General features: G+C 49.2%; 5 protein-coding genes across 7 annotated transcripts; all 5 read right to left on the reverse strand.

Annotated features, from left to right (window-relative positions):
* Positions 1-9,569: 9,569 nt before the first annotated feature.
* On the reverse strand, positions 9,570-21,902 carry LACTBL1 (lactamase beta like 1). The gene is made up of 6 exons (XM_072884280.1): positions 21,829-21,902; positions 20,233-20,320; positions 17,291-17,448; positions 15,388-15,635; positions 12,346-12,451; positions 9,570-10,548 (listed from the first exon to the last, which is right to left on the reverse strand). Exons 2-6 carry the CDS (start codon positions 20,302-20,304, stop codon positions 9,570-9,572), a joined length of 1,563 nt encoding a protein of 520 aa, XP_072740381.1. The 5' UTR covers positions 20,305-20,320; positions 21,829-21,902.
* An 85,466-nt stretch (positions 21,903-107,368) lies between these two features.
* On the reverse strand, positions 107,369-237,481 carry EPHB2 (EPH receptor B2). Of its 2 annotated transcripts, none has more exons than XM_072883989.1 (16): positions 237,259-237,481; positions 198,869-198,933; positions 194,056-194,740; positions 156,092-156,247; positions 155,161-155,496; positions 133,192-133,316; positions 125,199-125,361; positions 124,419-124,527; positions 124,165-124,229; positions 121,498-121,620; positions 120,833-121,080; positions 119,934-120,149; positions 116,864-117,013; positions 112,636-112,829; positions 111,796-111,951; positions 107,369-108,769 (listed from the first exon to the last, which is right to left on the reverse strand). In XM_072883989.1, the coding sequence occupies exons 1-16, from the start codon at positions 237,341-237,343 to the stop codon at positions 108,661-108,663; spliced, it is 2,985 nt and encodes a 994-aa protein (XP_072740090.1). In that variant the 5' UTR covers positions 237,344-237,481; the 3' UTR covers positions 107,369-108,660. The 2 variants fall into 2 exon arrangements, with proteins under 2 accessions (XP_072740090.1, XP_072740088.1); XM_072883987.1 differs by having other exon boundaries at positions 124,165-124,232.
* A 27,284-nt stretch (positions 237,482-264,765) lies between these two features.
* Positions 264,766-268,135, reverse strand: C1QB (complement C1q B chain). The gene is given in 4 exon segments (XM_072884041.1): positions 264,766-265,440; positions 266,561-266,720; positions 267,966-268,075; positions 268,078-268,135. Coding segments are annotated over 4 exon segments (903 nt in total). The 3' UTR covers positions 264,766-264,865.
* A 1,055-nt stretch (positions 268,136-269,190) lies between these two features.
* C1QC (complement C1q C chain) lies at positions 269,191-270,570 on the reverse strand. The gene is made up of 2 exons (XM_072884039.1): positions 270,372-270,570; positions 269,191-270,151 (listed from the first exon to the last, which is right to left on the reverse strand). The coding sequence occupies exons 1-2, from the start codon at positions 270,568-270,570 to the stop codon at positions 269,595-269,597; spliced, it is 756 nt and encodes a 251-aa protein (XP_072740140.1). The 3' UTR covers positions 269,191-269,594.
* Positions 270,571-272,542: 1,972 nt separating this feature from the next.
* C1QA (complement C1q A chain) lies at positions 272,543-274,796 on the reverse strand. Of its 2 annotated transcripts, none has more exons than XM_072884048.1 (3): positions 274,677-274,796; positions 273,707-273,878; positions 272,543-273,569 (listed from the first exon to the last, which is right to left on the reverse strand). In XM_072884048.1, the coding sequence occupies exons 2-3, from the start codon at positions 273,867-273,869 to the stop codon at positions 273,004-273,006; spliced, it is 729 nt and encodes a 242-aa protein (XP_072740149.1). In that variant the 5' UTR covers positions 273,870-273,878; positions 274,677-274,796; the 3' UTR covers positions 272,543-273,003. The 2 variants fall into 2 exon arrangements, with proteins under 2 accessions (XP_072740149.1, XP_072740148.1); XM_072884047.1 differs by having other exon boundaries at positions 273,707-273,942; positions 274,677-274,727.
* Between the last annotated feature and the right edge of the window lie 12,854 nt (positions 274,797-287,650).

Here is a 287,650-nt window from a genome sequence, read left to right on the forward strand (position 1 = left end):
GAGGAATAAATTGTGAGCTAAATGAAAGCAGACAGAGAAGCTTCCAGGAAGAGTTGGCATCAAACCATGAGTCTGATAATTGGGTTCTGAAAAAGGAATAGCTATCAGGGGAGGCCCAGCATCTGCCTGAGAGCAATTATTACCAGACCACAAGTGGGTCGGATGAAGGCATTGCCTTTCCTATTTCCCTCCTGTTTTCCTGCTGTGGCACTGTGCAATGCAGAACTTGTGATAAAGAGGACAGCATGGGGATGAGAGAGAAGTGCAGAAATTGGGAGAGATGGACCACTCCAAGAAGGACTGTCAAGCTGAGAATCGAAGCAAAGGGGTGGACACGTGATATCTCTGTGAGAGGCTGCATGGCACAGGTCCGTTCAGACTTGCAAGCGCCATCCAATTTCCTTCCAAGTGCCTAGTAAAAGCGGTTTGGCAGGAGCAACAGACAGGAGGACTGTCCTGATATGTAAGTCTTTCTCTCTCTCGTATTGATCTTTGTGTTTTGATTTGGGATGAATGACTAGAGCTCTCAGTGGCCAAATGCTCTGAAAATAGATGACTTTGGCTATGTAGTGGGCTTCCAGTGGGATGAGAAAACAGGAGCTTGCAGGCTGTCAGGACGCAGGTCTGTGAGTTTCCCAAGTGGCCATGGTAATTACAGATTAAGCACACCATTTCAGTGTTGGTTGGTCACTGCATCATATACTTGAACTATTGTTGCATTCCTGCAATTCCTGTTTATATGTCTGCCAAAGGGCCTTGAATCCTCCTGTCAAGTTAGGAAAGTGATTTTCTTTGTTTTCTGTTCCGAGATGTCCTTGAGTGTATTTGGGCATGAAAGATCCATTTATTCTTTTTTTTGTTGTTAATCATTTTTCAACGTGGCTAATGCTAGAGACTGTAGTATTACTGTATTTCAGCCTGGCAATGCCAGCACTGTCTGTGCAATAATTCTGCCTTTACCATTAAAATTATATCTGCTTGTTAGCCATGAGGAGATGGTCTGGGTGTGCCAGAGTACAGCAAGTTGAGAAAAAAAAGTGCTTTCCAGGACAATGTGTGGATAATGTGAGCTTGGGGGATATGCTCCACTTTAGGCTCTGAGAAGAAAGGGATGGAAGGTGACTACTCTGTGTACTGGAGTAACCAGAAGACACACAAGCTTGAGAAGTGAGTGCTGGGGATAAATGAGACATAGCTGCAAAAGAGAATGGGAGAAAAGTCATCCCTATATGCAGAGATGGCAGCTGTCAAGGGAAGCTAAAACCACTACACTGAGTCTGAAAAGGAGTGAGAAATCTGACAGAAAGTTGAGGGCAATGAGCAGACAAATAGCTGGAAAGTTATTCCCAGCTGGGACACATTAGGTGGTCACTGGGTAAAAAACTGAACTGCCTGAGCTAGGGATTTTCTAGTCTCTTTCTGTACTGATGATTCTTCAGCTTCTGGCTAGTAGCAGTCTATTCTCCTGGCTACCAGGGGTCCAGCATTGACCAGAACAGGCAAAAATGTCACTCTCTGTGAACAGGGAACTGATCTGAGAGAAGTGCATTCAGGCTCCTCGGACTCATTGTGGTAATGAGAAAAAGACACCTTGTTTCAGAGGAAAACTGTGCTATTACCTCAGTGCAGTAACAAAGTTGCAGAGAGATGCTGATAGAGAGTTGTCCAGGCTGAAAACAAGAGTTTTAGAACCTCTGCTGGCTTCAACTGGAGGGTGCATAATTTGGGCATGGGCTTCAGGACATGACACAGCATTTCAGCTTTGCTGCTGTGAACATCGCAGTACCTCCAGCCCTTTTTGGATTGTATCCTTTGTTATTTCTTACTGTAATCCTCAAACAAAACAAAACATGCATTTTTCTGATGACTGTTTTTTTCCTCTGTTTAGGGGAAACTGTGGTAATCATGAATCCCTTTCTCCTAAGAAATGTCAGATAATAAAACTGTCTAAGAAGTGCTTCACTCAGTATTTTTTCTCCTTTCCTCTATGAACTCAGTTTTGCCAATTAGAGTTGGTTTCAAAGTTTTAAGATGGAGGCATCTTTCCATACACTTATTGTAAGACTGGTCAAATCGTGCCCTCTGATCTGCTGTTGCCCCAGGCTATTCTACTGGAACTGCACTTACTGACATCAAGATGTGAGGACTCCATTTCAAAAAGAATGTAGAGAGACTGGAAAGGGTCTAGCTGAGGGTGATCAAGATGATGGTCAGTGACACATGACCTATGAGGCCTGTTTTGTCCAGCTGTGAGGAAGGGGTGGTGGCATCTAATAGCAGCCAACAAACTTTTTAAGGGCATTTACAAAGAGGACAGATTCAATTCCTTTTTGGTAGAAGTAGACAATACATAAGAAGCAACAGCCACATTGCATAGGGAAGTTCACGTTGGACATCAGGAAAAGTTTCATCTGAAAGAGGTGGTGCAATTGGGGTTCAGGTACCAGACCAGTAGGGAATCTTTGTCCTTGGTGGTTTTCAGGACAAAGCCATTGCCAACCTGATCCAGTGTTGGGGATGGACCAAATATGTTATGATTAGTGTCAATGCCAGCTGGCCCATTAGTGCACTTTGAATATTACATCTAATCTGTGCTATCCCCATCACCTCTCTCCAAGGTATTTATTATCTCTGTCTTCCTTCTCTAGGGAAGATAGAGGAATCTGTCATATGCATTGTGCTGAAAACTACAAAGATCTATAGACTGCTTATTCAGATCACTGCCATTGACTTCTTTGTCCCCGTGATCATTATCACAGTGCTCTGCCTGATAATTGACTGCCATCTCACCAAGGGGCAGTTGTCTTTGAGGAAGCCAAACAGAAGCAGAGGAAGATATGAAGATATCAGGCTCAATGGAGATACCCACAGGAACAGTGGAAGGCTAAAAAGATCAACAAAATGTTGTGTAAGCAGTCAAGAGAAGATACATGAATCTACATGATCTCTTGGGTATGTTGAGATCTTGTCTTTCACAGTGAAGGCAGCTTTAAGTAAGATATTTAAAGAGCAAATGTAAACAGCTTTTCAAAATATTTTGGTATATCTCACTGTTATCATGCCCTTTCTCAATTTGAATTTTGACTTAGTATTGCAAAATGTTTTCTGGTTTTCTCCATCTTGTCTGCATTTTAATAGGGAGAGAAGATCTATGGAGCTACCAGGGCCTCATGTGATCAGCTTTTATTATAGCCCCTTCTATAACCATATCTAATCAGTCTGAGTCCAGCTATTTCATCCCCAGGTCACTGGATAACTCACTGAGAGGCCACATGCCTGCAGCCCTTTCTCCAGCACAACTATCTGCCCAGTGGTTTTGTGCCTCTACAAGCATTTTCTCTGCATTCTGCAGCACTCCACATATGCTCTGTATCCTGAGGCTGGTCTAATAATTTTGGGCATCTAAAGACCATCTGATAATTGGACAAAATGGTAGCTGGTTTTTAATAACAATATCCTAATTCTGAGATTTTAACCAAGGGCTACCTCAACTGCCATATTCAACCCATACCCGTTTTTTATCTCCTTTGTCCTCAAAATTGCTACCTATGCTAGCTTTCACTTTTGAAACATTGGGGATCATCATCGTAACTACCTAAACAAGTACTGTGCTGGGGCAGACACACAGCCTGGGAGCTGTAAGCCATTCCTCTGTCTGGCAGTGATTACCAGGAGAAAGCAAACTGCACACTTCAAATTCCGAAAACTCTGTCTCATGCTGAACAACTGAAAAACATAAAATAGGCAACCAATTCTGGGTCACAGGATATCACTTGTGTGATAGTCTGGGAATATATACCTGGGAATCCTGCCTACTGCAAAAGTTATGAATAACAATGCCCCAGTTTATGAAAACAGGCATCAGTTATAGCCTGTTAAGAGAATAATATGGAAATGCCTGGTTCATATTACCTAGTAGCATTGACTGTCAGGCTCATAGTGGTCCGAAATACTTTCCTTCAGTTCCCGAAGACACCCAAACCAGGACAAATCCTACCGAGCCCAAATCTAGGCAGCTCTTCACTACTTTCAGAGGACTAGGGCTCAGCTCTTGCTGTACAGCCTTGTTCAAACTGTGGTGACAGATGGAAAAGTGCCACTGGAGGCAAAAAGCAGAGCCTTCCTTGGTCTTCTCAATAATTTTTCCCTTTTACTTCAAACCTGAGGACCCTAAGACCTATTTTCCTTTATCCCTATATTGAAACCTGATGTTAGCATCAGGTTAGCAGATCTCTTCTTTCTTTCTAGGGAATGTGGAGTCCTTTGTCTTGCTCCCTCCCCCTCCAGGCTTTCCAGTCCCTGCTGGGTCATAGTCTTCAACAGCCAATTTGTTACTCTTTTCAGTCGTTATATTCCACAGTACGAAAACCAAGCCAAATGCCTGATTAAATAGCATCAGATGGTTTGAGCTGCACTTCAGCATGTCCCACAGGAGCAATCCCTCACCTAACAGCATGCAGCTTTTTTCCCAGGGTCCCTGGCAGTCCAAAGGGATGCTGTTAACAGTGTTTCTCAGACAGTCTTCTCTGCTTCTGAGCTCTGTTTTTGTTTAACACTTTGTCTCGCTCTCATTTCCTGATTCCTCTTGTCTGCGTGTGTCATGGTAGTGGCGTTCATGACATGCTGGATGGTGTTTCAGGCAGAGAGGTTGCTATGGAGCTCTGGTGGCCACCGGGCAGACCTGGTGCACATCGTCTTCCAGGGTGTCCACGTCCTGCTAAGGATCTTCTTCTACTTGAGTTCTGACATCAGTCCTATCTTCTACAGCCAGTTCTCCTCTCATTTCCATAGCTACTGCCAAGATCTGGTCTGCTGCTGAGCTGGGTGTGCAGTCTTCCCCTCCCCTGGGATTCACTGCAAGGCCAGGACACCACTACAAGATGCTTTTCACTTGAACGCAATGTTCACATTATGACACTGGCTATGACAGTCATAATGATGACTGACACTCAGATACTAGCTATGTCTCTTGATATTGGAAACTGCCCACAGAGTGTGTCCTCCACAGTCACAGTATCAGGAGCCCAAAAGTAAGACAGGCCTGAAACTAGGAGCTCTTTCATGCAAACACACAATTTTACCTGGTGAACTACTGTTATAATAGACTACTGTTATGTCTGCAAGCATGAGCCCTACAGAGAGCCTTTGTCACATCAAGCCAACAGCTCATGTTCAGCTGGGCTGCACAAATGCCTGTTAAATGTAAATGGAGATTGTCTCACTTCTCTGGAGACAGTAATGGAGATTTTCTGGCATCTATTTTATTCGCGACTGCTGATCTGCAGCTCTGTAAACCAAGTCATGAGATGTCAGACTCTACATAAAAGTAGAATTGAATGGACAAGAAAGGATTAAACTTGCAAACAGGCTTCTAGCCTTTGCATTTTGAAGCATACATGACCTTATCTAGAGTGAGAATCGCAATATATATTGAAGCTTCCCTGCTAAGTGTGAAGTACTTAAACATTTGTTGGTATTCACTTCATGGGTGAAAAGAAGACAGTGACTGACTTTGACCCAGCAGCTCTCTTAATATCTTCTCTCTCTTAAAGGGTGGATGCTGACATTTCTTTTTAAACAACTCCTACAAGCTCCTGCGGAACTGAAAAGTCAAAAAGCTTGTGCTTCACATCACAGGGGCTTAATACATCCCTTTGTGACAAGAACATCAATACATTTCTGAGGAGGAAAACAAGGAGCCTGCAGTTAGTGTTTAATAAATTTTCAGACTCTGACACCAAGGCTCAGTCCTTGCTAGTCTGACTTCATCCTTGTTTTCTGAGTCCTGCTCTGGTGGTGGTTGCAGGCAGATAGACACATAGTCTCACTCCCATCATTGAAACAGAAAAGCTCACAAAGATGCTGTCCAGTAAACAACTGGGCCACATTGCTCTGGTTGAGGAGAAGTATAAGTACGAAGAAATGAAGCATGTAGGGATAAATTGCTGTTTTCAAAATGTACATTGAAGCTTGAAGCTTTATATCATCCTCACTTGAGCTAGTATTCCTGAAGGTGGAGTTCTTCCAAAAGGGAAGAGTTGTCTTAACCAATGTTATGTTTGCATAGGACCACAACAAACATCACCATATTCTGCTTTGGGCCTGCTAATCAGTGAACTTCAGGTCTTCAGGGCAATATTGGTGCAACAAGTTGAGAACTTGCCCTTATCTGGCAGGCAGACTATGAAAGTGTTTCACTTCTAACTGAAGAGTTGCTTGTGACAGCAACGGTTGGGTCCATCTCAACCAACTGGAGGCTGGGGATTCATAGAGTGTGATTCATCAACTTATTCTAAGTATGTGCTTTCAGAGAGATTCATGAGACGAATCTCTCATGAGATGAATCCACTCTACTGACTAGAGTCATTAAATCTCACAGAGTAGAAAGGATTTTAAAGAGGCTAGCTCATATGTACCTGTTTATATTTTGCCAGATTAATCTCATTCTTAGTGGCCCATAGCCTGTAGACTAAATACAGTTTTCAGATACACTGTTACAATATTATGTGGTTTCACCAGTGCTCCTTAGAGCAGAATTTAGTCTCCTGAACCAATGAGTAAGTTTTGTTCTTGTCTCTTTTTGAAGCTGAGAATGCTAATGAAGCATATTCTGTTTGGTTCCCTGATGAGTAATTATAAAAACATTTTTAAGCACACTGTTTCTACGGGCTGCTGCAGACACATCTAGTCACCTTTTAAAGCACACACTTCTGTGAAAAGTGAGCAGCTGGGTAGATTTTTACATGTTTGTTGTACCTATTGTTGGAGCCAGTCTCTGACACGGATGAAATAACATTGGGATATTTTTTAATTAGGGAACAAGCATACACAAAAGCTTAAAAAATTACTCAGAATGTTAACTTAGATTCTGCATTAAAATAGAAAGTATATGAAGAACTGTTAAAGCTGGTATAAAGCACCTGCTAATGTGAGTCAGGTCACACCAGGTCACAGAAGCTGGTTCTGCTCTTCTTAGGATACTGTTAGGCATGAAGTGACAGAAATTGGACATTTGTGTTTGTAGCATTGACTCAGCATTGTGACTCTGGCTGCTCTCTGTGGATGATTGGGGTCCTCCAAAACTCCACCTTATCCTGCCTGCCACACACAGCCTCTCCCAAATCCTTTGTACAGGCACCCCAAGGACTCCTTCATCCTCTCCATACCAGGTAAGGGCATTCTCCTGCCCACACAAAGGGGCAGTGTAGGAAGCTCTTGTTCACCTTCCCAGTGTGACCCAAGGTTTGGTGAGATGAGCTTTAGTGCAGGTGTGGGTTCACGCTATGAATAGCAAAGAGCTGTACTTTGCTGTTATGGGAATGAACAAGAGCACCAAAAAGTGTCAGTGTACAGGTTTGAAGGCGACTCACTAGAAAAGGAAAGACATGTTAGTGTCTGCATTATTGATGGAAAAGTAAAACATCTTAACCTCTCTGTCAGACAAATGAAGACAGTCCAATGTGGTGTTTCATCCTGACCAGTGAGTGACATGGGATATAAATCTTAATTTTTCTTGGAAGCTTTTAAAGGTAGCTGATGGGTAAAAAATCACTTCTTTTGTTCCAAAGCAAGAAGAACAGCCCCAAACTGGCACTTAGCCCTCACTCAAAAAGACCAAGGTAAGACCACTCAAATATCTTGCAATCAGACAGTACATCTTGTGAGGTCAAAGTGTGGAAAGCACTGTTGTGTCAAGCATGCCTTGACAGAGTGTCGGCACCTCTACAGGAAACCAATCATAGTGCAACATATCTGCCTGCACACGTACCTCTGGGCATGATCACACATGACAGCAGCAAGAATTTGCATAGAGTTTATTGCTGTTAAATATTGCCAGATTAAATACTTGAACATACTAGGCTGTACAAGGTATGAAATGTAATCACCTACAAAGTCCAGAGGAAACCAATACAGCAGCAACCATGACTGCCTGTAAGGCAAGGTTTACAACATTATTTCATATGTTTATCAGGGAACTGAAATCGTCTGAAAAAAGGCAGGGAACCAAGTTTGCGAATCATAGATTTCTAGGTCTTCAGTGATGGTCTCTCTACTCAAAACAAGCTGAAGAACTGCACACAGAGTGAAAACAGTGAGAGACAACAAGAGAGAAAGGAGGCAGGGAGATTTATTTTCTCATCCCGAGACATGTCCACTTTCAAGACTCTGTGTGGACAAGAAGCAGAAGGAGGTCACTCTGCAAGAGGATCCAACCTCACACCAGTTATGGTATGGGAGAACATGCACTTTGAAGGGTCTTTGACTGTCCTAGTATGCCTATCCTTTTGCATTTCCTTCAGGATTTCCATGCTGTACAGCCATTGCCATACTCTGCAGCTAGGCTGTTCATTTTAAGGTAAGAGTTATCTTGCCCTGACCCTCTGCTTGCTTTTGTTTCAGGCTCCAGTTAGGGCTGCAATCACAATACTCTCCTAAATTTGAAGGGGCATTGCAGGAGCCAAGACTCCTCAGCTGGTGGTACTTGCCCTGTCTTGCACTTGTGCCTGCCACTGTTCCCATCACAGTGATATGGTGTTGGCCATTAATGACGTATCATCTGTCCTGCCTGCCTTGGCAATGAGTGGGCACAAGAGGGGAGAAGAAAATGTACCTGTGGCTTTGCTGATTGCTTGCAGATACACCTGTCCTAAATGTAGTGCTCCCCAGGCTAATGCACTTTCCCTTAGCATCCTCCCTCATACCTGCATAAACACAATGGGTACGTATCCATACAGACACCCTGCCCAAAACACACATAAATATTCCCATTCCTTCCTGTACTTAAATGCCACACTCACACACTTGCCTATATACTGAGATAGTCACAAACCTGAGTCCAGCTGGAATATACCAGTATACGTTCATATGGCCCTGCTCACAGGAGTAAGCTTCAGCTTCTGTACTTAAGTGCTACAATATCCTTTGTGTGACCACTGCTTTTGCAGAAATCCATGTAGCCAAGACATAACTACATTGCTGTCTGCTCTTTTCACAGTTTCCTTGTTGTGACCCAGGAAGGAAATGGACCCTCACTTCCCAGGTATCACAAGCAGGGTCTGTTATGAGGCTGGTACCATTTTCTAGCACATAATGCTTTTGGCAAACCCAGGTGAGGAATCTTGTTCATGGTAGATGGGCTCCTGAAGAGCCCTGGAAAAACTCTTGAACTGAAGAAGAGATATTTTCTGAGAGACACAGGAAATTCTCAGCCCTTTGATGATACCAGTCAATCACCACAGTGGTCATCAAATAGACAATGTAAGTGTGGAGACTTAAGTGCTCAACATTTTTTTTATAGCATCCAAACACCACGCATCCAGCACATTCCCACCTCTTATTTTTCTGCAGGCATTCCCAGTTGCTAGCCAGCCTGTTGTGCACTGCCAGGGATTGCAAGCCATTAAAGTAATTTTAGAAGTGGGACATGATATATTTGTTGGGCAAAAGAGTCATTTGCCACCATCTTTCCCTTTGAAATGGCATCCATAAAGCCACACAGACAGGAAAGTCTGGTAAGACACAGATTTGGAGCCATGTCCCAGAAGTGGTCATAAAAGTAGAGGGGATATTTAGCTATAGAATACAGGTTTGTGAAGTACACGGACCACATTGTATGTGTTCAGCCCTGGTGCATCAAAGCCTGGAGACAGACCCTTGCGATCAAATGGATAAAAGTTAAAAAGCTGCCCATTTTGGGTCTCCAGTGAGATGGAGGCAGAGCCCAGGTGCAGAACACATGGGAACTCCTTGTCAAAGACAACTTGGAAAACACGATCTTCCAGGTGGTGGAGCTTGATTGTCCGGTACTTTTCAGGAATCAGCTCTTCCACGTGAGGCCCAAACTGCTGCATGACCAGCACCCCACCAGGTCCAACTTTGATCTCATAGAAAGTCAGGTTGGAATAGGTATAGTAGCCAACGTAAGGGCCTGCACTTGGAGGAGGAATCAAGCTTTTCTCTGCCTCTCTGAACGCCGTCTCCATGGCAGGAATAAGATACTCATATGTCTGAGTCACAATATCTCCACCCTGAGGCCTGGGCCCTGCCATCAGCACTATGAAGCTCAGGCGGAGCTTGGGGATAAGAGAGAAGGTAGCTGAATAACCATCGAGGTCTCCATCCTTCCTAATGACATCATATCCCAATTGCTCATTAATCTCCCAGGGTGTGCCGGTCTTGTTAGCAAAGTATTCAGTGGAGCACTTAAACAGAGGGGTCAGCATCGTCTTCACTGTGTCAGGCTCTAGGAGACGACGGTGGTAGGTGCCTAAGAAGACCATTGCCAGCTTGGCAAGGTCAGCAGCTGTGGAGTACATCTGGCCAGAAGGCCTGTACCAGCCAAGGTCATAGAGAGGGGCCGGCTGCCGGCTGCCATAGAAACCCACAGCCATCTGGGAGCGGATTGGTGGTGTGATATCGAAGCCAGTGTCCTCCATGCCCAAGCGGTCCAGGATATTCTCCAAGATCCAGCGCTGGTATTGCCCCTCAGCTGCATGGTCAGCTAGCACATGTGCCATCAGTGAGAAGGCCAAATTGCTGTAGTGGCATCTGAAAAGGAAGAGGAATATATCTGGACCAGCCTTACCTCAGTGATACAGTGTGGGTATGACTATGCAGAAACAGTGGCTAGGTCTCTCTTCCTAGGGGAAAAATTCTCATTTTATCAGATGACATGCTAAAAGAGAGAGGAGAGATGAAGGAGTGACAGTGAAAAACTGAATGTTGTTGCCTTGATTTGTTGTTAGCCAAGAAAGAGAAATTTCTTACTGGAACATCAGCAGAGCTATTTAACCACTATGTACAAAAAGAGAGCTGAAAATGGAAAACTAAAAAACCCCCAACTTTATGCAAAAACCTATATATTTGCGTATCCTGACCTATTGTTTATAATTGTACACCAGAGAATATATCCATTCTTTTTAAGAGCAGAGTTGAGAGTTACAGGTGCTTACCTTAAAGGTCTCAAAATCCCAGGTAAGCCTCTTTGGAGATTTAACATGGTATAATTACTTAAGCATCTAAACTACCTTAAGATGGTAAAAGCACTTAAAAAGCACTTAAAAGTCTACAAAGCAGCATCCAGCAATGTTGAGTCATTAAAGACACCTGAATGCTTCAGTCTTTAATATCCATAAAGTGATTTAAGTCTTTATACTTGAATGAAGTTTAGTGACATGAAGACATGAATGGGCAACTTTTTTCAAACACATTTTCAAAATTCATTATGTTTTCAACCTTGTTTTTTTGGTTTTTTTTTAATTGTGTGAAGCCACACACCTCACTGAGGCCTATTTAGCTCATAAATTTGGTACCACTTCAACCATTTCCAGCCCATCTAGCTGAATAAAAGCATGATGAGCTACCCCAAGAATAAATACATTCTGGATCTAAAATTTTATATCTGAAACAGACCTGAATTTCAACATACCCAGAAAAATATGTTAAAATTTCTATATCAATTAATGGGAATTTCCTTTATGAAGGATGATCTGTTTGCTGTGAAGTATATCCAGGAACAGGGAGACAGAGTTAAAACTATCAACATGTCAAGTAATAAGGGGTTGAGAGACTATGAGTGGATGGCCTTATGTATCTTAATGGTGAGCATAATATAAATACCAAAGAAGGTGATGGTATTAAAGTCTTAAAATCCTTTAAGGAACATCTATTGTAACCTCCTACATGATGTGGAACAGAACTAATACAAGGTTGTCATGATCGAGCCATTGAGTTTTCTAAGCTTGCAGACTTCAAGCCGTGGTGAATCCTCAGAAATCCTAGGCAAATTATTTCAGAATGTAATTCTATTCCCTAAAAATTTGGCAGACTTAGAAAGTTTTCCCCGTTAGTCTGAATACTTTCCCTCACCTGGTGTCCGCTGGATCCTGTTCATATTTTTGAGTGTTTGCAACTCAGGTAATAGACCTTTAACAGGCTATATAAATTGTAACAAACATTAATAGAACTTGTAGTAGAGACATGCAAATCACTACAGACATAGCATGATTTTAAGTGGAATCTAAGATTATTTAAACTGATTAAATTAGCATGCCTTTCCACTTTTGAAAATCTGCATCTTTCACTTTTTAAGGCTCATTGGACCAAACTATAGCAGTTTAATTTGCCTCATCTAGGCTTCTCACTCAGGCTCTATACACATTAAAAAAACCCCTGGCACCTCCAACAGTCACTCTTTCCAGCCTAAGACAGGTGTATGGGTAGATGGCTGAAGCTTCCTTTAGGAATGGCTGTCTTTTATCCATTGGCCATGGAGACCGCAGGTGGGGCTAATATCAGTGGAGAACACAAACGCAGACCAAAAGCTCATAAGTGAGCATATCTGACCTGGTTCCTGGATCAGCAACCAAGACATCATCTTTCAGGAGAGCTAGAGCGTCTTGTGTATTGCCCTTCCACAGCAGGCTGGTAGATCGCAGCCTCCTGGGCAAACCTGTGCCATGGAAAAGAGAAGTTAACAATTTGAGACAAATCATGGTCCAGGAACTTTGAGTCTGCTGAATAGTGAGAAAAAGGCAAGATTCAGTGGCAACATGGAAACAACAATGATGCACACGTGCTTTATATACATAGCAAATGCGCTGCAAGGACCTGTTCATACTGGACTGCAGGATATGGTATTCAAGTCAATGGACCACTGAATCTGAGTAAGGTAAGTCCTACCCCAGCACAGCTCTGGGTTGCTACATTTCAGTTAAAATACCTTGGTGAATGATTAAAAAAACCCTGTATCCCAAAGTGTATTTTGGAAGAGAAGGGCATATTGGGTGTTGGGGAAATCCCTGTTCATATTTCTATGTGACTATATTCCCTTGACTTACAGAAGTGTGCAACAGCCCCTTTAAACAGGTTTTTGTTCTTTACACCTTGCTACAGAGGGTTTGAACTTCTCTGAACCATTCCAGGCTAGGCCTAAAGTATTTCTAGCTTTTTTTTTTTTCTTTTTCAGCTTTAGCAATATTTATTCAGGGTTTCTGAATGTAGAAAAACTGAAGTTCTTTTCACTTTTAATTCCACAACACTGAACATGGATTCCCTAAAAACTTTTGGCCAGGACTTTTTAAAATGACACAGCTTCTTTGCACAGGATCTACGGCTCACCAAGTCCAGAACTTGGGTTACATCTGGAATGAAATCCTCACTGCAGTTTACAGCTGACTTTCATGTAGAGGTTAGGAGAAAATCAGGAAGGGTACATGATAGAAAAATGACTTGCAATCTTCTGTTCAATGAGCATGTGCTTAATCATGGCAAAGCTGAATGAGGCCCTATTCTTTTGTAGCAGCAACACATGTTTTTCTCAATTGGCCTGACCTTGGGATTTGCACTGGAACAAGAGCACTTTTTCTGCTTCTGGTCTGTGGTTATTTGTGCAGCTTAATGACCAGAAAAGAGATGCACTGAGCATCTTCCAGTAGACAATGGGTTCCTTCACTTCCTACCTGCCACAATGGCAGCAAAGAAAACGTTGCACCACTGGGAGAGCTCACCAGCACCCTGCCAGCAGTGCAGTGTCTCTCTTGAGGTTCACTAGAAATGGTAAACCAGAGAATGTGTGAGCATAACATAAAATCCACAGTCATTGATTTATACCTCGTGGACTGCTAATTGATGTGACAAGCATGCTGTTAATAATTTACAATAGCATCTCATACTGTCATTCATATATATTTGAAAATCACAGTCTTAACAAGCTGGAACTTCTGTCTAGCAACGTACCCATCAAGTGTTGAGAAGAAAAATCTTTGGAGTTACTTTTGTAATATGCAATGTAGAAAAGCCCAGATAATGAGGATATATTATAGATCAGTTTCCACTGCAAGAATTTAGATGAAAAACACTTTACAATATGTCATGCAGTGGCTCTGATCTTGAAGCTAAGCAGAACCTATTCCTTTTTGATTTTTGACAGACAGGAAATGTAACATGTGACCTCAACATTCATTTGATTTTCAGTCGGGATTTTGAAACTGCTTCTCTTTCTACTGAATTGTGAGGGTCCAAGCTGGTTGGTGTGCCCTGCTGGTGTGGTCTGGGAAATTTGGGCCACATTCTAAAAATAAAAGACATAGGAACAGAAAAGGAACTAAGCAGGGGCACAAATCCAGCGCAGTGATGGAAGCAATGGAATGGCTGCACATTACAAGCAATTATGCTATGACCAGGTACCCTTTTGACATATGCTTCCTACAAGTATTTCTAGGGCATACCTCACACCTCACTAGGTGACAGGGAACTGCAGCAGGGGTGGGAGCTGCAGCCTCAGCTCACGCTGCTCCTGCAAAGAGCAGCCAGACTAGCTTCGGGTGCTCCTGAGAGTGTCAGAGGGGACCAGGCAGAGTTGATGCCCCTGAAGACATCATCAGGCTGGATAGAGCAAGACCTTGTCTGCAGGGAGAGGGGCTGGGCAGGGTTGTGCACACAGTTTTCTTTCTGCCTCCTGCTGCCACTGGACACTTTGGGTTCTTTGTCTGTTTGCAGATTTCAGTTTACATCTGTCTGTTTCCAGATTACATCGTTCCTTTTTTGGGAACCCTTATTTTGATATTGGCTTGCTTCAGGTGATGCTGTACCCTGTCCTGAGGTACTGCAATTTGCCTACATGCTATTTTGATCTTAGGTCCTAATTTTAGGTGATTTATTCCGATCTGGAATAATGCAGATGCTACAGAGTTTAATCAAAATGCCACATCAGCACAGTCTCTTTGGCCATTAAATTCTGGAATCTCTGAGTCAAGTATTATTTCCGAGAAAGGTTAAAGTTCTCCTGAGTCCTGTGAGCTCCTTCTGCCTTAATGTAAGAGCTACCCAATTATGAAGTTAGCAGCAGATTAATAGTCTTCTGCCAGCACGTACAAAGCTATTAATAGCTCAGGAATCCCAGATCAGGAACCACACTGACAACTAAATTTAGCTCAGCGATCAAGGTCTATCTGTTCAAAGTAAAGAGGTTTGGTGCCAATTCAACCCTCAACTTTACATCTCAGAAAAATGAGAGCACTCTGGGCTGGACTACAAAAAACTGTTATGCAATTGGATCCTGATTTCAGATCTTGCTACTGTGTTGAAAGAAATACATATTCACTTTGCATGTGAAAAACAATTCCCCAGTCCACAGTGCAGCTTGGTGCCTTTCCTAGCAGGTGGCCTGGATAAGAGTTTCCTTTTAGCACTTCATGAAGCTGCTGACAGCTTGCTTCCAAGGGGTCCTGCTTGACCTCTGGGAAGTGCAAAGATGCAGGGTCCATACTGGAAAATGGCTTCAACAGCAACCTTTTTTATCACTGGCATATGGTCTGTTCTCTCTGTGGTCTCTTTCAAGTGGCATAGTGGTGGGTAGAGGGCAAGCAGGTAGCAGCGTTGTCTCACCTGAGAGCTGGCTGGCCATTCTACGCAAGGTAACAGGTGATGGCTTAAGTGGCATTGAGCCTTTTTCCAAAAATATCAGCCCATCTGCTGTGTATCTCTGTTCTGATTCCTTGAGCCTTCCCAGAGGGTTCTTAATAACAAAGTTCTGGGCGTAACGTTCCAATGGGTCATCAAGAGAAGTGACTTTTCCTTCCTCCCACATCTTGTACAGCATAATGGTGGGAAAGATCTTGGAGACACTGGCAATTCTGTTAAGAAACAAACATGTATAGAAATTAAGCATTAAATGACGCATGAATCAAGAGGAAAGATGGTCAGTACATGAGATCACTGTCTGTAGATGCACTGTCTGTAGCTTTACATGCAACACCTTTGCTAATTTGGAAGGAAATGGCTAAAATGCAGTTAAGAAGCTTGAATTAATATCCTTAACTGTGTCCTTTATGGACTGCAACATAACCTTCAGTAGTATGTCCCCAAAAGTGCAGTGGGCTACAGAACTTGTTCTGTTTACTTAGGATTCATAAGACTACATATTTTGTAAATTATTGCTTAGTAAATACAGTAACAAGTTGCAAGTAGTTTATTGGAATTTTAAGGTTAAAATGCCATAAAGTTTTACATTTCATATTCAGAGTTGATAATTGGGTGGCTTCAGAACAGAGTCAAATTTACAAAAGGTCTTCTGGAACAGGACTCCGGTTCTATTTTGTTGTTTTTTGGAAATGGGGCCATGATTAAGAGGGATGGCTGGGGGCATTTGTATGGTGCCGCTAGAGATGAAATTCTTGGACCAGCGCAAGATGGCCTAGAGTGAAAGCATTTGCCAAAAATGTTTTTATTATTCAAGAATGAAAGTCAGAGGTTTGAAGATGATCAGATACCGTTGTAGTTCTGACCATAAACTATGTCGACTGGCAATAAATTATTCTGGGGAGTTGCCATGGCACAATCAGTTAATGCGTTCAGCTGTTCACCATAAAAGTTGGTGGTTCAAGCCCACCCAGGGACGGGTTCCCCTTTCCCTGCCAATGGCAGGGGGGTTGGAACTAGATGACCTTTAAGGTCCCTTGCAACCCAAACCATTCTATGATTCTATGATTCTGGAAGAAATACATGAAGTCATCTATGCAGGGATTTTACCATGGTACAGAGAGGGAAAAAAAACAGGTAATAGCAGCTGCTGAAACTTTCCAGAATTGTTTATTCTGAGGACAACATTTGATAGTCAGAGTGCAGCCCATATGTTTCATATATAGCACAGCTATAAATCACTGAAAACAGATCTTTAAAGGAAATAAACACTTCCTTTGTATTTGTTTTTGGTTTTTAACACACACTAAGAGCTTGATTCTATCTTCATCTAAAAAATAATGGCCAATATGGCTTTGACTTCACTGGGAGAATGAATAAGCATACAGATCTACTTTATGTGCTCAGTAGATACTCTTCCCAATCCCCACTTTTTGCTAGACTGACTTTTTTTTTTTAATCCTATGGCACTGTCTCCTCGCTGTTCACAAAATCTGTGCTGGCTCTCAGTCTTCAGATTTGTGCCCTAGGCTTCCTCAAAGCATGGAGACATTCCTATGTAAGGAGTAGTATGTTTTCAGGTTCTTCAGGATGGTCGCTGCTATTCCAATTTAAAATATTGTCAGATCAAATTAAAAAAAAAAAAAAATCCAAAGTAAACAACTCAGTAAGCCACAAGCATATGATAATTTAGGGACTAGCTGAAGTATTGTCTCACAAAGTTTCAGTGTAACCCACAAGAGGTTTCTGCAGTGGACCTGAGCCAGTAGAAGATGCCGTTTGTGACAGTGGCTCTATTCCCAGATATCAGACCTCCATATGTGTATCTGCTCTTTTTCTAGCTCTCATGCCTGCGATACAGCTGTCTCACCTGTAAATAGTGTACTCATTGGGCACCACTGAGGAGGGGTCCGAACCGTTCTTCTTCCCGAAGTTGCCTGTCCAGAGCACAGTGTCATTGTAGATAACAATGGCAGACATGGCAGGGAGTCCAGAGCTATGAATCTTTTGGCGCAGCATCATATCTACCTGGAGAATGATGGGAAATTATGAATTTCCAAATGAAGAGTCTTATAATGCATCTAGTCTGTAACGAGTGGGAGAAGACCCAGACCATCAGTCCTCTTTACTTCCAAGCACTTGAGAGTGATTTTTTCAAATGTGTTTTGGCAAAAGAAAATATTTTAACTGTACTGTTCCTTTGAATTGCTTATGCTGAATTATCCAGTATCTTTCTTTCAGTCTATATGTTCACCGTGTAGAAGAATGTGGCGCTCATCCTTGTAATACCTATGATGCTTATATGATTAAAAACAAATGCTAAAACCTAATAATTGTAATTTCTTCCTTTTTAAATTGTACTGTGCACATCTGTTCTTTGCACTAGTATTTTAGGTTCAAAGATGTATGAGAAAAAGACCCAGACTTTTCAAATATCCCATGACACTTTTCATGCCATGAAACATGCTAGAGCTTGGACTCCTGTTTAAACTGCAATCTGAGAAACAGCACTGAGCAACTAAAGGGCTGTGATTGCTCTTTGCTTCCTGTTGTGCCAGGGTTGTGTAGACCTAATCAGCCAGCTGTGCTCCACCCACCTCCTGCAAGCAGAATGCATTGGTGTTGCTCTTTTATGACTTTTTCAAAGCTATGTCATCATCATGCATAAGTTATCTTTTGCACAGAAAGGTTAAGATGTAAGAAATGGCCTTCCAAGCCCAGCATCTGAGACAAGAAAGGCCAAGCTGAATCATGTCCTCAGGACCTCTTCATTGGATGGACTGGTAAGGTGCACTGACAGCCAGCAGTGGAAACATCCAACTTGTGCCAAGTCCTTCTGTAGTGGTTCTTCACCCTCCTCTCCCCATCTGCCAGTGGCCCATCTAGTAAGGTGAGGTACATCAGCAGCTCCAGAGAACAGTCTGGTCTCATGTCAGCAAGCATGGTCCTCCTTAGAGTTTTCTCAGAGAGAGTCTGGCATGCAGACCTACCTCGACCTGCAGAAAGTTGACAGAAATAGGTGATGCTCTTCTAGACTTGAGTGTCATTGAATCCAATAGTCAGTGCTTGGATTTGGCCACTAGCAAGACTCTTCTGAGGAAAACATAGGCCTTTCTGATAAGCAAAAGTATTTGCCCTCAGAAGACAAATGTTTCCTTAAGCCTCATGTATGAGTGAATGTCAGTCTCCTGTTTCAAGCTGCCATGGGCTAAGACAAAGTCCTCCCCTGTATGCAATATGGACATCTGGTACTGTCCAGAGTCCCAGTTCCAGGATCCCGGGCCTGGCACAGGATGGTAGTTTGTCTCAGGGAGTGCAAGATCTTTAGCGTGGGTTTGAGTGTCCACAGACTTAAGCAGAAGAACCTAAGGGCATCTGAAGATACACTTTTGAGGTGCTGGTGCCTAAGCCGCCTTCAAATACCTATGTCTTCGTATGCATCTAGTGTTCAGGTTCTCTGTGCCTTATTCCATCTGCAAAATAGGAATAGTTTCACCAGCCTGCTTCAAAGAAGTGCTCAGATACTTCATTTCTGAGGAGCACAAAAAAGGGAGGTTAGATGACTCTCTGATGGACACTCAATGTTCTGCACATCCCCCTACCTCTCTGACTAATCCTAATTGAATAATAAACTACCTCTACAGTAACCCCAGAGACAGTGGCAGAGACTTCATAAAAGTGAATGTGAAGTGATAGCAATTGAAATTCAATGTAGATAAAGTGGTGTGCACGCAGGAAAACAACCCTAACTTCACAACACATGCACACAGATGGGCAGTGAGCTGGTCATTAGCACTCAGGAACAAGACCTTGGGGCTATGATGGATGCTCCTATGTAAACACTTGCTCAGTGCCTGATGGCAGAAAAAAAGGTAAATCAAATATGAGGGATTATTAGAGAAGTAACATAAAATAAAACAGAAAACACCATTTTATCACTGTATAAATCGCTAATCCACTTGCACCTTGAATACTGTATACAGTACTGATTTCCCACATCTCCACAAGAGTATGCTAGAGCTGGAAAAGATTCAAAGAAGGGTAAAAAGAATGATCAGAGCTGTGGGACAGCTTCTATTATGACTACTTAAGCTACTCATGAGAAAGAGACAAATGAGACAGTACACTATATGATAGGGGTCTACAAAATCAGGAGTGTCCTGTCAGAGCATGGCTGTCTTTATGGTCCACACAGTCAAGGCAACGCTGCAGTATTTCTTCATTGCAAATAGAGCCTACTAGAATTTCAGACAGTGCTAAAATTTCAGAGGCAGTATATCATACTGAGGAAAAGCAGGTGTCTCTCTCATTCAGATGCAGGTGCCCTTCCTCTTCCCCTTCCCCTCTATTCCCTTCCTTGAAGTTACCAACAAGTAGCTTTTTAATTTTTAAATGGTGGCATGGGGAAAGCCAGCAAAGCAATAAAATAAGGAATTGGCAGTCACTGATTAATAGAAACTAGTTACATGAGTCACCTACTTTACAGGATATGAGGGCTGCCTAATAGTAGACAAGATGCCAAGAGCCATCATTTTGTGCTGATGTATGTTCACCAGACCTTCTGATGAACAAGTAATAATGTTTCTTCATTGTAGCTTACCCTTTGGATAAGATAACTGCTTATTGATGTGTTCTGTATGTTCAGTGAAGAAGTTTTATATACCCATTTCTAGATTCACATGTTCTCCACCTCCTCAATTTCCCACCTCCTTCCCCAGAGATGCTCAGGGGAAAAATACATATTCTCCCCTTTACACCTTCAGAAAAGCAGTCATGAGCTCTGCCTCCCTCTGTTCCCTTCTCCTCACAGACCTTCTCCAATGCGTCCTTCAGAATGGGGATTGGGTGGTCCAGCGGTACGGGTTCAGGATAGCGGGGGCACATCTGCACAGCTTCTGATCTCACTTCCATCACAGATGGGACTGGAAGACATTTCAAAGATAGCATATGTGACTTGAATAGACACACTAACAAGCTTTAACCTTATCCAGCAGTCAGCACTAGCTTGTGCTGTCCAAAGCTGAAGGACACTTCTGCATAGGCAAAGAGACAATCATCTTGAATTGCTTCTATCTCACATAAAATAGGACTTGAAGAGGGCACTGTGCTCCGTTATTGCTTATTCCAACATGGAATAGCACATGGGATGGACAGGAGCTGCAATAGGCTTCAACTGACTCTGCAACCTGGAAGAGTAAGGAACTGGGACTAGAGAAGACTCTGTAGGATACCTGACAGTGGGTTTAGACCCTGTGAAAGTGCCCTGCCCATGTCTAGGGGAAAGTCTGAGTTTGGGCTGAGGAGAACAGAGTTGTCCCATGCATATTGTAACTTCATAAAATTGATGTGAATTGTGAGTGCCACCAGAAATCTTAACACTATAACAACAGTTGATAGGCTGCATACCTAGTATATTAGCTGTCTTCTGAATTAGCTGTATCCTGCATATGCCAGAGACCTATCTTAAATTTTTGTGGCAAGCAAAGATCTGTAAACTCAATGAGAGATGGGAACTCTCTTACTTGGAGGGACTATTTTCCCAGTTGATCCCAAGGTGTTCATAAACACAGCTCCTCTGCTCTGTAAGCTGTAAGCAAAATGCTTATTTATCTTTTCACTTACCGACTGAGCATCAAGCATTAGAAATACAGATGAGAAGAGAAATGGCACTATGAAAACTTTGAGATTAATTGGGATGGACACACAAGAGCCTACAGGCAGCCTTTGATAGTCTGTGATAAAAAAGTAGAGTCTGAAATCTCTTCAGATATTGGTCTATGAAGTACCTCTGGCACCTTCACTGTGGATTTTATGCCACCTTTGGGCTACTTAAAACACTGATCAGTTACATTGTATATATTTCATCCTTACACATACAGTGCCTTGAGTCTACCTGTTGAGTCTTCTATAATCAACATAAGGGAATTCTAGTGTGAACCAGGAACTTGAGCCAGTTCAAAGATCTAAGATTAGGGGAATAGGAAAGGAAGCAAACCTATAAGCTGAAGCACGTGGTAAGGTGTAAAACAAAACCCGTTCTAAATGGGAGTGACTTTTACAACAGGATGCTAAAGAAAAAGATAGAGAATGTAAAATAAAATGTCTCCTTTGTGTATCAATTAATCTAGGTTAGCACCAGAAGTAATGGAGCTTCTCCGGACACCAGCAGAGTTACATGGTACTCCATCAACCCAATGTTCATCTCCTCTGTGTCCTTGCACTAGTCAGGAGGAGGTAAATCTGTGTGCTGTTTGGGGAAATGCTCTTTGGGGAAAAATGTTCATATGGGGAGAAAGGTGTTTATTGGTCTCACAAATTTAATAGAAACATAGAATCTTTTAGGTTGGAAAAGACCTTTACGATCATCGAGTCCAACCATGACAAACAATGGCCAAGCTTAAAGATGACTACTCACTGGGCTCCACCTTGGGGAGGCTGTACTGCCACAGAAAGCAGCCCGTCATTGCAACAGACAACAGGAAGAAGAAGATGACCAACAGGTGAATCCACTTCACCTCCATAACAGTGAGCTTGAGGAGGCTCCGGCTGTGGGATGCCTGCTGTAAACAGAAAAGATATGATCTCAGAAAGAGAAAAACTGCCTCTCATGCATAGGTGAAAGAGGTACACTACATCAGAGAATAAAGCTACTGCAGGGACATGGACTAATTACAGTACTATTGTGGCACCAGAGCTGGGCATACCAGACCACATTGAAATAACTGGAACCAGAGATGACTTCTTGTCTTCCAATTAGGTTTGCAAGACGTTACTCTCCTTCCCTTGTTGGCCTTGTTGGTTCTTGTAGAAGAAAACCATCCACTCCTTTTGCCTTTTCCCCTCCCTGCAGATAAACCTCATCAGCCCACACTGGCAGGATTCTGTTACAGCTCTCATTTCCTCCCTTCTCAACCATCATGACTTATTCCTGGATATCTTTCCAGCCCCTTTTTTCCAGAGTCCAGCATCTGTTCATGGCAGCCACCAGCTAGATCATCTGAGCAGATCCAGCTTATAAAAACTTATAAAAGATCAATGATGGAATTTTTCACCATGTACTGCCCTTAACCTTCCATTTTGTGCCTGTAATTCCCATTATATCATGTACCATCTGTAAGCTTGGCATTTACAGATGCCGTGTTTTGGAAAAGTGGCTAATATTTTGGGTTTGTGCAGCTCTCACAACACTGGAGACCATCCAGGTTGGTGATACTACCATATAAATGTTGAAGAAAAACGAGGAACAGATGACAAATGATTAGGTGTCTAAGCATGAGCTGTGCTCTTTCACTGTCTGTAGGAGGTCAACAGGGTGCTTTTGAAAGTTTGGCAATTAATGTTGTAAAACATATGGCCTGCCATTTGCATCCAATATGGTCCACATTCCAAAGCTGTTTCAGGTTGTCTGGACTCACTTGTAGGATAGACAGACTAAAATACTCCCTTTAGATTTCCACATGGCCCTTTTTTTCTTTTTCGAGATACAGGATAGTTCATGCAAAAGCTTCTGCAAGTCAACTGAGCCTTGTCTTCACAACAAGGGAATCTGCAGAGCCACTTACGGACTTCTACATGGCTTCATGGCTCTGTAAGGATCCAGCTGGGGAATCTAGCCCCTGCTGAAACTCTAGGTTGCAATTCCACTTTCTGTACAATAACAGAAATATTTCTGAAGCCCTTTAGCCTGTTCAGGCATTCCCACATAAATTTCTGAAGGCAGCTTACTTCAGGTTCTTCCATAACATAATTAAGAGTTCAAGGATGGCTTAAGACCATACAGGTGCCTGCAGACCCACTCAGACCTGAGCTTGCCAGAGCACACATGCAGTCCATATTCCAGCTATCAGACTAAGTGACATGTGTTCCTAAATAGGGGAATACCATTTTGACACCAAAACCAGTTTGGTTTAGATATACCAACCTCCTACAGTGCCTTAGTAGGCAGGAGATCATATCCACACAAGGAGAAGCCTGTGTATTGAGATCTCTTTAATCACCCCCACACTGGCAGGCTTCAGTTTATGCTGAAGGATGTTGCCCAGAGCTGCAATGAGATGCTGTTTTCCTGCAGCGAGGGGTGGGATAGGGCCCTCTTTGCCCTGGAGTGGTCATGGGGTGACTTTCTTGGATTTACTCCCATCATAATAAGGTGACTCCCCCACCAACCTGCAGTTCCTCTGACTATTTTTCTGCCTCTTTCCTTGCTTCACTGAGAAACCCTGATTCCTGGGTCCCTAATATTTTCCTTTCCCTGAAAGGAAAAGATTTTCTGGTATATGCTCATCTTGTGAACTCCAGAATCCCTAGACCACTAACCGAGGACCCAAAGATACCAACACTGAACTCTCATCCTTTAGTCCAAACTCCCTTTTACCTTGTGTGGATGATGAGCGCCCTGAATGTCTCTTTCATTCTCTGACCCATAATCTAGTGGCAATGCAATGAAACCGTGGCAATGCTATGAAACTAGAGACATGGATCTCTCTTTTATTGATGGGGCACCAAATATGCAAAAGTGTGAGGAATATTCTGACCCTGAGGAGATGCTCTACCCTCTAAGCTATCTTTCAGGAAAAATAGTACTCTTTCCCTGTATCTGGGAGACTGTCAGACAAACAGATGGATAGATAACTACAAGCAGACTCCTCACACTTCCCACTCCCAGTACCTGTCTGGTCTCACCTCCCTTTCAGCTGGTTTCTCCATCTCATGTACATCGCTCAGTGACCATCACTGCCAACAGCATAAACACAGCAAGGCAGGGGGAGGGAGGCTACCAAGCACTTAGACACATGCAAATGAATGCAAACACATGCAGGAAAAAGTGCACACAGCTTCCCATGGTTAGGTTAGCTGCATGCTACATTTTTTTCCCTGAGCTTTGAAAAACTAGGATGTAGCAGGGAAGAAATGGGGATTTCACATAGACCACCCAAGTACACTGTCCTGCCCCACCATGCTCATCTAGGCAGATTACAACAGACCCTGCAAGCCGCTCAGTCAGAGGCAGATCTTAACACTGGTTAGGGAGAGCAAGAAAGAGCCCCAGTCCCCTGCACATACCATCGCCAGAAGCTGTCTCAGTCCCAGAGGCTGTTGTCAGGCATCTCGACATGTGCATACCATAACAAAACCACACCGTCTGATCTCAGCCTCAGTAAGGTGGGAGAAGAGCGCCTTGTCATGCTCCTAAACGCAGCTGCTTATCATGGGCAGGTGCTGCTCAGTCGCTCTGGCTGAAGTGGCTGTTTTTAGCTCCCCGAAAGTCCTGCTCCGGGTTTCCCTGTTGATTTGACCCATTCAGACCCTCCAGAAAGTGCTCCTTACCTCCCCTGGGCAAGGAGATTAAGTGACAGGGACAGAATGGCATTTGCTCTCAGGAAAGTGCCTGAGCGATTGAATGTTAATTCTTCCTAATGCTTCTGTGCCATGTGTGTGAATCACAGCTGAAACCATGAGGGCTTCACAATCTATTTATAGCAGCTTCATCTCCTCCTGACATCTGAACAGGAGGCGATTAACTCGAGATGGACAGCCCCTGCATGCCTCCAGCCGCTGTCCCTGAGCGGGCTTGGGAGGGGGCAGGCTGGGCTGTTTTGCAGGAAGGGGAGGCAGGGGAGCTTAACCCAGGAGCTCAGGCACTCTCTGGGCTTAATCCTGAAAAGCTTCCTGGAGTTCCCCCGCAGTGACAGACAAGGGAGTCATTCCCAGCTAACAGACTCACTAGACATAGATGGAGCTGGTATTTTCTTTCCCCTTAGTTGCTGGGGACTCTGAAGGATGGTGGAAGGTTGTGATTTGCACGAGGTCAGCCTTACCCGCAGCTGTAATCCATCCATGGCTGCTCAGAAGTCTCTTCTCATCTCCTGTGCTGCCTGTCTCCATAAACAAAAGGCTCACAAAACCCTGTGATGAAAAGAAACAAAAAGTTAGTGCAGGAAAAAAAATTGAGTCAGTGCAAGGAGGAAAGCCCAGAGTAACAAAGCCCAGCTCAGATAAGCAGACCAGCAGGGAGGGACTGGGTTTGGATAGGGAAATAAACCACAGTAACCACATGAGATAAGTCCCCAGTAACACCTTCCCTCTCTCTACCTCTGGTTTGGCAGCACCTTGTGTTTACTGCAAGGGCTTGACCCAAGCTCTCGGACTTGCCAGGGCCCACAGCCATCCTCATCCCACCTCCCATGCACAAGGAACTGGAGCTTTGAGACATTCAAGGCTGACGCATTTCCATTGTGCCTGCTCTGCAGGGTCCTTCCAGCCCTCTCCCTGGTTTCTCAGCCTTCCTCCCTCCACACAGCCAACACCACCCTCCTTAGTCTTGGGAATCACAGACAAAGCCAAGAAACTGTAAGACAGATTTGGAAGTGCCAAGATAATGGCACGGCTGCCACCTCTCCCATAAAATCTCCCTCTTGTCTTGCTACCTGGCAGCGGCAATTCAGTAGGCAACCCCCCCCCCATAAGAGCTCTTACCAGCCTTGCTGTTACCCTCCAGCTTCCAGTGCTGATGAATTTGGGGCTGTCCTGGAGCTGCAGATGTTAAGAGCATCTGAAGCACTAATCCCAACAGTCAGCCTCTCTGAGCACAGATTAATCGTCCACGCCTCACCCCTCCTCAAGCAATGCAGCATCTGTCCAGGGATGCAGCCAAAAGGGAGTATTGCTGGTGATTTCATGTCTCAAACAATACAGCAGAGTGGAAAATAGGAAGCTGGGGAGGAGGGTATCCTTAACACACTGTGAGCTGGAAATGTTAATAATGAACTTCCGTTACCATGTAAAGTACAATTATAAATGCTCTCCAAAGAGGAGGGCATGCTCATGCCCCAGTTATGCACCAAATCCAGGGAGATTACGCACCTCAGGGGTCCTGCCATCCTATTGCCTTCACATGTTCACAAGTAAGGGTATTCTCTTCAATACCATCTCTTCATTTCAGTATCTCCAGTAGTGACCCAGGCTCTGACAGTGCTCAAAATAGTCAAGAGGAGCCTATGCAGCCATGTGCCTGTGCCTCAGAATTGTGCCCAAATTTTGGTGAACGGGGCTGCAGACGACCTCCTTACTAATTAGAGTAGATCAAGCTCCTCACAGTTTTGTTGATCCTCATTTCTGTGAACTCCTATTTCCTTCTGTCCCTGCTACCAACCTTCCCAGGCTTTTCTTCACAGTCTGTGCAGTGATCTTCCCTCAAAGCCGAAGAGAAGAATTGCACATTCAGGTAACTCATGCTCTTTACATATTACACATTGTCATCCCATTTCTTCTTCATTTTTACTCCTTTTTTGCAGAGTTTGTAAAAAAAAATAGGGTTTTTCAGTCTCCAACTCAGTGTGATTTGCAGCAATTCACTCATTATCCCCATATTTCTTGACCTTCTCTCTGAGAGCTGTTGGCTCTGTGCTTCCCCCCCAAAAAAGGACCTGTGTATTCACAACCACAAAGGAGTCTCAGTCTTTCCTGGCTCAGCAGAGTTTCTTAAGTTTCACTTTCATGTTTTTCAGTTCCTCCTTGCAACTGAATGGCCTTCCACTGGCTCAGAGAAGGGTCCCATCTTAGAGAAACCTCAAAATGTGGCAGAAGCGGGGTGAGAAGAGCTTGTGCCCGCTCTGTCCTGAGTGGGTTTCCAGGGCAGTCTCTCCTTCCTGGGCTGCTCTCTCAGAGCATCCTTCTGACCCAGAGAGCCACAATCAGGAAGGTAAAGAGCAGTTGTCCTCCCTGCTGCCCGATCGAACATATACTGCACATAAGTGACTGCACACAGAAGATTTTGTGTTTCATGACATCAGTTACAGCAAAGTGAAACAGCCACAGGCTGTGAAGGTCAATCCGTGAAATAGCTTTGACCTGGAAGCACCCAGGAGACCAGCAAGATAGGAAACAACCAAAACAGACAGCTATCTGAGGGCTTTTTAGGCTTCTTCACCATCCACACAAAGACTGGCACATGTCCTGGACCACCGCAGCAGTCTGTCTGCATCCCTCTTCATTTCCAGCTCATCTGGAGCCAGCCACACACCACCGCAATCACGGGCACTTTGCATGGGGCAGGCTGTTCCTGGAGCAGTGAGCCAGAACACCTGGCAGGCTCTCTGCAGCTAAATTAGTTGGCCAGCCCTGCCCAGAAACAATCTTTGTCATTGGCACTAACGGGGCTAATGCAGAGACATTGGAAATCATCAGCATGAGGTTATCACCCCCAAACACAACCCCTTCCCACCTGCAGCATTCTGCTGGGCACCCCATGCATTTCATTCTTCCAGAATCTCAGTCTTCTCCTCCTTCTTGAGTTCCTCTCCCATCCCCATTTCCCTAGCTGAATTTGGGGGATATGGCTTGCCATACGCAGCCCATGGGGGTATACACAGAATGGGTATACCCCCATACCCCATGGGGCTATACGCAGAAAGGATTTGGTATTGGGGGTTGCAGATGTGGCTTCTGGGGAGAGGTCAGGGGCTGCCTTGTGCTGGTTCCGGTCAGCTCTGTAATGGACCCGCCACAGGCCAAAGCTGAGCCCATCAGTGAAGCTGGTGATGCCTCTGTGAGAACACGTTTAAGAAAGGGCAGAAAATGCCAGATGGAGGGAGGAGGAAGGAACAAAGTGAGAAACAAAAGACGAACAGCAAGGTCAGAGGAGGAGGAGGAGGAGGTGGTCCATGGTAGTGCAGATATTCTCTGGAGCCCATGGAGGACTCATACCACAGTAGATATTCCCTGCAGCCTGTGGAAGGGACCATGCCAGAGCAGATATTCACACAGCAGCCCATGGGTGAATCTCTCCAGGGAAAATGGATATTCCTGAAGAAAATGCAGCCCACGAAGGACCCACACTAGAGGAGATTTTCCTGAAGGACTGCAGCCTTTGTGGATCCCATGGTGGAGCACAGAAAAGTGAGGAGGAAGGAGCAGCAGAGAGAACCACTTTGTACTGACCTTGGCCCCCTGTCCACAATTCCCCCTGCACCACTTTTGGGGCGGGGGGGGGGGGGTAGGGGAGTGTGGAGTGAAGGAGTGAAATTGAGTCTGGGAAAATGGGGGGAGGAAAGGTGTTGGTTTAATGTTTGTCTTTTTGTTTCCCACTACCCATATTTGTAATTACATTTTATTTTAATTGGCAATAAATGAAGTTACTTTTCCCCAAATTGTGTCTGTTTTGCCTGCGACAGTAATTGCTAAGTGACTTCCCTGTCTTTATCTCAACCCACGAGCTTTCTTGCTATTGTTTTTTTCCTGTTTTCTCCCCCATTCCTGCTGAGGGAGAAGAATGAGTGGGCAACTGGGTGGGAGTTTTGCTGTTAGCCAAGGCTAGCTCACCATATGTGCATAAGGAAAAGCTCTCCCATATGACTTTTCCCCAGTACTGTTCTGCAAGATCTCTGCCTTGAAGGGTATTCCTGCCATTTTCCTGCCACAGGTAGGAAAAAAAGATGCACCTAGAGGTCTTCAGGAAGTTCCGAGCTGCTGCCCAGGCCACTGGTTCAGAGCAGATTCCTATCCAGAGAACTCGTCAAGGTTTGGTTTTGCTAGCTAGCAGGAACAGATGTGAATTTTTGCGCTCAGAGGTGTGCTGGCTCCTACACTGGGAGAAAAAGCACCTCTGAGCTGTTCCTTTGTCTACAAAGTAAACAGGCCCAGTGACTAAGCAGTGAATAATCATGTCTCTGTGAAGTATGGCAGTGAAATGCACACAGAACATCGGGCTTAAACAGACCCTATCCCACTGTGGGAATGGCTTTTTTCCTGCTCTATGTATCTGATGATTCAAAACCAACAGAAGTTGTCTGAGTGAAATTTTACCCAAACTACTTATGCAATTTCCAATGAAACAGTCTGAGTGGATGAATCAGGTCCTGATGTATGAGTGGCTTAAAGAGAAAGAAGGAATTAGAAAATGAACTGAGGCAGGCTCTTGAATGAATGGTCCGGGCACTTTCTGTCTGCCTGGGAGAGCAGTGAGCATGTTTCAGGGACATGGACTCAGCCATACTATCATCTCGTTATTGGGCTGTCAGTCTTTTAGCAGTGACAAAGGGGAAGCTGCAGCAGGAAAAGCAATTGGCAGCTCTAATTGCCCTGCTCTCAATGCCAGCCTTTGAACCAGCGTGGGGGTGAAAGGGGATTTTTCCCCTTCCACAGTCCCACATTGCAGAGCTCAGCCAGGGACTCTGTTATCCCGCTGGGTGTCCTTTGTGTCCTACTGGGCACCATTGTCAGCCTTTGTGTCCCATTACCAGCTGGTTCATTTTCTTGATAGTTTTTTATGGTTGAAGCAAGCTTTGAAAGTCAAAAGATAGAGCAGAGTGCCAAATGGGCTCTGGCTGCACGTTCCTGTGTCCAGGCATGCTAGCAACAGTGCGGACTTGGATGGTGATGGAGGGGGTGGCCAGCATTGCCATTTGCTGGCATTGCCCAACTCAGGAATTCAGAAAGCAAGAGTCAGAAGCCTCAGAAGAAATATTCAATATAGGAGACAACCAGGACATGTTTTCAAAGGCTTCTCCAAAATAAGTAGTACAGAGGCACACTGGCTTTACTCCTTTGTTTAACATGTCATGATCCCATGACCCCAGGATTTGGGAATTTATGGAAAAACCGTTTATCAACAGATTTGTGATAAAATCAAACAAAAGTTTATAGAAATGGAGAATGCCGCTCCATGCTACAGTATGGGATATACTACATTATGTTCTATGAGGATTTGTCAGGGCCCTGAGACCATTAATGGCCCGGACCAGCCTCACGTGGAGCCTCCACTGACATGCCCTGCCTGTTGGCCCAAAGGGCTGCATTTAAGCTCAAGACCTGAGCCTTTAGTCCTTGCCTGAGATATGTTGTGAGACTGCTAGTCCTCAGTGCAGCCGTGCCCATTCTCATGCCTGGCTGTGGACTCCATTGATCCTGACCCTGACATGTGGATTGACATTGGACCTGCCTCATCAACACCAGCTCCCCTGATGATGGAGACTCTTGATTGAACCTGGCCACAATGTCTGGTGCTGCTCTGCTCACCTTGCTTGGGTACTGCGGGGCTGGGTCCTGGCTGGTGAGGTCCCTGCCCCGCTGACTGTGTTATTGTCCTCAGCTCCTGTCTCCCCATCCCTCAGGAAGCAGACAGCTCTCTTGCACCCTGACAAGAGTAAACTCCTTTCAATATGTTTGATTTATTTAATGCATTTACAGCGAATGCCTTTTTTTCTTCCTCGGCTTGCCAACAAGTTGATGCAAAAACATCCTCCTCCTGAAACTGTACACAGAAAGCAAACGTACATGTCCTAGATGCCACAAACTTACTGAATATCTGCAGGTAGTTAACGCACGTGAGGCAGTCCAATCTTTCTGCCACTGAAAAACTACAGACTGCCTACTGTGCGTTATGAGATTTTTGACAGTTACCTCAGTCTGCAGGTCCTGGAGTCATGTGATTAGTATCCACCATTTCAGTGAAAACCTGTATTTCTAACCCTCTTGGTTACAACATGAAAATGCCATGCTAGCGGCTGATTCTAGAAAATAAATGAAAAGCCAGAGACTGTTACTTCTGGCCATGAAGTGTCATCCATTTCTTTTATGTTTTAGATCTGCTGATGCTGAAATTGTTCTTTTAAACACTGGGAAATTTCCTCCACTTTTTGGAGCATAACTATGGCAACCTGGAACATCCCATTATCTTCTCTAAAGCTGCACCGAGCTACACTGCATTTAAACTTTGCTATTCCAGGTATATAAAAAAGTTTAGCATCCCAAGCAGGGATCTTTAGCATGTCTGCTTCAGGAAGAATTTCATGCAACCAGAGGACCCACTAGCATGGGATCTGTGATGCACAGTGTGTTTGCACTGTTAATAGAACCTCATGTGAGAGTGAGATGCTCAGAAGCATTCAGTCATGGTGGCGGTGCCTGTCACAGCCTGGGCATCCCTCCAGGCTCTGCCAGGAAGCAGCAGAGTCCTGATGTTTTGGGTTTCCTCTCTTTTTCCTCAGTCAGAAAGCAAGATCAAGACTTTCTCATCTCAGAAAGGGAAGGACAAATGTGAATTCCCATCAGTGTTCTCACAGCACAAACAAACAGAAAGGAAGAAAAACAGTAAAACTGAAAGCGTGATAGTTGCCTTATTTCATCCAGCTGCCTTGGACCTCAGAGAAACTGCTTGTCCCTGAGGATTAGGCCTAACCACATGCCTCTGTGCAAGGATCTTTGCTATATCTGCTGCAGATGTAGTTCAGTGGAGAGGAACAGGAGGACCATGGCATTTCCCTCGCTTCCCTTTTGCAGTCTGGTGAGATGCTTTTGTGCTGCCGAGAGATGCTGGGTTGGTGTGTGGGTGTGCAGCTCCTCCATTCAGGCAGCAGGTGCATCCAGCTGGATTTGCTGCTCTCCCAGCTCCTCTCTGCTGCTGGGAAGACACAGTGAAGAGACCAAAACCTAGTGCAAGTGGAAGAATGACCCTGTAATGTAAGAAAGAACTCCTTCACACCCCATGTCACGGCTCTCACATGTGCCCTCTCATGGCTTAAAGACACCTTTGTATTTTCTTGACTCAGCAGGATGCTGGCATTGGCTCAGGCCACAGGGAGGAGGTCTGGACTCAGAGCAGAGAGCCCTGACCTGCCACAGGCCAGCAGAGCCCCTAAAGCTCTGCAAAAAAACCTCTTGCGCTGGGTCTGAAAGGGGTTTGCCTCAGTCCATGGAGCAATAGTGAAGCCCCCACCACCCCACTTCTGTGCAGATCACAGCTGGATACAGCTTTGGCTCCCTTTCCTCTTTCATACACGTCTCAGAAGTCTGCAGGGAAGCTGGATTTTTACTGAGCCGTTTCAAAGCTCTCTCATTAACTGCTTGCCAGCAGCCAGTTCTCTGATAATGGGTATCACCTCTGGAAATTGCGGCCCCATAGCAACAAGGAGTGTAATAGCTATTATTCCTAAATGAAGGACACAGCTCTAGTAATCCACCTCTTGCCTCTAGCAAAGTCCCTTAGAAATGATGATTTCCCTTCACAGGTAAGGCAGAAAAATACACACAATCACAAGTATGTTAAAAAGACACAGCCTGGCCTGGCAGTGCAATTTTTAACATTTTGAAATACAGCTTTTTTTTCATGGAGTCAAGTGAAGATACGGGAATCCTGTAGGCATTTTGAAAATTGAAAGGTGCTAATCTTCCTTACAAGAAACAACAGGAAACCTGATTTCAAGGGTAGGACTCATTTCACCTGATTTCCAACAGAGACTTTTGGGACCCTGTTCCAGTGCTTGTCCACTTTCAAGTTGAAGAAATTTTCCTGTATGTCCCATCATACAGCAACATGTGCCCATTGCTGCTGTCCTTTCTCTGTGCACCTGAGTCTGGCTCTGTCCTTTCTCCAGCCCCTTCAGGCAGTGGAATATGCTATTAAGTCCCCCTCAGCCTCCTCTCCTTCTATCAGACCAAACCCAACTCTCAGCTCCCCTCATATGTCCTGTGCTCCAGCTCCAACCATCTCAGAGACCCTCCTCTGGACCCATTACAATTTAACACCTCTCCCATACCAGGGTGTCCGAAAAGTGGACATGGTGCTCCAGATGTGCCCACATGAGTGTTGAGTAAATCACTTCCTTTGACTTGCCAGCTATGCTTGTGTTAATACAGCCCAGTATTAAACTTAATGCCTTCAATGACAGAAGAGCACATTCAAGGCAAGGACAGAAAAATCTGGAAAGATCATGTACAGCTCTTTTGCACCATCCTCATCCAGGCAGGCAGTGATGGGCAGGCAGCATGCATGACAGTGACAAAGATGCTTCGAGGCATCCTGAGGGGCTCTGGGCCTCATCAGGAACTCAGGCTATTTTTTTGTCTCCAGTAAGTCCAAGCTGACAACATCCCTCTCCACGAGACAGCCACACAGACTGTCCTCCCTTACTGCAGGGAGCCCTGGTGCAACTCTTCTCAACCCTGTCCCCATGATCTCCCTGTCACCGGCTCTCACAGATAAATTACCTTCCCCATCGATTTCTACCCACGCAGCAGCTCCATCACCCCGACATGGCCAGCACGGGGTTTTTTTAGCTTCCTCAGACATGATAAGACTGAGCCTGGCAAGATGAATACCCTGACTGGTTCCAGCCAGAATGAGTTAAAACTACAGGTGGTCCCAGATGTCCCTATGGTGGCCTCACCCTGCACATGCCCAGGACTACCCCATTACTCTCCTTCCCTGCCTCCCATGTGCTACCTTCCCCCACTCTGTCACCAATGGGGAGAGAAATCAGAATAGTTTGGAGCTATGGAGATGGCTGGTAAAATTGGAATATCAGCTTGCCTGGGTGGAGAGAAAGGGTTTAAAGAAGCTACAGGGTGGGAGAAAGTTGGCAGCCTGAACTGAAGGTGCGCATGGATAAGCAGTGACCCCGGAGAGGGCTGAGAGCAACCAGCACAGAAATACTGGCTGGATGCAGTATCAAGCATACACTCTCCAACCAACCTTCTTCATCTCCAGGGAAATCACAACACCCCTGGGTCATCCTTTTTCCCAAGTACAACTCTACCTGGTAAAAGCACTGTCATCCTGCAGGCTGGGCCCGGCACAGGGGGAACTTGCACACCTGAGTGTTTGTGTGTCTATGACACACACCGTGCACACCGTGTAGGACTGGGTGCACGTGTGGATGGGGGAGCAGCTGACTGTGGAAGCAGCTTCGTGCAACAATTGTCCTGGGGTCCACCAGCTCTGGCAGAGAGGGCAGGATGCACAGCAACAGTGACTGACCCCTGTGGCCACCTGCACTCACCAAGACCTATGGCACTGCATGTCCTAAGAAATACGCAGCTTGGAGGACCATAACTGGCTTAGAAATATGAAGTTTCTAAGGCAGCTGGCTTTTGGAGCTCTTGAGATTGCATCACCTGCCTTTTTTCTGTGCCAATGGGGCTGCAAAAGCTTTCCAAATTTTTTAATGAAAGCAGCATTTCTCCCACAGTCATCATGGGACTCCAAGATCTGGCAAACACTGAATATTATAAGAGTCATAATAACCTTTTAATATCCTTGTATATCCTCTGTAGAGTGGACAGAAGGCTTGAGCTCTATGTTTCCCTGAAGAGCCACCTAACCCAGCCAGGCAATTCCTCCTAGGTACCAGCATGACCCCAGGGAGGGGTTTCATAGCACCTGTGCACCCCTTCTCAACAGAGCAATATCCTGTAGCATATTACAGGATGCTGGAGCTGGTCTCTGAATACCTCCAAGGCTGACTTTCAAGCCAATTAGATGCCAGCATACTGTTAACCACTACAGCCAATTTCCATGGTTGTGCAAACCAAGCCACTGCAAGTAAGAGTGAGTAAGAGTTTATTCAAGTCTTAAAAGCAAAGCTTGAAAAGCTGCAGATTCAGTGGCAGCTAATGGAGGGAAGCTTCCCCTTCCCCAGCCCAAAGGAGAGTGGGGCAATTTGGGCAGGTGCTGAGGAAGGATGTGCAGGGCTCCCCAAAGCCTGGATGCACAGGCTGGGCTCTCTGTGCTGGGGAGCGACCTCCCTGAGCCTCAGTACAGCTGGTGGTGGTGAGGCTCGTGCAGCCCCATCACTTGCCAGGCACCTCAGCCTCCGCCAAGCAACACACCCACGGCACAAAGCCTGACTAGGGGCAGAGGCAGAGCAATGCTGCCAGCAGCACCAGCTTGCCTGCTTGCACTGTCCAGGCTGAGAAGAAGGTGTGGGCACCCCATTCCCCAAAGACGTGGCACCAGGATGCCTCACCTGCAGCCTGACCCTGGCTGCTGTGAGCTGAATCATCAGCGACCTGTTCTGCCCTGCCTCTGGGTACTTTAAATAGGTCAGCAGCAGGTGACTGGATTAAATTACCCTTCATTTTATTGTAAGGGAGCTGCAGACAAGGTCCTTCCCTGTGGCTAACAGCAGGGTTTTTCAGTGACAATGTAATGATTTTAATCCAGCAGTTTTTATTAACTCCTCACGTGCTGTGTGCCTGTGCCGGTTCAGCGTTGCCCTGAAGCACCACCAGCCAGGTCAGGAGGATGTTGTCACTGCTTGTAAATGTGCACAGGGACATGTCCCAGACATCACTGTGGGCCACAGCAGTACAAACCCATCATTGGGGAGCCAGTGAAAAGCCTTTCTCTGTGTTCTCCTGACTCACTGCAGAGACCAGCAGCCAGTGTGGAGGTCTATAACAGTGAAGTGCCAGTTTAGCCTGGAGATCAAAATCTCTCCATTTCTGGAGGTAAACAGAGAACAATGCTGGTCTTCACGTGTCACTGGATACAAGTGGACTTTCATCCTGGCAGAGAGCAAGTGGAGTCACAGTAAAGGGCATGACTTGGGCATCACGGTATGGACACTGTGGGGGCAGCAGGACACCAGCATAGGCAGGGATAGGGATTGACGGTTGGACAAAATTAGGTCTGATGGTGGGTGAACATGAGGGCAGGGACACCTCACTAGGGAAAAAGAGCAGGATGAGGGCTGAGAATGAGCCCAGAGCTGCAGCAGGCTTGTGGTGTCAGGTGCTCAGTGAGCTGCATGGAGCACAAATAGAGTAAATCATGACTGTGTGAATCAAAGAGGACTGACTTGTCTTTATCCCCTGTGGTCTGATGTTATATCTGCTATTTTCCCAGTCTCCAGCAGACCTCTAGGAGAAGCAGGGCTGACGTCCCACCTGAGATGAGACAGCCCTGAAGAGCGCTGCTGGGAACCATCTCCATTTGGCTGTGGTCACTTCTGCTCCTACAGGAGCTAATACTCCACTGGTAACCTCTTTGTTTTGCTTTCCCAATGGACCAGGTGATGGTGATGGCTGAGAAGAATGGGGTCAATGGTGAAGACTCCATGTAATTTCTTCCAGATATCTGCATGTAGTTGTTTCCATATGCCCTCGTCACCCAAAGCTCCTTCAGCAGCCAGCAGAGATCAAATAAGGAAACCCAGGGGAGCCCAGGGCACCATTTCCATGTTTTAAGGTAGACATTTATAGCAGGCATCTGAGTGGCACGCTATGACTAGCCATAGTACTTAATAGGATGGTCTCAAACTTAAAAATCTGTCTTAGCTGGTCCCAAGAAGACAAGGATGAGGGCCCTGTGGTTACGCATGTCCCGCACTGCCTACCAGGAAGGGTGGCAAGTACCCCTGAGGACAGCAGTGGCAATGTCTTGAACTGTCAACTCCAGTTTTCACCTTTGAATTTGCCAGTCAAAAGCAACATAAGTGAAATTCCCAAGCAGGGACTCCAGCCTCTCATACTGCCCACTGTTGAGCACTGTTGAGGCTGGGATTCATGCAACTCTCAGGCATTTCTCCATTTTAGGAGTGGACTGGCCTGCAAAAGTCTGAACATTGAATGCTTGGCCTCAGCAAGCACAGTCAATAAATGCTGAAAAAACAGTCTCTCTGCAGTGAACATGTAGGATTTCCAGCACAGACAGCAACGTGAGGGACCCTGGTTTAGCAGGTGTGGCAATGAGGCAGGAAACAGTCTCTGAGATGGGCAGATCTGGAGAGGAGAGTTATGACATGAAAAACATTGAGTTCGCTGTGTCAGAAGCTGTCCCAGGTGAGCTACTTGGAGGCCCAGTGCAGCTATCCTTGCACATGCATGGCCACAGGAGGCTGAGCTGACTGAAAGGTGACCAAATAGCATTGTTGTTGGTGAAGGTAAAGCCAAACTAGTTGGCATGCAGAAGTGACCCTGTGGGAGAAGTGCTCTGTTCTGGACAGGTCAGAATCAGATGGTTTGGCCTGAAGACACTGGGAATGACAATGTCTAGGGCAGCAACTGGCAATTAAAAGGGTTAACTGACATTTTTGTCGCCCTCCAGCATGCAGTGCTGAATTGCTCCTCTCATTGGGTTGAGGACCCCCTTCTCCAGAGAAGTGTGGGAGCACCTTCAGCCATGATAGTTTATTCGAGACTGGAAGATATAAAACTGGGGTTGCCCAGGAGTATCTTGGTCTTTGAGTGCGCACAGCGGCATGACCTTGTGCCCAGATGCAACCTTGTACATTGTCTCCCTGAGTACCACCATGGCATGTTTTTGCCATAGGAGTTAGCTTCTGACTACTCTGAGACACAACCTTCCAGCCTTGCTCAATTCCCTGGTCTCAGAAGAGGCATCTGCATTTTAATCTTTGTGGTTCAGAATAAATAAGGTCCATAGTGACTGTGCAGGGCTAGTGCAGGACAGCCCATCTTGGACTGGAAACAGGAGCAGGCTGCCAGGGGCAGAGGAGTAACAGTGCCTTCAGCTGAGGTGGCCCCAGTGCCAGACCAGACCATAAGAGCAGCTGTGCTGGGACAGTCCACCAGCTGTTTCTGAAATTGGGACACTCCCAGATCCCAATAGTTAGGCCAGGGGGCAGAGACAAAAGAGGCTGTAACAGGGACAATTCAGCCAGTCTAGTGGCTCCTGCCACTGAAGAGGGGAGGTCTCCTCTCCTCTTGTTCCTCTTCCCCTTTGCAGTAGCTCATGTGCTTGTCAACCTTTCTGCAAGGGGGTTCAACTCACAAACCTACTCTAGGAGAGCCCAGCACCACTGAGGTGTCTGCTGAGCACCTCTGGAGGAGGGCAAGGTAAAGCAAGACCTCCCCCTTGTGCTGAGCTGTCACATCACCGCATCTTTTAAAACTGCAGCCTTGGACAAATGCTGCAGATGTGAAATTATTAAAGGAATAGTCTTGCAGAATCCAGAGAAGAAAATTCCTTTTGTTTCAACAGGTAGGACAAACTTACCCAGGTTCTGTAACAGCATGGTGGAGACACTCTGTCTCTTCTCCTGAGCTGTGATTGGGTTTTCCCTGTTTTTTTCATAAGATGAGAGGATCACGGAGTTCTTCAAGCTGGAAGGGACCTTAGGAAGTGATTTAGTCCAACCTACTATTAAATCCAAGGTCAGCTGTGAGGTCACACCAGGTTAGTTATGGCTTTTTCCTGTAAGGTCTTGGAAACCCCCAAAGTCTTCTGGTCTTCTGACAACTGGTTGTGTATCAATATGGCTCTTTTGAAGTCTCCTTAAGGAAGATTAATTGCTGAAAGATATAGCCAATGACTACTCTTTCCCATTGGCTTGGGTTTTACGGCTATGACTTAAAATCTTATTAGCTTGCCCAGGTGATAGCCTGAATGTGCTATTTAAACACTGTAAACAGTGGCATCTCCTGGCTCTCAGCCGGGGAAGAGAGTGGACACCATTGCTCCATGTTCAGCCCACTGAACACTGGTGAAACTGAGGCACAGAAGAGAGGAGGGCACCCTGCTTCCAATGTGGCATGGATGCAGTTCAGCAGCCCAGTGACACAGGACTGTTTTTTACCAATGCAGGAGGCTTTCCTCCTCCCTGTTGCCATGGGATGGGTACAGGGCATGAGCAGGCCGTGTGCCCAGAAGATCCTGCAATGCATGATGCAGATGACACATGCACTTATTAAAAATGGGGAAAGCCTCTGTACAGCAGCTCCACTCCAGAATGGTCAAGCAGCATAACTGAGACCCTGAGATATCTCCCACAGCTCCCACAAAAATTGGGTGGGGAATTACTGCCGCTTATAAGCCAGTCTTGGCTATCTTTGAGCTGGCCCCTAGGCTTCAGAGTAACCTTCTGTATGAATGAGATTATCCTGATTTATGGCAAGTATGGTCCTTTCCATTTTGTTTATCATTTCCCTTGCCACTACGGGGCATTTGCTCTGCCCATGGCATATGGGAAGGAAACAAGCCATGAACTTAGGAAGGCTGGAGATGAGAGGGCTGTCAGTGAAGGAGAGCTTGGAATACCTTTAGAGTTTAAGTAGTAAAAAGCTGCCGTTCCTGTCAGTGGGGCTACACCTGGTTGCAGTATGCCTATGGACTAGGTTCACAACCATAAAGGTTCCTTCCTGATCTGTGCTCCTCTTCCACAGCCATGGGGGTTTGTTCCCAGTACCAACCAACTCCACATAATATATTTTGCATGTTAACCTTGTGCTGCTGTTGTGGAGCTCCTGCCTCACTCCAGCATCTAATGCATCTCTCACATATGCCCAGGACAGCAGTCTGGCTGTAGCTGTGGGCTTTGGCTGGGTGAATGTTTCTGCTCCATTGTGCATGCCACCCCGAAGGCCCAGAAGACAGGTCTTTGTTCCACCCCACGAGCAGCCACTTCTGCCTTGGGGAAAGAGCAGACACTGCAGACCCTGTTGCCCAGGGGACATGGGTGGCACTTTCTGCAAGAGCAAACACACCATGACAAAGCAATCTATCTGCATTTTTTATTTATTTGGTCTTCACTGCCCCATTCACTTCAAGTTCATAAGTTCCCATTGCTACCCTACAGTTCATCTTCTTCAGATACCTACTTAGGAGAAGAAAATACAGGGAAATGCTGGTCATGCCTCAGGAGAAGAGGTAGCCAACAGCAGTCTCTGATATGCTGTTGCAGGACCTAGGTTAGTTTCTCCTACATGTTGCACATTGAAACCAAAGAACATTTTCTTCTTTGGGTAATGCAAGAAAATTTCTCTAATACTTAACAGAGCTTCTGGAAGAGGCTTTACATTGGGCAGGTGGAAGTGTGAGACATTTTGAAAAATAAATTTCTAAGGTCACAGTGCAGTGCTGCGCTCCTCTGCAGCCTGTCGCTGACCAGTGGGACTGAAGGTCCCACTGACCAGGCTGGGCTGTCCTTGCACCCGCTATCTTAGTAGGGCTGTCTACCCTCTACAAAGGCAGTCATGGTGTTGATACCACATCCAAACCTACGGAAACAGCCTATGGAGTGTCAAGTTTAACATTAGTGAAACTCCTACTAATTTCTTGTGCTCCACCTGTCCTACAGGGAAATTGTGTTAACTTAAAACTGACCACACTAAACTGTTTATCATTTGCATATGATAAAAATACTAATCACTAAGCAAACTGGGTACAGAGGAAATAGGACCCCAGTCATGGGCTCGATGTGTATTACAAAATGGCTTTAGCTTTTCTTCAGCAATGGTGCACAGCTCTTCACAGGTTTTCTGACAGCTCTGTATGAAGCTTAGAGCTAGGACTTACTACAAGGTCTGGCCTGGGATCATTGAACCATAGAATGGTTTGAGTTGGGAGACCTTTAAAGATCATCTAGTCCAACCCCCCTGTTGTGGACAGGGGCATCTTCCACTAGATCAGGTTGCTCAAAGCCCTGTCCAACCTGACCTTGAACACTTCCAGAGTTTGGGCATCCACAGCTTCTCTGGGCAACCTGCTCCAGTGTCTCATATGTCATTTCCAGACTGTTTTTACTCTCTTGGCAGGATCAATACAGTTAACTGAGATCTGTGTTCAGTCAGCAGGTTACAAAATGAAAGGAGCAGAGAATAAACTCAGAAGGTGAGATGAGTTCCCTCAGATTAAAGGGGAGGGGGCGGGAACAAAAAAGAAATAACATCCCAGAAGCTACCAGAGGAAAAAAGTAGAACAAAGGGTCTAAATGAAAGCTATGCAATTCTGAACAAAACCAGTACAGGAGAAGGTGAGGTGAAAGAATAGGACCCTTTAAAATTAATTTGAAAATAGCTGATACATTAGGAACCCTCTATCATCTAAAAATAGCTTTACCTGGATCATATATATGCAGTGGAGTTGGATCTGGACTCCGCTTCCACTACATGCCTTCTAGGCGCATGTAGGGCATACTAGATATTCAGGGCCAGGGCAAAAGCAGCAAGGCTTATGGTTCTTGATTTGGACACTCACATGCATTTCCAAAGATGGGACAGATTTAAAAATCATTTGGTCCAAGCAACGTTTGTACCACCAGGAGAACCTGGCTGACACCTTCTCTTCACATTCTTGCCTATGTCAGCTGGTGAGCAGCATCATTTGTCTAGTGACACAAGACTGTAGTTCATGCTAGTGCTACCCAATGCAGACATATGCATACACGTGCCCATTGAAGCACAAAGCCTCTGCAGTACCTGGGTTTTTACCAGTCATTGTCCTAGTCCTAATAAGATTTTGAGGTGATTGGGATTTTTGGGTCCATTGGGATTTTTGAAAATGATTGTCCATTAACTTGTGGCAGAGGAATGCTATTGTGCTAAAGCTTTGAAACTTGGGAAATACAATCTTCAAAACAGACATTGCCATATGCTGAAAGTACAGTTTGCTTGTGGAAATATGGCAATTCACAAATTCATAGGATAATTGGGTTGGAAGAGACCTCAGGAGGTCTCTGCTCCAACCTTCTGCTCAAAGCAGGGTCAGCTGTGAGGTCAGAAAGGGCTTCTCAGGGCCTTTTCCAGTCAGGTCTCGAAAACCTCCAAGGACAGAGACTGCACAACCTCTCTGGATGACCTCTTTCAACACTTGATTGTACACATAAAAACAGATGCACATTACTCCTTTATCTGTGGAGCTTTTAAATGCATGCCAATCTATTTAATAAAAAAAATAGCCCTAAAAAATGTGCTTACTATTTTATAGGCAACTATAAATACTAGTTTCTGCCCTGTGCTACTTCCAGTCCCTTATCCTATCCTAACAGAAAAATCTACAGGTGAGCATCACAAGAGGTAAGGATAGGAAGGTGAAAGGAATCAGGAAGATGTTCAGATGGTTGCTCAGTCTTCAAAGCTGGGTGTTGGTACTGACATACACTTTCCAAGCAGATGTGTCCTGGTGGAGTTATTGGTGTCCTCAGATGAGTAGCTTTACACATTTTAATACTTCAGTTTCCCAGAACAATTCATACAAAGCTGTTTCAACAAATCAGAAGGAAGGTGAAAAAAAAAAAAAAGCCAAAACCCCAAACCCCTTAATAAATTGCTTTACTCCATTACAAGAAAGGGAGAGAATTTAGTCCTGTTGGTTGGATGTCACATGCAAGGACCACTGGTCTCAGGCGATAAGGATGAAGCCCATAGTGATGAACATTCATAAATTTTTCATTCTGAGAGAATATTTAAAAATAAATGATCTGGAAAGAAAAGCAAAGAATAAACAACTATTAGCATTTCTTCATGTGGGTGTAGGGAATGATATTGACAAACAGAAGAGTTGAATCCTTAAATAGAGTCTAAAATACAGGAGAAACATGCATGTGAGGGTACAAACACAGACACTTTTGAATGGGTCTTGGAGAAGCCAAAACATAGAACATTTCTGTCCACACAGCAGTAAAATCATTGGAGGAAGAAGCAGTGGTAATGACCAACAAATTCAACTGTATGTATTAGTCCCCTGACTTGTTCCTCTGCCCTGTGTACCTGGCTTTCCCATGCTGTCAGTGGACAAAGTGAAGATATGCTGTTAATTTTGGAGTGAGAAAAGGGCAGCAGAAATATATCCCCAGCCTTTTCTGTGTAAATGCAGTCTATCAGCTCCTGTCCCAGGGCGGTGGATCCTCGTTGTAATGTACTGCAACATTTATATTTTTGCTCACTTTTAACCTCCTACTTAGTCATATACAGTCACTAAGGCACAGAGACATTGGGTAACTTGCCAAGAGACTGATGGTATGTGCTGATTTTCATATAAATTTACATGAATTTGCATACATCTCCCTCTCAGTTTGCATTCATTCCCTGTGATACCTTTAAGAACAAGTAAAATATTGTCTAGTCTGAATGAGTCAAACTAGTTCTACCTCTCTTACGTTTTCTCTTTTGCTGATACTCATTTTCAGCTACTAGTTGATTTATTTTCTTCCTTTTCTACTGCATTTTCCACCTCCCTTCCACCCTTAGCTACCATAGTGATCTATTCTTTTTTTACTTTGTATGAATATTTTTATCAAAAATTATTCTATCAGTTGTTCACAAAGTAGGTAGTATCCCAAACTGTGTCATTGACTATCCAACTTACACAGCACTGATTGTTCGCAGACTAATTTTAATATGCTGCTTCGTTTTTCATTTCCTTTCCTGTATAAACAGGTCTCAAGTACGTGTCTGAAATTTGCTTGGTGAAAAGTTTCAGGTAAGTAGAATTCCACACCAAAAAATATTGAGGAAAAATTACCCTAATAGGTATTAGCTGTGCAGATGAGAGCGCGATATGCAAGATCATAGACTGGGAATGTGCATTCTGCATGGAGCAGTGTGGGTCTGGAGAAAAGCAGATGTTTTGGGAAATGTCTTAGACGTCACTGTGGGACCTGACTGAGCAAGACCTAATGCTATGTTGACATTTTTCCCTAATATCCTACCTGAAGCTTTGTTGTCTCTGTGGCCCTTGTTTTGTTGTTTGGTATCACTGTTGTTTGGTGTTTGGCTTCATTCTCGTTGTAACTGCCCTTCAAGTATTTGTGGGCTGTGGTTACCAGCCCCTCAGCATCCTCTTTGTCTGACAACAAAACAGCTCCTTCCGCCTGTCCTCAGGCCATGTGTCTGAGACCTCTGACATTTCAGTTACCTTCTGCCAGACCTGCTCTGTTCTTTTTTTCCTATCCTTCTTGTTTTGGGTGCAGGGAGGGTGCTTGAGGGATGGATGAACACAAAGTATTCCAGATGCAACAACAGAAGCACTGAGTAGAGGGATATGATAACTTCTCCCTGCTGGTCACAGTCCTAGTGTAGCCCAGTTTGTATTTTCCCTTATTTGCCATGAGAGTGCACTGTAGACTCATGTTCAGTTTGTCCTCCTCCTGGTCCTTCTCAGCAGGGCTGATCGATTGCTTCCCAGCCTGTACTGATGTCAGGGGTTATCCTGCCCTGGGTACAGAGCTTGGCCTTCCTAGCTGCTGAACTTTGTGAGGTTCCTGTTGGCCCAGGCCTGCAGTTTGTTGAGGTCCCTCTGGACTGAAGCTCTGCCATTCATGTGCCAGCTACTTCCTCATATTTAGTGTTGTCTACAAATTTGGTGAGGGTGCATTTGAGTTATCATGCAGAAAGCATATGAAGATATTGAACTGTATCAGTCTGCTGCTTGACCCTGGGATACTTTGATTGTTACTCTAAGTTGATCATACTTCAGTCTGATTGTACCCACTGATTACCGCCCTTTGATATGGGTCGTCCATTACTGTAGCCTTAACTCAAGATTTATTTAATTGTATTATCTCAATGGTGTCCAGTCTTTCCTGAAACTAGTCTTCTATTCTACCACCTTCATGCTACCTCCAGTGCCTCCCATCCCACTCCCTCCACTTACCACCTCAGCTAACTCCTCACCTGTGGGATGCACCTCTTGGCTTGAGTCTGACTCTTCCCATTCTGGGATCACTGTCTCTTCCCGTGATTTGTGATTGCTTGTCCTGGCAGGAGATGGGCTTGATAAGCATCCCCCATAGCCTTCCCTCCCAGGTATAGCCAGGATTGGTGAGACGTGTGTTGCCCAGCCATGTTCTGGGGTGCATAGCCGAGGTTTGGGAAGCCTGAATGCATTCCCATGTGGGTCTGTTTTCTCTGGCCAGGCATTTACTATCTCAGCGCAGGGTAGCATGTGTCTTACACTGTGCCTGCACACTGATGCACATGCTTCAGGGAAAAGGCAGGAGCCTTTACAAAGGTATCTGTACGTGGCCTAGTTAGCTAACCATGATAAACAATAAGAGGAAAAATCTACTCCAGTGACCAGGAAGGGAATAGTTATAGTCAGTGGGACAGAGGAAAAAAGATGGTGATATTGTCAGACTTGCCCCTTTATATAAGATTGTTGTCATGCTAAGAGACAGTCTTTCCCTGTTTTTAAGTCACAGGTGAAATACATGCTTATTTGTACATATACTCACTATTAACTATAAAGCACAAATCTAATCATGTACCTAAATTGTATAATTGAACCCCTAAAAAAACTCTAAAGATTACTCCAAGCTTGGCATATAAATAGATGCCAACAGAAACAGGTGAGGCCCTCTAAGACAGGACTTCCTTCTGATGCAGGGGAGTTTGCATAGGGAGTTCTGCAAAAGGTGTCATTTGGGGAGCTCAGACTATAGCAGAAGTCAAGTTATTCCATTGTCACAGAGGGAGGATGGATTTGGGATGATCCTGAAGGATGTAAAGTTGAAAGAGGACCTCTTTAGGCAACCTCCATGGAGAGGAGTGAGCAAGTGCATTTCATCTGTGATTAAAGAATGAGGAGGATATTCTTGATGTTAAAATTCATTACTCTTACCTTCTCTCTTATGGAGTAAGATCTAAACAAGGGGAACAGTGAGCTTTTACTGACAGTACTAGCAAAGCACATGTTACAGCCAGGATGTGATGTTCAGGAAGCCCAGCATCAGCCACCCGTGTGATGAAGAAATATCTTTGACTTTAATTAAACCAACTGAATTGAGAAAGAAAAGCAGAGACATTTCTGTTAGCATGTAAATACAGCTATACTTAACTATGCAAGCTTTAGCTACAAACAATATTTAACAGGTGTTTACACTTAGTTTTTCAAGCTATGTACCTTTTAATTACCAATTTGCTCAGCTAACTGTTTTTAAAACTCTAGGAGGGCAAACTGTAAATGTGATCTCTAGCTAAGAAAAAAACATTATTTATAGACCTACTCACCCCTCAAAATCTGTTCCTCCTCGTTTGGAATCAGACTTTTTTTGGTTTAGGTCAGTTCACTGCCTTTTTACCTGTTTTGCCTGCAGAATTGCTCAGGTTATTAGCAATCTGGTGTCTTCCCTCGTGCATCTCACAGCAGGCAATGTACCAAGAAGAGTTAAACAAGCCTGCAAGTGTGCAGGGAACATGCTCGACTTTCATTACTGGTTATGACGCGTAAGACAGAGAACCCAGCATGTCCTCTTTAAAGGAAAATTGTGTTCCTCTGCCAGCTTTAAGTGTGTCAGCAAACTGGTTGTGAAGGATGCAATTTACTCAGTCTTTCAAAAGCCTTTGTCAAAGTTCCTCACTAAAGCCACAGAGAACTGAAGGCATCTTATGAAACTCAGTCATATGACAAACTGCAGCCAGCCAGGGGCTACAATCAGGGACTCCCCTGACGTAGTGCTGCAGACTCAAATGTGATTCTGAGAGCCTGCTCTTCAAATTAAATGCTTTCTTGCAAATGTCACTATCTGTGGTATCCATCCTGGCTTTCCTCACAGAAGAATTGTATGAGTTGTCTTCAGGTAAGTGCAGGCTAATTAAAAGGACATGACAACAGTAAAAGAGAGAAGTGTTGCTCGCACAAAGATGGCTCAGGTGACTTGTCAGCAGAAGCCTGTCCTCTGGCAGCTCTGTCAGCTATACACCACAATGTACGTGCCATTTGTCTTCCTGTTATCCCAACAAAGAGACCAGGTCCACAAGAGGCCTAGAACGAAGAAACACAGGCAACAGAAAGCAATATCTCGCTTAAACTTACAGAGGTTGAAGCAAGCGAAATTCTAAAGCAAAAGATGATATTGCAATAAATGTTGACTCCTGGGTCAAAACTACTGTCCAAAAAACCCTTTTCCTTGCCAATCAAGAGCATCCAGGGAGGCATTGAAAGGACAGAGTAGCCAACACCCTTTGTCCTCCATGCTGCACACAAGTGATCTTGTTGAGACTACCTGGGCATATGTGTCCTGGTGTTTGTAAATGTGCATGTGAGAATGCAGGTGGGCAGAATCAACTTCCTTGGAAATTTAAATTAAACCAAATCCTTTTCTGCTTCCTTACAATCTCTCACTGAGTTTTGGTACACTCACAACATTCAGTCAGTTTCGAGCTCCTTCCTGGCTGTGAGAGACTGAAAGAGTTAATGTCTCAAACATTGTGGGGAGGCGAGGCACTATTTGCATGCTGACTGCAGGTCAGCGAGCACAGGGTGGGGGAGAGTGGGATGTGGAGAGTGCCTTGGAGGATGCGTGGTTCCTGGTTCCAACGGACCTGACCACCTATGGCCAGAGGTCACACAGGGTTTATCTGAGGAAGGGGCTTGCAGCCACCCGAGAGACCCCTCGCAACCACCCCCCTCCCCCAGCAGCTGCACAGAAGATTGAGAACTTTCTAGAACAAGAACCATGTAAGTCCTCAAGGGGCATAACTGGAGGTGGGGATTAGCTTATAAAAGACGCCCTCCAGGGAACCACATGCGTGCCCACCACTGGAGGATTGCCACGCCTGTCATCGTCATCACGGGATCCAAGGGCGGTGATACCTTTCCTTTCTTTATCCTTCTCTCTTCTCCTTTCCTCACTTCTCTCTTCGTCTACTCTTCCACTATATATAAGTTTTGGATAAATTGTGACGGGTTGCCTGGAAAATAGCTCCATTGCCAAATCGCCTCTGCTCGTTCACTGAGCTTGCCAGTTCGTTAAGTTTGTCTGTTTGTCAAAATCGCCAGTTAATAAAATTGCTAGTCAGACTGTTCCTCTGAGTTATTGTCATGACTCTACCGGCCCCCCAGCTCTGTCGAGCAGAGATCGGCCTTTGTCAGTACACAAACCATCGGGGAATCAAAAAGATTCATCCATCTCACAACCCACTGAGTGGGACGAGACATTGGCTCTGTATTAGCTTGCAGGACAGAACCTTTCTTTTGCATTCCTGCAAAGGTATGACACTCCTTGGGGCTAGTTTGCATGGCTGAATTGAGATATTTTCTTCACTAAGGGCTCTGTCCCTCTTCCCTGAACCACAGGGTCCTTGTTCCAGCTTGCATGCAAATCTCAAGAAAGATGTATTTCTGCAGATGTTTTCTGTGAAAAGCCGAGAGGTGAGTAGGCCCAGTGCCTCCCAAGGGGTTAGAAAAAGGCCAGGCTATCTCATCTGAAGATACCCGACAACACAGGGTGAAGTACTAGGTCTACAAGGAAAAAATAAAGCCTCCTGCTTCTTAATTCCTGTTTGCCTTTCTCTGCCTGCAGACAGCAAGCATCCAATGGGAAAGATGAGGGGCAAGGACTTGGAGAGCAGCGAGAAGGACAGAGGGCTTGCGCAGGGTTGGAGACACTGTCAAAAATCTTTCTCTAGGCAGCAGGAAGGGAGCAGTTTAGGTCTGAGTAAGACACATATTTTTCCACAATAAGGTGGCAGATTGTCAGAGGGCCAAACACCATAAGTCACAGACCCAGTAGTATTTAATTGTATTTCCCAAAGCACTTGCACTGCTCACTTCCTCAGAGAGCTTGGTCTGCTTATCCCAAGTCACCTAGCACTAGGGGTTTACATGTGCCCTTACCGCAAACTGCACACAGTCTCCATTCCTGGAGAAGACCTGTTCTTGGGATTCCACGATGACTAAATGGGGGCTGTGGGGATCCACATGACCACTCCATCTACACCCTTGAGCACATGTCTCTGGATCTCTGGATATTTGGACTCTCCTTCCTGCAAGATCCTGAATGTTCTGCCTTTGTTTTACTCATTCAGAAAGAGCATGGGACCTGTTGCATGGTAGGAAAAGTCAGCGGAAGTGATATGATTAAATTCCTGGTCAGATCCAGGTTTGGTTCCTGATCTCCTCTACCTTCCTGCAGACCATCACATGCCTCAAGGCCAGAGGGAACCAATGAGTCAATGTAGTTCAGCTTTGTACTAGTACAGGCTATTGCATTTCACCCAAATGTCATGCCCAGGAGCTTCAACTATGCCTCATCTTCTCCAGAGAGCAAACTTCTGTGCACCACAGATGGTGAGGGGCAGAGACCAATGTGCAACCAACAGCTGGGCCTCGTTACAGCAGACCATAAGTAAGAGAGATGTTCCTGGTTGAACCCAGTGGCTGCATGGCAAGAGGTGGCCCATGAGGACCTGGCAGGGAAAATGCCACTGATTACAAGGAAGTCCTTCCCTTCATGCCTCACTGTGGTAGCACTGGCATATGGACTAAGCCCAGAAGCCAGAACAAGGTACACAGTGCTCTGTGAACAAGAAGGAAGCTGCTGTCCAAAGCCCCAAACACACCCCTCATAGGGGATGGTAGTAGTTAAAAGAGCTGAGCCCCACTTATGCCTTTAGACCTTCTGCCACTAAATCCTCCCACAGTTGTGCAAAGTATGCAGAGCACTGAGGATGCTGGAGGAGATAATCAGAAACTGTCAGGCATTTTAGTTCTGGCTGCACCCCTGTGCAGTGAATGTCACCTTGAATGTCCCCCTCATCCTTCAGCACAAAGATACGACTTTTCTCATTGCTGGGTAATGTTGTCTTTGGCATACAGTGATGGTTGACCATAGTTGACCACCAGCTGCTGCCCCAGTTTACTGGGGAGCTAACATGGACATTTGTCTTCATGCTGAGCTTCACCACTGATACAGGAAAGCACCAGCTTTACCCTGTCATGTGGAGAACGGTGCTTTCATCTTGGCCTGAGGGAACTGGGAGCTGAATTTTCAGGACAGGTCAGAATACTCTGATAAAGGCCACCTCAGCCTTTCCCGCTGACACAGATTGCCCTTTAATGTGAAATACTTAACTCTTGCACAATACTGCAGATCCAGCCAAGATGATCCCGCAAGAGCCAGGGAAAGACAAAGAAAAAAAAAAAGGGTGTAAATTATTTTGTCTAAACAAGTTCCCATCACAAAATCCTGCTGAATTATATTCAGCACCAGTGGGAAAAAAAAAAAAAAAAGATACAATTCCCTCCAGAGTAAAAACTGACCTTGCGAGCTGCTGCAGCAGGGGGAACAAATTCCTCTAGGGTGGAAGGAGAATGGTCAACAGATCAAAATTCAGCAGTTACCAAAGACGAGGAGACTCAGAATGATGACCTGCAATTCAGAAGAGGTGCATCTTACCACCCTGCCATCACTACTGCCAGAGACGGCTCAGAAGCAGAGAACAGAAGAGAAAAATCATTCCTACATACAGCAATAAAGAGCTGTCTGCTGAGAAAGGAACTGCATTCATCCACACCGTGGATGCTCCACTTGGACCAGCTGATTGCTCAGGTACAGGCTTATTTGCTTCCTAGCCAGATCAGGGAAGGTGCTTGGAAGCATTTTGACATGTTCTCAATTACTTTTCCAGTAAGTCATTGAAGACCCTAGGTCAGCTCAAAACCTGTGTGAATTTTAACAGCACCACTAATGACATCAGTGGAGCTACGCTGATGTGCACCCGCAGAGTTTCCACTATTTGCTAGTGCCTCTGCTCCTCCTGACCCCTTTCTGGTTCATTGTACGGCTATATATGTCTTTCCACAGGAACAGCTACCCTGTTCAAGATACAATTCAAGATACCCTTCCTCCTGTATAGGCCCTTTTTAACCTTCATTTAATCATAAATACTCTTCCGGGCCTGACTCTGCTTCTCACATAGAGTCCATCTCACCCCGGTTGTATAGGTGTCCTGCATAAACACTAATATTCATCACAGAGCTTAGAAGTGCCTTATGGCTTAATACAATCTGTCTCAGGAAAGGGAAAAGATTAAGACAGGAGTCAGCTCATACAGCAGAGGAAACTGTTCCTCCAAAGCACCTAACAAACTCATCAAGCCATTTCCCATAGGAAACCAGTTCCAAATGCATGTTTGCAAGCAGTAAGACAGAAGTAGATCAATTTGTTGGATAAATTGCACACTGCAGACAGTAGGATGACATAATTCAGGGTTTTCTTCTTGTGACAAGTTTAAGGCAATTAGGCAAATTTAAGACCTAGGTTACCTTAGATCATATAAAATTATTTGTTGAGGAAATAAATAAAGTTTTTTCCTGGCTTACTGAGTCCTAAACAGCGCAGAAAAGGGGAAGGATTCAGTGTCAGATGTCTCAGAGCTGTAAGGAGTTAATATATTTATAAGCACACTCTCTAAAAGGTACTCAGTAAGGATGTGTAAGGTACCTTACAAATAATTCAACGTATATACAGAGCCTGAAGCTGCCCAACACATCCATTTCCCCCAAGAAGCACTGAAGATGGTAAGGATGGAGGGGGTGGGGGAAGCGATGGTCTCATGGGGAACATGACAGAGCTATGATAGCTGAGAAGCAGAGATTTTGCCAGCACTGGACTTCAGCCTATGTCCTTTGGTAGTTTGTAAAATGGTAATCAAAATTAGTGCTTACTGAAGCACCACTGCTTTCTGTGACTGGAGAAACTGCTGAACTATCAGACCAGCCTGTGGTCCTTCTCATGGCACAGTATAAAGGTCCTGGCTCTGCTTGGTTGGTGCAGAGACCAGTACTTCTCACAAATGATTTACTGTTCATTTGTGAAGCTCAGGACAATACTGTATTTGGCACAGATTATTTCTTTGGTTTTACTTTTACAAGAAGTAAAAGGAATAGGTTCATCTTGTTCACTCACAAAGGAGCACCAATGAGTGGGGCTGGCACCTGAAATAAACAGTTAGCAGCACAATAAAGTGAACAAAAGTGCAATAAATCCATGGAAAGTGAGTTTCATAAAAAGGATTCATTTTAATTGGTTCATGCAACTAATGCTCAATTTGATGAACCTGCCAATAACTCGTCAGTGTAACTCTGTGGCCGGTTGTGTTAGCTCCTTGACTGGGAGACACAATTCACCATGTGAGTGTAATAAGTGTCAGATCTGGCTCCCAAGTCATGTGCAAGAAATAAAGTCAAACTTCGCAATACCTTGTTTCCAGCCTTGCTGGTCCTTACATAATCAAACAGTAAGTTAAAGTCACTGCTAGAGGTGTCACGGAAGGTCTGCATAAGTACCTGCAAATCAGGCACTTATCTCAACAAATTTCCCTTGTGGATTCCTGCTCCTGCTCTACCAGTGAAATCTTCTATGTCTGCATTTCTCTGAGATACTTGTATGTACGGCCCCTGCTACACTCTCTTCCTCTAGAGATGCACCTGCAGGCCCGGGGGACTTTCAGCCCAAAATGACTGAATAGGGGCTTTTTACTGGAGAGATGTACCTTACAGCCTTGGCTGTCAGTGCTCCTGCTTGCTTCCCTGCTGCCAAGCCTGCTCGCACAGTCACCAGTGCCAGCCTCCTCTCAATGTGGCATTTTAGCAACTGAGTCACTAACAATGGCAGGGTCAGAAATGGTCACTGTAATTAAGGTCTTTATTTTCCAACACGTTTCACTGTCAGGCATGCTCCTGAACTTTTGAACTTCCCTGTCATTGGCCTGGGACTCCTGGGGATGCCTTCCTGCTACATTTTTATCCTGCTGTTATTTCCACTTATCCCCATCACCTCGGTGCTAATGGATACCCAAAACCCACAGCTTGCAGCTTTGGGCGATGAGATGGAAGCTCTGACCCTGATGTCACACACAGATTCCTGGAGCTGACTGTGTTTGGATCACTGTGCCTATGACTTCATATTACTGGGGCTACCCTCAGCTATAAGTACCTACATGATACACGTTCAATCTAACACACTGTACTTCATCCATCAGTTTAAATGCCCCCATCACACAGATGGTAGAGCTATCCCTGTGTACACGTGACGTTTCTAAACATGATTTTTTCACTGCCAGCGACAAGGACTTTGCACTTTTCACTGAACACTGGCACAGTTTGTCCAGAGAGGTTGTGGATTCTCCATCCTTGGCGATACCCAAAAGTCATCTGGACGTGGTCCTGGGCAACCAGCTCTAGGTGGCCCTGCTTTAGCAGGGGAGGTTGAACCAAATGACCTCCAGAGATCCCTTCCAGCCTCAACCAGTCTGTGATTCTGTGATTTTCTGATGGGTTCACTGAAGATTTGTCAGCCCAGCCCAGTGTACAGATGTGCTAGTTGAGACTCACATCAGTAAGTCTGAATGGCCCAGTGCAACATGTAATTAAGCTGCAGAACTCATCACCACAGGGTGCCTTTGTTGCTGAAAGTTGTCATGGGTTCAAAAAGCAATTAGATGGATTAATAACAGAAAAAATACCACCCCTGTTTTTAAAAAATCCATAGGCTACAGGTGCTGAGAGAATACACTGAGGAAGTTTGAAGAATAGTTTTGTTCTGTTCTTGCATCCACCCTAAGGTATCCACTACTAGTTTTGGTGGGAGTTGTGTGGCCAGCTGGAGTGTTCCTGCAGGACAGCATAGCTGGAAGTCAAACTGAAAGGTATCTGCATATATCATTCATCTTAAAATTAAACTCCTCAGGAAAGGCTATAAAGAACAGATTACCTTCCAAGTTAAGACTTCAGCTCCAACAGACCAAGCTGAAAGAAACCTGCAGGTTCTGTTGAGATTACCCAGCACTCCACTCCTTGCCTAGGGGTCATTTTTGGACACTTCTGTTCCTTGACCTGGTCTCATGCTCGGAGCACTGCTCAAGCAGGATGCTCTCAGTTCATCTCATCTGTGTTCTGGATCTTCTTCCACCCACTCCCACTTTTTAAGGTCAGTTGCGCAGAGTTGCATGCAAAAAAACCCAGGAATTGAAGCCCTTACTGGAAAATTATCTCTGCTGATTCAAGGTTTAAAGCAAGCATCAAGCAGTGCTTTCCCTTCATCCCAGATCCAAAACAAGATAGGAAACACCACAATTTGCATGATTGTTTAGAACAGTAAGAAATATATCCAGACAGTGGTCCAGAGGACCTGAATGGACAGTCAGACTGAGGCCCCATCCAGGTCTGCATGGCATCTTGGGGTTCACCTATTTCGTTTCAGGCGGAGTAACCTGCAGGTGACCTTCGATCTAGCACTGAGATGGAGTCCAAGAGCCTGTGTCCCAGAAATGGCTTCAGCTGTCCCTGACCCATGCCAGGAGAGGTGGTGGCCTTCCCCCATGCGGGAGCAGGTGGTCATGGGGGGTGTCAGAGGTCATTGATTCCTGCAGTTTTCCCTATTCATGAGATCACTCCATAGACCACATAGCAGTGCAAGCTTCTGTGCTCACCTCCCTGTTCTTAGTCTACTGTGTACTCTTCTGTTGCTCTCTATCCCTGCTTATTTCACAGCTATGGCTGTGCCTGGAGACAGACCAGGCTCAACAGCTCTCCATGGGATCACCTGAGTTAAAAGCAGTGCCCAGCTGTGATGGTGGAGGTTGGGGGGTGCCACTGGATTTCCTGTTTGCTATGGGCCATCAGTATGGTTTGCAGAGTGAGGATGTACTTGTGGGGTTGGGGGTCTGAGTCAGCAGCAGGAGGAAGGGGAGCAATGATGAGAGGTCATGAGGGTGGGGTGGTGCGAGGGACTGGGATGTGCTGTATGGTGGTCAAGATCTGTCACTCCAACCATTCCTGCCCTAGGGAGGCTTCCCCTACCTCCACTCCTGTAAAGCACACACTGCCACCCAAACTAATCCTCATAAGGCTCACAGATCCCTCATCTGCTGGAATAAGCTGCCTCTAAGATTGCAATGAGATTAATCTGTGGCTGCCACAAGGCTCTCAGCTAATTTCGTATTGGGCTTGTGGAGACTGTCTTATTTGTCTAACCGGTACCTTCTCTCTGAGTGTTGGTTTCCTGCACCATAAGCTACTAGCAGAGCATGTGGTTAGTTTAGTCTTCAAAGATACATGAGTGAGGACTCAAGCCAAGAAAAATGCTTTCCCAAATGGTCTTTGAGACATTTTGTCATGAACTCCTTGCTGGAAGGATTACATTTACTTTCTGGAAATGTTCCCACCTCTCATGTAGGTGAAGCTGTCACAAATTCCTGCTGTGATGTGTCAGAGCAAAGACTTCAGAGACTTTGTACATCTTCCCCAACTCTGTGAGCTTATTGGAATAGTATGACCTAAAGCTGATGTATCATAATCACAGAATCACAGAATCACAGACCTGTTGAGGTTGGCAGGGACCTCTGGAGGTCATCTTGTCCAACCCCTCTGCTCAAGCAGGGCCACCTAGGGCTGGTTGCCCAGGACCATGTCCAGATGACTTTTGGATATCTGCAAGGATGGAGACTCCACAACCTGTCTGGGCAACCTGTTCCACTGCTCGGTAACCCTCACAGTAAAAAAGTGTTTCCTGATGTTCAGACGGAGCGTCCTTGTTTCAGTTTTTGCCCATTGCCTCTTGTTCTGGCACTGGGCACCACTGAGAAGTGCCTGGCTATGTCCTCTTCACACCCTCCCTTCAGGTATTTATATACACTGATAAGATCTCCCCCTGAGCCTTCTCTTCTCCAGGCTGAACAGTCCCAGCTCTCTCAGCCTTTCTTCACATGAGACATGCTCTGGTCCCTTCCTCATCTTCATGGCCCTTTATTGGACTCTCTCCATTATGTCCATGTCTCTGTTGGGTTTGCCAGTGAGTAGAGGAGCTGAGCTGATGTGAAGAAGGGACAGCGCTCACCATGGGATATGATAGCGACCTCTGTCTTTCCCCTCCCACCACAGACACCAGCCACGGGTTTCGTACCACAGCCAGCACTGGTTTCAAGGGACCTGGCCACCACCTTTCAGGGCCCCAGTGTTCACCCACAGTGGGTTTCTGCCCTCTTGCTGCATGCAATGCATCCTGCGAGCAATGCATCTCGCTGTGTGCAATGCATCCTATGAGCAATGCATCTTGCTGTGTACAATGCATCCTGCAAACCTTTAGGGCTCTTCAGATGAAACAGCATTCTCAACTGCTCCATCATTAATGGAGACTGACTGCAGTCTTGCAAAGTCAAGCAGCTCTTCTCTGCCTCTCATTCACACCAGTAATCCCATCCTGCTTCCTGGCCAGAAACATATGGTATGAAGAGGGGAGGTGACTCCTGCAGCTCTCTGCTCCTCATACATCTTGGTGTGCAGAGCAGCGGCTGCCATGCAGCAGCCTCTCCTCCAGCCCATCCTCCCCACTTGCTCCAGGCCTCTGGCTGGATTGAAACAGCTGGATTGCATGCAGCCAGTCTGACACTGAGTGTCAGCAAAACCATGTTTGGACCTAGCACCTTCATGTGATTTCGACAGAGACCTGGCTTCAGTGTGACAAGTCCTGCTCTTCGCTTTCATTAGGGCATGCATGGGTCAGGGCTGTTTCTCACTGCTCAGGTTTTTCAAAGGCTCTACATCAAAGCCAGCCCTTGGTTTTCTCTGTTTCTTTAATATACCCCACAATGGCCTTGTTAAATCACAGAAACCTTTTCAGCTTGTTTCCTTTCTTTTCTTTCTTTCTTTTTTTTTTTTTTTTTAAATAGTCTTTTCATTTGGGGGAAAATAGATAAGGAAAAGTGGTTGCTGGGGAAGGAAATTTCTTCCATAATATTTCTTTAGTGTCTTCCTTATCAAAGCAATGGAAAAGAAGCACCAAGGAAAATGCAAGCAGATGGATGACATGCTTTCCTTTACTTTTTTTTTCTTTTTTTTTTTTAATGTAACTTTGGAGATGTGCCTTTGATTTTCTCACTCTCCTGCTATTTGTCCCCACCTTCAGTCTTCAAATCTGCAGATGGGGAATTAGCCAGAATTGCCCCAGTTGCCCATGGAATACCCCTTTCATTTTTCTTTCCTCAAACTCCCAGCTTACAGGCTCAGAGAAAACTGCTAAAACCAAAAATTTCCCATGTTTCTGCTAGGTTCCCTTGAGCCCACAGGAACCTGATGCAGCTCTAAGAAGGCCAAACTATCCTAGGGCTCACACTTCTGGTGCGAAAGGTATGAGTAATTTGGCTGAAACTGGGCACGTCAGGTTGTGTTAAGTCATCTGGGTGCCTGTCAATAAATCCTGTCCGCTCCCACCCACCCATGGCAACCCAGCCCAGGACATCTTCTCCAGGATACCACCCACTTCCAGGCAGCTCTCTTCAGAATTTGCCATCCTTTTTCATTTGGCTTACCTCCTCTGAAGTGTCCTCCCTCCTGACATGAAACTGGAAGTTTTCTCCAGACAGCTACTACCATTGCACCTTATACCACCTTAAGTTTCCAGCCTAAAGTTAGATGGCCTGTGAATTTATCCCTATCTTTCCTTGAGCCATCACTATCCAAGGAAATGACATCTCCTTCCCAGGTAGCCTGAGTTCCCCAAAATATTTACAGACAGTGGTCCTATCTCCTCCAGATCATAATTTTGTTTCTGGGTGAAGCATGTCTTCTAGTCTGCTATCCTAACAGTCAGTCCTCCTGTGATAGCCCTCCTAAGGGATGTATCTTGGGTGAGACATGCAGTAGTTGTGCTGATGCACTGGGCAGGTGTCCTCACCACACAGCAATGTGGATCAAAGAAACAGATGGACGTGCACCAAAGCTACCTCTTCCCCTGTTCCCCAAATGGCAGCACATCCCCAGCCCAGACAGGGCTGTATTAGCAAGAGCACAGCTGGAGGGATGGGGGACGTGGGTTATTCCCGTCTGCTCAGCACTCCTGGGGCTGCATCTGGGGAACTGTGGACAGTTTGGGGGCACTCCAGTACAAGGGAGATGCCAAGAAAGCCTTCAGACTCCAGCAGAGGGTCACTAAAATACCCAAGAGTATTGAGTGCATGGTGTATGAGGGAACTGTTTGGCCTGGCTGGGGAAGGATCTATAGCAAAGGTGTGGTCAAAAATCTCTGGCCCTGGGTATTTTTAAGACTTGACTGGACAAGGCCATGAGCAATCTGATTTGACTTTGAAGTTAGCCCTGGAGAGGGATCAGGAGGATAGGTTAGAGGCCCCCAGAGGGCTTTTCCACCTTTCTGTGACTCCATGAAAGTAAAAGCCAAGGCGCAGGGCAGACTGCACTCATTAGCCCATGCAGATGCCATCTTTGCATCTCTTCTTCTTCATAGCTGTTTCAGCTACATTTGCCACCCAGAGCATGCGTGACTGGAGGTGTAATACTGCTTGAGAGGTTTCTAGTTCATTACATGTGTACTTCCCTGGGTTGGTAGGAAATGCTTCCTATTATACATTATAAGGGTTACACCAGTCTTTCATGGTCATATCTCATACAAGTTCAGCCAAATGAAAGCACCAGGTGATCACCCTCTAGGAGCATGATTCCCATACTTCCTACAAGATGTGCAGTTTGTATTCCTCTCCTGAATGGCACCCAGCTGTTCCTGCCAAGGATGCCAATGCTTGCCATATCTGCCATATGGATATGGAACTGCCATATCATGCAGGGACCATCCCTACTTCTGGCTACAAACCTTATTTGTGCCAAGGACTCTGCCTGACCCTGTTTTCCTACCTGATAGAGGAGGCCATGCTAGGAAGAGCATCCATTTCTTCCTCTGGTTCCTATAGGCAAGCCTTTATAGAAATGTAGTCCTAGAGAAGGAGCAGATGGAGTAAAGAGCAAAAGTTGGAAGGTGAGATGACAAGAATTTACTGTCTTTTTATGCCACCTCAGCATTAGAGAACTATCTGTCAGATCAGTTTTTGGGTCTACATGCATGAAGACAGCTGCTGGGAGTTTAGTGCAGTGGAGTTATCAGGTGGGGTGAAGGGGATCCTCAGCAGAATCTGTGTGAAGGGTCTGGATTTAAAATCAGGAATACCTCCAAAGCAGTGAGACATTGCTGGATGTAGAGTGATGAGAGCAGAACAGTGTCCAGAAGCTTGCAGAGGGTGGGGAGCCTTTTCTGATCGTCCTACTGTCACAAACTACCTCCAGTGTACTGGTGTTCTCATCTGCAGGTACACAGCCTCTGGCTCTCCAAATCCAGCTCAAGAGACTGGCCCAAATCCAGAATGGCTCTGTTTGCTCAAACATGCCCTTGAGCAATTGCTCAAAACTTGTCTTGGACTGGGATCAAGCACTGTGACAGTACATCCTAACCTTACATCTTATCACAGGTTAAACCAGTGTAGGCAGGAAAGAGATCTTAGCATTAACAATCTGCTTCCCTTCCCCATTCAACCCCTACCATAAAAGCTGACAACTTCTGTTGATAATCTTTTGGTATCATAGAAGATCAGATGTTCTCAGATGTACACAAAGTATTTCAAAAGCAATAAGCCACTAGAGAAGGGTTCAGCAGGAATTCCCCAGCCCACCCAGACCTTCCCTTCTCCAAGTGAGAAGCAAAGCACTGCTTCCCCAGTCCTGCCTTTAGCTGTTGTGGTCCCACATTTGTTGCCATTTCAAGCTGCACACCTATGGGTGCAGCTTACAGTGTCCATGCAATTGTCAGCAAAGTGTTTCCTTAGGCTTAGGGTGAGCCCTGCAAGTGCTGAGTGCTGAGGTCCAGCTCCAGGCTGCCATGCACAGCATGGAGCAAGGACAGGCACTTTCCCATCCAGCATGTCAGAGAAAGCGAGTCATATTGTGTGGGATTCGCAGTAGCCACATGATGAGTGTAGGGGTGGCACAGGCAGCCAGTAGCACAAACGTGTCTGAAATTCTTGCTTGCCTGGATTTATGACATCTCTCTGAAGCTAGAGCTCACAGAAGCCAGGCTCTTCTGGGGTTGGCTCTGTGGCTCATTAAAGTTTATCTGGAGGTGGAGACAGCATCAGTGTCTTGTAGAAAAGCCTAATGGGCAGAACACACTCCTGTGAAAAGCCACCAAACAGGCTGCTTGTGATCCCCAAATCCAGAGGTACCCTTCCTCAGGACAGTGCCCCAGCTACTAGGAGGGTGCTCTGATGGGCGGAGGGGATGTAGCCAACCACTCTGATGTGAAGGTGGCCACAGCGTTCCCAGGAATGTGCACAACGTAAGTACAAAAGGAGAAGAGGCAAGATGTGGCCAGACTGCGTAACCTTGACTTTAGAGATTTCAGCTAGGAACTGGGGGAAACTGAGGTTTCTTTGCTGCCCACTGGTTGTCAGGTGTCAAGTAAATACTGAGCAGAATTAGAGACACAGGGACGAGAAGTCAGAACTAATCATGGGTCTGGCCAGCAGAGCTCCCTTGTAACTGCTTTGCTGGCAGGCTGGGGAATTTGCAGTCCCACTCTCCAGGATGAACTATCACTGATACAGGAACGCACTCCTGGGATGGGTCAAATATGAGTAAGAGCCAGCATGGCTTGAAACCTTTCAGAAGCAGAAAGAAGAGGAAATAGCAGTGGGCTGGCAGCAGGATGGGTGGACGGGGCTGCCTGCGAGTGAAGCTCATGTATAATTCCCTTCTCCAAAGCTGGAAAACAGGCTTCAGCCTGGTCTCTCCCCTGCTGGTTAAGCAGATAGAACCACAGAGCAGAGGAGGCTCTCCTGCCCTGAGACATCTCCCTGGTGAGAGCGCTATCAAAAGCACGAGATTTTTGTAGGAATCAAATAGCATTTCCTGTCAAAAAGGTGTCCTTGATTATTTCCCAGCTAACTGAAAACCTTTGCAGTAGCCCAAACATCACAGGAGAAGGCAGAAGGAATGGCTGTGAGGACAGCACAGGGCAGCCTCATCTCCTAGATGCTTAGCTTAAATTGTTCCTCTCCCAGCACCAGTCGTCTTGCTAGCCGAAGCTACCACTGTGGCTGAGCATGGGCCAGAGCATGTGTGCTCTGTGGCAGCTGTATCAAGCACTTGCAAATTACCAATCATCCTCTGCACTCCACCCATGGTCCCCCATCCGATCCAGTTCCTCCTGCTGCCACAGGCAGTGTGGACAACACAGTGATATTTTATGCCGTTGTTATGGTCACGGTGCCTTGGTTTCCCAATTTCTTGCATGCTGAGAAACAAATGGGATAACATCCTTCTGCTCCAGAAGATAAAAAGAAGTGGTTGCTTGGCACACAGGACTCAAAGTCTCCAAACAAGGCATAATCAAAAATGGTGTGTGGCATTGGTATTGTGCTCCAAACCAGGGAACATAAATTCTCTCCTGCCTTTCTGTCACCTGCTATAGATTCTGTGCAGTTTACATCCTTTCTATGGAGGTCTCCCATCTAACCAAGTATAAAATGAAGAGTAAACAGGAAATCCGATGAGATCTTTCCAGGCATGTTGGAGAAAAGAAGACATTTCTAACAGCACAAACTCTTCCTCCTTCCAGAATATTACTGCTGTCCAGCATGACTGTAAATCTCTGTGACAGGCTTTTGAAACAGATCTCTGGAAATCTCCACTGAGGACACATCATTAGGCAAACCAAAATTACCAGTAGGTAGGAGTGCTGGAGAAACATCTGACATGCCGGGATAGAGCAGAAGAACCCATGGTGCTGTCATTAATAGCTATTGTGAAAGGCTGGGGAATGGCTGGAAACAAATTTATTCACTGTTACCACTTATCATATCTCCTGAAAATTTGCCTGATCAGGCATCTTGCCTGCTATTACACCTCATTCTTTACACTTATGATGCCCTGTGATGCTTCTCTCTGCTGGGTGCAAGGAGCCAGAGACAGAACCTGGTATCTGTGTACAAAAATGCCAGTCCTATAACCTGGCAGGAATTAGGGAACTGGGACAGTGTGGGCAATGGATCAACCAGTGGTGAAACAGATACATAGGAGCAGAGCGAAAGAATGCATAAGTCCCTAGGAAGAAATTCCTGGGAAGGAAGGCAAATCAGGAGACTGAGCTAGAAAACTGAATGCCTGGCCCAGAAAACAAGGAAAAAAATGAATAATTGGACATGAAAGAAGAAAGGCTCAAAGTAAGGAAAGCTAGCCACATGGAGGGGATCAGAAATACAGAGAAATCATGTTAGATAGGGTCAGTATTTCACATATTCTCCTAATCACATCTGCCTAGCTCTTTCAGCAGGAGCCTGAGGCAGAGCACTGAGAATTCAGCATTTCTGATTATAGAGGACCCCAGGCTCTTTCCCAGGTTTGGCTTTGCAGCTCATTAGCCGTGCAGGGAGAGAGGGAAGTGGAGGATGGACAGGAGTCAGGGAGGTGAGAGCCCCTCTCTTGGAGATGATATGATGTGCACATCCATGTGGGGAGACATTACCTTGGCCCAATAAGTGCAAGGTGTTTTCACACTTAATGCGTTTCCCCAAGGTCTCCAGCAAAGGTGTCAAGGTGAATATCAAGCAGACCTGAGGAGCCCCAGGAATTGGGCTAAGGAGGCAGTTGCTATGGTAACAGAGTGGCTTATGGTAGATTATATTGAACGATATGTCACATCCATAAACTCACTGCGCTGAGGCAGCGTCTCGGAGGAGCCATTAAAGCAAACCCAAGATGGAGCAGAGAGCGAGCCAGGACTGGGGCTGACCTCCTGCTGCCAGGCAGTGGCAGGGTGTGCACACAGACACGCGTGTTGCATTGGGGCACTCTGGGGAGCATGCACAGATTTCCTGCATGTGGGCATGTTTGTGCTTGCAGGTGTGCTTGCAGCCAGGAGGGACACACAGGGCTGGGCTGTTGCTGTTTCTGGGGTTTGGCTCCCTCTGGATGCACATGACAGCTGGTGTGCTAGAAAGCGTGTGGCCTGATGTTCTGTACTTTGGCAGGGGAGTGCAATTCTCAGACATAAATACAAGTGATGTCCTGAGCTGCAACCAGAGCTCTGCCACCAAATCACACTGTGCCTGGGGCAGGTCGCAGCAGCAGCTAGCCTTTCCCATTTGATGCATTCAAAACAGTACAAAAACTGTGATGAAGTCACCAAAGCATAATGATCTGATTTTAAGGGGCAGTGATTTCCTTTGTATTGGGGCAGAGACAGACCCCTTATGCCCATTTTGTGAATGGTGCCCAAATCTCAGGGATCAGAGCGATGGAGGACATGGACTTCTAATAATTCCCACAGACTTTGTCCTTCCACTGTGGGACACTGTCTTGTTATGATGCAAGGTCCCGTTGAAGGACCTTGCAGATGGCAAGGACCTAGTCCATTTGACCTGGCCCCAGATATCGTGGGTAGGTCCACATTCCAGCCAGAGCCTGGCCATGGCTGGAGCAGAGCAGCATACATAGATGCACCAAGATTGGATAAGGGTGCTGGTTTGAAGATGGTAGAAGTGTTGCACAGGAGGAGCTTAGTCCTCTGTGCTTGGCTCTCATGATCCTTCTGCAATGACAAGGTCCTCTGTGCTTCTGGCTCTCATGATCCTTCTGCAAGTACAGAGTAGGCTCAGGGTTGGCCTTCATTTCCAATGCCTCCAGCCCCATAGGACCTCACCTACTTGCAGGATTCAAGCAACTCTGGCCAGCCTCAATTATCTCCCTTCCATGTACTCAGTGGAAGCAAGTTTGAGCAAAACACATTGTTTTAGAGATCTGTTTATTAATGACAAATTAAAGAGATTGCAATTTCCCCTTAACTCTCTGTCTATCCAAGGCAAAACTTGTGGAATTATTTTGCCTCAGCACTGTTTTCAGACCAGATTTGTTAAGTCAGCTAGCAGAGGGTTTCACTCTTGTTCATTCATCAGCTTATTAAAGTACCAGTTTACAGTGGTAATGGAGCAAATCCCTCACCTATCTGAAGGGACTTGACCCACAAGCTTTAACTCTGTGGACTACTCATGATTTTGTGGCAAGGGATCTCTCAAATTGAAGCTGTTCCCCTTAGGGCATGGTGACAATGTGAGAAGAGCCCTGTATCTCACTGATTGAGGCTTTCTTTATACCTTATACAGCACTGTATGCCAACAGTAAATGGAAAGAGCAAGAGAAGCATTCTCCTCCTGGTAGCAGACAGCCTATGGTGGGATATAGGTTCAGAGGCTCAGGCAGAAGATGGATATGAGTCTGCACCACTGCTGCCTGAGCAGGGCTTTGGATGGCTTCTCTTTCCTGGTTTTGTGGACAGTGTCTAAGTCTGATGGGAAACAACCAACTGAGGGAGCAGGGAATGGTGCTGCTGACTGCAATGGTGCTTATTTCTGGGCAGAGGTGGCAACAGATCTTCTGCAGAGATGAGACAATTACCTCATTACACCTGAAAGTTGGCATTCTCCATTGTTATTCCACATGGTATGGGGAGAGGTAGGGAGGTTCAAAAGCAAACAGATGGATACAAACCACAATGTTATATTTTAAATTCATGTCATGACCTAGCTCAAGATTAACCTTTAGGATAAGCCTTACTAAAGATAGCTGAGCAGTGGCATTTCTTTCTGTTAGCAGAAGGTGATACCTTAACGTACTTACGATGTTTAAGTTTCTCCTTCTCTCCTGGAGGGATCAGGTGTTGAGTTCCCTGAAGCCCACACCCTGGTATTGTTCATAGCACTTGCTGGACACAGCCAGTGATCTAGGGTCACTCTGTACTTCAGCAGCAGCCCAGCACTGAACAAGTGAGCAGCCACACGCCGCAAACATACATAGAGATCTTATGGCATATATTCAAATCCCAGTTTCCCTAGGCCTAAACTGGGAAGTTGGTGCTGCTGGACACGGGTCCGGACTATGCAGAACGTGTCTTGCTGTCACCCTACAGCATAGAACTGAGCCAAGATCCTCCCAGAGATATGCTGTCTAGTCCCTGCTCTTTGGACTTTTTTTTTTTTCCTTATACAATAAATGTCAAATGTAAAATGCCTAAGCAGTCAGAGCAGAACCTGAAGGCACAGTTTTTCCAGCAGGTGCCACACAAGAGACTTCGTACCTGTTTTTTCCACACACCTGTGGTTTTTATGCTCCTTTTCCAGTTTCAGAATAGACACAGTGAGTGTGTGTGGGGGGAGGTACTTCTGTTCTCCCTTCCCCTAATAATTGCAGTTATACCTACAGATTTCAGCTGGGATGTAGCCCTTTGCTTCTTGGGCAGGTGCTCTGATTGCAGGATATGACACAGCCGTAAGTGTTTTATAAGAAGATAGAGGTCTAAGCATCTAAACATAGGAATAAGTTTCATGCTCCAAATCCCAATTTCACAAGTTGCCTAAGTGCTGCTCTTGGATAGACACATGAACTCATGTGGAAGAAACTCCACACAACCTGTGCCATCGTCATCTCCAGTGTAGGGCCGTGGACATTCCTGTGCCCAGCATCATCATTGTCACAAATCCTAGTCTCTGATCCTATTTTTTCAATATTCACTCCAGTGTATGCAGATCGCCCAAATTCAGCATTACAAATTCCATTCCTGGAATTGGGCTGTTGCTCCTCATGTTCGGTAGTTGTCCTGGTTTCAGCTGGGATAGGGTTAATTTTCTTCCTAGTAGCTGGTATAGTGCTGTGTTTTGGATTTTAGTATGAGAATAATATTGATAACACGCTGATGTTTTAGTTGTTGCTAAGTAATGTTTACACTGGTCAAGGACTTTTCAGCTCCCCCTGCTCTGCCAGGTGCACAAGAAGCTGGGAGGGGGCACAGCCAGGACAGTTGATCCAAACTGACCAAAGGACTATTCCATACCATATGACGTCATGCTCAGTATAGAAACTGGGGGGAGTTGGCCGGGGGTAGCGGTTGCTGCTCGGGGACTGGCTGGGCGTCGGTAGGTGAGTGGTGAGCGGTTGTATCACTGTTTTTTTTTCCCCTGGGTTTTGTTCGTCTCTCACTCTCTTGTTGTTTTCCTTCTCATTACAATTTTATTATTATTGTTGTTGTTGTTGTTGTTATTATTATTATTATTATTATTATTATTTTGTTCCAATATTAAACTGTTTTTATCTCAACCCACAAGTTTTCTTACTTTTGCTCTTCCAATTCTCTCCCCCATCCCACCGGGAGGGGGAAGGGTGAGCGAGCAGCTGTGTGGTGCTTAGTGCCGACAGGGGCTAAACCACAACAGTAGTGCTGCACACCGCAGAGCTAGAGTCCATCATGAATTTAGACAGAAGAACATTGTCACGATGAGGGAGGAGTATGGAGTAAGAAGGGAGTTGAACGTTAATAATAGCGGAGAAGACTCTTCTGCGTTGATGGATGGTTCTAGTACTAGAAAATCTAAACAATTTTAGACTGGACTTGGGAAAATTTGTGAATTGGGCTAAACTCTATGAACTCAAAAGCACCTTTACGTTTCTCTGTGCCCACAAAACAGCATTGCAGAAGGAACTTTTTTTTCCACTCCAATCCCAAATCACTGTTTCGAAAGACATAATCTCTTTTAATAGGTGTCTGTACTGGGTATTTGTGGCAAGGTTTTGGTAGCATGGGGGGATGCAGGCATGGTCACTGTGGGAAAGGTCAGGGACTGCCCTGTGCTGGACACAGCAACAGACCCACCATAGGCCAAAGCTGAGCCAATAAGCTAAGTGTGTGGTGCCTCTGTGAAAACATATTTACAAAAGGGCAGAAAATGTTGGATGGAGAAAGCAGGAGAACAAAAAGTGTGAGAAACAACAAAGGGAACATTAGGATCAGAGGAGGAGGTGCTCCATGGCAGAGCAGGTGTTCCCTGCAGCCTGTGGAGGACCTGCACTGGAGCAGATGGATATTCCTGTCAGGAACTACAGCCTGTGGAGGACCACACTGGAGCACAGGAAAAGAATAAGAAGAAAGGAGCTGCTGTGTACTGACTGCAACCCCATCCTGCACTGCCTGTTTCCCTAATGAGGAGGTTGGGTGTAACCTTTGGTGATAACAACAGGGGGAGGACAGAGGTGATAACAACAGGAAGTCAACCCTGGGAAAGGGGGGAGGAAAGGTATTTTCCCTATGTGGTTTATTATTTGTCTTTTTGCTTACCAATACCTGAATCAGTAATTAAATATATATATACATATATATATTATTTGGCACTAAATTAATTTCCCCAAGTTGAGTCTATTTTGCCCGTGATGATATTTGGTAAGTGATCTCCTCTCTTTATCTCAACGCACGAGATTTTTCATTCCTCATCTTCCAAATCTGTCTCCCATCCTGCTGAGCAGAGGAGTGAGTGAGCAGTTGGGTAGGAGTTTGTCTGCTAGCTGGGACCAACCCACCAGTGTCCACTCTTTGTTACCAGATGCCTAAGTCTGCCTACACCAAAAAACGGTTTTACCAGACTTCCTTTGCCAAATGTTATATCCTCCTTTCTGCTAGTGTCTGCTCATCATTACATCATTACCACTCCAACCTGTGTTTCACCCACAACAGGTCTCAGCTGTAATGCCAGACTTGGCTTCAGATCTCTGGTCCTAGAGCTGAGCCATGCATAGGTCCAGCAGAAACTCTTACACATTCTTCATTGGACTATTAGACTTTGAAATGTCAACTAGGTTTAAAACTAATGTTATTAGATTTTAGTAATATCACATGCTGTAAATTTTTCTACCACCTAGGCTATTCATTCAAAATCAGTTGTCTAAAAACTCTCTCTTAGATACAATTCTTTTTACCAATAAAAAAGTCATCTCATATACAATACAGTGTTCATTAACCTGTTTTTCCCAAATATGCAACAAAACATACACACATACACACTTACTTCTTGCATAATTATTTCTCAGTGAAGCAATCTCGTATTGGATCTGTGTCATTACTAGAATTTTGGTTTCTAATGTACTTGAAAAACTTCTTAACTCTATTGATTGCAACTGTGGATTTTTCTCTGCTGATCTTAACTCCCTTTATCAAATTTCTGTTCTCTTAAATGTCTGCTTTTCAGACATTGTTAGGTATCCCTGCTTTCCTACTGTTATTTACAGCTTTTCCTTTTTCAGCCCTAGTCAACTGTGAGGTGCGGAGTCAAGCAGCAGGAGCTACTGTTTCTGAAAAGATGGGCCCCGAGGAAAGAGGAATGTGGGACAGACAGATGGGGCAAGATGAAGAGGGGTGGCTTGACTAAGATACCTTGAGGGTCTAGGAAGAGAAGAAATGGATGGGTGCCTAAGAGATGATATTGCTCTTGGCAGCATCACAGCCTACGTACTGAAGAACTCCGACAAGCACTTTACAAATGTGAGCGATTGGTGGTCTCCTGTTGGTCTGCAGCTGTGCTCCATAGCTATTCTGGCCACACGGGAATCTCAGCAGTTTACAGTATAAGTGACATGTTGCCACTTCACTGATCAAGGCGATGCTGTCCAGCCGCAGGGAAGGGAGGCAAGACACAGGGAAGAAGCAGAGGGAATGGAGAAAGCTGCTCAGCCCTGGATACACACAAAGAGCAATAAAATCAGGGCTAGACACAAAGAGAGAAGACAAGAAGAAAGAAAACACTCAAAAAACCAAGAAATATCCAAAGGTTAAATAACATAAAGCGAAGGATCCATCATGACCCATCATGATAGGGTCTAGGAGAAAGCACAGGTCCAGCAATGGTGTCCTTCCCACTCCCCAAAACTAATTCAAATTGAGAATAACGAATGCTTCCAGCTGATGAAAGAATGAGATGGGGGACTGCTATACAACCCCCTTGTCCCCAGTGTGTTTCTGGACCACATCTCCTTTCTCTGCCCAACAGAGGAATCTTCTTTGGAGCCCATTGCAGAACATGAAAAGCCACAGCCCAAAGCCAGAGGAGCCATTTGCATAACTTTATGCAAAATGTGGAAGACATCCCTGTAGTTCCTAGAGCTCCAATTCACCTAGTGTAATTCCACTATACCAGCCACTAGGAAGAAAATTAACCCTATCCCAGCCAAAACCAGGACAGTATCCACCCCTTATTCTATACCATCTACATCATGCCCAGGTTCTACCCTTTCTAATACATTCCAATTAATCACCACCACTTTCCCTGTCTTTTGATATAGACGCACAGATATCATTCCCTTGGTCTACGGGCCATCCCTCTAAAATGTCCATGTTCATTTAGTCCATGACTTTGGGCTCCATCTGTCATAACAGTCCTTCAGGGCAGGAGAGATGGTGTGTGGTAGCAATTGGCACTGTTGTGGTAGCAACTGGCACCTGTTGTTCTTCGACCCTCAGCAATCCCACAACAGAAGGGTCCTCCGAAAGACCGGGCAGGGTGGACAGCTTTTAATTTCCTCCGTCTCCAAGGCAGCTATACCAAAAGCCCACCGGTATCCTTTTGGGTCCTTGAAATACCCTCTCCTGAGGTAGTCTATGCCAAGGATGCAAGGAGCCTCTGGGCCATGCACAATGGGGTGCTTTTGCCCCTCATTCCCAGTTAGACTCACTTCAGCCTCCAATACAGGATCCCCCTGTCACTCCAGAAATACAGATGGGTTCTGCCCCCATATAGCTTGATGGCATTAGGGTACGCTGTCCACCGGTGCCCACTAGAGCCTTACAATTCTGTGGGTCTGATGTTCCAGGCCATTGAATCCACACAGCCCAGTGAACCCGATTGTCCCTTTCCTCCACCTGGCTGGAGACAGGGCCCCTCTAGTCCTGGTCATAGTATTTATTACCCACTTCTTCTACATACGAGTCAGGAAATCCTTCATTAAAAACAGGAGTAAGATCAGCCCTTTTACTCTGTCTGGGGAACTGCCCACTAGAAACTGGAGCAGCAATTTTCCTGGAAGAATCCCCTTGTGTGATTTTTTTCCTTGCAACTCACGTACCCATGACTCTAGGGTCGAGGTAGGTTTTCCACCCCACTTCCTCATGTTCTCTCCATGGTCACGCAGGTGCCACAGGGTGCCCCGTGGTGTGTACCCTCTATATCCTCTCTCTTGAGCAGAGGAACACTGGCTCCTAATAGCTGAGATACTGGTCCATACAGGTGGAAAGTAGGACCTATCCTCTTCGAGTTGCTGGACCTTCTGGGACAGTTTCTCCACAGCCAAGACGAGGGAGGAAGAGAGACTTTCTTCATGTTCACAGAGCTGGCTAGCCGCTACATCCACTGTTGGTCCCTCTCTGTCTTTCCAGGTCAGTATTGCCAATGAGTTGGCATATGACACTGGTGCGCTCCGTGCCAACTTCTGCCACATGGGTCGTGTGCACCGGACTTCATCTGGATCTTTGGATAATTGCTCGTTGTTCAGGTTACTATAAACCACCTCCAGCATGGCTAATTCCCTCACGTACTGGATACCTCTCTCCATGGTGGTCCATTTCCCAGGGCAATATATAACACCTTCCTTGAAGGGATATCTTTCCTTCATAGCTGACAGGAATCACCTCCAGAGGCTGAGGACTTGTACCCCTTTTCCAATTGCTTTGTCAATGCCCCCTTCCCTAGAAAGGGATCCCAGATGTTTGGCTTCTTTACCCTCTAATTCCAGGCTACTGGCCCCGTTATCCCAGCATTGGAGCATCCAGCTGACAATGTGCTCACCTGGACGATGGCTGAAATCTTTTCGCATATCTCGCAGCTCACTCAGGGATAGGGATAGGGTGGTTTCCATCTCGTCCACAAGTTCTTCCTCTTCCTCTCTTTGTGATGGTCCTGCTCTTTCATCTTCCCTTTATAAAAGAGCTGACTTTTGCTTCCAAGATTTCTTCTTGTGTATAGGGGCAACTGATACCGACACGGGCTGGTTCCATGGTTCAACCACATTATTGGTCGCCGGGGCTGGAGTAGCCACAGTGCCTGTCACAGGAGGGGCTGGAGTGGCCACGGTGCCTGTCACAGGGGGAGCTGAAGTAGCCGTGGTGCCTGTTGTTTTGTCGCTGGATCCAGAGATCTTCTCTTCCCCTTGAGGGTTCTGAATAGTGTTGAACAGGGCTTGGTAGGCATGGGCCAGGCCCCAGCACATTGCAGTGATTTGTGTCTCCGTAGAATTGGCAGGGTAACAGCATACTTCTTCCAAATATTCTACTAATTTTTCAGGATTCTGCATTTGTTCAGGGGTGAAGTTCCAAAACACTGGAGGTGCCCACTGTCATAGGCACGTTTGCCCATGCTATCCCACACACCCTGCCGCTCATATCTATCCAGCCTTTGGGCAGATCTCTGGATGATATTCTTAAATTGCTTATTAATCTTAGACAAAATCAAAACAATATTCCCAAGCAATACCAATAGATGTATCTTAACTACCCAAGGATGTTCAAGATACTGAAAAGTTATTGTAACGAAGGAGGGAACATCATAGAAGAAGGTAGTGAAGGTGCCATTCTGTATTTCCTCCATAAAAAACCTCTCAGAAGTATAATTGCTAATTGTCTCCACGAGGTGGTTCCCGACGTACAGTAATGGCTTCAGTACAAAACTTAGACACCAAATTAAGCTCAAGGTCACTGTTTTAATAACAAATCTCCCAGGCAAAACATCACTAATCACTGCAGAGCACAGCAAACTGCAAAACCCAACACCGATCTTTAACACGTACAGCAAAAAAATGAGCATGGTGCAGATCAGATAAACCAATATTGAGAACAGATGAATCAATATTGTGACCCACAACTATTAACAGATCTAAATTCCTTAATATGCTGTAGTTAATCTGCTATTATCTCAAATCCTTCATGCCCCACGCTGGGCTCCAAAAAGGACTGTCGTGGTTTAGCTTCATTCGGCACTAAGCACCACACAGCCACTCGGTCACCCTCCCCCCAGTGGGATGGGGGAGAGAATTGGAAGAGCAAAAGTAAGAAAACTCATGGGTTGAGATAAGAACAGTTTAATAACTGGGAAAAATAAAAAAAAATTGTAATGAAAAGGAAAACAACAAAAGAGAGAGAGAGGAACAAAACCCAGGAAAAAAACAAGTGATACAACCGCTCACCACCCGCCGACCAATGCCCAGCCAGTCCCTGAGCAGCGATCGCTACCCAGTTTCTATACTATATCGCTCAGTTTCTATACTAAGCATGATGTCATGTGGTATGGAATAGCCCTTTGGCCAGTTTGAATCAATTATCTTGGCTGTACCTGCTCCCAGCTTCTTGTGCACCTGGCAGAGCATGGGAAGCTGAAAAGTCCTTGACCAGTTTAAAAATTACTTAGCAACAACTAAAACATCCCTGTGTTATCAACATTATTCTCATACTAACTCCAAAACACAGCACTATACCAGCTACTAGGAAGAAAATTAACCCTATCCCAGCCAAAACCAGGACAGAATAATTTTATGCTCTAAGGCACTGGCCTTCTCCTCTAATGTCCTAGATTCTCCTCCTTGTCCTGCTCCTCTCTCCTGCATAGCTCCCCTTCCTCGGTGGACCTGGCTGAGCTCTTTGGTGATGTTGTACCCATAATCTGGTGTAAAGGCAATATGCCCCTTACCCTTTTCCACCACTGACTGCTGCCACATATCCTTCTGCAATTTTCCTTACAAGAGATTATGAGAGGAAGACCAACATCCGTGCCTGGCAGAGGGAGTGGTGAGCCTCTGATCTAGCAAAGCAGCCTGTTGTAGACAGACACCTCTGGCCAAGAAATCCTGCTTGGAAAGTGGTATACATGAAACTGAGCCAGAACCTGGAACTTGCAACCAAAAGCTGGGGGTTAGAAGTTGTTTTAGCTGAACATACTGGCCATTGTACTAGGTCCTGCACAGCTCCACACACAGCAAGTTATGTAAATAATACCTTAAGCTACTTTTTTCATGTTTGCAGACTGTTTATACATAGCTATAAGCATAAAAATATTTGAATGCAAAGGGAAAAGCATTATTTGGTTCACGTAAGGTCTGAGTGCTTCACATATTACTCCAGTTTCGTTTCTTAAGTAGAGGAGGGACCATAAATTACAGAAGCCAGCAAATGCACAGGATAGCAAGCCTTCCAGATGGGAAAACTGCACATAGAAAGACACATCCAGTCCACTGACTAGTTGGGTGTGCAGTGGGTTTGGTCTACCTTTTTTTGGTAATTTAGTCCCACAAGCCCTGTGCATTTTGAAAAGTATGACTAGGAAGGGACGTCCGCTAACAAAAGCTGCAGCTGGAGATAAGGAGGGGAAGAAGAACATATAAAAGACAGTCACCCAGTGTCCAGGAAGAATACTACAAAAAGTAATTGTACTTTGCAGGCAGAAGCCCTTTTCTTTTGGGGAGGGGGAGGGCTTTGTGTTGCTTGGTTTTTTGTGGTGGTTTTTTTTCAGAAAAGATTATGGCCTTGAAAGAAATTGAAATCATTAAAAACAAAGCTACATAGCTGTTTGAGGAGTTAGCTAACCAGGGCCAAAAGATATTTCTGCACAGGTTTTAAAGGAGTTCCTGAGGCTGTTTTTCCAATGTCTTCAGTGGGCTTTGCATCAGTCCTTATATCCATACTAACAGCAATTACCAAGAAGATTAGAAAGTTGCCCATTGGTGTCAGGAACACTAGTCCCAGCAAAACAGTCTAATTAAGAATCAAATAATACAGCATTTAGATAAATGCAGTGTAGCTTGATTGGGTCAAACCATCACAGCTTCTGAAGGGAAAAGTATGGCTTGTTAACCTGAAAAAGTTAATAAAATTGGAGAGCAAGGTGACCTAAGTGCATGCAATTTACTTGGATTTTTGAAACACTTTTTATGAGGTTCCTCATAAAAGGCTTTTACGGAAAATAAATAGATATAGGATAAAGGAAAATGATTCATTGGATTAATAACTGATTTCATTAAAAGGTACAAAGCAAAGAAATTTAATGGAAGTTTTTTCCCTAGAGTAGCAGAGGTAAGAAAAGGGTTTTCGCAGGGAGCCAGTGTTGTTGTTTATAGTCTGTAATTAAATATTAAAAACTATGTTAATTATATTGTCAATGCAAAACTTACATTTAAAATATAGGAAGTACCAGACTTTCAGCTGTCTCTTGTGACAGGACTCTGAACTGTCCATAACTTTCAGATGCATGTTCTTGGTCCTCTTCCATAAATAGCCAAAGAAACTGCTCTTAAACACAAAAAACTCCCAGATTTTATCTGAAAAAATTGTAAGAACAAGGAGTACTTTTTTTCCAGTCTGCCCTCCAGATCCAACACCCTGCTGATATTCTGGCCTGGAATATCACTGTTCAGTCACTATTTCTGATGTTCCCTTGCTTGCGACATGCCTTGTCCGCATGCCTGCCATACTGACCATGGTCTGTTGTGGTTCAAGCCAGTACCAATGCTGTCATATCACGTCCCTCCTCCTCAAAGCTCCTGGAGGACTTCACTAATATACTGGCCTCTGACATGTCCATAACCCCTTTGGAGGAAAGACGACTTGGAGAAGAAATGCTCCTTGGAGTTTGACTTCCAACTGATAGCTGGAAGGGAGGCTTATGAAGAAGTTAGTCATTGTCAGAGCATCCAAGGCTGAAGTGTGAGCTAAGGTCAGACAAGGATGAGAAGCTGATGTGTTATATTGATTCTGAGGGTTTCACATAGGTATCATGATGCATAGATGGTCACCACAGTCTGCAAAAATCTTCATGGCAGAGATTCAGATGTACCACCAGTTGTTTTTTGGATGGTCAGGTTGGTATTTCTGCCCACTCTCAGCAAACCACCAACAGTGACAGAAAGCCCACGTGGTCCAGTTCTGGACCCAGAACTAATTTATGTGCATGTATATGAGGCATTGCTCTATATACGTCCCAGAGCATTGAGAAACTGTCCCAACAGTTTAGAGCACAAACTGTTTGAGGCAGGAATGTGCCATCAGTGCTGCCAGTGGTGCAATAGTGACCCAGGCCCTGAGGGAGGCAGTGACATTTCTGATATTTTCAGGAACAAATCTTCCTCCTGTCTATAGGAGGTTCATTGAGGTTGTTTGGCACCCATATACAGGGAGAAACAGGCAGTGATGCTCTTGGGGAACCGTAAAAGAGGTACTACACAGGCTGGGCTTGAGGAGGCACCATGCTGGTGAGCTCTCTGGGGGCTGTTGTTCCAGCTCCTCTAAGGACCAAGGTGTAGTTATAAGAGTCAGAGAAAAATGTCATCTGCTCTCTGCACCTGCCCTTGGCCTCCTGTTTATCTCATGGCCTCTGCCTCTCCTGTTCCCTCATGCAGATCTTGCCCTAACTGAACACAGACCTACCTAGTCTGCTCCTAGTCTTCTTCCTGCTTCATTCTCCTCTTCAGACTGCCAGCCTACTCCTGCCATCAGGTCCTTCCTAGCTTACTGAAAATTTGTTAAAATCTGTTCTGTATCATGCTAGTTAGGGTTCCCCTAAGAAAAGTATTCTTCTACCTCATGTACCTCTCCTCACAGTATTCGCTCCTCAAGCATAGGGACAAATCCTGGTGGGAGTAGTCCTCTTATTCTGTTGCAAGATGTTATTGCCAGTTGGAGAGACCTAGCCAGCTGTGCGCTGCTAAAATCGTGTGGAAGGCAAAAACGGGATTTACCTTTGGCAAGCTAAAGGTGTAACATACAAGAGTTTGGGCACTGGTGTAGATGGTATGTACTCTGTGGCACAAGAGTCACCTGAAATGTCTGGGTATATTGGAGTATCCACTAATGTAAATTAATGTAAATTAGTGGATACTCAAGTATCCAGAAACCTGGTGGAAAAGATCCCACTGAGCAAGATTTAGCTGCATAAAATGGCCCAGGGTGACAAGCCTGGGACAGTGTCAGAGACAAGCAAGGATTTCACATCTTCTGAGTGGCCTCTATGAGCTGTGCAGCTTGTTTTCCAATCCTTTTGAATTTCAAGCAAAACACTGGGTTCCCAACAGCCTCTTTGGTGAGATAACTCAGATTTTTTAATTGAGTATCACTCATCTTGTGCTCAGCATGGCAGAGGTTCCTACGGGGAAACAGCAGAAGCAGGCAATTACAAAGTCCGTGTCATAAGAGAATGACTTAGCAACTTGACCACATTTCATGTAGCTCTGGGGAAGGAGGACCGTCTATGATTTCATGCTTTAAAAAAGCTGAAAGACACACACACAAAAATGTCCTCAGCATTGCAATTTCATGCAGTTCACTTAAGCTAACAGAATATTCAGAATATTGGGAAAAGAAGTAAGGAGACATTTGTAATTATCTGCACTCTAGACACTCATGAAGAAAAGCAGGATTCACTGAGGAGCTTGTACACAAGTGTTTCCTTTTACCTTCACTAGAGATGGGGAGATGTTGAAGTACAGCATCTTTTATGGCAAATGATGAAAGCCTAATGTGACTGATTTATTTCATGTGTCCCATTCAGAGAGGTATTGTGCAACTTATTGAATTCTTAAAAAAAAAAAAAAAAAAAAGCATATATGAGAAATGCTTTAGTAGAAATGTTAAATGGTGTTAATATGGAGGCCCTCACCTTCTTCATGAAGGTTGTCAGCACAGCAATAACCATTATCAAGTTGTCACAGTTATTTGCTGAGACAGGAGTAATGTGAAAGGGTCAATCTATTGCAGGTGATTTCATATAATAACAGAAAAATTTAAGGTTGGAAAGGACCTCTGGAGATCTCTCAGTCATGCCCATACTCCAAGCAGGTCTGTCTTTAAAGACCCATCATATTGCTCAGGAACTTGTTCAGTCAAGTTTTGAACACCCCCAGTGATGGAGATCCCATGGCCTCCATTTGCATTGAGCCACTGTGCTGGTGCCTGACCAGAGTTTGCTTCCCTGTTGGTCCTGGTGGGCTGAAATGACATAGGTTTTGAGAAAACAGAAAATTATGTGACTGCATGAAGTACCTCCTGTTCCTGTCCCTTTGCAAGGTTGTTTTTACTTCAAGTCTCACATCTGAAATTCATCAAGGAGTTCAGCCTGGCAGACAGCATAACTGATACCAGATACATCACAATTTTAGACGATAAGGAGGACGGAGTAGCAACTTACTAAGAAGCCCTCAGGAGAAGTAATACAATTGCAGAACAAAAGACATTCCAAACTAAGCTTAAATTGAGAGGAAACCCAAAGAACAGAGCAATCTGGAAACCAATAATCAGGGAACGCAGCCTCCTACAGGTGGTAGATTTTTATCTTCTCTTTGTTTCGGGCAGTTTGTGATCTGACCTTATTGTTGATCCAGACACGGCTTTGACATTGAGCATCTTGCTTTGCCACTGCATTAGCCCCTGCTCTTCTCATGTATGGTAAATGTTCTGCTCTCGTGGGGTGGACTTAGGAGACATACACGCTGTGTCTCATGATTCTTGGATAGCAGCTAACTACGTGGCATTATGGGGCTACATCCTGTGAAAAGATGTCTCAGGTCTCAGTACTTTCTGCACAGGGCAACGGATGCCTGCCATCATGTTTCTAATCAAGCAAGAAGCAGAGGGTAGAGAAATGAAATCTTATGGCAGGGGCAAAATCAAGAAACATGAAGGAGGTATTTTGCTAGTGACAGTGAAGGAAGCCACAGTTGACATACCAGATTGATTAAAAGGTTATTTATCTCAGGGCATGGCTAATGATGCAGAGCTAGAGTAGTTTGACTATTGTAATTATACTCACTATCACTGGTTTTTGTTTGTAGGATTGCAATGCCTAGGGGTCCTGCTGGAGCCTGGAACCACATTGTGCTGGATGCTGCACGGACACATATCAGAAGCAATTTGAGAGAGAGTAATATAAATGGATGAGACAGAGAGTGGGAGGAGAAACAGAGGCACAGAGATAAGAAGAGTTTCCTGTAGAACATTTAAGGTATCAGCCATGAGTTGAAGCCATCCAGGTCTCCAGTGCTCTGCCCACCCAGCTGGGTGAATGGAGAACATCCCAGCTTTGAAAAAATGGTGTTTCTCCTAATTCTTTGGCCACAATTCTGACATTTTAGGGCTTAGATCTTTTTTCTTCATTGTGACTGGAAAAGATGAACATTTTTTATATCCATTCTACCTCAAAATATCATTTTCATTGTCATGTTTCTGGTTTTTTTCCACTATTCATAATGACTTCTGCTCTACACTGGAAGCAAAAATGTAGCATACCATGAAATTGCAAAGATCAGAGAAGACTTCAGAGCTTTTGTAGAAAGCTAGGGAAAATCCTCCCCTGTTCCAAGCAAGAAGAATCAGAAAAGACAAAAACTCTCTAATTTTATATTATGTTATAAAGCCAGACAATTGGGGTTTAGGATATGCAAGCTGCCTTTCAGAGAGGATGGCTGCTTTCCAGAAAGGTAAATGGCAGGATGAGGCCTCATCACTTCAGATGATGACCAGCTGTATGGAGTGAGAAGATACCGGACTACCAGCACAAGATACAATTCCAAGAAGCTAACCCAATACCCAATGTCTATTAAAAGTGACAGAGACCCGACACTTGGTGACAATGTGAGAAAGATCGAAATGTCAAGCAAACTGAGATGCTCATGTACAGGACTCGAAACCGTTACGGTGTGTGGAAGGGCAAAACAGAGGCATGAAAGGCACACAGGTACTGAGGGATGCTGGAAACCAGTGCAGATGGATGGAATGAGGTGGTGCTTTGTATAAGCAAGAAGCGGAGGGTAGAGAAATGAAATCTTATGGCAGGGGCAAAAGAGTGTTTTGGTGCAAACCACTGCCAGGAGAGATGGCTGGAGAGTGAAAGAAAGTCTCACTAGCCTCCTCTGTGCCCCCAGCACCAGCCTAATCATGATTAGTCTCCGTACATGTATCAAATGCGTAAGCATTTATGGGCATTATGGGAGACTTTAACATCTCAAAAATGGATTGAAAGATAATTATCACTTATGTTGGCTCAGATATTTTAGGTGATGGATTTCTTCACAGAAGTAAGTACAAGACCATTTTAGACCTAGCTCCTGTATGGGTTTAAATGTAGTAAAATTTGAATAAAGAGTGATCATGAGCTGACTTTTCTCACTTTAAATTTCAAAATGGACAAAAGTAGGTCTAGAATGAAGGTTTGGAAGCTTAGAAAGGCAAACTTTGAAATCTAAGGAAATGAATTATTGAGTCTGACTAAGCAGCTCTGGGATCTGTGTGCACAGAAGGCATAGGTACTTAAAATTCAAAATTCAAAAGGGAGAGAGAGCAGTGAGAAGAGGTATGTTTGAGAGCTTACAAACTGCAAAAAGAAAGTAAGAATGACCAAAAGCCTACCTCACTTAGGAAATTAAAATTAATAATAGTAAATGGTACTTAAGCCATGGAAACCAAGGGGAACAAAGAGAAAATTAGGACAGTTGCACACTTGAGGCAAAAATAGATCAAAAGTTACTTATTGCTAAGACTGAAAATCTTATTTCCTGCAGTTAACAGCAGCAACAATGTGATATCAAGGGCATTAACAGGACTCCCAGTGTAAATGAGGGTAGGGCACTAGGCATGACATCATCTAAGGTGAATCCATTATCTAGCCTGATTCAAGTGAAAAATGAAAAGCTGGTTTCTACCTAGACCACTAACAGCATTGGCATGCAGAACGACAAATCAAGAAGGGACGATGTATAACAATTACACAAATCAGGGACAGTCCCCATAATGGGAGGATAACAACTATAACAATTCTGTCCAGAAGAGCGTGAAGAATGATCCAGACAAGTACAGGCCTGTTAGTTTGACATCAAAGTTTTGGAACAAGAATAGATAAAGCCAGGGAAGTAGGGAGAAATGTATAAATTACAAGATAATTTACTAAAGCTAAATTGTTTCAGGATAATTTAGCAGCAATTCTTGGTAGGACCAGTGCTCTCTTACACAAGAGACATACATGAACTAAATCCATTTCACTTTCCATGAGCTTCTGATAAATTAGACATGGATTTGGGCTCTGGAGTGAATAAAGGGAGTCTGCAACTGTTTACACTGAAGAGGTAATTACCAGAAAAGGAGAGGTTACCTATGGTGAAGCTCAGAGTTCTGAAACCACTGCTGTGACAGAAGCATAGACTCATGGAGAAATGTAGGCTGGAAGGGACCTCTGGAGATCCAACCTCCTGCTTAGAGCAGAGCTGACTTCAAAGTTAGATCTGTTCAGTATGGGCATGGTGACCAAAGACTAAAAATGAGGTATGAACTTCATGATTTGCAGGTGACACAAAACTGGGAAGTACTACCAAGCCTGACAGAAGAATTGGATAAGCCTGTTGATTAAAATGGTTCAGATGAGGAGACATTTGATAACACAAAGCAGAGTCATGTCCTTAGAGATTCTCAAAAAAGGCTGCCTTTTTTTGTGCTTCCTATAAAACAGGGGTTCAGGAGTTAAGAAATAAAAATGCATAAACTTTTAGCATAAGCAGAGTGGAAAAAGTCTTAAGTGTTTATAGGATGCATACGGCTATTCATTTTTTCCACTATGAATACACTGGACGGGCCAGCCCTGACATTCGAGACATGTTCTGCCACTTGTATTCATAATTACTTTAGGAGGAAATGTTCATGTGACAGAAGGAATGTATTTTCTATGTAAATATCAAGGAGAAACAGGAACTGGGTAAGTTGGGATATAGGTCTGTAATGATGGCTGAAGGTGGATCATGAGCAAGTTTGGACTGGAAATTAGTAGCAACTTTCCATTTTGAAAGTAAAGTGCACCATGGGTATCAAGTCAGCATTCACCTAAAAACCAGTGGCCAATTCATCATCTCCCACATAGGCAAGCAGAGGACAAGTCGTAGCAGTGGTGAACATGTTGGGGTCTAGAGTCACAGAGAAGTGCCTAACTCTCCCAGCATCTGCAGGTGGTCTGGCAGACAAGACCAGAATAATAACATCCTGTCAGTCGAGTACATGGATATTCTCGCGCCATAGTCTTCATTACTGTGGCTAAAACATCTTTGTAAGTTCCTCTTTTAGGGAACCTGGCAGTAAACCTGAAATCACTGTGTCTTGTGGAGTATAGATGGTTTGATTGCCCCATCCATCTGCATCCTTCTGCCCATCTGCATCGTGTGGAACAATAAGTGGCTGTTTTATGTAGAAGAGTCCTGTGGCTAACAATGCAAAGTTTCAGCCAGGGAAGCAGAGCTATTGATGCAGCTGCTGACAGAGATGCTATTAAAAATATTGGTATTGATACTGGAGCATTTTCTGAAGCTTTAAAAATCCACCATCCCAATAAAACTACTACTGGACCTGTTATGCTCAACCCGTAGACCTGGAGAAAATGCATTCCCATCTTCAGCTACATTTGTTGTCACGAAGCAGGAGCAAATGTTTGAGTGAAAATGCTCACAATACTAGAGAGGCATTTTATCTACTAGAAAGAGGTACAATGTGGTTAAGTCATTATCAACTCTTTAATGTAAAAACTGCTTTACATAGAGGTAAACTGGTAAAAATGGGAAAATTATTTTTTAAAGTACCAAGATTATGAAATGCTTTCCATTAACTGGATCCAACATATGTTCCTTGTTCTACACAATCTATCAGATTCCAAGGAAGATTTCTTCTAAAGCTAATAAAACCATTTTTGAAATATTCACTCTTTGCTCATTTGCATTTGCTTACAGAAAATTGTCTACTGTAAAGAAAGCAAAGCAGTAATTATTTAAATTAGTTTGATAGATGTTTAGTAATGCTTTGATTAAAATATCAATTTTAGATACCAGTAAGTTTGTGAAAAGCAGAACATTTAAATGATAATGAATTTTTTTCAAGAAAAAGTTTCATTCTGCACAAATGATTTTGAATGAAAAGCCCTTTTCATATAAAAATTTCAGACACACACTCAAACAATGGAGCCAGTGCAGAACTGAGGTCAGTATGGTGACCTAAACACATCATTATAAGATAGAAAAGGGGCACATCTCTGACAGATGAAATATGGATGAATCCACCTCCACAAGAGAATAGTTTTGTTATGTGGGTGATGCCCAAGTAGCTCCAACTTGCCTGAAAAATTGTCCTGTAGGACTGACAAAACTTTGGTCAGGAATGAAGCTGAAGGTCATTGGCAAAAGGCAATGCCAACCTAACAAATCCATATGAACAACCAAACTCAAAGCCAGCCCTGGGGTTCCTTATTTCAGCCTACAAGGTAGCAATCAGTTACAGAATCATAGGAAAGGAATTTCTGGGGTTCTCTAGTCTGTTGCTCCACCTCTACACATGAGGAATTACACATTTATCACTCCTGATAAAAATCTCTCTCATCTGTACTTCAAAATATTCCACAATCTCCCTGGTGACTCTGACCTAAATCTTGTCATGCAAATTTAACCCAGTATTTTCTAGCCTATTCATAATGGATATGGAAGCAAGGTTATTCCTTCATTCTTTTCATATGTCCCCTAAATCAGCTTTTCCTCCAGACAAACATCTCAAATCTACTTTTTCCCTCAGAGTTCTCTATCCAATTGGTCTACCTCTTTCTCAAAATGTAGTTCTCTAAACTGGCAATAGTACTCCCACTGTGACCCTGCCCATTCTGAGTACAACAAAATGACTACTGTACATGCTTAAAGAATGGAAAATATATACAAAAATATGCCTTTTTTTTCTTCCTATTTTTTCTTTCACCAGTAATGTGTTATGCCTGACTCATGCTCACCTTGTGACCCATTACTGCCTCCCAGGTCCTCTTCTACAGTATTATTGCCAAGCTAGACTTTTCCTACCCAATACTTTCTGGAATATTTATTCCTACCTGGAAGGAACAGCATATTGCATTGGTGTGTATCAAACTGTACTGAATTTCTTCAGTGCATTTCTCCATTTTGTCAGGATTATGCTGAATTTTAAGCTTTTGTCCTTATGACTGTCCACCCTCAAATGAAGTGGACAGAGGAAGAAAGGTGGCAGGTGAAATTTGTTAGGTGAAAATAGCAGCAGCAAGAAATCCTCATTTGCAAGATGTGAGGCTTTGGTGGGAGTTTTGAACTGCAATCGTTAAAATGGGCATCCAGAGGTAGATTTGGTCTTCAGGTCAAAATGGTAAGATTAGTAGTTCAGAAATGTTGTGAATGACTAACCATGACTAACCCCCTCCTTCTACCTGGCAATTACTTTAATGTAGAGAGGACATGAGATGCATTACCTATTTCAACATTAGCAGTCAACTTGGAAGAAATATATTAGATGTGGAGCTGGCCAGAAAAACAGGATTGATATCTTTTCTCAATAAAACTGTGCTTCTGAGACAATCAATTTCTGAGAGAATAGCAATGGTAAAGGTGACGTAGGTATCCACTTCACTAATGAGCAACATCCCAAGCTCCGTGCCACCATCATGAACCCAGGCAGGAGTGCACCACATCTTCACTGTAGATTTAGTGTAAGTATCAAGCCTCAGATCCTTAAAAAAACCAGAACAAAAACCCAAAATGAAAATATTTTGAGCTCAGTAAAAGCATTTTTGCTAACAAGTCTTCATTTAATTAGCAAATCTGTGAGCAGGGCTGATCTGCTATGAGAAAATCCTGTTCAGCTCTCACTGTGCTGATACTTGCTGTTGGGTAGGAACACATGGGAAGTGAAGCAAACCCACAGCCAAGCTGCAATAATCACTGGGAACTGTCTGAAAAATATTCTCTGTTGAGTTTCATTTCCTCATCTTTTTCTCAGGCAATCACCCACACCAATTTTCAAGTGAGGGCTGAGTAATGTTCCCCTGTTTGATCGTCAACAACCAGTACGTTCAGTATTTCTTTAACTGCACAACTAAAAGCAAAATTGTTGCATGCACTTTGCACCAAATAATAATATAACTGGAGGAACAGAGGGAAATGGATAGATGCCAAAATGAAAACAATTCAGCAAATGCAGCAACAGCAGAGGCATATCTTCTCAGCAAAGCCATTCACATTGTCATGAGCTCATCTCTAACCATTAGAAATTTTTCTGCCAGACGCCTGTCCCAGCAGCTTATACCTACACAGTCCCAAATACAGCAGTGTGAAATGTAAGTGCTATACCGTTGTTGCAAATGGAAAGCAATAAGAGAATAATCACTAGTAGGTGTCTCAGAGAACAATTGCCTCTGGGGTTTTTTTTCTAGTGAACATTGCACACCCCAAAAAGATCTGTGTAGATACTCGTATGACTAAATGCATAGTCCTTTTTATTTTAGTTGTTTGAAAGAGGCAAACAGGTTTTAACAGTCTCATTATCACAGCTAAGGAGAGGAAAAAAGGTACAGCTGCTAACGTTGGAACAGGCAACATATCTCATCTTGACCTTCAACCCCCTTCACCCCTCCACCTTCTGTCCCTGGAAAAATCCTCACCTCATTGTGCCATGGTGTGAATCAGCACCTTTCTCTGGAGCTCTCCAATTAAGATTCAGCAGTGCTTGGAGAGCAGCAGTCGGCCCACACTGGACTAATTAATTTTTCCTGCCTGAGTAATTACAGTCCAGAGGTGACCATGAAAGCCAAGCAAATCAATTTGTGTTTTACTGAGATCCTCATCAGTCACGGAGCACTAACCAGGAAGAAAAAAAAATGACCAGAGACAGAGCTGGCCCCTGAACAACAAGCAACAAAGGTTGGTCTAAAACCGCTAAACTTCTGTGCTGGGAATAGCACACACAGTTCACAAAATCTTTTATTTTTGGCCCAATCGGTCAGTTGCCACAGTCACCCTCTTGAAAATTTAAACTTAATTTCCTTCACTGGCACTCACATCCCAACTGATTAATATACTAGCCAAAAACACTTCAAAGCTCAGTTTATAAAGACGAGCACGATCGTTTTGCAAATGTCTCAGCAAGTGTTGGGAGTGACTTTCCCACTTTCCAAACAGAGGCAATCTGCTGCTCAGCTGAACCAGTGCATTGCTGTCAGCAGCTCAACCTATTTTCCAGGAAAAAATTTTCCAAATGTGCCAGGGATCCAAGCAGACAACTGTCTCCACATACCACTTGTTGATACACTCATGAAATGTCTCTAGCCTTAACAGAGAGCATCCCAGAGAAATATTGTCTCCTGAAATCCAAAGTTTTCTTCCTTCCCCATCTAATTTTTCCATGGAGTTCATGCAACCCTAGATGAAGAAGCAAGTGTTTTTGGCTGGTGGTATGATAGAGAAGATCAAGTTTTTCCTACATGGCAAAGAACTGGGACATGTGGTTCTTCCAGAAGTGGGTGTGAGGATTTGTGGACAGGAGCTGTCTCACTTGGTAGGGTGCAGGTGGGATGGATCTCACTGTAGAAGTGCCATGGCATTGTGAGCAGCTAGAAGTGATTCTTCTGCCCAAGTCAAACCAGGTGGAGCAGTCCAATGGGGTGCATGTGTCCCAGAGCCACTAATAAGCATACATTCAATCTGAGTTTTGGTGGCTAATTGTGGTAAGGACAATCTTGCTAGTGTCATGTGTTTGAGCTTTCCTGAAGTCTGTCTCAGCATGCCTCATTTCTTAATGGAATCAAGGAGGGAATAACACCAACTTACGTAGGGAGAGTCACTGTAGAAGTCAGATGTTCCAGCTCTTCTCCAAGAGATGCAGCACCAGAAAACATAGAAGCAACATCCTACATACCACCTTTTTTATCCAGAAACACCTGGATACCAGCAGCTACAGACTGTCCACTGGACATTCTTGCAAAAAGATTAACATTAGGGGGAGCCATGAAGAACCCTGAGGAGCACAGGGTCTCTGACCAGTCACACATGTGCCCATGCTTCAGCTTACAACTTGTGCCAGAACCAAGCGCAATCCTAGAGCACAGAAAGGATTATGAGGGTAGTCTAAGGCAGCCACAAAGAGTACAAATATAGAGAAGGGTGCAGGGAGCCACTATTTGCACTGGAGAAGATGTGGGTATACCTGGCTGCAGAGATGTTCTTTATCTTTCCAAGCAGGACTGTGAGCTGACAGGAATGGAGACATAGCCCACACAACATTGATGTTGCTGTGATGTTAGTGTCCCTGAATGAATGTTACTGTCACTGAATGATGGTTTGTTTGCACATATTATGACCTGGAAGTTCTTGTAGAAATTTAGAAATGTGTTATCTCTAAGCAATCCACTGTCTATTCATATGCAGACAAGAATACCCACAGTAGGGAGAATGAGTTAGACTACCACAAGGAAGCTGTTGACTTCCCAGTCAGAACACCTGTGACAGAAAGATGTGGATGACATTGCAAACAGCTGAATAGAAATCACTATTTCTAGTGCAGCTGTTAAGGCATAATTACCCTGGTTCTGGAGTGTACTGCTAATACGTTAAAGAAGATCTGATTAGAAAAATGGGTCACAAGCTGCAGAGACAGAAAGGTTAAGGAAACCACCAAGTCTGGGTATCTGGGCAGGATTGCATCTGGGTAGTTAGAAAGAGGAGCGCAAAAGAGAAGATGTGATGAAATGGTAAATTGGGCACAAATGTGGCATTATTGAGTCTTCAGGGACAAAGAGGTGGTCAACAGAATCAGAGTCAAACTGTTAGAAGTGAGTGGTAGGACAAGGAGATACTTTGGCATATGAGTTATTACTATCCCTATCTATGAGGAGGCAAGGGGAGTTTTTTATGATCAAATAAAAGTCTTTGACTGTCATAGGGGTAGTGTGACTCCCCACCTGCAGTGCAATTAAATGAGCTGTCACAGAGCTGCACTTCTGCTGATGTCCAAACTGAATCACCTAATCAGCAATTTTTGTCTATTGCCCCTTGTTGTATTGCATAACACCACTGAGAATTTGGGCTCCATCGTCTTTGTAACTGTCTTCAAGTAGCTGCAGCTACTATTAGATCCTCCTTCAAGTCCCTCTTCACCTGGATAATCCAACCCAACTCTCTTCATGCCTGCTTGTGGGCCTGGAACCTGGGTCTGACCATTTTCATCACCATCTGCTGGCCTCTCTCCTCTTTCTCCATATCCCTCTTGAAGCAGGAGAGAGAGTGCCCGAAACTGGCCACAATAAGGCATGTTTGTCCTCACCAGCACAGACCAGAGAGGAAACTACTTTCCCTTAATCTGCTTGCCACAATCCTCCTAATGTTGTCCAGGACATGGTTTGCTTTATATGCAATGAAAGCAAGCTCTTGGCAGACATTCAAACTCACATCCACAATTTCCTCCAGCAGGACCTGTGACTTTTCAACAAGACTGAAAGCATCCAATGCTGTCAGACAAGGGATCTGGGCTGATTCAGACTGACTCTGGGTGTAGACTGACTCATGGATAGACCTGAACAAGTGGAAAAGGCTAGACAAGTGCATCTCACTAAACCCTTCTCTTTAAAATATATGTATATGCATACAAACACATGCATGTCTGTATACATACACATAAGCATGTGTGCACGTCTGTGATGATATGGAAATAAGTCTCACTCCCAGCTGCTTGCTGCAAGGGCAGATGGTTGTCTCTATAAGTTAGTTCAAGGCTTTGAGACTCTTCAGAAGGATGCATTTGCCACATGTTTTATTTGAACAGGAAGCTGAGTGGCTTTGGAGCTGTTGTGCACACAGCAAAATGCGATTGCTGCCAAGAGCTTTCCAGGATGCTCCTGTCATGTACACAATCCTGCTGCCAGCCATTTCAGTCAGGACTTATAAAAAGTCAGTGGCAGGGGCCTCAAATCCAGGATCAGCCAGGAGGAGAACAGGATGGAATGAGAAGAGCACTTCTGCCCCACCATTGACCTCCACATTCCCTTGTCCAACAGGTGCTCCACAGTGGGACAATGTTCCCTTGACAGATGCCATTGGTCGAAAATACAGTGCTACACCCTGAACACAGACTGATTCACAGAGAAAATGCCATTCTCTGTTGAGGAGCCTGCTGAGGTTTGTTTGACTTTTCTGCCCCTGAGGTCCAATAACCATGCTAAGGAAAGGCTGTGTGATGATTGAGGTGGCCATCAGTGGTTCTCTGCCTAGTAGCTGAGTGACCTGATGCTCCATTTAAGTCCATGACCCACCATCCAGAGAAGCCATTTACTATAAAAAGCTGTTCTTATTAACTATAGTGAAGTTGGTGTTTGGGGTTTTTTGTTTGTTGTTTTTTTTTTTTTTTTTCCCCCACATGCACGGAAGCGGTTAGGTTTTTCTTGACCACCCAGAATGATGGCCCTTTTCCAGAATGGACTTTTCTTGCCAACACATTTATTTTTAGACTTAATTGCCTTTCGAATTCCTCCAGATGAGCGTGCTTTGCATTTGGAAGGGCCCAAGCCCTGAGTTCAGCAAGAACTTGTGTAGAGGGATGAAATTGTTGGGATTTTTTGCTTTGCTCTTTCTCCATGTTTCCTTCCCATCATTCCCCCTGCTGTCACATGAAAGACCTTGTTTTTTTGACTCTACAAACCTCAACGAAGCGGAGACTGAAGGGACCCTGAGGCGCTATTACCACAATGAATGGCATGCCAAGAGCTTTTTGTCCTTCAATGTAAGCAGCTCACAGCATGGCAAACCCACTCCATTGGGTCACAGAGGTTAATAAAAACACAACAAATAATTTATCAACATGGTGGTTTGAAAACCAGTGTTGATGAGAATTACCAAATTTGCATCCCAGAGTAATTATCTTTTGCTATAAGACAAAACTCTACCCAAAATTCTCCCGCCCCTTGCGCAATGGTGCCAAGAAGATGATTTCTCTTGACGCGCTGAACTTTTGAACCCGATGAAAAAAATCTTTTTTTTAGTTATACAAGAGAGTCATCAAAAGTTCATTGCCCTTTCTCACATTTGCACCACCAAAGGGACATAAGGAAAAACATCAAGTGTAATATCCGTCAATGTTAGTGAGGCATTCAGAATACATCACCGACGCATAAATAACCCAAATGAAGCTCCAGTGGCAGGAGGAGGTTCTGGAAGAACGGAGATACACAACAATATTTAATTATAAATTGCATCAAAATTATTGTCTTTACTCATCAAAGGACTTCTTACAATCATTCCTTTGGTTCAGATATGAGCCTGAAATCCTGTGTGCCCCCATCCAAAAATTCTGGATTTTTCTTGGTTCACTGGCTACTTTTTCCTGCCAAAGCTCATAAAAATCCAGACACCAATTTACTTAACACAAAGGGTGTGAAATCCCCACTTAGGGAAGGTGAAGTTAATTGGAAAAGAAAAAAATCATAAATCCAGGCCACTGAGCAGTTTGAATTGTGAAGCTCTCCTGTGACCTTGATTTGTTGTGTTTTTATTTTCCTGAAATGTTTTTCCCAACACAAGCTGGATGGAAAAATCTCTCCACTGGAATCACCAAGCATTGGCTTTTCCTATCCTTTAAACAGAGCAGCAGGTGTGTACACTTTGTGTAAGGCAAATGCTGACGAAAAAGGACTTCTGATAGGACTAGCAGAAGAAAGTAGGCATCCAGCTTGCAAAGGTAGTCCATCTCATGGGAACTGAGGGCTGCTGAGCAGTTGCTGTTACCAATGCTTATGCAAATAAAATCCTCTGGAGCACCTTCGTTTCTTTAAGCAGAAATTTGGTCAGGGATGACCCACAACATATGCTATGAAGAAGGTCAGGCTACACAGTCACAAAGTTGCTTTTTGGTGGGAGACTCTCTGACGGCTCTCAGATGAAAATGCTGCAGCGATGTGGCCCACATGGACATAGAGACCCCAGTCTGGTAGAGATCCCAGTTACCAGAGGCAACATCAGTGAGGCTGAAGAAAGCACAGGGGGATGTAGACCATGGACTGCCCTTGCTCTAAGGAAGAGATGATCTTGACAGCCGCAAGTCAAAATGAACTGTGGGAGATGTTAATTTGAAGAAAAATAAAGGTTTCCTAGTCACTAATCCCTAGAGAGGCTCTTATATTCCTTTCTAACATATGTCCATTAATTAATGAGAGTAAGGCACTGTCACAGGAAACTCAAAGAAAGCTAAAGTTACTGCATCCCCTCCTTTTTGTACCACTACTTTGATTGTTTGGTGAGGGATTCCTTCACTACTTCTATTTACTCACTGTATAATATTGCCAACCAGTAGTTTCTACTCTTGTCGGTGAAGATGCACATTTCCTCTTTGTAGATCAACTTTCCTCACGTTAATCTGTGTGAAAATACAGGTGGAGAGGAGAGAGACTGTCACAGCTGGTAAAAGCATCCATTGGTGCTAACATATGCTTTGTCAGACCCAACTCTTGTGTTGTGAAAAATCTAACCGGATGGTAGAGGAATAGAAAAGACAACATGACTGTGGAAATCTTACCCACAAAGTATGAATATTCCACTCTCAGAGAGTCAACAAGCATTTCTGTGGCTTTCAGTGGGACAGTATCTGTAAAGGAGGCAGGGAATAGCTACCAGCACTATTGCCTGCAGGAGTATCAACGTGTTGATTTGAGGATGTGATCAGAAATAATGTTAGGTCACAGAGAGATTCTCTTTAGCCTGAGCATTGTGTCAGTAATGGTAGACCAGGCAGCTATTACAATAATCTGCTGTGGGAGAAGGGCAAATAGCATGTTCATGAAATCAGCCTGTGATACCTAGCTGACATTCAGAGAACCATAATAATGATAGATAATGAAAAAGAGGGAATTTTAAGGAGATACAAATACAGGAGAAAGAAAACTGAGGCTCAGTGTGGAAAATTATTTGAGAATTATTTGACACATATTCAACAAGGAAGGTAACCAAATGGAGATGCTGTACTTAAAGAGTCTGAGATAGGGATATGTGGCACATGACACAGGAGAGGGCAGGGACAGAGATCATTGAATAAACTTAATATTGGTGTATGGTATAAAGAGCAAGGGTGACAAAGATACCTTGAAGCATTATGCCTGATTGAAAGTGGCAAAACAATTGAGAAGGAGATTTCCAAGAGAGGAAAACCAGTTCCTTTCTGAGTGATATACAATGAAAAACCTTTTTTTTGTGTTTTGAAAAGTTGCAGAGTTAAAGTCAGGGAGGAAATAAAGTCAGAGCAGTATCTCCTCCAGCCACCAAGTCAGCAGGAAAGAACAGAAGAAAATGTATACAAATAATTATTTTCTATCTTCAGGTATTTTAGACATCTTTTGTTTATTGAAAACCAAGTGCAAATGCAAACTTTCTTTCCATGTACCAGTGAAATGACTGAAGTTTACATCTTTGCAGTGAAAGAAATTAATTATTGATTAATCTTCCTTCTCTCCCCCCCCCCCGCCCCCCCAATAAATATTGAAAAAAGATATTTCAACCTGTACGAAAGGGTTTGTCAGTCTTGGTTCATCCTCCCATTTTCACACCACTAGGCTGTGCTGTCCATATGTATTTATTGTCATGGTACAGCCCACTGAGACTTGATGGTTGTTACCAGGGTTCTGAGCACGTTTTCTCTGTAATACTCCATTGCAATTTCCTAAAACATACCTGGATTTACGATGTTATTTATTCTCTAGAAATTCATATTGTTTTTTTTCACATCGCAGTTTTATCCTTTGTATTCCTCCAATAGTAGCTCACAATTGCTAGCCGTTGGGTGTACATTTACTGAGCACTAGTTGCCAGTGGAACTGAGCAATTATATACACACATATATACACACAAGCATACACATATACGTATATGTGTATATTTGTTGCTAATAACAAATTTGAAAAGAAGGAAGAGTTCAGGAAGGATAGAAATGAGTAAAAAATCATGTTGTGTTTGGCAAATCTTTTCAACGAGAAAGAATGGGATTTTTTTGAAGTCCAAACATTTCTCCTTAGACCCTTGCATAGAGAATCATCTGCCTGAACAGTCAGACTGTTTACTTGTGACATTTTCAAAATGAAACAATCCTACCTTTGGTTCAGAATAACATCTGTAAACATTTACGTTTGTAAAACAAAAAGAAGAAATGACACTTGGAGAGTTTGTGGAACCAAAGAGGAAGCAAAAAGTGTCATTTACAGTCTCATGAAATTCCTCAGGGATTTTGTGTGTGTGTGTGTTTTGTTTTATTTAATGAAAACAACAAAACACAACAAAAATAATTCCATTTTGATCTGAGCATACTGCTCTCTTTCCTTGGCCTGGTAAATTAACAATTGATTATTCAGCTTCCGCTGTTAAGACTACTGACACTGCGTTTATTTACATCTCCGCAAATCTTCCCATTCAGAGCATTCACAGCTCCATAACTTCTCATGAATAATGTACTACCTAGCATAAATGTGACACTTTCATATATGTGTCCTGATCTGATTAGTTGAGACCCGCAGCATCCTGTGATCTGTGTTATCTCATCCTGGCAGTTTATATATATTAGATTGACCTGAAATACACTTTTAATTGATTTTTACCAACAAATCCAAAGAGCTGCAGTTTGATTTTTTACTGTGCTTGTAGTCAGCCTGGATCTGTTGCGCTGCATTTCATACTTTGACAAATTTCTCTGTCAAGATCACAACAAAGCACCTTATGTATATACTAAAATGTTAAACAAAATATGGCATAAAGGAATAAAAGAGCAAAATGCAAAATGATACTGCTTAAAGTCTTATTAAAATAGATATACACCAACAATGGCAAAAATAAATTTGATACACCACAAAAAAATTAATAATCCAGTACTCAGAACTGGGAAACAGCTTGGATATGAATTTTTTTAAAAAATCCAAATTCAGCACTAATTATCAGTGAAAGTTTGGAAAGAAGAGGGTTAATATAACACTGTAATTCTTCATTTGAGTCTCTCTAAAGAAAGATATGTATCTTCTTCTGAAGGCTTGTGGCAAAGGAAGTTGAAGCTTCAGAGGCTTTGGTTGGATGTTACGAAAAGCTCCTTTCCCAGGAGGGTGGTGCAGCTCTGGCACAGGCAACCAGGGAGGTGGGGGATGTCCACCATTTGGGTTTCCAAGACTCATCTAGACAAAGCCATGGTTGCCCTGATCTAATGTGGGGACAGTTCTGCTGTGAGTGAGAGGTTGGACCAGAGACACCAGAGGTTCCTTCCACCATCCCCACCGAGATCTCTAAATAACAGTATGACTTGGAAGATGAGGGGACAGCAGAGCAAAGACCCACCTCACTTGCTGCATGGCTTTCCACTGAAGGTTTCTTATGCTTATCTATCACCCCAGGCAGCCCAAGAAGTTGTGCATGGCAAGACACATTTTCTGGCATAGTCTCATCATTGCTGTATGCACAGAAAGCACCACTCCCAGGGTCCTTTTAGTATTCCCCCAGAAACACACTCAAGCAACCTTGGGCCACTTGATAGCATCCTTGATGGGAGCCCACTCCTTTGAGTCCAGCATCAGCTCAGACCTTGGTCCCCATTCCTGTTCCAGCATTTCTCACGATACTGTGATGCCTGGGAACATATGGGAATCTGCATTGCAAATGTGCCTGGAAAGACCTGAAGAGTCAAAGCTTTCATCATGTTCTGCTACTAAAAGTGCATCGGAAAGAAGTTACAGATCCTAAAGCTATTGCAGGGCGTAAAATAGAAAATACAAGTGTGCACTAGATCTGGTCCCTGAGCAGATGAATGTAAAAACATAGCAGTGAAAAAAGGTGAGCTCTCAGCAGAACTGGCCCAACGACGAGCTAGGATGCTCACTGTATTTGGTTTGGCTACTAAATGTCCTGACAACAGTTATATAAAGGATAAAGGATAAAAAAGCCTTGATGAGAACAATGAAGGCCCTCACTTATCTCTTTTGTCGGCAGAGGTATGAACAAAGCAGGTAAGCACAAAATAAACAAAGTGGAGCAGACCCAGAGGTAGGTGGAGAAAACATGAAAATATGAGGCAAAGATGTGTCAAAACTGTGAAAAGCAGAGAAAGAAATATAGAAGAGGGGAGATAAATATGCAAAGGAGGAACAGTGCACACAATGGATAAAATGCCTTAGGAAAAATGCTTCACAAAAATGCTTGTGTCTAATAATCATAGGAAGATCAATCATTATGCAAGACTCTGCAGACCAGAAAAAGCCAAGGAAAGAAAGTGCAATACCTGGGACACAAGCAGTGGCTCCAAATATCAGATTTTATACATTTATGACACTAGCACATTCCAAAATAGCAGAAATACTTTTTTTTAAACCTCTGACTAGCACCAGATAAGGGAAAAATCTGGTAGAGGCACACAAACAAACAGGAAGTTGAATGGGAAGTAGACATCAATGTTTCTTCAAATGAGCAAAGCTACAAAGACTTCCACTGCATTGTGCCAAGGGAGAAAGCAAACCCACAGCTAAACAAAGAGAAATTAAAATTTCATGCAGGCTTTAAGGCAGTGTTAGACACAAACATACTAGAAAGGATATTCATCAGCCAAACAACACAGAAATCATTGCTTTCAGCAGTAAATTATAGGAATCCTGATATGAAATCAGATAGAAATAATCCATACAAAACCACAGGACTGAAACAGGTAAGCAAACATAAAATATTCACAGCAGACAGTATGATGCATCTGCTAGCAAGAGAGAAATCCTTTCTGATAACCCAGAACTGCAGATAGTGTTGCAACTTCAGAGCTAGCAGTCTCAATGTGTGCTGAGCTTCAGACACAACTGACATCCTACACACTTTCTTTTGCAAGGAGAAGGCATGACCCTGAATGAGGCTGTGAAGACCTTGACCTGACAGAGATTGGTATTGCAGAAAACATCAACCATATCAGTTGTGGCACGTGTGTAAGGAGGTCCTAAGAAGCCCACAAAGTACCATGTCTGTGATCTTTTCAGGGAACCATGCCTCAGGTTATCACAAATATTAAGACATGCTGAGGGCTTCTTACTAGCATTGCGGATGAAAGCAGACAGATCACCAGATCCTGATGTCTGGCAAGAGAAACTTAGTTGGGACTGCAGGGAAACCATTCAGAAGCTGAAGGCTGTTCTTCAAGGTGGACTTGATTATGAAAGGTAAAACCTACTCCCTGGGTCCCTGGCCATCATGCTTCATACTTGGTGGAGAAGCTGAAGTCAAGCCTTCCTTCCAACTGCGACAGGAGGGAATTTAAAGCTGTGCATCCTGTGACTCTGTTCTATCTAGTATGAAGGCATTTAACATATGAATACATGGTGCTTCATACTGACCCCAGAAGTGTGCAGACAAAGGGAGATGAGGCACGTAGATGGGTTTCGAGCTGTACTGCAGCTCCTGTGCAGTCCAGCAAATCACTGAGATATCTACATCTCCTAGTGCAGAAATGTAGGTGCTTAAATGATTATGCACAGTTTTAGAGATCGTGATTTAGCCATTTGGGGCCTGATCTCACATGTCTCAACCAGATGGCACCTGCAGGGAGAGCTGAGACGTAGAGATAGATCTCCTCTAATGTCACTCTTTAGGTTTCTATAACTTTTGGAAATTGCAACTCTACACACCCATGATAGATTCTGATTACACAGCAGTTTCCCATCAGTGTTTTTCAACTGATGCCCACTTGCATCAGTGTGACGGGAGAGAAATCTCAACCACTCAGCAATCACTAGTGTGTCTCCGCGGAGTGTAGCGGAGAAGCTTTTGGGGAGATTTTGGGCTGCTGTTTGCTTACCAGCTGGCTTTCAAAGCAGCAAGCAGACCAGTTACTTGGGGAATGGATGACAGGGGACAGAAACAGCGTTATGCTGTAGACTTCCCTTCCTGGGTCAGGAAAGGAAAAGCTTATAGCCTGGGAAGATCAAGGTTTTACATGAGACCTATCCAGCTGAGATTCCTTCTTAATGGTTTGTTCTGAAAGCAAGGAAGCAGGCTGGAAGCAGCCCAGGTAAGACTAGTTTCATATTTGGACAGCAGCATCATTCCCCAGTGTTCCCCTATAGTGCCAGACACTTTGCCTGTTGCTATGTGAAAGACACGTTGCTCTTATTTATTACCAGCTTTCGAGTACCAATGTTCCACCTCCCAGCATATTTTGCAAAATGGCACCTCCATCATGTTTGTCAAGTGGTTATGGCCTCAGGAGCTTCCCTTAATTGTTTGCAGGTGCTTCATACATGCAGTGCAGATGGAAGAACCCAGGTGACCAGGGTCTCGCAGCATTGGACATTACAAAGATACTTCGGGAGAGTGGGTGACCTCATGCATAAAGTAGGGCTGGAAGGAGAAATGGGGTACTGAGAGGGCTCATGGTACAATAATTGGTCATGCGAGAGCCAGGAGGAGACTGTCTGACCCAGACTAATGCACCAACCTGGCACCAACATTGCTGAAAATGTGGCTTACTTAGGAAGAATTTCAGGTGTGCCCAAAGAAGTTCTTGGGAGCTGATGCTGGCCCCATCATTTGTTCAATAGGTTTCTAACAGAGAAACAGTTTTCTCCATCAGGTTGTCTCCAACAGTGTTGTCTCCATCAGGTTTCCAGATGGAGATAACACTCTTCCCTAGTAAACTGAAGTGGCCAGTGGGGTGGGAGGTGAGCTTTCCAGCCAGGACAGTTAATGCCTTTGCTGCCTTGCCAAGACCTTCCTCTGTGCTTTTTCTGCATGTGGGCTGAGGGTCAGTGTCTGGGTGGGCAAACATCAGCTGGACCCACTTTCATATGGCTCAGAACTACTTGGTCCTTCTCAGGAATCCCATTTTTTAGAGTCCTCCTTCTCCGGTGACTTGTCCCCCCTTGCTGCTCATCAGTCCCGGGCTCTTGGGAAGAGTTGTCACTGCAGGAAACAAGGCTCTCTACCCAAGCACCTTTAGGGGCTTTCCAGGACCCCATGAAAAAGGGGCAAACTTATGCCCTGTTTGGCTACTTGCAGATTTGTAGTGCCAGAAGGAATGATGCTTATTAATAAAATAAATAAAAGATTTGCCAGGTTCATTGGTTTCAGTCTGATGCTTCCCATCAGCATTTCTCATTGACAAGACATTTCAGAGCTGTTGTGCGTTGATCATGGGCAGAGATTGGACTTGGCAGGTTCAGGTCTCAACCCAAAGATTCAGATGTACATCCAGCTCCTGCTTTCTAAATGTAGCTGTACAGAAGTGTCTTATGACTACAGAAATATTTACCTCAGTTACAAACACGCAAACCTAAGCTTCTCCTGACAAATGCATGCAGAATTTTCTTTTTCCTTTGGAAAGGAAGTAGGAGGGTGACAGAATCAGACATCATAGATCTGTGATTATGAACTAAATTATTGATGTTCTTATTATGAGTCAAACTCTTTATTGCAGCTGAATGTTAGATTATGACAGCTAATGGTCTATACAGTCTATTGCTATATTATTTATATCAATCATCTAAACTACACCTAGTTCTCTCAATGTGCATGACTTTAAGGGTTGAAAGATTACTGCAGAGAATTTGTGGATAGTAATTAAAATAAAAGCATTGAGTTCATTTCCATAGAACTTGATCCTTTCACTGATTTACAATGATAATTTACGTATGTGATTTCCCTTTTTTTTTTTTACATGCAAGGTTGTCAAGGGAGCAAGATTCTCATGAAAACAGCTATGATTTACTTCCAACATGGGGTTCAAGCTGTGAGGTGGTTACTTAGACACGGAATTGCCTTGAGTTTCCTCCTCCTGTTTACAACTGTTTGTCAATGCATTGGGCAGATGAAATGTCATAGGACTAAGATATCCCCTCTTGCTCCATGAATAATGAAGACCAAGCAAAATTATCACTGAAGTCATAAGTTCAAATACTCAAACATGCACATATAAATTTGCAGCATCTTTTTAACTAAAGAACAAGTTAATGACAAATAAAGTGTTCTTCTGGATAATTTACAAGTGGCACAATTGGCTAAATTTGTCAATTAACTATTCGGACTAAATGGTTTAAGCAGGGTAACAGTGGTATCTGTTTATCTTGAAGTCATTTCCCAGGCATTAAAAAATGGGCATGTTTTCCTCTCTCTAAGAGTCTGTCTTTCCATCCCTCATGTTTGTCTACCATAAAATGTACACCCGAGCAGGATTATTGGGAAGGGCAAAAGTTGGACAAAGCACCTAGAAAAGAAAGCCACAAGCAAATGCTTCAAACTTTACAATTCACATTTATTTTGAAAAAATGTTTTGTTAAAAATACTCCTACAAAGGCATTGGAGCAGCGGGTTTCTGTTTCCTTTATAAATACATCTGATTTATTTCTTTCTTTATTTTTCTCAGTAACATTGAAAGACATCTGATGAAGCCAGGAGAAGCCCTGGTCTGAATGGAAGACACATCCCTGTGTAACAAGGACCTGCACACTATCTCCCCATTCACAATTAAAAAAATACAAATACTGTCATGAAAAGTGTTGTATTGTCCACAGGGCCACGGCCAACATACAGGATGACAAAGAGTAGGAAACCAGGGTTGGGGATGCCCCTGGAGCACAGCTGATGTATCCTTGGACTAGTTTTAGGGGGATGACAAGATGTAGCATTGACTAGACACACTTGTCTTTGGGCAGTTGAAGGATGCACATAATTTGCCTATCCTATACTGCCAGCTCCTTCCAAAGCCATGACAAGGAGGTCAGAGCCCAGCAAAATCTCCTCTCTCTGCAAACCTTCCCTACGACATAGGCAGCACCTCCACAAATCTTCCAGTGAAGGCTGACGGCTTCACACCTTGTCACGTTGGAGGAGCCATATGAGCAAACCACAGTAATCCAACACCCTGACAAGCAAGTGGATTTGTTGCCACAGTGCTCAACCACCCTCTTCCCTGCTACATTACTGCCACCTCCTCATCTCACCTTTCAGCCCTCAGCATAAGGCTTCCTTCCCTCCAAGACCTTCTTGCTTTCTCCCTTGCACTACTGACCTGGGCTTTAGTCTCTGAGCTAGGACAGATCTTCCCTGCAATGACTCTTTTAAAATGGAAACATGGACAGCTATGTTGTCTCTTCATTTCCTCTGAATCCCATCGATACATGGCATCCAGGGGTGCAGAGGGCAGTTTGACTATCTGTGCCCAGCTCACCCTGAATGGAGGTCTTTGAGCTCCTAGTTGCAGCTGACCTGTGTCCTATACCCCACCACCTCTCAGACCATAGCTTGGCTGAGTGAGTGGGGATCACAGCTTTACTTGGGACAGTGCTTTGAAACACCAGGCTCATTTCTCCAGCAGGAACTGCTGCTGCTTGGATCTGGCTTCAACTGGTTGAATGCTCCCACAAAACTTAAAATGGGGCCTCAAAGCACACCCTGGGTAGACTGACTTCACAGCCCATCCAAAACAGACTGCATGGCAGGGAGTGACACAAGGCCAGCAAAGCCTTTCCAAAGCAAATCTGGGAATAGAAATTGTGTCCTCAGACTGATGGCCATGCTCATTTACCTGTGGGTAAGAGGCAGGGTTGGATCCTTTTCCCTGAACTATTCCATGGGAACATTGACCAAGGATCCTGACACACCTGCCCCGGTTTCATACAACTTTCTACTTCTTTATCCAGGAAGACCTGGGATGCAAGGTGGCTGATGTTTCCAGGGAGGAAGACAGAGGAGGGATTCCAGGCAGAAGGAGGATTTTTTCATGGGAAGAAATGTAGATAAAAACAGGTTCCTTGCAGAGACATGCTGAGCCAGCTCCAAGGAAGGGAATCCTTGGCGATGGCCCAAACCTAAACACACCGTCCAGCCCTCCTATACTGAGGAAGGGACAGAGGGCAAAGAGACAATGCAGAGAAGAGACAGCTGATGATGCAAGCAATAAAAAAGAAAAGGGCGCAAGGGTCGCAGGCTGAAAAGTGGATGGAGGAGTCACTGGAGGAGGGCATCCAACAGAACACCCCCCGATGCAGGGGTCTATGCATGGATCCATGAGTGAAGGAACAGATGCAAACCCCCAGTCCCTGATTTCTCCCCCTCCAGCTCCAGGAGGATGCCAAGGGGTGTGCTGTGATGTGTGGTCTTGGTTCAGGAGGGTCATTATGAAAAGGGGAGAAGTGAAGGCAGGACCTCAGCAGGAGAATCTGGATGATCTAGGAGAAGGACCACAGCCTGGCACACTTGAGATATGTGCACCAGGGATTGCTCTCCTTGCAGAAGGGGCACATGTCAGGGCACCCACAAACTGCAGTTGTCTGGGAGCCCAAGCTCATGTTTAGTCTCTCCAACTCCCTCACCCTCCAGTCTTTCCTTCCACTGCTGCTCAACCCAGGTTTTTCAGTGCTCAGACCTTCTCACTGTTTGATGGGACAGGGGTGACCAGACTTGTCTGTCCACTCTGCACACGGCTGATTCTGGGTAGGGTGAGCTGGGGTGTCTCACTTCCTTCCACTGTTGAACAGCTTGGAAGAAAACTCTGGCGCTTGAAGACAAGACGGTCAGTGCTTCTCCTGGCCTGAGGGACCTAGCCACAACCTGACTGTGTGTCCCTGAGCAAGTTCTTACTCCAGAAGCACCACAGTATTTGGGGAACTCCTGCAATTTGAACTCAGCTGTTTAAACAGGAATTGTACCCTGACTTCTTTGTGGCTGTCAGTTCTTATTTCTCTGTACCTCAGTCCTGTGGAAAGCCTTGGTTTGCCTCTAGGACATGTGCTTTACAGACTGTGAGGTGCTCAGGTATGGTGGGAACAGATACAGTGGTCACTAGAAGCTGGGCTGGCCAACATGAAACCTATAGGCCTGCAACTTGATTTCCTCACATGAGGGTTGGGCAGTCCTACAATAAAGGCTGTGATTCTCATATGACCCCAGTGCTCCTGGGATCATAAACACAGGAGCTGGGATTTTCAGAGAAAAAAAGAACCGTCAGAGAGCTTATAAAATCATCAGCTGGAAAAACACTGGTCCTCTCCCTTCCAGCCCCAACTGGAGATCAGAGCCAGAGGGGGCCAAGCAAGAAGCACAAGCACACCAAATGTTGTATCCTTTCCCTGCTCTCCTACAGCTTACAAGGGTCTGCAGGGGGCCAGGACTACACAGCCAGGGACCCCTTCTGATCCAGTAGGGCCCTTCTCCCACATTCCTGGGCTGCTCTGCAGAGGGAAACGAGTCACTGCACATGACAAATACCTTTTCACTCATGCCATCAAGGCAGCCTAAGCAACTGAAGAGGTTGTTTTGTCTGGATCTGAGTTGTCCCCAGGACATAAAAAACAAATTCAACTTCAGAGCTGGGCCAGCACTCACAACTGAACCTTGCACTTAATACCTGTTTGTATCTTGTCCTGGAGCCCCCAACACTCAATGCCTGCTCTGGGGTGCCTCTGGGATTTCACTGCATGCACCCAGCCCAGCCCTGAATCACTCCATTGCACCGAGACCTCTTTGCCCATTTTAGAAGCTTGTCCCAGGCTCCTTTCCTGCATTTTCATCTTTGAGGCAGCTCTCATGGGTCCATTTGGACTCATGGTTAGATACCCAAGCAACCAGCAGTGACTGCTCATGCAGGCTGAGCCAACCTCCAATGCAGAGGGGCAACAGTCTCACTGTCAGAAACCAAACCATAGCAGAGGAAGGAAAGAAGGAAAGGGACCTCTCCTCACCCCAGAAGCCCCCTCTGTGCATAAGGTTCTCTGAATCATAAAAGAAGGTTTGAGGCAAGGATGCTTCCATAGAGAGCTTCCACATCCAGGGCATGATGGACTACCAAGACAGTGTCCCTTTTTGTGCCATTACTGCTGTTTGAGGCACTGATGATGTACTGCAGCTCTGGGCCCCAGGGATGCCTTGTGTTACACAAGGAATTGGGAGGAAGAAGCAAGTGGTTTCCTCTGACATGGGAAGCCCTCTGGCTCTACACAGAAATCCTTCACCAGAAGGAGAGAAGAATGGAAAATCAATGATGCTCAACAGAGTTTTTGGGCTTTTAAGATATTTAAAATGTCAGTCCCAAGAATACAAACGGTATAAAAGAAGTGCTGTAGGAATGCTGTTATACACCCCATGCCCCCAGGCATCTGTGACCCAGAAAAACTGGAAGAGGTATTTTTGTGTTGAGGAGATTATTCTTTCACAAATTTGTCCAGTCATCTTTTGAATCCATCTACTGCTTGGTATCAATGTCCTCCAGCAATGAGTTCCACCCTTCAATCATTGTGCTTTGCGCCAAACAATATTCTGCTTCATCTGCCTTAGTACTTTTATTGTGCTTATTCACCTTACTCACATCTTTCCTGATTTAATAGCATGAAATTTCTTATCATCATGGTTTACCTCTGCCAGACCAAGAATCAAAATCTATTTATCTTTTATACCTCCCAAAGACTTCTGGCTGTTCCTGAGGCCCATATCTGTATATTTCTTAGTTTCTGTGTATCCCTTTTAAGATGAGGAGAACAAAAGTATTGCCAGCATTTGAGAAGCGAGCACATCAGAGATTTACTGGCTCATAACAAACAACATTCTTGTGTGAAGGCTACTGAGTGCTAATATTTGTTAGCAATCAGAGACTTCACATTTATTCTCCACTAGTAAAGCCCAAGCAACAGTGTGGATTTGCCAGGCAAATGGCAAAGCACAGACGAGGCACTGTTCAGTTGGGGTCTGGTGCTTTTGTCAACCTCCATCTCCCAGACTCATAAACCAGCTCACTCACCACAAACTGGAGACAGTGAGCTGGAAGTGCAGATGAAAGGCAATTTGGGGAAAAGAGTGATTTGACCGTCAGCTTAAACCTCAGGTTAGAATAACGTGCTTCCCCTAGTCCTCCTTGAACTCCTTCCATTAGTTTTTGTTAACATAGCTGTTTGGCTGTTAAAGACTCTACAAAGTTCAATCCTTTCCTCCTAGACTTAGTAGGAATCATCAAAGGATACAGCATGACATCTGTGCAGGAACTGAAGACTGACCTTAGAGGTAGAAGTAGAAGCTACAGTTGAGACAACTGAAATATTCCTGAAATTTACTGGAATGAAAGAACTGTAAAAGTATCAACCAAACATTTGTTATTCTTTTTTCATGAAGGCAAAATGGAGTTCCTGAAAAAAATGAGGCATGCAAGGTCAAGTCTTGTGGCTTGTTTGCAGGAATGGCAATCAGGGCCACAGCCTGTGGTTGGGGTGAGCAAGTCAGTGATCAGATGGTGCTACAGAAGTGGGACTGCTGCTGCACTCCTACAAAGCACAGGACTGCAGAGAAATTTCTTACAGAATTTAAAAAAAAAAAGGGAGAGAAATTGCTGAATCAATTGTAAAATAGCTGAGAATGCAGATTAAGACAAACAAAGATTTGTGGGGAGAGAGGACTTCTTGCTTCCAGTCCCAAATTTCTGCAAATAACATTTGTCAGTGGAGTTGGCAGGAGTAGTAGAGGGAGAGCAATAAGGTAAATTCCAGAAAATATTTGCACAGTGCAGGGAGTTTTCTAGGAGAACTATGGAAGATTGCAACACACATGGAAGCAAATACAGACCAAACTTTGGTCCTGTGTTTGGGAAGGGCTCAATAGTTACAAGAAGCAAAGTAATCCTGGAGAAGTCTAAAGACAAAGCCAAAATGTGACTGAAGATAAAAAAAAAAGTATATTCTGCATAGTAGGAGGACTCTAGCAGCTCTCAGCAATGACAAGATGAAATCACTAATACAGAAGAGAATTTTTTGGTGCGAATTGCTTGTGAGACAGCCAGTGGCAGACTAGCACTGAATTGTGAACATGGTGGAACCAACATCACAAGCACATGGGACCAGTGTTCACATCACAAACTAGAGCTCCAGGATGGAATGTGGTTGTGTTGACTGCAAGCAGGTACAGCTCAGATCATGCAACTCTGAGGATGTCATTTGGCTTAATTGATTGATGTAAAGGACTATTGATCCTAGAGCTGAAAGCATGTCAAACACCTGCTCACTAAGAGATTGCGGTGTAAAAGAAGGGGAACACAGCAAAGAAGATAATTTTTAGGATGCCTTTAATGGCATGGGATAACTGCCAGCAGAATATAAAAATGAAGTTGGTACTACATTAGTTGTTCATAATCACTTTGAAGGAGGAAATGCTGAATCGTCTATGTGAAGAACTTGTAAGTATGTAAAATTTTTGAAGATGGAAAAAGACCTACATTAAATCAGCCCCAAGTTAGACACACAGAAAGGAAGATAAAATATATTAAAAAAATAGACTCCACTAAAACAACCCAGACAACAGTGATACTTCCAGACACTTTGGATTCATACATCCAAGGCAGCCACAGATTTATTATATTATCAGAGGATACAACTGTTAATGATGCAGCAGAGTTCAAGCCCTGACTCCAGGTTTCATATAAATCAGCCTGGAAAATATAACAGCAAGTTTTCTCAGCTGCTCAAACCCACCAAGAGGTTTTCTCTACAAGCCACTGCTAATCTGCAGCCTGTGTGATGATTACTGGGAAAGAACCTTTCCTTTAACACCAATTCAAAGAACAACTTCAAGGGGTGTGGGAAAAGCATTATTAGTATAGCCAGCACCTAATACTGATAAAACATCCTCTCTCCTTAGCTCATGAAATGCCAGACCAGGAGGCAACTCTGCACTGGATAGTGCTTAAGCAGCCAGTGAAGAGAGCAGGATCCTGCTATTGTGGCTGGCCAACAGTCCCGTTATGGCAGATCTTCCAAGCCAGAACTACATGAAGATGTAGCACTGCTTTCTCCCCAGCCTTGCATGGGGTACCATTTTACATGCTTCCCTGCACATGGTTCTCTTCTTGCTAACACTGGTGCATACTGATCCAATGATGCTAACAAGGTGACTCTGCTATATAATGACTGGCATGGAGTTGTGGGATAAAACTCTACGTTTGAATTATAATACTAAATTAATACTGCATAACCAGTAAACCTTGTGACAGCCACATTTACCCAGATCACATGGAAGCCCCATGCGTGGATTACTGCCGTTGAAAGCTACTGCTCGGTAGTGAGAATACTATGGAGAGGAGAAGCCAGACTGTAGCAAACAGCTCCTCAGCTGCTGAAAACCACAAATCTCCATTAAGTTTATGAAAGGTAGGTCTGAGATTTTAGGGGGGGGGAGATAATTTGGGGAGGGGGAGTGCAGTTCATAGCACCCTGTTTCTGTTTCCCCACAGGTGGTAAGGGCAAGTGATTCCTCATGGCAGTGCAGTAGCTTACAAGTTTGTTTTTCCTTTTGCCTGGCACACCCCTTTGCTGTTAATTCCAGGTAAAGGGCTGGTGGCAACAGTTGAAAATGACCCACTAAATATATTATAATGGAGACTCTTTTAACTTTTTACTATCCACATATGCTTTGCTTTCTGCACTCTGCCCCATGATGGTCTGCATGATATGAACTTCTCACTGGCCAACCAACTTAGTATTTTCAACCTAGCATCCTGCTCAGCTCTCCTACCAGCTGCCATCACCAGACATGGGTGACCCTCAGCAGCAGATGGCAGTGGGAAACAGAGGAGGAAAAGGGTAGGTCTGGGAGGTAGCTTGAAAGGTGGAAGGGAAATGTGAAAATTGCAACAACCTGCCTGAAAATCTCATTGTGATAATTTTTGTTAAGTATTCACACATGCACACATGCACATGCACAACAGTATTTCACAGTGTCAGTGTTAGCAAGTGCCTTTTTTCCCTTGTTACGTGTTCTCTGCGTGAAGTTGAATTTTGCCATTAGACTCATATTTCATAGCAGTACATTTGATACCCATGAAATAAACATGTTAAAGTCACTTCAGTGACTCTGCCCTCCACTGGAGCATGCTCCAGAGACATTTACAACCAAAGTACTTTACAGGAACCTGGTTCCTCATGCTCCCAGGAGAGCTGGAGGGATACAGAAAATTGCAGTGGTTTATGGATCATTTCTATTTTAGGTCCAGTTCTCCATTAGTCCTACACAGTCAAATACAGATGTCATAGCGATGCCTGGTATAAACAGATGGGAATGTGTTACTTTTAGTACCAACACCATGTGATTTTTGGTCAGAAGAAGAGACAAGGACGTGCTTTCTCTGTCCTGCAGACAGCTGCCATGGCTTTGGTGAGTTGTGGCACTGAGCTCAGTATGGTCCCGTCCCATCCTTCACAGTGGGTTGGGTCTGGTAGGTAGATGTGTATAATGCTAGCCAGCAAGGAGATTCAGTGCATTAAGACAAAATGTCTCCAAATGAAAAGACCTGAAGTGCCCTTCCAAGCCATGCCTAATAATGACTGGCTCTGAAGGGATGCTGCCTGGCCATTGCTTCTCCTCAGTGTCTGCAGGAATGTAAGGGATGGCAGAGAACAGTCAAGAATTGTCTGGGAAGGAAAACTGAAGGGCATCATGTGCTCCTTCCACATGGCTGCCCCACAGGAATTTGCTGGTGAGTTTTCTAGACAGACAGCTCTCCTTGCAAAGCTCTCTTGTACATAAAATAGCCAGTTGGCTGTGGCTAGACAACTTGGCACAGCACCATGCTTCCCTCAACCTGGACTGCCACCAAACAGCTTCAGACATGCCTTTGGGAAAGACTGACAACTGTTCCTTGTTAAAATACAGCAGCTACAATGTGAGACGGAGACACACCATGTGAGCAGTTCTCACTGCTGCTCTGCACTTCAACAGGACAGGGTGCACAGAGAAGCTTCTTGTTTCTCTGTGTGCCCTCTGCAAGCACTTTGTGTGGTTTAGTTGACACCATCGATTTTTGCACGCTGCTCTTTAAAGTTGAGGAGTCCATTTCCAGGAGCCCTGCTTTTTAAATGCAAGGGCATTAAAAGCATCCCTTTGCTAGATACACAGGTTAAAACAGGCTGGATATAGGACAGACAGCTGATTATGTCCAGGCACCACCTGCATACAACATGCCTATAGTCCACGCACCTCTCACCCTCTCTACATCATATTCTTCCATCTGAAAGAGGTGTAGGGCAATGGCATTGCTGTCAGAGGGCATGCAACGTGGACATTGAGAACAGAAGACATCCCTGCACACACCTGCTACTGACGTTCACAAGATTACAGATGCACTTTTGGATGCAAGGGAAGTACTGTATACAAATGAAAATACAATCTTGCACTAGAAATTTCAGATGAATAGGGGCTGGAGGGAAAATTCCTCCAGTTAAGGCCCCTGCTGCTGAAGCTGTGCACCAAACATTGGGACAGTGCAAGAGCTAAGTAAAGAAGTAACTCTCACTTGTAGGGAATGGTCTGCTGCCACTCCCAAGTGCTTCATCATCAGATCTGCTCTGAAAACAGAAGATGCTAAGTATTTTATAAATGGCCTCATATTTTACAAGCAGTCTAGGGAGAAGATGTCTGGCCACAGAGGTCTAGACAGCTTGGGAGTTTCATCCACAGCAGACACACTTCCTCTTGGATTCAGCTCCTGGAAAATACAGCAAACTAGCTCCCAATGAACATGCCTTCAACATCCCATGCTGCTGAAAACAAGTGGAGGACCCTATGAATGACATGGCAATGGCAGACAAGGACTTGTAAACACAAGTTATGCTGGCCATGGCCAGGAGATGTGTGGAAATATGCCACACGTGGCCAAAGGTGGGTGGTGATAGGTATATTTAAAAAGATATCAGGTGGTGCTGAACACGGAGAACAAGCCTGATTCTCATTTGTATCCCTGCTGCGCTTGGTTGGTGGTATGTACACATACTGGTCAGTAACTGAAGTATTTATTTCAGTTATTTATAAATCCGCTGATTGACCATTCAGTTTCAACCACAGCATTTTGCCTCCGGAAACCCAGGCTACGAGATCAGAGTTTTTGCCTTTGCTGTCCCAGGCTCTCCTCGAGGCAACTGGCTGAGACTGAAGCTGCCTCAAAGCCCCCAGTGCATCATCTAATGAAGGGACTGGGTCCCCAGACGGCACAGAGCACATCTGCAGAGTTGGGTTACTGTAGTGAACCATCCACAACCTGACAGCTAACACAATTCAGACTCCGAGAAACCACGTGCCACGAGCTCCTCTTAGAGGACCGGGCTTACCCTGCCTTTCTGTGGTATGTGCACCAATCTGACACCTTTCTAAGCAGTCAGACATTTCCAAAGGGCTCTGACAGCCAGCTGTGGAGTCGTCATTCCCTCCCACAACCCATCCACCCTCCCCTGTCTTTCCCTCCCCGCTGCAACCCCTCCCCCCCAAACCCTCTGTGATGCTGCTCACCCCTGCACCAGCAACCCTGAATCAAGAAGGTGGTCATTTCATCTTGGTGAACAACTGGAAACCCAACAGTTAGAAACATCTGTCGGGCCATGACAAATTGCAAAACAACAAACAAGCAAACAGGAGGAAATGTGCATATAAAAAAATTTTTCTCCTGGCATATTGTCAATAAGCTGCAATTTTTCCTTCCACAGGGAAAGGATTTAAGTTCTTGAATGATATGATGCTTGGAGATGTCGTTTCTTTTTCATTAAAAAAAAACCCCAACCAACCAAAAATTTCCAACCCCAAACTCACAAACTGGTGTTAACAAAACAAGGTAAAAGGACAAATCTCCCAACAATGACAACCGAAAAATAAAGGTACACATCAGCATTTGTAATCAAAAACTACTACATACTGTACTTGGGAAGTCTTCTGGGAAAAGATCATTGGCATCTAGTGAGGACATCACTAAAAGTCTTGTGCATATGATATGTATGAGACAATGATGCCATCGGAGGGTGGATGGACGGACCCTTAGGAAACTGTCACTCACAAAACTGTTCCATGACAAGAGAAAATAAGAGATGTAAAAAGGATTGGTTTTCCCCATCCCCACCCCCCAAGCATTACAGATTCCTTCTCATTTGTTGGAAACAGCCTCTTCTAGTCTCAGTTTATTTGTTTTAAAAAAAAGTCTTTAGCTTTTGAAGAAGTCCATCAATTTCTGAGATGTACTTGGTTCCACAGCACCAAAGAGCTTCAGCTCTCTCTCCCCTTTGATTTGCTGACAGGGGCTTTTGGGAAGGACTGCTGGCTGCAGGACATACCCAGAGCCACTATCCCACGTGAGAAAGAGAAGTGCTTCTCATGACCTTTCTTTGCATTCATCTTCTTGAAAAAGTCTCATTGCTCCAGAGGTGTCTGGACCCAGCTGCAGCAGCCTTGTGCAAGAGGAAATAGACGAAGCTGCTCTTTTCTCTTCTTTTGGAGACTCCCATTGGTCTTGGAGCCCTTTTCAAGAATGCAATTGCTTTATTATTATTTAAAAATATTTCATAGTTTGGGGTTTTTTTTCAAAATAGTTGTCTTTTTTGTTCCCTTTTTCCATTGCTTAAATTCTAGAAGCTCTTGGTGACTTCTCATTATTGATGGCAGGGTGTTTCTTCTTGTTGCCATGATCCTCAGAGCAGCTGCCTGTCTCTGGTCCATGCAGAACACTCAAGAACTGGAGCTTGGACATATGGGGCAAAGGGGAGCAGGGCCTCAAGGAAGAGGAGTAGGAGGATACGTAGCTATCAAACCTCCACAGACTGAATTTGGTTCATCTGTGCTCTCATCACCTGGATACTGTTCAGAATTTTCTTCTGGTGTCCTGCTAAAGTGACCCCAACTCGCAGAATGTCCCTTTGAGAGGAAAAGAAACAAACACTGCATAAGTATCAGAAGACATTTTCTCACAGCAGAACCTGTCCATATATGAGCGTGTTGTGTAGGGAGGTGAAGTCTCCACAGATTTGTTCCATAAATGCAACAAATGTCTGCAAACCTGGTGAAACCTCTACTCTTTCTCTTTGACTCTTCCTGGCTTATCCTCCCAATCTTTGCATTTGCTACCTACCTGCAGCACCCCCAGAGTACTGGAAGCCTCAATAGAGAGTGTGAAACCAAATACCACAGACTCTGCTCACTGCTTGTAAGTTAATTTGCCTTAGGTTTTCTACCCCTGCATAATTTTGTTTCTTTCTTTGCATGTTTGGATTCTCTCTCTCATTTTGTGACACAGTAACCCATTTTTTCCATCCATAGAAACATATGAACAGGATGTCCTACACCCTCATCAGTGTGAGTCTCACTCCCCCTGTGCAGATGATGGCTGTTCTTGCTACTTTTGCTTTGATCAGATGAGGCCATGAAGTGATAAACTTTTGCTAGTTATCCTCTTTGCTAAATCACAGCAATCTAATTTTTGCATTGCTTCTATTTTGTATAGATATTAGGCATCTGGGAAAAATAAAGGTCATGCCAAGAGCATGAGTGTGACTCTGCATTGGTCCTATCTGTGATCACTCTAGCTGAGTTTGCTACTCATCTCCCTCTTGGTGGATAAATCTCAGTCATTAATTCTTCTGATCAGGGAACGGATGGCATTCATGAGATGTGACCCATACCTGACTCTAAGGATTTTCAGTTGCCTTTTGTCCTTCCTTGAGTGTTAGGAACAGACTTTTAAGAGGAAGTGTGGCAAAACCCTTGCCTGTTTAGAGTGGAAGTCAATGAGCAAAGACGGGTAAACAGGAGCCCCAAGGAAAGGTGGAAAAAAAAATCCTCTAGCACGAGTGGCACATGAGCCTGTATGTTTGCTTTAGAGCTTGCTTTAGACCTTGCCTCTTTGGTCAAACAAAAGGAGCATGAAGAAGGAAAGCTGGGTATGGGGCTATGCCACAGATTTACACATTCTAGCTGGTGGTAACTGGTTGGAGACCACCATTGGAGCATGCTTCAGCCATGACCTATGAGATCGGTGTGAAAGTGCACATCCAAGCCACAGCTTTGCTGCCACCCAGACTCCCGCTCAGCAAAGCAACTGGAAGCCTGCTAGCACACTACACAACTCCAGCACCTAGGACCATGTTCTTCACAGTGACTGTTTTTCTTACTGCAAGGGCTTTCCATTCCTTCCTCTGCCCCAGATGGATATGCTGAGCTAGGGAATTTTCCTCCTTGGACGAGTTTGGCACTTTGACTTTTGCTTTTGTTCTGATTGGGAACAAAGCCCAAAGTGTTCACTCATGTCTGTAAACCAGAATAAGACTGGCCCTGCACAGCCCTGTGCTTCCTCAGCTTTCTGTCCTGGGCATAGATCCTTTGGTGGCCCAGGTGTCCCAGCCTGCAGACAAACCAGTGAGAAACCTTTCAAGTAGGTCAGTGTTGAAAACACGTGGATTTGGTGAACTGAAGCAGTCTTCAGTAAACATTTACACTTTGCTAGCTATCCAAATTTGAAGATAACAGTGTCTCATGGCAATTCAGCTCCACTTACTTACATTATTATCTACTTCTGCAAAGACCAGCGAACATTAGAAGGTGGTTTCAAGTAATGTTGCATCATGATTTCCCAAGGAAAAAGGACTTGGAGTGTCCTTCTCTCTGTTATTATGTCCAGCCAAGCAGGTGAGAAATGTGGAAGGGAGGTTTGTCAAAACTGGTGGGGACATGAGCTGAGGATACTCTTGTGATTGTGATGAAGGTACTCAGAAAGGACTTGGAAGATATTGTGATGGACATGGTAAGGAACTGGGAGAAGTGGCATTCAAGGGACACCGAGCATGTCCATGAAAAAAACAGACTTAATTAGCTGGACTGCCTGCAGAACTGTTTGCTGTTACATATATTGCAAATAGCACAACCTAGGCAGGGCTGGGTTGTGATGTCCCAGTTTGACCAAAGTTCTTCTTCCCTATCCTTCATATTTTATGGACCCTCTTTCTGTTGTATGAACACAGTCTGTAGTGTGCCAAAATCATCCCCAGGGCCTTGGGGTTGTACCACGGATGTACTGAAACAGTCAGAATTGCCATGTGAATTTCCTGGCAGCAAATAAGAACAAAAAGCCAGAAAAGGTTAGTTGGGCTGTTTGCGTGAATGGATTCTGATTCATTGGTAGATTTAGAGTGTGGAATTAGGCACCACATCCAAAAACCTTCCTGGTTACCAGGCACAGAGACATCGTAGCACTTACAGATGGTTTTAATGCTTGGCGCTTTCTTAGGCAAGGTTTCTAAAGCTAACTGCAACCAACCACAGATCTTTCACCAGAGGCATCAAAGCCCCAGCTAGCCCCAAGGGATTTCAAAAACCGCCACAAATGGACTTCAGCTGCCTGCTTTCTCTGAAGAACTTGCTAAGGTTTTGCCACTGAGGGATTTTTTTAGTGGATGTAGGACAACTCAGAACAAACTTGAAACTATCTGGGCTTTCAGAGGCCTTTCTTAGGCAGAAATTTGTTTGCAGCTTCCTTGTCTCCATCAGCAATAAGCCATACATCCAAGAGGACTGCAGGGTCTAAAAGTGCTCTTGAGTGGCTGGAGAATTGCCTGATGCCGGCCTGAAATCTCCATTTGTTCCATGTTGGGGTTTTGGAGACCCTTGTGGGGATTTTCGTTTTCACAGTGTGGACATGCAGCGTGATAACGTGGAAATGAATTCTGCAGATATGGAGCAACAGACAGACACAGATCCTGGAGACAAGACAGAGCCTGCATAACAGAGTAGTTCTGCAGAAACCGAGTAGACTAAACATGGGTCCACAAAGCAACAAATTCTATAAAACTACATCATGTGAAAATAAAAACTAATTCAATAGCAACCAATTGCTGTTAAACTACTGAGACTTTTCCTTGTGCTTTGGGACTAGAAGCCTGGGCACTTACTCTACAGTCATCTGAGATACTACGTCAAAGGTGGTGAAGCCAGCACTGGCAAAGCTCTCCTTGTACTGGCTCATCTTGATGGCATCTAGCCATTCATCCACAGTGTTGAAGCTAGTATAATCCGGGATTGTGCGGTCAAGTAGGGGGAGGTTCATCCTGAAACACAGAAATGGGGAATGAGCAGAACAAACAGTGGCAAGCATGTGTATTTCTGCACTCTCCATCAGCTGGAGGGACCTGGACCAGCATCATTCACAGTGCCTGCACCACACCGTATTAAGAAGTACCACCCAGAAAGCACTCTGTTCAACTGAGGGAAGGATTGTATAGAGCATCAGAGAATTCTTTCTGGATCAGTTCGTACAGGAAAGGTAGGAGCCATCAAAGACAACGGGATGCAGCTCTAAAATCCTGGCTGCACAAGGGGAGAAAGTACATTCTCATAATGGGGCCAGTGCTTCCCACAAGTTGGTGTATCCCCACCCAGTCCAGGGAAACATCGTACTGCCTGATGAGGCTTTATTTGCCTCCACTGCCTGTGCAATTGGCCTACCAAAGCAACCACACCCATCCAGCAATCACGTGTACATGAAACCAAGACGCTCCTCTAACTGTGCAGAGTACACTGTCCAACTCAATGAGCTGTCTGTGTTCACCAGATCGAACCTGTCCAAGGAGAAGTACCAGAGTGACCTTGACATCTTTTACAAACAACACAGGCCAAGCTGCCTCTAAAACAGCTATAGATTGATGCAAGGATGGTGCCCACCGGGACACGAACGAAGGACAGCAGATCTGCAAACAGAAGCCAAAGGACAAGAGGAAGACAGGGATACATACCCAGAGGAAAGAGGTGCCATGGCTTTCAGGCTGTTAGGATTTCGGATCATTTTATCTAAGGTGTTGACAATTTGCCCAAATTTGGGTCTGTGGTTTCGATCCTTCTGCCAACAGTCAAGCATTAGCTGGTGCAGGGCATTTGGACAATCCATAGGTGGTGGCAGCCGATAGTCCTGCTCGATAGCATTTATCACCTGCGAGAGAAGAAAAATAGATCAATACAGTGGCAATAAAACCTATTTAATTCATAATGTTCCTTTTCTTGGATCCTGAGGGTGACTGGCATGGCCAACCATACTGCAGCTCTGCCTACACTTACTGCTGCCTATCATCTCAGCCACTGATTCATGTAGCAACACACTAGTCTCTAGCTCCTAGCCCTCTGCATGTCATGTCGTCCTGTGAGGCAATGCCAGCCTTGCTCAGCTGACATGCAGCCTTGCTCACTACTTGTGATGAGACATGCCCATCAGTCTCCTAATCTGGGGAAAGAGAGCATCCCCGCTACCTTGACAAGGATGTGTGAGCCCACAGCTCCAGGCATCCGAAAGGTGAGTCAGAGAGAAAGGTTCATGTTTTCAGACAGGTACACAGCACAACGTAAACAGCTCACTGGGAGGAGAACATCTCCATCCAGTGAAGGGTCTGCTCGTGAGTTACAGACAGGGGAAGCTGCCCCTGTGTTTTCCTTCCTCCAGTGGTGCTTTCTACTCCTGCCAACAACCCAGCCCTTCCAGGTGACAGGGTTGTGCCATGGGATTGGGCTGGATGTACTGAGCCATCAGTAAGAGCTGGATCTCCCCACAGTCTGCACATGCAAACTGAAGCACACAGTGGGGAGGCCCAAGACCTTGGTCAGCAGAGCCAAACACAGGAGAACTTTGCTACAGCATGCAGAGAAGGGTTGTAGCACACCTTCCCTAAGCCATGCTGCAGCTCTGTGGGCCAGCACAAGAAGGCTTTGGCTGCTGCCTGTTTGGTCTCTCCTTACTGCACCGCACGACCTGAGAAAATGCCTGTTCTTGCAACGTTCAGTGCAAATAGCACATGCACAAGGGCCAGAGGATCTTCTTCAAGGGGGGAACCCCATACCCCTGTCACTCTGCACCTGTAGCCCTCCGTCCTCTCCTGGGTAATCAAGGAGGATGGAGCTGCACAGCTTCTTCTAGGTGCATATGTTCCTCTGACAGAGGCATGTGACAGGCAAGCTTCTCCTACCTTCTTGGCCTTATGCATCCTATGGTCATACACCCAGCATGGGCAATGAAAGGCAAGCAGAAGGAGCCATGGACACTAGAAACAGGCTTGTGCATGACAACAAAAACCAGAAGTGAGGACAAAAAACAGAACCGAGGATACTGCAGTAACTGAAATCAGGGGCGGCATTTTGAAATTACCAACTCTCCACAGAGATGATAAAGGGGAGGGAGATTGACTGAGCCTCCTTCAGGGATCCAGAGGAAGTACCTCCATGTCTCTGGTTATTCTCACCATGTGATCAAGGCTGCCATGGCTTTGTCAAGCCATGTCTTGCATACTTCCAAGGACAGAAATCTGTCTGGTGGGCTACCCCAGGGCTGTACCACCCTCTGGGGAAGGACTAGCCATACCCATACAGCAGCATGATGAATACATTGTTGAGCAAGAAGGCTGCATAGAGAAAATCAAGGATACTGCAGTTGGGATTGGGAGAGCAGCGGGGAAGAGTTGGCAGAGAGGTGACGCTGGAGTTGCTGTGGCAGTAGAAGGCTGCTGCTCCAATGGAGGGTAGGTGGCAGATCCAATACAAGCAATCCAGGGTGTGAGGTGACGCATCTGGAAGGGTTTAAGATGGACTGTGGCTTCAGGGAGAGAATGGATTGGGAGGGTGCTCCAGACACTGATGTGTGTGGCCAAGGTGCTGGGCAGGCTGACCAGAGACAGATGAGGGCTTGCATGGCTGTTGCCAAAATGTGCCAGATGGAAGGAGTCCTCCCTCCGCTCTGCCCCTCCGGCTGGACATGAAGGTGCCCCACTGGGCCTGTGAAGGTCCAACCTGAGGCATCGCTGGTGTGCTTTGTGCAGCTCTTGGCTCCCATTCAGGGATTCTCCCAAGAGGTGCAAGCTGTCACCTCTCCCAGCTCTCTGGATGGCAGATCTATTCAAGACAGAAGGGAGGGGAGGGGAGGGAAGGGGAGGGGAAGCACAGGGGGAGCAGGGCTGGGGAGGGTCATCATGCAAGCATCAAGTGCTCGTCTCCGGCATGGACCAAACGGTTTCCCAACAAGCCTCCCGCCTTGCTGCCAGCAGACACAACCAATGAGGGGGCCCAGGCTGCGCTCTCCATCTCCTCTCCCCCCACAGCCTCTTCAAGCACTCACACCCCAGGGTCAGGAGGCTAATCTGCAGCAAATATCTGCCACACGCTCATTCACAGGGAGGACCAGCTGCAATTAAGTGGTGACAGCTTCTGGGGTGCAGTGTCCTGTGGCAAAAGAAGGGGAAGAAGAGGCTGGGGACAGGCACCATGCAGCAGGGTGTGCCAAGGAGACAGGCATGGGCTCTGCCATCCCCGACAGCTGAATCGGTGCTGCCGCAGCAAAGGGGTTGCAGCAGGAGAAACCAGTGAGGGAAGAGGCCCAGGGGAGGAAGACAAGGGAGAGGGACGGCAGAGGGCTATGCGTACAGAGGGATGCCAAGGCAGGGAGAAGGGCAGTGACACCTGACTGCAGGAAATGCTTGAAACTGCAGGCAATAATGAAGCCTTAACAGGAAGGGAATTGTCTTTCTGAGAAGTACATACCCCTAACTCCTTTTCCTTTGGCTCAAACAATTGATGCAAAGACTTTTCTGGTATGCCAGAGTCTGGGGCAAGGCCACGAACAGCCAAAGATGCTAAGATATCATGTATCTGCTCCAGGCGTTGGGGACTCACTTGAATAAATTCCCCATCAGGCACTAGGGAGAAAATTGTCCCACTGTGGAGAAATCTGATGTGGCATAGATGGAGTTATATTGATTTGAAAAAGGTCTGACTTGCCATCGGGGTGGGAGGAGTTGCAGGAATCAGGTGGGAGCTTGGCTCTCACTCTCTCCCTGTAAGGCAGGGTTTTTTCAGGAGCCCACAGGATGATGGAGGTGGAGGTGGCAGTCTGAAGGCTTCCAATGGACTGTCCAGAGGCAGCTCTGAAACAAGCTGGAAGCCAGGCAGATGCTGTAACATGCAGGTTTGCAAGACCCAGGCTTGCAGCAGAGGGGAAGGACAAGCCTTCTGCACACCAAGGGTCTACCCAGGACTTTGGTGTTAGATCTTGAGGGTTCACAAGGCAAAGACCGCATGAAGAAGGGCAGCTCTTCAGAGAGACAATGTTACAAGAGACCTGGGAGCCCCACACCAAAGAGGTCTTCTGTACACACACGTGCAGGTGAAGCACTCTGCATGGTACTCATTGCCACTGGATGGATGGGCTTTGACCACTCAGGTATCAGGTCAAGAGAAACAGGGAAAATGGCATTGCTATGATGAAGGTGTGGACTGCAGCCACAGGTCATCCTTGCATGGAGGCAAGGACTCACGGAAACTGCCTGGATCCCAGGGAGCAAGGAGTGCACATAACAGTTCCACCTGAATTAGAGAAGAGTCATAAAGTATTTAAAATTAAGCATGTTCTGAAATATCTTGTGGTTTTGGCTTCTAGCTGTGTACAAGTTGCTTGGCTTCTTACACATCACAGTCCAAGCTTGGCATGGGAGATTTAATGACCATCTAGTGGAAGATGTCCTTGACCATGGCAGGGGGGTTGGACTAGATGATCTTTAAAGGTCCCTTCCAACCCAAACCATTCTATGACTCTGTAACAGACTTTCACCAAATGCCTGTGGTCTCCTACAGATGAAGATCTGCCTGCTGCTCCAGGAGCTCTCGAGTCAGTGGCAGCATTTCGTTTTCCACCCACCTGCTCCCTCTTCTCCTGGGCACCTGTCTACCACCACTGAGGGTGCTCACATTAACCCAACACCTGCAGTGGGTGTTGTACAATCCCGAACTTCTGCCACAGCAGCACAATGGGACCAGAACAAAAGCCAAAGTTATCCCCATTACTTCTTCCAAAGGTGTTGACCTTGGACACATCTCCCATGACAGAGAAGGCTCCGGACATGCCACAGGCTGGGTCTAGCTGTAGCAATGCATTCGCCTTGCAATGCTCCCAATTTCAGTGTTTCTGCTCCTTGTTTCTTAACAACTCACATCTTGATTGGTCATATCCCAGTAAGGCCTCTCGCCGTACGACATCACCTCCCACATGACTATTCCGTAGCTCCACACATCACTGGCTGATGTGAATTTTCGGTACTGAATTGCCTCAGGTGCTGTCCACCGTATTGGGATCTTCCCACCCTGCAGGAAAAAAACAGAGAGGATGGTAACAGAAAGAGCAAGAGTAACTGAAAAAGATGAGTATCCAAAATATTTGCCTCCAATATGCTGGTAAAATCCTAGAAGGAAGGGACCACAGGACTATCACTAACACTAGCTCAGGGTGGCTGTGCCTTATCTAGCCAAATCTGGGAAACCTTCAAGGATGATGATTCCCCCCATTTGTCTGGTGACCTGTCCCAGGGCTGCACCACCCTCTTGGGGAAGAAGCTTTTCCTGTTATTCACCATGAAGCTCCCAAGCCATGGTTTTGTCTATTGTCCCTTATTATATTATCTGGTACCACTGCAAAGAGTTTGGCTCTGTCTTCTTTGTAACTGCCCTTCAAGTACTGCAGGTCACTTGTACATGTCCCCTCAGCCTCCTCTTCATCATATTAAACAAGCCCAGCTCCTTCCACCTGCCTACTGCTATAGCAATCTTCAGCATGACAAAATGCCCATTGTGCTAGTAGGGTCTTTTGTAGAAAAATGAATGGCTTAGAATGTAGAAAAATCCAAACTGATCCCCTTTGAATCTCCCTCCATCTTTTTGCTGTCACCTAGCTATTTCCAGAGCAGAATAAAAGGAATTAGAACACCATCTTCTTCAGCTTTCTACATCTGTAGACTCTTTCAAGTCAGTGATATATCATCCTCTTGAGCTGAAGTCCTCGTGTGTCAGTCTGTTTGTTGATATATACATGATCCAGCAGTTTTTGATCCTGCCCATTTCTGGAGACAGAGGTGGAGTGAACATCTTCTTTAGAATGGCATGCTTGATCACTGGTGGGAAATGGGTGGGCACTGGGGTCTTCCGTGATCCTGCTGGGCAACAGCAGCTCTGGAGAAATCAGAAGGACTCTCCACTCCCACAGAGGAGTTATGCACAGAAGTGCACAAGAGTGGTGTACACAGCATGGGGCCACAGGGATTGTAGTGCTCTGCTTAAGCTCTTGCAGCCTCCTCATTTTCCACCAGGGTCTTTGGACTTGAGCCATTCACAACTCAAAGGACCTTCTGAAGGGAAAATATTCCCCTGTGCTGGAAAATAAGGAAAATTGTCTGCGTTTTGTGGCTGTGAGAAGATTAAGGAACATTGTATTTTGTCACTGAATAACTACCGTGTCTTATGAAGGGTCTCCTAGGACTTAATAGGACTCAGACCCTACACATGCTAGAATAATGAAAAAAACATAATGTTTCTTAACCTTCTCACAGCCACAAACCTCAGACAAAATATTTTGTTTTCCACAAGAGGGAGAGACCAAGCATTGCATACCAAACATGATGTCCTCTACATCAGGCATACTCTTAAGAGAGCTCTTGACAAGCAGTGGATTTAAAAATTGGCTTAAAAAGAAGTCCTAACGCAGAAATGAGAGACTGCATATATTTGGAGGATGTTCATGGGAACTTAATTCAGTGAGCCCTCCCACCTCTCTGGTGATCACCCTCTTGGAGAAGGAGATTTTCCTAAGGTCCAGCATGAACCTCCCAAGCCATAGCTTGTGGCTGTTGCCCATCTATGGACACAAGGTCTCTAGGCTAATTATAATAAAAAACACTCATGCATCTTGGGATGTTTGAGGATGGTGCATTTTGAAGAGGAAGATACTATTACTTCCAGTAGTCTATCCTTATAGATAATGTATGTCCTGCTACAGTGCCCACAGTTCAAGAAGAATAAATTAGAGACGACAGAGAGAAAAGCTACAGGCACAATAATAGGAATAGAAAACAGCAGTAAACACCAGAAGCTCCCATGTATTTAGCTTAACAAGGGGAAAGGTAATTGGATGTAAGGATCATGTTGTGAAAAATAAATGTTGCTAGTGTTTCTAAAAGCCATAGGATGACCGTATAAGATTGGCTGATATTTGAAGCTACACAAGTTCAGATGAGAATAAAAGCGCACATTTTTAGGTGTTTGTTAGGTATTCAACTACTGTTACAATTCACTAAGAGTACACTAGACATCTCATCAATGGCAGCTTCAAAAGATCTGGGAGACATTATTTCCTACAGATCATGCCCCAGCTCTATCAACACTTATTTCCATGAAGTCCTGTCGTAGGCATTGTATGTAGGCATTGATCCTGTAGCATCATTGTAGAGCGATGCTGTATGCCTTTGCAGACAATGGTATTTATGAGAACTCCTGGCTGCAATCTTACCAACCAACAACAAAGTCGCCAAATTATCCTTTGGTCCCTGTGCACATTCTGTAACCTGAGACAGGCTACGAGTCCTTGGTGGCACTTGTGTCACTGGCACCGGGGCGTTCCTGGGAAGCTGTTGTGTGATTATGAAGCCATTTCTGGGAATGTTTCTCTGTCTAATTCAGAAAGACTCTCTGGAAGATCAGTACCTAGTACTGCAGGGCTTCACCCAGCACGCATCCACACTTCAGTCTGTCATACCTGGGGCTGAGCCCGTGACATGACATGAAAAAGGATCATGGCAGACAGCAGGGCAGCACGACTGGACAGTCATGGTAAAAAAAACCCCAGACTTGCTGCTCTGACAATAGATCTGTCAAGGCAGCATCTCAGAGGACCCCCCAGCTGGTTCATGCTGGACAGATATAATGCATCATCTCAACTAAAGGCTTTATCATCAGGGACATGTATATGTTTGCAGACACGTTTGGAAGAGGCTTAGTTATCCACAGGAATTACAATAGGGCCCATCAACAGCCACTGGACAACTGGACAGGACCTTGCAAAAGAAAATACTCCTTGGTTCATTTCATTGGTCTTTCCCATCTGGCACCTTATTTCCATTGTTGGCACCCTGAAAAAGTGCTCCCCAGGTCAAGGGGGGGATCTCCCTCTTTCCCTCTCTCTCCCTGACTCCTTCTTTCACCACCCACCCATCCCTCTCTGCAAGAGCAGCTTTACCAGTGCACTGGTGTAGGTGGGATCAGAGGTGTCATCCTCCAGAAAACGGGAGAGGCCAAAGTCAGACACCTTGCAGACCAGGTTGCTGTTCACTAGGATGTTGCGGGCAGCCAGGTCCCTGTGCACGTAGTTCATATCAGCCAGGTACTTCATGCCTGCTGCGATGCCCCGCAGCATGCCCACCAGCTGGATCACAGTGAACTGACCGTCGTTTTGCTTAGGGGAAGAGAGGGAAAGAGTCCACATGAGAGGAGCAAATTCACAGTCCGGCAAACAGCCCGTAGCCTCTGTCTACACTGCATGTCAAGACACAGCTGTGCCACGAGTACGCAAGTTCTCTCTCAAAACAAGAGGGTGGAGAGTGGAGAGCTCACAGGGGCTGGAAGTCACCCTCACACACCCTATGGGCATCACTACCAATGGCTGTTCTCATCCAAAGGTCTGCCACACCTTGCACAGGAGGGTTCAGAAGGGGCAATCTACTCCTATTAAGCAGGTTACCTCCCTTCAACACAGTGAATTATCCATTTCAAACTCAGACCTATAAATATTTAGACAGAGCAGCTGGAGGTGAAGTCCTGCTGTGTTAAAGCGACGTCAGACTGTCCCTCCATGTTCACAGAAGCAGTTTGTAAATGCATCTGTGGCCATGCGTACAGGTAGGCACAGCCTTTCGCTAGTATGGACACACACACACATAACAGATGACAGCCTTGGTGCCACTTACACCTCAGTTCCTGAGACACAGACCTCTGGACTATGCAGCAGCTGCCCCAGTGGCAGGGGATGCTGGGCAGTGAAGGGCACTGTTATACTGGCACAGGGGAGGGAACCTTCTCCTCCAGTCCTCCTCTGGCCCAACACAATCTCTGGGGCTGCATGCTCCTGGCATCTCATACCCGCAAGAAGGAGTCCAGTGAGCCATTCTCCATGAACTCAGTAATGATCATGACTGGTGAACTCTTGGTCACCACCCCCTCCAGGTGGATGACGTTGGGGTGGTCGAACTGCCCCATGATGCTCGCTTCACTCAAGAAGTCCCGTCTCTGCTTCTCCGTGTAACCAGACTTCAGGGTCTTGATAGCCACAAAGATCTCTCTTTTGCCAGGAAGCTTGAGATGCCCACTGCACACCTCACCAAACTCCCCTGTGAACAGAGGGAAACAGGTAGGGCTTGTCAGCCTCCCAGATCTCTGCCTTTCTCCCCAAGGGACCCTGCTCCCACAGGCTCCAGCTGTGCCTGCCCTGCATGCCCCTGAGCCAACCACCTGCTCTGTGCTTCCTCCCTCACTCCACACCAAAGACCTCCCTTCAGGTGGACTCATCATTGGTGAGGAGCACTAGACACTATATGGACATGGGAACTCCTTGTCTCCAGTACTGGATGGACTTGCTCCTCCAGCACTGGACCACCTTGCTCCTGCTAGTCCAGGCTGGGGCTAAGTGTAAGACCTTACTGACACTAGTCTTCCCAGTACATGTAAGGCTAAATCCTCACCAAAGCCTGAGACCACAAAGGAGACTGTGCTGCTGAGGGCCAGCCAGACATTCACAGTTCACCTACCTGCCCCGATCACCTGCTCGATTTTGACACAAGAGATATCAATTTCTTTTGCAAATTCCCTGACAGCCTCATTGGGATCTTCGTAGGTGAAAGGATCGATATAAATCTTCATCCCTGGAGTCACTGCATAAAGGTGAGGGAGAGAGTCAGACAGACAGATGCAAATGGAACGACTGATGGCTGGCATCAAGGAAAAGAGAAACCTATTTGTGTGAGGGTCTTATTTACCTCAGGAAGTCACATAATCAAGGGCATGAAGCAGACACAGCAAAGCAGTTTGAGAAAGAACGTGCAGAGCCATGTTTGCAGAGGACTGGTAAAGCTGGATTCTAATGAATATTGGCCCATAAGTCATTGTTGGGACAGTGGAGGGCTGCACCATTAGCTAGGACTGCAAACTGTGACCACAGAGAACCACACATCCTCTGCAGCAGGACTGGGCTTTAGCAGATACAGAGGAAAAGCAGGAAAAGCAAGAAAAGCATTTTCTCTCGGGAGATGCTGCGTAGGCACACCAATGTCACACCATGCTCATCATGCTGCAACACTGCAAGAGGACCATTTGTAAAGACTGCAGCTCTGCCCCACTGGCCTCCTCTGCATGCTGCTTACACCTCAGCACACCATCCCATCAGAGGCATGGGAAAGTGGAGGAGGAGACTTGGGCTCAGCACTCAAGACACGAGACGGTGAAGGTCTGCCTTGGGATGTAAACTGAGGCACATCCTGCTCTTGGTTCTCTACATGGAGATCTACAGGGGAGGCACCTCTAGGTGCTTGGTACTACTGACACAGCCACCAAGCCAGATTGACTCCTCCACGGGGGTGTCTGTGACCCTTCCAGGAGCAGTGCAAGCAGGACAGACAGTTCAGTCTGCCCCCTGTTCGCCTGACAGATAACCCTGCCTGAGCCTGGGTTCCCTCTTGGTAGCCTCAACACGGCCAAGACAAGCTGTAGGGGACACTGGGGAAATTGCAAAAGCCAAGCTCTTCCTGCTAGGCAGACCAGAAGACACAGCGATATGCTTATGTGAAAGGCAATGGCCATGGGACCTGGTGAGGTTGGACTGCTGATGCCACATTGCATGCTACCTACACTGTGGGACAGCTCTTACCTGCAGTCCTGCAGTTCTCCCCTTTCTATACTCATTTTGCTGGCCTCTAGCTTGCTCAAAAATTGGGGGTATTTGGAGAGCAGAGCTCACAGCTCACTAAATAAGGGGCCCAACACAGAACCAGAGGCATGACTTCCAGCTCCACATGTAGGATGCTGGTAGGATTCAGGGGAATTGCTGCAATACTTACAAGGCTCCCCCGTGTCTTGGCAATTTGCTAACCATAAGCTGTAGCCTCTCCACAGCAATCACTGCTGGGGAGCTGAGCAGGGACTGTGCCTTGTACTGGTGTCTTGAGTGACGATGTGGCTAAAAGGCACCCCAGGCCCGTTATCAGTTCATCTGCATCCAGTGGCATCGAGCCTGTTCCAACAGTCATGAAGGCACAGCGACTAATGCCATCCCAGGCTGAAGCTGTCACGTTACGCACCAGACCCCGGGAGAGAGTGTGAATGTATGTTTACACATGCAGCATGGACTGACAAACAACTGAGAGTTGCATTTACATAATCTTTCTTGAAGAGCGTCATTTTTCCTGGGAAGTTATAGCAATGCAGCCAACACATTGCTGCTCTGGCACAGAGCTGCAGTTCAGTGCCCTGCCTTTTGGGAAATGTTTCCCAGGTAAATGCAGAAGAATTAGTGAGTCCTGTGCTGAAACACTACTGATGTTTTCCATTATCTGAACAAGGCCCAGGTCTGTACAGGAACAAGGTATAAAAAGGACAGAAATCCTGAAGCTGCAAGTATAACACGAGGTAAATAACAACTGAGATTCAAACAAAGCAGGATTATAGCGACAGGTCTCTAGTGAGGGAGGAGAAAGGTGTTTCAGTGGGCATGCAGCCAGGGGTTAATGAGGGGAAGGAGGATGCACTGCAGTGAGGCAGGGTGTGCAGTGAGGTCTCGAGCAGGAATGCTGGATGTGAGGGAGTGCCTTGCAGTACACAGGGATGTTGGAAGAGAGACACTGCAAGACAGGGCATGTTATGTATTGTATCATATGCCTATATATAAATATAAATATCTGATATCTACTAGGATTCTAGGAGCACTGGGATGGGCTCTAGCAAAGGCACCACGAGGTATGTGGCTTCTGGCACAAGGACAGCACTCTGCAGGACATGGGTAGCTTGGGAAAGGGGTCTCACTGCTGCTCACAAGCTGGGCAAAGCTCAGGAGCTGGAGTAGCAAGACAAGGTGTGGTGTCAGGGGCTGCACCGCAGAAGAGGGTGAGGCTTCAGGGGCACGTGGAGGGGGTTGCGTGTTGGATGTCACAGGGGTTTGTAGAGCATGCACAGGTGTTCACGGTTGGCACCCAACAGTACGCAGGTTTGGAGAGCACAGACTCTACGAGGCAGGGCAGGGACCTAGGCCGTAGGGGACTGGTGAGGAATCTAGACAGCATGGAGGTCCTCCTGTCTACACATGCACACGTCTGCCCGGCTAGGTGGCCTGAGCCCTCCCCACACACTGCAAGGAATGAGTGAACAGGAACACAAACCGAAGAGAGAGCGGACCCCCAGGCCTGGTGGGGGGCCGCGGTACGTACTGTGGCCACTGGTATAGTGCTGCAGCTTGTCGGTGTACTCAGAGTCAGCACGCTCAAAGCCCCGTCTTCTGGAAAGAAAGGGAGTCCTGAGCACCAGCATGGGTCCATCGGGGCTGAGAGACACACTGCAGAGGCATCTCTTTCCCCCTTCACCTTCCTGTCTCCATCCTCCCCTGTCCCTTGCCACCCTCCGTGTCCAGTTGCCACCCCCTTGCAAAGCCCCAACCCTGGGTTGTGCTCTCAGACTGACCTACCTGTTGCACACAATAATGATGACGACTACAGCAATAAGGAACACCAGTCCTGCTGCGGAGGAGCCGATGATGAGCGGCAGCTTCTCCTGGACGCTGGTTTGGTACTCAGCTGGCACACAAGGAAGAGGGAACAGGTTACTGCAGCACAGGATGGGTTGACGCTAACAAGTTCATGGAGGTCAGAGCATGGCCCTGAGCACTGCCCACATTTGCATGGCTATTGCTAATGGGCTTCCTGGCATGGTTTTGGTCTGGGACACCTAGTGCTGTCCCAGGCGTGGCTCAGGTTGGCAATGACAGGGGATGGGCCCCAGTAGGAAGGTTGGATGGAGCTATCCCTTTTGGGTGGGAAAGTTTAGTCCCATGGATGCATGCATGCTGTGCCTTGCTCTTTGGCCTCAGGGACAGAAAACTGGCTTGGCCTGTTTTATTTAGCAGCACAAATTTAGAAAATAGAGTCGCAGGTCTCCATTTGTCAACCACAGCTGTGCACATGAAAATCATAAATTTTGTTTCCTCTAAATCAACTGAGTGAACACATCCCCATGCCAGAAAAGCTTGGCAGAAATTGTCCTAGGTTATGTGATTCCCTGCATGGACCACCAAGTGCCCATGCCTCTCTCCAGGTCTTGCCAGGTTGAATAAATGCATGTGACTTGCCAGTGCACCCTTGAAGGGACTAACAGCAAGGGGACCAGCACTGCTGCCAGTGCATCTCCATCTTGTTCAAGTCTCTCTAGGCCCTCTGTCACCTTTATGCAGAGGCAGCTGAAGACTCACCTTCAGTCATGGTTTGGAAATACATCTTGCCACTATACCGGCCATACCCGGCCACAGTACGCGCCCGCACCTGGAAGACGTAAATGGTGCCAGCTTTGAGGTTTTGCACTGCCACAGTGTTGGTGGGGCTCTTCACTGTTGTTGAATTTAACTCACTCAGATCCTGCCAAGAAAATACAAATCTGTCATCAGAAAAATGAGTCCAGAATCAGGCACTGCATTTCTAGGAGGAAGCACAGGAGACCAGGGTAGCATGGATGGAGAGACCACCATGGGGAGACCATGGGCCTGAACACACAGGTCATTCCTCTGAGCCTGCCTCGTGGCAGGGAGACACAGAAGAAGGAATGGGAATACAGATATCCCAGGGATACCCACCACCTCTCAGGAAAGGTTCTGATGAAGGTGTTAACTAGAAACCTCAGGTCGCTTCTCCAAGCCTTGAGCTCAATGGGGATGGGAAGTGCTTCCCTCTTCTGTACCTACTTTCTCTCAGCACTGTCCTTCTTCCTCACCCCCTCCTCCTGTGCCTGATCCAGCCTTAGCACCCTCTCCATTTGCTCTTCCCCATCTCCCTTTGCCTGTGCTGGAGGTAAAGCCCACCTGAACAGAGGGTTTTAACCCTTGGGAGAAGTACTGCTACCATCCCCCTGCCCAGGGCCTGCTTCACCAGGGACCATGGCTAGGTTTTCAAAGCTGGGGAACCAAATAGCATATTTAAAAGTGACAGTGAGACTACTTCCAAATTTCTGTCCCACCCAATGTGTGCAGTTTTTCTAGCTGAGGACTTGAACAGTCATATCATAACGGTATAGATGGTATTGCACTTGTGTAGGTGATGGATCCATCACTGCCCTTAGTAATTATGCCCTTAGCTGAGCATCCAGAAGCACTAGTGGATAGGCCAGGATCTCCTTGTGCTAGCCACTGTACAAGAGAAAAGATAGTCCCTGTCCCCCGCAGGGACATGGACAAACAGGTCAACAGAGGAGGATGAAAGATGGTACTGAATGTGGTGCTTCTTATGATCAGGGCAAGGTGGCCAGGTGCCTGGCAGCAATGAAGTCCTGAAAGTCAGTGCAAAGCAGCAATATATGCAAACAGCACAATGTTTCTGGAAAACAGAAAATTCTTAGGAAAGCCAAGCTGTGAGTATGAGCCCCTATAAAAGGAGACATAGGCACCAATTTTTTAATTTAATTTCTGTAGCTACACTGAAAGTGCTTATCCTTTCTGGTAACACCTCCGATCTGGCAGGTCAGGCTGCCTTGGCAGGATCACTGGTTGGAACAGATCAGCAGCTGACAGCTCAAAATCTGAGCTGGCAAGTTTACAAGCGAGTCCCTGAGATCTGCTAACTTCAAGTCACTGCAAAGGGCTCAGCAAGGCCAAGAACTCCCACCCCACACAGACTCACCAGAGAGGTGAGATAACCTCATGAGAAGTAGGCAGGGACTGGCAGAAAGAGGTCAGACACATAGTTTGTGCAATCCCATCAAGTGGGACTGAGGGTGTGATCAAGGGACTGGGCTTTTGTCTCAGCTGTGAAACTCCACTGGAGGGGCATGGAGGGATTGCTTCTCATACCGTGCTACCATAAGATCAGAGTGAAACTCCCAGTGAGGAGCAAAGCGTCCACTCGTCCTCACCAACTTCTTCTGCAGTGGAGTCCTGAAGAACAGAGAGTATCAGAGGCAATCAGGCAGAAGGTCCCATCTTGTGATGAATCAAGGTTTCCTACCACAAAGGTTCAAGTTGTGCAAGCTGTTGCTCTCTTGTGCTGCTTTGGTTGCCTGCAGGCAACAGTGAAGCAGAAGTCAACAGAGAGTCTTGCATCCAGCTTTGCACAGAGGGGGCTGTGTCCTCAGCCTCCTCAGCTGCTGGACCACAGGATGAGTCAGAGGTTTTCTTGCCCACCAATAAATGATTGCCTTTGGGGGCTGCTGGTCTTTCTTTTCCACTCTCCACATTGCTAGCCATCTGGTGACTTTGCTTTCATGCCCATTCACTCCGGAGAACAGCACTGGTGCCTTCACTCAGAGGATCTTCTGCACAGCCAGAAGCTGTGGTACCAGCAACGTTAGAGGCTCACAAAGAACAGTCATTCACTATGGGGCTCCATACAGCAGACCATATTGAATCAATGTTCTCCTCATGTTCATGGGAGAGCCTGGTGCTTTCTCAATTAGTCATTGTGCTGGAGCAGAATTGCAAGTGCACTGGCATTTGCAAGATGGATTATACTCATGACATGGGTGTGTGCAGACTATTTGCCTCACAGCTGCAAAGCAGCTGAAAGACAACATTCATTGAGTTAATTTCTTCTTGTATTAAGCTTTTGATTGAGCAGTGCTCTGGTGTGCATGGCTGGTAAGAGAGAGGTCTGGCAGGAATGTGTTTCTCCAAGTGTGCAGTCAAACTTGGAGGCTTGGAAATGCCGATGGCACATCATTCTGTAGGGTAATGCAGAGCAGCTCTGCAAATTTAACAGTGTTCAGAAACAGTTTTCTCTTCTAAAAACTACAACATCCATTTTATCCATCCGGACCGGGCGCTGAAGGTGCCTGGGTATCACTGGGGTGTTTGGGAATTAGACTAATGACGATGAAAAGCTCTAGTAGAGATACACAGACAAGAAAGATCAAGAAGAGATGAGCGCACAGAAAACTGATTGCCTTGTTTGTCTGATCAGGCCTCAGTGCTCCCTTGGACCTTTCCCAGGCAGGCTAGGAGAGAAATAGGTCAAGAAATGTTTACAGTTTTAGTGCTCAAGGGCTTGGATGAATCCTCCCAGGCCCTTGGATGGCACTAACACCACAATTGTTTTAAAATAATTTTTCCAAGTGTTTGAGGGAACCTCATGCCTGCTCCTGGAGGACTTTAAATTGAATGCAATGGGCATGCTTACAAGACAGTTTATAGCCTGGGAAATTGATATCTGTCTGTCTCAGAAAGGTGTGCTCATGCCAGTGCTCTCCTTTAATCCCAGACTGCAAGGAAAGAGCATTTACAGCTCTCCACCCTCCCTTATCAGACCTATTCTTTCTCCTTGGCATATTGCTCAGCCATCACCTCTCCAGCAAGTCATTTCAAACACTTCTCCCCTTTCACCCCTCTGGGCTTCTCCAGCAGGTCCAGCGCATCCCAGGTGGTTTAAAGTCCAAATCCCTTTGCTGTTCCTCCCAGCTGGTTTTTTGCAGAGCTTTGGTGGTGGTTTGTTGGTTGTTTTTTTTTCCACTGCTGATTTTGGTTTGAGTTTGGAAATCCCAATTCAAAATAACACACTTCTTATTTCCTCATAGGTTTGATTTTGAGTCCTCATCTGGTTCCCCTTTCCCTGAGTGAAACCAAAGTCTGACCAACAAAGAAACCAAAGTCTGATCAACAAAGAAAGAGTTTCTTGAAGCACAGATAGTCTGTGAAATGCTGAAAGGATTTGCAAAAATTGTTTCTAAAACGTCATGTTTTATCAGCCAAAAGAAAAAAAAAAGCCAATGAAAAATGTCAACCGACTTAATTTGGCAGACAGCTCCTCTGTGCATCTGCACAGCGGCAATCTGCTGTGGTTCCTGAAGCAAACAGGGCCACACGTACAAAGCTAGTCCAAGGCTGTGTGCCAAATCATCACACACATTTGAATTTCGGCCCCCATGGGATCGAGTACGTTAGGAGGGATGCTCAGGTGTGGTAACAGGGTCCTGCTGGCCACTCTGAGGGTGGATCCATGGGGTCCACAGCTCCTGGACTCTCATGGGGAACATCACTTGTGGGCAGATATCAAGACCATTTGCCATTCCAGCCAGTTATCTGATCAAGTGTGTTGTGGTAAGACTGTCTGGATGCCTCTCACAAGAAAACTGAGCCCCGGACAGAAGCAGCATGGACCCTGGACAGGGACTGGGACTGCAGGAAAGCTATCACAGGGCTCCCTGGCAAGGTTTCCTCTTAATCTTCTTGATCTCACAGTTTTCCCCAGACAGAGCCCCCTCCAAGGGTTTGGGCAGCATGGGGGGAAGGGGCATCCCAGCTCTTGCTCCACCCTGGGGACAGGTAGGAAATACCAGGCAGCAGCTTTGGCCCCAGACTTGGGGATGCTGGTGTCCAACACTGCAGGCTGGAGACCAGGAAAGTCCTCTGAGCCAGCCCAGGAGCAGTGCTTCCAGTCATCTTTGGTACAAGCCCTTGTGACATCCAGTTCTGGGGATGCTGGGCTCCTGCCAGAAGCTCCTGGGCACCATGGAGGCTACAGCCAGCTCTACTCACACCTCCACCATCAGCCTGCCACAGGTCACCTCTCCTGCACCCTTCAGCCCCCCAGCCAACCCATGACCTTTCCCCAGCATTGGTTGGAGACATCAAAGGGCTCCTGTGCCTCCTAAAACATTTGCATTGGTGACTGAACTGGACATGAGGGATGGGCTGAATGTCTTCAAACAGTTACGAAATGGGTAACTTATGGCATAGCCTAAGCCCAATCATTTTGCATAACAAGGAGAGATAATTATTCTTTGCAGTGCTTGACACTGCAGTGGGTCTCCAGTTCCCACACTCTGGGATGAATTTGGCAACTTTGGACAAAAACTACTATGCCCTTTCTAAATGAAGACAACACTCACTTTTTTAATACGACAAATATTGCCAGGTGCCTCTTGGAGGTAAAAAAAAAATACATTAAGGAGAGGACCATAGAGAGCAGACACATCATTCAGTGTCTGCGTAACAATCTGCACTGATTTGCTCTAACTACATGTGAAAGAAAATCATCTTGTTGCCTCTGTACAGGCATTTTTAATAGCATCTAATAATAGCAATGTTATAAATAATCTCTGAAACAGAAACAAAAATATACCTTTGTTTCAGGTATTGTGAACAGCTCTTTTCTGTTAATGCTAAAACACTTATTCCATTTTTTTATTATTTAATTTATGTCTTTATATAGAAGAGAATCAATTCAAAATGAAGAGCCAAAACACTTTTTGTACAAGATGGATATGATGCTATTCTTACATTTGAACTGTTTTCATGCTAATAAAATATAATTTTCTACTGGGGAAAAAAAATCCACCAGAAACAACTTAACTAGCTCCAGAGATATTTTCTGAGCATTCAGAAGCACATGGGACAGTTTGCAATGAAACATTTTGGAAGAAAATCACCTCTGTACAGACTGGCAGTCGAGTGAGAACACACCTGGGATGTGTCACACACCCCATCCAAATTGCAGTCCTGATGGGAAGCAGGGGAAGCGCATGGCATATCCAAAGCTGTGCATTTTGGGACTGTTCCCAGGGATCAAGTAAATAGCTTTCAAATGCAAAACTCAGCACTGCAATGGCTAGACTAACAGGAGATTCAGCTCTGCCAAGCAGGCAGAGAAGGATATAGTGTCATTGCATTGTTGAAAATGCAGAGGGCTCTTGACTGACCAGCTGAAGCATATGAAGACCTTGGCTTGACTACTGATGGATCAGACCTTGAGTGTGCAACTGGGACTTCAGAGTAAAGGCTTACACACACAGAGGAGTTTGGGGAGAGACAAATCCACTGCCATTGGCCAGGCCCTGCCGCTAGCTCTTGGTTATTCCACTTCTTTTTTAACCTGTTTCCAAATCCTCTGAGGTTTGCTTGCTGTGGGACTAAGCTTTGACCCAATGATCCCTTTCTGAGACTGACATACATCTTGGTTGGGGAGGAGATAAAGACATACCTTTCTTTTTCAACCAAAGCACCAACAAAAAAATATACCAAGAGTTTCAAATGATTCTGTCCCTCTACCCTGCTCTGGTGAGTACTGCACCCAGCCCTGGAGTCCTCAGTACAAGACAGACATGGACCTGTTGGAGCAGGTCCAGAGGAGGGCCACAAAAATGATCAGAGGGATGGAACACCTCTGCTATGAGGAAACGCTGAGAGTTGAGGTTGTTCAGCCTGGAGAAGAGAAGGCTGAGGGGAGACCTTATTGCAGCCTTCCAGTACTTAAAGGCAGCTTATAAGAAAGATGGGGACAGACTTTTTAGTAGGGTCTGTAGCAATAGGACAAGGGGTAATGGCTTTAAATTAAAGAGAGTAGATTCAGACTAGATATAAGGAAGAAATGTTTTACAATGAGGGTGGTGAAACACTGGAACAGGTTGCCAGAGAGGTTGTGGATGCCCCATCCCTGGAAACATCCAAAGTCAGGTTGGACTGGGCTCTGATCAAAGTCAGGTTGGACAACCTACTCTAGTTGAAGATGTCCCTGCTCATTGCAGGGGGGTTGGACTAGATGACCTTTAAAGGTCCCTTCCAACCCAAACCATTCTATGATTCTATGAACCCTTTCTGAGAATGACATACATCTTGATGAGGAGGAGATAAAGACTTGCCTTTCTTCTTCAACCAAAGCACCAGCAAAAAAATATACCGAGAGTTTTAAATACCAGGACAGAGAGTGCCTCAGCACAAGCATGTGGGGCTGCTTGTGTTGTCTTCTTTGCCAGGGCTAATGTTCCACCTGAGAGCCTGCTGCCATGAAAAGCATTGCCTCAGCATGGCTTGGGCTGCTTCTCCCCATGATCAGGGACATGCTGTGCCCTAAGCCCTGATGACAGGGCAAGCAGATGCTCAGCTTGCAGCTGGCTGCAAAGACTGGCCACGAACAGCAGCTTCCCCTTTAGACAAAAATTCCCTTTATTTACAGCCTCCCCAAGAAAACAGAGGGGAGGGGGAAGAAAGAAAGAGAGGGAGAGATTAAGAGAACGTAAGAGGAGGAGAATGAACTCCCTGAGATCTTCTGACTCTACTTCAAGGGTCCCCAGGGAAAGGACCCCTCTTGTTTTCCAGATCTGTCTTGTTACCTACTCATCCATCTTGCCATGTATTCTGGGATAATTTCCAAGGGTCAAATAAATGGCTGTGATTTATGCAATATAGGTCAGGACCTATTTAACAGTTTACAAAGAAGCTCCCTCCCCTCCCTGTTCTCCCTCTGGCTCTTGGTGATGAGAAAATAGGTCACAGGCAGGCAGTGGGGGGATTAAACATTTCTTCCGGCAACTGCTGGGAAAAATATTTTCAGTTCCATTTAATCATAAAGCTTTTTAATTAGTTAGTTTGCAATTTTTAATGTATAGTTTATAAGCTCTTGTGTAAGGGGGAAGATTCCTGGAAGGAGAAATCTCCTGCTCCCCACCTCCCCCGGGTAGCACAGATGAAGTTCACCAGCCAGGCAGAGCTTGGCAGGTCCTGGGACCAACATCAACACGGCCTTCAGGTCTCTCAGCAGCCACACAACTCCAGCCCCATGGGATGGACACCCTGGCACAGCCCTGGCTTGCAGTCCCTCTGCTTGCCTGGGCAGCAGGGAGGTGGAAGGGGCATGTTCCTCAGGGATGAAAGAGCCAGAGCTGTGGGACCCCTTCACATCAGCCTCCCCCAACTCCATAGTGCAGTACGTACCCTCCATGGGAGTATGGGACAGCTTCTCCCTGGTACAACACCTGGGTAAAGGGCTTCAGGCTGCTGCACACCAGATGCCAAACTCACCTTTGGTGTAAATGCATTGACCTACAGCATTACACAAAATCTCAAAGACTGGACACTCAGCTAGTGTGGTCCAGCCTGTGACTAGATACTCTCTGACATCCCTACCATCCTCATTCCCCACTCATGTCCCAGTAGGGGAAAGGGAAAACTTAGACCCTGGACCCTGGCTACCCAGCTCTCCCTGCAATGGGTCCACCTGCCACAAGTGCTGGAGAGGTGAAGGGAGAAGCTCCTCCTGGAAGACCAGCAGATTTTCCACACTTGCAGTATCTACGCAGGGTCACTGGAACCACCACTGGGCTCCAAAGGGTTGACAGCCACTGCCATCCACATGGCCAGCCACAGCAAGAGAAGTAACCTATTGATCAACCAACTGCTGTAGTCGGTGTTACGCCCTTACACGAAGCTTTACACCACCACCTCCTCTCCCAAAAACCTGCAGCTGAACCCTGCCAAGGTCCTGCAGTACCTTCTCATAATATTGCAGCTCATAATCCAGGATGACTCCGTTGGGTTGGTCAGGCTGAGACCATGAGAGAGTAATGCTGTCCACGGTGCGGCTGACCTGGTGCATGATGGACACAGCTGAAGGAGCTGGAAGAGAGAGTGAGAGAGAGGCCTCAGTCAGATGCCTGCATGGGCAGGACCTGCATTCCCTGGCTGGAGGCAGGCAGGTGTATTATTGCTATTTGGAGCTATTGAATTCACTTCCAGCAGTGGCAGGGCTGTCCAGGGGTCAGGAGATCCTGGTTTTTGCTGTTTGTAGAGAGCAGTTAGGGGAGAAGAAAATGTTTCCACTGCTCACTAAGAGTTTGTAATTAGAAAACATGTAGGGCAGCATCTTGGGCGGGAAAACAGATCATTCCCAGGCAAAACGAGCCCAGGGTTGGAGCAAACGCAGCCTTGTTCCCCTGGAAAAAGCACTACCAGCCCAGCAACATGCAATCCTCCCTGCTTGCCATGGGGAAATAGGGGCTTTTGTACTTTGACATTTGCATAGAGAAACTTTATAAGGCATAGGCAGATGCAGGAAGCAAGCAGCTCCTCTCTGCTTTGGTGTGCTGGGTCTGCAAGTTGCACATGCCAATCAAGGGAGGTGCATACAAGCAGCCTGAGCATGCAACACAAACCTGACCTGACATGCTGACAATGGTGAGTTGCTCGCCTTGTCAGAGTGCCCTGGAAATAGCACACCCACAGACGCCACTTGTCCCACTGAGCACAATGGGACCTTCCAGCAGCTCTTCAGACAACCCAGCCAGCTGTCCACCCCTTGCACTGCCCTGCATTGCCTACATGGCTTGACACATGGCCAGGTAGGAACAGTGCAGTCTCAGCTGGTGCCGCACCGTGGGAAAACTGTCCTCCAGGGACCTGTGCTAACAAGTCCATGGGGCAGGGACCATGGCACGGAGCTGCTACCTCCCTGGGAAACTCTGACCAGCTCTGATCCTGCTTGCTGTGGACCAGGGCAGGTGAGCAAGCAGCCTGGACTGCTTTTAATCTGTTTGGCTCAGGTGTTGATAGCAGAGATGCCACAGCATTGCAGATATCAGCCTACAGCCCCCCACCCTTGCTGGAGGGGCTGACACACACAGATGCCCATGCTGCCTCCTCTTCACTGCGTCTGAGACCAGTATGCTGAGCACGTGTCCTTGCCCACCCTGCGCCCAGCCTGGGATGGCACTGCCAACACAGCCTCCACAGATGTCAGTCCGGATGCCATCCCAGACCTCACCCAGTGCCAGCCCAGCCTTGGAGAGTACTAACTCCAGCACAGTGTTAGCCCTGGCACACCTGCCAGCGCAGACTCACTGCTTCAGCAGCTTCAGGGCAAAGGGGAAGCCTCAGGGGTGGGAGAGGACTGGAAAGTGGTAGCGAGAAAGCTTCCCCATCACTTGCATGCCAGGCCTGGTTACAAATGGATGCAGAGAGGCTTGCACTCAGAAGGGCTTTTACCAGGTCCAACCCTTTCAATATTTCATGCAAGAACAACTCATTTGACAGGTCTGAGAAACAGCTTGGAGGAGCAGCACACAAAGCAAAGCACCTCTCACCCATCTCGAGTCTGGTTTCCCTTGGCATCACAAGCAGCAACAGAAACCATGCCAGCTGAGAACTGCAGACACGGCAGTGGTAGGACTGCACTACTTGGACCAGCATGGCTGCAGCATGTTCTTGCACATCACTGTAATGAATTACAGCTAAGTAACTCCTCTCAAAGTATAGCAACAAAAGCCATTTTTCTGATCCACCATCTTTGCCTCTTCACTTCACTACTGGTTTTCTGGACTGTAGCTCCCAGGATGTTCAACGCCCGTGTGCCAAGGGGAGTACGGGCTGGGTATGGGTAAAGCAAAATCTGCCACCACACTGATGCACCATTTCCCTTCATCTCCCTGGGTTTCCCCACCCTTGAAGGAAGGTGCAATGCGGGTTAGCCTCAGCAAAGTGTTGGAGATCTCTGGTTTTGTCCAGCACTTACTAAAATTGAACAAGGGCAGAGAACTCCCATCACTGGAATTGTTCAAGGTCAGGTTGGACGGGAGTCTGAGCAGCCTGACCTAGTGAAAGATGTCCCTGTCCATGGCAGGGGGGTTAGACTAGATGATCTTTAAGGTCATCTTCTGACCCAAACCATTCTGTGATTCTAACAGATCCTGAGACCAAAGCCTCACCTCCTCTGAAATGCCAATCCCTCCATCCATTTCTGGTTAAGCCAAGCCCCATCACCCACCAGTCTGAAACTCTCTGTATCATCTCAGACCTTCCCTTGCTCTGTGGCATACAGCACTGCTTCCCACAGAGCTGTATGCTCTGTGGCATACAGCACTTAACGTCCCAGTGCCACCGCTTCAGGGCCCATATTTACAAACTCTTGGGATTAGTTTCTCATGCTGGTGTTAAGATAAAACACAGGTAACATTTCTGGAGCCTGTCAGCTCTTGCCAGAGCTTCCTGCTTCCTTGTCGATACAGATTTCATAGGACATCTGCAATCTCCAAGACGAACATTTCTCCCTCTGTGGAGAAAGGCCTTGGAAGGAAGATGTGACCAAGCTACAGATGGCCCTGCAGCCCGGATTGGGACTGGACTGAGATGAGTATGCAGCCTGTGGTCTCTCTGGCACATCTGAGCTGCACACGCTCTGGGAACTGATCCCACACTCATAGAGGCTATTCCAGGACAGGGGCTGCATACACCCTGACCAATTCCACCACAAAACTGGGATGTGGCAAAGTCCCATGATTTAGACACAGGTTCAATGGCTGACCTTGCAGCTGGAGAAACTCCTCAGCTCCAGGTCCCTCCAGGTAGGAATGAGGTCCCTGGGATGCTCTTCTCCCACTGCCATGCATGTGTGAATCATTTGTGACCAGCCATGGCCCAAGCAGCTGTGTACTTGGTGAACCTGCCCTCGTCTGGCTCAGAAAAAAGAACCAAATGGATGAGGTGGGGCTCATCTAATGAGACTTAATGAGGCAAATACACTGCATGTTGGGGAGGAGGCAGCTGAGATGAATGACTACAGCAACTTCAGTGCTTTTCCTACACCTGGGGCAAAGGAGTGTCTCTGGATAGGCAGGAACCTCCACCATTGCATCTTCTCAGTAACCGCTCCTGTTATCACAGACATCAGGGAAATACATAATAATAAAATCACAGAAAGCTTTAGGTCAGAAGTGACCTCTGGAGGTTTCTAGTCCAACTGGCTTGCAGAGTAATTTCAAAGTCAGTTCATTTTGCTCAGGACTGCGTCCAGTTGAGATCTGAATATGTTCAGGGATAGGGATCCCAGAGGCTCTTGGAGCACCAGTGCCCAGCTGCCTCGCTCTTGTGGGGAAGAAGCTTTTCCTCACGTCTCATTGGAGCTTCCCTCATTGCACCTTGTGGCCATTACTACTGTCCTCTCACTGTGCACCTCTGGGATGAGTCTGGCTCTGTCTTCTCTTTAAACTCCCTTTTGAAGTGGAAGACTGTAGCTAGATGCCCCTCAGCCTCCTCCTCTCCAGGCTGGCCAAACCCAGCTCTCTCAGCTATCCTCAAATGTCTTGTGCTCCAGTCCCTGGCCCATCCTAGTGATCCTCCTGCTGGATCTGCTCCAGTTTGTTGATGTCTCTGTAGTACTGAGGAGCCCCAAAGTGGACACAGTACACCAGAGTGGCCTCATGAGTGCCGAGCAGATGGGAACAATGACTCTCCTCAATTTTTTGCCTGTGCTTTTGCTAACAGAGCGTAGCACGCTGCAATGCTACAAAACATGGTCCTCATCACACATCTTCACCACCGGTGAGGCAACGGCTTGTGCAGAGAGAGGCTCCCAACTCTGTGAATAAGGGATGGGCTGGGACTGGATGTCTGAGTTTGAAAGTGGTTTAGTGGAGTCAGCCAGACCTCAGAGAGACTTTCTGAAGTCTAGTCAGAGGGAAAAGCTTCTAGCCAGATAGCGACACACTCGGCAGCTGGTATCTGGCAGCTCTTGTCCCCTGGAGCAAACGGTTCCTTCACAGTCAACTGCGAAGCTAGTGAAGACCCATGAGTTTCTGACTCTTCACCGCTTCCAAGGCTGGAAGGTCCTGGTTGCAGTTCTGCCCCTAAGTCCACATGGGAGACCTTGTACAAATCCATATTATCCCTCTGCACTGCCATTTTCTACCTAGAAAGTGAGGCTAGCCGTCCTGTCTCGTCTTCACTCCCTGCCTGTCTTATCTAATTTTACTGAGCACTTTCAGAGGCAGAGACTGTGCTTAGGAGCTTGGTCCCCCAGCAGTATTTAATGCGTGTAATATAATAGCTAAAAAGGAAGGAGAAGAAAACAGTTAAAGTGAACACAAAGAGCATCCAATCTGGGATAGTGCTACCTGGTGATACTCTCATCACAAGGTGTGCTCCAGCTCTGACAGAAGCATCAAGCACTTTGTGACCAGCCTAAACTACGATGTAGAAAGAGCTTTTCTGCCCTGGGACATGGTGAAGTGACAAATACAGCAGAAAAGACTGTGAGAGATACACACTTTCTGACATGTGATGAACTCAGCTGAGCAAAGATGGTAAAAGTCTCAAAATATCTAAGCTGACTTTCCTGAACTGTTGTCTCTGAACAAACTATACATAGGTTCCCTCCATTGGGTTTCTGAGTATTTCAAAGCAAAGATTTAACAAACTGCAAAAAGAACCAAAATAGAAACAAAAAAAAAGGTCTTTGTTCTTCCAGCCTGCTTTGTGCCAAGCTCCTTCCAGGACTGGCCAGAGTACAGCTGGGCTGCTAACGCCAAAGATTCGCTGGCAGCATTTAACCTGGCCCTGTGGGATCGGTTACCTTGTTCCATGAACTGTGACTCCTTTTTGTTCCCTTGTGACAAAAGAAACAGAGCTTTAGAGACCATTTCCAGGTTCGAAAAATGGTCTTTTTGTCATTTCCAGGTTGGAAATGGTCACTAAATTGGTGACAATTGCCCAATGGCGCAAATTGCCCAGTGCCAAAGACACTCACTCAGCTGTTGGCTCGCCTGGTTGTCCCTTACTCATGGAAGGTGTTTGAATTGTGCGTTGGGAAAATGAATGCTGGAAAAGGGAGTTGCCCTGTGACACATAAAGGAGATCAGATTTGGAGCATCCCAGCTCTCAGAGCCACGATCACTTTGAGATGTCACCCCCATGAATGTGTAAGCAGAGACAGATTTATCCTGATGGTGTCTCCAGGTGCATGTGTGCAACAATGCAAAAAATAAACAGCTTCATTTCCACAGTGGACAGAAAGTTACTTTTCATGACTGAAACCCTTGAGCCCCACATCACTTGGAGGCAAAATGAATCATTCAAGTCCTTGAAAGGCACTTTTCTACATCCTTTTTATCTAGGACGGCCTCAGATTCTTTGGATTCCTCTTAGTGGAGCCCTGTGGCTTCTCCAAATTGCTGGAGAAATAAACCAAGCCAAAACCACCACTGGAGTGTAAAACAAGCTTAATGAAAATCCACTGATGTAAAAAGGCAGATGACCTGTCCCCTGCTGCAACAAAATCTGCAGCACACGGGGAGGGGAGCAGCTGACATCTCTCACGTGATGACCCCAAGCCCCTGCACGGCCACACAACAGCGATCGCAGCCAGACCCTTGTCTAGGCTGGCGCTTGGGACTTCGGCAGTTTACCTTAATCCACCAGGAGCTGAGCAGACTTCCCTGGCCTGGGGGCAGCTCTGCAGGATAAATCTCTGGGGGTGTCGACAGCTCTTCTTGTCCAGCTTTTCTGCAGCCCACACAGGGTGCAACAAGCTGCCTGAGCTCAGCTACTGGAGACACATGGGAAGGATGGGGCTCAAGATGCATGCTCAGGTCTTGCCAGCAGAGCTGCATACCCATAACCTCCCCAAAGGACACACAGGTATAACCACTGAGTTTTGCCAAGGCTGTAATGACAGCTAAAACAGCAGTGTCCTCACAAATCACGCTGGCTCAATGCCACAAGGTGGACATGTCCAGGCAAGAAGGTCTCAAATCCCACCACACAGAGTATTCAGGCGACTTCATGTAAAGATTGGGATCTTATGTCCTGCTTGACTGACTGTCTCCCAGGAAAACTCAAGCATCTACTGGGGCAGAAATATAAAGTCACAACAGGGTTTGGCAAGAGAAGCACCAGAGCCACAAGGCTTTTCAGTCTGTTGAGTATTTAACCTTCCCAAAAGCAGTGCAGCAGCTTCAACAGCACAGTGGACAATGCTTCACGCGTACCCCGCGGTTGGTCTTGCCAGTGTCAAGGTGGGTCTGATAGACGTCGTGAATGAATGCTCTCATCTAGCAAAAGGGTAATGGGCAAGGAAAGGCATCCTGTCCTCTTCTGTCTGTGCTTTGTACCAGAGCCATGTTGTGAACTAAGTCTACCAGTGAGACAGACATAACCTAGGCACCATGGTGCTCCAGCCGCTCCCATATCAGTGTTTCTGGCCTAGGTAATCAGCTTAGGTGCCTTATTCATGTCTAGCTGAAGCTCAAGGGACCATGCTGGGGAAAGGGATAAACCAAGAGGCTCAGGTGCCTCCACACCAAGCACAGAGCAGAGTCATGAAGGCTGACAGGGGAGACGTTTGCCTGCTGATTGAGCCCTCTTCTCCTACTGTACCTTTCAGTTCCCAATAGCACCAAATCCCAGAAGTGCTGGTGGGATGGGACCCCTGGAGTCTCTGGTCCAACCCATCTGCCGCACGAGGATCCCCAACACCAGATCAGGGAAGGTGGAGCTTTGTTAGCCGAATCTTTAAACTTCCAAGGATGGGGCTTCCCTAGTTATCAGTCTCTCTGTATCAGTCTCTCAGTCTCTCCTTTAGTCTTTTTTTATTAGCTCCAAAAATAAAATTACAATTTTTGGTCATAAAGCACAATCTTTCTCTGCCAAATTACTGTAAACAAGCCCCACCACGTCCTGCCTCCCAGTCACTCTAGCTGAGGCACATTCAGCACTTTAAAAAGCATGTCTTCTAAAGAAAAAAAACAAAACAAAACAAAACAAAAAACCAAGAAGAGATCAAAACTTTTGGCCTGGGCCCTGTTTATGAAACTGAAGTCACTCTAGCTTTTGTTAACAATCCCTAACAGGCAGACCAGCAGAGCCTCCCTGTCTTACAGAACAGCATCTGGAGTGCATGACGGTGCTTTGGCTCCGCTTCCCGACCTACAGTTACTGCTGATGGATGTGCAAGCCAGGAAAAAAATCTCCATGCCAGCCCCTGAGGGCAGTGAATGGGGCAGAGCCTCTCTCGCAGCTCTGCACCAAGCATGCAGCCGGGCAGATGGAGGCAGGGCAGCTACTCCCGAGGACAAGAGGCGGCAGCTTCTCATAGCTCAGCATATACTTCTGGATAATTAAGAAATGATGATTTGTTCAGGAAAGCGATCCTATTTTAACCTACTTGTGACTGTGAATCTCTCTTTACAGGCTTACACCCTTGTCCAAAAGCATGTCCAAGGTTCCCTCTGATGGAGCTGCTCTGTGACGATGCTGGGACATGCAGGCTAATACCTCTGTGAGCAAGGAACCAGCGAGCTCCATGCCCACCAGCCTCAAGGGCTGCATAAGCAGTCTCTGCTAAGAGAAACTGAAACCCCAGGTGGCACAGATCCATGACAGCAGAGGCAGCTTAACCGTTGCTGATCCCTCCACAAGAAGCTTTGGATTCTTAACTAAAGATTTGCTTGATCTCAGGTACGGACAAAGGGGCATGCCGGTAGCATTGCTAAGCCTCAGGCTTGCTGTAGCCAGTATTTTACTTCCATGCCAAATAATAGTTACTTCTTTTTGGCTTGCCTGCTGAAAATGATAAAAAAGATTAAGGGAAAGAAGGAAAGGGAAGAAGGCAAGAAGGAAAGAAATCTGAGTTTTCCAGGAGAAATAGGCACTTTCTAATCACAGCAATACCTGAAAGAAGGTCACACCGACCGCAAAACCCAGGGCAGCTTGATGAGACAGAACAAGAACATGTTGATTTCGCAGAAAATTGGGAAAAGCTACTGTAACAACAGGTCTGAACATCTGCACGAGACTGGCAACAGAACCCAGGCAGTGAGTTAAATATAGCTGAAACGCTTGTGGTTGACCCTGTGCATATGTTATAGACAGATATCCAGCTTTCTTTGAGGACTGCAAATTATGACGAGCCCACTGTGCCTCTTGGAAGGTTTTCTTCATGGTTACTTGCTCTGTTCTAAAATGCACGTATTATTTTCAGGTTGAAATTTATGGACTTGAGCTTCCAACTGCTGGAACTTTTCTGCTTTTGCTACCTAAATTAAGGAGGAGTCTAGAAACAGAATTTTGTCCTCGTGGAAGAACTGAAAGATCATGAAAATATTTTCTTTTCATCTTCTTTTCTATTATCTAAGTAGACTGAGTTTCTTGAGTGCTTCACAGATTTATCAGCCCACATATCAATCTGATGACTCTCTTCTGAACCTTTTCCAATTTTTTGTTAACCTCCTTTTCAAATATAAACCTCAAAACTGATCTCAGTAGCCAGTAACCGTCTCTCTTAACTACAGAGACAGCATCCACCTCCTCGCTCAGGTTTGATATTCCTCTGAGTGTGTCCAACATGACACTTCTCTGACTCAGCTCAGCCCTCAGACAGCTTCTGCAGAGCTGCTGTTCCCTCTCCGTTGTACACCTTCACTGTTTTTTTAAACGATGCTCCCCAGCTCAGGGAAGGGAGAAGATAACTGCTGCTTCCTTCACTCCTTGCACCTCCCTGCTGATGCAGGGTCAGACCAAATGCTTCTCCAGACCCAGGCTGTTTCTGCATTTCCTATAAACCCCCCACTCCATGTCCTGCTGGGAGCAGGGTGAGAGATGCATCTGAAATTAGTGTAATTGGTGAAACTGCTATGTAAAGCTTAGGGCAATTCATTAAGATAAAACTGACAAAAAGCAGCAGGGGGGCATCACACAATGAAGAATTGTATTGGGTGAATGAGAAATAAATAGGTCCATTTTCCTCCTTGGTTTTATGTCTCTGAGTTGTACCGTTTAGAGGCATTCTTAGGAAGCTCATGTGTTTCCCTCCCCACCCTATCTCCACGACACCAGGTTTTCTCAATCTGGCCAAACAAGACCAGGATTCCTCAGGACATCTGCTGGGGCACCTTCCTCTTTTATTCAGACAGCAAGAGCTTCCACCTGGGAGCTGTTACCTTTCTCCCAGCCCTGCTTTTTCAATATCCTAAGGTCACCTCCCTGCTATCCCACCTCTACCTTTTCAGTACGGAGACCAAGAATAAAGACATGAGAGTGTATCAGGACTCATTTAACAGAAGAACAAGCAGGCATCTTCCTTGCAGACATTGAGCAATATAACCCGACACCCTGTGACACCATCTGGTCCCTCATGCGTGCTGGTTCATCCCATCCCAAGGGACCACTCAGGGCTACAAGCATCCTATTTCTAATAGGCTTTGATAGCAGAGGCCAATTTTCTGTGTCAGGTCCTGACTCTTGGGCCACCACAACTGCCAGGGGCTGCTGCCACCAGTTTTTAGTAGGTCTGACTCACAGTGATGTGATGCTGTGAAACAAGTCCACCTCCAGCTACACACCAGATAATGGCCACAGCACTTCTGGGCCACTTCAGAGCCTCTAGAGCCTTGGTGCTGCTGTGAAGCTGTGGAAGGTCACCCTGTGCAGGCTGGGAAGCTGGACTGCTGCTGTAAAGGGAATAAAATTGGACAAGACACTCCCCCGTGCCAGAGCAACACTACAGGGAGCAGCCCAGGGTCTTGGACTCCCCAGGCAGCATCTTTTGCATTGGTCCCCGGCCATTTGATGGGAGTGTTTCATAGGCCTGTGTGGCTCCAGCCCCTGGACCACCTGCCAGGGGACAGCAGGATCTTTCCGCAGCTTCTCTTTCATGATCTTTATACCCATTTGAAACACTACCAATTGCAACCAGCCCCCCATTTTGCAGCTAGCCCCCCGCCTCCTTCACCTGCCAGTCCTGCAATTCTCAGCCTTTCACTCCTTGCCTGCCAGGGGGTCAGCGCTATTGAGATCCCGGTATAATCAAAGTGTCTCCATTCCTCTGCTGGCTTAACTGGAAGAGTCAGGTTACAGGCAGCAAAACCCCTATCTCTGATCACTTTAATACCACTAACCCATGTCTTGTCAGACAGAGTCAACATTTGCTCTGGAAAACACTCAGGACAGAGAGAGAGCAAAGCCAACCCAGCCTGTGGCCTCTCCCCAGCAACACTTTGAAATCACCCAGGGGAAAAAAAGAGGTGAACAGCTGGGAGTTTTCCAGCATCTCCTCGGAGCCCTCCTGACAGATCTTGGTCCCTGGAGTGTCAGGTTACCGGACGGGGGGGAACTGCTTTTATTATAGGAGGGTCAGCAGGGAATTCTGGCATTTTCAATTACCCACATGCAGAAGCGGCTGTGATCCGGGGTCAGGATTAACTGCGTAACCCCTGGCTGAAGACAGAGTGGCAGGGAAATGCACCATGATGCTGCAAGGCACCAGCTAGTCCAGAGGCCACGGGACAGGGCAGTAAATGGGGAGATGTGGGGGAGAAAGTTGCTGACAGAGCATCTGGCAGTGGATGCCTGCAACTGCCCTGCAAACGTGGCAAAGAAAGACACCTGGAAAACCTTGGGGTAAGTGTGCAAGCTTCTCTCCCACTGCCTTTACCCTGGGATTCAGCCTCACTGGGTGACCCACGTAGCTCCAACACATGGGAACTACGTGGGAAACAGGATCCCCCGTGGGACCAGAGCGGGGCATTCCTCACCCCTGGAGGTCCCAGAGCTCTTTCTGCACTTCAAGCCCTGCACAACATGAGCAGCTCGCTCTGGCAAGACTAAAGGGTGATGCCATGCAGCGGCGAGGACGGTGCTGTGATCAGTCATGGAGCAAGAGCTTCCCTGACCTTGAAGCCACAGGGCCTGGAGACATCTAGGCTGGGATCCAGGCTCCAGCAGTGCCCAAAAACCAGTGTATGAAATGGCAGGAGCACACAGGGCCTCCATACAAGGCTGCACGTAGGTGAAATAGGCATGCGGGGCTTAGGTGACCTCTGTTTCTCAGGCATGGGCAGAGTGGAAAGCCAGGACAACTCACTCTGCACTTCCCCACAGACCTGGATGTTTTGTGCCAGTATCTCACCCAAGGGACACCTAATCCAAATCAGCCCTCCCTCCTTGCCCCAAGGCATCCCAGTCCCACACGGTCCCCAGCAGGTCACTGTTACTGTGCAATGGTCCAGCTGCCTCCAGTCCAGGTCCCATCACTGACCTCAAGGCCCCAGTTCTTTGTGCTCTTACTCAGCTCAGAGTCCAAATGCATCTAGGTATCTAACTGAAAATTGACTTATTTGGTTAAAACCTTCTCCATTTTTCACTTCTCCATGTAAAGCTCTCTCCTGCCATTTAAGCATCCCAGGCTTTCACACCACAGGCCCCTCCAGAGAATGGATTTGAATTTGGGATGCCTTTCTCCCACGTGAGCACTGAAAGCACCACAGTAAGGAATAACTGGATGAGGAAGGGAGGAAGGGAAGTTTTTCCTGACCTGCCCTCAATGGCGACCCTGGTGACCCTGCTCTGCATGGGACGTTGAGCTGGAGACCTCCAGAAGCCCCTCCACCAGCACTTCTGTGTGTGTGACTGTCCTGCTAAAAGGGTTCGCTATTGCTTGGACTATTAAAACATTTGTCCACCCAATTTCTTTCCCAGTGTTCTCCCCTGCGATGGCATGTTCAGGAGCCACATACTTTTGAAATCAATTACCTCCAGCAGAGCTGAGGAAAGCAATGCAATGTCACAGGGATGACAGCACTAGGACTCTTTAATAAACAACATTCACCCTCAAAGCAGCAAAAGCCTCAGGTCTGGGATGTTCACCGGACTTGCTAGAGCTCTAGAAGACTGGTATTTCACATCCTGTGACATTTTTGTTTCTGAGGTTCCTGGCAACGTGGCCCCATCAGGCTGGTACCCACGCTGTTTGTGTGTGTCGAGTGTCTGGAAAATTTCCCAGTGGGCCGAGCCTCCAGTCCCTTGAGTTTGTAACTACAAACACTGGAAAATCTTAAGAACACAGCAATGCAGTCCAAAGCTGGTCCTGGCTCTGGCCCCATTTGAATCAACGAAGGCTTTGGTGTAGATTACAGCTTTTAAAGCACTTTCTAATGCCACAAGCCCAGTGACTTGGCCCGGGCAGATGAAGGCTTTTGACTGTCTTTACGCTCTTTGTTTAATTGAGTTTGCAGCCTTCATTTGCATGCTGCCATCCTGCCTGCAGAGGAAGGCAGGACTTTGTTCTCAGCACTGAGAGGAGGTGCTCCAGAGGATCCCGGCATCCCGTCACGCAGCCTGCTGGAGCAGCTTTGGGGTTGGTCGGCGCCAAGGTTGGCCCCACCTCCTGGCCCCCTCTCCATGTGGAAACCTCATCTGCTCCAGATCAAGGTGATGTCATCAGCAAAAGGCTGGCGGAAAGCAGGAACGCTGGCAGGAGCCAGCCCTCCGTCCCTTCAACTTACCCCCCAGATTTTCAATAAAATGGTACTTTCCCAGAAAGTCCTAATTAATTGCAACCGAAACTGTTCTTAGGAAAATACTGATTTTGAAATTTCAAACACAGAAAACTTAGACCAGATAAATATTTCTTGAAAGAATGACGCCTGCAAGGCATCCCCTTGGACCCACTGGGTCTTGCTAATTTGACACTGAACTTGTTCCCTTGCTCTGTTTCATGGTAGACTCCACCAGGCTGGCCTCCCTCTGTGTGTGGAGAAATTCTGGAAATATCAGGGTTTTTTCCTTGGAAAGAGTATATCCTGCCCAGCTGTACCAATGCAGCAGCCTCCTGCACACTGGCCAGTGGCAGTGATGAACATGGACCAGGCTGTGGTGAGACAGGCACAGTGAGGATCTTCCTGCCTGAACTGAGTCAGAGACTTATCATTTTACACACAGATAGAGGGAACTACTAAATCACAGGGACTCCAAGATGGACCAAGGGACAACTGGCCAGCCGGCTGCATTAACCCAATTTGCTACAACCATCTATAAACGCACCACTGAGCAGCATCACCCCTCCAGTGTATGCTCAGCTGTTCAAGCACTGTGACCCTGAAACTGGCCTCCCATGTGTCCGCAGCCTTGCCTACCTGCCTCCAGCATCTCCACCTGCCCAAGTGCTGGCACTCAGTGCCTCGTGAGCAAGCAAGGCAATTAACGCTGCAGACTGTGTTTGCCAAGTGCAGCAGTAAGGATAAATCACCCCTCCTGAACACATAAGCAAAAGGTGAGCTCCTGAGCCACTCCATCAGCTCCCAGCACTTGCACACAGCGGGGATGGCAGCACGTTGTGGGTAGAAGTGCTGGTTCACCAGAAGGGACTTTCCACCCCATCCATCACTGATGGCCTTTTGTTTTCTGCCCAAAGTCAGCTCCAGATGCTTTGGAACAGGTTTCTGAAGCCCCAGGCAGGTGTGGGAAAAATGATCCTCAAACTCACAGAGTAATTATGCGGCAGGGAAGCCTGGGAGTCAGCAGGTGGAGAAGCCCGCAGAGCTGGTAGTGGGTGGAGAAGAGCATCTGCTAGGAAAGCTCTAGCAGTGCAGCCCATACCTTGCTCTGCCAACATCCCCCCAACTGCCCACCGCAGGAGCAGGAAGAGGAGTCCTGAAGTGCCAGCAGCTGGCAAAGCTCCTACCATCTGGGAGCCCTGGCCACGGATGGTCTCCAGTGGGCAGAGGAGAAGGGACTTGGGCATAGCAGGGTCCCTCCTGGGCACTCACCAGTGGCTGCTGCAAGCCTTGGGAATGCAGCAAAGGCAAGTGGCTGGGCCACCAAGTGAGAGGAGGTGGGCAGCCAATGACAAGCCACATCAGGTTTTGGTGGCAATGGCCCTGTGTACAAGGCAGTCAGGGTGAAGGTGGGAGCTGGGGATGAAGAAAAAGGAAAAGGAAAAGGAAAAGGAAAAGGAAAAGGAAAAGGAAAAGGAAAAGGAAAAGGAAAAGGAAAAGGAAAGGCAGAAGAAGGGCTGCAGAGCCAGGATGGTTATGTGGGTTACTACAGATGGTTACATGGGTCCGTGTGGAGGGTAAGGTCTGGCTGTTAATGCTAGTAAGAGAAGCAGCTATGGGGATGTCAAGGTTTCAAAGTCCAAGGTTTTGGAGCCTGGGAGCAGGCCAAATTGTCACAGAAACACATCCAGTAAAGTCCCTAAAAGAAGAAACCTGGGATTTAAGGGACCTCAGGAATAGTCCTACAGTAGCTGAGCAGACACACTCCTGCTTGCTCTGTCACACAGGCAAACAGGCTTTGTCCTGGCTCTTCCACGTGGGAGATGGCTCCACAGCTCAGAAAATTTCTACTTTTCCACCTAAATGCTATCACCAGCCACTCTGTACCATCTGCTCTTGTCTTCTCCTTCAATAACTCTTCTTCCTTTCTGATGGCCCTCTAGCCCTGCACATTATTACAGGCAGCAAATAAATCCCCTTCACCAAGGCTGAACACATAGTGCCTTTTTGGTCTCCTCTCTGTAACGTGGGCTCTCCTGTGTTCTGCTCACCTTATCAGCCTTTCTCTCTATCTGCTACCGTCACAGTTCAGCTCTCTTGAATGTGGGTAACCAGGTGTGCATGCAATGACTGTACAAAGCTCCACCCAAGCTTTGTGCAATGGTAGTGAGACTTTGCTACAGCTGGTGAACATACTTTGCTTGATACAGTCCAGTCTTGCAGGTGTTTTTTTTCCACAAGGTTTTATACTGGAGAGTTGTTCCCTTCCCATGGTCTGCCACCAGGTCCTCCTCAGCTGCCTTCCATTGTTGAATTTCACCCTGATTCTGCTATTCCACCTCTCAGCGTCTTCCTGGAGGTATCAAAGTCCTCCTCTATACTAACAATGTTTGTGTCAGTTTTCTGCACAAGAAATACCCTAGCAGATTTTGAAACATCAAGAAGTATGAGACTACTTCTCATGGACTTCAGTGAGTCACCTCAGTTCAGCCTCATGGTTCCCCATTCAGGTGGTAGTGGTCTCCCATTTAGGCAGTTCCTGGACAGACTTCCAGCTTTACTAGTAGTTTTCCAAATCAAGTGTTTTACTGGTGTCCAGACAGGCAGAGTCTACTGCATTTCCTCAGAAAATCAGTGATCTAATTGGAAAAAAAAGCAAGAACAAGCTACGCAGACTCATGTACAAGGACCTGATGGGCCCTCTGTGTTTTGATCTCTCAAGTCAAGACTGGTTGCCTTTCTGAAAGATGCTTTAGCCAAAGACAGGACTGAATGTGAGGATAATTGATATGCAGGATGATTTAAAACATCTCTTGGCTTGAACCTTTGAAACTTAGTATAACAAAGAGCAATAGTCATAAATCATAGCTTGTGAGGTTCACGTTGGACATCGGGAAAAGTTCCCCCACCGGGGGGGGGGATGCAGCTCTGGGACAAGTCACTGGAAACGTGGAGAGATCTCTGCCTTTGGGGATTACCAATAATTGTCTACCCAAAGCCATGGCTGTCCTGATGTAGTGCTGGCAGCAGTCCTGCCGTAGGTGGGAGGTTGGATGAGACATCCGAGATGCGGGGATGCTACAATCTCCTGCCTTTTACTTTTATATTGGAAGGCAACAAGAAATAGACATTCATAGCTTTTAAGGTCTGGAAAGCTCATTCCAACTCTTTGAGGTGATTTCTGCATACACTTTCCCAGGTGGTTGTTTCACAGACAAGTAATTCCTGACTGCAGCCAGCTCAGGGCAAGGCTGAGAGCAGCACGAGAGAGAACAGGAGATGCCATGACTCCCTGCTTGTGTCCAGAGGAGCAGAGGCCACTGCTGTGCATCCCTCTGAAGGAGGAAGCCAGCCAGATCTTCTGATGCAAAATGAAAGTGAAAAGATAAAAGCAAGAGTCCATGTGTCCCAGGCGATGCAGTTCCCCTCTCTCTTTCTAGCCTGCAGCATAACTAATGTGGCAAGCAACCTGGATGGCTGGTGAGAAGTGCTAGTCCCTACCAACCTTATTCCTTCACCTCGTCTGCTACCCTGGCTCCACTCCTCTTTCTCCTCACCTTTCCTCCCCTGACCCCTCCATGATGCCTGTTGCATTTGGCAGTAAAGCTCATGGACCATGGCTGCAAGGGATTTTTTTGTTGTTGAAGGTGAGGGAAAAGTCCTCCCTTCTGGTGCTTTGCACTTCCCAGGATCTGTCTCGCCTGTGCTTCATCACTCACGGCTGAACTCTCCAGCCTTTGCGTAAGGACCAGATTGGACTGAGTCCAGTCACAGGACATTCACAGAAGAGCAGAGCCATGGCCCATGCGCTTGCTTTGGACAGCTGAAACACTCAGCTGTCCTTGAGCTCACAGGCACCTGAATCCTGTCAAGACAGCCCTGTCCAAAAGACACTGCCTGGCTGGGATGCAAATGCCTGGGCTGTGATAGCCACCGCAAAGCAGAAATTCAAACCCTAATGATACCTGGCATGAACCTGGTGCACAGGCGTGAGCTGCACATCTCCCCAGCCAAAGAACCCATGTCACGACATACTGCTGTAAAATGCCACCCAGAATAATAATGCAAATAATCATAACAAGTTATCTGGATCCATAGAGAGGGAGAAATTGTGCCAGTAAACTCCGCCACTGCAGATGGTGCTCCCGACGGGTTTATCAGGAAAGTGTATCGGTTTCCTCTGTCACACATTAGCTGGTATTCACAGGGTATTAGCTGTTTATGGCTCTTTTCGGCTCTGTTTGCAGCCAAGAGCCTCTGACATCAGAGTTAATCCTCCCTTTTTATCCCATGTGACACAAGAGTCACTCACAAAAGGGACACATTCCCAAAAATCTAGATGTTCTCTTTGCCCTATCACTGGATGGTCTTGAATTTTGTCTCTGGATACTCCAGAGCCCAGGGCTTTTTCCTCCCTTCTCAGATCACAGAAGCCACAGTCTGTCATCAAGAGGTGCCCTTCCCATGTGCTATTTAAGTCATCCCTGCCCAAGGAGCCCTTTTCCTCGGCGCCTTTCCCAGGGCACTCAGCCTGCCTGCGGTGCAGATGGAGCCTGCAAATCCTCGCAGCACCAAGACTCCCCACCCTCCCTGATCCTCCCCAAAGAATGGCCACAAATTAGCAAGCAGGGGCTGCGTGTTGTCACCAGCAAGAGGGTTGATGCCTGGCATGGCTTTCAATTAGTTAAGTGTCATTATCCCAAGTGCTGGGCCACACTCAGCTCCTTGACCTCTGGCGTCCCTCCTGTGCCTTCCCTCTTGGGATGCTGGCATGGCTCTCAACCACCCTCTTGGCACAGATCTTTTGCTCTGGCATGGCTGAGTAAAGGCTTTTGGTGGCACCCGCTCTCTGTGCGATGGGCTTGTTTTCTTTGGCCACATCACAGCCCCTTAAGACAGGACTGGCTGTGTCATATGGCAAGTCCTGGATCTCCTTTCTTGGAGAGCTGCTGAACTTTGGGGGAGAGGTACCACTCAGCTGCAGGGTGTGATAGGCAGGCAAGTGGAGGGTGAGTTGGGAGATGTACAGCATGGACTTGGAGGTCAAGAAGCCTGCTGAGAAGAGCAAAAAGAAAACACAACCTGGCCTCAGAGGTGACAGAAGATATTTCCTAGGAAGGCAGGGGGATCATGCAGAGTTTGCTGGAAGGGGTAAATTCAAGTTGGCTGAAGACTGACTGGGGACCAAGGAGGTGGTGGGAAGGGAATGTTTATTCCAAGCTCTTTTTATTTCTATTCTGCTGGTCCTGCTCCCTTCTAATTTTCTATAGTTTGAAAAGGGAAGCATCACACCTCCTGTTCTAACAAAACCTGCCCTTCTGGAGGTTAAACACCTTTGGTCTTTTTAGGACACTCACTGCAAGAGAAAGGTCCAGGAAACCACCTCTGAGCACAGGCTGGCGCTGGCCGCTCTCTTTCGATCAACCTTCTCCTAAGAAGAGAGGTGGCCTGTCCCTCAGGGCTCCTTTCTCCACCGTGGTGTCTGGACTGCTGATCACTTTGTCGGTGGGACTGAAAAGATGACAATGTTACAGAGAAATGCAAAGGCTAAACCTGAGTAGTCTGAGGTCAGCATCAACCTGGATAGTCTAAGGCCAACATCAACTTGGCCAATGCAGAACACGAGGCCATGGGTCCAGGAGGAACTGCAGAGGATCCAACCAAGGGTGACTGAGGCAGCCTGGGGCACAAGGCTTATGAGACGTGGAGAGAGGTGGGCTGGCTGAGCCTACTGATGAAGACATTAAGTGCGAATTTAATCGCAGCTACGACTCCTTGAAGCTCCATTAAAAGAGGGTGGAAACTCACTTTTCCCAGCAGGGGTAGGTGATGCAACAAGGGGCACAAACCACAAATCAGGCTGGAAATTATGAAAAGCATCTTTCCCAGGAGGGTGACATAGTCCTGGGACAGGTTAGCAAAGAGGTGAAGTTTTCCAGGACTCAGCTAGAAAAAGCCACAGCAGATCTACTCTTGGTGATAGTCCTGCTGCAAACAGGAGGGTGAATCAGAGACACCAGATGTCCCTTCCACAAACCCTGATGGGATCCTATGGGCCAAATCAGGCACGGCAGCATGACTTTGTGGAAGTAGCTCTTGTCAAACTGTCTCGATTTTTTTTCCTGAACTCAGGAGTTCAGCAGAGTGCACAGACTTAAGGTGTGTGAGACACTGGGCTCAGCATCAGCATCATCTGCAACACATGAAATTAGTTTTAAACAAGGCTGGCACTCAATGGGGACTCACACTGTGTCCAGCACAGTGGAGGCAGCACCTCTCCTTAAAATTATTAGAGATCTGGGAGATGATATAAAAACATTGCTGGCAAATTGTTCATAAAGTGTCCAAAATGACAGCGTTGGGAATGACAACTTCTGTGCAGAGCAATGATCAAGGCTTCATGGCTGAGCCCATGAAAATGTTTATAACGTTGTGCTTGGGTCTGGAAACCAAAATGCAGGTCTTGCTTGCAGAATGGGAGACTGCATTGAGGGAAGCAGCATCTGAAGGGACCAAGACAGAAGCCACCAGGGAGGTAAGAGCTGCCTGCATGGCTGAGCGAGATAGCACTTTACACTTGGATGTGTAAAGGGAACAGCAAGACCAGCAAGGAAAGTAGTTTATCTGCTACTGGGTACAATATCCAGTTCAGAAAATTATGATGAAGAAGACAGAAATGTCTACAAAGAGCTATGCGAAGATCCACATTCTGGAAAGCCACCTTATAGCAAGAAAGGGTGATTCAGCTTGGTCTAATTACCTCTTATTTTTCCTTGAGAGAAGTTACCCACCGCCTGTGTCTACATGAGGAGAAATGTCCTATTACCACAACAAAACAGCAAAATAAGTTATGTTGATGCAAAGGCGAATGTTAGTGAAATCCAGACCTTGTTGGAGAGGGGTACAACAGTAATGACTGCAGCCATCTTTCTGTGGGAGACAAGAAGGTGAATGGTGTGTCACCTTCTTTGATCTCAAGTTTCCCTTTTGGGATGACGGTCACCGTACCATCACACCCACCCAGTGCCACTCTACCAGCCACACTCAGTACCTGCCTTCTGGCTGCTCTACGGGGATCATTTTCTTACTCTCTAACAGCAGCTTTTTCCTGGGATGCTGAAGAATTTATGATACCTGAAGGTTAAAGATGCTGCTGGTGATGTGGCATCTCTCCTCAGTCCCGAAGGAACCAAGCACAGGTGGTCCCCCAACAGTGGTCCATTTATTCCTGGGTGAACCAGGGTGATTTTGCCTTGCTTTCTTCAGGGCTGGGAGGTCCCCGAAGGCCAGCATAGTGGGCCCTTTGCAGGGAGGCCATTGTCCAGCTGTGGCAGGAGCATAACCCCATCACATATTCGGTCCTCTGCTCTGCCTGAGATGGAGCCCCAGCTGCTCAACCCAGAGCAAAGGCAGAGGGAGGCTGTAATCACCGCTTCCCCAGACTCATGCCTCCCCTCCCTCTGCATGCTCTCCTCTCCCCACAATCTCCTTTCCATTCTCCTGTCCCAGTTCTGCCTTTGTGCCTGCAGCTTCTGTTACCAACTGCTAATGATCTACATCAAGGCTGCCAGGCGGTGCCGAGTGTAAGCAGAAGAATTCAGAGCCTCTAATTACAGAGGAATTAGCAAGCAGACAGTTACTGTTTAGTGCTAATGAATAGATACATTAAGAGAGACATCACACAGGCTGAGAAGTGTGAGCCCTGATAATAAAGGAGTGTCAAACAAGGAAAACACAAGGAGGAGGATCCAGGGGACTGAAAAGGGTTCGCCTGCAACCAGCTCACTGTTTTGCTAAGGTGGAAGTAGTCACAGGCAGTACATGAAGGTTACAAGTACGCCATATAACTCCAAAGTGCAAAATCCAAGCATTAAATAACCTGTCTATAGCGGAGGATGATGGTGCGGGTGCACAGAGCCCCTTCCCAGCCCCAGGTAGCATTGCACCCACCCCATCTCCATCAGCCATCTCTGTAAAGGAAGCTGCAACAGGTCACCATCCCAGGCCAGTTCCTCTCTCCTCATCAAGTGCAGACACGTTTCTGCTCACAGTCAAACCACGGTTCAACGCTATGCTAAACCTGCTTTCAGGGCTTCTGCTACGGTATTGAAAACACTGTGACCAAGCTAACTTAAGATCAGAGGTCACGCTGCTGGTTCATGTGCGACCAAGACATTTTGCAGGTTACCACTGTCTCAGTGCTCTGCATGCCCAACCAAGTGATGCCCATCTGCACCACTGCTGCTTTACCCCAGACCAAACACCTTCTGTCTCCTACAGCCAGCACACACCATCGTCTCCAAGCAATTCAGTGGAAATGCAATCATCCATGACTGCCAAATGCAGTCTTGAAGGTCATGTAGTGTCCAGGGCAGCCTGGGGCATGTTCGTACAACCCCACACATTTGCTGCAGCGCTCAGAGGGACCACAGAAACTCGCCTGCTCCTATGCATGCTTGTACCTTATTGGCATGCTTCCACCCTGCAATTGGATTAAGCAAAGCCCCAGTCTGTGCTCCAGCTCCAGATGGCTTCCAGGTGAGAGCAGCCCCTGACCAGCAGCTCTGTGGGGCATCCTGCCACCAGCACAGCTGCTGCCTGGGGACTGCTGGTGCATCTCCCAGGAGCAGCACTACCAGACACCCTGACACATCCCTTCCCCCAGCAAAACCACCCTGCTCCCCCTGCCTGGGGAGTGTAGCAAACCCGCAGGACAGCACAGAGCTGGAGACCCCAAATGAAACCCTTCCTGCTCTGCTGTTTGGTCTTCTTCACCAAGGTGACTCTGAAGCAGCACAGGACCTGAAGCAGCTTTCCAGATGGTGATCCCATATATCCATCTCCCAGCCCCTCTTCTGTGCAGCTTTCCTCTCCTTTCACAGCCTGTCCTGGCTTTCTCTGCAGTCGGAGATTGTAGCTTGTGTCAAAATGCTGGAGCTAATCTTACCTTCCCTCCTCAGGAACCAGGAGCAGTAGCAGGGGCTGAAGCAAGGCTGCTAGCAGCAGTGAGTGCTGCTGCTGTGTCTGCAACACACCGATGGTGCATGTAACTGATGGTCCAAGGCAACAACCTCAGAAACAGTCACGTGCCCAGTGCCAAAGAGGGATGCTGAGACACCAGGGGACCATGACATGAGCTGTTCTGCTGTGGTGATGGGGAGGGCAGCTCTGCCTTGGGGCACACTCCCCATAAGGGATATTTTTCACACCCGAGGCTTGGGATTCATCCAGGCCCATGCACTTTGGTCATCACCAGCATTAGGGAGCAAGCAACACCATGCCACATGTCACCCCACCTCTTCTCCCCTTCAAGCCCTGCTCACCCCACAGGGTTTCACCCAGCACTTCTTGACCAGGAGATCTCTGCCCACTACCTCCCCTTCCTGGAGAGGTCTGCTGGGAGACACGGGTCCGCATCTTACCAGCCTGGTTGGTGGTGATATTCACTGATGCAAACTGCGGGGAGAAGGGGCTCTGGTCGGTGACGCCATTCACTGCCTGGATCTCAAAGGTGTACTGGGTGTGGGCCAGCAGGTCGCTGATGTAGATGCGGGGCTCTGTCAGGCCCAGCTGGCGGGGCGCGAACTGCACATTGTCCCCGCAGCGTGTGCATGCTCCGCGGCCGGAGCCACAGCTCTTGCAGATGATGTTGTACACCAGGTCCTCCCGACCCCCCGAGTCCCGTGGCGGGGTCCACTCCAGCATCAGAGAGGTCTCGTTTACGCTGGAGATGACGGCCTGGGGGGCAGATGGGATGGCTGTAAAGGGAATAGACAGAAAGGTGTAAGAGCCAGAGCCCTGCTCATCGCTACAGGACCAGCTGCACCCCATCCTTTTCCCCATCCAGGACTCTGCAGCAGGCACACGCTGAGCTGAGTGCTTCTCTTGGTGTCAAGGATGTGCAGAGCAAGCTGGACAGCCAAAGGCAGGAATGGGGACAAAGCCTGTCCTCTTAACCTAGGCTCATTTGATTACATGGCATCCCTGGCAAAATTCACCAGTTATTTTTTGTAGCGTTTCTGATTCCTGGCCTTTCCACTAATCTCCTGCGTGCCAACACGAAGGTCTTCTTGTCCAGGTACAGCCCCAGAGTGAAGTCATCCCACTGCCTAGAACAGCACAGAGCAACCTGAATTTCTGTCCTTTTTGCATGTGCAATGCTTGCAAGTGCAGACTGGCCCAGGGTAAGAAAGAGCCATGCCTGCAAGGATGAGGTGCTCTGAGCCCCCTGGCTTCCTCCAAAATCCCACTGAGACAGATGCCTTTGTTAAGCATCCCTTGGTGCTTTGACTGATGTGTGTCTCCTTTCCCAGACGCACGCGGTCCCTCCCCAGTTGCCCAGAGCCCACATACTGGTGCATGGCATGTCGACAGGATCAGCATCTGCCCGGTAATATCCGTTTCGGCACACGCAGTTAGTGGCCCCTTCCGAAGTCGTCCGGCTGTTAATTGGGCAGTGGATGCATCCTTCATCCCCTTGGCTGGCCTTGAATGTCCCCGATGGGCAGCCTGGAAGAGAACCAAGAGCAGTGGTAAGTGGCAAGGACAAGGGCTGGTGGGGACGCCCGGAGCCTGGCAGCACTGCCAGAAAACACCCTTTGGGGCTTTGCAGAGTCCAAAGCCAAAACCTGACAATTTGAAGTAAACAAAGTGGAGAAGGAGCAGCTGGTTTGAAGGCTCTGAGGAGGCAGGCGCTGCTGCTCATGCTGCCTGTAGAGGTGGGGTCCCCATGCAGACTTCTCCTCCCCTATTCCTCAACCACAAGCGCAGAACAGAGTCCACTCAGGGAGTCTTACGAATGCAAAGGGGATTTTTAGACACTGTCACATAAGAAGATGCGACGGGCTGTACCAAGTCAGACCACAGTCACCAGAATCCTCCCCCAACAGTGGCCACCCAAGGAGCAGGGCACAAGCCAGGCATACACGTTGCCCACAATACCTTCCCACCCTCCAACAATTTATAGCTCAGGGACTTTCTAAGAGGCAGGCTTTTTGCATTTAACATCCCTTGTGGGATGTTTCTTCCACTGAATTACCCAGTCATTCTTTTATTCCATGCAAACATTTTGCACCCATTTTATCCTGCAGCACAGAGCCCCACAGTGTAATTGTGCGCTGCATGAAGAAACTGCTGCCCTCTGCTTTGAAGCTGCCAGCTGCCATTTCATTTGATGCAATCTCACACTTGCATTGGCAATGAACCCTCAATCGCCATCCACCTTGTTCAGGACCCCTAGGGTTGCACAAACCTCTGTCATGCCCCAAGCAAGTTGCATAACAACATTCACTATTTTATTCTCTACTCTTTTCACATAATTAACAATGTCCAAATTATTTTTTAACCACCAGTGTACCAACTGGACTACCTATTATAGCCCCAAGGTCTCAATCCTGAGAGACGTCGGGCCAACTCACAGCCTATCTCTGTGCACGTGTAAAGTCGAGGCTGTTTTCTCCCATTTGCATCACCTCACATCTATTGAATTCCAATTGCCTTCTCATTCCCTGGTCACGCTGCCTCATAAGGTCCTTTTGCAACTCTCCACAGCCAGGCCTTGTCTTCCTTACTCAGTATCATAAGCAAATTGTCACTTCTGCCACGACCAGCAGCAGTGTGCTGGGGTCTACCTCCACTGGGGCTCCGACCTCTAAGCCATTCACAGATTAAGAAGATGCTCCCTTAGCAACAGCCGCTCAAAAAACCATGTGTTCAGCCAGGCGGGGTGGGCAAGGGTGGCATGGGGGGTGCTTGGTGCCTACAGCAGATGGATGGTGAAGGCTGGACCACAGTGTGAAATACCGTATTAACAGATACGGCACAGGTGGCTAAAAATATCACCGCAAAGCTTTAAACACCAGAAAGTCCCTTACAAGCCAGGGGATCACCAATGCCAAAGCAAAAGCTCAGCTATAAGCATTTATCGGCATGGTTCTCTGTGATTACTCTTGGTTGCGACTTTCTGCTGCTGTTAATTTCTTGTGCAGCATGAAGAGCCTGGGGGGGTGGCAGGTGGTTTCTGCACTGAAACAAGTTAAACAAACTTCTACTTCAGTTTGCTGCCAAGGCTTTCAGGAATGAGGCAGATCAGAAAAGCAGCCTGGGAAAAACATATGCTCGGGGTTGCTGTAAGCAAGAGCTATTACTGAGAGGTATCTGTTTTTTTCTTTGAAAAAAAAAGAGGGTTTTTTTTTCAGTTTTCATCTCCCTTCCTTCAAAATTATCTTGAGTTTCCAATGAGAAAAGCTCTACAGAAAAATACCCTCAGCCTTCCTGCTTGCAAAGTCCATCCTGCCTCCTACAGTCAAAGGATCTGTTAAAAATCTGGCTTCTCCTCATGTTCCTGGATCTTTCCACCCTCATTGTCCCCTATCCCCCAGGCATTTGACTCCATTTCTGACCCTGTTCCCAGCATGTCCTTCAGTACAAACCCACCTCAGAGGGTGTTAAGTTGTTGGGAGAGGTGATGGCTGCGTAGTTCTCCGTTACAGTGAAGTGGTGGTGGCTCTGTAGCTGAAATGATAACAGGGTCCTCATACTAATACCAATTTTTGAAACACGATAAGACCAACACACAAAATTGCTCTAGTCTGACATCCAGGGTGAAATATAGGGTCATTTGATCAAAGACATTTTGAGACATGGGCCTCTTTCACCTTCCTGAGGCTTATTTTAAAAATAACAACTTTCCTATAAAGCTTCTCCTGCATCAAGATAGAGATACATCAAAAAAATGCCTACGCTGCTGAGACTTAGTGACTGGCCCCGAGAGACAAAAAATTTCCCCAGGTTTGGCCTGGCACAGGCTGATGGCTGCAATTAATTCTTCTGCATGCAGTGGGGCAAAAACTGGGGCACGTGCCATCAAAAAACGGCCAGAAGTTTTGGCAACTTTCTTCCTCCCCAAGAGGTCCCGCACACTGACATGGCATAAAATAATCCTGGAAAATCAGAACTGCTCCAAAGATAAATGTTCTGAAATCATGCTGAAAGACAGGAAAAACACTGAAATTTGACACAAAGTCCTTTTTTATTTTTTTTTCTCAAGTAATGACAATCTCCAGTAGTAAAATAAATGAACATTGTGTTCAAAACTGTTTTGTTCCCTCCAGGTCTTCCTCTGGGTGAGAAAACAGCTTTTAATTTGGAATCCACCCAATTTCTTGTTTCCAGAGTAAACAAAAAATCAAAACTGAAATCTTCACACAGGGGCTGAACCCCCTCCTGTTCAAACAGCATGAATGTTCTCGCCACTTGCTGGAAGACACAAGTACACCCCAGTTTTCTGCCCCTGGGTGGTGACAGCAGCTTTGGGACATGCTGCTTCCCCTTAGGCTTGCAACGAGGGCAGGGGCAGAGCATCCCTAGAAACTCCTGCTTGGAAAGAGGGAATTGAAACAGTGAAAGCACATAAATTTCTACTTTATCAGAGCATCCTTCATTCCAGGAGGGTGATTACTGTGACAGTAGCTCTGGCCTCATCACTGAAGCAGGGGCGGTTTGCAGTTTCCCACGTGGTGGGTTCCCACATCTCCGGCACCAATCGGAGGATGCTAATAGGGGTTCACGGGAAACATATGGACCTTTAATTGCCTCACTGCTGCACGTAGGCATGGATGGCTGCCTTGCTAGGGTACGGCTCGGAGACAGCAGCAGGTTTGCTAAGAGTACTGGCTGTAGCTCTCTCAAATAAGATTGTGAACGCCTGAGCAGCGCCGGGTGTCCTTGTTTCCCAGCGGAAAGGTGGTCGTGCCTGGGAAGGCACATGTTTTGGGAAGGGAACACCATGGAGAAGGACTCACGAGGAGTCCTGCCCTCCCCTGCAGGAGGATCATGCCAGGGATCTGGGAGGGAAGGCCACTTCTGCAGCATGTGCTGCTGGAGGCAGCACTGGCACGAGGCTTCCAGCCCTCCTTCCCCATAGCGCAGCCTACCGCAGGGCAGCTTAGCAGAGAAAGGCATCGCGTGGCTCAGCCTGAAGGACAAGCATTTGGCCAAACATGCAGGAGGGGCTGCAGAGGGGTTCCCTGTTTGCCGGTCCCATGTCTCACTGCCTCTCTCTAACCAACTTCTTAATTAATCCAGTGTGAGCTGAGTAGGCTCCAAACAGACTCATCTGCATCAAAAACTGTCCTCGCCTTCAGACCCCCACCCCAGACCACTTCTGCAAACAGCTCTCTCTTGCAATAAAAGTTTCTAAAATGGCACATTCAGTCTGTGCTAATGGCTCTGAGGAAGTGTCCTCCTCAGCTCTCTTTGCCTGGCTTTGTTTCTCCTGGCAGCAAGGCTCCTTCCACTTGAGCAAGGCGTTTTTAATGGCTGATGGAAAACAGGCAGCCCTGGCTCTGTCAGTTAGGATCTGCCAAGAGTCTTAAATCCCCAGCCTTATCTCCCAGCTGCTTCTCTTCTCCCTCCGGGGCCAGAGGCAGGGGGCAGGGAGGCTGGCTCTGCAGCCCAACATCGTCAGCATCTCCGGTGCTGCGGGACCCCAGAGCTGGTCACCTTGGCCGCATCCTGCCTCTCACCCTCCCCTGTGCTTTTGGGAGCCCTCTCCCATAGCCCTCCTCGCTCCTGCTGGCCACCACACCACAGGACTGCCCCCGCACTAACCCCATGCTGGTGCCAGCGATTTGCTCTTATGGAGAATAAAGAAAACAATGTTCTGGGCCATGCTAGGAGGAGCGTGGCCAGCACATTGAGGGAGGTGTTTTCCCCTGCCAGGCACTGGGGATGCTGCCGCGGCTAGTTTGGGGTTGCCCAGTTCAATGGAGGAACAGGAGAGTCCAGTGGTCACCAAGATGGCCAGCCTTGGGGCACAGAGCATATGAGGAGAGGTGGAAAGAGCTGGGATGGGTAAACTGGGGTAAGGGGGGGATCCAACTGCAGTTGCAGCTATTTGGGGGCAGATGCAAAGAAGATAGACCCAAACACTTCTCAGGGTGCCAGACTCTGTAACAAGGACCACAAGTTCAGACTGGACAATAGGAAAAGCTCCTTCTCCAAAGGATAGTGCAGCCCTGGGACAGGTCACAGAGCGGTGGTGGATCTCCTTCCTTGGGGGAGATTCAGCTAAATGCCATGGATGCCTTGAACTAATGCTGGTGGCAGCCCTACTGCAAGTGGGAGGCTGAAACCCAGACCCCAGATCTTCCTCCACCAGCACTTCTAGGTTTCTACTGCTCGTGGTGTGTGGGGGGGGTATTTATGACAGAAGGCTACTGTGCAGAAGGCTACTATGTCCAGCCAGCTCTGAATTTACCCCTTTTTCCTTTCATCAGCCATGCCCTTCTTCTTGCAAGATGAAGTGGGTGTTGTAATGACATTGTCACTTTTCCCATATTCTTCCCCATTCTGCCCCTTGCACCTTGACCCTTGTTTTTAGTTCTGCACGCAAATGGGTCTCACTTTGTCTCACCTGAAAAAGTTTCCCATTCTCTGCTTGTTCCTGTCCCCAGGCCCTCACACGATGGTGTTTGTCACCTTAGTGAAAGGCTGGCCTCTGGACAACTCAAAGGAGCAATGCTGTCCATTGCCTTTGGATCTGCTTACACTTCTGCCATGGCCTCTCCAGCCTGGACATTTTAGTGCTGGAGGGAACAGGACTCAATCCTGCCTTTCTAGGCTGCAGTGCAGGAGGCAGGTGGTAACACCCAAGACCCTTGGACTTGGCATTGGAGTTGGCTGATACCTATGAAAGAGAGAGGATCTTGGACCTCTAGGTGCCAGCTCTCTGCACTCGTCCTTCTTGGGGCCGCACAGGTCCTCCCATTTCCCTCCTGATAAATTTAATTAGCAGCCTACACTGTTACCTCATACTTGAGATAAGCAATTAATCCCATTGCCAGGTGCTGTCACTGCCAACAACTCTGACAGCATTTGGAGAGCAGGGGATAGAAATACAGAAGGGAAAACAGGGTTAAATGAGATTAACTGAAGGGGAACATGGTGCTTTAATCCATGTGGATTAAAGAGTTGTCAATAAAGGAAGAAGTCACAATGCAAATGTTCCTCTTTAACCCCGTCATTCTCCACAGGACAGAAATAGAAGCAGACAACACAGGCCTGCAAAAGCATCCTCCCGTCACTAGCAGCTTTTAGATAGGTTCCCATGCCATTGACTGGACCAGCACCCTCACCTCACCAGCAACTCAAGGAGATCAACTGGGTCACACCATCTCCCCAGCACATACGCACTGCTGCTCCGGCCTCACAGCTGGAGGTGCCAGGACTCCAAAACCCACATCCCCTACAATAGTGCTCCCCAGATGTGTCCCCCAGGCCACCTCATCTGCCTCCCAGCTTCTGCCCAGGACTCCTTCAGACACAACCCCCTTGGAAGTGCCCCTGGCAAGGACTTCCACGCTGCACCCTGCCTGTCTGCAGCTCACCACTGGCTGCTTGGTTTAAGAGGTTATGTCGTATGCTCACCATCATTCACCCTTTCATTTGGTCCACGGGCAGGTGCAGAGGGGCAGCACTGGGTCAGCGTGGGGATGTGATAGGACCTTAGTACTGCAGTGTCACAGAGGGTTGGAGAGGACTGGGCAGGGCAGAGTGATGCCCTGTTTGGGAGCTCCCCAAAAGAGCACGCTGGAAAGTCCTGCAAGGGACAAATAGTCCCCGACCTTCTAGCCAGGCTGTCCTCAGCCCAGCCCAAACAAGCTCCAAAGACCAGGAAAACTGCATGGGCCAGGGATTCAGCCTTTTGGACACCATGGGACAAACCAATAGTGGTCATCACACACGGACTCTCCAGCACAGCCTGGGCCAAAGACAGACAGTTACAGTCCCCTGCTCTCCTGCAAGAGCATCACCAGCCTGCTAGCCAGGACAACCTTAGGCAGGGAGCACCCTCATCCAGACCCTCACAGCTCTCTCCCAGTGCCCATGCACCAGCAGCAGGGCTGAGCCCTCACCTGGGAGAGGCTCTGTGCCAGGGGCTTGCCAGCAAATCCCGCCTGCAGCCTCTGCAGGGTTCACAAGGTCATCTCCCTGCTAGCACCGCTCAGAAGTTCAAGCATCTGGTGAGACCACCACACCTGTGGGCATGCACACCTGCAAGCCCCCCCCGCTGACCTGCTCTGGGCAGCACATCCATCAGCGGTGACAGGATTCCGCTGTCAGGGAGAAACGCCTGGAATTTCTTACCTGCCCGGTCAGCCTGGTTCAGCCTCCCCAGCCCATCACAGGGGGCCTTAAAGAGAAATGGAAAGCTTTCTGTTCCTGCCTGAACATGGGGGACTGGGGTGCTACCAGCGCTCTCAGAGTACAGACGGTGAGGACCATAATCCAGCATTTCTCCTGCTAGAGGCGTTCAGCAGACACCGAGGGGAGAGGACCTCCCTATCCAAAGGAGACATGGAGCTGTATGTTCATCACGCTGCTGTATACCACAGATGACTGCAGCCCCAAAGGCACAATTCACAGCTCACTTCCAGAGGCCAGCATCCCTGGGTGAAGCCAAAACCAGATGGTGAGTTTACAGGTCAGGAGCACAGCTCTGGTGGCAGCACGTGCTTTGGATGTCCTTGCTCCTGCAGACACCTGAAGAGCACTCTAGGATGTAGCTCCAAGACCAAGCTCAGCAGCCAGCAGTGCTCTCCTGAAGCACGACATCCACCACCCTGGGGATGTTGGGTGCTGCCGGTCTAGGAGCAATCCCAGTCCCAGCACATGGGGTGATCAGGATGCTGCCAGCACCTGCGCAGTTCCAGCCCCAAAACCTTGTCTCAGTGGCCTGGCACACACATAAGGACCTAGAGCTTCAGGTGCTGGGGTGACTTGCATGGAGCGATGCCAGCCTACACCAGCCGAGGTGCCGAACCATGAGGTTATTTCTGTGGAGTGACGCACTAGCAGATACACCAAATGTCACGCTTGCGTTATTCAGCCTCTCGTTTTCTTCTGGTGCAGAGAATGGACTGATGTGTTTTCCAGCCTCTGACTACAAGACTGCAGGATTTTTTTGGTTTTGCTTTAGATTCCTTACAATACAGTAATTTATTTTATTTTGATATTTTAAAAAATGCTTTTCAGGCAAGCAGCATGTCCTTTTTCAATAGATGTAAACACTGCAGTGCTACATACTGAAAAAGCAGTTGTTTAAATGGTAAGCCTGCTTTCTCCAAGTGGTCTCCAGAAGACTTTAGGACTTTCATATTTTGTTACTTTGTTTGGTCTTGTTTAAACGTTTCCCAAAGCTTCTGCCTGGGAGAGCTCTGCCTCTGGAGGGTGGTATGTTAACCATTACGGGAATGGCTCCTAACCTTTTAATGCAGGGAAAGAAGCAAACCAAGCAAGCAAGTGGTGACATCAAAGTTGCACTGATGGAAAATCCTTAATCCTATAAACCCTTCCTGCTTTAATTGGTGTTAAAACAAAGATAATCTTATCTTGGCCCTATAAAAGAAGGGGTAGAATGCACTCTCTAAAAGCCTCTCTAAGAGCCCTCATAAACTTGACAAACATTCCAGGTTTTGAGCCTGAGGAGAATGGCTTTAATCCTAAAGGAAACATGAAAGTAAAAAGGGAGCTTTTCCTGGACAAGAGCCCTTCAAGTGGACCGTCTCCCCAGCCCTCTTGGTCCTAGTGCAAAGCCGGAGTCACACCCCCCAGCACCACGGCGCTTCTGGGGACAGGATGTACGTCCACCAAGACCAGACACAGAGACTCAGGGGACCAGAGCAGCCAGGGACCATCCGATGTCTGTACGTCTCCAGGTGCGAGCAGAGCCAGGATCAGGCCCGCAAGTGGACTTCTGCCTCCACCTCCAGGGACTCCAAATGCATCTGTGGCTGCTCAATGTTTTTGTCTGTGAATCACCTGTCTCTGCCCAACTCCCTTATCTCAGATGTTGGAGGAGCAGGTTTCAGGGTCAGGTGTGCAGAGTCTGAGATCAGATCTCTGAAGGCCATCCCTACCTGACCCAGAGGCCCCAACCCCTACAGCCAGCATGCAGAAGTGTTGACGGCACTATTCCCAGATTGGTCTTCCTTGACTTCCCATAGGATGAGGACCAGTGCCCTCCCACCCCATGCTCTCCTTTCCATCTCCAGCAGGCTCTCTGCAGATCCCCTCTAGGTGCAGCTCCCAAGGGAGCCTTTCCAGGGCACAAGCATAGCTTGTGGAGGTGGAGGTGGGGGTGGCCAGGAAAACGTGGAGTGAGCATGTTTAATCATTACATTTTAATGCTGCTTAGCACCCAGTTTAGACAAGTTTAAAACATGCCAGCTGGTTAAGTGCCAGCAGCCGCTTTCCAGATGACAACATTGTTCTTAGTCAGTACTAGGTGTTGAGTGGAGCTGGCATAATGGCTGATTAAAAATGGTTAGTTACGGTGGTTTAAATCACAGGGGATGTAGTTGCACAGTAACTTTCCTTCCCAGCCTGCAGTGAGAGAAGAAGCTGTCAGCAGGCAGCACCGCATGGTCACACACAGCCCAGGGAGGTTGCACACTGTCCACCTCCACTTTCCAAAACACCCTGAAGCCTGCTTACATACTTATGAAGGGCAAAACCCAAGGAGAACCAGCCTTCCTCCAAAACAAGCTCCCAAGTGTTCTGGCACTTTGTGAGACCTGCATGGAGCACCGTGTACAGTTTGGGGCTCTCCAGTGCAAGGAAGACACTGGAGCGACTCCAGGGGAGGCCACCAGGATGGTTGGGGGCTGGAGAACATGGTGGGCAAGGAGAAGCTGAGGGTTAGACTTGAGCCTAGAGAAGAGAAGGCAAAAGAGAGACCTTACTGCTGCCTTCAGTGACCCAACGAGAGGGTGTAAGGAAGATGGAGCCAGACCCTTGTCCAGGTAAGACAAGGCTCAAGGTGGCACATGGGAAATTCCAGCTTGATACAAGCAGAACGTTTTTCAGCATGAAGGAGGTCAAGTATTGGAAGGAGGGCTCAGAGAGATGCAGGGATCTACATCCTCGGAGACAGTCAAAGCCTCTCCCAAAGGACTGGCATGCATTCCGGTCACTTTAGCTGAGCTTCCACTTCTCAAGCTTTTGGATGCCCAGCCTGCCCCCTGCTCAATGGACCACTGCTTCCTGGCTGCAGGGGTACAGGCACAGTGAATGGGGTTATGCAAATGCACTGCTGGCCTGAAGGCAAAAAAGAGTCACTTACACCAGGAGTGCAAAGGTAAAGTAGTTGTTTGTAGGAGCAGCCTAGGGAAAAAAAACTTACTTTTTTACTTTGCTTAAATTCACCAACTTTGTTAAATCAATCATACTTGAAAGTGACAGTCCCCTTCCCCAAAGCAGAGTCCCTTGGTGCTGTCACCACACATGCCTCATGGACCATGGCACCAGCCTGCGACTCCAGCTCCATTTCAGAAGTCCATCTGTCCCTGCCGCTTCTGATTCACTCATGTCCGAACAGGCACACTTCTGGCCCTCAAACATCTTCTGGCCCCAAAATGACCTGAGCTGAAGCAGCTTCATCCGGCAACAAGCTGCTGTAGCAACATGGTGCGATGGACTTTGAACCGCTGGGGTTTGAGCCTGCAAAGGGAACTGCAAGAAGAAACCAAAATCGCTGTGCCTCCAGGCAGCTGATCTGCCAAAAAGCTGGGGCTCCTTTGAAACCCCCTGCTCCAGAGGAGAGGAGGATGTATAGACAGCCTCTGAGAAGTCCATACCTGGGGGGGCAACATCAGCTTTAAGCCAGGGTTGGAGAGGGAGTGTTGGGAGAGCAAGGCGGACCGTGAGCCACGTCTCCTAGGTAGGGCGTAGCTAGAGCACTGGTGTCTGTCGCTGCACCCATCCACATTTATGTGGTCTGTCTGTCTGCAGCATTATTTAGGAGCAGTCAGCTTGCTATCTCAGCACGGCTGATGAAATGAAACACACAAAGCATTGTAATCGGAAGGATTTGCAAGAGGGAGAGGAGGTTTTTTTAAGCATGCTGACCTGAGTGCTAGAAATTTTGGAAATGGCAGCAGTAAAGCCATTTGAGCAGCCCCTTCCCCACCCTCCCCAGCCCCCAAGCTCGTGTGTGTGTGTGCATGATCACTGCATTTGCAGTATGTAACAGCGTGCCACCCCCCACCCCCATATGACAGACAGGACTTGGGAGCACGCTGGCTTCTGCAGTAACAGGCAGCTGTGTGCATAGGGGCGATCACCGAGCGCACCATCAGCAGCAGAGAGGGAAGCAGGAAAAAAGATAAAAGCAAGGCAAATGAAACCTCTCTAGAAGAGCTCATCTTTCTCCATATTTGATAGACTTTTTGGAAAATGTGGATGGCTGTGTGGTATAGTCATCCCTTGCTGGCATTGCCACCACATTCAGGGTCCCTGGATGCCCAGGACCTGATTTGGACATCCAGGCTGCTGCGCATTCACAGCCTCATCTGAGGTCAGCCTGTCCCGTGGCATCACCAGTCCAGGGGACAGTAACATCTTAACCTGACTCTGCTTTGGCTTCACCCCAGCCATGTTCAACCTTTCTTTCTACTGACACAAGCCAGGCACTTGGAGGCTGGGCAGAGAGCATAGAAGTCCAAGGAAGGAAGCCACGCTCTGTAATCAACACACGTATTTTTGATAGAGAGCAGGAAATATGATGCGGGGCTGCACAATGAACTATGAGTACAGAAAACTACCAAAACCCCCAACTGCTTCCAAACAGCAGGTCTGACCATCCTGCACACTGACAAAAAGCAGTGTGGCTGTGCCAAGATCACCATGTGCCAGGGATGTGCATGTAAGAACAGTTAAAGTAGGGATTTTATATATTATTTTCTAGGAAATCTTTTATAAAGCCTCCCTATTTTGCACAACTGTGATGACTTCTGCAATTCGTGGCTGAATAAATACCCAGGAGCAATTTCCACCATCAGCATTCCCTCTACACGCAATGCATCAATTTGGTGGTGGTGTTTGTGCAGTATTGAGGGTTGCGAGGGATCAACATCAGAAGGAGAAGGTTGAACCCTAGGTCTCCTGGTTCTCATTTCACTGATAACTTTCTCCAAAAGGATGCTCTGCTGAGGGAAAAGCAGCAGCAAATAATTATCTGTCTATATCCATCAGGAGCAGTGTTGTATGGCAGGACCTGAGAGCCAAGCATGCACTGTCAGAAAACACAGATGGGAAGAGACAATTTTCAACAGCTCGTAATTCCCCTTATTTGGGCGGGTTTTGCCTGCATCCATCAAAATGCACCTTCCACACCTGAAAGCTTTCTTCCACCAGATTTCATACTTCCGTACTCCCAGATTTTCATACTCCCACTGGAAAGTAGAGAGGCCTTGGAAAGGCGTTGCAAGCAACTTGAGACAGAAAAAAATGCGAGGTTACTCAAACACAAGGTTGGGAGTAGCTGGCTGGTTTCAGCTGCATGAAAGTTGAACTCAGTTCCTGCCTCTGTGCATTTAAAAGTAACTCTCAGTAAATCAGAGGTCTTCCCCAGATTCCCAGATTGCCAGGGCTCTCCCACCACGCTTGAGGGCTTGCTGCCAGCACTGGGCATGTGGCATGAGCACTGAACGGGTTCCCGCCAACGGCAAAGTCACCAAGGACAGAAAGTACAAATAAAACACTGTGAATAATAACCAAGACTGCCTCCAAAAAAGTTGTTGTTGCCCCCAGAAAAATACAAATCATATTTTTCAGTAAAAATTAATTCTGGCCAAGAAATTACAGTGAAGGAGTAAAAATGCATCTTAAAAAGTCACGAACTGGCAGCAGTGGCTTTAAATTAGTAAGCACAAAATACAAGCTGTTGATAAGACCAGCTAAACTGGGCAGTGGAAAAAATAGGGCCAGTAAGATTAACAACAAGATGGAAATCAAGAATGCAAGAAAAATGAAGCTATAGTAAGGATATGTACCTGCTCCCCAAATATGGCAAATTGTCCATTGTGACACAGAAAGAAAGGGATATATAATAAAATAGTGTATGCATAGAGAAGGATTGTTTCATAACCAACACTTCCTTAAAATTTTCCATTCCCCCTGAAAATAGGAAGAATATTGGCGATCGGCTCCCAACACCAGGCAGTACTAGATAACTTGTACCCAAGAGCTTTAAGAGTCAGCCAAGGAAAACTCTGTGATGCGAGTGCTGGTGTTTATGAAATCAGACGTTGTGAGACCATTTCAGGGGACCAGACACACTGATAACACTGTGGCATATGATTTTCAAGGGTAAGAGATGCTTAGCTCTCTTGGCCAAGACGATGGCACCACTGCCAGGGGTAAAGAGTGGAACAAGTGACACCCAATAAAGTCCCCTGATATATTTTGTTTGTGTTGTGGGGTTTCATTGGTTTACTGGTCACTTTGCACAGTGGGATCGGAGACACTCTGATCACGGTGAGGTTGAGCATCCTCCCAGCCCCATTCTGCAAAAAGTGGTCCTCGGCACCACATGCCGCTTTGAAGAAAACAGGCTGAAAAGCAGGGAGGTTGCTGCAGAGAATGGGCCATGTGTGACAGCCCAGCACATGAAGCTGCAGCAACGAATCAGCGGGATCCTCAGATGGAGGAAGTGGAAAGTTCCCAACACGTTGGGTCAGACTTGGAGGTGATGCGAGAACTGTGCGTGGGCAGCGTGGTCCAACCACCAATTTCCTGGTCCCTCAGCAGCCATATAAAAATATAGACAGATTTGGGCTTCTTAATCCACAGACTGCCCAAGCACCAAGCTCATCTGGCTACAAGGGGTCCCAAAAGTCCTTCTCAGGGACCTTCACTGCATTTTCCCCAACGTTAGCTGCTCCCGAAGCCCACAGCACGCCTGCGGCTCACACAAGGAATTTCTCTACCTGCAGAGGACACGGGGAAAGCAACCACACTTGCCTAGGTGGGAAGCAGCTGGGTTATTCAGAGCAGGGGTCGCGGTTGGAGAAGGGTTTTCTTCAAAGCACGAGGTGCCTGGAGCAGTTCCAGCCAGGTCTGGGAGCAGGACAGATGGCAGAGCCCTGCTAATCCAGACAGGCAAGCCAAGCCCAGGACTGCACAGCTCCCTGGGACGCTGCCAAGCATGAGCTCCCACTTTAAAGGCCCCACTTGCTCTTACAGATTAACACGGCCCCCCAAGAAGGTCCCGCAGGGAAATGCTCATGTTTGAGAAGATTTGTGCCCTGCCTGATGAGGGATGCCATACTGGAGCAGAGAGGGGAAAGCAGAGCTGGGCTGGAGCACGAGGTGCATTTCCCAGCCCTCTCCTGCTGCAATCCTCACTAATGGAGTGCAAAACTCTAAACTTTCCACCCCAGTACATCTGCATCCCTCATCCTAGCAGGGCACAAGGAATTGCCTTGTTATTAGGGCCACATGAGCAAAACTCGAGCTGCCATGCTCATCGAGGTGAGGTCTATGTCTTCTCTCTCCTGCTCCTTTTGGCTCTGTCTGCGATACAGAGCCTGGTTTTCCATGGAAGGGCAATGTCGGGGGCAAGGGCATGGAGACTGACTGTGGTCAGCTTGCAAAGCAGAGCTCTGCTTGGCAGGACAAGGACCAGTAGACCCTCTTGTGCAAACAGTAACTCTGTCGGGACTAAATACAAGCTCTTCACAGCATCTCTAGGTCACAAAGGCTCTTCCTGCTTGGTGACTTCTCCTCATCCTCTCTCTCTGGGGTACCTCTCCCCGCTGCTTTCATTCCTGTGATTTCATCTGCTCCCATGGGAAACCATCATTAAGTGTCTCCCCAGCTTGTTCTCTGCTCATCCTCCCACACAAGGATCTCAGCAACCCTCACACTCATCGCAGCAGGACATGGAGCCCGCTCTTCTCCCATGCTGGTCCCCAGCGCTCTACTGCTGGCCCTGCTGCCCAGCTCTCAGTTCTCTGGCTGGTCTAACACAAGGTGCAGGGGATGTTCCCCTGCAGGAATAAGGTACCAAAAAAAGGGATGAGAAGGAAAGTGCTTAGTGGCTGCTCTGCACCGGGAGCTCCTGGTACAGAAATGCCTGAAGGCAAATGAAGAAGTACCCAGTAGCATGAGGGCAATGGGCCCTCCAAACCTGTTGGCCAACCAAGGAGCAGTAACCAGCTTCTTGCGTCCTTGTCTCAAGGAGACCTCGCACAATGCAGCACGTCCCTGGTTATGGACTCCTCCAGACAATGAATGGTACACCCGAGCAGGCACAGACACCATGGGCAACGCCATGCTCTCCCCCTGCACCAAAACAGTGAAGGGATGGCAGCTCACTACGTCATAAAACACAGCTGATGCAGGCAAATCAGCAGTATGAAAGAGGATGGGGGCAGCTAATGACATGACCCTCAGCTCGTCTGCGGTCCCCTGTCCAACCACCACATCCTGTCCTGGAGGTGGCAACATGCCTGGGGACCAGTAGGGCTGGGGTTGTGCAGCTGTGGTTACTCATCCCTAGGCAAGCACAAGCAGATGGTGCACAGCAGCCTTGCTTTTCCCCTGTGCCAGGATGCCCAGCTGGCCACCATTGTCGCACCAGTCTTTCCCAGTACAGACAGTGCCATGGTACTGGAACCCAGATGCTTAAAGGACTGCTCTCTCTAGTCTAGAGCTGAAAATTAAATTAAAACCGCGACAGGGACAGTTAATTAAAGCAGATTAGTGTGAGACTAATTAGGGACACTGACACTGCAACCATCAAGCCCTGCGATGTTAATTAGCTGTTCATTAATGTCAGCTCCCTGTTCAGAACAGAAATATGAACTGCCTATCTCATGGGCTTCATGCACAGCAGAGCACACAGCACCGCTCGGTCGCCTCCTCCAAGGGCACACCCAGCCTCCCATCACCTCCCAGCAGAGACACCATCACCACTGACAGCAAGATCCTCGCCACCACCAACAGTGAGACCCTCACCTCTGCCAATAGCAAGACCCTCACCACCACCAACAGCAAGATTGGTGGTTGTGACCACCAACAGCAAGATCCTCACCATCACTGACAGTGAGATCCTTGCCACCACGGACAGTAAGATCTTCACCACCACACAGCACAGAGACACGGCCACCACCGACAGCAAAATGCTGTCACCATCCTGAAACACTATAGCCATCGACAGCCAGAAGGTCCCCATCCCCACCCAGCAGCAAGACCATGCCATCATGAACAGCATGACACCCCAGCACCACCTGTGAGCACCTGCCATGTCCCTTGTTACTGGACACTATCCCCTGTGCCACCGTCAGAAAGCTGAGTGTTGTCCAGGACCCACCCCTAGAACTCCCAAAAACTGGCACCTACTGTCTTCCACATCCATAACGTGCCAGGGGACATGCAGGACCATCCTTGTTTCCTCTCACTCTTGGCCTTGAAAAGGTACTAGGATGGTGCTGCCCCATCCCACCATCATGCCCACAGCTTGGACACAAAAAAGAAGGCTGGAGGACTCTGGAGAGACAGAAGATAAAGAAAGGAAATCCACCAAGCTCTTTGGTGTGACTTTCCATCACCACAGGGACCTCTGTCCTGCCTGGTCTGGGAAAGGCAAAGAAAAAACAAACTGCTGTTCCCCAGGAGGACAAGAGCACAGACGGGTGTGTAGGGAGCACACAGCAATTGTAGGAAGCACACAGGGCTGTAGAGAGGATACACTGGCTGTAGGGAGCACAAATGGGCTGTAGAGAGCATACACAGGGCTGCAAGGAGCACAGATGGGCTATAGGGAGCTCACAGGGGCTGTAGGGAGCACACACCAGCTGTACGGACCACGCATGGGGTTGTAGGCATCACACATATTGCTCTAGGGAGCACACACAGGCTGTAGGGAGCACACACAGGGTTGCAGGGAGCAGGGATGGGCTATAGGGAGCTGACAGAGGTTGTAGGGAGCACACACGGACTGTAGGGAACATGCACAGCAGCTGTTGGGAGAATACACAGGCTGTAGGGAGAAATACATGGATGGTGGAAGCAGACACAGGGTTATATGAAGCACACACGAAGCTACATGGAGCACAAACAAAGGTTGTAGGGAGCATGCACAGGGGTTGCAGGGAGCACACAGGCTCTGTAGAGAGCACACACCAGCTGTAGGAAGCCCACATGTGGCTGTAGGGAGCCCAAATAGCGATGGTAGCGAGCACACACAGGGTTATATGGTGCATACACGCAGGTTGTAGGGAGCACACATGGGCTGTAGGGAGAACACACAGGGGTTGTAGGGTGCACACACCAGTTTAGGGAGCACACACTGGGACATTAGGCTTACAGATGGGGCTGTAGAGAGAACAAAAGGGGATGTAGGGAGCACGCATGGGGCAGCTGGGAGAGCAAACAAGCTGTAGAGAGCACACAGGGGCTGTAGGGAGCACAAATGAGCTGTAGGGTGCACACACAGACTGCAGGGAGCATACGCGGGTTGTAGGGAGCACACTTAGGAAGCACACATGAGGCTGAAGGGAGTATACAGGGGCTGTAGGGAGTACACACAGACTGTAGGGAGAACACACAGGGATGTAGGGAGCACACACAGGGCTGTACGGATAACGTGCTGGCTGTAGGGAGAACACACAGGCCTGTAGGGAGCACAAATGAACTGTATGGAGACAAATGGGCTGTAGGGAGCACACACACACTGTAAGGAGAACACAGGGGTTGTAGGGAGCACACAGAGGCTGTAGGGACTACACAGGGGGCTGCAGAATGAACACACAGGGCTGTAGTCAGCACACACAGGCTGAAGGGAGCACACACCAGCTGTATGGACCACACATGGGGCTGTAGGGAGCACATACGGACTGTAGGGAGTAAACACAGGCTGTAGGGAGTACAGACAGTCTGTAAGGAGCACACACCAGCTGTATGGACCACACATGGGTTGTAGGCAGCACACATGGCATTGTAGGGAGCACACAGACAGGCTGCAGGGAGCACACACGTGGCTGTAGGGAGCACAGACACGGGCTGTATAAACCACACATGGGGCTGTAGGGAGCACACATGGGACCGAAGGGAGCAGACATGGGCTGTAGGGAGTACACACACTGGCTGTAAGGAGCATACACCAGTGCACACCAGCTGTACAAATCACACACAGGGCTGTATGAGCACACGCGGCTGTAGGGAGCACAGAGGGGGTTGCAGACAGTGCACACAGGCTGCAGGGAGCACACACAAGACTGTAGGGAGCACTCACAGGCTGTAGGGACCGCTCACCAGCCGTAGGGAGCACACAAAGGGCTGTGGGGTGCACACATGGGGTATATGGAGCACACACTAGGGTACAGGGTAAACAAACAAGTTGTAGGGTGAACATGGGCTGTAGGGACTACACACAGGTGGTAGGGACTACGCTCAGGGGCTGTAGGGAGAACACAGGAGTGTACGGAGCACACACAGGCATAGGGAGCACGCGTTTGGCTGTAGGGAACACACACAGGCTGTCCGGAGTACACACAGACTGTATAGAGTAAATACAAGTTGTAGGGAGCACACATAGGGGTGTAGGGAGCACAGAGGGGGCTGTAGGGAGTACAGATGGGCTGTGCAGAGTACACACACAAGGGCTGTAGGGAGCACAGACAGGGGCTGTAGGGAGCCCATCAGTTGCTCTCGGGCTGGTCCCATTCAGTAGCGTGGCGTGAGCCACTGGTACCATGCAAAGGACCCCACCTTGACCCTCAGACAACATTTGCCCTATCTCACACGCAGCCCACCTGTGAGCCCTACAGATGCCTGGCTTCCGCCCAGCCACAGGACCTTCCTGCCCTCCATCTCCCAGCAGGGTTTTGGGGACACGACAGTCCTCCTGTATTTGGTGATGGTCACGGCGCTGAGTTTCCTCACCCAGTGGAAATGGAGGCAATGGAACATCTCACAAATGCATCAGCTGCTAGGCTGAACCAGCCCAAAAAACCATACACGCTCCTCAAACACGCCCATGCTTTCCACCACGCAAGCCTGCACTGATTCCCTCCAGAACCAAGCTGCGTTTTTCACATCCCGCCCTGGAAAACCAGCAAGGATGCTCACACCTGCTCCTCTAACCTGCATCCTGCTCCAGCACTGCAAAAGCCTCTTTGTATGATGCATCCATCACCTTTAGCCAGCTCTGGAGAAAAAAAGTGTCTCGTGTGGCTGGTGCAAACTGGTGATGGGGTGGGAGCTAAGGGAGGACATCCTAATGGGAAGCAATCAGACTCCACTGCTTCTCCTCCCCCAGAGCATATTTAGAGCTTTCAGAAGGAAACAAAACTTGTTTATCTTAACGCTAATCAATTTATAGCAATCAAAATAAAACCCATTAGGAGCCATTCCCCATTTGAGTTTCAAAGAGGCTTCTGACCCCAGGAGGCTCTGAGCAGATTGATTAGAAATTTCTGACACTAATGTGTGTCCTCGAAGGGTCCAGTGTGGCTTTAATTCCTCTCTCCTGAGACACTGATTGTGTGTTAACATCTGTCAGCCCCTTCCTGCACTTAAGGTAGGGGAAATTCATGAGCATACTGAGTTGCATGGCACAGCTGGGGAGAAGGCAGCATTTGCTGGCTTAAACAGCTTCCAGAAATCCCTTGGGGCAAATAATTTGCATGATCCTTTTCTCCTTGGGCAAAATGCTGGAGTGCACCAAGAAATAAAAAGCACTGATGCAGAGCAGAGGCAGCAGGTGGAGCAGTTAGAGCTCAGGGCTGAGATTTTGGCTTTTGCATCCCAACTTTGTCCCTGACTCCTTGTGTCCCTGGGCAAGCGTGCTCCCTGCCTCCACACAAGCATAGCAGAGCACAAACGGCAAAGAAACATATAGGAAAGATTATTTTTATTTGCAGTTGGAGACAGATATAGGGACAAGCCTTCATCCTTCAAGATGGAGCACGCTTGATCCATCAGTGCTTTGTATCATGGTGAAGACTACATCTGTCTCCAGTCGAGGACAGAGTTAAAGCACAGAAACCACCGGTCCTGGCACAAGGTCCTGCATGGCTGGGGGAGAGAAGCTGCGTATGCAGGCACAGACAATGCCCTGCGAGACATGCTGCCTTGAGGGCATCACCCCTGGTGACCATAGACCCATTTGCTGGAGCTGGACAAACAGGGCTGGGCAAGAAAGTGCATTTTTTGGCAGGGAGGTTGAAATAATTGACCCAGCAATGGAGGGATTCTACCATTTGCTGCCACACTTCTTTGTTCAATGCAAAAAAGCTGAGGGTGGCCATAGGTGTATGCAAACACATTAAGGCTAAGGGTATACGCACGGTCACGTGCACCTGCATGGGGGCAATCGACGAGGGGACAGCATGGGAACAGTGTAATCCCTCGTACGCTCTTCCATCTGTACAAAGAAAAGGGGTGGAGAAGGGGTGGGAGGAGAGGGGGTAAATCTGTCCATGCAAAAGGGACGCAGCAAAGACTGGCTGGCAGCGGGCTCCCTGCTGCCTCCACCTCCCCCCTGCAGCTTGCCCTCCCCAGTAACAGCCCCCTCTGCGGTGTTCCCAAGCAGGACCAACTGCCTCTCACTTTCAGCAGATTAAAGCAACTAATCTAGTTAATGAAAACAAATCAGCCCAAACGAGCCACTCTCCCCTGCAGCAGGGCAGTGGGTCACCAGGAGCAAAGCTCTCCGCCCCTGCCCAGTGCCTGGAGCTCCCAGCAAGGATGCTGAGCCACTGGTGCTGCAGCAAGCTGGCATGCAAGGCCGGGCCTTTCAACTCCCTGGCAGGTGTGCAAGGAGCGCAGGCGTGCAAAGGTGCTCCTGGGACTCGGTGGGAGCCTTCAGCCTCTGCCCCCACCTCATCCAGGAGGCAATCAGCCGGGTTCATCATGCCGGCCCCAGGTGCAGGATGCTGAACCTGTGGGACATGGAAAATTGGTGCAGGGGCAGCAGGGTCAGCTGGTGTGAAGGTCCCCAGGAGGGAGCGGGATGCAGCGGTGGGGCTCGGTGCGGGCAGTGACGGGTGTCTTGAGGTGCTCTGGTAGATGCTGTAGGCTTGGCTCGGGGCAACCCGCTACAGACAGCACATCCAAAGGATGTTGTGATGGAGACTTGCTATCCTTCAGGCCCTTCTGCAACCCAGGAGGCACAGGAAGAGGAGTGTCTCCACCACTGACACTGGAGGGAGGAACTGCTGCCTTCCAAGCTGCTGGACTCAGTCGTTGCACGCGTTTCATGCCCCTTTGAATGCCTCCCTCCTTCTCTACCAGTATCTCCAACTGGGCAGACCAGTGGCCATGGCTCTGGCATCCAATGCCCACAATACTGGCAAGGGATGGGAGGCATGAGAAGGGCTGTTGGCAATGCCTGCATGACGGTCCCCTTGGTGGGTGCTGCCTGAGGGGACCAGGGTCCAGCTGCCGAGCTGACACTGCCCACCGCTCCCACAGGCACTGCTGGGCCTTCTCAGCCCCCCTGGGCTGGCTGCTCCCTCCACAGCCTTGAACAGATTTGGGGGCTCTGGACTTTGGGATCCCACGCTTCATCCAGGTGCCCCTTGATGAACCTGATGGCTGGTCCTCGGCTAAAGCCCAATGCCCAGCAATGAACCATCTTGTTTTACTTACTCCAAAATGTGGAGAAGTCCCTCTTTTCTCATTAGCTTGCTCTAGTGGTTAATCACTTAGAAACACATGCCTAATTTTTTTAATTTGTCTAGCTCCAGTTTAACCCTACCGGTTCTTATTATCCCTTTCTTTGCCAGATTAAAAAGCCCTTTAGAGGCTAGTGTTTCCTCTTGGTAATCATCTCACCTCTTAATCTTCTTTTTGAGAAGCTATTATGCTCTTTCAGTCTCTCGTGGAAGGGCATTTTCCACGGCTCTTGGGACCATGTTTGTGTTTCTCTGCAGCACCCTCCAGGTTTATTTTTCATATCTTTCTTGAACCATGGAGAGCAGGGCATCTAGCAGGTTTTCTCTGCTAGATGCAGTTACAGCAGGTCTGGCTCTGAGCGCTGCTGACCTGTGGTGGGGTCTCCTGTTCCCCTGTGCCACACTACCACCTGAGGAACATATTTAAACCCCAAGCTGGCTTCAGCACCAAACCAAGGTTTGTCTACCCATCTCCAGTGCAGTGCAGGTGGTGCTCAGGTCAAGCTGGCTCCATGGTCCTGGCACATGATTTTTCATGGCATCCCATTTCATGGCTGGTGGGAAGAGATCTCTGGCGTCTCCAGGACAGTCCCCAGCTCATAGAAGGGCTGAGTCCAGCCCAGTTCAACGACTTGAGTCCAGCCCTAAATCAGGGCAGCTGTGGCTGCATGCAGCAAAGCCTTGGAAATCCCTCAGGACAGTGATCCTCGATCTCTCTCTGGAACTGTCTCAGCTTTTCCAAAGCCCATCCTGAGGTTCTCAAGCTGCAGCTTGTGGCTGCTGTCCCTTCCTATACAATCTGGCACCACTGATGGGGGCTTGGCTCCATCCTCTTTTAATTGCCCTGCACAGAGCTGTACCTGTGCTTAGATCCCTTCTCGAGTTCTTCTTCAGCGGGTTCCCTCCACCTCACTGAAATCTCCTTGTGCCATGCTCCAGCCGAGGTCTGGGTAGCCCAGCGAGTCAAAGCAGCATCCCTCCACCATTCTGCACAGCATGTGATGTAATCCTCCTCTGACATTGGGAAAGAGCCTCCTGGGACAAGAGATGAAGTGGCTCTGCTAGCCTAGTAGTGGTTGAAGAAACCACACTGAGATCTGGAACAGAGCTCGACATGTCCAAAAAACCACCATGCAGACAGAAAATCCTGAGAATGTGACACATTCCCCAGTGGCATACAGAGTTCAGGCCCACCAAGGGTGACCAGCCACTGCATAGTGCATGAATAACATCCCTGCAAACGCACATATTCATGCAGATGCTGAGGATGTCGATCATCATGGTGCCAGAACAAGGAGCCACCCTGAGCACCCACATGCAGGCTGGAACAGGGTGTGATGAGTGACATAGTGTAGCCTCCTGACGGCCCCAAATTAGCCAGGTTTACCAGAGCTAAAACCACTCGCAAAGAGTGACAGCAAGATCTCAGGGTGCTGAGTGACTGGGCAATAACACGGCAAATGAAATTCAGTGGTGACAAAAGGAAACTAATGCACTTGGGGGAAAAGAGCCCTAATTATACAAACACAATGATGGGCACTAAATTAGCTATTAACATGCAGGGAGGAGATCTCGGCAGCAGTGGAGATAATTCTCTGAAAACATCAGTTCAAAGCTTATCCATCATAAAAGAAAAATGAGAAAATGTAAGGAATTACTAAGAAAGGAACCCAGTGCAAAACAGGAATGTTATTAAGCCATTGCATGGAGCCACTTTTTGAACAGTGTTTGCAGTGGTGGTCACCCTTAGATTGTCTAAGGTAGGTGAGGTAGATGATAAAAATTATTAGGGATACAGAGAAGCTTTCATATGGAGAGTCAATCAACTCAGGACCTTCCATTTGAAAGGAGACCACTCAGGGAGGTATATAAAGCCATCAGGAATATAGGAGACATGAATGGGAATAGATTGCTTGCAATTTCTTACAGTATCCAAGGACATATTTTTTAACATGGTGCATATAACTTGCTGCCACAAGGCACCATGGGCACCAAAAATATGAACAGCATGCCAGAAGACAGGAGGAATCAGCACTCTATCCATCCCTTATTTCTCCTACTGTCTAGCCAGTACAGACATTTGCAAACCAATAAACACCAAGGTGTTTCTGGAAAGGTCATTTTTTCCATCACACACGCAGTTGTGCTCAACATGTGGGAAACTCTCTCGGACACCTCCTGGATGTGTTTCTGGATCTGCCCAGACCAAATGGTCAGCACCCATGGGACCTCCAGCTACCAAGAGCTGCAGCCAACAGTTTCCCAGGGGACAGAAGCTGGAGGATGTCCATTTCTAAAGCTTGCTCCAGCCCCAAATACATACCTTTTGGTGAGCCAACACCACCAACACCTGGAACAGAAGCTGGAGGGGCTGCCAAACAAAGGTACCTTGCTCTACTGAGCTGTCTGTGAGCAGAGTGCCCTAGTTGATGGGCTAAGGACAGTCATGGTCTTCCATGAGAGCAGCAGGATCTGCAGCATGATGTCACACTAAGGACTGTGGTCTGTGTCCCCGGAGCCCCAGCATCCCACGATGTTGCACTAAGGACGATGGACTGTGTCCCTAGAGCCCCAGGATCCCACAGATGTGAACGCTGCTGCAGCAGGGTCTCTGAAGCCCTGGTCTTTGCCCTTGCAACAGGTGTCTGACCCTGCCCATCTGCCGCCTGTGCTAAATCCACAGCATGGTGCCTGCGCGTGCATTTAGGCTGCTCCAACTCTTCTGCTGGCCCCCAGGAGTCTTCTGTGGAATAAGAAACCACCCCAAAACAGATCAAAGATGTCCACAGAGAGGCTGTTTAAGAGGAAAGAGCTTCTGGGCTTCCCATTTGAGGGGTATGTTTCCCTTCATGCTCAGCCCAGTGATTAGTGCTCGCCAGGGAATCGGAGCTGCAAAATGAATTTGAGAAGACAGAGCAATGTCAGGCTGTTAGTAGCTCAAAAAGGATCTTGGCTCCCCTGAGCCTGAAGGCTGAGCACTTACCATTCAGGCCCCCGCGACAGATTTAACAACCAAACACTTCCAAGGCAGGCAGTGGCCTGCCTGCTAGCTTCTCCCGCCCTGACTCCTCCCTGAGGAGACCATTAGCACCTGAAAACGGAGAAGCCATGGCCTTGGCTGCAGCATCTCACGTTGGACGCAGCACTGCAGAGTGAGGCTGGATCCGTATGAGAGCCAGGGCTACAAGACAGCTTCATGTGCCACCACTGCACCGGGGCTCATATTTTTGGAAACAGCATCCCAGAGGGCTGCAGTGGATGCTGCTTGTTCTTGCGCCAGCCCTGACTGTTTTGGAAAGTTTGGTTAAGCTCCATTTGGCTGCCTCCAAGTTATTCAAGCACAGAAAGGGGGGTTATTGGTTACAGGCGGTTTCAAATTTTTTTTCTGAGCACGGTTTGGTTGAGAAAGCACAGATTTGGCCTGCCTGGTGCAGCTCCTGCAGCGAGGTGAAGCAGCCTCTTTACACAAGCATACAAAGTCACGGCTAACTCAGCAGAGTCTTATTTAAAAGGACATATTCAGAGCTCACAGCCCGTGTCTGCTCAGTCCTGTCTCTGCAGCCAGGGCAAGAGCCACCTTCTCTGTAGCCCAAAATGCCTCCATTACCATTCATCCCCTTTCATTTCTCTTCACGCCTCCGGCAAAAGCCACTCTCCCAGAGCAGCACAGCACTGTGCGCTGCTTTACCATGCAGAAGGTTTTGCAGGAAAGGCTGGACACAAGCAGGCAGGGTTGCTCCAGGCTGCCCTGCAGAGTCAGCACTGCACCTCAAAACACGCCGGGGAGCCCGGGACGCCCCCTCCTCCTCCTCAGCTGCTCGCTAGCCATAATGCTGATAATAAAGAAACCTCTGTGTGTCTCCAGGGAAGCAGGACTCAGAGAGGGGCACAAAGACTCCCGCAGCTGTGTGTTTGCAAACAACCCAGCTAAGCTGTGAAGAGGGGCTGAAAGCAGTAATTGTCTTTAATTAAAGGAGGTTGGAGGCATCTCAAGCTTTGACAAAAGACATTTCCAGTCTGCTAGCAGCTCCAGCACTCATGGCTGCTGAAGCCGCAACCCAGCCCACAGGTTCGAAGGCGGCGCATGACAGCGGGGACGCGGGCATGCCAGCCCAAGGGTGCAGATGCACTGGTGCCAGGGCAATGACACGCACCCACAGGGCACGAGAAACGTGCACACCTGCACTCCAAGGAGGATCCAGCAAGTCAGCTCATAGCAGGACAAAATACCTGGGACTGCTGCAAGCCTTGCACGTTGCATCAGATATGAGCCAGGTGTGCCTGTGTTGGGACCCAGCAGCTGTCTGAAGGTGTCCCACCCTCCTGCTTGACCTGGCTGCATGTGTCTCTGTCCAGGTGTCGCCTCCACCCTGGCTGGTGTCTCACCCTGGTCTCCTGATCTGTCCTTGTCACCCTCCCACAGTGGCACCTGCACCCCAAGGTGCCTCACTGGGGAGGCCGTGATGCACACAGAGGTGATGCACACAGGCAAGAGGCTACAGACCAAGAGCACTATTGCTGCACCTCCTCCCGGCCTAATTAATTAATCCTGCTTGTTAGCAAGCTACCTGGGCTGGCGTGGAGCTCTCTCATGATGCTGCATCCTTGCAAACTCACGTTGGGCTAAGCAGCCCTTGCCACAGCAGGAGCACATGCCATGCCAGACACCCGTATGTATGGATGTTGCCCCCCCAGAGCCCTCTGCCAGCGCTGGCCCTTGCTCCCAGCCACGCTCTGAGCTTCAGGGAGACGGCAAGTGAGCTCAGGGTACCGAAATGTCCTCCTTCCCTCCTCTCCTCTGCGCTCAGGGATGAAGGTCCCCAGGGAGGGTGTATTGCCCACCATAGGCTGCTTCCTCCCTCCCACTCACATTTGCTTTTGGCCTTCCAGCACATCGGTGTGCAGCAAATCATGGCTCTGGTTTCCATGGAAACCCCATCTGAGGGGGGGCCCCCCCAAACGTATGCAACATGGTTGGGTCGGCGTGTCAGCGGTGGTCCCATGTGTCCTGCTACTCCATCCCTGGCATGGGAACCCCCTCCTGGTTTCCACCAAGGCCTTTCTGACCCCTTCTCATGGCAGTGGCCAAGGCAGCCCTGGTGTCAGGCACCCAGTCTGGAGGGAGGACTTCTGCTAACTGAGAAATGTGTCACACTAACCTCTTCTTCAGGCAGGACTGAGCAGCAAAACTGCAGTTGTGTCCAGTCTGAACTCTCTGCTCAGCTTTGCACATTATGCTTTTACTGCTTTCCCACACATAACCCCTCTTCCCACACTCGGCTCAATATCTGCCTTGCAGCTGGAAGCGCCAGAAAATCAGCCCTTGCACACTGGCAAATCCCCACCGTGGCCCCTGCAGAGGTGCAGAGAGCCAAATGCACCCAAAATCATTAAAGATGTTGAGCATGCACAGGCTGCGTGTGAAGTGCACGTGCATTGGGCTTGACATGTCCTAGAGGAACCACCATGCATGTTGGGCAGGTCCCCATGTGCATATTTTTGCCTGGGAAATCCTGGAAAGAGCAGCCGCGCTCTAATTCAAGAGAAACAAAAACAAACTGGGATCGCTTCCATCTGAGCCAGACAGCAAAAACCTTTCCAGAAGCAAAAAAAAGACCAGTTCTAATTATAGGGTATCCTGAAGATACACACACTTAGATTTGTCACTCTATTTGCAAATTAACCATACTCATGATGGCAATGCGAGTAAGCAGTGGGCATGATAAAAGTCCCTCTTCTCGCTTCCTAATCCTCTTTAGAAAGTAGAACAACCAGCGCAAGCAATAACCAGGGGCGAACCAGTGCACCCTGCCATTTCCAGCACCGCAGACCTTTTGCAGGTCCTAAGGCTAGGATTTGCACAGCCACAGCTGGAAGACTGAGCTTGAGAAAGCCTGGAGATCTTTTTTCCTACAACAGCTACCTCATCTCTTATCCTGAAGGATAAGTGCCACAGGTCCACTCCTAGGGTACAAATTGAGAGTAAAATACCAACATTATTGCTTGGATCAATGTCCAAGCTGACGTAGGTGACGGTAGTGGCATAACCACTGTACTTGTGAAGGTGACTGAAAATTACAGCATCACTCGCCTCCTCCAAACGAGAGGAAGGCTGACAAGGTACCAGGCGCTGGGAAGTGTGCTGTGGACTGCTAGTAGCAATGCAATGGCAAACGCAGGCAATTTTTAATCCATCATTGGGGTGCACAGCAGGGGAAGGTGAACAAGAGCTTCTCAGGGTGTGAGTCATTCCGCAAATGTTTCTCCTAATCCTGTTTTCCCTGCTTTTACTCTTTCTGTTTTATTAACGATGGCTGTGCGCACACACCGAAAGGCTCAGAATTAATTTTGCTCACCGTGTTGCAAGGAAAGGCCTGCAGCGGTAGCGCTTCCACTGCGGTAAACCCTCCTAAGCGTCATGCCTTCAGCTACGGGAATCCTCTGGGTGATGGCTGGCATGAGAGAGCAGCTCCAGCACCCACTGCCTGGGCAGCCCGAGGCATTGCTTCCTCCTCATTGCTGTGATGGAGGAAGCCAAACACAGTGCTGTAGGATCCTGAGCCACTCAGGTGGGGATGAATGGGGAGGTTATGTGCCAAAATAATGCTCTTGATCGTGGTTACAGCAACATGGACATCTGGAGAATTGTCACTGGCACACAAGACTGGAGGGATAAGGAAAAAGGGAGGGGAGGGAAAGCGGCAAAGGAAGGCTCATGAAAAACAGTTGGTTTCCACTGAAATGCTTCAAGAGAGAGATCAGCACCTTAGAAAAACCCAGTTAAGGGTCTGATGCCTACCAATGTCCCGCATCCCGCCTGTCCCTTGATGCTCTATGTGTGTGGGCACTTCGGCCCACTGCACAGGGCACCAGCCCGCATCCGTCTGCTCTGCACACCCCAGGAGGACACAGACACTGTGCTCAGAAATGGCTCTCCTGAAAGGCAGGGAGAAAGGTGGAACGGCATGATGGAAACCACCCGCTGATGTCTGAGAGCAAACATGCCCCTGACACTGCACAGATCCTTCCACGTCTCCGCAGAAAGCCTCCTGGAGAGCCGATGCCATAAAAAGGCAGATATCGTGTATTTAATGGAGTGTGCTGTTTGACAAATATTATCTGTTACTACAGCTGCTTTAGAAGTCGCTACAATCTTTTCAAAAGCCATCCAGGCTGGGAGAAATGCCATTCGGAGCAAAGCATCCGCGTTACTCTACTTTATGGGCTCCACTTCAGGCTGCACTTTAATTCTTACTAATCTTGAGGGTTTGGGCATTTTGATAGTTTGAAATGAATAAAGCCTTTATCACATGTCCATTTATCGTTCACTCTGCTCCTGCCTCCTGTCACAGCTGCAGGTGTAACAACCATGGTACTCCTGGGATCATAACGTTTTGAAAGGAAATTGCTAGCTTTGGTTTCAGACTTAAAATTGTCCTCTTCAACACAGGGTCTCCATGAGCTCTGAATGTGACAATAGCCTGAAAGTGCAAAAAGACTTTGCAAGTAGGAGCTTATCGTCCTTGAAAATTGTCAGCGCCCAAATACTGAAGAACCAGATATTCCCTCAAAATGCATTTTGAATTTGCCCTATTAGCTATGGGAGTTGTTTCAAGCCATCGCCCACCAAACCTGTGGACCTCCAATGGGACCCTTACCTCGTGGTCCAGCTATGCCCATCACGTCCCCGGCTGCTGCTGCAGCATCACTGCGGTACCCACAGCCCACCACAGAGGGGTGAGCCAACCCAAGTGCTTGGGATACGCTTGAACGCAGCATCGTACACTCAAGCATCAAGAGCACCGTTGGCCAACTGAAACCATGAGGTGGGTTTTTGTAAAGGTCTCTCTAGTTTCTGAAACAAGGAGCAAAGCCAATGTCCCCAGTTTACCTCCAAGCACTCCAGGAAGATGCTAACACCTTGGGAGGTGTCATTTCAACCCAGCTGAAGTGAAGAAGAGCTCTCTATCTTTGAAGACCCTGCTTCAGAGACCTGGAAAGGCTTCACAGGAGTCACCTACCTGCAGAACACATTGTGTTCACACAGGTCTTCCTTTCAGGTGTCTTTCAAATAAAAAGATGCAGGAGGAGCAATGCACTGAGTTGGTAGCTCTGGGTCTCAGTAGGACTTTTTCTGTCTCCCCTTAACACAGTGCTTTGCAAGGCCCAGTGACTTATAGCTTCCTGCTCATGCTATACCTTGTTCCCCATTTTCCAGCCTGTAAGACCTGCCATTCTGCAAATTACTAACTTCTCATGTACTACAACCAGTTTCCCCACTTCTTGGGCAGATGCTGGACTCCAGCAAAGGCATCCAAGCTAGGCAGGCATGGGGCTGCCGCTCATTCAGAAGAGTCCTGCTGAAGCTCGCTGGTAGGGAGGAAGTCAAGGATGCTGGTTCAGAGTCTCTTCTGCTTGTAAATGTGTTTCCAGTGTGGCCACAGCCCACCCAAAGCATGGCAGCACTCTGCAGCCCTGCCTTAAACCAGCTGCTGGACACGTCCCACAGTCCGCCAGGCTGTGCCCCTTCTTTTATGTCTCTTCTCTTTTTAATACCTAACAACCTTTTTTGGTTTTTTTTATTTTCTTTTCTTAGACACCACTTCCACAAATGCCAAGAAATTAAGGCGACGAGGGGATGCCTCAGACTCACCGGATGGCACTCACTGCACTTCTGCCTGATTTTGCCCCGCATCCTTCATGCAACTCCTTCCTTACAGTGTTTAAGTTATAACACTGGCCCATGCAAGGACTGGATATCACAGATCGGTGTCACCAAACTTAAGGTCTCCTTCAACATGTGAAAATGTTGTGTATTTTGCTTGGCCAAGCCTAATTTAACATTGTTTGAAGTTTGGTCTATGTAAAGACAGCCATCGTGTGAGCTATGAACACTTTGATTCCATTTCCTAACCTTTATGGGGACTTTTATGTGTACTTTCCAGTGATATACTATGTTTCTAAGGCATATGGGGAACAATAAAGTGTTTCCCTGGAGCTAATTAAGCTAATCATGGCTTCTAGATTAAATTTCCTGTAAGATTTTTACCTTGTATTGCTAAAATAAAATAACTGTGTTCTTACAGAGTGATCATCTGACATCAGAATAACTTTAAATCAGCACAGAGAATGTCTGAGGGTATTTCTCAAAATTAAACATTTAAAATAATCTCTTGGCTTTGGCCCAACTCACATAAAAATCTCAGATGAAAAAAAATCCTCAAAAGCAGCATTTTCTCCAATTTTCCTCAAGTTACATAGGATGAAGAATATTCTCCTCTTGCTCCATAAAGATTCAGCACTCTGATGAATTCAGGGAAAAACCCTCCTTGCCCCCAAGATCTCTGAGCACTTTGATTCAAAGGAAAAACTACTGGTAAAAAATACATTCCCTTCATTTTATGGCAATAATGAGTTAAAATCCTGGAAGCCTGGGCCTGGATCCCAGCTTTTCATTCCAGTTCCTATTAATGTTTACCACTTTTCTCAGAAAAAAAAAAAAGGGGGGGGAAAAAAAGGGAGGCCTATGAAGGAGGGGGAGGAAAAGCAGGAATAAATGCTGCTCTCCTGACAGCATCAGCACAGGATGCTGCCAGAGCCGCTATTCCCCGCTCACATGGGTGTAGCAAGAGCAGGAACATGGTATTCAATCCAAAATGCTGTTTCATCTGTAAAAATAAGTCAGGGGAGATTTTCTTATTGGTACAGATGTCAGCTCCATGAAAGCACCCGTGTTACAACAGGGCTCCTGTCCTTGCACCCCGGGCACAGTCAGTGCATGTGGAGGGTCAGAGGGGACATCACTCTTTCTCCAGTGGAGACCCTCTGGCTCTGCTCTCACCCACCTCCTCCCATCCTCTCGCCGATCCCAGCACAACTAAATGCTTGGGGAGTAAGGATGGGGGAAGCAACCTGTCCCAAAGTGAGAAAGGGAGCAGAGACCTTCCCTGCAGCTCTGCGGGGGAAGACCTTGAGCAGAGAGAAGAAAGGGCTCATGCAAAGGGACTGGGAAGCACCAGCTATGGCAGACAGTGGCAATGCAAAACTCCACCATGTCTCCCTGGGAAATCCTGGGGATGGCCATTATTTCCATCAGAAAACTCCCAACGGGTTTTGCTGGACCTGAGATCTCCATCCCTTCCTCCAACCCAAGGGACTCATGACCTACCCATACTAGTAATGAGAATATGCTGTTCCCCTCCAAGCTTCCAGTGGGCTGCTCTCGGGTTATCTTCTGCAGCCTGCTGGGGTCTTTCCTATGCCTTCACAACAGGGCTGGGAGTGCTCTGCAATGCTCCTGCTGTTCAAAAATCACACTCACGTCCTGGAAAACCTCGTCTCCTCCCTTTCTCTATAGAGAAAAGACTTTTGTAGAAGGTCTCAGGCCCTACCTTGTCTTGAAAGCAAAATGAGAAAGCAGTTCTCATTTCCTTTCCCTCCTTTTGGCCACGAAGGTCTAGTACCTCAGAAGCAGCACTTCTTATTCTGAGGTGAGTCATCCATCTCCCTCCTTCAGCAGTAGATGTCTTGCCCCATTCCTGGACCACCTCTGACCCTCCTTGCAAGGTCAGCATCTCTTGGGGCTTCGGACCACCAGAAAATAAATGCCTCAACCCCCGCATCTGACATCCCCTTGCTCTGCTAGGCTCCCCCTGGTCCTACTCCAACCTTCAGAAGCCCGAACACTACCCAGCAACGTGCAGAGGACAAGCTGGCACCTCCTCCGACTCCAGGGTGCACTAAGCAGGCTTGGAGTGGTTAATACCAAGCAGCTGCAATCCCCACCACAGCCCTAATTGGATTCACAACATGGAGAGGTCAGCAAGAAGCAGGAGGGAGAAGAATCAAAGCAATGGAAAGAAAGACACTGTATTCTTGCTTCCCAGACAGAGAGGGAGGAGAGGGAGAAGCCCAAAGAGCAGTATCCATAATGACATCGAGCCACAGCCGGCTGGGAGCATTCAAATTGTCAACAACCCTGTAGAAAAGGCAGACAAATTCCTGTTTTGTACTTGGGAAGAAGCCAGGTGATGTAATCATCTTATAGGATGATGGTGAAATACTTTCCATTCCAGCAGTAACTCAAGATGTTAAATAGCAGCTACTAAAGTTAAACATTGTTAAATCAGTATGTCAGGATAGCATCTACCTAAGAGTTTTTAAAGAGATGGCTGATGAACCAGTGGACAGTTAATGTTCACTTTCCACACGCCATGAAGTAGTAGGATGTTTCAGAGATGTAGGAAAAAGCTATTTGTTAAATGAGGCAGTCTTGGCTATTTTAGGACTGCCACTGCAACATCAGTACCAGTCAAATAAGGATGTGCCAGCTACAGGATTTGGTCAGCAAAGAATTAAAGGAAGGTAGTAATAGTAGTGCCAACCTACGTACATTTATGGAAAACAGATTAAGGCAAATTAGCCTCATATGTTTTTTTGATGCAATTACAAGATTGGCTGGGAGAGGTAACAGCGTTAATGCAATGCACCCAAACTTCTGCAGAGCATTTCCCTTGGTAACACATGATATTTTGATTCAGAAATTAGAGGGTCCACCGACACTGTGGGACATATTCAATGCATTAAAACTTGGCGAGCTGATACTGGTATGGTCTGAGATCTAAGCAGGGAATGTGCAGAGAGCAGGTCTGTTTCTACTAGAGCCAACAAATTTGGTTCGTGCCTCTGGGCTATTTAACATTTTTATGAATGACCCAGGAGAAAGCCCAAAGCATTCCCAATAAAGTTAGCTGATGACATGGAAGTTGTAGCGTGGTAAATACTGAAGATGATGGGTTCCTGATACACAGCAATCTGGATGCCTCGGTGAGCTGGGCACAAGCAAAGAACTTGCTTTTCAGTACAAACACATGTCAAATCACACCTCCAGGGACAAGGGTGCGGGCCACAGTAGCTGTCTGCTCCCAGTTCCATCACGAAGGGCAAGGATCCTTCAAAAGCACCCAGAGAAACGCCACTGTCAAAATGGTTAAAGCAAAGGGGGGATATAGGAAGAAGAAAATCTCAGCATCCTCTCTGGCACTCAGCTGATCACTATGAGCATCCTGTGCATGGGATGGTGGATCTGCCAACAGAAAGGCTAAAGCAGTGCCAAGGGCCGGGAAGAGCCAAAAAACCTGGCTGAAAACCTTACCAGAGGACCAGGGCCAAGGATTACTCTTAAACAGGCACACAGAAAGCAGAAGTGTGGTGATGGACAAAGTTCACCAAGGTCCGAGTGCCAGGCGCAGCCAGGGGTAAGAAGGCAGGAGAGACTGCTGGAAGTGTTTAACGGGCAATTCTCCATCTCTGGAAACATTTACATCACGATTGGCTGTATCTGCTCCAGCTCAACCAGGAATGCTTCCTGTAAGAACTTAATTACCTCTAGGGCCTTACAATTTATTGGCTGGGTCCAGCATTATCAGTGGAGGCCCAGACCCGAAACAGGCATAGAGCCATAAATAGCCTCTTATCTTCAAAACATCATGTACTTATGAGACATGACTGTAAGACAGCTAGGACATACCCTTCTCCAGCACATCAGAAAGCTGCACGCCCCTCCAAGCCCTTAGCACATGCTTTCCCACCTCCGAAACCCAAGCACAGCACAGCTGGGACAGACCCTCACTGCTTTCCACACCTCTGCAGTGGAGTCTGGGTCCTCGACACACGTGTACATGCACTTCACTGCCTCTGCACCCGCATCCCCAGCACATGGTGAGGTGGTGGCAGATCTGCTGCACTGGACCTCTAAATAACATGCAATCATAGGCAGGGAAGCCTGTCATGGAGCCCACCTGTAGGACACACAAGGGCAAGGGCACAGCCCTACCAAAACCGACCAACCAGCCCTATACAGCCCCAGACTGGGATACCCCATGTACCAGCCCACTACAGCAGTAACCCTGGAGATCACGCTTCTCCCTGTAGAGCTGGACTTGGGCTGAGTCAATGCTGGAGCTGACCTGGGAGTATCCAGCTGCGTCGGTGGTGTAACTGGGCTGCAGTGTTGGTAGGGCTGGACAGGACCGGCACGAGGCTGAGTGCTGGAGCTGGTTCAGGACCCCCACATCCTCCCTCCTGGCTCTGCCCCCCAGGGAAAGAGAAAGGAGGAAAGCAGTGCAGGCTCCGAAGGGGACACACTGTTGAGCCCTCACGATCCCCACAGGGGTGGCCCGGCTCCACCTTCAGCTGGAGAAGACAGGTGGCAGCCTAGATCTTCTACAGACCACCTAGGTGACCAGGTTTCTCCTCTTCCCAGCACATCACCAGCTCCTCTCCTCCTCAGAAATGCCTGTGACCCCAAAGGATGACGTCACATGTCTCTGATAGCAAGAGAGTGTCACCACCAGCTTCTGCAGGGCTTTTGCCGTGTTACCACAGCAAAACCAGGACTCCCTGCGCTCAGTGTTGTACGAGTGCAATGAAGAAGAGGCTTCCCACTGCAAATGCAGTGATCAGACACAGGGGCAGATGTCCTTCAAAGCTGGAGAGGAGCTGGAGATGGATGCAGGGTTCAATAGCTAGGACCAGCAGCCAGCTGCTGCCATCCCTGAGCAGGCAGAGACCCTTGCAGGCAGTGTTCGTCTACCGTCCAGTCCAAACAGAGAGAGCAGGCAGCACAATAGCTCTGCCTCCGCTGTTGCAGAGGGGAGCCAATGAAAAAGGGAGGCAGAGAGAGAAATGCGTTTAATATGCTGCATGGGAGGGACAGGCGGGGGAGAAGGGGGGGGAGGCAGCAGACAAAGAACAGGGAGATGGAGAAAAAAGACACAGGCAGGGAGCAGGAGAAGGTGAAGCGGGGAGGACGGGGCTGGGCGTATCGGGCTGGGGGGGGAGACGGTGCAGGGAGGCGCATGCATGGAGCCCCTTGCCAGCACAGTGAAAAGGAGCTGGGAAGAGAGCGGAGGAGCGGAGCGAAGAGGAGCGGGCAGCCAGCCCCTCACGGGGCCCTGCGGGATTGGCGAGCAAGGCCCAGCAAAATGAAAATCTCTTAACCACACAGAATTGTTAACGGCCCCCAAATCCTTTTGTGCTGGGGCTGCAAGCTTAGAAGAGCTTAAGCTGTTAGATGCATGAACTTCCTCCATAAATATCCCTTGTGTACACTGCCATAAGCAGGCTTGCACTGTACTAGCCAGATGAAAAGCCCAGCGGAGAAAATGAGCAACTCCTTCCAGCGCCTTGCAGCTGCACCGAGGGGCCGTCCGTTGCTTGGGATGTCCTTTTCCACCAGAAGGCCTTGGTGGGGCAAGACCAGTGAGCCATGTCCCCCACACACCCCGCCATGTCCCGTTCAGGCATCCGAGCCGTGTGAGAGCACTTTGCCCCGAAAGCCAGCTTGGATTTGCTTTTGTTTTGCTTCTGGAAAGGGGCCCAGATTCCCTCCCACCCCTCGAAACACGAGAAAACCTGCCGGCCACATGTACGAGTGAGTCCCCCAAACCAGGCGGCTCGTACACTACCTCTGCGGGGACCAGGGGCAAGGATGTGATGGGAGGTGGGCAGGGATGCAGGACTGCATCCCGCAGGTCCTTCCTGAATTAAGCTGGGGAGTAGAGCCCTTTCGCTGCCCGACCGGGCTGGGGTGACCAGGCTCTTCCACAGTCCTCTGTGGGGCTCACTGCGGGGGCTGGGAGAGGTTGGGGATGCTACAGCTGTCCTGCCAACTCTGTGGCTGGCTCTCCTCCCAGTCCCCACTCTTCTTCTGGGGGCTGCTGAGGGAAAATGGAGGGTGTGTCCCCATCTGGCACAGCTCTGGGGCCCCATCCACCCCCAATTGTGCAGCCCCACGTGGGAAGGGGAAGGGGAAGAGGAAGGGGAAGTAGCCCCGGACCCAGCTGCCCCATGGAGACGGCAGGCTGCCGTCCACTGCGTGATTAATGACGGTGGGGAGCGTGGGGCCGGGCGCACGCCAGCACCGACTGGAGAAACAGCTGCCGAGGTACCGGACCTCCCAAAATCCTACTGCTGCGCAGACAAAGAGGAGACGCGGTCTCTCCCTCCTGCTTGCTCCCTCCACCTTGGCCTGCTCCTGTCTGCTCTGCCTCCCCTTCCCGCCCCACTGGGCCAGGCTGCAGGGAGAGGTCCTGGGAGTTCTGGGGCATGCAAAGGGACCGTCTCTTGGCTGGGCTGGCATTGGGACCAGGGAGCCCTGAGAAACTGTAGCTGCATCAGAGCAAAGCACTGTGCAGGGCTAGGTCTGCTCAGGCGAAAAAAAAAAAGGCTGAGATGGAAAACCTGACATGAATCATTTTGGCCTTCTGGTGTTGCAACAAATGCTTCACTTGGGCATCGTAAAACACCCATCTTCCCTTCGAGGCTGGGATTAGCCAAGCTCCCTTTCCATACTACGTTGCAGCAGTACTTCCTTGCTGTCCCCATCCCCAGCACCGTCCCTGCTACAGCTGGAGGACACTTGATCACCCTGAGCTCAGTGGGAAGAGACATTCAGTGGCTCAGTGAGGAGAAGCTCAAGGAACGGGTATTAAATAACATCCCCGGCACATCAGGATGCCTGACGCATGAGCAGCCCAGCCACCAGCAGAAGACGCGGTGCCCTCTCCAAGGGGACTATCCAACCTGCAGTCCCAGCCAAGCACGGCCAGAGACTGCCCGTCCCCCTCTCCACTGTCCGGCCACCTCCCCACTTACCAGCACCTTCCCCATGCTTGCTCGTTGCTACCCGGCCACCCCTTCCTGCAGCAAGAAGAGAGGAGACACAGCTCTTTCCTTGCGCTCTTCAATGCCCACCGACGTATCTATAATTGATCTCAGAGAAACCCCAGCTCTGCTCAGAGTGTGCCGATGCTATCAAAACCATAATGGGATTTTGATGTTCGGCTGGGATGGGGGGAGAAGAGTCTGTTTGCCAAATACCGTGGTTTGCTCTGTGCATGGTACAGCCACAGGTGCCCATTAAACATGCAGCTCTCGGGTCCCCATCTCTCTCACGATAAGCCCAGCAGCTGCTTTCTCTCCCTCCCCAAGCCCAAGCGTGGCTGGGGAGGAGCAGGGAGATGGGTTTGGGCACGGTGCTTTCAGGGAGGGTGGTGCAGAGCCTCTCGCTTGCCCAGGACCACACTGGTTCCATGGTGCTCAGCTGAGCTGAGTGGGCGCTCCTGGAGTCTACTCTGAACATCTACAGAGGCAGGAGAACATCTACAGAGCAGGATAACATCTACAGGGGCAGGAGAGCATCTACAGGGCAGGAGACCTCTGTCTGCTGAGGGACCTCAGGGGCCAGGCTCGGAGGTGCCCAGACTGGAGAGGCGAGCCTTGGCCCGGAAAAGCCTGTGAACATGTCCCACCCTGGGCCGTTTACACCTCACCAGGAAAATGCTGCAGATAATATGCTCCCTCCCACTGCATCACCTTTGAGTGCCTGCACTCCCGCTCCCCTCACCCCAGAAGCATTTCAGCCCATGCCAAGGCACAGGGCACAAACCGAAGTGAAAACAGCTCCAGTATTTTGGGAGGTGACTGCAGATCAGTGGCACGCACCAAGGCTACACAGACATGTGTCCCTCCAAGACCTGGAGAGCACGGCGGGCACCAGCAACAGGCCGGCACCCCTGGACCCGGTGGCTCTGAGGACCCAGAGGTAACGCAAAGCCTCTGCAATGGATGGATGAGCACAGGGCAGGAATTGAGGAGCTGGGGAAGGAGTCAGCATCCACACACATGCTTCTCTCCCATGTCCCCACGTGCTCCTTTGCCACCCCGCCCAAGGAGGTCACTCCCAGGCGGCTCGTGCAGATCCCAGATGCAAATCCCAACTGCCACCATCAGCACAGCCCACCGGCAGAGAGGCGAGCATGCAGAGTGAGACCAAAGGCAAGCGGTTACCTCTGCAGACGGTCCCGTTTTCCACCGACTCATAGCCCGCCCGGCACATGCAGCGGCCGATGGGCACCAGCCACTCGCCATCCCCATTGCAGTACAGCTTGATTGGCACATCCACCTCCTCTGCGTTGCTGATGCACGTCCCCCGGGCTGCCACCAGCGAGGTGCTCTCCGCTCCCGAGAGGGTTTCTTGGAAGACGGCCCCGTTCTGGATCACACGGGGACACTTGCGGTAGAAGACACGGACGGCAATCAAGGACATGCAGCCTCCGTAGTCCTGGAAGGCCAGGTAGAAACCATTCTTGGAGACAGGCCCAAAACTGCGCACCTCGGTGTTAATCTTCATCACCCGTCCACCTAGGTCCACCTGAGAGAAGCTCTCGTCGGCAGCAATTGTGTCCACCTTCATCCAAGGATTCTCCATCCAGTTAGGAAAAGTCTTGGTGGCTGAGTCAAAGTCTGACTCAAAATAGTAGAGGTTAAAAGTCTCCTTACAGGAGCCTGGGACATTAGGGATGCTGCTGCAGTCCCGGACAGAAAATTTCATCTCCACATGGATGCGGTGCGCTCCTCGCCTCCGGATGTACTTGGTCCGGAGCCAGTTGTTTTGGCTGGATTCAAAGACGTTGCACACCTGGTAGGTGCGAATCGTGTTCATGTTCTCGTCGTACCCGCTCACCTCTTCCCACTGCAGATGGGACACAGAAAATCAGGGGGCTGCACCAAACTGATGTTCCCCACCCACCTCACCTCTCACCAACCCCACCACGTGCCAAGTGGGCAGGCTCTGCCAGTACCAGCTACACCACACTGTGCCCACCCCATCACACAGGCAGCCCCATCAGTGCCCAGCACCTCACCCCGGTTCAGCTCCAGCACCACCCTGCAAGCACCCCATACCTACGTGCCTCTGTCCTGCTCCAGCAGGGTTTGACCCACACTGCACGCCGGGCAGTCTCTGTGCCATGGGGACAAGGTGGCCCAAGCCCTCAGCAGAGCTTGGGGCCATCTCGCTGCCAGCAACACCGTGCTCCATGCCCGGATTTATGGTAAAGGATCTCTGCCGGGTGGCAGGGCATGGTGGGGCCGTGCACCTCCTCTGCAGTAATGTCTTTAGCAGGGGCTCTCGCCCATGGGCTGCACTGTACGGCAGAGCCTCCCGACAAAGTAACACGATGCCTTTAGCAGACGTATTCCCATTGGTGCCGCTACGGTTACAGACGTGGCAGACAGGACCCGCTTTCTCAGGAGCGCATAACGTGGCCGTAAAACCTCCTCGCTGGCTGCAGCCCGAGCACCGGTGTGGGCGGCCAGCTGCATGATGGGCCAGTAGCCAGCAGCCTCTCCCCAGAGGCAGGAGGGAAGGTTTATGGGAGCCTGGCTGACCCCGCTGTGTACCCAGAAAGGGAGATGCTGGGCTAGATCCCACTGGTAGCCCTCATCCTGTCCCTTCAAGGGCTAACATGCTTTGGAGTCCCTCCTGCAGGTGTGCACAGGACCCAGCCCCAGTTGTTCTAAACTGGATCTATGGGATGTCCTATGAGCCATGGCATGACAGTAACATCCTTCCCGGCAAGACAGCTCAGAGCTGACATATATCCCCATGGGAAGCTCAGACGAGCTCCCCCCGCAGCTGACTAATGGCTGACTCTGCCAGCTCTGGAGGAGTCTCCGCAGAACTAAGGGCTGCTGTGACACCTCCTGGTCCTGTCCAGCTCCCTGCCCTTTCCCCAGGCTGTTTTTTTTCCAAATTCTTCAGCACTTGTTGTTGTCTCCATCCTTTGTAGGATGGGGAGACTTCAGGGCAGGTGATGAACCAGGCAAGGGCAGAGCTGCAGCCTGTAACCTGCCACCACTCCTCTGCTGTGTGCGAAGATGGGAAAGGGTCTTTGTGGGAGGAGAACCTTTCACTTGGCCCATCAGAGCATCTCCTCCAGCCCAGACCTTGCTGGGGGGCATCTCCCCATGCTGCCCTTTCCCCACCCGCAGCACCCTCGTGATGCTGGCGGTAGGGACCAGGGTCCAGCTAGCATGTGACACAGTCCCAGCCAGCTGGAATGGCTTCTCATGAACTTGCTCATGAACTTGCTCAAGTGGAAGCCAAGCTGTTTCCCACGGACATGAAACTGTGAGCACAACCCTGCCCTGGATGTGGGATCGCAACACCCAGGGCAGGGCAGCAATACAGCCAATGCTTCCAGCCCAGATCCAGCACCAATGCCAGGACCGAGGTCCCCAGGGAAAACCTTGCAGGAGCAGAGCACCCCCAGCCCCTCAGCCTGCAAGTGGCCTCACAAGGGCATCCCGGACTGCAGAGGGAGGCTCACGAGATGGGAGACAGATTGCTCCTCGCACATCAAGGCTAACAGCCCAACAGAAGGCTGTCAAGGAAGATCCCCAAACAGCTCCAACAAATTCTGACTGGAAGTGGCTGCAAATCTGCTGCCGTCACTGAGGGAGGAGGAGAGCATCCTCGCAAAACACAGGGGGAGCATTTGCTTTATTTTCCAGAAATAAATTTGGCGTCCTAGTGGAAAATCGCAGGATCTCCCCGTTTTTTAGGGCAGCAGTTGGGAGGGGGGTGAAAGAATCAAGGACAAGGCACAGGGAAGCAATTCCTTCCCCTGCCTTGCCTCTGATGTGGCTCTCCCTTGCCTGGACCACTCCTGACACTCACTCTGAAACAGCATGTCAGCCACCAAGACCCAAGGATGCCCAGTGCCCGCCCCGTCCCCATCCAAATCCGTATAGCCCCCAGGGAGGGCTCAGGACACAAGCCTGAAGAGCTCAGCCTGGCCAGGCAGGAGCAGCACGTGGTGGAAGGAGAGTCTCTCCAGCTTGGGGATGAACAGTAGATGGTGGAGGCAGGGCATGGGGACACCTACAAGCGGCACAGGAGCTCCACAGCCAGGGAAAAAGCAACTGTTTGGGCTTTCAGCTCATTAATAATCACCAAAGAGGAAATAAACAGGAGAAGCACCCAGCAGCTTTTGTCTTCCAGGTGATGCTGGCTGCACCCAACCTTGCTGAAGCCAAGCCACCCACGGGTAAGATGCCCTGCCTTGTCCTGGCAGTAGGCACAAGGCCACACTGGGAGAAGCCATGAAGGCACTGCAGCATCAGCACCCATGACGTGCACAATGCAGGGCACGACATGCACCACGTCCCCCACCATGGACGTGCCCAGAGGTGGGGAGAGGAGGCGATTCTTTCCCACCAGCAACGCTGGGGCTACACTGGACTTTCCAGACTGGGATCTCCATCCCGCTGGGGACAGGGGACCTGGGAGCACCCCTGGGGCCAGACTGCCTGCTCAGGACCCCCAGCATCCTCCTGCATCCTTGCAGCAGTGAGCGGGGGGCTCCTGAGCTCCCTTTTCTCAGCTGGGAGAGAAAGTCACCCCCATGCACCAGCCCCTATGCTTCCTCAATGCTTAGTTAGAAGCCTCTCCCTTTCTCCTTGCTCTCTAATTAACATGCCGGGAGCTCAAAAGAAGAAGGCAGCACAATAATACAGGGAGACGGCTTCCAGCAGGCCCAGGCCTCATTACCGCGGGGCTGGGGAGCCGGGAGCAAGGCACGCTTTACATATGGAAACACCGCAAACAAGAAAGGCTGGGCGAGGAGAGAAAAAGACTTGACCTCTGCTCCCGCCTATTGTGCACCCGTCATCCCCCTTCGGTGGCCAGGCTGGCGCTGGTGGGGCGGCCAGGCTCGCAGGCGGGCACGGGGCTTTATCATGGTGATGGGGGACCAGTGCCAGGAGCGCCCATGCCCCAGCGCGGCAGGGCGGCCAGGCTGCTCGGGAGCTGGGTTTAATCTCCCCAACAGAGGCTTTTCTTGGACATTTCTTTTCTTCTGCCAAGTCGGCTCGGGGAGGGGACTTGCTGTCAGCCTCGGGGTGAGGTCCACAGAAATGTCTTCATCCAGCCCCTGCGGAGGGTAGATGGAGGGCAGGATGGCGCCTGAGCTACCACCTCCATGCATGAGGATGGGAAGCATCTCCAGGCTTTGGCCAGGCTGGATTAGGCCACCTGAGCCCGAGGGAGCAGGTCAGGGGTGTCAGGCACTGGGGCTCCACGCTGCTGCCAGCCACCGCAGCCAGAGCAGGACGGGATGCTCTGAAGCACCTCAATGCCCCATGCAAACCCTGTGGGACATGGAGGTGGCTGGGGCCGCTCTCGCTTTGTGTCGTGAGCGGAAGAGTGCAGAGATGCATTGCCTTGTCTAAGCTCTTCTTTAAAGGAGCCCGTTCTGGGTGGTCTTGGGATGTGGCTCAGGGGACTCTTGGCACCAGTAAAGCGGAGAGACAGTTGCTGCTGAGCCAGCAAATGTCCCTCCATGAGATGCCAGGGATGCTGGACAGTCATTTCAGGGCTTGATCAAACGGCTGCTGTGGGTGCAATCGCGCAGGCCAATGCCTTCATCCTTTTCTGTGTGACAGGCAATGGGGTAACAAGTGAGCTACTGGAGAGAAATGATGGTGGTCTTGGCATTTCATTTCTCCCTCTCTGTGATTTTTAACTGGCTACAGGCCAGCTTTATGGAGAGTATGATTCCTCCAACATCATGTTGGCCTAATGCTGTAGGGTAAGAATTACACTCCTCCAGCACTGGGGTAGTTCTTGGAAGCATCACCTCCTAGTGGAAACCTCAACTGTCATCCTCTTTTGTGCTCTTCCCACTAGACCCTTGAACATGGCCAAGGCACTCTGCTTCAGTGGGTGACTTTTGTTGAGCCATCCCACTTATGTTCATGTGCAGCAGGAGACCCCACACCGGGCTCCGGGCCCCCGTAAAGCGACAGGATAACTTACCCCCGAGGGAGGATGCACCGTCCAGCCCAGCTCTGCCGTTGCCGTTGTGGAGTCCATCAGTGTTTCTGCAGGAAGAAGGTGAAACAAGGAGTCAGGGGCCATCTGGTCAATGGCCTGAGGCTGGTGAAGGGGAAAGAGGTGGAGAGGAGCCAGCCCAGAACTGCAGCCATCGAGCCCAGCCTGCGCCAAGCCCTCTGGCCAGCTCTCAGCCAGGGAGGAGCCCGGCATCAGTCCCTCCACCCATTTGCTTCCCTATCCATTGCCCATTGCTCCCTGGCCCCCTTGTCTCCTGCAATGCATGGGGGCATGTGCTCTTCAACCCACGAGCCCAGCTGGACTTTCCTCCTCAAAATCCAGAATCATGGTACTGCAGCCCCAGAGCAGTTCTGCTGCCGCAAATGAGGAGCCCAGCCTGAGCATGTTTCCTCCATCACCTTCCAGTTTCTTTTGCAAAAGCAGGATACTTTTTTCTCAGCATTTTGCATGGTAGGCAGAATTCTTGGTGATGCAGTAGCACACTGGAAGGAACAGCACTTTTAGGACTTAAAAGTACTAAAAAATTAAACCAACGTTAGAGCTGGTTTTCCAGGCGATTTGGGTTGAAATAGGTCAGGTGACGCTACTGCCAGCCAGCACAGAGGAGAGAACTCTCCCTAAGCCACGCAGGCAGCAAAGCCTCCTTGTCTTTTCTACAGATCATCATGCTTCCAGCACTGAAGTTTTTTTCATCCCAAAAAGCTATAGGTTGGCCTAACTACTCTGATAGCATGAGAAGGGATGCTCAGGTTATGGCACCCCAATACTTGGGCTAACGTGTGTAGGTGTTCCCCATCCAGCATGGGAACAGGCCAGATGGCCCCATCATAAATACATTGGACAGACACTTCCATGAGTGGTTTCCACAATCTGGGTAACTTGCCCATCCTCCAGGTCTGCAGTCGCATGCTCGTTGCAAGATGGGGATTTTTCTGCACTGTGCCTAATGCTGACATTTTAAGAAAATAGCATAATATTCCAGTGTTTAGAAAATGGAGTTTAGAAATCACCCCCAAAGGTTTCTGCACACTGAGGCTGGGCATGGGAAAAGCATGATGCTTGTGGGACAGACTGTACAGGCCAGCATATGGCCAGTGATTCTGTGGCCAAGACCAAGGTGATGCCCACAGAAGAAATTATGTCCCTCTGCTCTGTAGAGAGAATGTGAATCTGCCCCAATTTCAGCGCATGCACTCTGGATGCCAGCTGCATTTGCAGGGATGCTGGAAAGCATCCATCGCGCACACGCTCAAGACACAAACACAAAATTCGGTTTGCAGCTTCACTTCCCCTGTCCCCTCAGTTAATGCAGGACAGGCAGGGAAACAGTTGAGCTTTAGGGCTCTGCAGCTCTCAAGAAAAAGCATCTTATGCTCAAGACGTACACCCACTCCGCATCAGCTCACTGAGAGCAATCAATCAAGAGAACCCCAATATAGTCGAGATCTCCAGCCACCATCCTATAACCCAACAAATGGTGCCAGTGCCCATAGCCACAACAGCGATGGAGAGTTACTGACTGTAACCATGTCCTGTTGCTGCTCCTCACCACCAAAAAACCAAGCATCCTGCCACAAATCCCCCAAAAGCATCTCCACCTTCTCCACTTTCACTGTGCTGAACAAAAATGAAGGAAGAAAAGCTCAGCCTTGAGCAGACCCATCATTTAAGAGACAAGCCTGGATACAGAAATGACTGCTGTTCAGCCTGCCCAACAGCGCACATGAACTCCCCTTTTCTCATTGGCAAGCCAAAAAGTGTCTCGGCACAGATATGCTCCTTGCACCTACTTCTGGCAGTAAATCATTTTCAGACTGTGGGTTGTTTGTTACTCCTGGTTAGAGCCAGCGGTTTCCAGTTCACAGGAAACCAGGATTTCAAAATTTGGTTTTATTCCAAGAGTAAAAAGCAAAAATAGTTCTTCTCAAATTTTCCCACTAGGAAGAGTTCTGGAAAACAGCTAGTCCAGAAATGTTGTCATTCAGATTTATGAAATTTCTTTTTAAACCGAATATTTGTTTACATAGTTCAATAATAGTGTTTATTTTATCAGAGGATCTGGCTTTCTCATTAAAACACCAGTGGCACTTTGATCTGAAAGGAAAACAACATTTTTCACCCAGTGCTAGCTAGAAGCTGCATTACTTTAAAAAAACCTTAAATTTGTTACTTTATCATAACTATCAATGACAGTGGTGCATAGTAAGTATATTAATAGCAGTGCCTATAATGTAAAAGAAGATATACTCTAAAACAGTATAAATAATTCCCCCAAAAAAATATTTTGAAGCATTTTGCATTTTTAAAAGACTTTTATTTAATGAAAACTCAATGCAATGGAAGTGTTGTGCTCGCTGCATTACTGCAGAGCACACTGCCCACAGCCCTCACTGTTGCCCCTTATCCTCAGCTGAAGAATTGCACATCTCCTTGGAGTGATGCATCTACCCCAGCTGGCTCAATGACGTCTTGTTTTGACACAAGACAAGGAGGAGTAGAAATTTGCAGGTTTTAAGCAAGTTTTTCCAATGGTCAATTATCTTGTCATAAAAAAAGATCTTCCATTAATTTTAGTCTGAATTTACACTGTTCGGCTGCAAGCTATTAGATTTCCTTTTACTTGTACAAAGACTCTGCTATCCAAAACCTCCTTTCCCTCTTGTAGTGCTTAAGGGTGGCAAATGAATCATCTCCAAGATAACTAAATTAGCTGAGCTTCCTTTTTCTTACACCCTAAAATAGGTTCCTTTCTTTGAGGCTCTTGTTTATCAACCTTCTTTGTGTAAGGTGGACCCCAAGACTGTGGTCCTCATTGCACACAGCTGTAACATCCCAATGCGTCCCTTTTTGCACAGCTTTTCTGCCAAATTGCTGCCCTGTCTAAAGTCCATTTGGAGATGGGTTGGCATGTTAGCACTTAGCAGTAGTTGCCTGAATTACAGAAAATTGTGAATAACTGGTCCCCATGAATCAGAGCAAACCTGGTTAGCCGAACTGACTGCAAAAGTGGATGTGAAGCCAGGATGGGTTTCAATGGTGGTCGTGGGTTTGCTCCATCATCTATTGATGTCTGACTTCAAAACACCTTATTGTCCAAATAATGGCCTGCCACAGAGTCATCTTGCCCGTATACCTGGCCAGGAGCACCCCTCACCCCCCACCTGAGGTCAAGGAGGCCACATGGTCCTCCAGGGAAGATCACTGTCTCATCCCTGAGAAGTTTCTTATTTCCAGACAAAAGAAGTGCATTAATTCATTTCTCCAGCAAACAAAATCAGAAGTGATGTCCAATGAACCAACATATCCCTCATCTGCAGGGGCTTCTCTCTGCCTCTCTCTCAGGCTCAGACCTGCTCAGATCTCCACAGCAAGAGGCAGTGGTGGGCAGACTGCGGTGGGAGAAAGGCCCCATAAAGATGCAGCCAAGCCCTGCTCTGACATTCCATCCTGAAAGTGCTGGAATGGAGTCCAAACTAGCAATCAATAAACCAGGAAGGTTTAAGAAAGCAAGACAAGGCCTTACCACCCACCTCAGCCACGCAATAGAAAGGCTGAGATTCCCCTGGGGTCTATTTCTCCTTCAGCTGGATGAGTTTTTATTGCTGCAGGGGGACTGCGGAAGCTCATCAAAGAGGAGTTTGCAAGATGATTGATTGTGGTCTGCAAGGATCTACACCAGGAGAAAGTAGCAGGAAACAGAGCTCCTTAGCTCGTGAGGGAAATTGCAGCTACAGCTTTGCCTGGGAGCTGAACCCAGTAAGACACGTGGAAACAAGATTCGATTTTACCAGGGAAGGTAATCACCCCTGAAGGGTAATTGCCAAGAGGAGAAGATCTTGCACTGTTTGCATCCTTCTCCATCCCGGGTGAGCTAGGAGTGGGAGAAGCACATGTTGCAGGAGCACGCACTGGGCAGGAGGTCACCTTGGTTCCTTCTGGCCATCAAGGTATGATAACCAAGGAAATACTCATGGACATCTGAGTGGATGGGTGACTCCAGGCACCAAGATGTCAGTCGTACAGAGTTCTGCTACAGGTGCAAGCCCTACACGGGGTGTGATAAGCCCCAAGGAATTGGAACCCACCATCCTCCAGAGGCAGCTCCTCAACCTGCAGTAGTCCCAATGGGGCTGGCCTCAGTGTGCTCAGCCCCTTGCAACTTCTGCACCCACGGTGACCCGTGGTGGGCTGCTATGGCCATATCCCACCCAGCAGGTCTCCTGATCCTACCTGCGGGCTGCCCCATGCTCATACCCTGCTCCAGGCACCCAAAAGGACCAACTCCTGGGCTGGGGACAACAAAGACAGACCAATTTCTGGATGGGCAACCCCAAGCCCAACTGTTAGCATCCTGCCAACCATGGAGAGAAGAAGGTGCCTGCTTCAACCAGCAAACTCGGCAGCTTCACTCACTGTCACAGCCAATGCTTTCACAGTGCCATCCTGCCCGTTTGGCAGTGCCAAATAACAGGGTGAGGGGCTGGTGCCTCGGCAGCCCTATAAAGACCCCCCTAGCATCCAGGACAGAACAACCCCCCGGCAATGACAGTGACGACATGGAGCAAAGCCATCTGGGAGCATGAGGGGCGGGTGTCTGGCCCCTGGCCCATCTCTGGTGCCTGGTGATAGCTGCAGCTCAGTGAAATGCTCTCTCCGGAGCAGCATTTTCTCAATGTTGTTGTTTGTGTTCTTCCCTCCCGCGTGTTTATCTGCAGATTCACATGCTACCCACGGCATTATAAATAAATCTGCAGCTGCTCAAAACCAGCAGACGCAACTCTGGCCCGCTTCCCACCAGAAACCGCGCTGCTCCCCACGGGACGGTTAGGAGATAAGTGCCTGTCCTTTTCACTTTGAAGATGCTTTCAATAAGCAACTTTCTGCCAGCGCTGGGACCCGTCGCCAGCACTGCTGCTTGCTACGAGGGCATGCCAGGGCTCCAGCTTGAGCACTTTGCATCTAAAGATGCGTCATCACCACTGTACCACCACCACCTCCAGATGCTCAACAGCTACACTAAGATGCTGTCAAACTGATGATCTGCTATGCCAATGACCTGGGTGGGGGGCTCCTACACTTCTGCGTGGTCTTTTTGCTGCTCAGCCACAAGCAAGATGAGTGTGGGGATCTCATTTGCACCAGCTTTTCCCATCTGGCCAAGTCAGGACTGAGACTGGTGGGCAGACCTGGGAGGGGAGGACAAGACTGGGATCACGCTGGGTGCTGGCAGTGGGATGGCCAGGACTGGGGATGGAGAGTGACAGGACCAAGGGACAGTGGCAGAGAGGCTGGAGGGGCAAGGGATTAACAGAGGAGCTGTGCACATTGCAGACACACTTCTCTGCGTCCAGAAAAATAACTTCCGTGGAGTTTTGCCAATTTAGACCAATTTAGAGCATCTGGCCCCGAGTTTCTCAGAAGTCCTGGCAAATCCTTCACATTCACAGGCTCCAAACTCATCCAGATAAAGAAACAGCTGGACAAATAAATAGCCCCACAGATAGCTGGAGCCTCCACCCTCATTTTTCCACCCACAACTTTTTCCCTTCCCCTTTCACTTCTCACGCCAGCTCCTCCCTCAGGGTAGGGAACTTGCCAGCATTTTAATCCTGGTACAATATTATTAACACAGGGAGCGAGCTTCTCGGTTGACCCAGGATCGCATCAGCTGGGGCCAGTGCTGGACATGCAAAGCAGGCAAGAAGTTGCCCAGACCTCTCCAATGGGCTGGGAGCAAAGTCATCCCAAGGCAGGCACAGGGGGGAGACTCTGCCTTGTCACCATCTCCCAGACGTGACCTGGAAGCCCACCTAACGCACTTCATCAGATCAGTCCAGGCTGGAGGGATACTGCAGAACAGGCTCAGTGCCGGAGCCCAGCTGGGTGGAGCAAGACCAGGATCCGTGCCAGAGACGCCGCAGCTTGGGATAAACTCCTCCGCGCAGGCACACGTGCTCCTGAAACCGCATTTCCAGCCTGTCCTCAGGCACAGCCACCGCATCCCCATGCAGGGGGGGCGGCTAATGAAAAACCCGTCTGTCCCCCACCCTGAGGAGCCCTTGCCACAGATCTGTTTACCCTTCCAGAAGTTGAAAGGCCCCTCTCTGCCTCCTGTGCTTTACTGGAGCCTTATTATAATATTTTTGCCAGTGAGAGCTGAGAGGGGCTGAGCAAACCCAGTGGCCCTTCTCTGCAGCCCTGAGCTCTGCTTTGCCTGGCCGATGGCCAGCGGAACAAACTGAAACCCAATCCCCCCTGGCCGACCCGCTGGCGCGGGAACAGCACACTGCATTGTGAGCCGGCGGCTACAGGATATTTTGGATACTTCACTCAGGGATCCACTTAAACTCCAAGAGGGAGAGTGATTGATAGGGAGCAAGAAGAAGCAGTTGACTGAGCTGGGATGGAGCCAGCATCCCGCCCTGTGCCCAGAGCCCCAAAGGCCACCCCAAGGGCAGCTGTACCAGGTCATGATGGTGGTCCCGGTGCTGCAAGAAACCCATCAGACAGGTATCTGGTTGTTCAACACCTCTCCCTGGAAAATTAGGTCCAGCCAGACTCAGAGACATAAGAATAACGGTGAGTCCAGCATTTCCATCATCCAGAGCATCTCTGACCTGCAGCCCCCCAGGCTATTAAGATCTGGGGGCTAGCAAGGCACCGACTGGGGAGGCCTGACCCCAGAGATACCACACAGTGCTGGCAAGGGAGAGATGTCACCACTTTTGGGGAGCCATAAAGCCCCTCAGTTCACCAGGATGTCACCCAAGCCTGCCTGCAAGCCCTGTGAAACAGGAGTCAGCCCCAGAGCCAGCAGGGGAGCAGAGGATTGTGCTGGAAGCTGGTGGGGCTCAGCAGTGCTTGCTGGGATGCCTTCACCCATCTACTGGGTGATGCTCAGCTGCTTGTGGCACTCGGAGGCAGGACTGGTGTCAAAAGAAGAGATGTCCCCAGGACGCCCTGCTCTTAGCACGGTGGTTCAGCAGCCCCACTGGAAATTCCCCCAGCATTTTTCCGCACCTTGTCGGAGGGGCTGCCATGACCTGCGCTATGCTTTCCCATCCCCACCTAGATCCCTCCCTTCCCCTGATCCCCCATGCCCCATCTGACTATATGCATCACTGGACCCATCCTCAGGGGACCAAACCCAGGGCTGATGCTGCTGTGCAGAAAAGGGGGAGCACTGAGGCCCTCAGCTCCCAGCCCTTGCTAGACTGGGAAATAAGGAAAGCAGGGCTCAGAGCAGAGCTGCACCTTGCCAGCGGGCATAGGGCATGCCAATGGGTGAGCCGGGAGCTGGTGCCGAGCACCACCGTGACCCAAAGCCAGCACACTGGGAGGAGCAGCTTCACAGCTCCTCTTCCCAGCTCCTCTTCTCCCTCCTCTGAAGCAGTCGGCCGTTGCAGGCATTGCCCAGCATGGTGCTGGCTGCTCGACTGCTGGAAAGCTCAAAACCAAGGTGAAAGCCCAACTCGACAGCCTCAGGGGTCCTGCAGGTTATCCAAGCATGTATCCTGCTTTCTAAGCACCAAACTGACCATCAGCCTGTCCAGACACCGTCACTGCCAGGCAGACAAGCGCTAAGGATTGCCCCTCTCATCTGCCTGGCCGGGATGGATACAGCCCAGCTCTGGCTCTCAGCTGAGAGGGGTTGGGGCTGGGAATTCAGATTTTGTGATCTTTCAGCCTGGGTCCACTGCTGAAGAAGCAGGTTAGGCTGGATGAGAGGGAGGACCACACTCCATCAGGCTGCCACATCGCCCCCAGTCATCGCTGCAGATGCATCCTCTCCAGCCCCAGCTTCCTGACACCATCTGCCCCAGAGGTCAGCAGAAACCTGATAACCCCACCAGAGACCCCAGAAAGCTGCTCCAGCAGCACCAGGGACCCACAGTCCTGGCTGGCAGCATCTGCCCCAAAAAAAGCTGGGACTTGTAGGTGGTCCGAGTTCAGCTGAGGGCAGGCTGCTGGGAGGAGACAATGCAGATGCTAAATGCCAGAGAGCAAGGGCCCTCCTCCTGCTTCCAGGAACACAGTAGCCACACAGAGAAGACACAGATGCAGACATTTAACAGCCATTGCTACTGTCAGCGCTAATGACTCAGTCCCTGCAGTGGCAGCAACCCCATCGTCTGCAAGACACCTTGTGGGAGGGAATCCCAAGGTTAAGCAAGCATTGTCCTCACCCGCATCCAGCCTCATCCACCCAATCAGGACAGCCCAGCAAAGACTAAATTCCCCACCGAGCCATCCCCCAGGAGGACGGAGTGGGGCCATGTCCCTCCCGACAGCCTCCAGGTCCCTTTTCCTCTCCAGGGGCGACAGGGACACTCTGAGAGGTTGGAGACCCCATGCCCACAAGCTCCTTCTGCAGATGCTCCAGCCCCAAAGGAGCCGGCAGCCTCCAACATGCGCTGCCCCGGTCCAGCTGTTAGCGTGGCACAGCCACTATATGGGGCTGGCCCCACGGCACAGATGAGCATATGGCCATCACCACTGGAGCCCAAACACAGAGCCACTACCAATGGTGTGCAGCAGCGGATGCCACGTATGGCTCCTGGCTACAGCATCCAGGGGAAAGAGTTGCTTTATAACATAATAACCTGCTCCCACCACCATGGTTGGGGCCAACTGGTACAAGGTGTAATGCCCAGGGTGCAGGGCCACACCACCTAGACCCCCTTGATACCCCAGACCCACTCTCCAGTATCTCAGACACAGCATCCTGTATCCCCAGACCCACTTGCCTGTATCCCCGGGCACAGGGGCGAGGTGATCTCAGGAGATTTGGGATGCAGCAGGAAGCCCGGAGGCTGCAGAGCATCACCAGGTACAGAGCACGTCCTCGGCTCTCACACGACACCCATCCCTTCTCCCCACTAACCTCTGCCCATCATTTGATGTGATGAGCGTTGAGGGGACCAGGAGGAGTGACATGAGCCCAGGGCATGGGTTTCTGGCCAGCTCTGCTTCCCCTTCCCCCTGGGGTTGGTGCTATCAGCCACCCCCACCCAGAGTGGGGACGGTGTGCGCAGCGAGCCCCTGTCCCACCTCCCAGCACTGCTGGCACTAAATGAGGTTTTGTCACCCTGCATGGTGGCACAGGCTGCAAGCAACTTGTTCCCAGCAGGCTCTGGAGCCCTGCTCAGCATCCCAATTGAGCTACCCTTAATGGGCTTCAATTTTAATTTGCTTTTATTGGAAAACACAGATGGTGACCACCCCTCCCTCCCGCCCGAACATATACAGGGTAATAACATTTACGGGGGAAAGATATTATCTCCAAACACAGCCAAGGCTCTAGCAAAAGCCCCACAACCACACAGCGCCGCGCAGCTGTGCCGCACAGCCCTGTGCCTGGCTCGTAAAGGCAGGGCCACACAGAGCCACCGGCACGGAGGGGGCGAGGTGAGGCAGGACCAGGGTCCAGCGAAGGAGAATTAAAGACGTGGTGCAGCCAAGCAAGCCTGGCAGATTAACCTGGTTAACTTCTTCCGTGACCGGATCTTTGCAAAGCAACGTGGGGAGCTGCCTGAAGCAGAGGGATGCCCAAAGCTGCTGTCCAGGGCTGGAGGGCTGCGCTGGTGTACCCACCCCACCAGAGCCAGCCCCTGCCTGCAGCCTGGACAGCTGCTCCAAGCATCCCTGGCTCCAGCCAGTCCCCTGCAACAAATTCATGTCAGAGCTCAGGGCGGCTGCAGGGAGGTGACGGCAGTGCAGGGACAGGCAGGGACAGGCAGGCACTGCTGCACGAGCAGCCAGGCTACACCAGCCCCAGCAAGCCAGGGTGGGGAGTTCCCCAGCAAAGAACAAGCATCAAGCAGCCTTTGACCTGTGTCACATGCACCTGGGCACCCAAACGCTCGTGCCTGCAGATGCTCCCACTCCTCCGGCACGGCCGGTGCTGCCGTGCAGAGTGCCAAACCCACTGTCACACTCCCCCACCGCCAAGCACACAGAGCACATGGCTGAGCAGGGATGCCCTCCACCACGCTCGTCTGGCTCCGTGCACCTACCTGACAGCCAAGTATTCCTGCTTTTCACTGTTTTTACTGACAGGCTGTAAATTTGCTTCTGGTTGGCAGCTCCAAGTGGTAACGGCTTGGGAGGAACCACAGGGCCAGCTGCAGGCTTGTTTCTGCCAAGCCGCGGAGGGATGCCCCGCGCCCTGGGCTGGCCGTGGCAGCGGGGGGCTCCGGATCAGGCTCCCGGCCGCAGGAAGCCTCTACCCAGGAGAGACACAGGAAATCCCAAAATCCCTACAAGGAGCTTGGCTTCCTTCTAGCAGCTCCTGAGGCCACAACATCTCCCCGCTGCCATCGCTTTGGTATCTCCAGGGGTTTGCTCGCAGCCACGCCAGGAACGCAAACCCTGTGTCCCCTCTGGGCCCCCCTGCTGCAGATAAAGCCACAGTGGAGCCAGCAGCTGCAGGCAGTGGGTATTTTTAGCAAGCTGCAAATGTTTCCTTCGTTGGGAAAACCCCATCTTCAATACCTCACCACAGAGAGGGATTCCTCTTTTACGCCTGGGTAATTCATTACACACTAATACAACCTCCCCAGGCAGCAGGCTGAACCAAGGAGATGCTCCACCAGTGGATGCCATGAGGCTTCTGCTCACTGGTGGCCCTGCCCTGGCGAGGGATGTGCTCCATCCATCCATCATAGCACTGCCCATCAAGCAGGAGCCAGCCAGCTGCCCTCCATTGGGAAAGAGCATCCCCGAAGCAGGCAGGAGATGGGCTGAGGGACCGCAAGAAGAGCGAAGCCTCTCCAGGGCTGAAATCTCAGGTACGACTTGCATCTGGGCCACAGCAGAGGTGCCATCACCCAACAAGGGCTGCCTCGAGGAGCTGGGGGAGCGGGGACCGGTACAGGAGTGGGGAACATCCACACCGGGATGTATCTGCAGGTCTGCAGACCAGCCTGGAGAAGGTGGCAGCAGCTTATGAACCAGCTCTGCTGCTCATGGGGGTGGAGGAGAGCACGTGCCAGGGTCCAGGCTGCCACTGGGATGGCATCCTGGAGACCCCAACACTTGGGGAGACTCATTTCCATCACAAAACTAATACAACTGATGTGGGTAATTGCAGAGCAAACCTAATTTTGTCAGCGGAAGAGGAGTGCATCAATGAACCAAGGATGAGCCGTTGCGCAGGTACAGACAACCATAATCTGGTTACACGTATATGGGAAGAGATTTTTGCACTTACCAAAAAGAAACATACCCGGAGGTGGAAAAGGGGCAATTTCCAAAATTTCAAAGGGATTATTAGCAAAAATTGATTAGGGGAAAAATGTAAACAAAACAATGAATAGTAATTACAGCTAGCTTAAGAAGGCTTTGCCAAAATCTCATAAATCTGCGATCATAAAAGAAGGCGTCTTTAGCTAAAAATTATCTTGGCTTTGAATAAAAGAAAAAAATTGCAGTAAAAATAAACATATTGTATAAATTAAAACCGGGGGAAGTTGGCAGCAGTAAATTAGCAGTTATAAGATGCAGACAGTTGCAAAAGGATGTATCAATGAAAAAATCGACTGCCAGCAAACATAAAGGAGAGAAAAAGAGGAATTTTGAAATACACCAAAAGCAAACACAACCAGAGCTGTGGAAAGGCAAGTCCATGGGGACACTCAAGTGTGAAGTCAAGCAGCAAAGGCAGATGCCCCAACGCACTGGGCAAAAAAAAAGGACAAAGCCAGGAGGGACAAGCAGACATGGTGGCTCCAGGCTGGGTACCAGCAGTGACCAGCGGATGCCGAGAGCCACGGACATGCCTGAGACCCCTCTCACTGGCAGCGTCGCACGGCCCCGGGCAGCTCCTCACCCTGTCTCATCCAGGAGCGAGGGATGTGCAGTGTCGGGACCACATTAGCAACTTTAGAGTTGTTTCCTGATAGCAGCATCATCCCCGAGACAACTATTTGCTCTCAAGCAGCTCCTTCGTGTGGTCAGCAGAGCCCCTACAGATCTGCGGGGCAAGGACAGCCCCAGGACCAACAGCTCTCCTCTCCCCTGCCAACACTTTTTGCCGTGCAGCAAGCAGGGATGGTGCAGTCCAAGGATGGGAAATGATTCCGTAGCATCCCACAGGGCTGGTGGCAAGGAGCTCAGGGGTCTCAGTCCAACCCCATCCCCACCACAAGACCGGGACAGCTGGGGCTTTGCCTAGCTAAGCCTGGGAGAGCTCCAGGGATGGAGATGCCTCAGTGCCCCAAGGACTCACTGCAAAGCGATGCAGACATTTCCAGCTGCGCAGCAAACCCTTCCTGGACCAGGAGGATGCCTAAAGCACGTGGTCCAGGTGCTGCCTGCAGAGAGGCCATGGTGGCTCTACGAGTACCGCTGCAGGATCCATTCCGGCCCCCCAGGCATGATCACCAAACCCTGGGAGAAGAAACAACCCATCGGCTCTGCAAAAGCTGCAGCAGTTGCCCAGACAACTCGGCCAACATCTCGGCAGGAGTCAAACCAGAGAGATGCCTGGGGTATTAGCTGAACAGCCGGGATGTAGGACAACTCGGTGAGCATTGGTGGGGGTGAATCCAGTGCTGAGAGCTCTCCAGGCCAAAAACCAGGCAGTTCAGCCCCATCCTGCAGCCCCACTTCCTTGCTCTGCACTTCAGATGCTTTGTCAAGGAGGCACAGCAACGGGAACACCCCCCGAGCAAGCTTTGAGGATAAAAGCGGCAGAGGTATCAGCGTGGATGTTGGCCAGATGTAACTAGGAGTTCGTGGCTCCTCTGCATCCCTCTGCACGCCTGGTGCCGGACAGACCACTGCCACCATGCTTCTGCAGTGGGGAAGGCCCCTGTTTCACTGTCTTTTCTCACTATGGGTAAAAGCCTCTTGCACGTATTGCAGCAATGACCAGCTCTTCCAGAGCATGCCTGTGCAAGGAGGAGGTATCACTCTTCTCCACTGGCTGGGAGGGAAACTGAGGCAGGGAGCACTCCCCACTGCCTGCCCCAGAATGCTCCAAGGAGAGGCTGGGGAAATCAGTAAGCATAAAGCACCTTGTCCCCTTGCAATGCATGGTTTTGGCTTAGCACTGATCAGCACCCCCAGACCCTTCCAGCACATGACACTGAAGTGACCACAGTGGTTGGCACTGCCCGTGCAAACCCAGAGACACGCACCCAGCAGCAAGCTCACCCACAGGCACCTGTGGACCCTGCGGGGAAGATGTGTCCTTGGGACAAGCTGTGTCTGCACCCTCTCCTCAGCACCCCAGGCCTTCAGTGCTCTTTGCACGGGTGCACGATGGGGACTGTGGAAGGATCTACCCGTGGCACCCCCACTCCCTCCCCATGTGCAAAACCACCCTACCAAGAACAGAGCAGCCCTGCAACCTCCAAGCACCAAAGGATGAGCAGACAAACACCTACAGCTTTGCAGGGTTTAGGGCTTGCTGCCTGAGCCTCATAAAAGTACCATGCTTCCAAAATTTAGTGTACAGAGTGACTGAGGCGTTACCTGACAACCTCCTCAGCCTTGACACAGGAAATCAGGTGAAAAGTCTTGTGCAGGGAATGCACCATCGCCCAAATTCCCTACTCAGCGTGAAACAGCCTTTATAAATGTCTGCAGGAGGAAAACATGTGAAGGAGCAGCAAGTTCATCCTCCCCTTGCTGCTGCACTCCCAATGATCTTTGAATCCCACAAGTGGGATGGGAAGGGATCTCTGGAGGGCTCAAGTCCCATCCCCGCTCAGGGAGGGACTCTGATCTATGGCATGTGCTTGAGCACCCACGGATGCACCCAAACACCTGGGAACGCTAAAAGAAGAGGACACCGCTCTTCTCTCATTTCCCAACACTGCACTCGATCCTCTGCCATCACAGCACCCCTCTCCTTGCCCATGCTTTCAGGAGGTGGAGCCCCCTGAGAGCATCGTGGCAGGTCTTGCTGCTGCCATACAAGAGCCTGGGCCAGCCAGCGGCCACGATGGCCAAGCCATGGGAAACCACCAGCACCCTGCACCACTGTCAGCAACACTGGAGCAGATGGGCTGCTGGCTCTGGGATGCACAGGGAATTTATGGCAGGCAACACATGTAGCCTGGGCTGAGGGTGGCCACATAGATGTCCTCAAGACCAGACTTGCCCGCCAGGCAAAGCACAAGCTTGCACACACAGCTTCGTGCGTGGTCATTGCATCTCCTCCAGAGCACCTGGGACCACAGCATGCCCCAGAAACCTTGACAAGCTACTGGTGCCACGGAGAGCCCAGAGGCTGTGATGCTACCGCAGGCCAGACATGACTCTGGCCCTGAGGTGAGCTGCTTTCAAGCAGAGGGTGAGCACAGCCCGGGGGTCGGCAGCAGCACCGCTCCTCTGAATGGGGATGCCAGAGTGAGTCCAGCTGACTTGATCTCGGCAGGTGCAGAGCCTGCCCATGGGAGAGGTGTCCGACGCCTCTTACCTTCCACGAGGCATTGTGGCTGATGCAGCAAAAGCAACAGTCCCATGGGAGATGGTCTGCCACCACGGGCACTGGGGCTGCCGATCCCATGGGAGATGGGCTGACACTGCAGGCAGCCTTGCAGGGCACCAGGGCTCTCCCATCCGACTGGAAACCCTCCATTGCAAACACCGTCAGATGCTGCCATCTTCAATAAGTCCCTCTTGCCATAACACATACCTGGCTGCTCACCGAGAACACCTGGAACATGAATGCTGCCCTCTGAGCTGCTCACCCCAAATGCACAAGGCAAGTCTCCCCAAAACCCACATCCTAGTAGGCAGCAAAGGAGGGGACCAGCTGGTCCCAGCCCTGCCAGGAGCATGTCTGCGCCCCATCAAACCCCAGCAGCCCAGGCAGTGGAAAACATCTCCTCGGGGTGAAAAATACCTCCTCGATTCACAGGAGGTACCTCCCCTGCCCGCAGAGGATACAGCACTTCTCTGTGTCTCCTGATTTATGCTGCCTGGAGAGCAGAGGCTCCAGGGCCGGCTGCCTCGGCACAGCCGCCCCCGGCAGAGACACCAGTGGGATGCTCAGGGCTGCTGGCCCCATCTATCCGCTCATGCTGCCAGGGATTTATAGATGAATAAAAACTCGTTGGCTGAGCCTTTGTTTACTCCTCTCAGAGAAAATAATTAACTCTTGACACAGTTCTGACTCACGGGATGCAGATTTAAAGAACTTGGTAAAAATGTCCTTAAAGCTGCCCCACTCCAAGCATGGGCAAAAGCAAATTATAATATTCCCTGTATCATGCCAGGGCAGTGCCAAGCCCAGGCTCACCAGCTCCACACACCCACTTGTCCCCATGCCATTACGTGCCCAGGCCAGGACTGATCCCCAGGGAGAGTCCACAAAGAGCAAAGCCCTGCACCGGGGAGCCCGGCAAAGAAGCCATGGAGGGATTGGAGAGGTGTGGGACAGGCAGGAGCATCCCTGCAGGGACACGCCATGCCAGCCAGGGAGGTGACAGCTGCTGACACCCAGCTGGTTTCCACCGCAGAGGAGCTGGGCAAGTGTGAAACAAGACGATCAGACCTTCAGTGCCTTTTATTTCTGATAACTTTTTTTCCTTCAGATACCACAGATTTGCCCGATGGGGTCACTCAAGTGAGAAAGCTCCCAAAAGTGAAATGTTGCATTGCAGAGGCACAGGTGACAGGAGGGGGCACCCAAATGGCTCAGCCGCCACCAAACATGTGGGTCCTCTGAGGTGGCACTTGGGAGGGGGCAGAGCACACGGTGATGTGCCTGGGAGCAGAGCCCTGATGGTGTTCGCTACAGGCATGGCGCAAGGCTTGCAAACGCTCATTCAGCACTTGGGAGCAGCTCTTGCTTTGGCCGGCCCCACTAAAAAAAAGGGGTTTTCTGCTTCCCACAGAGCAGAGAAACACCAGACCACGGAAAACACAACACTGAGCACCCAAAAACCGAACGCATGAACAAAATGGCTTCGACCTTTTTTTGCTGCAGGGGAGGGGGCAGCAAAGCACCCAAGGCACCAACACCCCCAACCAGCCTGGGGGCAGTGGCTGTCTGCAGCGGGCCGGTTGTCACGGATGTGGCAGCGGGTGTCCAACAGCAAGGACGGGCGAACAAAGGACAGTTCACGGCTCCATCGATCCGGAGGTCAGACGGGTGAAGCGCGAACATCTGGTCTGACACTCTACCCAGTGCCGGCCGAAGGACTTCCCCAGGTTTATTTAGACAAGGGCAAGTCTTTCAGAAGGAAGCATCCAATATTGCTGTTAAATTTCCCAGGATGAAAAGCCCTCCCCAGCCCCAATGTGGGGAGGGGACCTCGAGCAGCACAGGGTAAGTGCCAGCCAATGCCACAGCAGCCGTGATGCATGCGACTGGGAGATACCCATGTGCAGCAGGGTAATTCTTATCAGCAGCTTGTGTCCCGGCATCTTTGCATTTATTAGGATACCCCTTGAAACTGAAGCTTCAGTAAGAGGTATCTTATCAGGGAGATGTTTGTTCTGTAGTACTCGCAGAGGATGGGGTAAGCAGAGCCAGCCCAGCATGCTCCTGCATCAGGCAGTGGGAGCAGGGCTTTAGCATGAGGCACTGGCATCCACTGCAGCCGAACAAAAGCTCACATGTTTCTAAGCTAGAAAACAGCCTGGCCAGGCTGCTTGGCCAACCCTCCAGCCCAGCACGTGCCCAAGGATGGCTGGAGACAGAGGGGTATTAGCTGGAGGGAAGAGCCCCGGGGGTCAAAACCAGTTTATGAGAAATCAGACACCTTTGATCTACAGATTATGAGCAATAGCAAATCGACTACATCCCTGAGTGAGCTGCTGCACAGTTAATTAGACACGTTATTAAAAACATGCTCCTCTACCAGTCTGAATTAGTCCAGCTTCCATGCCACAGAGTCCTGCCCTGCTAAATTAAACAGACCTTCACGATTAACAACCCTTCCTCCAGGCCGGTACCAGCAGATGAGGCAGAAGACACTCCTTAATCTGCTGGATAAATCAAACAACAGGCAGGTTTTCCACACCTTGAGTCATGACCATAGCTGGTTTATTTTTATTTTGATTATCCTTTGGCTGTGAACACCAGAAATGGACCCACCATCCAGGACCCATCATCACAAGGAAAGGATAAACTGGTATGTCCTGGCTCACCAAGCAAGGAGCTGATTAGCTCTTTCACTCCAGGGAAATGCATTTCAAAGGTGTTTTCAGGGCCAGAGATTTCCCAGTTAGCATCTCCTGTCCCACAGCCGTGGACCACACTTTCTGCTCCCAGATACACCGTGGCCATACTCAGACCCACTTTTGTTCCCCTGATGCACCAAATTGTCTCGGTTGTAACCAAGCCATCCTCTCCCATCTGTATTACTCTCCCAATACTGGTACTTTCTGCGGACAGGGATCTCATTAGCAATGCTGCCCCAAAAGTGGTGATGACCCACTTAGAGTACTTTCCTGTAAGGGCCAACTTTAAGCCCCTTCCGTACACGCCTCTAAATCCATTTCTTGCTAGAGCACCGTGGGAACCTCCCCATACTCCTAATGCTGCTGAATTGCACATAAAAAGCTTGAAACCCCTGGTTACCTCTGCAACAACTCTTAGGGTGACTCATCCATCCCCCAGTTTGAAAGCACCAAGTGCTGCCCACATGCTTTTCTCCATGCTAAAGCACTGTGTAGCGCACATCTCCATGATCGGCCCAATGTTACAGCCAGCCTGAGCAAGAGGGTGTGTCCTCAGGGTAGCTTTGTTCCCCGTGATAATGCAAAGCAAATCCTACTGCTGCCCTGTTCCCCCGAACCCCACATCTTCACCCCACATCTCCACCAGCAGAGCAGAGAATGGACAACCCCCCTTGAAGAGCATCGCTACGAGCTTGTTTTTTCTCCTTGGTACGCATCCTCCGTGGGGTTTTGTAGCTGGCTGTTTCATCTTATGAGAGCCACCCCAGCTGCCCATTAAGCCTCGTGGGGACCACGCACACCAGCTGCAGGATCCAGCCCTCCCCACCATCCCGACCCCATGCCAGCCAACAAGCCTCCGCCTCACTCCCGGAGGCTTTTATTAGAAACACACAGTCACAAAACGTTGCAAGAGGAATCCATTACACAGCATTTAGTACGTATCATTTGTATTTCACAGCCAGCAATCTTCCTGATTTCACAGGGAAATGGCTATTAAAAACTCAGCTGCGGCGGATGGGAAGGGACCAGTGTGCCAGGTGGGAGCAGGGATGGAGGGAGCATTTCCAGGTCCGGGATGGACCTGCTCCCATGTCTGGACATCTTTGGCATCCTCCACTTGTGAGATGCTGTTGGCATGGAGGAGAAAGCAGCTCTGCTGATCACAAATAATTCACCCCCATCTGACTCATGTGCTTTTTGAAGCTGGGGTGACTGCAAATTATTACTCCAAGGAAAGAGAAACTCTGAAGCACTCCAGCATTTAGTTTAGCATCGCTCCTACGAGGTATTCTGGATGTGTGCAGACATTTCTAGTTTGTGCACAGCGGAAATGTTGTGAGCCATGCCTTAGAGACAAATCAACTCATGGATTAGCTCCTCTCCCACCTCCTCCTAGGTGCTTCGTTCCCCAGACCTCTGAGACAGGATCTCTGGGGCAGTGGGGATCCATGGCCAAATAGGATCGTCACCCTCGGGGCAATGCTATTCATGTACCACCAACATTTGGGGCAGAGTAAGAAGAGAACAAAAAACAAAGACATGGTTTAAACGCTGAACCTGGCCATACCCAGAAAGATGCAATTTCCTAAAGAAAAGGCTGAAAGCAATGAAGGGAAAACACAGCTTTCACCCATGCCCAGCTAACTAGAAGGCATCTCATCTCATAAAACAAGAATAGTGACTTATCTCATCCCATAAAAAGAGAACAGCAAGTGACTCCAGGATGGCCATCCTGACCCAGGAGAGAGCTTTTCAAAATATAAATTCTAACTTGGGATGTTCAAGTTGGATATTAAAAGATTATTTAGGATATTGCTTCCTCAGGAGGGCCGTACAGCCCTGAGGCAGGCCACCAGAGAGGTGGGGGATCTCCAGCACTGGAGGTTTCCAGGACTTAACTGGGCAAATCCACAGCCACCCTGATCACTGGTACAACTGGGGCAGGGGGACCTTAGGGACAGGGACACCAGAGCTGGGCATCTACTCTGATCAAAGATGGAGATGCCTTGTTTTACTGATGGAGTTGAAAAATCTTGTTCTTCAACAAGGTGAGCATTGCAGGACCCCAAATCACTTCCCCAGCAGGTCTCCTACATAATGACGCTAGCTACTATCTCATCCAGGCCCCGTTTGCCACCCCAATGTTCCCTTCTTCTGGCAAGTGGAGCTACAACGCACAGTTCTAAATTTTGCCCACAGGAAGGTTGGTTGGAACACAGGCTGGGAAATGCTCTCGTACATCATCCAGACCCATCTCCACATTAATCATCCAAGGAAGTAGGAGCCACCCCATCCCACTGACAATACAACCCCTTCTGCCTACTCCAGGATGCCCATTGTTTAGTATTAGAACTTATTTGGTGGGGGGAAAAAATAGCATTGCTTTCTCTTTATTGTGTTTTGGAGCAAAAATCCAGCAGATGCACAAAGACAGCAAGGCACAAGTAAGGCAGGGTCCCCCTGGTCTAACACCAGGCTCATCGATATGAGTGAGTCTGCACCTTGGCATCCATCCTGCAAATTCAGAGGCTCACCTACCCTTCTGTGGATGCCAAAAGGACTCTTCTTCCTTAACCAGCAGCAATGCATTAAGTCAGCTGAACTTGCACAGCCCAAAACCAAGAGATGCCAGCAAATGTCTAGCAGGAGCCACCTTCTCAGGTGAAAGCTGGTTTTGCCAGGGCAGCAGGTCTTTCTCCATCAACAAAGCAGGGCAGGTCTCCTGCTCACAAAGGCTGTTGTCATTGCACATCCTCTCAAATACAGCCATCAATGGTCTTTCTTCAGTCCTAAAACATCCTGTTCAACTCACCTGACACTGTGCCTAACCCGAGGCTGAGGCAGTCTTGGACTCCCTTCTCCATTTCAGCAGGAAATCTGGCCAGGGCTCCTGAGGAGGAGGATAGTGAGAGCCAGGGAGAGGTGAGTGCAGGGTGACCAGCATGTCTGAACTGAGCTGCCACAGCAGACTCAGCTGTCACCTCTCCAAACCATGTCTCCTCCAGCTCCTGGCTTGTCTACAAAGGAGGGGATCGAACCAAGCCATCATTGGTATGTCAATCCATCAGAGCTGGGACTAGGAGTAGTCTACACTGTAAACTCATCACAGGGTAGTTAACCTGAAGAGGATGCCGGAGAAGACATCTCAGTTTGCACTGGTTCAGCTCAGCCACCATTGCACCAATATAAATCAGAAACGTGCTCAGGATATGAAATAGTGTGATGACACACATGATGGAAAGCCAACACGTGATGGACACAGAGCCAACGACCCAGCTCTCATCACCAGATTTCTGCTTCTCGCACTGCCTGGAAACAGGTCCCTTGTACCTGTCAATATCTGTCATCATTACACTATATCATACCCTGCGATTGGTGAGGACAGGCTCGTTACATAATTTTAATGCACAAAGTGCATTAAAGACCCCGAGGTCTACAATTTCGGACCTCATAATGACACAGAAAGAGGGCTGAATCACTGGACTGGAAGCATGTAATTGTCCCACCACTGACGATCACAGCCTGTGTTGGCCAAAGGGAGGACAGGTCAAACCTGAAATGGCTTTCCCAAATCTCAGAAAATTTACAAGCAGAGTCAGACAGGAAACAGGAGCAAAAAGTACAAATGAAAATCAGAGGGGTTTTGGACTAGATGATCTTTAGAGGTCCCTTCCAACCCAAACCATTCTATGATTCTATGACTCAAAGAAAAGTTTAAAAACTTTATTTTTTTTAAAGGCCACAATTTGACAATCTAGGAAGACAACAACTTCAAACAAAACCAACCTCAGAGTAACAAAGTGCTGGTGACGACCATGCGTACAAAGGCAATACGTGAGAAATGGAAGGAGCGTAAGCAGGCAACTCATATTTTATTGTGACTGGCATGAAGTGAAGCAAGTTAATAAGGGAAACCTATGGAAAAGCCATGCCTGGCATGGCTGAAGACAAGAAGAAGTTATGGTGGTTGCGGTGTTCTTTTAAGCATATAGACAAAATGCTAAGTAAAAATGTTAAAATTCACAGAAACATACAAAAAAGCATTGACAATGCCCAGAAATGGAGATCTGGAGATGCTGTCACCTTTCTGGGCCCTGCTTCACCACTGCACCATTTTCAGGGCAATTTTTTTCCCCCCTATATGCAATCAGAGCTTCCCTTGCTGCAGTTCTTTTTAATAGTTTGTGAACGATGGTTGTGGTCAGCCATTCTGTGTCTTTATTAGGAAAGTAGGATGTTATTTCCATAGCCCTCAGGAGGACAGGGCTGCTTCCTCCCGTTAGTAACACAGGATTCCTTAGCTCATACATAACTAACAACCCAGGGACTGTCTGACTGTAATTCTCTTAAAAATCACACACACCGTTTGCAAGCATCTAGAAAATAACTAAGACTTTGGCCACAGCTGGAACAGATGCGTCAAGACCATGCGGTGAGCAAACAACTCGGCTCTTTTCTAACAGGGACAACAGCCTCATGGAGGTGGGAGAAGCCACAGCCATTGTTTATCTTCATTTCTGGGCTTTTCAGTTATGACACTTTCATAAACAACCCCAAGGCACCACGGTCACATGAAATTCCTGTATGACACCTCCACAACAGGTTGAAAAATCAAATCCTGGGACTAGTCACTAACATCAGGTTGGAAGAAAACCACAAGAAAGCTCCACAGCCTGGTTCCAGTACTGGTCAATGTTTGCATGAATAACCAGGCAGTGGAACAAACCTACATAGCTCTTTCCAGCACTTTCCAGAGAGCATCTCCATCCCCTTTGCCAAGGGGGAGAGAGATGAACCCAGAAGCTCTTTGGAAGGCAGGAGGAGACTTCAAAAAGATCTTGATCACTTGCAACAGCAGCCTGAGGAAAAGACAGTGCAGATCCATGAGCCCCACCAGCCAGTGGAAAGCACAAGGCAGAGGACAACTTCTGACTGAGAAGTATCAGAGCTTATAATACTTAAGGGACTGGGATGGGCAGAAGGAGAACTGAGAAAATCAAACACATTTCACAGTGACAGACTCAACAGATTTCAAGAATTAGCAAGCAAGAGCCCATGAGGGGACGCCCGGGAGAAGAAGAAAGCTGGTAAGTCCTTGAAGAGACTAATGCGGAAGCATCTCAGTGCAGAAGAAGGATCACGTTTAGTAGATGTGCTAGGATTATAATGCAATGAAATGTTAGGCATTCAAGGTCTCAGCCTGAAATCACTTCTGGGAAAATAATGAAAATGCTGATGTAATTCAAATCATAAAGAATTAAAGAACAAGAGTATAATTAGCACCAGTCAACATACTTCTACAGGAAACAGGTCTTGTCAAACAAATCTGATTTCATTCTTCACTGAGATTACAAGTTTGATTGGTGAGAGTAACCATGTACAAGGCAGGAAGCTTTCTGACTACCAAAACAGGGGGCGTGACAGCAGCACAGGGTAGCAGAGCCAACCGTGCCAGCGACACCCAAGCCATTGCCTGCGTGTACAACTCTGTATCACCGAAAACATGCTAAAGGGATTAAGAGCTGATTATCTGGTAGGTTTCAAGTAGTAGTTCCCAGCGTTGGACCTCAGTGGGCTCTGCAGGAACCAGCCCCAGGTTCACTTTTGTCTTACAGTCAGCATGATGGAGAGGGATGAAGGAAACCGATGCTGAAGTATTTAACGCTCTTCCACGCTCACAGAGTATCCTCAGGTAAAGGATGTGGGATTCACCTCCCTTGGCATTCGCCATATGAAAAAATAATGCTTCCACTTTAATGCTGTTAATTTTGTACAGATAGTAATGACAGAGAGAAAAGAGCCTCCAAGGACAAGCCAGATGATCTAAAACAGCCAACCCAGGCAGGTGGGCTGAATTGCCCTCTGCAGGATACTAAGGGAGGGGGTCTTGCTAACTGCTTACATTAGAAACCCCACTTTTGTGCTGGTGATCAAATTGACCAAATCATCTTCAAAGGAAAGTTGGGGGGGCACAATCCTTAAAATAATTTAAACTCTATTGGGAAAAGCACTGGAAAGCCTGGTCTCCTCCAGCAAACGCCCCTCGAGCTGGTGTGGCTCAGCAGATGTAAGTGCCAGCCAGGAAAAACTCCAGATGGCCCCAGTTACACAGTGGCACTGATCGGGGACAGCCCCCTGTGCCTGGCTCTGGCACCGCAGCACGGATGCTGTTCCCACCCGACAGACGTTCGTTGTGTGTGAAACAACGGGACGGCTTCAGTCCTCTTCCAAGTGGGCAGGTGTCACCGACAGGACTGCCATCACAGCCGGAGACCTCCTTGGGAGCCAGGAGGATTAGGGCTAAGTCTGGGTGTGCAAACGAACGCTGATTTTGCTCTTCCTTCCACTCCACTGCTAGGAGAGCAAGAGCATAACCATGGTTTTAAGGTTTCCAGGAGAGAGAAGATGACTGTTCTGGGCAGGAGCATCTACGAGGTCCCATAGATGAGCTGCCCCAAGACACAACCAAGGTGTGCGCAGACCTGCCTCAAGGATGCAGCAGCCAGGACAGGGAATACCCTCAGCACCTCCCACATCCATCTGTTCCCTGCCCCATGGCTCCCCAAAGGCCGAACGACAAAACTCAAAGCACCCCAAGAAAGTCCCATGGTATTAAACTGGGGGCTCTTCCACGGCAGGCATCACACATGAAGGTGAAGGTGGGAGCACACCCATGGCTAGAAAGAGACCACTTGGTGCCCAGCCCAAGCTGTAGGATTTTCAACAGCTTTTGGGAACTTGCTCAAGCTGCAGCAGAGACAAGACAGGTGTGAGGTGTGCTGGGAGATAGGACAGGGAGATTCCCAGGTCCTTGCCCGCCCCAAGATTAGGGAAGACTCTCCAGCGCCCCGGCAAACGGCAAATCCATACAGAAAAAGCCCTCAGCAATGGGGAGGGAGCAGCTGCTGTTGTCAGTGCCTTCTGGGCTTGTCATGGCTGCCTCTTACCCCCTGCCTCCCCAGCCAGATCCTCTGACACCGCCTCTGCCAAGCCAGCCCAGTTGGGTTCCCCCACTAATGCAAGCAGAAAAGCCATCCTTTGAGGGCTCTTTTAAAGTGGTGCCCCCCCAAAAAAAAACCTTAGTCAAAGCAAATGCCAGACCCATTAAGAGCAAAGGACCTCACAGCCAACAGAGGAATGCTTGGGCTTGATGGACTGTTTATAGAGTCTTTTATAGGAAGGATGGGTAACCTAATCCCAACTACAACATTTTTTATGCTGCTCTATGAGGGTTCAGCTGTGATTAAACTGTTGGCACAGTCCCATGGCACATAAAACCATGGAGACCAGCAAGTCTCATCCCCGCCGGAGCCCTGCAAATGCAAGCGGCAAAACTATTCCAAGCATTAAAGGCCAGCAAGCCCTGCCGCAGGCCATCCCCGCTTGCACCTCCAACGGGCCTCGCTATCTTAAGAGACCAAAATAAAAGCAACTCGGCAGTCGCTGCACTGATCTCTAGTGAATATTTACCCCTGCTGCAGTCCAGAGCAGGGCAAAGGATAACCACCCCTCCAGGACTCATTTTGGGTCCCAGAAGCTGCATGCAGGAGATGCAACTGCTCTTGCAAAAATGTGCTGTCAGCAGTAGGCTTCAACATCCTCTCCTAGAAGCAGTCCCAGAACCAGCACGGGGCCCTCCACCACCCTCCTAAGACACTGAATAAATCCTATAGCAAAATTTTCTGAGCGGTTAAAACACTTGATTTTGAGCCAACCTCACTAAACTGAGATGATGAGAGTTGTGTGTCCCCTCTGTCTCTATCAGGCTGCCACTACATGGCTGGAGCAGAGACCGTGGCCCCCAGCACGGGCAAAGTCCTCCCAGGAGCCAGCCTCTGGGGAGAGGACATCCAAACACCTCCACTCAGCTCAGGCAGACGCTGACCCAGGAAACCATGACCACCTGGGACAAAACACCCCCAGGGTGCTCTAATTTGACTGCCTGAGAAGGAAATAAAGATTTGGAGGGGGAGAGATTGGAAGAGCGAGTACCTCCAAGCCCAGGCTTGGCACAGGGTCACACCAAACCCATGCTGGAGGACAGGCTTGTGCAGCAAAGAAAAGCCCCCCCTCCAGACCCTGTGCTTAGCTGGAAAGGGGAAAAGAGTGGGGGGGCTGGGGCAGGAACCCCTCTGCCGCAACGCATCGACGGGGACTGTACACAGGACATGCATCCTCAGGGAGTGGGACCATTCAACGTCAGACTGGCAGGGTCTCCCTTAGTGCAACTGGTGGGTGGGATTTCTTCAGGCAATTTGAACATGATGTTTGTTTCATTTTATTGTTATAGAATTGGAACAGAACCAAGGCTTTTCTTTTCTTTTTTTTTTTTTTTTTTTGGCTTTGTTGACTCATCCAGCAGTTTGTCTGGCCGCCCTCATGATAGTCCTTGGCATGATGGGGACACCACACACCCATTGCAGGTGGGCTCCCAATGCTCACATTAGCGAACGGCCGTGCGAGGTAGCCTCTCAGAGTTAAAGCTCTGGAGCACATCAAGCACAAGAGCCTACCATTGATTTCAAACCCTTCTTCTGCATCAAACAAAAGACACCACCACCTCAGAAACCCTGCGTTGAGCATCCTCAACCGCAGCAGCCAGGAGAGAGACGTGTGCCTCAGTGCACAACTGGGCTCTTTATGTGGGATGGGACTTTGCCAGCAGTTTTATTTTAGCCCTGCACAAGAGTACAGAACATTCCTGCCACAGAAGGGAAGGAGACCCCACGGCGCTTTCGGATCCTATCACCTGAGCCCGTGCACCCACGGGGTTTCTCCTTCCAGCACATGTAGCACAGACCCCGATGCACCATGCACAGGGCAATGGGCGCCTTGATGGAAACACAACAGGGTGAGCAGGCCACCATGGCTCGATCAGCTGCTGGCACCCGTGGGAGACCCACAGCAGGGGACAAGCCCTTCTCCACCCCTCTGGCCACTGAGCAATTCGAGGCTGGCTGACACACCCATGGCTGACCTCGCAAATCCCATTTTTTTTCCACTTTCCCTCTGTAGCCCACACACCAAGGACCTCCCAAACGCGCGGTAAAACGCCAGGTCAGCTTTCCAAGGGCTCAGCACCCACAAGTGGGAGCTCAGGTCATATTTAGGCCACCCAAATTACAGGGCAAGACTTCTCCTTGAGGGTGACCTGCTTTGCTTCCCCCAGCACGAGGCCACATGGGCAGCCCCTGCCACCCTGTCCAGCACACCACAGGGACGCACAGGCTCCACTGGTCCCTCCTGTTGGTCCCCAAACATGCCACTCCCAAACCTACCGCAGGCCCTGGCAGTGTCCCCTACACAACCCTTACTTTCCAGTCCAAAATTCAAGCCCGCCTGTGCAGCCCCACCTTTTCTTACACAGAGACATATGGAAACAGGGACCAGCAAAGCAGCACTGCAGGACCCAGCCCGAAGAGGTTGTACTTCACCCTCAGCACCGCAGATAAGCAGGGATGGGCTTCTGCAATGCCGAGGGATAAAAGCAAATGCCGGGGACAAGCTGCCTCGCTCAGCTTTTGGCATGTGCCCACTTGCCCCCCATGTGCACACCCATGAGCCGTGTCCCACCAGGATGGGGACAGCCACTTGCTCAGCCCCAGTGCTTGGCTCAGAGGGACAAGCCTGGATGCACTCCCCAGCAAAGCCTTACTTGCACGTCTGCGCGTCCTGCCTGTCCCGTGGCTCGCCATAAACCAGTAGAGCCCAGGAGACCTCCCCAGCCACCGCTTGACCCAACGAGGAGCATCAGCAACCTCCCAGAGTGGTGCAAGGTTTAGCCAAACCCAGGAACAGAGACCAGATGACAAATGGGAGCAGCTGACAGTAAATTCAGCATTTCCAGAGGATCTGTATTTATCAAAAGCTGTTGCTCTCCAGCCAGAACAGGTGCCAGTCACAGCAAAATCTCATGTCAGCTATTCAATCTGAAGGCACAAGAGTTTGACATCAGACCAAAAAAAAAAGAAGCATTGTTAGCAACTTCTCTGCTCCCCATCTTGCTTACAGCCTTGGAAAAAGAAAGGTGAAGAGCCAAAAGGAGGAGAAAACCCCGTGTATCAGGCGCTAGCTCTGTGCAGGAGCAGCGCAACCACCTGAAGCAGGCATCTCCCCATCACTAGGCAATGCTCAGAGCAGATCTGGCCCACCCATGACAGAGCCACATCACCAACCGTCACCCAGCTGCCACGGGTGGACTCAAAGCAGCACCCACCTACCCCAGGACAGCTCCATCACACACCAGGCAGCTGGCCTCATCCCACCTGCAGACTCGCTAGCTGCCTGCTGCCTGGAGATTTACACTGAGCACGACACAGAGCAGACCCTGCACTGCCTGTTCAACACTTCCCACTAGCCAGACAGCAACCCCTACTAATGCTGCCAACATCCTAATTAGCACCTTTCCCGCGCCTGTCCTGCTCCCAACTGCTCTGCATCTGTCCGAGGACTCTCTTCGAGGGTCCCCGAAGGTAGAGCAGACAAACGGGGACAAGTCCTGTAGGTGCTCAGCACCTCTTCCCCTCCAGAGCAGCTGGCACAGCCTGGTCCTCCAGCCCACGCCAGCACCCCACGGCTCTGCTATGTGTCTGCTGTCAAGGGATTTCCACACGGCATCATACGCACTTCTGTGTTTATCCTTTCTGAGCCTCCAGAGCAGTGCTAACACGCAGCAAGGACAGGAGAAGCCCAGGAGGGTCCTTGTTACACAGGGACTACCCAGCCCTCCACAAGGTGGGTAAGAGGAGTGAGGCTTTGTCCCAGTTTCAGCACAGAGAGGGCGACTCCAGGCTCTGCCTGGGGAATGCATTTGCCCAGCCTGGCTGAAAACTGTTCCTGGTGAGGCTGCTCTCCTCGCCTCAATCCACCCCCTTGCTGCCACAGCATTGTGCCTCGTGCCAGGCAGGAGCAAGCTTGGAGGAGCAGTCTTCTCCATCCCACCACACAGCACGTTCCAGCACTGGGCAATTAATACCCTGCTACCGGCCGTTCCCCACATCCAGGCACTGGCCGCTCTCTGCTCCCCAGGGAAAGAAGAAAAAAAACATCACCAGCTTGCTTTCCCTCCCAGAGCTGTGCCCATTTCTACACCAGAGCAGCGAGGAAGCCACATGCCTGCTCACATTTATCACACAGGTGCTCTCTCGGAGCACGCACAGGCAGCTTACATGCCGGGGCGTGCATACAAAGGCTGGGGACGAGCACACAAAACCAGTGCTCAGCCACCTGCAAGGGCGCTCTGCAAGCAACCTTGGAGGTGGCGGGGATCCTGCGAGAGATCCGCAGGAAATGCTTTCCCCAAAGCTGGCATGCCACAATTAACTCTCTGCAGCCTGGCCAGCCCCCTTCCCTGCAGGCAACACACTCCAGCCAGCCCGTACACCTTGTTTTATTTCATCTGCACTGCCCCCAGTTCACGCATTTCTCCTGCTCACTTTGTCCCCTGATACCAGACAGGCTTAAAAGTAAAACAAGGCAAAGATTTATTAAGTGAGGCTCACCGTAAAGGTTTCCGAGTTGCAGTTGTGGAGCCTGGAAACAGGATTACAAGCAAAGCAAATCATGAAACGCAACCGTAACCTCTGCACGGCCAGACGTGACCCCTCGTGTGCTCCAGCCCATCTCACACCCAAGCACGTGGCGTGCACTGGCTGGGGTGGCTGCCCTGCCAGCTCGCAGCCACTCATCACCGCACAAACCTCTCCGTCATGGCCCAGGGCTTCTTCAACCTCCCCTCTGCTGCACCCAACTTTTTTAGCTGGCCCAATCCTGATCTTCAGCAGACTTTCTACCATATCTCGCCTCAAACCAGCTGCACATGCAATTGTCAGTCCAGAGCACTCCTAGCTCTTATTCAAGATGACAAACAGCTTCGTCAGACACATCCTCAGAATAGGTGGTAGATACGCAATAAAGGCATCATCCCCATGCATGTCCTGGGACCAAGCCTTCCTCCTTGGTCAGACTGATGAGTCCCATCACCCCTACCCAACAGCTCAAATGCCGGCCGTACAAAAAGCTGAGCTTGCAAGAAAGAGATGCATCTTATGACAGAAAGGCTTGAAGCCAAACTCCAGGAAGCAGCACCTTGTCCATACCCAGAGAGAATGAGCTGCAGGGTCATGGGAGCCAGCAGCAGGGAAAGATGCTGCCAGCTCCTTCCAGGTGTACTAGCCATGGCCACTGGCCCATGCCCGGAGGGAGTGGAGAACAGTGGATGCAGGCAGATACGGGTCCTGGCAGGACACACACACCAGTCTCTTGGGTGAAAGCAACCACACACCTGGAGGCATCTGAACAGCCTGTTCCTGCCCAGTTTGTCCTCAGAAACATGATGCCCAACCCTCTAGTCTCAGCAAGCAATCCAAGCCAAAGCACTTGGGTTCAGTGGCCACCCCGCATGAACAAGTGGCTTCCTGGGAGGCTGAGAAAAGCAGGATCTCCTCAGGAGACTGAAGAGCTTCCAAGGACTCCCTGTCTGCTGCTCCAAGACAGACTGCTCCTATCTGTCCTCCCTTGCCCCGAGAGACTCTGGGATAGGAAGAACCTGCACTGCCACACCACGGTGCATGGGACGCTTCTCATCCACAGCCTCCCACAACCCCTGTGCACCAGGGCTGTGGAGGATGGAGATGTCTTCTCTCTCCTGCATCCCTCTGCTGGGCTCCAGGCTGCAAGTTGTCCAGGCTCACAGAGGGTCTGGACAGGGCGTCAGGAGGGTCCGTCCCCTGTTCGACCCTCCTTGCCCTCCCTGGCTCTCCTCCTCCTCTGCCTCGCAGCAGCAGAGCAGCGCCGCACCAGCCGCCCAACAAGGGTCCCTGCAAGGCACAGTGAGGACATGCAACCAGAGCTCACCAGGCTCCAGCAGCATCCCCCACACTTTGGGGACACGTTTTAGGAGCTGGGGTGACACTTCCCATGGAGCAGAGCTCATTTCAGCGCACTGCCAGGCAGACAGACCCCAAATAAGCCTGGCCCAGCTGGGCACAGGCAGGGAGCTGCTCAGCGTGGGATAACCATCGCCTGGGACACGGTTTGTCCTTCAGTCCGCTGTGGACCAGGTGTCCCCATGACCCCCAAAGCCTGGGTGGGAGCAGAGGGGAACAGAGCCCTTTGCGGCCAGCCCAACCGCCTCCCCCTCCTCTCCCATGTCGGGGGCTCAGCAGCCAGCCACAGGCTGCCCAGGAGCCTGGCCGCGGAGCCCATTGTTCCCTTTGTTTGGCCTTTTGAGCATGAGCCCGTGCAGCTCAAGGCATCCCCTCTGCCGTGGGGACGTTCACACGCTCAGCCGCCCTCGCCACCCCTGACCTGCTCAGCCAGCGGGCGAGGGGCCAAGCACCTCCCCTAAACCCAGCCTTCGCCCCCCGCAGATGAAGCCCAGGCTGAGGGTAGCTCCTCTCCTCCCCCAGCTCCAGACAGATGCTCTCGCCCTCCGAAACGCCGAGCAGGGCAAAGGCAAGCACCAACAGGCATTTTCCAGGGGACCTTACCCTCGCCCAGCCACCCTGCCAAAACCAAGAGCCTGCATACGGCTGGAAGGCGTTCCCGCACCCAGAGGGTCCACCATCACGGCCAAGGCAATCAGCACCCGGAGCGATGTGGACGCCCCCCCGGCACTTTGCCTTGAAAGATGCAGATGGTCTTGAAAGCCAAGCTGGGAGCTGGGGGGCGATGGGATCCCCACCGAGCATGGGCATCCAGCATCAGAGCCTGGAGAAGACACCTTCCCCCGTGGGGCAGACCTCAAATAGTGCATCTGCCACAGGAGGCTGAGCCAAAGGGATTCCTGGTTTCCCTCCCACCTTCAGCAGTGCACCGGGGGGATGTTCACAGAGGAGGTGCAGAAAGCACCCCACTTTCTACAGCCCAGCATTAAGGGCTTCCTGATGCTCCCAGTACCCAGGACAGGCAGGGGTGGGCTTCACCTTGCCCAGTGCACTCCTGCCTCCACCCTCCATCGCTCCTGGTTTTAAACCTGCTGCTTGAGAACTCAAAAGCAAGTGAAAAAATAATAATAAAATAATGAATAATTAATAATAAAATAATGAATCATCACCCCTTCATCACCTTCTTCACACCTCCCACAGTCCGATGCACCTCTGTGCCCCCCCAAGCTACATCTTTTCTGAAGCCCCCCTGCCCATGTAGCTCTCCTGTACAAGCATCTTCACCCTCCTTTCCCAGCCTTTCCCAGTTCTGAGTTGATGCTTTCAAAGAGCCATCCACAATGACTTTAAGATCTCTTTCTTAAAATGCTAATAAGTAATTTAAAGACTGCCACTGTGCATGCATGGGTTTAGGGTAATTTTTTCCATGCGAATCCCTTTTCATTCATCACTGACTACATTTAATCTGCCACTTTATAGCCTGGTTATCCAGTGTCATGAGATCCTTTTACAATATTTTAAAGACAACTGTTGTTTTTATCGTCCTGAATAATTTTGTATAATCTGCAAACTTTCTCGCCTTCAGGTTCCCACCCCTTTCTAGCGCGTTTATAAATACGTCGCACAGCGCAAGCCTCATGCTGTCCCCTGTCCAGTGGGAAAACTGACTCTTTGTTTCCCCCTCTTTAAGCAGAGTTTAATCCATAAGAGAGCTCTTCCTCTAAAATTACTGCTCTGGACCCTCCTGGATCCCCCAGGGAGCTCTTCTTAAAGGATGCTCATCCTATTTGCTCTGGCCCCAATATTCGTTTTACCAATTTATTCTAAAATATAAGCTCTTCTGCCATCACTTCAGGGCAGTCTCTCAGCCCTGCCCTGGGAAGGAAGGCTCCTTGGCAGGAGTCCCCTTGGCCACGGCCATCTGGGGGGACACTGAAGTTGTTCCTCATCTCCCCAAGTGCTCCATCCTGGTCAGTTTTAAGCTCCCTATTCTCATTCATTGTGGGGGCACCTGGGGGGGATAATTCATTTCTTCTCATGAGTTGTTTTTCAAATTTCTGTCAGCCTGCCATATATGGTTTTGTGTTCACCACGCCACAGTTTCTGATTTTTTTCTATTTTCCCCTTTTAGACACTACTTCCACTTTCTGAAGAACATCTTTTACCTCCAGTGACCTCCCTCAATTTGCCATTTAATCAAGATTTATTTTCTTTTTTAAAACTCATACATTAAACGGCTGCATGCATTTATGCTGAGCTTTAATATCATTTCCCACATCGTGTGCCAGTATTTTGCTATTTTAGAGGCTCCCTTCGTCTAGCTCCTTCATTTTGCCTGACTTACAAAATGTTACTGTGCAGTATTTTTAAGTGCTGGTCATTTTACAGCTGCAATGGTCTTCCTCTAAGAGAGGTAAGGTGGAAAGAACATCATTTATTAGACCAACTGATAAACCTTCACCAACTCACCAGCCCCTTCTCATGCCCGCCATGAGACTGAACCTGCTCCCATGGAGCTGGCCCCACGCCTTGCACTGCATCATGAGTGATGCTCAGCCCTAAATCAATGAGATCCTCCTCTTGTGGGCTCTCTGAAGAGCCGCGATTATTCAGTCACTAAAACTGTAATTTCTGAGTAACACCCCTATGTGACATTTACGGAGGCAAGGACCATCCGCAATTATAGTTGTGTTTTCTACCCTCGTGGCCCGTTTCATTTCCCTTAACGTTTGGCAATCGGTGCCATGAGTTGGGTCAGAGGGCTAGCAGAGACCTAATGCTGCTCCCTTCATCCCCGAGCATGGAAATTCAGACAGGGGCAGACTGCACAGCATGATCCTCACTTACTCCTTCATCTCTATCCTGCTTTGCTCGGGAGGGGGCCGGCACGCCCCGCACAGCCACCCCGTGCCTGCAACCTGGCACAAACTGCCATCCATCCAGCATGTTCCCGGACACCCAATACCGATATAAAGTCGGCATCGATATATCCCTGCACAACCCCCTGCAGCACCCCTCCTTCCTCACACCCTCCTAGCTGCCGCCACCCAGCCCCCCAAGGGGTCCCTGCCCACCTCCAGCATTCCCAGCGATACGCCCCCCCACCATGCTCCCTGGATCCCTGGGTACCAGCCAGGGCAGAGCCCCCTCCCGAACCCCCCCGGGGCGCTGCCTCTCCCTCCTGCCCGCACTGCGCGTCAGCGCCTTATCGCGGGAGGCCCCGTTAGCCCCTTATCTAACGGCTGAACTTTTGCCTCTGAGGATCTCCCTGCTACCTCCATCCCGACGCGACCCAACAGGCAGCAGCGCTTCACTCCGTCGTCTCTGCAAACCAGAAACCAGGTTTGGGAGGGATTGCAAACCAGGATGGGAGCCGACAGAGGTCTTTCTCAGTAAAAAAGGACTTCCTGCGGGATGGGAACCCCACACCCACTCCCGGACAGGCCCACGCACAAGCACCCATCTCAGTAGGGTTGGTCTATCGGGAGCAGGCGCGTGTTGGGGCAGGAGCGGTGGGCTCAGACTCTCATTTATCACAGCTCTGGCTGCGCCCGCACAAAAGCACTCAGGCCTCAGGAGGTATCTCAGCATCCAGTATTTACCCAGCTCCTCAGGCAGGTTTCACAGCCCCGCTGGTGCCCACCCCTCTTTACAGCCAGCTCAGGTATGTGTACACAAACAGCCGCTGACTAGTGCAGGCAGATCCTTAGCCTGTCTGCAAAGGGGACCGCTGCTCCCATCCTTGGGGGACAGCCCCAAAACCCATTGGCAGCATCCTCAAGGCACAGACACATCCCCTTCACACCCCCAGATCCCTCTGCAGGGTGTCCTGAGGAGCTGGGGGACATCGGCAGCCATGCCAGCCCCAAGCCCTCGTCCCCTACAGCCATGTCCTCTTGGCATCTCCCTCCAGCATCTGCTCCCTTGGCTTTTATCACCCAGAGAAGCTGGAAATACAGCAGGGATCGGGAGAAACTCCTGCTCCCACCCGGCAAAAGCGGAGGAGCAGAGCTGCCTCGGCAGCTACACAGATGTTTACATCAGGCACTCACTTGGTCTCCAAAAGGAGTTTTCTCCTCTGGTCGCTGCCCTGGTAATGCAAAGGGCAGGCGGGTGCAAGGAATGCACCTTGTCAAAAATTAACCCAGAAAACAGGGACAGGGAGGGGAGGCAGCGGCAGGGAGACGGGTAGCACAGGGCTGACCCAAAAGCACGGTCTCTGCTCCACACCTCAGTCCTATTTGTCAAAAATTTGTTTCCAGCCTGGACTCAGGACAGCGTTCGCAGATCTGGAGTTCAAACATGTGGGATGGATCGGCTTCTTGACAGATCCAGTTTTTTCCCTGGACCTGCGGCTCTGCCGCATCCCTCCGGAGCATTCTGGGCTTGCCAGGGTGCTCTCACAGCTCCTATGGTCCTGGTATGCCCCAGGCACATGCCACCTCCCTGGAGCACCAAGGTCAAAGCAACTGCCCTGGTGTGACCCATAACCTCGGTGAGATGGCTAAAGTCTTCCTCCACTGAGATCACGAAGCCAGGCACGACAACGCACAGACCAAGCCCTGCGTTCGCTGGCATACCCCCGGCACCGCCCCTGGGCCTGGAGGAGCCTGCAGAGGTGCTCAGCAGCTGGTCACGACCATGTATACAAGAGAGGTGACAATATTTTAACACTAAAATATGTTATAGCATACATAAAATACAATATACTGTATATTATGTGCATGTATGCAGTATAATAAATGCATAATGTATATTGTGTACATTTTCATACATTATTAACTATGTTTTTACACTATTTAATACACTATTAACTATTAACAGGACAAAGGTCCTGTCTCCAGCTTGCTCGGAGGATGGGCACGGGTGTTCGTGTCCAGCACCTCAGCCATGGTATGCCCTGGGGATGCCCACCCCAGGAGAGGATACAGCCCTCTTGTACCAGCATCCCTCTCCAAGCCCAACACTGGGCTCAGGATCACGACCGCTTGGTGCAGAAGGACGCTCAACATCAAGTCCCCTTGCCCGCCCATGATGCTGCTTCACAGCAAAACTCACGCTGGGCGATTCCCCCTCGCCCATCAGAGCCTGCTGCTGCCTCTGCGCTGCTGGCTCCTGGGCTGCCTGAACCCTCACAGATATTAGGGCCATCTCGTTTCTCCTTTCGCATTTTTTGGCACATGGCTGGCTTTCCTCCAGCCCTTGGGAAACTTGCCAGCACTGCAAGGTTTATGAAAAGTTAACTCCAACGGGGTGAAGAGTGCCTTCGGTTTTTTTCTTTTCCCCCTCGCATGCGAGTTAGCCAGGCTGTTGATTTTAAAATACCTAAGTGCCCTTCCCAGCTCCCCCCAAAAATACCTCGGAAGTATCAGTATTCCAGATAGGCGTGCGGCATACGCCAGCAGGAATACAAAGAGGAGCCGTTAGTGATAGCAGCACTGTTACCAACCGGTGTGGGATCCAGACCCTTCCAGGACTCCTTTGTTCTTGACTTTCTGGTTTTGTTTTTTTAAAAAAAAAAACACACAAAAAAAACTTTCCTTTTATAAGCCTGAACCTTCTCAGCTGCAGATACGTTACCTTGCAACTGCCTTAACAACTGTATGCAATTCTTAACCTCTGCTTTATGTACGTTGTCATCCACCTCCGTGTTTTCCATATTGATTTATGTTTTACGTTCTTTTCACATTTCCTTTTAACAGAGCCAGTTTTAACCAAACAGCCTTTCCTCCCGAGCCCGAGACACGCATTCTGCTGGCCAGTGAGTAATCAACTTCCAATTTTCATGCACACTCCTGTTTATATTTCCTTCCCTATCGGCTTTGTTTCTAATTAAGGTTTGTTAAATGCAAGTGAATATATGTCGTACAGAGAAATATAAAGCATGTAGATAAATAAACACCCCACACACAGGCGCACTGACTAAGGCTGCGCTTTCAACCACGGATCCCAAAGCACTTTGTCATGTTCATTAACAAAACCTCGCAGCTCCCTTGGGAAAGACGCTTGTATTATTTTACACCTTGTAATTAGGAAAACTGAGGCACATCGGAGACAAGTGAAATTACCAGCGTTACAGAAAAGCTCTGTAGCAGAGCTGAAAACAGGACTCAAGAGGCAGGATCCCCAAGCAAATAACCAGAATGCATTTTTCCCCTGAACGAGCCTTTTTTTCCCCCATTTTGGCCCTGGGAATCCACCAGAGCGGGTGACGGCAGCGTGGAGGGCATTGCCAACACGGAGGTGCCCTGTGGCCGGGGGGATGGGGTGAGGTCCAGCCACTGTCTCCTTGGCCAGTGGCCACTGTTGGGGCGGTCTGCCTGCACCAACAGGGCCCAGAGCATCCAGAGATGCAGGTGGACGCCGCATCTAAGCATCCGAGGAAGCCCCAGGAAGAGGCAGCTCCCAAAGAGGAGGAAGGAGCAGCATCCCGGGGAGCTGTGTCCTGCACACTTTCGCCTCACCAGCTCTCCAGAAGCCTTTGCAAGGAGGGAAAGGCTGGGACACGGTAGCTGGATGCCACACACTGCAAGCCACCATCGCAACCCCGCAACACACACACACAAGGCAGGAGGCAACAGCAGGGGTGCGGGGGAGACCCCGCCAAACCCAAATCAACGCTTTCAGCCCCAGATGGGGATGGTTACTGGACGTATGGTGCAGGGCCATCTCCCCAGGCGCATCCCCATCCATGGAGGAGCACACCTTATGGCAATCATCTCAGGTGGATGAAACCCCCCACCAGCACTGGCCACCCCCTCGTCCCCAGATACATCCCCATCCCTTGGGATGAGCCCAGGTGCTCATGCATCCAGCCCCTGCTGCTCCTGCCATGATGGTAGAAAGGTCACCCACGTCTACAAGCAAGCATGCAAGAGCCCCAGGAGCTGGTCACCAATCCCCCAGCACCGCCTGGCAGCTCCTCTCGCTATGCAGGAAGGGCAGGGCGGGGTGGAGTTGTCACCCCATCCCTGCACAAGGCGCCTGACTCCCTCCCCTGCCATAGTCAGCAGCGTCGGCTCCGCACGGCCAAGCCCGCTCGGGCCCCGTTGGCCAAGCACAAACCCCGCTGTAAGTGTCAGCGCCGCTGGCTGATCAGGCCAGACATCCCACGTGGACATGTATGCTCCCACAAACATGCTCATCACCCCAACCCCCTCCTAATTAAAAACATACTGTGCTCATTTGAATAGCATAGCTGGCTAGCGCTCTCCACTGCAACGTAAATAGTCCTATTTATGCCAAGCTCCCATATTGTAAATATCACGATGTATAGCTGGCCAACCCATGAGTCATCTCCCAAAACTCCAACTTAATAAATGGTGCCTCATCCATGTTCCAGACAAACACTGTCCATGCAGCTCCCACCGCCCGGCGCCTCCACGCCCAAGGCCAGTGGCAGCCGCCCAGCCTGCCCACCAGCCCGGCGAAGCTGGGGGGACGGCAGAGCCACCCAGCCCCTCGCCAGCTTGGACACAGCCCTCCCGTGATGGGCAGATACCCATGGACCGCGCTGCGCCGGGATGAGCCAGTTTTCGGCCTGACACCTTGCTCTCACCCCTGCCCAGCCCAGTTCTCCGGCGCTTCCCAGGGCGCCCATGCAGCAGGCGGGCTGGATGCACGCAGGCATAGCTGAGATGGGCTTGGGAGCGGGAAGACGAGTCCCCCCTTGCCTAGACCCCACCATCGGGTTCCCGCCCAGTGCCTTCCCCGTGCACCCAGCCCGCAGGAGCTCCCCACCTGCCGCCTGGCTCTGCTTTGTCTGAGCACCGGGGGAACTCGGCGGGGAGCCCAGCTCCTCCCGGGGACGCTGGGAAAGCCACGCCGCCAACGGGGAGCCAGCCATGAGCTCCAGGATGCCGGCAAGGCCTTGTTGAGGTGCGCCCCAAAGCCTCTCCCAGCCACCAGCTGCGGGCACGGCGTGGCGAAGCCCGGGCATCCCTGGGAGAGAGGCTCCGCGGTACCCAACCAGCACCCGGGGACCTGCTGCGGGGGTGCCGGGGTGCCGGCGCGGGATGCCCACCTTGGCGAAGGGATGGCAGAGAGAAGGGCAACGCAGCGATCGGGAGGGTCTGGGGACGGGCGGCGGGGGGGGGGGACACTCGAGGGGCCCCCAGCTCCGCACCGGGCTCCGGCGGCAACACCTCCAGCTGGGGCAGCACTTCCCCAAAACTTCGCCTCCCCTCCAGCGCTGCGGAGGGGGTGCGGCGGGGAGGGGGGGGAGGGGGACAAAGTGCCATCCCCCCCCAAAAAATAGGGAAAAAAACCCGAAGGGGGGTTCGCCCTGCCCCAGAAGGGCCCCCGCCCCCCGCGGCCCCCCCTTACCTTCCACGGCGGCGAGCAGGGGCAGCAGGGCGAGGGGCAGGCAGCAGAGCCACAGCGGCCCCATGGTGCGCGCCGGGCCGGGCATCAGAGGCGGCACGGCCGGCGCTCCATGGAGGCGGCGAGGGAGCGGCGGCGGCGGAGCGCAGAGCCGAGCCCCCTCGCTGGGGCCGCCGCCGGCGCGGGCACGGCCGCGGGCACGGAGCGCACCGCCGGCCCCGCCGCCGCGGCCGGGCCGAGCCACCGCCGCCGCCGCGCGGGGAGCGCCCGCGCCGCCCGCCCCGCCCGGGGCGCCGCGCTGCCGGCGGGGGCGGCGGGCGGCGGGCGGCGGCGGCGGGTGGGCGGCGGCGGGGCGGGGGCGGCGGGGGCCGGCGGCGCGGCGGGGGGCGGCGGGCGGGCGGCGAGCAGCGGCTCCCCCCGCCCGCCGATGGTTTCTCCCGGAGCTGTCGATCATCCAGAGAAAGCCGTGATTTCAGCCCAAATCTTCCTCGCCGGGGTTGCCTGCGCGCCGCAAAAACCGGGGAGGGAGGCCGAAGGGGGGGGAGTTCCCGGAGGGATGCCCCCCCGCCTCCGCCCTTCCCACCGCCCCCAGCCTCGCTCCGGCCCGGCGGCCCCGGGCTAAGCATCTCCTCCATCCGGGGGTGCGCCCGCCTGGCCCTCGCCCCCCACCGCTGCCCACCGGGGCGGGCGTGGGGTGTTCCGGGGGGGCCGAAGGTGGCGGAGGGGAGCGTGCTGGCTGCGGGCGGGGCCCGGCAGGAGAAAGGGACATGTCCAGCGGGGCAAAAAAGAAAAGGAGTTGGCAAAATCCGCGGCTTGTTGCTGGCAGGCTTCGGGCAGCCCCGACCCCCCCAGACCTCCTGGAGTCAACCCAGGTGGGGCGGGAGCAAGCGTTCCCTCATTTCCCGTGTGGAGCAACTGTGAGCTGGTTACAAGCCCCATTCACACCAGATGGGGTCAAGTAGGACTTTCCCAGAAGGTGCAAGCTGAGACCCTGCTCCACCCCTCCATTACACCACCCGACTTCCCCACATGCCTGGGAGCCAAATCTGGCCTTTGGGCGCCTCATGAGCCAAACCCTCTTCAGAACATGTATGACTGTTACGTGGATTGTTTGCCGCAGGAAGTCCCCTCTGCCACCAACCTGACATCTCCTCCTCACCCCTTCCAGCCTGCTAGCATCCACTTTGTACCCGGCAGTGCCCCTCTGCTCACCTCCTGTAGCTGTGACCCTGTTTATTCTGGCCGGGAGGGCAGTCAAATGCATCCCACAGAAAGCATGTGTGTGTCCTAGAGGATCTCCTCAGGGAAGGTCACACCCTGCACATGGAGCTCTATAGGACCTGTGCAAGGTTCATAGGCCAAGAGCTGAAGAGCCACTGGACTGCCAGGATGGATCCCTGCCCCTCAATTCACCAAAGTGTGTAGGACACTGAAGAAACAGGCTTGGCTCACTGCGCTCTTCCTTGTCCCTGCGCTGCACCAGCAGCTTGAATATCTTGGGTTCCCTGCCTTGACCCATTGCAAGGGACTCATTTCTTGCCAACCACAGGTGTGTTTGGAAGAGCTGAAGGCTCCCTGATGGTGCTGGCCATATGCGTGAGCCAAATGGGCTTCCCCAACTCAGTGTGGCCAACTGCAGCTCCCTTTGGGAGCTCCTATCGCTGCGGATGTTACTGGTCATACGGGTTGGCTCCACATCCAATGCAGCAGCCTCCAGAGAATCCTGTGGCCCAGCTCCATAGTGTGCTTTCGTCTTTAGTGCCTCATTAGGGTTCACTCTTGCATGGAGAGTGCTCAATTCATTACAGAAGGAGGCAGAAGAACCAGGGACAGCCAGTGGTCTTACTGGTCCTGCCTCCAGACATGTGCCTCTGCATAGCCAGGAGCCCAAGCATCCCTGCAAGTTACCGGCCCTCCCAGCGCTCTCCCTGGGCTCCCCCTTTTCCCATGCTCTGTAATGATGCCCTCACTCCCCGCTGCTCTGGAGCACCCAGCATTTCTCATCAGATGTTAGAAAGCACTCACCATTTCCAAACTCCTCAGACTGTCATTTCAATCCTCCTGGATCCCAGGGCTGTTTTTGTGTCCTGCAATGCCCTGGACAGGTATGTCCCAGAGGATCCACCCAGTTCTCCAAGGTGAGAGCCTAGAGTCCAAGAACAAGCCCTGTCTGTTTGCCAGAGTCCACCCAGACCCTCAGGATTTTCTTGCAGCTCTCCAGGGCTGTGCTGCCAGAGGCAGTAGGGATTTTGTCCCGAAAGAACTGTCACTGGAGACCTTCCCTCTTCTTCAACTCCTTTGAGCATCCCCTTAGGCTGTTGCTGCTGGAGATGGGACCTTGGACTACACAGACTTATTGTCTGACTGCATCAGTGACTTTGAAGATCTTATGTACTCCTTGGAGTCCAGTTTGTCCCCTGAAAATGCTCTTCAGAGTCAGTCATGAACTGTGAGCACTGGTCCCACCTCACACCTTTACTCTGCTCCCAGGAAGGGCTTTCTATGACTGTCGCATCCCTACTGCGTCCATGGGAAGGCCTGCCAAGGCCCCACATCTACCCTCACAAGCTTGCTGTTGTCAGCGCAGGGCATGCCACCAGCCTCCACACTCTGTCCTGCAGCCTACAAGCTTCTCTGGTCACCAAGCCAGCAGCTCCCAGCAGACTAGCAAGTGACACAAAGCACCATGCCACAGCGAGTGATGCCAGATCTCCTCCCATATCCTTTTCTGCACCTTCCTCTCATTCTGCACCAGAATTAGTGGCCTCCGTGGAGGACGGTGGTGGACCAGGGAGCACTGTACATCCTCACTGCTGTCCTCAGCCAGCCACGACCGAGGCTGATGCTCTCCTTGCTGCCATCTGGTGACAAGTGACCGCAGCACTATGTCACATGGACCTGACCACCTGGTCCCACCTTGGGAGGCAAGGTATATTGGTTATACTGGTAGTTGCTGCCCACATCTAACCCTGGGGCAGCACTGTCGTAGGACGATGCCTAAACCCTGCTGCAAAGAGCATTAGATAAAGCCTTGTCTGGAAAAGTGGCAGCACTGGGGTTACAAAAATGGGACAGCCACCACTTCAGTTGCACCTGCATGTTTATATCAAAAGATGGTTCCCAGGCAGACAGAGCCAAGAGAGATGACATCTAGGGGACATTAAAATGGGTTTGATGGTGACGCATTTAATGTAGCATTTTCAGTTCCTGGTGCAGGAAGAACAGGTTTCATTTGCACACGAAACCCTTAGCTCATCACACCTGGAGGAGGTGGCTTCTTCTCGCTCTCTGCAAGATTAAAGAGGTGCAGCGGAGAACAGCCAGGAGTCAAGGGAGACACAAAGGGAAGCAGCACGAATGAAGCAGCATCCATGCAACTAGGGATACAGAGCTGTCATGCGCAGACTCAAGGCTCAGTGCAGCCATCCCAGGGCCAAGAGTGAGAGGGAGCATTACCCAAGGAGCACCAGTTAGCAGAAGGATCCAGGAGAGGCTTATTCTTCTTGCGGTCCAGGGAAGCTCCATCCCCTGGAGCTATTTGATCAAGCTGAGTCCTCCAGTTGAGGGAGAGAACAGTTAATTTTGGATGGAACGGATGGGGAGTGAGTCCCTTGGTGGCACCTAGAGCAGTAAATCTGTCTGTAAAGACCCACCAAGAGCAGGCAGGCAGCTGGTCAGGGGCTGCAGAGAGACGCCCTGTGGGAAATCGGCACCCTTGCTCATGTCTCTGCATGCGAAAGGAAAGCTTTTCAGCTCCTGGCTGAATCCCTCGGGCTCCAAGGAGCCTTGAGCTTCCAGGGGCAGATTGGGAGGAGGAAAACACGAGCATATTTTTACAGAAATTGGAGTCTCCCTGCAGCAGCAAATCCCGTAAAAGCAAAACCCAAGTGAAAAGCAGCTTCAGCTGTTCTGGCTCTGGCTGCGACGGGCTTGGCCCCAGGCCAGTGAGTTAATTCTGCCTATTAACTAATAGTACAGTATTGTCGGCAAAGATTCATTGCTAAACTTATGTTTTTAAGATATCACTTATCATTTAAACACTTAACTCTTGATCCCCGAACATGTACAGGCACCATGTAGCCCTGCAGCCACGCTGCAGATAACCAAAGCCACCACTGGCTGGGGAGGCTGGGCAGTGTTTAACCCTTTTTCCCCTCTTTGTCTGAATGACAAATTGTCTTGAGTAGCACTTTCCAAAGGAGAGCAGGCCCTCCTGCTCAGGGACCGCTTATTATCACCTACTTAATGTTCCCGAGCTCAGCAGGGATGGAGGAACTGTTCCCAATAGCGGGTTTTTCTAACCTCTGTGAAGGGTGTGTGAACAGCAAGAGACCCTGTGGATATATGTGATTGCAGCCTGTCACCGAGAACGGCCTCCCTCTGTCCTTCCTTGCCTTTCCCCATCACCCCAAACGCTCTGCAGTCTGGTGCAGAAGCAGGTCTGGTCCTCCAGGAGGAAGGGTGGGAGCAGCAGGGGCTCCCCACCCTCCAGGGCTGAACCCTGGGTGCTGCCCAGCGCCTCGCAGCTCAAGATCCCCAGTTGCTGATCTGTATGGTAAAGAGACATTTTTCGGGGACCTCAGACCTCTCCCCCCATCCCACCCCACTTCCCAGAGCGGACCAGCATCTTTACCAGTTGTACTGGTCTCCAGCCGCCAACCCAAGCAGGCGTTGGCTGCAAGCCACTGCCCTCCCCACCCCACTGGAGACATTGTGGTGAGGTTTCTCTGTGCAGAGTTAAATCAAGATAAGGCTTTTACATCCCTTTACGCTTTGTGAGGGTATCTGGCCCTGGATGGCTTGTGCTGAAACGTGACACTGGAGAGCCGTCCTCACTCAACCTGTTGAGCTTGTTGCAGGGTCCTGCCCGGGGGGGAGCTAACAGAGGAACCAGCAGCTCCCGCTCTCCTTCAGCTCTTTCCTCTGGCATTTCTGAGCTCATCTATTGCTAAGGGAAAGATTCATGCATGTTATGAACTCTGAGGCTACCTGGTACCAGAAGCGGGGATGAGACAGAGAGGAAAGGAGGCAGGTAAGAGGATGGCACAGGTCAACTGAGCATCGTCCTGTGCTGGGACCCCTAGGAATGCAGCAAAGCCCCAGAAAAACTTCAGGTAAGGATTTAATCTCTTCCAGGGAGACAAGGGTGCCTGCAGAGAGGAGCGAGGAGTGGAAGGTAACTGTATTTCTGTTGCCTTTGCAATGTCTGAAGTCAGGTTTTAAAGCCTTCAGCTAAATTAGGAAGCAAAAGTCAACTGCTAGATTGCATTAAAGATTTGAAGAGTATTGCGATCCTAAAATGAATGAAACTTTTGAATGGTATCCATAGGAACAAATTAAAAAGAAGAAGCACTTTTGAAGCATTTAAAATAGATTTAGAACTGTAGAATTGGGCAGAAATTTTGGATATTTTGTTAACAGCTAATTTGAACCCAGCTTCTGATGACAGAGCTGAACGCAGGCAGGTAAACCTTAGATAAGACAGGTAAACCTTAGATTAGACACTGCAGAAATTATCCGATCGTGGCTGTATTTTAACTGGCTGTAGAGTTAAAAGAAACTTTTGGAAAATTAAAGTTTATAAAAGCATCTCTTTCGGGACTGCAAACATGTCAGGTCTTCTTGAAAAAGCTGATATTGTAAATAAGCAGGACCTTACAGAGATAGAAAGAGAAAAAATTACATAAAGAGAAGGCAAATTTAAATAAAAGCATATAAATAACAAGGAACTCCCAGTTTCCCAGAATGTAGAGAAATGCAACAATCAAGAATATAAGTTACTACTCTATATTTTAAAAAATACATAAAGAAAAAAAAGGTATTTAGATATACAGCAAAGAATAGGTGGAACGATCACCAGAATATCATGTTATGCATGTAAATGTAATCCAGAAGACTTTACAACCATGAGGCATGACTGGCAGAAGGTGGTTTTTGTGTTCTGGAAAATATTTTCATTTTAGTCCTTGATTATTTTGCAGTTAGCTAGAAATAGCAATGTTAGAGAATAAAACTGCCCAGTAGGTAACCTCTGATGAAAAACTGCCAGGCATTGCATAATGACAGAGGTAACAACATAAAAGGATGCACAATTTAATTGCTGTCATTTTTAAAAATTTGTAAAAGAAAAGGTTGTAACCCAAGCTATTTTGTGGCAGGGCATCCACAGTCCAGAAATATTCTGGAAAATAGTTTTAAAGTTGTTCAAAGGAAGCTAGAAAAGCTGAAAAGTCAAACCCAGGTCTCTGTTTCATACTATAAAATTACAGGGTGGCATCCTTGAAATTGAGAATGCTGAAATGGCATTTAATAGGAAACTGGGGAGAAAACTACCTGGTTTTTGTCATCGCTGGTGTTAAAAATAAGAGTTTTGCAAATGCTTATGAACACTATGAAAAAACGCAACATTATGTGTTATGTTCAAAGCGCTCAAGAGCAAAATCCTCCAGTGCCCTGAGACAGCATAGGTTTACGAGAAGGCAAATACAGGATCAAAGGCAATGGCATGTTGTGAAATTGCTCTTTTCTCCTAAGAGGTGATTACTATAAAAAGGCAGACCTGAAGGAGGCAACCACATTTCCTTCCACAGCAGAAGGATGGAAAAGAGACAGGTTGTCTGGGTCTTTCCAAAGAGGAGCAAGCTAAGGGAGATGCGGTGGCATGGAGAAAGCGGAGTGGTGTGCAGACAAAAACCCTCCAAGGTCTGGAGATAAAAGGTCAGGAGTCAGTGGGAATGGTGCCGCATGCTGTTTGATAGGCATTGCACATTTTCTCTTTGGGTGTGGGAATATCCACTCCATTAAGGTTTTGGCTAAAATGTGACTGAGCTGGAACAAGTCCTGCAAAGTGAGAGAGCCGCTGGATGCTGGCAAATGCATGCACAAGCCCTTTATGCCAATATTTACTTACTTACCTTTTTTTTATTGAAGACTCATCAGAGTAATAAGCTGTAGCACCAAGTTATCCTCTCCTGCCCAGGGACTGCTGGAGGATGAACATGAAGTGCGTGCAGGGAGAAGCACACAGACTGCAGAGGCAGGAGAGGGGCAGGATGGGACAGGGCAGCATTAACAATGTGCAAGCACCATGGAGGTGAGCATGAACTGCTCACAGTTCATGACTGACTCTGAAGGTCAGAAAGAGCACGTCTTCGAGGAAGGAGAGGCAGGGGCTCGCACTAAAAATGTGAGCAGGAATGGGGGGTCAGTTTGGGGCTGGGCAGAGGCAGAGGAGGCATCCCTGCAGGGCTTGAGGAGCGTTGACCATGGTGCAGGAGCAGAGACCCGCTCCATGGTTTGTCCACCGGCAGAAGATGGGTCTGGCGGGCAGTGGGAGGAAACGCTGCCCAATTAGCCAAGACAGATGGAGTGCGGCTGCCCCTGGAACAGCCTGTCCATCTGCTCTTTGGGTTGCTGCCCCAGTGACATGAGGGACCTGCCAGCAAAAAATCGCACAGGTGACCCCCATCCCTTTGACGCGCTGTCACGGCACTGCCAGGAACAAAGCAGAGCTAGTAGAGAGGCTGCTGGACAGGTCCCTGCCATGCACACCAAGCACACGGGGCTGCAATGGTCAGAAAGGTCATAGTTTCATCCTTTCATCGAGCCCTTCAGTGTTGCTGATGGAGGAGACTCTTTGCATTTTTCCACGCAAGACTTGGTCCTTGCAGCTACTGGGCCCCCTTTGGCTCATTGGCATCAGCATCCTGGTTGGTCTCTGAGAAACTTGTCCTTCTCGAGTGCTCCTTGGGGGTCTCTCTTGAGCACCTGGGGCTGCTGACTCCTCCTGTGCCCACCGGGAGGTGTCCATGCTCCTGCTCTGGCACAGCATGAGGGCTAAGCCCCTCACCACCCTTTCCTGGCACCAGGAGGGGACCGGGTGTCTTGAGGGGGGCTGTGGTGGCCAACATGACACCAGCCTGTATGGAAAGTCCCAGGAAGACACAGAGAACTACAGAGATGCAGCCTGAGGCTGCTTGTACAAGGCAGAGGGTGTGGAGTTAAAGACACCAAGACACCTCTGTCTCCAACAGAGTTAAAGACACCTGGGTAAATGCTGTCTCCTAGGGGAGAGTCCATGGGGTTTCTGCAAATGTGAGTCCTGCTCCACAACCCCTTGGAGCCCTTCAGAGCGGCCACCCACATGCAGATCAGTGCAATCTGCACATGTGGATCAGTGCAATCTGGGGTTTTCAAAGGCTTTCCATTAAGTCCCTTGCCAAAAGTTTTTTTAAGGAAAGCAAGCAGCCAGGGTGTACAAGGGAAGTTCCTTGTCTTTTTAATTGCTTAAAAGATGGTAGGAGAGTGGAGTAAGGATGGTAGCAGGATGGTAGCAGGCACTGGTACCAGGATGGTAGAGGATGGTAGCAGGCACTGTAAGCAGAGGGAGGTCACCAGTCAGTCCTGCAGGGTCTGACCTGGGACCTGTCCTCTTCAACAGACCCAGAGTGGCAGGAATAGGGGATGAGCAGGGAGGTGACAGAGGATAAGCAATGCACATGGGGAAAACAAACATAACCTCACTTGCACAGCGACAAGCTGGCCACTTTTCCCATAAATGAACCAAGGCCATCAAATGAAACTTGTGTGAGGTTCAGGGCCAGGTTCAAAAAGAGTGGGGTTCAGGAGTAAAGGACGTGATTCTTCACATGGATTGGAGATGAACTGTGGAGCTCCTCAGCAGAGCTGTGGATACACAAAACTCACAGGGATTCAAGTAGAGACTGGACAAGTTCTTGGAAGAGAGATCCAGGAATATATAACACACAGGGAAACCCATGGAAATTAAAATAGTTGGGAAGTCTTCAGTACAGATCTTTCTGCTCTCATGCAGCTCCCCAGCCTGTCTCTTTTCTGCTGTTAAAACTCTTCCTGGGCCCACGGGAGCTGTTGTGGATGCTGGAGGTTTGCCCCCCAGGCTACACCGACCTCCGGACTGAGCCACCGCAGATGCTTCCTGGCATCAAGACGGCACCGGTGCATGGATGGGGACCTCCAGTGCATCCTTGCTGATCAGCTGCCAGCCCCATTCACACCGAGCTCAGGTCCTGAGACAAAGGCTGCTATATCCCCTTACTCATCTCCAGGCTGCTATCAGAGAGGTCTTTAATTTGGTTTTAATTAAAACAACTCTGCTTTTTCCTTTCTTGAGATGGTTTTCATTCTGTCTGGAAAGCTGGGATTGCCAAGAGCCAGAGCTGCTGCATCAGTGCTGGGCTGGGGACTTTAGCAGGAGAGTGAGTGCAGGGCACTGGAGCATGGGAGCAGAAGGAGGGGAGCACCATGGCTGCTCCATCCTCTGGAGGCACAGCAATCACAGAGGCCTCCAACCTTGCAATATGGAGGCAGGGATGTGTCAGGCTGGCTCTGTGGTAAATACATTGCTCAGCAGGCATACTAGAGAGGAAATAAATCAGCCCTTGATTTACCTGGGAGGACAGATACTTCTTCTCAACTAGTTTTTAATTTGGAGTCGATTTCCAGGACCAGCTGTTCAGATGTTTCTGAGATAAGTGATCTGTATTGCTTTTGAGTCAAACAGGATTTTCTGTCCTTTCAGACCAGCAAAACTGTGCTCTGTAAGTGGATGTTCCAGCTAATGAGGTGTTAAGTGTAGAGAGAATCACAAGTACTTGAGGGCAGATCCAGCTGCTAGTAAAACCAACAACCAACACCAAGATTGTCCTCAACTTCGAGGAACAATTTCAGACAAAGAAACTGTCCTAGGGGCAGGATCAATAAAAAACTGGGAAATACATCCACAAAAATATGGCCGCTTGTCATGCTACAGCTGCATTACGTGGCTACATATGTTCTCTTTCCTCAGGCCAACAGAAGAGTCTGATGACAAGGAGCATGCTTGGAACAGACACAAACAGTGGCTTTTAGCTTGCAGAGCACAACAAGGGACCTACTGGGAACAGCCTCCAGAGCCCTGAAATACCACAGCTTGCTGAAGAAATGGCCACAGAAGATGTAGTGGATTATGTCAGGGAGGTTTAGCACAGGTATCTGCTCACCAGGGAGAAGAGACGCTGTTTGGGCTTGAGCTACATACCTTGCTTTGTCGTCAACCAGGAGTCCTTAGCAGTGTCTGCAGTGCTGCAGAGGAATAGCTTCAGGGCTAGCCTTGAAGCCAAATTTATCATCTGCCCACTTTGTTTGCCTTTGGAGCAACCCAAAAGCCCAGCTGCACCCGCGCTCAATAGACTTGTACTCTGTCCCTCAACAGCAGAGGGCCCAGCCATCTCCACCTGCGCTCTAGGTGTTGCAGCAGCGCTGCCTGTTTGCCTCTGTGCAGAACAGGCAGCCCAGGAACAGCAGGGTCTGACACCACCTGGCACAAAGACAGGGGGATGCACAGGCAAGGAGAATGCAAATGTGACACGCTGGACTTTGCAGTGACCTGGTCTTCAGGACACTTCCACATCACAGAATCAAAAAATCACGAGGGTTTTTTCTGAAAGAGACCTCCTTAGTCTAACACCGTGGACGCATAGGCTCAGCTGGCACACCAGCTGGACATCAAGTTTAGGAATAAAGCCCACAAGGAGGCTGAAGAAGAACAGGTGGGGCAGAGCAGTGTGAATGTCCTACAAATGCAATGTCAGGACACAGGGATGTCTTAGCATGGGACCTGAGCATGGCAGATGGAGGATCAGAAACATGTGGGAGAAACACAGCAGGTTCCATCAAAACAACAACCTTTGGCAGATATCCTCCTGGCTGGACATCACCAAGTGATGCTGAGAGGTCCACAGCACCCTCGGGGCAGATGGTGGGACACCATCGGGTCCAAGACTCACTCAAGGACTGCAGCAATGTAGGGAAACCTGGGTTGCAGGAAATCCCCTGGAGAATTTCCAGGACTTGTTCAGACAGAGCCACATCCACCCTAATCTAGTGTTGATGACAGTCCTGCTGTAAGTGGGAGGCTGGACTAGAGCCCCCGCATGGGTTCCCACCACCACCGCTAGGATTTACGCATATCTCATGAGCTGACCTTCTCTGGGACACAGATGCCGGGTTTGCAGCAGGAAAGGGAACAGCTATTCTTGCAGCACCTGAACCTATTGCTGTCCCACTGCTGCAGGTGGATAAAGATATTTCCCCCGAGCAGGGCAGCCCCGCCAGGCAGCAGGGATACAAGAGCTGGGAGAAAGACTCCAGCAGCAGGACCCTCACTGCCATCACAGCACAGGAGAGCACTTGGCATCAGTTGAGAGAGGTCACCAGTGGATGGAGCCCTGGAAATAACACAAAGCTGGCAGAAAGCCAGCATCTCTTGCAGCACTGGGATTTATCTTTAAAAATAACAACAGCAGCCCCATTTTGCTGGAAAATACCTGCCTGGTGCTGGCATCCTGCATCCTTAGGTGCCTAACTGACAGAACTGGGCATCCTTTGGGACTTGAGCTGTGTTATCTGACGAAGGGGGATTATGCTGTGAAAACTGCTCGTTGGGGATTGTATATTAACAGGATATGCTCGGCTAGTTGACAGGAAGCAATAAAGTAATTTGAAGGAGACTCAGAGAGAGTGTGTGAGTTCCTGCGTCTGTGTTAAATCACGGCACTAGATAAGCAAACAGCACAGCCCTGGAGCGGGGAGGAGCGCTGCCAAGAGGGAGTTGGCCAGTGCCAGAAATCTCCAGGAGCTGCCGCGAGTCCAGCTCAAACGCGGTGTGGAAACCAGCAGGATTGCAATTGCAACCCTCCCAGCCCCTGCTCAGGGCTCCGGTCTTGCAGTGGGCAGGTTGGTGGGTCCTGTCACTTGTCACCCCAGCTCTGCATGCATGCATGAGTGGAAAGAGAGCATCACTCAGCAGCCAAGAGACCCTGGTGCTTGCTTGCAGGAGCCCAGCCCACCAGCCTTTCAGGGGCTCCGGGAAGGAGCTGCTCCTCCCAGCAGAACCAGGCCTGGAGGAGGAAGGGGAGGAGAGCCAGGATGAAAAATACATGCAACTGCAAGAAATGAGGCTGTGAGAGCTGCTGAGCAAAGGGTGAGCCAGAGACTGCCTGCAACAACGAGAGGAGCAAGAGGGGCTGTCGAAAAACATCAGGTACTTCGCGTTCAGCAACTGGCGCAGATTTAAGCGCCCTGCTTGGATCCTGCCTGGGGGAAGTGGTGCCTGCTGCGTGTATGTCAGCAAGCACAGCACCTGGCATGCCGTCCATTGCTCAGCCTCCCACGTCCTTCTGGAATCAAATATAGCAAAAAATCAGCAGCATTTTTCTCTCTCATAGAGGCTTTGCTGGCCTCCAGGAGGGGATGTTTGCAGGCCTCCTGATGCAATCTCTGATCCTTTTCGTCAGGGATATATTTTCACACCCTGTGTGACTGCCGGGGGAGCTTGCTGCCACAGGATATGAGCGCTGCAGGATCTACAGAAGTATGTCTGTGTTTGGTGGAGGCTGAAGACACTCAAAGTGCTCTCTTCAGAATAACAGAAGTAAAAAACTCCCACATACGCTGCCTTCCACCATAGGCAAAAAACCCCCAACCCTGACTCTCGATGAGTGTTGAACATTTTTTCCCATGTGTTAAGGGCTCCTACCCAGGCTGATAGGCAGGACACTTCCCTTGGGAATGGATTATGTCAAAAACTGTATCTCACTTTGAAGCACCTAATTCCGCCCCTCTCAGAGAGGTTCTCCTGGTGCACAGAGCACCAATCCAGTGTGCACTAGGCACTCCTGCATCTGACCAACATGGTCTCCAGGAGATGAGCACCAGTGACGTACTCACAGTCTTGCATTTCTGCTATGAGGAGACTTCCCTGGAAGCTGAGAGCATGATGCAGGTAGACAACTACATGCATTGAAAAATAAGTCCCTGATGGTGCTGTTCATGAGCATGTTGGTTGCATTTCATGGGGCATCACAAGTCCTCGCTGCTGAGGAGGCAGTGGTGAAGGGGACAAGGGTGGTAGACCACTGGAGGCTGAAAAGGTCAGACAGACACAGTGTGGTAGGGCCATATCCACACGTTTCATCATTCCCTCCCTGATCAACGCTTATTGATCTGGTCCAGCAGACAGTCAGCACCTTCACATGAACCTGGCCCTGGGCAGTGGTCACAAGTGTGAGCCCCCGGGATGTGAGCTCACACAAGTGTGAGCTCACATTTGTGAGCCCCCAGGATGGTGCAGCCCCTGCCTGTGGAGCTGGCTTCCTCATTTTGAGCCTAAGTCTTGAGGAAACGTAAATTTTCCCTCGTGTTCAGTGACTTCCAGCAACTCTGGTCCTCAAAGGAGAGTTCCTCCTCAAGAGCTGCTAAGCGCCATGCAGACCAGCAGGTCAAGGTGGTGTGGAGATGTTAATGAATGCCTAAATGTTCTCAAATTTAAGGCAAGTCCAGGCTCAGCAGGTGGGATGGAGAAAGTCTCCTGTACTGTCCAGGCAATCAGAAGAAGTGGTTGTAAGTACAGAGGGAAGCCCAGGGGCTGGATGGCAGCAGTGGAACAGGAGAAGGAGTGGAGAGCTGTGGGGTGGTCAATGCTGACCTGTCTTGAACTCTCATGAGCTATCTGTCTGACTGTCAAGGGCGTTAGTGCAGCCCAACAGTTAGTTAACATCAGAGCTGGGTGCTGTGGTGCGTGCACATGGAGAGCTCTAAAGCCACTTGCTGGCACTTAAACAGCAGCTGTGTGATATCCAGAGCTCAGCCCTCCTCAGTCCATCAGCATGGTTCTCCACTCACATGAGTTGCCTGAGCTTCAGCAGAGCAATGGGAATGCAAAAGACTCAGAGGGCAGCAGAGGTGGTGCAGTCTTTCCCTCCCTGCTCATCCCCCAGGACTCCTGGTTCAATGGACATTTATCTGCTAGGTGTCTCTCATCTTTGCTGAGAGCTGGAAAAGAGAAAACACTTCCTTTCTCTGTCTGCAGCTCTTAGTGACCTTGTTATGGTTGAACACATCAGTCATAGCACACCCCTGTCTGCACATCTCTCCATGGGAGAGAGCAGAATGGGGTGTGTGCATGGCAGGGGGAGAAATCTAGCAGAGCCAGCTCTTGGAGAGGAGACGCTTTGCTGTATGATTGGGGAAGCAACCTTCCACTGCCAAGGCTCCTCTGCAGGAAGAATGAAATGCATGGGAAGTTAAGCAAGTTGAGCTGAAGTGAAATAGCTTGTGTGTTTCTCAGCCTTAGGGTCTTTTGGGCCACCTGTAGGGAGCAAGGAGTTCTGGGACTATAGGTGGAATGCACAGCCTTTGCTGGCTTATTTAGCCTTGCAAAGTGCAGATTTAGCTGGGGCAAGAGGAACTGCCTAGGGCTAAGTCAGCTCCTTTCTCTGAGAGCAATGGCAGGGGAGCAAGCCGGGAGGTGGGTACCCGCGGGGGTCTAACCTCTACCTTCTGATGCGAGGTATTGTCATGCATTCAGACAGCATCCACAGCCCTGAAGTGGAAAGCAGGGCTGACACCTCCTCCTGTGATGGGTCACAGCATAGCGGAGCCCTCAGGGTTGATAGACTGCAAAGACATAGGTGGACACCTTCCATAGGTCATGTTCGGTGCGTGGGGAGGAGGCACTGTGCATAAGCTGAGGGTTTTGCTCTCTGACTTCACTCACTTCACTTCACTAGTCCCATTGCACTGACACTGGATCCTCAGTAAAGAGACACCAATGATGTTCTTGCACCCCTCCTTCCTCCCACGCACCTCACACAATTTTTGGAATAGCCAGGTGGGACAAACGCAACTTGTTCTCCCGCCTGTGGAAGAACTGCTCCAGCTGGCTCTTCCAAATGCATCCAGGCCAGCCACAGCTCAGTTATCTGATGGTCATGTTCAGCAGCTAAATTGAGCCTAATCGTGAGTCCTTCTCACAGACCTTTCCTTCCACAATTTGAATGGACCTGGTGAACCAGCTGGCTAGGTGGATGGATACACAGGTAGTCCCCAGGGTCTGAGAGATTACACTACAAGCTCAGGTTATGCGTTGTGCAGCCCGTCACATTGGCATCACTCATCAGACTGGTGTGGGTGGCATGTGGTGCCCTCTAGAGAGGCTGTTTATCCTTCATCTTCCTTATCTCCTTCAGTCCATCACTGTGTCTCATGCTGTCTCACCCTGGAGAGCTACACACAGACTGTCTGACCTTCATCACCAGCTTGGCACCAGGAGTTACCCGACCTGCTCATGAGTCATTTCTGCGTGCAGTAGAGAACAGCATCCTGCAGATGATGGACGAATCCATTGCTATCCACCTCTGATCTCAGGGCTTTGGAGCTCCCCAGGTGGGAAGCAGCTGCCACCACTTCACCCCTGCACACTTTCCTCAGCCACATGCTTGAAAGCCTCAGGGACCCTGATGGGACTGCTCAAAGCAGCTGCATCCCAACCTCAGCCCCACTCCTGCTCAGGTCTCTCTGCTCCACTGCCTCTCAAAGAGACCTAATGCAGCCTGGGGCACCCTGATCCTCTTTGCTTCTCCAGCACTTTGTCCTCCTTCCCTGACATCCCCACCCAGCTGCAGGAAAGAGATGTTCTCCCAGTGCATGACCCAACCACATCACAGCAGAATTGGAAGGGCTCCTGGAGCACTGGCTCCAGGCCACTAGAGAGGAAGGACCACTCCCTGGACTGGACTGGCGCCAGGCTAGAAAGAGACACAAGCTGCCTTAGCTGCAGTAATTAAATCCTTAGCCCATACGAGAACATCACGTCTTCCCTACTCTCTCCATACTGCTGCAGTATGTGCAAGTCACTGGCATCTCTAGACAAGCACATCAGTCCTCCCCATGAAAGGCATAAGACTTAGGCTGGGCTTAGGTTGCTTGGTCTTCATTCCTTGATGTGCTTTCCAAAAGCACCCATGTTGGCCTAACCTTCATGATCTGCACACCCGTGTCCAAGCACCGCAGAGTGTCTGCCCTGAGCCTGGGGAAGCAGAGAACAAATCTCTGGTGTAGACTGACTCAGTTTAGACACATTCTTGTACTCACCAATGCACAATCCAGAGAGTTGAGGTTGCAGGAAAAAGGAAAGGTCCAACAAGTTGCAAACCTGTGGGAGACAGCACCTAGAAGTGGGTATCAATGTGTGTTATTTACTGAGTCACCTTCATCGTCTGCTTCTAGGGAGGGACAGAGGGTTTCTTCAGACCAGACTAAAAGTATCCCTGGGTTTCCCCTGTCTTGGGAAGAAACTCAAGTCCTGTTAGCTTTGCTTGGTCTCCGTAGGGGCTGAAAGCCCCAGAACTCTAAAGCGCTGCCTTGACAGACACGGGCATTTCCTTGCCCTGCCTGGACGCCTGCCTCCAGGCTCTGGAAGCTGCTGCCCACCTTCTGCTGTGGCCTCACACATGGTTCCTCTGGTCCTGACAACTGCTGGCTTCAAAGAAGCATCAGGCAGCTGCTCGCACTCTGACAGTAGGATGGTGGATAGGATCCCATCCTTCTAACCTCATCTGCTTGAAAAGTGCCATTACTCTGGCTTCAGAGGGCTGTATGATACTGGATGCCCATGAGCCTGCCCAGAGCCACATAAGGCTCCCTAATCTGATGGGAGTTGTGCAGCAGGGCTGCAATGCCCCAGCATGGCTCAGCTCGCATGGGACTGAGCACCATCATAAGCACATTGGCTTCCCAGGGGGCCAGGTCACCTCCACCCTCCTGCAATCCCACCAGTTCCCACCGGGTCCCAACCAGTCAAAGCACCATTAAACCCATGGAGGGTGTTACTCTCTGCCCAAGGTGCCAGCATCACTCTTCTGCCCAGAGGCACCAGGCTCTCACCCTGCCCACCTCACTCCCCCAGGAAGGCTCCCCCTCCTCCCATCTCATCCCTGGGGGACAAGGGAGGGCCAGCACTCACACAGCCCCTGCCAGTGCTGCCTCCCCCTCTCCCCATAAGTGAGACCCCCTCCCCACAGCATCAGCAGAGCTGCATTTACCGCTGGGCTCTGCACCGGCATGTCACGGCCTTTCTTCCTTTTCATTCCTTTCTCACTCCCTGAATGCACTTTGCTTGCTTTGGCGGCGTGGGGCAGGGAGAGCCCCTCTCCCTGCCCCCGCTCCCGGGGATCCCCCCAGCAGATGGGGCCGGGATATGAATGTGCACACAGCGAAGCCCCTAAGAGGATTTGCTGGCGTCCCTTTCATTGTGGGCCTTTGTGTGCTGCTCCGCTGCAGTGGGACGCCCCCGAGTTCTCCCCCGGCTTCTCTCCCTTCCACTCCAGAAGAAAAGAAAGTGCCTATAAAGGCCTTGTTTGTCCAACTTGTTTGAGGGGACCATATTGCTGTAGGTGCCGCGGGTCCCGGCGTGACAGCATCGCCCCTTTGAGAAAGGGTGACGTGCGGCTCCCTCCTGGGAGAGTCCGAGCGGGCGGCTTAGGCAGGCACTGGGAAAAAAGGTTTCAGTTGCATTTCAATGTCCATTGAACCCTGAATCCCCGGCAATGGTTTTTCCAGGGGCTCCGCAGACAGACAAAGCCTTGCAAGGGCCACCGAGGCAGAGGCTGGGAAGATGCTGCGTGTCCAGTGGTGGGAGAAGGACCTGCTAGCCCCCCAAAATCTCATCCGGGAGAGCTGAACAGGGCCAGCAATGTTGCTTTTCCTATGACATCTAGTGGTAAAGACGGGGAAGGAGGAAAATGTCGGCCGGGCTTTCCTGGCTCGAACTCAGCCGTCTCCTGCTGCGGCATTTTGCCCTTTGTATTGCGGCAGACAGTCCTCAGTTAAGAGGAAAGCGAAAACAAGCTGCACAATAGCCTCAGCAGCTCAGAGATATCAAACAGTCCACCCCGAAATGTGTGCTTGCCCCTGTGCCTTGTCTTGGATTTTCAGGGCATACAACAGGGTGCTGAAGCATATGCCTGGGCTAGAAATGGAAGTATGCACAAGCATACCTATCAACCTTCTCACTCTGGTCTGTGCTCCAACATGTCCCCTTGTTTGCTTGCCAGCTGCTCCAAGGCAGTTATATGACATACATGTCAGGCCCGGAAAAATTTCCAGTGGAAGTAGTGCATACACCGTGTCTTGCAGAGCAGCGAAACATTTGCAGCAGCCAGAGGCAAAGTGACTGTGTACCCTGAAACATGGCTCTAAGGATGCTTGCAGGGCATCTTGCCCCAGTTAAGGTGGCCTCCGAGCTTGCATGGTCATGGCAGGGTGATGATGGGCTGGCTGAGACTGAATATTCTATGAGACTGAGAATTCTATGATTCTATGATTCTGTGAATAACAGCCTGGGCTGCTCACTGTTTAACCGAACTGTGTAAAGGTGTCATCAAGAGCTTCAACACCTTACCAGACACTGGAAAATACACTCCAGAGAGCACACACTGAAGAGGTTAATCATTAATGTCTCCACTACAGGGTTTCAGTGCAATTCTGACTACCTACTACACACCAGAGGATCCACATTGCTGGACCATGAGCTGCCAATAGCTGATGGACATTGTCCCAGGCCAAAAGGGACCACTGAGCCTAAATCCTCTTTTGCACAGCCTATCTTCTGCAGCAGATCACCTTGACTTGGCAAACAGGGCACGCAGGAAGGATGCACCTGCAGATGCATCAGGACGTGAGGACTTCAGGACCACACTGACAGTGGGACTGAGAGACCAGAAGTAAGGATGAAGAAGGGTGCTTTGGTGGTCCTGCACAGAGGCAAAGCAGCTGTAACCTCCACTGAAGCTCACAGACTGTGCCGAGAAGCTGTGCCAAGTAGTTGTGCCACACTGCGAGCAGCCAGACATGCAGCTGAACCTGGCTCACTGGGCTGGAGGTTGATCTTCCACAGCTGAAAATTGCTAAAGGAAACCTGGAGGATCACTGCCTGTCTCCTGCGACATTTACTTCAGTCCCTCTGAGCACAAGTGATGTTGCAGCAAAACTATGGTCAAGGAAAAAACTTGGACGCTTAATAAGAAATGCAGCTTGGGGAAAGAGTGGTTATTTGACAGCACTCACATTTTAATGCTGGCAGGAGAAAAAAGAGCAAAACCAAGAACAACACAAGCTTTCTTTAAAAATTAAATACATTGAATCCAGAATCAGAAACCAAAATGTGTTAATGATAATGGGTGATGCTTCTGTCCGCCTGGGCTCAGGGTGTTTGGATGCTCTAGTAGAGGTCCTTGGGGTCATGAATGCACAATATTCAGACATTAGGTTCCTGTAATGCATTTTACTAGGGAAAAAAGAAAACAAGGGAAAAGGCTGAAAATGGAGAATGAACCACACAAAACCCTGATGGGAGCCACAGGATGATGAGGAACTCTGCCTGAAGGAGGAGGACAAGCCTCCTCGTTAACCCCCAGCCCACCTTTCCCTTCTCACTTATGCTCTGCATCCTCCCCTGAGGTCCCAGCCTGGCAAATGACAGGAGCATCTGTCCATTGCCTTTTGGGACAATTGGTGGCTGCGTGTTGGGGCTGTGAAGGCAGAAGGGTGCTACACCATTTCACAAACTCCCCTGGCATTTGTTTCTCCTTCAGAAAGGCTTTTCTTTACCCTCTTTCTCTGCTCAGTGAGGACACAGGTCCTCCTCTGAATCAAAACAAAATAGATATGAAATGCTGTATAGCAAAACACTGTTTGGTCTATAGCTTTAGCTCCTAGGACTTGCTTTTCAGCAAGCCTGAGGGACAAGCATGATGGAGGTGGAGACCAAAGGAATGAAGAACTGCCAGGACTCATCCTGGGCCTGGGGACAGAGTCAGAGCAGTTGTGGTGGATCCACACAGATGTTAGAAAGAGAGAAGACCACCTAGCCACCCAGACTGCCCCAGGAGACCATCTGGGACTGGGAAGGGCCCGCTGATCCATGCCTTTCTCCAAGGAGCTCTTCTATGTGCAGGGCCAGCACCCAGGGTGGGGAAGAGGCACCCAGGGTGGGGAGGAGGCCCATGTGGTGGCCCATGCTCTCCCCCTGCATCCCAAGGGACCATGCTTCACTGCAGGCAGCTGGTGGCACTGGCATGACCACCCTAGTGCTAGGCAGAGCTAGGTATCATCACAGGAGCAGAGTCCAGGTCTCGGTGGATGTGGGGGGCTCCCATTGCTGGTGCCTGGTGCTGTGTACAGCTGGGGGTTCTCCAGGAGCTGAAACTCTGTGCAAAACCCTCATTTTCCCAGAGCCTGACACTCAGCCCAGCCCTCATGGGTATCCCTAGGCTGCAGGGATGGATCCAGGGTCACCTCGTACAGCAGAGGACACCGGGCCGTGCAGTCCACGGCGGGTGTGCAGCTCCCGCCCAGCACTGCTGGCAGGAGCCGCTCGCATGTGCAGGGCTGTCCGGCTCCCTCCCGGCTCGTCTGGAAGTGCTGCTGATGACCCGCCGCTGTTCCCGTCTCCTTGGTGACTGCACATGCCAGCATCCCCAGACAAAAGCTCTCCTGGCACATAATGGGAACAGAAGGGAGCACTGGGCAGCGGCATTCAGCCCTTGGGGGCTGCTTTCCCAGCCCTCACCCTAGGGCTCCAGCCCTTGCTCTTTCCGAAGTCAGCCAGGACTGCAGACTCGCAGATAATCCCCATTCAAAAACCAGATGGGTATTTCAGGTATGCGTCCGTGAGTTGCACGCATTTCCCCGGGGACCCTTTTGCGGTGTAGCAGCCCTTGTGAGGCTGCACATGGCCATGTCTCGCTGCACTGTGGGCTCCTAGCTGTCTTGCTTGTTTTTTTTTTTTTCCTCTGCAAGTAGATGCAAGATTTAAGGCAGCGGGAGGCTGTCGAGAGCAATCCTGGACTCTTCCATCCCAGTACCGACTGCCCAGCCTGCTCATGCATTGCTCTCGCGCTTGCATGCTGAAAGTGTGTTGTGCTTTGCATGGTGTTTGTGTGGTTTGCATTTGGTGTCTATGCCTGCTACGTGCCCTGCGTATTAATTCACGTGAGCCTCTGACTCACATCATGTGAGGCACATAGCTACATACGTGACAAGGATGGGGCTTGGGGTTTGTCTCACAGCCTCACATAGGCCGAGATCACGGCTTGTCTTCCCGGCGTGTGCTGCAAAACGAAGGCTGAAACCCACATACCTCTCCAGCGAGGCTGGTAGGACAGGGTATGCGACGTGGCAGGTTCTGTTCCTCCCTGTGGGGAAACTGAGGCATGCAGGGGGGTCACTGATTTGTCCCCAGTCACTCCCAGGAGCCAGTAGTGGAAGAAAAAAAAGGTCTGCCTTTTCCTTTTCTTGTAAAACACAGGAAACTTCTGGAGAGGAGAGCAGGGCTATGTGGGGCTCTCCCAGACCTGCATTATCACATCTCCAGCGCTGGTTTTAGGGTTTCGCCAGCAGCCCGGTCCCGCATCACAGCAGAGAGGATCGCCAGCATGGCACCCTGTCTCACCATCCAGGACCACAGGGGAGCCTGCATGCACAGGGAGGGGAGGGGCAAGCCCGATCTCATTGAGATGCATCCCCCAAAGGGTTAAGGACATGCACTGGGGCAGGAAGGACCAAGCCGTGCTCCCACCAGGCTCTCCTGCATCCCCTTCTGCTGCTGCTCCACGCAAGGGCGGAGGCTGGGGAAGATGCTGCTCAGCTGCTGGCAGGCGCCGGGCGGCAGGAGGGCGGGAGGCAGCGGGAAGCGGAGCGGAAGGAGCCAAGCCCGACGTCGAGGCGAGCTGTGCCTGGAGCTGAACGCCGGCCAGGCTTCCCATCCCCGCATATCCCCATGGAAACCTTGGCCCCGCCGCCCCGCCTCGCACCTACGCCGGATTGTAGGTCACCGATGGCCACGCTGGTCCAAGTGGCCTCCCACGGGGGCAAAGCGGCTCTCCACTACCCAGGGCCATGGGCCGGGGCTGCCAAAGCTGCAAAGGGGCGAGGGATTGGGCCCTTCCCACCCCCCCTGCCTGCACGCACCCCACACCACAGGATTAGGGATGCCCGAGCATCCTCTCCCCTGGCATCATCCCTGTCTCCCCGGTCCAGCCCCGGGGTTGTGTGGGGTGCTCCGCCACGGGGTGCTGTAGCAGCAGGATCGCACCACCCCACAACCCAGCTCTGCTGGTCCTTCCCCTCCTGCTGTCCCTTCCCAGCACAAGTCCCCTGAATGCTCCATTTGAAGCTAATTCTGGCTGAAATCTGGTTTGCTTTCCAACGTTGCTGCTTTAAATTGGAGAGATTGACCTTGTAGCAGGAGGTGACATGCAGATGCACATCAGCAGCCCGTCAGAGCAGGCGGCGGGGGCTGGGGCGGTTGCGGAGCCGCCTCGGGGACAGGCCAACTATTTTATGAGTAATTTAATATCTGGAACACAGACTTTTCATTCCCAGAGATCTGCTGGGGAAAGAAAGAGCCTTTCTGCAGCCCCGCAAAGGCTGTTCCTCATAAGGAGGCTGAGCAGAAAAAAAAGGGCTGGGACTTAACCCATTGGTGGCCAGCCCAGAGCAGAGCCTCCGCAGATCCCAGTCCTTGCAGAGGGGCTAGGAAAAGCAGGAATTCCCTGTGCAGCTCAAAGTGGGAGACAAGCCAGTCTGTGTTGCTCCAGGCAAAAGAAGCAATTGCTCCTTCGCATTCGAATTCAAATCCAAGCCTGAGTGAGGATGGGGGAAACAAAATTATCAGAAGCCCTGAGGTTAGATTTGGGATAGGAGATGTTGTCTGAACTCCCTTCCCTGTCCCAGACTGGTTCTTGCTGCATCAAACTCCACGAGTCCCACTGAGGTTGCAACCAGTCCCATCCTCCAGTGGAGCCAGTGCGCCCAGGGGATCCATGCGGGGATTTCCTGCCCTGCTGACAATGAACCAACCGTGTGTGGCCTCAGTCTCCACCTAACCTGAGTTGGTCCTGCTATGTCCTGTTGGTGTCTGCAACCCTCACAGCAAGCACGGTCTGGTGCACTGCCCAGTAACACCTCTGCCCAGAGCCTACCAGCATCACGGCACAGCACTGAACCCATGCAGGGTTTCCCATATGCCTCCTGCTTGATATTACAGTTTAGGGAAGGGAATGGAAGGAAGAACACTGGAAAAATGCAACGTCTCACTACACAGCCCTGCCCAAGGGCAGAGGAGAAAGTGGAGAGCAGCCGCCAGCTTGGCAGCAGCGACTGTGCCTTGGTGTTGGGAGGCTGAAGGGAAGGACATGCTTGCAGGCTGTTCAGGAGGGAGCTGCTGGCAGGGGAAAAGCATCCCTGCATCTAGGAGCAACACCATGAGCTACATGGGAGAGGGGCTTTTAGGCAGGGCTTGCATGGCAGGCTGCACTATGTGGCCTCCAGAAGACCCTGCCAGGCAGCATAGCTGTGGCTGTATGTTGTTGCCAGCAAGGACTGAGGTCAACCAAGGATGGTTTAGGAAGGGCTCTTCTTTGGGTATCAGATACCAGGGACTGACCGGGCTCAGCACAAACAGATCAACATCTTTGCAAATGCCATGGTGTTTGCCACTGATGTTAGACCAGATCGTGGGACCGACATCCCTGTGTCAATCTTACTGACAAACAGCACGACAGTGCTTTGATCTCTCCAGTTCAGCTTCACTTTCCATGAATATTGATAGGCACTTAGCATGTTCCACCACATCAGATCCTGCCAGAGTCCTGCTTACACCTGGACTGGAGCTTTGGCAAAGAGAAAACCCCCAAACCCCCAGCTAGACAATGCAGGGGAAACCACCATGTGATATTCTTGCTGATCCCTGTTCCTGTGTGCCTTGAAATAGGAAGATTTTATTTTAAAATCCTGACAGCTCTCTACCAGTGTCTTTGCACATCAGTGGATTTGCTCCAGTTGAGCTTCAGACCAAACCAGTGCCTGGTTGCAGGGAGTCCCCAGAAAGTGACCTTAACACTTGCTGCTTTTTGGTGTCACTGGACACCTTCATCTGGTACGTGATGGGGCAGGGTGACCGGGTGACATGGCTGTGCTCCTGGTTAGCTCTCTGTCCCGCTGAGCTTACAAAGTCCGTGCGACCTCCAGCACTGAAAGACCAAAGCACACCACGGCTGCTTAGCTGCAGCTTGTCAAAACACTTACAACCCTAAAACTCCTGCTCTAAAGTCACCTCAAAACACCACCCGCCTCAACTTCTACCAGAGCATTTGCTGAGCATCTGGTGGCCTCTGGCTGGGCACATCCCAGACCTTGGTGGAGGCCTGACTGACTCTATAGATGAGGGTCACAGCACCACCTGGTGAAGCTCTACGGCTTAGCTCTGGCTTGACCATGAGGAAGTACTGCTGCTCCAGTTTCACTTGTGATGCCATTAAAATAATAAGAAAAATCAAAAGGGAGAAAAGTGGAGCAGAACATGCATGTCAGGGCAGATCTGCAGGGAGCACACACAGAGCAGAGCGAGCGTGCACAAAGCAGGGTGAGCGTACAGTGTGGGTGCACAGAAAGCAGCGAGTATGTGCAGAGAGTGGGTTGACTGTGCACAGTGCAAGCATGCACAGAGCAGCAAGTATGTGCACAGAGCAAGGTGAGTGTGCCCGTGTGCACAGTGCAAGGGTGCACAGAGCAGGGGGAGTGTGCACAGCGTAAGCACGCACAGACTGGTGTGAGTGAGCACAAAGAAGCACATGCAGAGGGCATGCACAGAGCACTGGGACAGCTCTGTCAGGTCCCAGGTGAGAACAAAACCTGCAGATCTGTTCAATGGGTGCAGACGTGGCCAGGTTAAAGTTTGGTGGGTGACAGGTGCTCCTGGATAAGATGTAAATAATTAATTAAAGATGCAAATTGGTCCTTTCCCTGCGTGTGAACGTGGAGCTTCCCCTGTTCAGTGTCCTCACCACCAGGTTGCACCTGACCCTGCAACAGATTTCTCTCCAACTCCCCTGTTAATGGTTGTGTCATTCCAAGATTGCTTTGTTTTGCATGGAATAATTAATTACATACCACAATGCAGGGTGGGGGAGGTTTGAGAGCGGGCCTGTAGCACTCCTGCCTTTCCTGGATCAAGCAGGAAACATGTGACTGGCAGTGCAGCTCCTAGCTACCCAGATAGGTTTTAATTTTTCTTGCTGTGGCCCTGAGTGCCACTGAGGATCTTGCAGAGGGATTGCTGCCACAGGGCAGCAATCCAGGCTCCTGCTGTGGATGGTCCCGTGGGAGGGGGCATCTGCATTTTGGCTCTGGCCTCAGTGAATGCTATAATAGCTCGAGAAGAGGGGGTCCCTTCCAGCTGTCCTGGGGTGGAGGCCTGGGGCTTTAGGGCTTCCTGCAGGGTCAGAAACACACTGCCTGCACTGAGCGGCCCTGGAAGAACTGACCAGTGATGTTGCATGGACCACCACCCGCCCCAGCCGCTCATGGCCCTCTGGCCCCCTTTTCTCATCCATTTTGGATACCTGAGGGGTGTGCTGCTCCACGGGCCATGCAGTGGCAGCTTCAGGGGAGCAGATAGCTGCCATCCCATGGACCTAATGCCAGATGTGGCATTGCTGGGTGCTGGCTGAGACCCGCAGGAGGAAGCAATGCCCTGTGCACCTGTTTTCCGGCTGCGTTAGTACAGTGGGCTGCACTTTAGAGACAGTTGGTAGCTGCACTGCCCTCTGACTCTCTCCAGGTACAGCCAAGACCCTAGAAACCCTTTGGCTTATGCTGGTGTTAGGTCAGACATTAGTTTTAAGAATAAAACCAGCTCCACTCCAGAGGGGTCCTGACAAAGACCTTTTCAAAAGTCCAAAATGATTATATCAATTACTCGGAAAGGCAGAAAGCTTCAACTTGCTGCTCACCAGCATCCCGGATCCCTTCCTGCAAAGCTTCCTCCTGCCCCCTGCCTGTCCTATTGCGTGGGGTTATTCCACGCCAGAGGAAGGACTTTGCATTTGTCTCCATTAAATGTCAGTAGGTTCCTGCCAGCTCATTTCTCCAGCCTGTCAAGGCTCTTTGAATGGCAGCCCTGTCCTCGAGTGTATTGACTGCTCCTTGGTTTGGTGTCTTCTGCAGACCTGCTGAGGGTTCAGGAGACTTAGCTGGTGTACGCTGCCCAGCCTCTGTTTTGGGGTTCTAATACCTACTCTTTTCCTCCACCTGCCCTGCTGACCCAATTTTATTTCAGATGCTGTGTCTCCAGCTGCAAAATGGCACGAGCATTGCAGCTGCATTTTAAAAGCAGCCCAGTGCTCCTGCACAGGGAGAGCTTTGGGGTGCAACATCTCTGCCCCGACTTTCTGATCAGAGGTAGAGGTCTTGGGGACACGGTGTGGCTGCGCTCCTGGGGACAGAAGCCACAGATTTTGCTGGGGGAAGGACCAAGTGGCAAGGACAAAGCATTAACCCAGGGCTGCAAGAGGCGGCACTGATCCTGCCCTATGCCTTCTCCCATGCCCTGTGCCTCCTCCCAGACCTTAAGGGCAAGGTAGAGCTGATCCTTGGACTTCTGCCCGGTCCCTGCAAGCTTTGCCCTCTCAGCCTGTGGGACAGGGATGCTCCTGCTGGCGACGTGAGGGCTAATCCAGTCTCCAGTGCCACCTGCCGGCCAACCATCCCGGAAGATGCTGGAGCCTTCAACCTGTCCGCACCAGTGCCAGGCAAGGCTGGGAGACATCATCCTGCGCTGGGGCAGGGAGACCTGTGCAGCCCAGAGCTGTGGGGCCCTGGACCCATAAGCAGGCCCTGAGAGCTCAATAACGATGCTTCATAAAAGCCAGCCCATATCCCAGTCCTCCCCAGACCCTTCATCATCATCCCCTTCAGCTAGCATCTTTCAAATCCCAGATCCCCACAAAAACTCTCCTACATCATGAGCACCCCGTGTACACCCTCACAGCTTCACACCCCACAGCTCTTGGTACCACCTGCCATGGCTGGGCTGGGGGCTGTAGGCAAAGCCGCACCCAGGTACAATGCTGGATTGTCACCTGCCCCGGGGACAGGGACGTCCTTGAGGTTCTCAGCTCTTATTCATCTGGAGGTCCGTAGGTCTTCCAGGGGGGCTTGGCTGTGCTGTAGGACTTGCACGTGTTCATCCTCTGTTGGGGTTATGGGGCTGCTCTGAACCCTGCCAAGCTGCACCAGTGGATAGCCATGTGCCCCACACCTCTTCCATCATGGCGTCAAGCTCTGGCTTCCCCACGTACACCTGGCTCATCTTGTCACAAGCTTTGACAAGCTTCTGTGGATATTATTGTCACCACCACCCCAAAAAAAGGTCTAAGAGAGGTTGGTGTCCCTAGATTCTACCAGCCTCAGGCCTCTCCAGTACAGCACCATCTCCAGCATCTCCCCATCTACCAGCAGTATCCAGTGGCCCCAATTTTCCCACTATGTCATGTGTCCCACATGTCCCCCCCGCTAGAGACCAGGCTTCCTCTCCGTGTTTTCCTAACCCTGGGCTGGAACTTTCCCTGGGTGGCTCTGGAAGGAGATACTCAGTGTGGGCTGCAGCAGGAACTGCATGAATTGCCTGGGTCTGCTCAGCAGTAATGAGATACTAATGAGGCCAGGCTGCACCCAGGGATGTGGGAGGCAATGCCCTGGTTATCTGAGCATTATTCAAGGGGGGAAAAGAGGCAAATCCTAGGCAGGAAGGAACCAGCAGCACAAGGAGCTGTCATTTAATGTGCAAGACCAGCAGCAATGGGCTTAGGGCATCAAATCTGGAACAAAGAGTCATTTCCAGGGGAGTCCTCAGCCCTGCAGGGGCCAGCCAGCAGCAGGGGAAGGGCTGCAGAGAGACACCATCAGCGGGCTAAGCCTCAGGGAAGATCAGGAAGCCAGAGAAGACGCTGTCAGACCCTTCAATCCCCACCAGGGAGTTCTTCTCCGTTGGCTCCAGCCAGACAGACTCATTCATTGCCATCTTGAGGACCACACCACCCGTGGTGACCTGGTAGCTACTCTGCACGTAGTCACAGAAGGTCACCACTTTCTCACCCCTGCTGCCACCCCGGCCCTTTTTCACACTGAGGCACAGGTTGCCCCTGGAGGTGACGTGGTAGGTGAAGTAGTAGATGCCCGGGACCCGGCAGATGAAGCGGCCATACCGGTTCTCATAGTGGCCCTTCTCATTGGTGATGATGCGGTCGAAGCGTACGGGCTGTTCCCGGCGTGGGTAGGAGCTGATGCTCCTGGCAGCAGAGAAGGCGGACTTGAGGGTGGCCCTGTAGTCACCGGAGTCACCCTGAGGGCCGGGGGGTCCCATGAGACCTGGTAATCCCTTTGAACCTGGGGGGCCCTTGGGGCCAATCTTCCCAGGGTACCCCGGTGCTCCTGGGTCTCCCTTCTCCCCCATGTCTCCTTCATGCTCCACCTGGCCAGGGGGACCTAGAAGGAGGAAGAGTCATTGCAGTTGCAGCTGATCCCCATGGGTCTGCAGAGGGGGCACTGGGAAGGAAACCACCGGTACCTGTGCTGGGATGCGGGTCAGTGGAGACCCCTGCCCGTCTGGCAGGTGTGACACCCCCTGCTCTTGTGCACCCTCCCTCCCCAGGTTCCTTGGAGGGCTCCAGTCTGTCCAGCACCGTTTGTCCCTGAGCATCACCCCCACCTCATAACACCCCAAAGGGCCTGGTGGAAAATACATTGCTTCCCCAGGACCATGTGCCTGGCACTACTTGGTCCTGCACCCGGTTTGGGGCAACCCCCAGTCTCAATACAGGCTGAGGGATGAAGGGATTGAGAGCAGCCCTGTGGAGAAGGACTTGGGGGTACTGGTGGATGAAAAGCTGGACATGAGCCGGCAATGTGCACTCACAGCCCAGAAGGCCAACTGCATCCTGGGCTGCATCCAAAGAATCACAGCCAGCAGGTTGAGGGAAGTGATTCTGCTCCTCTGTTCCTCTCTGGTGAGACCCCACCTGCAGTACCGCGTCCAGCTCTGGGGTCCTCAGCACAGGAAAGACATAGACCTGTTGGAACGGGTCCGGAGGAAGGCCACAAAAACGATCAGAGGGTTGGAACACCTCTGCTATGAGGAAACGCTGAGAGAGTTGGGGTTGTTCAGCCTGGAGAAGAGAAGGCTGCGGGGAGACCTTATTGCAGCCTTCCAGTACTTAAAGGTGGCTTATAAGAAAGATGGGGACAAACTTTTTAGCAAGGCCTGTAGCGATAGGACAAGGGGTAATGGTTTTGAACTAAAAGAGGGTAGATTCAGACTAGATATAAGGAAGAAATTTTTTACACTGAGGGTGGTGAAACACTGGAAGAGGTTGCCCAGAGCAGTGGTAGATGCCCCATCCCTGGAAACATTGAAGGTCAGGTTGGATGGGGCTCTGAGCAACCTGGTCTAGTTGAAGATGTCCCTGCTCATGGCAGGGGGGTTGGACTAGATGACCTTTAAAGGTCCCTTCCAACCCAAACCATTCTATGATTCTATGATTCTATTATTTTCCTGCTCTCAATATTCACAAGTTGACTTTTTCCCCACCTGCAGCCTCCTCCTTACCTCGCTCGCCCTTCAGGCCATTCTCCCCATCTCTGCCGTTGCTGCCAGGCTGTCCTGGTGACCCTGGGATGCCTGGGATGGTGCCATAGGTCTTGCAGAGTGTGGCACTTGCAAGCTGCCCTCCAGCCAGGCAGATCAGCATCGCCCACATGGTCTGCATCTACTGGAGCACAGAAGGATGTCAAGGGGCTTGCCTTGGGCAGTGGGAGGGATGGGGAAGGCACTCTGTGCCACTCTGGAGGACAATGACTAGAAGCACTTCTGGGTAATACCATCAGGGAGGGAAAACATCCTGCTGTAGAGCCAAATCTGCTCACCTGATGGCCTTGGAGGGACAAGCCCCTTTGGGCAGAGAAGGCCTCTCTTCCCACTCTTAAATTACCAGTTGACAAGTGCCCAGAGCTTCAGCCACATGAACATCTGGGGACAGGTTAGCCTGTTCCAGAGGCCTGATGTCCAGCCTGGCCGTGCTGCTGCCATGGACATGTGCTGCAGGTCCTGACTGTTCTGGGTCCCCATTGCTCCCTCAGAGGAGAAATTCTCCATCCTATTTTAGGACCACAACTGTAGGGTAAAATCATTCCCCAGGCCAGAGCAGTTTCATCATCTGCAAGGGGATAGCTCTTGCTTTCCACCAGCATATCTGAGGGACAGCTTTAGTCCTTGCAGATGCACAGAAATCCCCAAACCTGCCGTCCTAACTCCTTCAGGTTCCTATTGTGTCCTGCCACATGCCTGCTTCATCCCAGGAGCATTTCTGTATCAAACCAGCCTTACTGGGACAGTCATCTGGGCTTCCAGTCCCTGGGGTCCCATCTTCCTTCTGCCTTCCCTGCATCCCACAGCTCAGCTCCTTCCCCCAGCTCCTGGTGCAAGTGCATGTGGGGTAAGCACTGGGCATTTGGGGGCTGTATCTGGACATCACATCACCCCAGCCACACTCTCTGGCTTCAGGTGGACTTTTCCAGCACTGAAACGCTGGTGTCAGCAGGAAAAGAGGCAGGTGAGTCGGATCCTCCAGCCACAGCAGCTCTGATTCATAAGCAGCATGTACAAGGATCGATCCGCAGGCTCTCAGCCCAGGCCCAGGCAGACGAGAAAAGCATCTCAGGGCAGGAGAGCACCCCCAGGACACCTTTCAGACTCATGCTTAGTCCCTTATCACCCCTCTGGGTCTTTGCCATCTCTCCTTTCCATCTCTCCCTTCCCCCAGGTGGGGCAGGAGGGGTTGGGGTCCCACCAGGGCTCTCCACCACCGCCAGCCCAGCAGTCCCCTTTCTATTCTGCCACAGCAAAGTGTCAGTGATGCAGGGGGTGACTGTCACCCTCATGCTGCCAGGTTGCCTGCATGCTCCTGCCTGCAGGGGGGAGCTGGGACTCATCCTTGCCAACGGCTTGCTCTTACCTTGAACATCTCGTTGGACGGACCGGGAGATGGAGCAGGACACACCAGCGTCCTGCTTGGAAATGACCACGGGGGGAAGCAGAAGTTTGCTGCAAGGGCTCTTGTGAAAGATCTGGGCCACATCCCCTTTTTATCTTTAGCTCCTGCCCTTTCTTCAGTAGCACTTTCATATCCGCCATGAATGCTGTCTGTCAGCTCAGCAGGACATGCCATCCCCAAATGACCCTCTGGGGCCACTCAGGCGTACAGCTCTGGCCCTGGGGAGCAAAGGGATGTCTGCTCTGCCCTGCAAGGTCCCTGGGTCCTGCTCGGGTGTGCTTGCTATGGGCAACTGCCGTGACAAGTTTGGGGTGACCCCTCAGGACTGCAGAAATGTGCATGCCCTTAGCTAGCATCCCTCGGGCTTCTCTGTACATACCCAGCTCTGCTGGGGGGTACAGGCAGGCCCAGAGGATGCTACAGGGTCTCAGCATCCATCACCTTGAATCTGTCCCCCAGGTTCTCCTAAATGTTGTGGATGGGAAGTGATTCACCCTGTGGTAAAAGCATTTCCAGTCCTGCTTTCTGCCAATGCCTTGTGGAGGTGAAGCACAGGGCATTCAGGGGAGATGACCCGTTTTTCCACTGTACAATGTGTGCCACCAGGAGGAATCTCCATTGGGTTTTGGTGAGCTCTGTAGCCTCCACAGCCATGAGCTCCTTCACTCTGGCTCTGGGAAGCCTGTGCTTCCCCTGCCCTGTCCCTGGTGAGGCTGGGAACCTGGGAATGTCCTGGCCACCAGACACATGGCTGTGAGGTTTGCTGCGTGGTTTGTGGCCCTCTGCATCTGAATTGCATCCACTTGGAGGGGAAGGGGAGTATCAGGGTCCCTGCTTGGAGGAGTCTTGGTGTCCCCCCCCCAGGTGGAGGCTGTATGCATGGGCACGGGAACCGTCCCCTTCCTGCAGTCAGTGCAGCTGGGGGTCCTATCCCACTAAGCAAAGACAGGGTTGTGAATGGTGCATGATGCTCACTGATGCTAAGCATGGCCAAGCCAGCGAGGGCTCAGGGAGGTTCTGATGCCATGCAGATGCCCAGATGTTGTGCACACACACATGCATGCATGCACGCCGCATCCATCTGGCCACATGTGGGCTCCACCTGCAGAAAGGCAAGTCATGGAGGAAAAAACACGCTAGGCCATGTGCACTGGGGAAGGTTTTATTGACACTTTCCACAGCCAGGTCATGGCGAAGGTGCTGCTGCAAGCCTGCTCCAGGACACTTGGCTGTCTCTGGTGCAACCCAGGCGGGAAGGGGAGAGACGCAGAGAGACCTCTGGCCCCAGCAGCAGAAGGTAATGTGGGGTTATCAGGGTGGATGCACATGGCAGTGCCAGCAGGACCCTGGGGGCTTGGCACCATCACTCTGGGTGCAGATGCATCCAGAGGTGCCTGTTGCCCCCGTTCAGCAGCTCCCTGCACTTGGTCCCCAGGCCAGGGGGTTGTGTCTGGTGGCTGGGGCTGACCCCCTCACTGGGGCTTCCCACCCAGCAGAGAAACCTGGAACATCAGCAACAGCCTGGCGGTGAGCAGCAGCATTTGCAGGGCAGGACGAAGTTGGCGTGCTGGGGTAGGCTCTGCTGGTCCTCTAGTCCAGGAAGAGCAGGAACCCCGAGAAGACGCTGTCAGAGTTGCCGATGCCCACCATGCCGTTGTAGTCATTCACCGCCAGCCAGACCTGGTCCCCAGCACCCAGGTGGAGGAGGATCCCACCAGAGCTGACCTGCATGGTGTTGGTCTTGTGGTCGCAGAAGCTGGCCATCTTGTTCCCATTCTTGTAGAGGATGATGCAGAGGTTGGCTGTGTGTGAAGTGTGGAAGACGAAGTAGTAGAGGCCGGGGAGCCTGCAGGTGAACTTGCCCGTGGTGGTGTCATAATCGTGGTTGGTGTTGGTGATGACGTGGTTGAACACCACAGGGACATTCTTCAAGGGGTGCTCGCTGGTCTGCCTCATCACTGAAAATGCTGACTGGTGCTTCTGCTTGTAGCTGCCTGGCATACCCGGCTCTCCAGCCATGCCCATCATCCCAGGGTCTCCAGGGGGACCAGGGGGACCGATGGGGCCAGTCTTGCCTGGCAAGCCAGGGCTGCCCGGTTCCCCTTTCACGCCCTTGGGCCCTCGTGTTGCAGGTGTGGCTGGGATCCCTGTGGGGTGGTGGGAGTGAAAGAGAGTCAGCATCAATGGCAGGATGTGGGGACAGGCTCCTCCAGCCCCTTCCCTCGGGCAGGATAGGGTTGTTGCCTCTCTCCAGCCTCCTCTCCTCCTGCCCTGTCCACAAAGGATGCTCTCCATGGCCTGCAAACCAAGGCAGACTGGCCACAGAGGACTCAACAGCCTGCGTGGTTCCCCTCCTTGCTCACTCACCTGGCTCGCCTTTGGCTCCCTTCAGCCCATCCCGGCCATCCTTGCCCGGCACACCCGGCATGCCTGGCAGGCCTGGAGCCCCGTAGCAGCTGTGAGGGGCATCTCTGGTCACAGCAGACCCCAGATTCAGGAGTAGGAGGGCGAGGGCCAGGTGGACCTGCTCCCAGAAGCTCTGCCCCATTTTGGTGCTCTGGAGCATGGAAAGGGAAAGAAAGTGCTGGGGTGAGGGGCCACGGCAGGGTGGCTTTCAGGCCATGGGGCAAAGGAGGTATTGTGCTATGAGGCTGCCTGCACCAGGAGCACCTGGCTGCAATGGCTGTGCCTTCAGTGTCCCAGCCATACCAATTGCCAGGCAGTGGGGAGGCAAATATGTGGAGACAGACCCTGGTCTCATCACCTCCAGGGCAGCCCCTGATGGCACAAGGAGGGTTGGACTTTCAGTCTGGATGGAGCCATGAGGTCTTGCGGTACCCGTGGCCAGCCCCAAGTTCTCCCAGTCCAGTGTCCCAAACCCCCTGCAGATGCATACGCCGCGGCAGACTTGCACCATGCTGCACTGAGTCTGGAGCTCTCTGGACTCAGCTGATCTCACCCCTCCTCCATCACCAGCCTGACTTTCCTGGCTCTGCCTGTCAGGATCACACCCCCCATCAGCTGGGGATCTCCCAGGACAGTGCCTGGCCCAGGGGACTGGGTCTTCCCCCAGCAAGGACAAGCGCGCATCCCCCCCATGACATGTGTGCAGCCTGGCAGTGCCTCTGTCTCCTTCTCCTCCTCCTCTCACATAGCCCAGCACTGTGCCGTGCTGCTGGACCCACAGTCCCCATGCAGCCCACCCCAAAGAGATGGACCCTGCAGCACCTCTTACCTCTGGTGGAGGGAGCAGGGCACGGGATCCTGCGCTGCTGAGCCCTCTGGCTGATGTGGGTACTGCCTGCCAGCACAGCACGGTGTGGGTGACTCTCTGTGACACCCTCCCGGAGGAAGTCACAGAGTTAGGAAAGGGCCCTTGGGGACCCACAACCCCCAGCTGGCCCCCAGCCGAGTTTCACATCCTCCTGAGCAAGCACTTTCCTCTGAGCAAGCACTTTCTTGGCTGTCCAGCGAGACCTGCGCTCGTGCCACTGCAGCAGCAGGGGCTGGAAGGACAGAAGTGGCATGAGGTGGCATTGGCAAGAGATGTGCCACAAACCCTCCATCCACCACGGGAAGTATCGCTCTGCAAATCGCCTGCCTTTCCCCCATCCTGAGCATTCCTGAGCAGAAGGGCAGCAAGCGGATGGGGAGCAGACCCTCATGCCAGCTTCATGGAGGCAGAGCCATCTGTGCAATGATGGCCTGGTGCAAGGTCATCGCCTGGCTCTGAAGGGAGGTGTTGAACCCCTAGGCAATGGGACTGAAGGACGTTTCTCCTTGAGGGTTTCTGACCTGCAGGATGGCTGTCGTCTCTGCACCCTGCCCTGTGCTCCACCAGCTCTGCTGGGTGCTGAATGCACTGGGACCCCACCATCCCTGGTTGGGGTGATGCTCCTCACAGGTGACCTGGCCTCCTCCTCATTGCTCCAGGAATGGAGACATTTGACTGCCCAGCATGTGTGGAGCAGCAGTCCCAGGGTATGGCACCTGCATGGCTTCCCTGATGCTTTCTGGCTGCTTGATACGTGCCCAGCCTGCCCTACTTCCCCCTAGTCTCGCTCCAAGCCAAAGAAAGAAGAGCATTACCCCACAATCCCACCACCATCACCCCACAACCCCATCAGTCACCCTGATGTCCCTGTCCTTCCTTGCTGAAAGGCTGGAGGACCACAGCTGCCTTTCCCCTTCCTGGCAGAGTTTGGGTACCAAGAGAGGACCACGTGGGTGAGGTGTATTATCTGCTGCCTGTATTTACCATTGTACAGGACAGGTAGCTTGGACACATCAGGAAAAGGACACACATAGGCTAGCCCCAGAGATTTCCCGTTCCTGTAAGTGCCAGCTCTGCTTGTACACTTCAGTTCCCTCCTGTCCTTCTGCCTTTGCAGCTGGGGTCTGTGCTTGTCCAGGGGCAAACTGGGATTGCTTCTCTCCCTGGGCAGCTAGGGAAGGGGCCCAGGATATTGATGGTTTGGGGAAGACCATGAGTAGGAAGGAAAACCCAAGCAGCTGTCTTGAAAGAAGCATTTATTTATACTGAGGGGGAGGATGGGAGAGGCAGTAGTGGCCCGGCGCCAGAAAGGCATTTACAATGGTTAGTGTAGCAGAAGCAGTGGCACACAGTGATTTCCCACTCAGGAATAAAGACCCACAGCTGGTGAATGGCCCCAGTGACAACTGGTCCCCTCCAGTGTGGTGTCTGAGCACCCAGGAGCAGAAAGGCCTGCTGTGGCCGGGAGTCCTCTGCCTCCAGGATGGAGTGGGCAGGCTCCACATGGAGGTAACTTCTAGCAGGGGTCTCACTGCTGCAGTGGTGACTCACAGCCTGGCGACTTTGTGACATTGGTGGAAGCACAGGACCTGTCTGGTGGCTCAGTGTGGGGCTGTCCTGGTTTGCTGTGATACTAAACCATCCCACGCACTCACAGAGGGAAAACACATGCAGACACACACACCGCAATGCTCTGGTGCTAAGCTGGTTCAGACTGGCAGTCCATCACCCTGTCTGCGGGAAGAGCATGAAGCCACTGAAGACGCTGTCTGCCTCGGAGCCACTGTAAATCTTGTTCTTGGCAGAGTCAGTGCTCACAGACACCCGGTCGCCCACGGCCAGGCTGAGCACGCTGCTGCCCGAGTTCACCTGCAGGATGTCACGGCTGTTGTAGTCACAGGAGCTGACCACACTCTCCCTGTTCTTGGTGATGCTTAGGCAGAGGTCCCCGCTGGAGACCACCTGGTAGGCGAAGTAGTAGAGCCCAGGGACGCGGCAGGTGAACTCCCCTGTCTGGGGACTGTAGGAGTTCTCCTGGTTGGTGATGATGTTGTCGAAGACCACCGTCCTGCCCATGGACGGTGGGGACCTCCGTGAGGCGGAGAAGGCAGGACGTGGCTGCTCCAGGATATTGCCGACTTTCCCCTTGTCCCCTTTTGGCCCAGGCTGGCCTGGGAGCCCAGGGGGGCCAGGCGGGCCATGGTAGCCCCGGTTCCCTGGGATGCCAGGAGGCCCTGGCTCGCCTGCATCACCTTTGAGTCCCCGGATGCCCGTCCTCTGTGCTGATTTCCCTGGGGAGAGGTGGTGAGGAGGAGCAGTTCATGCACCTCTGGCATCTCCCAAGCTTCTCCCACAGCCCATGATGCTCCTACCAAGAGGCTTGAGGCTCCCAGGCCACCCACACCATGCATCCCTGGCTCCCCCTTACCTGGCTCTCCCATGTCACCCTTCTGCCCCGGCCTCCCGTTAAGGCCAGGGACTCCTGGGAAGCCATCCTTGCCGTCCGGTGCCCGACACACGCCATCCTCCAGCAGGACCATGCCCAGCACTGCTGCCAGGGTGCTGGTCGCCAGCCAAAGCCCAGGTTGCATCCTGCCTCCCTACAAGCACAGGGGTGGGGGAACTGGGGATGGAGGCAAGCGCACAGCAAACACACAGATGCACCTTGGAAACAAACAGACAAGTGCTCTCATCAGATGCATGCACAGATCTACCACGCCACCCAGGTGTTGTCCAATACAGATAGCCGGACACCACCTCCAATGGTGAAAATAACTTCACGGAAGGATTTTAAGGCTGTTTCATTGCATGAGCTGAAATCATTGATGCTACTGAAAATCTCTGACATGTGCCCATGGCAGAGCTGTGGGATTGGAGAGCCCAGGACATGGAGCACGGCATAAACCCTTTGGTGCATGTCCTGGGGATGGGTGGTCATGCATCAGATGCAGGCAGAAGATGTTTATTGCAGTGTTGGGTGAGCAAGCACTGATGTATGGGGCAGTGGTCCAATGGGATGGAGATCACAAGTGAGGAAGGGGTGCAAAGAGACACAACAGAGGAGGGATAAACAGGAAAGGGATGAACAGGCAAAATGGATCCAGATCTCCAACACACAGAGCTGGGAGAGAGGAGGGAGGTCCTGAGAACACAGACCTACCCCAAAACCTGGGGTACTCAGCCCAGGACAAGTCTGCAGAGCCCAGTGATGTCCACAACCACATGGAGCAAGGACAGATTCCTGCAGCCTCCTCCCCCCACACACATCGTCTTCTCCCCCTTTTCCTACTTTAAACCCTTGTGGAGGGGGGAAGTGAAGAAAAGAGGGGGACAGGGAGCAAGGATTGGCAAGTGGTGGCAGAGGAGGCATGTGTCCCCAGCTATTTGGGGTGACTTACCTCCTTGCTGGGGGTGAAGACAGACCAGTCTAAGGAGCAGCTCTGTTTGCTGGAAGCTCTTCCTTCAGAGCAGGGAGGAAGAGGAGCAGGGTGGGGGGGATGTACTTGCACGCATGGTGGTTTGCCTGGTTGGGGAAGAGAAGTGCCAAGTTTCACTTTCTCTGCACAAGAGAGAAACTTGTTCCCCTTTCCGCACTCGACCCTGGCTGTGCTGGTCACAGTCAGGGAACAGCTTGGTAAGCAATAGTGCAGGACCATAGGGTTCCCAGCCTGGCCCAGCAGCATGTGCCGGCAGCGGGGACCAGTGGTGACTGGGCACAAAGCAACACAAAGTTGGAAGGTGCCCAAAGGCATGCCACAGCTCTGTCACTGTAGGAAGGGACAGGTGATGTGAGCACTAGGTGGCATGGCCATCCAAGGGTTGCTCAGTGGGACCCAGGGATCACTCTTCATGGCTCCTGGACTAGGCGATGAGCAGACCATGACTGTCACTAGTACTCAGCCTTGTCATCACTGCTGCTGGGGGCTGACCCCTCCAGATGCCCACCTTGGTGCTGCACCCTGACAGAGCAGGGTTCCAGCAAAGGGACCGTCAGTGTCTGTGTGGCTCAGCAGGGCCTCAAGCATCCTCAGTGAGACATCTCCTTCCCACTGCCCTCACTTCAGTGGTTTGGGGACCTTGTCTCTGTAGTAGAGTGGGAGAAGATGGGTGTCTCTGGCACCTAGGTTGCTCCTGGTCCCCTTTGAGTGGGGACCTTGCACCCGCCAGATCTGGGCAACCCCAGGAGCTGTGTGTGGCTTGACCCAGACCTGCAAAATGAAAAAGCCAGTGTCTCACACCACCGAGCCCAGGGAAGGTGCCCAGGGATGCACATTCAGCTGTGCCACAAAAGAGCCCAAAAATGCCACCAGTACCCAAGCCCCACTACAGCAGGGAGCAGAGGGATCATGGAATCATTAAGGTTGGAAAAGACCTCTAAGATCATCTAGTCCAACCACCAACCCAACACCTCCATGCCTACTAAACCATGTCCCAAAGTGCCACATCTACACTTTTTTTTTAACTCCTCCAGGGATGGTGACTCCATCACCTCTCTGGGCAGCCTGTTCCAGTGCTTGACAACCCTTTCAGTGGAGAAATTTTTCCTAATATCCAATCTAAACCTCTCCTGACACAACTTGAGGCCATTTCCTCTTGTCCTATCACTAGTTACTTGGGAGAAGAGACCGACACCCACCTTGCTACAACCTCCTTTCAGGTAGTCATAGAGAGTGATAAGGTCTCCCCTCAGCCTCTGCTTCTCCAGACTAAACAACCCCAGTTCCCTCAGCTGCTCCTCATCAGCCTTGTGCTCCAGACCCTTCACCAGCTTCGTTGCCCTTCTCTGGACACACTCCAGCAACTCAGTGACCTTCTTGTAGTGAGGGGCCCAAAACTGAACACAGCATTCGAGGTGCAGCCTCACCAGTGCCGAGTACAGGGGCACGATCACTGCCCTACTCCTGCTGGCCGCACTATTCCCGATACAAGCCAGGATGCCATTGGCCTTCTTGGCCACCTGGGCACACTGCTGGCTCATGTTCAGCCGGCTGTCGACCAACAACCCCAGGTCCTTTCCCGCCGGGGTCCTTTCCAGCCACTCTTCCCCAAGCCTGTAGCGTTGCAGGGGTTGTTGTGACTGAAGTGCAGAACCCGGCACTTGGCCTTGTTGAACCTCATACAATTGGCCTCGGCCCATTCATCCAGCCTGTCCAGATCCCTCTGTAGAACCTTCCTCCCCTCCAGCAGATCAACCCTCCCGCCCAGCTTGGTGTCGTCTGCAAACTGACTGAGGGTGCACTCGATCCCCTCATCCAGATCATCGATAAAGATATTAGACAAGACTGGCCCCAAAACTGAGCCCTGGGGAACACCGTTTGTGACGGGATGCCAACTGGAGTTAACTCTGTTCACCACAACTCTCTGGGATCAGCCATCCAGCCATTTTTTACCCAGCGAAGAGTACACCTACCTAAGCCATGAGCCGCCAGCTTCTCCAGGAGAATGCTGTGGGAGACAGTGTCAAAGGCTTTGCTAATGTCCAGGTAGATAACATCTACAGCCTTTCCCTCATCCATTAGGCAGGTCACCTGGTCATAGAAGGAGATCAGGTTGGTCAAGCAGGACCTGCTTTTCATGAAGCCATGCTAGCTGGGCCTGATCACCTGGTTGGCCTGCACATGCTTGTTGAGAGCACTTAAGATGAACCACTCCATAATTTTCCCTGGTACCAAGGTCAGGCTGACAGGCCTGTAGTTCCCCAGATCCTCCTTCTGGCCCTTCTTGTAGATGGGCATCACATTGGCAAGCCTCCAGTCGTCTGGGACCTCCCCATGATGAGGGATGAGACGTGCCACAGTGTCCCCAGCAGGTGAACATCCTTGGGACCCTGGGCACCAGCCAGGCCACCCCATGGGGGAACACAGTGGGTGGCTAGGAGGCGCTTTCTGGTCCATATCCACCTGGAGTCTGCTTTCAGGAGTCCTGTGGCAGCTGCACTGACCTTCATGAGAAAGCAACGTTGGGGTCCCCACAGCAAATGCAGCAGCAGCTGAAGCTCAGGGAAGGATGTCTGGGGAAAGAGGACAGTGTGCAGGCCCAGGATCAGGGTGGTCCCAAGGCCCGGGGGGCTGGCAAACCCTCTGTTCACCCCACCTCCTGCCTCCAGCGCTCCCAGGGAAGCTGCTGCATTGTTTTCAAAACAGCTGAAAAAGGGAACGACTACTGTGAAACCAAAAATCAGCCCCAGAGACCCTTGCCAGACAAAACTTCTCTCATCAGTTCATCTCCATTAATAATTACCTTTGGAGATCTGTCACTGAGCTGGTCTTTAATTCATTGAATATATGCCCTCTTAATGCAATATAATACACATTTTTAATCAAAATGTCACCCCATAATAAGTCACATGCCCAGAAGAAATGCAATTTTATTCTATCAGCAGAGTTCCTCTATCAACCAGACCTGTAATCGTGTCAAGAAAAGATGACAGGTGAGTTTGAAAAGACCTACCTTCCACAAAACAGTGTGTCTGGACAGTAATTGTATTTCTGCCCTACTGCCCTTTCTTCATATACAGCTAAAATGAGACCACTCCATCACTTCATCCAGGATTGATTGATGGCTGTGTCCTGGTGCTCCTGTGTCCTTTGTCCCTGACTGTCCCTTTAATCTCATTTAAATGCTGAATCACAAGGGGCTGGTTACGTGTTTCCAGCATCTCCTGAAACTTGGTGTTGGTCCAGGCGGCACCTCCTCCAGGTCCTTGAGACTCCTGAGCAGTGCTTAGTCCCACTTGCTCGACTTTCAGTGTTGCTGCATTCAAGCCAAGCCTTCTTCTCCCATCCTCTGAGAATCTCCTCTTCCTCCTCCTGATCTGCAGCTGGGACATCTGCGGCTCCAGAGGATGGCTGGCGGCAGAGAGCTGTGGATGAGCATTGCACAGCTTCATCCCAGAGGCTTCTGCAGACCACATCTGCCAGCACAAAAATACCTCCATCCTGGCACTCTCCTCCTTCCCCTTCCCATCGGGGTGTCTCTGGGAGCGGGTGGTGGCCGAAGGAAACGGTGAGGCCGCTGTGCCCAGTGTGACACAGGCAACGAGGTGACATGCCACGAGGTGGCAGTGCAGCCTCAGCCATGCTTGGTGTCACCTGCCCATCAGGGCCCCTCTTCCTCCTTCAAAAGCAGGGGCGGGGGCGACCCCCTGGGGATCCCCGTGTCCCCAGAGGCCACACCGCAGGATGTCCAGCTGCAGAGCAAGCACACGGGCATCTCTGCCTCGGCACCTAGTGATCACACGTTCAGGAGCCAGAATAACCCAGCTCCCTCCTGCAGACACAGCCCCAGTGGGGCCACAAATGCCATTCCCCCAAGCTGGAAGTAGTTTGGCACCCCCTGAGACTAAGGGAGAAGTCACGTTTCCTCAGGAAGGGGCAAGCCATGGTGGATGGAGCAAGGGGTTGCGAAGCCCTGGCAGGTTATCCCTGCTGATATCGGTCCAGCAGTGTACCACCAGCACCACCACCAGCAGGCTCCAGCATGGAGAAGGGGCAAGGACGATCAGGGGACCCCCAGATGACATGAAATGGGGCCAAGCCCAAGGCAGAGGGGAAGGTGGGTGTACGCTGGAGTAGCCAGAGGATGTAGGTGCTCTGCAGAGCCCCAGGCGGCACCAAAACCAGCCCCAAAGAGGACAGCCCTGGGTCTGGGGGAACCCGACCACTCTGGTGAGCATTCACATCATTTAGGGCACCTGTCATGGCCTCCTGGCTCTGCTGCAGACCCAGGACCAACCTTGCTCCAGATGGATTTTACCCTGAGCAATTCTCCTCCTTTCAGGATGGGCCATAGGGCAGCTCCTTCACCTCCTTGCTGTCCTCCCACCTGGCAGTGCCAGGCAAGATAGGTCAGTGCCATCCCAGCAGTCCTTCATGGAAGAAAAGTGACCCCTGCAAAGCCTCCTCCCTCATCCCCAGTGCCTGCAGGCACGCACAAGCTGCTTGACAGCAGACAACAGGGAGAGATGCTCCTCCGCTGCCTTCCCTGCTGGGGATCCCCTGGGGTGCTGAGCAGTGACAGGCAGGAGCTGCCAGAGGGGAATAAATCAGGTAGCTAGCACCTACATGTCACTGTACAGGAGACAGTGATAGAGGCAGGTGGTGGGAGATCAGCAGTACAGGCAGGTAGTGCACACACCTTTGCTGCCAGTCACCAGCATCACAGTCTGCCACCCGCACGTCAGGACAGCTCAGAGCATCCATGCTTCTGCAGTCACTGGTGGCTTAATGATGCCTGAATAACCACGCAAACTGATTTTGCAGCTGTTGAGCTGGCCTGTCCCAAAATGCTCAACCTGTGCTGCTGACCACCAGATAAACTTCCTGCACCACGCAATGGTGTTTGCATGAATTCTGAAGTCTCCCATGCTTCGATCAATGAAACAAAAAGCTGGGATGGTTCAGATGCCCTGGAAGGATTTCCTGAGATGTCAAGTGAAAATCAGGCTGCAAGACCACTTGCCACGCAATGTCTGAAATGTTTTAATTGCTGTCCCAGGGGATGTGTTATTCCTATGACAGATGCTTACACAAAGCAGGTGTGAGGAGCAAAGACAGGTATGGGGTTTAAAAGCCAGGATTTCATGCTCCAGCTCTTGCTCACTATCTCCTGGCATTGATGCACATCCCTGTTGGCTCATGGGATGAGAGGAGATAGATGAGTGCTGAGCAGCCCTGGGCAATGCTGGGAAAGCTTGTCCCATCCCTCCTTCTCTTGTTCTTTGTTAAGGATGTCAGGGCTTGTTGTTATTTGACATCTATTGGTTAATTTGGCTGATTGTTTCCCATTCTTTAATGTATCCGTTATTTATTTATTCACTTGTGTACAGAGCAGTTCCGGATTGATCACTTTGGCATGTAAATGAGCTGCTCTACTGCTTGTCACTGAAATTTGTAGATTGGGAGAGTTTGCAATCAAACACAGCCAGAATCTAAATTACAACATTTCAGGCAATAATAGCAGGGATAAGACAGGAAGGATGTGCCATAAATAAGATGGGATCAGAGCAGGGTGCCCAGAGCTATGCTGACAACATGCCAGGAGCCCCGAGGCATGCAACAGGAGTCCCTGCTTTGCAGTGCAGAGGTGTGCCTGGCAGGGCTGACGTTGCTCTGCAGCTGGTTGCCCCAGGGGAGAAGGACAAACAGACGAAGCAAAAGGCTTTTGGGGAATGGTAGGATCCGGCCTGTGGCCAAGGGCTACTCACACTGGTCTCTGAAGAGGGCTGGTTAGCCTAGCATGGTGAAAAGTACGCAGACACAGGACTATGTGCTGTAAGGAGCATCTGGCCCATGTATGGGATACTGATTTCTTGCCATCATGGCTCATTTGGCTTCTTCCCACCACTCAGGGCTCCATCAAAAGTCAATGGATGCATCCAGGACACAATTCTGTGCATCTCAAGGTCAGTAAGAGAGATCACTCAGGATAAGTAAAAGAGACCAAAGTGCCATAATTCTTCCTGCAGGCAACAGGCACTGCGACTGGGCTGAGGAGCAGGGAGCCAACCAGCACCTCTGCAAAGCTAGGGGAGAAGTGCCTGTACCATTTCGTGGCAGGGCATCCCTGGACCGAAGTCCAGCCAGAAGAAAAGTGATGTTCAGCAGGCACAGTGCTGTGAATCCCAGTAGGGATTTCACCAGGAGGGCTGGTGAAAGGACCTCTGGGATCTCCTGTCCAGCTGGTTGCTCATGGCAGGACTATTCACAACACTAGATCAGGGTGGCTGTGGCTTTGCCTACCTAAGTCTTGAAACCTCCCAAGGATGGAGATCTCCCATCGCACAATCCTTTAATTAGGGGGATGGCACAATCCCCCTAATGTAGTAGTTTGTCTTATCTTATCGTATTTGCTCACATTCAGCCTGGTGTCCACCGCTCTCCAGCCAAACCCTTTCCCTACTCCAGCAGTGAGTCCCTAGCCTGTTCACCCCATGTGCAGAAGGTGGTGCTTATTCTAGGCCGAGAGAGTCCACAGTATCCCCTAAACATCCTCAAGGGTTTAAAAAATGGCTTGAAAACTACAAGACAACTGAAAAAAAGACAAATCCTGGTCTTTCCTTCCTTCACCTCTTGGCTTTATGCTATTAGTCTTAGGAGACAAGGCTCTGAGAAACACCCTGGACAGCATGAGATTCCCTTCCAAAGCCAAAGTGATGGCCATATTGTGGGGGGAGGCACAAGGTCCTCCTCTCTGGGCTTTGTATTTTGACGCCTCAGTTCTGGGTATGTGAAGTTTGCACTCTTTGGGGCCATCAGGCCATGGCAAGACCATCATGAATCCCTCCACTAGACAGGGATGTGCTCATCCCAGTGGAGTGGGGACTGCCGTGCACTTGTTTGAGCAATGTCGTGCTTTCCACAGGGCTGAGATGACCAGCATGAACCCTTCCTGCACCCTGTGCATGGCCAGATCCTGATGGCTGCCAGAGCATCGCGTGCCCTTCCCAGGCTAATCTCCATGCCACGGTCTGGTTTCTTTGACATAACGCCTCAAAAATGGCGTGGAAGTTTCCTGCAGGCTAATGTTAGTGTTAACTGGGTCAGTGGCAGCTGGAGGTCCGTGCTGGCTTGAGACTATTACAACTTATTTCTATTACAACTTGCTTTCCACAGTGGCTTCTCCGGGAACTCAGCTTCCCTCTAACTGACCTTGGCTGCCGGATCGATCCGAAGTTGCAAACTCACTTTGCACGTCCGTTCAATTTGGAAGGCGACTGATTGCTGCTTCGGAGGCTTTGATTGCCTTTGTTTCTGGCCAGCGGGACCCCGGTGGGTGCCTTACAGGCACCATTAACCAACCTTTGGCTTAGCGGATTTGCCAAGGAATATCCCAGCCAAGCTGCAGCAATGCTGTGGAGAGCCAGGCCTGACATTTTCAAGGTGGGGATGTATTCAGCCTGCAGTAGGCTGGAGGTCACGATGCCACCTTGTCCCTCTGGCCCATGCTTGAGCTCTTCAGCAGCAGAACTAAGGCTTTGGTTTCGGTAGCTCTCTGGGCTCTGGTTCCCCCGGCAGGGAGAGGGCAGCAGCACCGGTATCCTCAGCACTTGTGTGGTTCACACCCAGCATCCTCTCAGGCACTTTCATTAGCTCGACAGCTCATTACCATCCATGGGCAGATCCCAACCTCTCTGCTTCTGCTGTGCTCCCTATGAGTTCACCCTCCTCAACCACCTCCATCACTTTCCAACAAGGAGACAGCCCCTTCCCAGCTTGTGCAGACACTTTTCTGCTTGCAGTGACATTAACTGCTCAGGATCCTCTCCTGCAGGTGCTGCCTGAAGTCCTCTCCCTCCTCTCCACAGGCAGAGGTCAAACCCGTGTCCTTGCTGCCAACTCAAAAGCAAATTGATCAACATCTAGGAGGCAATTGCAGTCCTTGGCAAGTCTCTGCGTAGGGGGTAATCGTGTGGCAGCCCCAGCACCGACTCCCTGGCCTGGAAGTTATTCTTCACTCGGACTCTTAATTTCAGAGCTGCACTGAGGGATGGGAAGACTCCCAGCTTCTAATTAATTACTGAGTTCCCTGTAATTGATGCAATTTACTGCCAGTGTATCTGTTCTATTGTGCTCTGGAGAAGGTCATTCTGTAACACTATTTTCTCAAACACCCTAGTAAGTGGCCATAAGCCAGGCCCTGAAACTCATCTCCAAACTTCAGATCTGGGGGGAAGTTTGCATTGGGAGGCAGAAGAAGATTGTGGTCCTGTGCCCTGTGCCTATCAGCAGAGATGTTCACCCAGGAGGTCCCTGGGGAATGACACATGGCACTGGAGGAACACAGCATGGTGGAAGGTGGCTGCCTCTGTACAGTGGGTCCTTGTCCTCTGGACCTGGGTCTGGTGAACACAGATATCCCAGCATGAGGACAAGCACAGGCTGACACATGCAGGACCCTACAGCTGGGCTTCATGCAGCATTTCACATTACACAGACTGGTCGTTATTATTTCCAGTTCAGACTGATCCTATAATGGGACATATTTGTTTACATTAGTCTTCATGAGGAGGTTTCAGGAGCCTCGGGATGGGCAGATCAGGCAGTGGGATTTCTAGGGAGCTCTAATCCTTCCAGTAATCCTTGAGCTTTTCAAATTAATTTATGTGGGGAAGCCAAATGAAGCCTCTCATTTGCTGCAATAGTACAAGGAGATTAGCAGGTTGTGTCTCCCGTTCTCAGTCCCGAGCTGGACAGACCTCCCTAATCCCCTAAAAGCCCATATTGGGGGGATCATGCATCTGTGTCTCTTCTCAAGTGTCACCTATCCTGCTCTGGTGTAGCATCCCTTGGGTAGGGCCATATCCTTGCACTTGGAGCCATGCTGATGTGCCTCACTGGGGCTTAAGAGGGGATTTTACTGAGCCCTTCAAATTGTCTCACTCACTAATTAATGACCAGGTTTCAGTTTCGGAACATGCACTTAGTTAAACTGCAAAAGTGCATTTCATTAATCTTAATTAATGATTTAAATACACAGAACCCTCTGCTAAGGCCCTGTGATTGATGGCAGCTAGCTGGCTGTATCACAGTGGTTTGGTCTCTTGGCATCCTTGACTGTACAGTGGGGATATGGGCACTGACCCTCCTTGCTTTCCCTTTGCCTGCTGCATTCAGAGGCTAGTCTCCTTTCTGGAAGGTTTTAGCTAGGTGCTTGATCAGAAAGTGAATGAGTGACAATTCATACCTTGTGCTAGACAGGATGTCTTCCCTGAATTTAAACTCTGTGTGTCTCTGTGTGTGCAGCCACAGCAGCAGTGCATGCCAATAGCTTGGGCTGGTGGAAAACAGACTTTGCAGACCACCGAAGGGAAGATCTGGGCAAACTGGGCAAGAAATTGCACTTCAGGCCCCTGCAAAGCACTGTCCACACCCCTGCAGGGCTTGGACAGCCCATGGGGCACAAAGTGTGTTGCGTGCTATGCTACTGAATGTGGCACCAAGAGCATTTCCCAGTGCTGAGACGCTGAGGAAAGACCTTCTGTTAGATGCACACATGCAGCTGTGAAATTGCTCATGGGAACATGAATTAAGGGGGTGAAAGTGTTGTAATAATCAAATGTAAGTATACAATTCACATAATGATTGATGTTGCTATAGAAATCCATTGTAGAGCCCTACCCTATCTCCGTAGGAACTTATACAATGTGCCTTTGTCTAATAAGGAGGATGTGGCTGTCGAAAGCAGAAGTTTAACTGATATATTACTAGTCTAGTTAGTAAACCATGAAGAACCGCTGAGATCTGCCAAAAAGGTAGGAAACTAGGGGAAAGGTAATTCCAGCAGGGGGAGATCGCGACCACCGACTCACTGACCACCTACCCCAATTATACCACCGACTCAAATGATGAAGTTGAAGAACAACTAAGCATGCATACTAATTTACATGCTAGGCGAAGAGATTTTAACCAATCATTTAATAGAAGAATACTGCATATGTATTAGGAAGTTTGTTAATGCTTTGTGTATAAATAACTGTTAATTTGAAAGCTTGGTGTGCTGTCTTGAGACAGACATCCATATCTGCGCAAATATGCAATAAAATACCTCTGCTCTGGGTGTATATTGGCATTTTGCACAGTGGGTAAACGAACCCTGATTTTTGGGACAACAAAAGGACTCTCCTGCACTGCCAAAAAACTGCTGCTGAACCTGAACTTGGAGACAGCACCTGCCTGCACCCTGGACCTGTACCCTGCCTGCACTCTACATGCTGGAAGGGTTCTGCCCAAGGTGGTCCCTCCCACACTCCTGGCTCCCGGAGGGGTTATTTATCAAACATATATAAAATGATACATGTTCCTTTCCCGGGTTAAGTAAAGGTGGCCTGTCCACCTAAGTAAAAATCAGTAATTAATGTCTTTTAGCAGGATAGATGATGCGTCATGATTCCGAGCCCATAACATCCCTACATACTATCAATACACTAACACAAGGGTTTGTCACCCTCGGCAGCTTTTGTCATCATTTATGTTGCCATTGGCACTCCTGGGAGGGGTCCGGCTCCCACCTTAGATAGATAGATAGAAAGAATCAGTTTATTAACAATTCATTAAATGATACAATTACAATTCAATAATTCATTAAGATCTTACAATAGTCTATACTTGACTAAGAAATATATGTACAATGTCCACTGAAGAAAATAGTGCCCGATTCGATAAACGACGAGCGATCTTTTCCTGTCTGGAAGTGGAGAGTGCCAATTCTGTTAACAACTCATAATTGCCTTGATACCATTTTCCACGTGCACCTGATGGAAATCCTATAAATTTGACAGTATTGGTAGTCGTCAGTTCTTGAATTTGATCTTTTAGGTGTTGATATTTCTTTCTCTGCCGCTGCAACAGCCAATGATGTTAGTTTACTCTCATACCTTACTGTAATGTCAACTACTAGGGCCTGATCTTCTTTAACAAATACTAAGTCCAGCTTATATAATTAATTTTGTTTGTCTTTCAACAGCGTATCTGTCACACTTAAAGATGAGAGCATGTGATAAAAGCTCATCTGCACACCCACAAAGGAGCACAAAGAGACAATGGCAGGAGAGGTAGCCCGATCAATACCCTCCCAGACTCACCTTAGGAGAGCCATCAGCCCATCAAAGGCCAATATCCACAAGCCCAGAGGAGCACAGGGACACGGTGCCAGGTGGGAACCCAGATTACAGACTCCAGAGGAACAACCATCTTGCCCGGGGCCCCTTCTAGGGCTGTCCCAGCAGAGCCATCAGCCCCAGTGTCAAGGTGTGAAACCCATCACCATGAGTGTGAGAGACTGAAGGAGTTAATCTCTCAAACAATGTGGTGAGGTGAGGCATGGTTTGCATGGCAATGGTAGGGGTCAGCTAGCATGGGACCTGGAGAGCAGGACGTGGAGAGCGCATCGGAGGACGTGCAGTTCCAGGTTCTGATGCAGCTTACATAACGACTCACCATACGTGGCCAGAGGTCACACAGGGTCTATCTGAGGAAGGGGCTTGCGACCACCTGAGAGACCCCTCGTGGCCACCCCCCCACCCCAGCGCCTTCGCAGAAGATTGAGAACTTTCTAGAACAAGAACCATGTAAGTCCTCAAGGGGCATAACTGGGGGCGGGTACTAGATAAAAAGACACACCCCCAAGGAGCCAGGAGTGCACCCATCACTGGAGGATTGCCACGCCTGTTATTGTCACCGTGGGATCCAAGGGTTGATATCTCTATCTCTCCCCTTTCCTTTCCTTTCCTTTCCTTTCCTTTCCTTTCCTTTCCTTTCCTTTCCTTTCCTTTCCTTTCCTTTCCTTTCCTTTCCTTTCCTTTCCTTTCCTTTCCTTTCCTTTCCTTTCCTTTCCTTTCCTTTCCTTTCCTTTCCTTTCCTTTCCTTTCCTTTCCTTTCCTTTCCTTTCCTTTCCTTTCCTTTCCTTTCCTTTCCTTTCCTTTCCTTTCCTTTCCTTTCCTTTCCTTTCCTTTCCTTTCCTTTCCTTTCCTTTCCTTTCCTTTCCTTTCCTTTCCTTTCCTTTCCTTTCCTTTCCTTTCCTTTCCTTTCCTTTCCTTTCCTTTTTATAAATGTTCCAATAAGATCCCACCATTACCAGCCCCTTTATGCTTTCCCAGTTTCCCAAGTTGATGCGTTCCATGGCCAAGTTGTTCCCACCACAAATAAAGTGCCTAATTGATCATTTGGTGTCATTTCACCTTAATTTAGTCCGAGGGAATTTACGAATCTGAGTCACTCCCAAGTGGGGTGGAGAGGGACCAAGCAAATGCTGGCAGGCAAACGCTGACTCTGCCCTGTGGCTACCCTTACCGTCCTCGTAACCCTCAGACATAAACTGTTGACCAAGTCTTGAGACTAAGACTGGATCCAGCTGCACCTAGACTCCTCTCTGAGAAGGAGTTTAGAAAGCAAGGAGGTCCTTTCTGAACCTCGTGACTCAACTTTTTTCCCTTAGCCACACGCCAGACTCACGCCCTTCACGTAACATATTCACTATCATGATTTTCCTTCTCCCTCCCCCCCGGTGGGACATGACAATGAGTCACTGGGAGCAAGTCCCCAGGTCACCTTTTGGACCAAGGGGGTTGCTGCCTAGGGGTGTTAGACCCATCATGGGATGCAGAGGAAGAGCATTTTTGGATTTATTATGGACAAACTGGGTGTCTGAGTCCAGCTGCTGGAGGGATCCACATTGCACATATGTGTGTGTGTGTGTATATATATATATTCTCACTAGTGGACCTCCATCCTGCTCAGCCAGAGAGAGGAGCAGGATTGTTATCCCACAGGTGTGAGGTCGTTTACCCGGTGTGCGAGACACCAATATACACACAGGGCAGAGGTATTTTTTTTCATGTCTGCGCAGAGATGGGTGCTAGGTGGTCATTCCACAA

The sequence above is a fragment of the Ciconia boyciana genome, chromosome 19 (assembly GCF_034638445.1).
Source record: "Ciconia boyciana chromosome 19, ASM3463844v1, whole genome shotgun sequence".
NCBI classification, from domain to species: Eukaryota; Metazoa; Chordata; class Aves; order Ciconiiformes; family Ciconiidae; genus Ciconia; species Ciconia boyciana.

Excerpts from the sequence above, each read along its gene's own strand:
- C1QC (XM_072884039.1), bottom strand. The coding sequence starts at position 270,570 with ATGCTCCAGAGCACCAAAATGGGGCAGAGCTTCTGGGAGCAGGTCCAC. Across the intron at positions 270,152-270,371 it reads GGGAGCCAAAGGCGAGCCAG|GGATCCCAGCCACACCTGCA; the intron begins GTGAGTGAGCAA and ends ACCACCCCACAG.
- C1QA (XM_072884048.1), bottom strand. The coding sequence starts at position 273,869 with ATGCAACCTGGGCTTTGGCTGGCGACCAGCACCCTGGCAGCAGTGCTG. Across the intron at positions 273,570-273,706 it reads GGGTGACATGGGAGAGCCAG|GGAAATCAGCACAGAGGACG; the intron begins GTAAGGGGGAGC and ends ACCTCTCCCCAG.
- EPHB2 (XM_072883987.1), bottom strand. The coding sequence starts at position 237,343 with ATGCCCGGCCCGGCGCGCACCATGGGGCCGCTGTGGCTCTGCTGCCTG. Across the intron at positions 156,248-194,055 it reads AAACGGGACCGTCTGCAGAG|GCTGCCCATCGGGGACATTC; the intron begins GTAACCGCTTGC and ends GTTCTCTTCCAG. Across the intron at positions 121,621-124,164 it reads GCACTATACCAGTGGCCACA|TGACTCCAGGGATGAAGATT; the intron begins GTACGTACCGCG and ends ACCTTTATGCAG.
- LACTBL1 (XM_072884280.1), bottom strand. The coding sequence starts at position 20,304 with ATGTGCCCCCGCTATCCTGAACCCGTACCGCTGGACCACCCAATCCCC. Across the intron at positions 17,449-20,232 it reads TGAAGGACGCATTGGAGAAG|GTAGATATGATGCTGCGCCA; the intron begins GTCTGTGAGGAG and ends ATCATTCTCCAG. Across the intron at positions 15,636-17,290 it reads AATGAGTACACTATTTACAG|AATTGCCAGTGTCTCCAAGA; the intron begins GTGAGACAGCTG and ends GTTTCTTAACAG.